This window comes from Stenella coeruleoalba, assembly GCF_951394435.1.
Source record: "Stenella coeruleoalba genome assembly, chromosome: 2".
Lineage (NCBI taxonomy): Eukaryota > Metazoa > Chordata > Mammalia > Artiodactyla > Delphinidae > Stenella > Stenella coeruleoalba.
Genome location: NC_137147.1, coordinates 134,424,982 through 134,713,339, shown reverse-complemented (window position 1 = coordinate 134,713,339; position 288,358 = coordinate 134,424,982). Strand labels below are relative to the sequence as shown.

The following is a 288,358-nucleotide window of genomic DNA, read 5'->3' as shown; positions in this document are numbered from 1 at the left end:
CCAGGTTGGGGAGTGAGGCACTTGGGGTAGGAGGAGGCCCCCGAGGTGCTGGCTGAGCCGAGCTGCCAAGAAGTAAGGACCAGACTCTCCTCTGCCGCATGTCTGGAATTCAGCATCTATCAGGGCTGAAGTGAGTTTAGACAGGGGCCCCGGGGGGTGGTTTCAACAGCCTGGGCTGGAGGTGTTAGGGAGGGAAGGAAGAGACAGGATGGCCTGGGAGAGGGGGAAGAGGGAAGAGGCTTGGCAAATGGGGCAAGATGGAGGGTGGAAGGAGGGGGAGTGAGGAGACCTGGCAAGATGGGGCTCACTCGGGAACCCTGAGGTGGCCCAGGGAGTGGGCTCACAGCCCCCCATGAGCACTGGGCTCCTCCCCCCCGCCGAGCCCTGCCCATGCTGTCCTCCCTGACATGCCCTCCGTCCTCTTCCCCACCCCTCTACATTTTCTCCTTCCGCCAGTTTCACATCACTCCTTTTATTTATTCAATCATTCACCCGTTTATTTATCTAGCTCACTGTGGAGTACCTTCTATATGATGCTATAAGGTCCAGCCCCTAAGTTCCAGGCACCTCAGGCTGTGGCTGGAATAACACAGGTACAGAAACTCCCATCTGGAAGGCAGGGATGAGGGTCCTGTGATGTGGACAAGTGGCTGGAGAGCAGAGGATGGAGGGGGAAGGGCATAGAGGAGGGGAGCAGGGGAGACGGTCATGTTTGAATTGGTCTCTGAAGAAGGCACATGTGGTTTGGAAGAGTGGAGGCAGAGGGGTGGGCGCGCCAGGCACTGGGGACCCCATGCACTGGATGGTCTGGGAGACCACAGCCCTGGTGATCCAGAGCAGTGAACACAAGGACCCTTGGTGGCTTCGTTCTGGAGGCAAAGGGAAGTGACTGGAACCAACTCAAGACAAGCCAGGACTTCGGGCATGACCATCGGGTTGTGCCCTGGGAGCCCAGCCCTATTCTCAGCTCGGCAGTGAGGGAGTGAGAAAAGAAGAAGACGCAGTCCTTCCTCTTGGAGGCTCCCAGTGGGGTCACACGAAACCATTTAGTCATCCTCCCAGAGTCAGAAACCTGAACCCCTGACCCCAGGGGGCAGGGAGTGAGCCACAGCCAGGGCCAGGCGGCTGCTGGGGAGATCTGCTCTCCAGCTCCCTGCATAGCACATCTTTTGTATGAGCCCCATGGCCCAGCCTCCCTCCACAAGCCCTGCACATCAGGATAACCTGCTATTACATGAGGCTTCTGCTGGACGCCTTCCAGGGAGACACAGTACCGCTGTGTAATGGAGGCTGAGCCCCACAGGCCACCCTGCAGGGTCCAGACCAGAGTCAAGAGTCAGGGAGAGGCTGTGACAGACTGACAGGGGCTGGGATAGGGGCTGGGACAGAGACTCTGACAGAGACTGTGACAGAGATTGTGGCAGAGAATGTGACAGGGCTGTGATAGGGGGTGGGACAGAGATTGTGACAGAGACTGTGGCAGAGAATGTCACAGGGCTGTGATAGGGGCTGTGACAGAGACTCTGACAGAGACTGACAGGGGCTGTGATAGGGGCTGGGACAGAGACTGTGACAGAGACTGTGGCAGAGAATGTCACGGGGCTGTGATAGGGGCTGTGACAGAGTCTATGACAGACTGTGGCAGAGAATGTGACGGGTCTGTTATAGGGACTGTGACAGAGAATGTGACGGGGCTGTGATAGGGGCTGTGACAGAGACTGTGACAGAGACTGTGGCAGAGAATGTGACAGGGCTGTGATAGGGACTGTGACAGAGAATGTGACGGGCTGTGATAGGGGCTGTGACAGAGACTGTGACAGAGACTGTGACAGAGAATGTGACGGGGCTGTGATAGGGGCTGTGACAGGGGCTGTGACAGAGTCTGTGACAGAGACTGTGGCAGAGAATGTGACGCAGCTGTGATAGGGGCTGTGACAGAGACTGTGACAGAGACTGTGGCAGAGAATGTGACGAGGCTGTGATGGGGCTGTGACAGAGACTGTGACAGAGAATGTGGCAGAGAATCTGATGGGGCTGTGATGGGACTATGACAGGGGCTCTGACAGAGATTGTGACAGGAACTGTGGCAGAGAATGTGATGGGGCTATGACCGGGGCTGTGACAGAGACTGTGGCAGAGAATGTGACAGGGCTGTGACAGGGCTGTTACAGGCACTGTGACAGGGACTGTGGCAGAGAATGTGATGGGGCTATAGCAGGGGCTGTGACAGAGACTGTGGCAGAGAATGTGACGGGACTGTGATAGGGGCTGTGACAGAGACTGTGACAGAGACTGTGGCAGAGAATGTGACGGGGCTGTGATAGGGGCTGTGACAGAGACTGTGGCAGAGAATGTGATGGGGCTGTGATGGGGCTATGACAGGGGCTGTGACAGAGACTGTGGCAGAGAATCTGGCAGTGAATGTGACGGGACTGTGACAGAGACTGTGGCAGAGAATGTGACGGGGCTGTGATAGGGGCTGTGACAGAGACTGTTGCAGAGACTGTGGCAGAGAATCTGATGGGGCTGTGACAGGGGCTGTTACAGACACTGTGACAGGGACTGTGGCAGGGAATGTGATGGGGCTATGACAGGGGCTGTGACAGAGACTGTGACAGGGACTGTGGCAGAGAATGTGACGGGGCTGTGATGGGGCTATGACAGAGCATGTGACAGAGACTGTGGCAGAGAATGTGACGGGGCTGTGATAGGGGCTGTGACAGAGACTGTGACAGAGAATGTGACGCGGCTGTAATAGGGGCTGTGACAGAGACTGTGGCAGAGACTCTGACAGAGACTGTGGCAGAGAATGTGACGGGGCTGTGACAGAGACTGTGACGGGTCTGTGTTAGGGGCTGTGACCGAGACTGTGACAGAGACTGTGACAGAGAATGTGACACGGCTGTGATAGGGACTGTGACAGAGACTGTGGCAGAGAATGTGACGGGGCTGTGATAGGGGCTGTGACAGAGACTGTGACAGAGACTGTGACAGAGACTGTGGCAGAGAATGTCACGGGGCTGTGATAGGGGCTGTGACAGAGTCTATGACAGACTGTGGCAGAGAATGTGATGGGTCTGTTATAGGGACTGTGACAGAGAATGTGACGGGGCTGTGATAGGGGCTGTGACAGAGACTGTGACAGAGACTGTGGCAGAGAATGTGACGGGGCTGTGATAGGGACTGTGACAGAGAATGTGATGGGCTGTGATAGGGGCTGTGACAGAGACTGTGACAGAGACTGTGACAGAGAATGTGACGGGGCTGTGATAGGGGCTGTGACAGGGGCTGTGACAGAGTCTGTGACAGAGACTGTGGCAGAGAATGTGACACAGCTGTGATAGGGGCTGTGACAGAGACTGTGACAGAGACTGTGGCAGAGAATGTGACAGGTCTGTGACAGAGACTGTGGCAGAGAATCTGACGGGGCTGTGACAGGGCTGTTACAGGCACTGTGACAGGGACTGTGGCAGAGAATGTGATAGGGCTATGACAGGGGCTGTGACAGAGACTGTGGCAGAGAATGTGACAGGGCTGTGATGGGGCTGTGACAGAGACTGTGGCAGAGAATGTGACGGGACTGTGATAGGGGCTGTGACAGAGACTGTGACAGAGACTGTGGCAGAGAATGTGATGGGGCTGTGATAGGGGCTGTGACAGAGACTGTGACAGAGAATGTGACAGAGACTGTGGCAGAGAATGTAACGCGGCTGTGATAGGGGCTGTGACAGAGACTGTGGCAGAGAATGTGATGGGGCTGTGATGGGGCTATGACAGGGGCTGTGACAGAGACTGTGGCAGAGAATCTGGCAGGGAATGTGACGGGACTGTGACAGAGACTGTGGCAGAGAATGTGACGGGGCTGTGATAGGGGCTGTGACAGAGACTGTTGCAGAGACTGTGGCAGAGAATCTGATGGGGCTGTGACAGGGGCTGTGACAGAGACTGTGACAGGGACTGTGGCAGAGAATGTGACGGAGCTGTGATGGAGCTATGACAGAGCATGTGACAGAGACTGTGGCAGAGAATGTGACGGGGCTGTGATAGGGGCTGTGACAGAGACTGTGACAGAGAATGTGACGCGGCTGTAATAGGGGCTGTGACAGAGACTGTGGCAGAGACTCTGACAGAGACTGTGGCAGAGAATGTGACGGGGCTGTGACAGAGACTGTGACGGGTCTGTGTTAGGGGCTGTGACCGAGACTGTGACAGAGACTGTGACAGAGAATGTGACACGGCTGTGATAGGGACTGTGACAGAGACTGTGGCAGAGAATGTGACGGGGCTGTGATAGGGGCTGTGACAGAGACTGTGACAGAGACTGTGGCAGAGAATGTGACGGGGCTGTGATAGGGGCTGTGACAGAGACTGTGCCAGAGACTGTGGCAGAGAATCTGATGGGGCTGTGACAGGGCTGTTACAGACACTGTGACAGGGACTGTGGCAGAGAATGTGATGGGGCTATGACAGGGGCTGTGACAGAGACTGTGGCAGAGAATATGACGGGGCTGTGATGGGGCTGTGACAGAGACTGTGGCAGAGAATGTGACGGGACTGTGATGGGGCTGTGACAGAGACTGTGGCAGAGAATGTGACGGGGCTGTGATAGGGGCTGTGACAGAGACTGTGACAGGGACTGTGGCAGAGATTGTGACGGGGCTGTGATAGGGGCTGTGACAGAGACTGTGACAGAGAATGTGACGCAGCTGTGATAGGGGCTGTGACAGAGACTGTGGCAGAGAATGTGACGGGACTGTGATGGGGCTGTGACAGAGACTGTGGCAGAGAATGTGACAGGGCTGTGATAGGGGCTGTGACAGAGACTGTGACAGGGACTGTGGCAGAGATTGTGACGGGGCTGTGATAGGGGCTGTGACAGAGACTGTGACAGAGAATGTGACGCAGCTGTGATAGGGGCTGTGACAGAGACTGTGACAGAGACTGTGACAGGGACTGTGGCAGAGACTGTGATGGGGCTGTGATAGGGGCTGTGATAGAGACTGTGGCAGAGACTGTGATGGGGCTGTGATAGGGGCTGTGACAGAGACTGTGGCAGAGAATCTGGCAGTGAATATGACAGGACTGTGACAGAGACTGTGGCAGAGAATGTGACGGGGCTGTGATAGGGGCTGTGACAGAGACTGTTGCAGAGACTGTGGCAGAGAATCTGATGGGGCTGTGACAGGGGCTGTTACAGACACTGTGACAGGGACTGTGGCAGGGAATGTGATGGGGCTATGACAGGGGCTGTGACAGAGACTGTGACAGGGACTGTGGCAGAGAATGTGACGGGGCTGTGATGGGGCTATGACAGAGCATGTGACAGAGACTGTGGCAGAGAATGTGACGGGGCTGTGATAGGGGCTGTGACAGAGACTGTGGCAGAGACTCTGACAGAGACTGTGGCAGAGAATGTGACGGGGCTGTGATAGGGGCTGTGACAGAGACTGTGACGGGTCTGTGTTAGGGGCTGTGACCAAGACTGTGACAGAGACTGTGACAGAGAATGTGACGGGACTGTGATGGGGCTATGACAGGGGCTGTGACAGAGATTGTGACAGAAACTGTGGCAGAGAATGTGATGGGGCTATGACCGGGGCTGTGACAGAGACTGTGACAGAGACTGTGGCAGAGAATGTGATGGGGCTATGACCGGGGCTGTGACAGAGCATGTGACAGAGACTGTGGCAGAGAATGTGACAGGGCTGTGATAGGGGCTATGACAGAGAGTCTGACAGAGACTGTGACAGAGACTGTGGCATAGAATATGACGGGGCTGTGACAGGGGCTGTGACAGAGAGTCTGACAGAGACTGTGACAGAGACTGTGGCATAGAATGTGATGGGGCTGTGATAGGGGCTATGACAGAGACAGTGACAGAGACTTTGGCAGAGAATGTCATGGGGCTATGACAGGGGCTGTGACAGAGACTGTGACAGGGACTGTGGCAGAGAATGTGCTGGGGTGATGGGGGCTGTGACAGGGGCTGTGACAGAGACTGTGACAGGGGCTGTGGCAGAGACTGTGACAGAGACTTGTGCAGCGAATGTGACGGGACTGTGACGGGGCTGTGAAAGAGACTGTGACGGGGGCTGTGACGGGGATTATGGCAGATGCTGTGATAGAGACTGTGACAAAGGCTGTGACACTCACTGTGACAGGTGTTGTGACAGGGACTGGGTAGGGACTGAGAAGGAAATGTGACTAAGTCTGGTACCACAACCAGAGTTGGGACAACAGTTCCTGGAGCCCAGGCCCACACTCCCACGGCCAACAGCGCAGTTGGCAGTGAGAGCAGCAACACTGCAAACACATAGGCCCAGCCAGTCCCAGCGTTTGTGGAAACGCCAACAGGCTGAAGCTGCCACAGGAAGAAAACAAGAGGTGAGTGAGGCCGGTTCCCCCCCAGCTCTGCTGTGCACTCCTGCCCGTCTGTCAGGGGCAAGTTTCTAGGCCTCAGTTTCCTCGATAGTGCCTGCCTTGGGGAGAGATCAGATCGCAGCGTGAGATAGGGGCTAACACGGCCTGACCGAGGGGCCCTGTGAGGCTCCAAGTTATTGCAAGGGGTCCCTGAACCTCCGCAGTCTCCCCAAGCACAGCCTGCCGACTAAGAAATGCGCCTTCCATGTATATGAGCAACCGTTTACCCCATGTGTGGGTGCTAGTGTGATGAGTAGAAACACACATTTGTTTTAAAGCATAATTGAATTCATAGTCGTGATAACTAACATTTAAGGAGAGCTAGCTCTGTGCCAGACACCATGCCAAGTACTTGGTATGGATTAGCTCATGTAATCCTTGCTAGAGGCCGGTCAGGTAAGTGGTATTATCCCCATTTCACAGATGATTAAATGGAGGCTAAAGGGGTTGACTAACTTGTCCAGACTCCCACGGTTAGAGGAAGAGCCGGGGTTTGCAGGCGGTTGTGTCTGACCCAGACCCTCATCCACCACTAGCAATGTTCTCAATCACACCTGTTCCCATGTCAGGTGTGTTTTGAAGTTTCAAAGTCAAGTGGGTTTTTTTTAGTGAAAAAGAGGTCCCTGTACTCCAGTTGGCTGGGACTTACTGGGAAGACTTCCTTCAGTCCATGGGCATTTGGGGAACTCATCTCCTCTCTGCACCCCACCTCCCAAGGCACTAGGCATTGGGGATGAGCAGGACATCATTTTCTGCCTAAGGAGAGCACAGAAGAGCTATAATGATTCCAAGGGCCATGGTTGTCATTGCAGCATTCAGTCAGGCTCTCCCTGACCAACGTGGGCCATAAACAGTTCTGGCCCAGGAGTCATTGTCGTCTCTTGCTCTGCTAACTCTGTAGGCTATTCTGATGGCCCCTTGTCTCACACCCTGCTTGAGTCATGTTCAGAAAGGAAATTCTCTGCCAGGCCCCTTGAGAGGACGGGCCCCTCAGCCTCTTCACAGAGACCCCCTCCTCTGCTGTCCTTGAGGGATGGCTCCTCATTCTCCCAGACCACCCCTGCCCCGTGGTCAGGAAGTGACGTGGTCACTCCCGACGGCTTCTCTCAGACCACTGGGACCTCTACCACCCATAAAACTCCTCCACCCACCTGCTCCTCTGAGGCTCCCACACCCGGCACCCTCATGGCTGTCACCCAGGGATCATTGCCACCTGGCTTCCTCCCCACCGAAGTCCTGGAGAGGACTGCGCTGGAAACTTGGCCCTGACTCTGGGTGTTCAGAGCCCTTCTTCTCAATTTCAGCTACCCACTCCATGGCCAACACCTAGCGCTACTCCACCTTCTACAATCTGAAATTCAGGCTCCCCAGTCCGACCTCAGCCTCGTCTCCTTCTACCCTCTCTGGGTCTCCCCTTTACCCCTGCTCTTTGAGGGTAGAGCAAGCTCTGTCCACCAAGCTCCTGCCTCAGCCCCTTCCTTCCCCAGCTTAGACTCCCAGATCCATCACCTCAACCTTCACCTCCAGTGTCCTCTGCTCCCTTGTTCCAGCCCCACGATCCTTTTTGTTTATCAACCTGGAAACTCCAGCCCTGGATCAATGCAACCACCAACCCTCTCGGAGGTTCATGGGCTATAGCAGCCCTGCTGAGGCAATCAGGGAAAAATCACAGAGCCACCCAGATTTGCTCTTCCTCAAGTTCATCATCTAGTGTGCCTCAGTGCTGCCTGCCCGGCAACCCTATTGTATTTTCCTGTCTGCCTTGTCTTCATCCTGTCCATCAGTTACCACTTCTCCCCAGTGTCCAACCTCTTCCTGCAGGATCCTTCCCATCCACATTTCAACCTGATCAAATCTTTTCCCTCCAAAAAAGGTCCTCCTTGAACCCCACTGTCCCTTTCTGTCCTTCCCATCACATCTAATCTTCTTAAAAGGGTGGGCTTCACATGCCTTCCTTTCTCAACTGCCACTCATTCTTTAGCGCACGGAAACCAGGCTTTGCTACCCATTGTGTCTTCAGCAAGACCAAATCCACATTGCATTCCTGTCCCTACGTGGCCCCTGAGCATCATGTGATGCTACTGACCACCTCCCCTCCCCCCATTCTCCTCCCTTGACTTCAGGAATACATACTCTTCTGATTTTCTTTCTATATCCCTGGCCAGTCCTCAGTTTCCCTTATGTGAGGAGGAAGGTTTCCTCTGCTGGCTCTTCACCTGTTGGCATTATTCCCGACTCTGTTGCGAGCCCTTTCTTTTCTCATGTGATCTCTCTCCGTGGACACTCTCACCAAGGCCCTTGGCTTCTCTTCCCATCCTTGCCTTCAGCCCAGACCGCTCCCCTGGACTCCAGACCTGTTTGATCAACGGCCTCTTGGATGTCTTACAAGCACCTCCCCCTCCACATGCTCGCCTCCAAAGACCCCCTGATCTTCCCACTCAGTGAATGATGCCAACATCCCTCTGGTGGCTAAAGCCAGAAACCTGGGCATCATTCCTGACATCTTCCACCCCCTCACCTCCCACATCCAATTAATTCAAAAGTCTTGCTCTTTCTCCTTCATAAATATCTCTCAAATATGTCTACTTCTTACCATGCCCACTGACACAACTCTAAATTATTTCTTGCCTAGGCTATGACAGCAGCCTCCTAACTGACCTACCTGCCTCGAGCCTTGTGTAGCTAGAATCCATTATCCATGATGTTACCAGAGTGGTTTTCCAAAATGTAAAACTGGCCATGTCTGCTGAAGACTCTTCAATGACTTCCACTGGACTTAGAATAGAACCCAAACTCTCTAACCTGGCAAGTAAGCTGCTTTTCAGCCTGGCTGATGTAATTCCCCAGCCTTCCCTCCCATCAGTACCCTCCTTACCCTGGCACTCTACACCCCTGTACTTTCATAGGCTTTCTGCTTATGGTGATGGGGACACTCTTGCGCTGGTGATTATGGACATGTCAGTTGTTGACAATTATGGTGATGACTTTAAAACACTGCCTACCACATTTCAAAGGCAGTCCTTGGAGGCAGACCCCATCCCACAGTGCTCCCTTACTCCTGTCTCCTGTTTGTTTATGTGTGCCCGTCTCAGAACCATCTCCCTTAGGGTTGTTTTAGGACTCTCCGGTCAGGCCCAGGCTATCGTCCTATGTTGATTCTTGGATATCAGCCTGAACCTACATCCAATGTCCATCTTTTTCTGGTCTTGAGTTGGGCCCAGCATGTTGGTGAAGGAGTAACAATGGCAACGAAGGTAGAGGAACAAGGGGATAAACGTAAAGATGCTGCTACCATCAGCACTTGGTGGGGAGACAGACAAGGTCGGCCACGGGACTGTAGAAAAGGGGCTCCAGTCAGTTGGTGCCCCAAGCCCTCTCTTTGCTGTGACTCTGTCTGGGATCAGCCGGTGGGGTGCTTTGTCCTTCTCAGAGGCTTCAATCTGTAGCACTGACCTGCCACCCACTGTCCATGTACGTCCAGGACTGACCCCCATCATGGGGCACTTACTTGGTTTGCCAGGCTGGGGATCTGATACTCCTTGTACGGACAACACCCCCCAACATTAGCATTTATTTGCATCTATAAATATGCATGGAGGCTATTTTCCTAAAATGGGGAAGGTGGTTGGGGGCTAGGAAGAAAAGAGATGAGCAGTCTGGAGGTTGATGAAAAGGCATCTGCCCCTGTGGCGGTCTGAGTGATAGTCCCCAAAGATAATCATGTCGTAATCCCTGGAACCCGTGAATGTTACCTATGTGACAAAAGACACTTGGCAGATGTGATTGTTTTTGATTGTCTGCGTAGGCCCTCAAGGCCATCATTAGTGTCCTTATAAGAGGGAGGCAGAGGGGGATCTGACACAGAACAAAAAGACAGCGTGACCCCTGAAGCATGATGCTCTGCTGCTGGCTTTGAAGATGGAGAAAGGGGCCAAGGGCCAAGAAACACAGTGCAACACTAGAAGGTGGAAACGGCAGGGATTCTCCCCTAGAGCCTCTGGAGGGAGTGCAGCCTGCCAGCATCTTGATTTCAGCCCAGTGAAACGGATTTCAGACTTCTGGCCACCAGAGCTGTGAGAGAATAAAAGTGTCATTGTTTTAAGCCAGCAGGTTTGTGGTCATTTGTTACAGCAGCAATAGGAAACTCATGCTGTCCTTTTTCCTCTTCCCTCTCTGTCCCCGCCCCCCCTTCCCCACCCCCTTTCCTCTTGAGTTGGATTAATCCCCTTGGTGTTAGCAGGGAGGCCGGATAGAGGGTGGTAGAGGAGGCATCCTCCTCACCTCTACCTGGGGCTCAGTGCCCTCTGGTTCCAGGGAATGGTGGCTTTGGGAACATTAGAAGGGAGGTGCCTACTCAGAGCAGTAGTCACACGCAGGTCACTGTTGGAATGGCTTTGCTGGCAGCCGGCACTGAACTAGGACAGGAGAGGAAGAATTCCGGAGAAGCCATATGGGCATTGTGGCTGACGGGGTGATGCCTCAGCATATGTGGGCTCCCTTTTTGGAGCTCCCAGAAATACTTGTGGCAGGGGAGGAAGAGGGCAGAGGTCCTGTAGGTGCCGGAAGAGAAACAGCAGGAACTTTGGGTGATGGATGTTAATGGAACTTTATTTATAGTCCCAGACTGGGAGGGTTTGATAACATTTGTGCTCTGTCGCTCTTCCAGCTGACTACACCCTCCCTGCCTTTATACAAGGTGGCTGATTAAGCAAATAATGACTTACAAACCCTTTTCATCCCCTTTCCCCCTTTCCATTTAGTTTTCATCTTCTCTTTTTTTTCTTAATTTATTTATTTTATTTATTTATTATTTTTGGCTGCATTGGGTCTTCGTTGCTGTGTGCAGGCTTTCTCTAGTTGCGGTGAGCGGGCTTCTCATTGTGGTGGCCTCTCCCGCTGCGGAGCACGGGCTCCAGGTGCACGGGCTTCAGTAGTTGTGGCTCGTGGGCTTCAGCAGTTGTGGCGCACAGGCTTAGCCGCCCCACGGCATGTGGGATCTTCCCGGACCAGGGCTTGAACCTGTGTCCCCTGCATTGGCAGGTGGACTCCCAACCACTGCACCACCAGGGAAGCCCAGTTTTCATCTTTTCTTTATAGAGTTGAAGGAACACTTTCTATGTTGGGGAGAATATTCCCTTTTCTATCATTTATTGCTACAGATATTTATTCCCCCTCACCTCATTTGTTATTTAACTTCTGTTATGGAGTGTTTGCCACACAGAAATTTTCAGTTTTATATGTTGAAGCATATCAGACTTTGCTTTTATGATCTCTGACCTAGATAACATACTTAAAGAGCTCTTTCCCACCTCAAGAAATATTCACTTACCTTTTCTTGTCCATAAATACATTTTCATATACATATATAAACCATCTTCCTCAGTAATTAGCAATGTCTCTTTTCTCATTTACTACGTTTCTATATACATTTCTGCATTCTATATCTGTTCCATGATTTCCTTTCCTTTTGCCATTCCAGTATCACTCCTTGCCCCACTCCCCTCAAATTACTGCAATGTACTATCTTTTTTCTTTTTCTGTTATCTTTTTTAAAAACAGATAAAGGAGTCTCTCTCCTCTACTGCTCATCCCTTTTAGAATTCTCTTAGCTATTTCTTTTACCAGATTAACTATAAAATTATTTGATCATGTTAAAAATCATGCTGGTACTTTGATTAGGATTGTGCTGAATTTACGAATTAATTTAGGGGGGATATATATCTTTATATCAGGGCAAGAGGAAGGTTTGTCTCTATTTAAATCTTATTTCGTGTCTGAGGAGAATCTTGCCACGGTTTCAGCCCTCATTTTTGTTTCTCTTTGTTCATTTCTGTCAAGTTGGGAGAGGCTCGTTTTGTAAACCTGCACTTACGCCACCATGATTCTCAGAAGTCTTTAGGTTTGCGCTGAATTGAGGGCTAAGGCAGGGATGATGAGCTAAAGCTGTGGGTGTGGCTGAACTTCGGAAGGAGAGTAAATGCTCAATGAGAGGAACAGAAGCTTGCAAAGCTCCAGCATTTATGGGGAAGGTGAATGCAGTGGATATGGATGAGAGCAAGCATAACAGAAAGGAGGAGTGAGAAACCAGTGGAGAGGTGTGTCAAGCAAGCCAGAGGAGGAGGAAAGTTCAAGAATGGCATGGTCAATAGAGGCCAGTGTTGCTGGTAGTTTATGGAGAATGGCTGTGATGGAGCCGTGGGCTGTGTTGGCTGTAGCTGGTTACCGGTAAGGTGACCATATCACTTAGTTTTCAAACGGCGACACTTGGAGAAGACTCTGGGACAACAGGGATAAAGCAGGATTATTCCTGGTAAACTGGGATACATGGTGACCCTGATTAGTGTTGACCCCTGAGAAAGTGATCCCAGTGGATGATGGCTGAGGTGCCCAGGTTGTGTGGGTTTGAAGAGTCAAGACAGTAACAGTAGATTCTCACTTCTTCTCTTTAGAAGTTTGGGTCATAACCTATATGGGAAAAGAATCTGAAAAAGAATGAATATATGTATACCTATAACTGAATCACTTTGCTGTACACCTGAGACTAACACAACACTGTAAATCAACGATACTCCAATAAAATAAAATAATAAAATAATTTGGCCAGAAAAGTAAGGAGAGCGTTGGGTCATAGCTGCAGGGAAATTAAGGTTGGAGAAGGGTTTATTTGCTTGTCGGTTTTGCAGTCTTGGGGAATTTGTCTGTTTGGGGAGGAAAAGAACTTAGTAAAGAGGGAGAGATTGAAGATGTATGATACAGACAGGATAAATAATAAAGAGAGGACATATAGGAGGGGAAGGAAGCAGTATCAACAGCCTATGCAAGACATGAGTTTAGCTTGGAAGAGAAGGAAGGATAGTTCTGTTATGAGAGGCAAATAAACGAATGCATGACAAACCGGCAAAAAGTTGAGGTGCAGAGAGGAAACTTGAGGAAACTCATTTAACTTCTCAAGAATGGTTGCTGAGAAGGAGGTGGGCAAATCCATAGAGGGAAAAAAGCCTCCAAAAGGAAAGGATTGGAAACACTTCACCCCTTCCCTTGGGGATCAACATGGTCAGACCCCCTCTGATATATCAGGATGGTTCTGAATGAGGTCCACTGGTGGCGGGAACTGACAGATTGTCCAAGCTCAGTGCCAGGCGCTAAGTTGGCAGGTTTCTGGCTGGTGTGTATATGGGGCTGGAAGCTCCTTCCATCCTAGGCACTTTGGAACATTGGGAGTCTTCCTCCATTGGAGAATTACCTTAGAAAACTCTTAGAAATCTGAACCAGTGAGAACATCACTGCGTTGGTGGACAAAGACACTGAGACTATACAGGACCAGATTCTACAGGGACATGTTGTGGGTAGCAAGAGAAGACACAGCTCATTAGAGGCTCCAGCGCTCTTGTCACCTGGCCTTGGATGAACTGCCCTTTTGAGGAAGTCCTTGATGTGCTTGAGCAATTCAGTGTGGAGGACGAACTCAAGAGAGAGACACCGTATTTCTTGTTACTTCAGATGGTCTTAAGTGGTTAATTAAAAATACTTATGATGGGGAAAGGGCTCTGCACTTCCACTGCAGGGGGCACAGGTTCAATGCCTGGTCGGGGAACTAAGATCCTGCAAGCCCCATGGTGCAGCTAAAAGAAAAAAAATACTTATGAAATATTTATCTAATTTATACCCCAACTTGATAAAGCAGGTTCATGTAATAGAATGGTATACAGCCATTCAAAATGATATTGGAAAATAAAATTAATTTGATGAAATGAAAAAGTATTGGGGATGCATTAATTGAAAAACTAGTATCAACCCAACAACCTGATTTTTGAAAAGAGTATGTAATATGTCTATATAAGGACAGATATAATATTGTAGGAATATCTACGAGTTAGCAGTGGCTGTTTCTGGGTGGTGCAATGTGGAATCAAGGGTGATTTTTCTTTTTACTTACCTTTTTTTCCTAAATTTTCTATGATGTGTTTGTATTGCTTTTTTTTTTTTTTTTTTGGTAAGTTGAATAACACTTGTTTTGTAAAAGGATTGCCAAGCAGACATAGGACCCCAACCTGAGCCTGAGGGAGGAATCTGTTGAGGGGCTCGTGGTTGCGGTTGGGTGTACTCTCTCCAGCTGCCCTCAGCAGCTTCTCTTTCCAAAGGGGAAACAACCTGGCCATATTTAACAATGCACCCAGCCCAGTGCTGCTAGGTGTCGCCCCTGGGACACGTCGGGAGGAGCTGCCCTCCATTCCCCATCTGGGACTCCACAGACAACCTGCCACCCTTGAGCCATCATCTTCAATGCGGATGACATAAATGAAAGTTTCCCCTCCTCTTCACCCTGCAGACAAACTATTCTGAGCCCATTGGTACCTAAGACCAAAGGGAGAGAGGAGGTTTTAGGAAGGCTGAACTATCCAAGGGATTCTTGGAAGGAATAGACTGCTGTTTGCTGTGGCTGTGACTCTGGTTACGTGAATGCTGTGTTTGCCACCTTGTACGAAGCTATGGTTGTACCAACAGACTGTGGACAGAAGAGCGAGGGCACTGTCAGGTAGTTTCCATGGCTATGTGGGGGAAGGACACACTGCCAGACCAGAACCCAGCCCTCAGAGGGAAGGCCCTTTTCGTTCTAGCCAGAGTCCTTGGTGAGTCCTACTTAGCCTTCAGCCTTGAGTTGGATGGTGAACACGCTCATTCTGCCTTAGGTTGTTGGTCCATTCTCCATGCATCAGTGAGTCTGACTCAGGAAAATCCTTCGGGCAGTTCCTGGGCTCAGAGGCTTTGCTCCGGGTCAGCCCCACTGGAGAGGAACCTAATGATGCTTCCTACCTACGTCTGGCTGGTATGTGTAGTTGATGGATATGAGTGGTTCTCCATTGGGCCATGTGGAAAGGTCTGGAGGTTACCTGGCCCTCTGCTCTTTCCAGACTTCTGAACTTTTAATCCCTGAATCAGATGTCACCACCTGCCCCATGGGGAAGCCTGTGAGGCAGCCAGACCTCTGCTCAGTGCCACAGGGCCATCTCTCCCAAGAAGAGCACCTTTGCTCAACAACAGAAGGAGTGAAATGGGCAGGTGATGAGGGAGGGCCCTCCCCTGACTCACCTCCATGCCCATGTGAAATTCTATGCCATCTTTGGTACCTACTAGCTCTCTCTGAGCTTCCCACAGAGACAGTGAAGGAAATACACGATCCATCCCTGACTCATGACAGGCATTCCATAAATATTTGTTGAATGAAATGAGAGTGGGAATGAATTAATCAATTACCTAATTTTGTGGGCACAGAGGCCTTACATGGACGGTTGAGGAGATGGACTCTTTTTAGAATGGAGGGTAGATAAAAATACCTATGGTTCTTGGCCATGAGTAAAAAGAAAGGCTAACATGCCAAGGTTTATGACTGTGATTCAAAACTTTCATGTATTAATCATCTTTATGTATTAATCATGATACTTTACAAAATCTTTCTTTGGCACAAGAACCATAGATTTTCAAGTCCAATCAAGTCCAACCCTCAGATAAGAAAACTGAGGTCCAGAAAGAGAAGGGAGTGTCCAAAGCCACCAGGCTGATGGAGTGAAAGCGTGATTCAGGTCTCTTGGCTCCCACCCTGCGGGGCTCTTCCCACCCTCCATGCCTGTGTGATTGGGGTCTTCTGCTCTGGGCAGGGAGGGGAAAGGCAGCTTCTCTTATAAATAAATATTGGTTGGGCATGTACCAGATGCTGCATACCTACTGTGTGTCAAGCAAGTTGCTAGACGCTGGTGATATAATGGTAATTAGATAGTGCCATGACAAGAGAAGAGATGGGCAATCATGATGAGGAAGGTGCACCTGGCTAGGGAAGCACAGATTTGGGGTGATGGGTTGGGTGGGGGGAGCTTAGGGGGGGAGCAGACACCCTGTTAGACAGAGTCTCTTTAGGGGCATACCCCCAGCATTCCTGTGCTGCTCTGTCTCCTGCTTTTCTGAGAATGCCCGGCTCCAGGGGCCCAGACATCCAGATAAGAGTCACAGCTCAGAGTCTAAGGGGACAGATAAGCAGGGCAGTCTGCTCAGATAGAGGGGGCTCAGGCAGGGGTGTCAGGCTCCAGAGGGAGGCCCTGGGAAGGAAAGGACCCACTGTCCTGTTTGAGGGGATGTGGTGGGGGAGGTGTGGACCCCACAGCAGAGGCCTGAGCTCCAGGACGCTCTCAGCAGGTCCTCCCACCCCCAGGCAGTCAAACTGGGTTCTGCTCTTCAACCTCGAACCTGTCTTGTTTTTTTGTGTGGTTTTTTTGTTGCGGTACGCGGGCCTCTCACTGCTGTGGCCTCTCCCGTTGCGGAGCACAGGCTCCGGATGCGCCGGCTCAGCGGCCATGGCTCACGGGCCCAGCCACTGTGCGGCATGTGGGATCTTCCCGGACCGGGGCATGAACCCGTGTACCCTGCATCAGCAGGCGGACTCTCAACCACTGCGCCACCAGGGAAGCCCGAATCCGTCTTGTTTTGAAGCCAAAGCTTCTCTAGGAGGTCCTAGATGTCTCCTCATCTCCCTTCTCTCCTTTTTCCCCTGCATCCTCCCATTGCTGCCTCTCCATCTCACTAACAACTCACCCCTCCTGCCTCATCAGCTCGCCCTGAGCCGTTCCTTCCACACTTCATTTGGATAGCTCCTGAAACTCAGTCTCTTCTGGGAAACGAAAGTTTGGAGGCAGAGGCAGAGATGGAGAAGGAGGAACATCCATGGTTCCTCCTTCTCCATCTCTAGGGCCCTTCCTAGCCCTAGCAGGAGGGCTAACCAAGACAGGAGCCTCTGTGTCAGTCAGGGCCCTGCAGGACAGAGAAGACGTATTCACACTAGGTCATGGAGGACAGGTTAATAAAGAGTATCTATAGGGGACTTCCCTGGTGGTCCAGTGGTAAAGAATCCTCCTTCCAGTGCAGGGGAGGTGGGTTCTATCCCTGGTGAGGAAACTAGGTTCCCACATGCCACGGGGCAGCTAAGCCCACACACCACAACTACTGAGCTCGCACGCCTCAACTAGAGAGCCCGCGTGCCCTGGAGCCTGTGTGCCACAACTAGAGAAGAGAAAAAACCCGCACTCCACAACTAGAGAGAAGTCCGTGTGCCGCAAGGAAAGATCCTACATGCCTCGACGAAGATCCCACATGCCACAACTAAGACCCGACGCAGCTAAAAAATAATAAATAAAAAATAAAATAAAATAAAAATTTAAAAAGAGGATTTATAAAGGGACACCCACAAGGGACAGTGCAGCAGCCCACTGAGAAACAGCGGGAAGTGGCTTCCACCCTGGGCCTGAAGGCACAAATGGAAGGAGCAGTTACTGGAACCTGGAGTGAGGACCTCTCCAAAGAGGGCCACCTGACAGAAGCTGTGGCCTCTCATAGAGGGACAGAGCCCACCCACAGTGGCCTGGCAGGGAGGGTGCCACGGAACAAAGACCCCAACCTGCCCTCTGGTCTTCTGTGGTGTCTTCCAATGACCAAATCCAACCAGAGGCCAGAGGGCAAGGAAATCCACTGATGCAGTCCAAAAGGTCAGCTTCTCAGGCACTCCACAGTAGGGTGGAAAAGTGCAGAGAGTGGGTCTGGAGGGGCACACTGAAGCTATCCAGTTCGTCTGAGTATGTGCGGGGCACCGTGCTAAGCTGTCATGTGGGGCATCTCATTTAATGCCCATGACAACCCTAGGAGGCATGCATTCTTATTATCCCCATTTTAGAGAGAAGGAATCTGAAGATCAAAGAAGTTAGGGAACTAACCCTGATCCTCAGCTAGTAAATGGTAGAGTACAGATTTGAACCAAGGCAGCCAGACTCCTGGATTATGGTTCTGTCTATGTCTTTGTTCAGAATCTGTTTGTCTAAACCAGTGCTGTCTGATAGAATTTTCTGCAGTGATGGGAATATTCTATATCCATACTACCCAGTACAGTAGCCACTAGCCATACATGGCTATTGAGCATGTGAGATGTGGCCTGTGTGACTGAGTGAGAACCTGAGTTTTAAATTTCATTTAACTTTAATTCATTTTAATTTAAATGACCACATGTGGCTACCCTGTTGGACCACACAGGTCTAGACCTTACTCTGTGGATCTTTGGCTGTTGGATTCTGGAGGGAAGAAATGCTGCCCATGTCACTCCGCTGCTCGCAAAACTTTGGGGAGAATGGATCGATTGTCAAAGTCATGGCACTGCAGGTTGGGGTAGACATGGACTGAGAAAACATGTGGGGGTGTTCAGCTGCCCTCCCCCATCTCAGTCTGAAGAAGCTCATCAGATACATCCCTCCACCTGCCCCTGGGCAGGAACAGTCTTGGAGGTAGGAGAACTGTGGGTCAGTAAGATACTGGGGGGCAGGGTCCTAAGGGAAATGGGACAAAGATATTTGGTCACCTTCCCTAGTTAGACTTGCTGGCTAAAATAATCATCTGTGGTAAGTCTGTTACTCTGAGATTTTATTGCTACTGCCACTTGGCCTGGGGCAGGCCCCTGAGCACTTTTCATGCTTCTTGATCAGGAATTCTTAACTGGGCTACTGGGGTTCCATTGCTCCAGGGGAGTCTCCAAAGCCCCTGAAATTGTGTGCAAAACATCACATACTTGCACATGTATCTTTGTTCCCTGCATCTGTGATACATAAAAAGGTACAGAGCCCCTCATCCAGGTCTTTGGAGGAAGAATTGCCTCCTGCTGGCCTGCCCCCTCTCTTGAGGCCCTCCCCCCCTCCTCTGGGTTTCTTCCACTCCCGTGGTTCTGCCAGCAGCCTGTCCCCAGAGCCAGCTGGGGCCATGTGCCTCTCTGCTCACCTGGACACAGCACTGCGCCTCTATCGACTGTCCTATTTAGGAGCTGCTGAACTGACTGCAGAAACCGGGTCCGCATCTGTCCCCTCCAGAGGTGGCCAGGCTTTGAGGTGGGGTGTGGGCAATAGTCCTCCGAACCTCTGGGCTTGCAGGAAGAAGCATGAGTCCTAAAGTCAAGAAAGACTTGCTCTTCACCCTGGATCTGTGCCGCCTTGACAAGTTGATGAACCTCCCTGAATCTCTGTTTCCTCATCTATAAAATGGGGGGAAGAATGCCTCCCTATAGGGGTGTTGTGAGGATTAGCTGAGGTAATGGTTATAAAGTACCAGGCACTCGATAAATGTTAGCTCTTATCTGGCACAACTGGATCCAGAAATTTTCTCTACAGTGTCCCTGGCAGGAGGTTGTCCTGCTCTGCCTGGAGAGCTGCCATGTCCTGAGGCAGCCCAGCCCCCATCTGCACAGTTCTGACTGTGAGAAAATCCTTACATCAGTCAGGAACTCTTTGAGTTGAAGTGACAGAAATTCAACTCAAATGGCTCACCAAAAAAGGGAATTATTGGCCCAAGAAATTGGGAAGGGCAGGAATGGAGGTGACCTCAAGGGCTCTAGAGATCCAAACAATGTTATCAGGACTTTCCTTCTCTCCCTCTGTAGCTCTTGGCTCTGTTTTTCCGTGTGACTGGGGAGAGGGCAAATCAACAACTCTCAGCTTATATCATCACATCTTAGTGAACCAGAAGAGAGCTTCTTTCTCCCAGTGACCACATATAAATTCCCAGGGGAGGATTAAGACAGGGCAGCCTTGGGTCACAGCCCATCCTGAGGCAATCACTGGGGGCAGGGCCATGGACAATCATGATTGGCCAGGCTTTGTCACATGACCAGAGGATGGGAGACAGTGTACTTTGAAGGTAGCCATGTTGGAACCATGCGGAGTGTGGGAGGGTAGGATCTGCAAAGGGAGGAATGCTGTTTCTAGAAGCCTGTGGAAAACCAGTGGATGTTCACTACTCTTCTTCCTTACATTGGGCCTGATTCTTTGTCCCTCTGACAGCCCTGAGTCCAGTGCCAGCCTTAGCTCTGTCCTCCTGGCCTGCACAAGACAAGGCTGTTCACTCTGCTGAGCCAGCCCCTCACAGATATGTAGGGACATTATGGCCTCCCCAATCTTCTTTTCTGCAAGCAAAGTTGTTCTAGCTCCTCCATCTCCCTGAGTACAATGGATTTCCAACCCCCCTCCTCCTCCTGGGCAGAAGGCAGCAATCTGGTAGAGGTCGGATGGGGGCCAGACTTGAGAAGTAGCTTTTGGAATGCTGATGAAAATAACAGGGGCTTTAGTATCCCTTTGTGCCGGTCACTAACTTGATGTCTCCCTTAGCCACACAAGGGGAGTTGACTGGGGAGGAAGGACAAGGAAGGGGGAGAATGTGGGTGAGCAGAGGGAGAAGGGTGAAGAGGAGGAAGGAGAGGAGAGGGAAGAGTGGGAGGAGGAAGGGAAGCAGAGGAAGTAGAAGGAAAGGAGATGAGGAGGAGAATGGGGAGGAAGCTTCGGCTCTCTGGAAGCTCTCAGGCTGGGAAACACAATCAACTGCTTTAAAAGGCACCCAGGGGCTTCCCTGGTGGTGCAGTGGTTGAGAGTCCGCCTGCCGATGCAGGGGACACGGGTTCGTGCCCCGGTCCGGGAAGATCCCACATGCCGCGGAGCGGCTGGGCCCGTGAGCCATGGCCACTGAGCCTGCGCGTCCGGAGCCTGTGCTCCGCAACGGCGGAGGCCGCAACAGTGAGAGGCCCGCGTACAGCAAAAAAAAAAAAAAAAAAAAAAAGGCACCCAGCTTATATGGCACAGACTGTAAGTGCAGAAGGAGCTCAAGTCTGGGTAGCTATCCCCCTGGCTAGTCAGGGGAGGCTTGCTGGAAGAGGGGGCCTTGAAGGACGCAAGATTGCAAAGCCGAGCCTGGCCCTGGGAGCTTGCTGCAGGAAGTGCAGAACCATCTCTGATTGCCCAACTGGGGAGAAGGGGGCAGGGGAAGGGGCTTCTGCTCTCATTCCCCCCTTCCCTGCCACTTGTTCTCCCATTCCCAAATGGGCTGCTCTGCAGAGGTCACCCCTAAGCTAATGAGAAATCTTCCTGAAGTTTAAAACCAATTAAGCAACAAACGGCTTCTGATTAGTTATTTCTCTTGATGTGAATTTTAATGAACAGTCTCCTCTCCCCTCCCTACCTCCCAAGCACCCTGGGGCTTAACCAGCTTTTGGTGTGTCTTGAAGAGACCTCAGGGGTGTCTGGAAAGGCTAGAGAGGAAGGGGATAGGGGCTAGGATGGGGTCCAAACAGCTTTTCACAGCACAGCATGCTCCACCAGTCTGCCTGCATTTCCCCTAATATTTCAGAGTTCTACTGTGTCCTCAGGCAGGGGCTGCTCTTGGAGGGGAAGGGGTGAGGGGTGGGAGCACAGAAAAACAGTGGAACAGAGAGATGGTGAAACACAGCCTCAAACCTCTGCCAGTGCACTCTAGTCAAAGAGACTGAGTATAACGCGTAAAAAGTTAGCCCATGACAAAAGCTAGAAATGCTCGGTGAAAGATGTGTGACTAGGTTGGGAATGCCAAGTTGCGGGGCCGCAGAGAGGTGGACGCAGGGCTGCAGGAGAGGGCAGAATTGTGCAGTGGGCAGGACTCTGTTCTCTGGGGATGTGCAGAGCAGCTCTGAACAAGGGAGCCTCCCATTTTTGGCTACTTATCCTTCCAGAAATGTAGAGATGTAGAGATGCTGGCTATTGCTTGGCCTTCCTCTGGGGACTCTTGTGACCTTCCCATGAGAAAACACAACAGAAAGTTTAGTGTAAAAAGGAGACTGGGGTAGGGTAGTGAGTATGCGGGCGATGGCAAGGCGCCTCTTTACTGCCCTGAACCCTCAACAGGAGAACCACTAGGACAACAGCGGTTGGACCCTATTCACACCATCCCTATTTCACAGGCAGCAAACTGAGGCCAAAATATTCAGCTCTGTCTCCAGTATGGACAGGAGGGCCAGCTGCAGAGTCTCAGGGTCCAGCTCTCTCCATCCTAAAATGGGCATCCTCTAGGACCCTCCCCTAGGACCTAAAGCCCCTGGGGGTAGCTGAGACCCAGAGGCGTACTCAGGAGCCTTGCTGAGCCTTGCTGTTCAGCCCTACACTCCTGACCACTCCTTCTAGCTGAGCAGAAAAGCTCTTTCTTAAAAGGCAATAAAGTCCACGGTGTCTGCTGGAGGAAGGAAAGGGGGAAGCACCTCTTGGGAACTGCTGATAAAAGAAATAAAGATGGATTTTTCTGCAGATTCCTCTTCCTTGTCTCTCTTCTCTTCTCCCTACTTAGAGTACCTCTTTCCCCTCTTCCTCTCCTCTCTGCCTTTCTCCCTCCCATCCTTTCTTTGCTTCCCAACCATGTTGGCTCTGAGGGACGTCTGGCTGAGGAGTTCCTGAAGGATCTGTCCAGGCCCTGGACTCCCAGGGAAAGCCCAGAGCACTTCACAGTGATTCCCTGAAATTCAGCCCTGCTGCCCAGGTCAGAGGAAAAGCACCATTTCTGGCTCAGGCATCTGAGTGATGACAAATTTAAAGAGGCCACCTCTAAGCCCAGCCCCTTTGGCTTCCATTTTGGGTACCAGGAGCCAGCCTGGCCCAGAAGATTGGCTTCTGACCAGGGCTCTGCAGCCCAGAACTGGGGCCAGCTGTTCCAGGCCTGAGATTCTCCTGCACTTGGCCCCATCTCACCATCAAGCACCTGGGCCCCTCTAGTTGGCTTCATTGCCCCAGCTTTCTGGGACATGCTGGCTGTGTCTTCCTCAAGCAGTGGTGATGGATGAGGGGATAGATTGATCAGGTCTCTTGATGGCAAGGGACAGAACCCAGTTCATACTAACTTGTGGACAAAAAGGGACTTTGATGGTATATGTGATGGTGCAAGATTGTCCCTTATGAGAAGCTGGCTGGGGTCAGCTTTGCCAATGGGATATTGGCAAACACATCCCAACCAAAAGAAGTGTTGAACAGGCAATCTAGGGGGAGCAGGGATACCACTGGGCCTCAGGAACATTTGAACTCAAGTCTCGAACGCGGCTAGGAAGCTGTCTTCCACATTACACCTCTATCCCTGTCTCTGCCTCGATCTGACTACAGGTCAGCTTCCCACACCTCCTGAGCTTCACCCCTAACAACTGTAGCTCCTGGAGAGAGATGGGCTCTTCATCTCAGTACCAGTTCAAAAAATCCCAGCAAAGATGTCTGATTGGCTCAGCTTGGGTACTCCTGTCCCTGGTGCTCTCACCTATGGCCAGTGGACCAAATAATGAAATGGCAGCTCCCATGGGAACCCTACAGTGGACAGGGGGAAGGAGCAATTTACTAGGAGAAGGTGGGGGACCCTCCCTAGAAACTGAGAGGAGGGATGGAGGGTAGGTATCTACTTCACCTGCTCTCTCACCAGGAGGACTATGGGATATATTTGCAGGTCCTATTACAGAAGCTGTGTGAATATTACCCTCACCAGCTCTGGTTTGCTAGGGCCACAGACAAGCTGAATGTATTTCCTTCCCTCCTTCGCACCTCCTAACTTGTCATCCTGACCCATGGGCTGCTCCTGACTGTCACCCCACACCTACCATCTTACCCTGGCCTCCTCTCATCTCGGTCAGCTTTACTTAGCAGCTGCAATAAAGTCCAAACACCGAAGCCTGGGATTTGAAGCTTGAATTAAGGGTCACCATTTACGACCTATCGGATCTTTTTTTTTTTTTTGGCTGCGCCACGCGGCTTGTGGAATCCTTGTTCCCCAACCAGGGATCAGATCCAGGCCCCCTGCAGTGGAAGCACAGAGTCCTAACCACTGGACTGCCAGGGAATTCCCTACCTATTGGATCTTAAACAGTTTCTATGAGGTCCCGACTCCTCACCTGTAAAATGAAGATGATAATAGTACCTGATCAACGGGGTTATGGTACAGGTTATAAGAGGTAGGAGATGTAAGCTCTGGGCACCCAGTAAGCACTCAATAAGTGGTAGCCTGAAAAAAAGCCATGCCAAGGTGTAGAGTGTTCTCAGCTCCTTTTTCAAACAGCAAGACCACTGTATCTGAGCAGGAGCTATTTGTGGCAGGTGGAAAAGTTGGTGGGGATTGTCTTCCAGTCCCAGGCTCCCAAATGCAGGCTGAGGGAGGGAACCTCAATCCCCCTCCCCAGCTAAGTCCACACATGTCCCTTCAGGCCAACTCTGGGGAGCTCTCTGTTTGCTGGGAGAATGCCAAAGACAAGGTGAAAGCCCTCAGGCCTGCCGTTGGCCTCAGCGAAAGGACTGATTCCCTAGAGTCTGTCCTGAGAGCAGAGTGGATCAGGGGAGAAGGACCCTGCGTGGGACCCTGGCCACATTTGTCCAGAGCAAGCTCCAGTTTCCAAATGTTTCAGGCCACGGGGAAAACCCTAAACGCAGGGTCGCATGGGGGCACGGTCTGCATCTGTGTTCAAATCAGCCTTGTGTATAAGCACAGAGTGCCCCTTCTGAGGAGCTGGCCGTGACCAGGTATGGGATATTGGCAAAACACATCCCAGTGCCTTGTTTGGGCCAGCATCCCTGAGCTCCCAGCTGGTAGGCATAGTAGTGATGGGTCGGGGGTGAGGTGCAACAAGGAGGATCAAAGACATGGGCACACACGTGCACCCACACACTGCCAGCCCTGTGTGCAGAGGGAAACAGATGGCCAGGACCAGAAGCTCTACCTGAAGCCTCCCAGATGCCTTAATAATAGTAACTGAGCTGCATTTACAGAGCACTTAGCGTGTGCCAGGCTCTGGGCTAACCTCTTTGCCTTCACGATTTCAGTGAATACTTTCCATGACCTCCAGATCTGGGCGTTAGTATCCCTGTTTTACAGATGAGGGAATCGAAGCTCAAGGGTTAAGTAACTTGCCCAAGGTCATACAGAATGTGACAGAGCCAGCATTCAACCCCAGATATGTCTGATTTCAAATCCCTGTTATCCTGCTGCCCACCTGGTACTTCAACAGACATAGTTTTCTGAAGGAGAGATCCAAAGGGGACGAAGGATTCTCCAGTCAAATGCACTGGTTCTTAGAGGGAAGCCTGGAGAGGACCAGCCTCAAAATCCCCCGGGGAAGTTGCTGAAAATGCAAGTTCTTGGGTCCCATCACCTCCCTCCATGCATCCCTTCCTCCAGGTATTGATTCAATGGGGTTGGGGGCCTGGGAATATGCGTATTAGGAAGCTGCCTAACTCCCATGAAAATAACTTCCTTTCCCATTGTAAAATAATAATACTGCTCATTGTAAGATCTCTGAATCCATGTGGGGCTCAGGACTCTGCATTTTTAATACATTCTCCAGAAGAGACCTATGTTCACTGAAGTTTGAAAACACTTGCTCAGGGGTTTGAACACGTGGCCTTCCTTAGGTCAGTCCCAGGGATCTACACAAAGGACCCTGGGGACTCCACAGTCTGACGTTTGGGAGAAGGGTGCTCCTTAGGCTCCGGTAGGCTCTGTGGACCCAGCATTAGAGGGAGGGAGGAGAGGGCAGTGTGCTCTACTCAGAGAGGGAAGCTCTACTGGGCTTTTCTGTCCATGGGGGGATGCAGCACCAGCTTCTGCAAGAGCCCATCCTCCCTCTGCTTCCCTGTCCAGGACCCTCTCCCTGGGAAGCCTGGGGCCACTCCTTGGATCCCTATTGCTGAGCTCCTCCCACCCCATTCTGCTAGACTCACAAAGCATCTCTTCCAAGAATGTCCTCCCCTGGGTAATTGGACCCTCAGGCCATTGGCATTTAAAGAAATGTTCTTGACCTTTTCAGCAGTTCCATAAAATCACAAAATAGAACTCTAAATATTACTGCAGACTCCTACTTGCCCAGACCCTGGCAAAGACTCATTTTCCAGGCCAACTCAAAAATGAGAGAAAACAGCAAAATTGCTAGGACAAAAGGGACTCTTCTCAAAATCTCCCTTTTGGTTATCATCCCATTATGGACTGCTATTATCTGCATCAGAACTCTGTCCTCCACTACCACCGGCACCACCAACACATCCTCCCCACTATCACCACCCCTGACCACCCTTACTCTGTTCCCATCATCCCCTTAATGACATCATTCCATAAAATACAGAGGATTTATGCTCTTGAATCTCCACAGTGTGATAGGCCTGCTTGTGTTTTAGATATTTGATCCAGGACCTCTCCCCACGTCTCTTCTTCCTCCATTGGTATGGAATCAGATGAAACAATGGATAGGGAAGGACCAACTACCGGCTCTGGAGGGAGACACAAGATAGGACAGAACCTCAGGAGGAGAGAATGAATGTGTTAAAGACATTTTGAAAAATATCAGGAAAATTTGAAAATAGATTAGATATTGGATCAGGAACATCCCTTACATTTACACAGCTTGGGTTAAGAGCAGAAATTTAAATTATTTTTCTCATGTTTCAAAAAAACGTTTTGTCATCTAAAAAGGAGTCAGCAGACTCCAGTCTGCAGGTCAAATTCAGCTCTTGGCCTGTTTTTGTATGGCTGTTGAGCTAAAAATGGTTTTTACATTTTTAAATAACAGCTCTGTTGAGATATTCACATACCATAAAGTTCACCTTCTTAGAGTGTACAATTCAGTGGTTTTCATTATATTAACAGAATTATACAACCATTACCACTATTTAATTCCAGACCATTTCATTATCCCCAGAAGAAATCTGTACCCTTTAGCAGTCACTTCCCATCGCCCATCCCCACAATCCCTGACAACCAGTAATCTACTTTCTGTCTCTATGAATTTACTTATTCTTGACATTTCATATAAATGGAATTGCACAATATGTGAGCTGTTCTACCTGAATTCTCTTACTTAGCATAATGTTTTTAAGGTTAATCCATGCTGTAGCATGTGCCATATATGTAGTGTGTATGAATAATATTCTATTGTATGGCTATAGATGTGGTGTTTTCTGATATCACTTCTGATACCAGATGTGTGGAGTTTTTCTCTGACACCAAGTACATGTCATTTTCCCACACCAACCACAAACAATTCTCAGATACTAACTGCATGTCAACAGTTCAGTTCAATTCTGACACTAACTATCTGAGTTAGCACAGACCTCAGAATTTAAGGACTCAGTCCCAGAAGCCTGCCCCCATTTCAGATGCCAGCCACAAACAGAGCGCCCAGGGTACTAACACTTCTCCCTGTCTGACTACAAATTCAGGAGCTGATACCGCTCAGTTTCAGTAATTCACCAGAACAACTCATGGAAGTCAGGAAAATGCTTTACTTATAACGACTGGCTTATTATAAAGGATACAAATGAACAGCCAATTGGAAAAGATGCATAGGGCAAGGTATAGGGGGTCCGGAGTGAGTCATGGCGCTTTCATGCCCTCTCTAGGGGGCGCCATCTTCCCAGTACGTCAATGTATTCACCAACCCAGAAGCTCTCTGAATCTCCTTGTTCAAGAGTTTTCACACCCACCCTGGAAGGTCAGGGGATGGGGCTGAAAGTTTTCACCCTCTAATCATGTGTTTGGTCTTTTGGGTGACCAGCTCCCATCCTGAAGCCATCTAGAGACCCTCACCTTGAGTCATGTCATTAGCATAAAATCAGGTGTGGTCTAAAAGGGCGCTAAAGAACAACAGAAGACATTCCTATCACTCAGGATATTCCAAGAGTTTTAGGAGCTCTGTGCCAGGAACGGGGGACAAAGACCAAATGTATTTTTTATCATACCATGGCATACCACATTTTGTTTATCCATTCATCAGTAGATGAACATTTGGATTGTTTCCACTTTCTGGCTATCATGATACTGTTGTGAATATTCATGCACAAGTTTTTGTGTGAACATATGTTTTCAATTTTCTTAGGCTTACATCAAGGAGTAGAATTGCTGGGTCATGTTTCACTTTTTGAGGAACTACCAAATTGTTTTCCAAAGAGGTTGTGCATTTTATATTCCCACCAGCGATGTGTGATGATTCCAATTTCTCCACATCCTTGTCGACACTTATTATTGTCTGTATGTATTATTTTAGCCATCCTAGTGGCTATGAAGTGGTATCTCATTGTGGTTGGCTTTTACATTTTTAAAGGGTTGTAAAAGCAAATAAACAAACAAACAAAAACGAAGAATATGGGACAGAGACTCTATGCTATAGGTAGCCTATTTAGTATCTGGATCTTTACAGAAAATGTCTGCAACCCTTGGTCTGAAATATTCTAAATTATCTACTGAACTAAAAGGAAAAAATACAAATCATATATCAGGAGTTTAAATCCAAATTATTTAGCTAAAGCTGAAATTTTATTTTAAATTTTTTATTATATCAAGTATTTTTATTAAAAATATTCAGAATTTTATACAGCAGAAATTAAACACAACATTGTAAATCAACTATACTTCAATAAAATTAAAAAATATATATTCATGGGAGTTCCCTGGTTGTCCAATGGTTAGGACTTGGTGCTCTCAGTGCCGGGGCCCAGCTTCGATCCCTGGTGGGGGAATTAAGATCCCGCAAGCCTTGTGGCACAGCAAAAAAATAATAATAATTATAACAATTTAGCATGCATTGTCTTTCTACTTGCCAGAGTTAAGAATCAGCATTATACTTCAGGGATATCATATCTAGATCTAACATACAAATTTAAGAGTAACATGAATTCTTTAATTTTGCAAAATATTCCTCGGTCACCATATACAACTATTGCAAATACTGTAATTCATGAGTGACTCCAGAACAGTGAACTAGAATATGAAGAGAAGCAAGAAAATGGTCTCTTGGCACTACTAGGAAGGATACTTCATTACACAAAATCTACTGCATTCATGCTCTCTAAGAGGAAGGATTTGACAAGTTAATTTGTCTTTTCTCTACTTAAGTGCTTCTGCTGCTAAAATCCTGCAGGCAGTGGACACATCTCCACCCTTAAAAGCAGCATAGTTCAGACGCCTACTGAGTGTTTGAATGCAGACCTTTAACCTAGAGGCCCTGGGGCAAGAAGGGTGGATAAGCCATTCTCTGGGGCCTGAATTGGTTAGTTACAAGAGTGGATGTTAGGGCTTTGGGCCACTTGTGCCAGACCTCAGTGCTGTATCCAGAGTGGTAGAGGTGCCCTTGTGATCCTTAATAAATTTATGTTCTGTGTGTTTGAAATATGTGGGAATCTCTAAAGAACAGGGACTTGTTCAGATCTGAAAGTAATACTATATTATTATATTAGAAGATTGAGGTATTATTATTAATTTGGTTATGTGTGGTAAGGGTATTATGATAATTTTAAAAAATCATCTGCTAACACAAGTATTTATGGATGAAATGATGTCTAGGATTTGCTTTATAACACTGCAGCAAAAAAAAAATCATGGAGATAGATGAAATAAGATTGGCAAAGTATTAATAGTTGTTGAAGCTGGGTGATGATATGAGGGTTCATTTCACCAGTCACTCTACTTTTTATATGTTTGAAATCTTTCCTAATACAAAGTTAAAAATAATAAAATGAAATGAAAAAGGATAGGAAGATGGGGGCGAGGCAGAGACATGCCTGCCTCCTGGGAGGGTGGCCACATGCTTCTCCCGGAGAGTGCGGGAGGAAGGCAGCAAGAACACCCATGAAGGGCCCCAGACGCAAGTAACTTTCCTAACCAGCTCCATAAAATTTGGATAATAGCACTTGAACCTGAAATGAAGGACTAATTAATCCTTTCCAGGATTCCAACTGTGCATGCAACACATGGTATGGCTACTTTGATGTGGACTGTTCCAACCCTCCCTTCCACAAAGACGGTTCTATTTAAGGTCAGGTTACACCAGGAAGACTGGGGATTAGACGATCAAGCGTGACTGGGATGACAGATGACAGAAGAGTTACTGAGAATTTATAGCTTGACTTGCATGGTAGCTCTTTTCCATATAATTTTAAAAATTAGGAGATAAGTTCAGGAACCAAAAAAAGTATATAAAATAGTTGAACAAACATCCATGTACCTACCACTCAGCTTGGCAAATATTAACATTTTGCCATCTTTGTTTCAGACCTTTTTAATAAACTGAAATAAAATATTATGGATACAGCTGAAGCCTTCATGAATGGTCTGCAATTCCCTTTCTCCTCAGAGGTAACCACTAGCTTCAATTTGGTGTTCATCATTCCTATGAACGTTTTAATATCTAAACTACAGAGGTACGTTATCTGTAAATGATAATTAGTACTGGATTGCATATTTTTATTTTATTTCATTTTATTTTTTAACATCTTTGTTGGAGCATAATTGCTTTACAATGTTGTGTTAGTTTCTGCTGTATAACAAAGTGAATCAGCTGTATGTGTATATCCCCATATCCCCTCCCTCTTGCGCCTCCTTCCCACCCTCCCTCTCCCATCTCTCTAGGCGGTCACAAAGCACTGAGCTGATCTCCCTGTGGATTGCATATTTTTTAACTTTATATAAATGGTATCACACCTAAGTATCCTTTGGCAATTTGCTTTCTTTCACTCACATTTTTGCAGGATTTATCTATGTTGATCCTGATTATATCACACTTATTCATTTATTCTTCTGTTGATGGACATTTATGTCGATTCCAACATTTCTCTAACACAAACTATGCTAAAATGAAAATTTTTTATGTTTTCTCATGCACATGTATATAGCTGGATTTCTATATAGCTGGTAATAAAATAATTGTTGATTTCTAGGGTGTACACATCTTATATTTAGTAGCTCCTCTCCAAAGCAGTTGTATAAGAGTCTGTGTTGCATCAGACTTCTTTTTTTAATACATCATTATTAGAGTATAATTTCTTTACAATGTTGTGTTAGTTTCTGCTGTATACATCAGACTTCTTAATTTTTACTCATCTGTTGAGTATGAACTGATACGCCATATTGTTTTAATTTTGCATTTCACTGACTATTTGTGAGGCCGTGCATCTTTACCCTTGTATTGGCCACTGAAGCTTCCTTTTCACCTTTGCATTGTTGGTCCTTTTCTCATTGATTTGTAGAAGTTCTTTGTATATTCTATATACTGACCCTTTGCTGGCTTTGTGTATTGCATAGCTCTTCCCGCAGTCAAAAACTTGATTTCTCAGTAGTTATCTTTTTTGTGCAAAAGTTTTTATTCTTAATGTATTGAACTTATCTGATTTTTATTGTTGTTGATGCCTTTCTTCCCTAACTTAAGACATCCTTTTCTACTCCAAGGTCACATAGATATTCTTTTATATTTTCCTCTGAAAGTTCTACGGTTTTGCCTTTCACAATTAGATCATTTAATCCATCTGGAATTTATTTTTGTGTATGGTATGAGCTACAGTTCTAATTTTTTACATAAGTATAACCAATGTTTTCAGCACCACTTACTTCTGATTCAAAATTCTACTCTATCATATAAGACAAGAAACATCCATATAGGCACAGGCATGTTGGTGGGCTCTCTATTATGTAGGGTTTTCAATTTGTCAATGTTTATTCCAATAACACACTCTCTTAGCTACCATTGCTTTAGACTAAATCTTGATATCTGGTCAGGGGAGTCTCTCCTTCAGATCTTTCTTGGCTGTTTTTTATCCTTCACTATTCCAGGTAAATGTTAGGATCAAATTGTTTTGTTTCACTAAAAACCTTATTGAGATTTTGCCTGAAAATATATTGATTGTAGATATTTATTTGGAGATAACTGCCATCTTTACAATTTTGGGTTTAGTCAAATATAAATATTATATATATATATATATAAACATATATATAAAACATATAACACACACACACACACTTAGGTCTTTTTTAAAATCTTTCAATAATGTTTTGTGATTTTCTCCATTAAATGCCCTGAATGTTTTGGTTAGGTTTATTCTTAATTATTACTTTTGTTTTTGTTTCGCTGTTTTACTTGTATTTTTAAATTATATTTTATAAGTATTAATGCTACTGTATATGACTGAAATTGATATTTGAGCATTTTCATCTTCTATTCTTAGTTCTAATAATTTTACTGTGGATTGTCTTGGATTTTTCTATGCAAATAATTTTCTAATGCAAATTTCTCGGTAAATTATGATGGTTTTGCTTCTTTATTTTTAATACATTTTGACAGCTCTGTACTAATTGCCTTATGCTTTATTAGAGGTATGTTTTTTTCTTTCCAAGATCTTTTTTTTTCTTCTGCACTGGCTAGGAGCTCACAGTACCTTATTGAAAAGAAGTCGTATTGGTGGCCATTCTTGTCTTATTCCTAACTCTCAAAGGAATGCTTCTAACACATTTGCTGTAACTTTTTGATTAGTATCCTTTATCAGGTTGAGGATGCTCCCTCCTAGTCTTATTGCACTAAGAGGTTTTTTGTTTTTAATCGTGAATGGGTATTGAATCAACTGCTTTCTCTGCATCTCTTCAGAAAGTCATATGAATTTTCTCCTTAATGTGTTGATGGTTCTGAGTTTCAGCATGGGCTTGTATGCAGGCTAGATTCATCTAGAGAGGATGCAGGAGGATGGTGACCACCACTATTAGAACAGGGTGCATTTCCTCTTTATCCAGCTGCAGTTAGAATTCATGATGATATAGATCAGGCCCCACTGGGACAGTGTCCTCAGGATTTACAGCTGCCTCTCTGACAAGCTATTTTTCCTCTCAGAAAATGGGAGAATTTCTCTGAGGAATGCTCACACAAGCAGAAGACCCACATCCAGGGGTCCTTCTGCAAGTGAAGGCCCCACTGTGTCATGGGTGGCATGTACCTTCGAGACAGTAGGTCAAACTGATTTGGAGGAAGGCTGGAATGGCACAAGAGAGATGGTCAGTAGGTAGATGGCTATAATGGGTGAGTCAATACTCCATCAAGAATAGCAGTGCAGGGCTTCCCTGGTGGCGCAGTGGTTGAGAGTCCGCCTGCCGATGCAGGGGACACGGGTTCGTGCCCCAGTCTGGGAAGATCCCACATGCCACAGAGCGGCTGGGCCCATGAGCCATGGTCGCTGAGCCTGCGTCTGGAGCCTGTGCTCCGCAACGGGAGAGGCCACAACAGTGAGAGGCCCGCGTACTGCAAAAAAAAAAAAAAGAATAGCAGTGCAGGGACTTCCCTGATGGCTCAGTGGTTAAGAATCCGCCTGCCAATACAGGGGACATGGGTTCGAGCCCTGGCCCGGGAAGATCCCACATGCCGCGGAGCAGCTAAGCCCATGCTCCACGACTACTGGGCCTGCGCTCTAGAGCCCAAGAGCCACAACTACTGAAGTCCGTGTGCTCTGCAACAAGAGAGGCCACCGCAATGAGAAGCCTGCACACCGCAACGAAGGGTAGCCCCCGCTCGCCACAACTAGAGAAAGACCGCACAGCAACGAAGACCTAACACAGCCAAAAATAAATAAAAATAACTAATAATAATAAAAAAAGAATAGCAGTGCAGGAGACGGGGGACAGGAAAAGATGCAGGAAGAACCGCGTTAACCACATGGGGCTGAGGAGCGGACTCCAGATAACCCTTCGGATCCAAGTACAGCCCAATAGTGAGGGAAAAGGAACCAAAGCACTGGGGTAGACATGGTGAGCAGTTCTTTATATGTTAAAGGGTTGAGGTGCTTCAGAGACTGATTTATTCTGGCCTGTGAAAATAAAGAAATGGGAAAATTCCCGCATCTGAGGACTCTCATTTATATCATGACTGACTCTCATTTCCATCTATCATAAGGGCAGATATTCTTGTTTCCTTTGTTCATCTAGACCAGAGCCTACTATACGAAAGGCATTCTACCTTTCCCATGTTTGTTAAATGAATGTTTGTTGACAATTGAATGAAACCCATACACAAAGCAGTCAGCACAGGGCCTGGCACACAGTGTTGCAGAAGCCATAATGGCAACTCTGGGCGCTGGTTGGAGAGATGCTAGGTGAGTAGAGGCCCTCACAGAATTTCCAGAGAAGTCTCAGACAGGCAGTGTCTCCCTGACCAAGCCCAGGATGAGACAGCATAGTAAAAGGGCAGCTCCAGCCTCTCTCCCCTCCCCTGGCTTCCCTTTGCAAACCCTCTAAAGGGCAGTGGAGCCAGACAAAAGAAAAGTGACAGGAGCATGTCAATTCACAGAGGCTGCTCTCCTCGGTATGGCTTCCCCCAGCTCATGCTTATTTGTTTCTGTTTCACTAAGAGAATGAGACACATATGAGCATGTGGTCTGCTTTACTCCTTTCCCAGGAGCTGTCAGCTGGCCTGTCAGAAGTTATTCTTGCAAAACCATCAGTGATTAGAAAATACCATGGTTGGTCCCCTTTCCTTGGTGCCTCCAACAGAACTGCAGGAAAAGCACAGATCGCAGCTTTCCCTCCCTCCCCTCCTATTACCCCTCTCCTCTCCTCTCCTCGCCATGTCCCTGCTGGGGAAGATTGGCCTCTCAACTTCCATTCTACCTTCTAGTTAGATTGATGAAAAAGATAAAAGCTACGTTTCTTAGACTCCTTTGCAGCTAAGATCCTGGATTCAAAGTAGCTGTCGCCAATAAATGCTCTCAAATTATACTTGGAAATAAGAAGTGAGGGGGAGGCCATCTTACTGCTGCCGGTGGTAAGCAAGGTTGATAGGGTTTAAAGGCTATGGCAGCAGCTAGACTCAGGCTTCCACTGTCCAGTGCCCGGCTTTGTGGTCCAGTGGTGTCTGTAGAATTGGCAGCAGTAGTGCATTCCTGATAGCTTCAGGGGTGTGTTCATTTATTCAGCAGCCTGGTGGCAGAACCCTGACTCCTACACCACAAATCTCTTCCCAAAACATACCTAATTCCTTGTGTTAAATCTCCTTCTGCACAAAATACTTAGAATGATTTATGTTTGTTGCACTGAACTGCTTGATGCATCCACCCTCTGCTAGATCCCCTAAGTACAGGCAGACCTCAGAGATTCTGTGGGTTTGGTTCCAGACCACTGCAATAAAGCAAATATCGCAATAAAGTGAGTCACACGAATTTTTGGTTCCCCAGTGCACATGAAAGTTATGTTGACACTATACTGTAGTCTACTAAGTGTGCAATAGCATTATGTTTAAAAAAACAATGTACATACCTTAATGAAACATACTTTATTGCTAAAAATGCTAACCATCCCTTGAGCCTTCAGCAAGTAGCAATCTTTTTGCAAAATAACATCAAAGATCACTGATCACATCACAAATATAATAATAATGAAAAAGTTTAAAATATTGCGAGAATTACAAAAATGTGACACAGAAGACATGAATTGAGCAAATGCTCTTAGAAAAATGGTCCCAATAGACTTACTTGACGCAGGGTTGCCACAAACCTTCAATTTGTAAAAAACACAATAAGCAAAGCCCAAAACAGGTATATCTGTATGTAACATTTTGCCCAAGAGAGAGTTCATTTCAGTTCAGTTCAGTCTGTATTTACATCCACTGTGTGCCCAGTGCCTTTTCTTGGGCCTTGTCTTCGGGAAGTTTCTAGTCTGTTAAAACAGCAACAGGCTCACACGCAGGGGTCTGTGTTAATAGTTGCAGGAGGTACTGTTGGGGCTTTCCATACACTGCCTTTGTTTCTCATCACAACCCTGTGATATAAGTGTATTAAGAATGCTTTTGGCCATGAGCATTAGAAAACCCTTCCACTTAGACAAGTAAGGAGTTTATTTTTTTCCTGTATGAATAAGTTCAGGTTAGAAAATTCAGGACTGTATGGCTGGTCAAGGTCATTATGAAGAACTAGTTTTCTTCTCTCCACATGTTTTACCACCATTAGTGTGTTTTTCTTCCTTGAGTAAAATAGAATGGATGCTGCACCTCTAGACATCCTATGTTCCAGGCAGAAAAAAGGGGATTGAGGGAGATAAAAAGTAAAGGGTATAATCAACAGCCTCCTCCTTATCAGGCATTGCCTTTTATTCTAGAAGGGAAGGCCTCCCTGGGGCCTTCTGCCTGCATCTCATCAGCTAGAGCTGTGTCATGTCATGGCCACCTCTATCTGAAAAAGAAACTAAAATGTAAGTATTTCACTTACCAGCCTCTGTGGTAGTGAGGCAGGAGATAATATGGTTGAAATGAATGCTGAACCAGCTGATCTACGGTATTTGCCAGGGCAGGTGTTATCCCAATTTTACAGATGAGGAAACTAAAGCTAAAAGAAGTCACATGATGAGCCTGAGTTAACTAAGGGAATGTGGACCACATACAATATGTCAATCTGTCCTGTAGAGAATTTGTGCATTGCACGGAGAGAGGTGAAGGAGTACCTTCCATCAGTGTCTATGCCAGCCTCCTTGGCTTCAGTGCTTCTTGTAGGCATCCCTAGACCTTGGACAGGAAATGTAGACTTGTAGAATTCTTGAGGCCGCTGAGTATCTCTTGAGAAATTGACCTTTCTGATGCTGGAGCATTACTGTGGGGATGTATATGGCCAACGTATCAAGGCCACTCGCCAGCAACTTTGTGTGGCACCAGCAAGGAGCATCAGGGCTAACAGAGAATGTTGCTCATTGTTGAGTTGGTGTAGAGGTTGGTTACAGCATGTGGGATAGCTTAAAAGAGAAATGGTGAAGAGGTAGATGGCTTGGGAAGGTAGAGGTGGAGGAAGAGTCTTTATCCCTGTTGAATTGGCTTGGGCTTGAGTGGAAAGAGAAACCTGGGGTGAATGATGGTGCCAGAGAGGAGCACTGGGGTAGTTCTGAGGTCAGCAGCTGTTGTGGATGCTTCAGCACAAGACCTCAATGAAGGTAACTATAAATTTTTGAGAGATTTAAGGAAGGCCTAAATAAATAGAGGTATATGCCATGTTCATGGACTGGAAGCCAATATTGTAAACATATAAATTCTCCCTAAATTGATCACTAGATTCAGTGCAATCCCAGTTAAAATCACAAGATGCTTTTATACAACATGACAAGATGATTCTAAAATTTATGTGGAAGTGTAGAAAGTGAAGATTATCCAAGACATTCTTATGAAAGAACAAGATAAGGGAATTTGTTCTAGCAGATATCAAGATTTATTATGAAGTTATGGCAATTAAGACAGTGTGGTCTTGTGCAAAGATAGAAAATTGAGCCAATGGAGTAGAATAGAGAACTCAGGAATAGCTTGTGCATAGATAGACACTTAACATATGAGAAAAATAATATTGCAGATTATTGGGGAAAAGATATGAGAAATGGGAGGTGATCATATAAATGGGTATCCATGTGGAAAAAAATCTGACCCTATTACCACATCATCTACAAAAATAAAGTTTTTTGGATGGATTGGAACATTCTGGGTAGATTGGAGTCCTAAAAATTAAAGGTAGAATAATAAAGTCTCTAAAAGATAATATGGGAGAATACCTTCATGACCTTAGGGTAGGAAAAATTTTCATAATACACACAAAAGGTACCACCCATAAAAGAGAAAATTATTCAACATTAAAAACTTTTGTTTATCAAAAACACTATTAAGGGCTTCCCTGGTGGCGCAGTGTTTGAGAGTCCACCTGCTGATGCAGGGGACACGGGTTCGCGACCCGGTCCAGGAAGATCCCACATGCCGCGGAGCGGCTGGGCCCGTGAGCCATGGCCACTGAGCCTGTGCGTCCGGAGCCTGTGCTCCGCAACGGGAGAGGCCACAACAGTGAGAGGCCCGCGTATCGCAAAACAAACAAACAAACAAAAAAAAACACTTTTAAGAGAGTGAGTAAACAAGACACAGAGTGGAGGGAGATATTTTCCACACTGACATTATATAAAGAACACCTACAAATCAGTAAGAAAAAGACAACATAATTTTAAAAATGGTAAAAAGTACTCGAACAGATGCATTGTAAAAAACAGGAGGTCGAAATGGTGAATATACTTAAGGAAAGGGATTCAATCTTATTAATCATCAAGGAAATGCAAATTAAAACCACAAAGAGATTCTATTACACATCCATCAGATGGGTTAAATAAAATTCTAAAGTTTGGCAGCACTAGGCATTGGCTAGGGTGTAGGGCAAGGGGAACTTTCTTACACTGTTAATGAGAGTGTAATGTGGTACAACCACTTTGGAAAACTGGCATTTTCAAATAAAGTCAAAGATTTGCTAACTCTGTGACTCAGAAGTTCCCGAATAAGAACGTACATGGGCAAGAAAGTTCATAGCAGCATTGCCAGCAAAAGCATCAAACTGGAAACCCCCATGTTCATCAACAGTAGAATGGATAAACTGTGGTATATACACACAATGGAATATTATACAGCAACAAAAATGAACCCAGCTATATTCAACAACAGATGAGTCTCACAAACACAATTTTGACCAAAAGAACCCAGAAACAAAGGAATAAACACTACATGATTCCATCCATATGATGTGTAAAAACCAGCAAAACTAAACTACCTCATCTAGGCTTGCATACTTTGGTAGGATGTGATTACTGTACATATCAGGAGAGCATACACCTCTTGGGGAGAAAGGGGGTTGTGATTAGAAAGGGACACATAGAGGTGCATCAATGGTGCTAGAAATATTCTTTCTTGACCTGTTGATTATCTGGTGTTCACTACATGACAATGATTAAAATCTACATTCATGTTTTATGTACTTCCCTGGGTATTGTATTTCAGAATTGTACTCGGAAAGGACTTTAAGAGACCTTCTGATTTAGGCCCATCCCCATTTTCAGATGAGGCAACTGAGTCTGAGAGCTTTAAATGACTCATCCAAGGCTCAATCATCAGCACCAGGAATAGAATCCAGACCTCCTACTTCCAGTGTAAAGACTCTTCTCAATCTACTTTACATTTGTCTCAGCCCACGCATCGATAGTTCGAATCAGAAAGGATTAGCAGCACAGCTGAGAGAAGACCATTTCTGGGTGACCTCGGTCATCACTAGGGCAGGTAAAAAAAGGCTTCTCCTTCTCCTAGGGTTCCAGCCCCATGCTGATGGTCCAGGGAGTATTAGGAACTGAGACTGGAGACTTGACTCTGATTTCTTTAAGATTGATCTCCTCTTATTTCCCTGCTCTGCTCCACATTACCTGAATGGCCCTTTTGGACCTAAAAGTCCTGGCTGGTGTGACCAGCTCTTGTGATTGTATGTTTTATTTCCTCTCAGTCAAGAAGAGAATGACCTAAGAGACATAGAGTATAAGCTCTGAGAGGGCAAGAACCATGTAAGTCTTGTCCGCTAGGCACTATATTCTCAGCCCCTGTGCACAGGGGCTGGCACAAAGAAAGAGCTCAAGCAATACTGACTGGTCATTTGTTAAATGAGGGTTGGGTGTTCATTAATTGAATGGCCAGCCTAGGAGGGCTGTTGAGTGAGAAGGAGCTGGGAGTGAGATGGGGATGGGTGGAGCTGAATAAAGGTCCCATTCCTTACCCAAGGCAGTCCATGATCAGTATATGGATTCTGTAAGCCACCAATGCTTGGGGAAGGGAGAGAGCAATTGTGGGCTATCTGGTCCAAGAAATCACATTGGAACTGAGTCTTGAAGGATAAACAGAAATTGATAAATGGAAAAAGAATGGAAGATATTACAGCATGGACAATGGCAGTGATGTGGGTAAACTCCAGCCAATTTGGGGGACAACGATGGGTTTGCCCTCAGAGAATCATTCAGGTTGGAGTGTATCAATTCAGTCAGTGTGTCTCTCTGCCCTTTCTGATTTGGCATTCAGGAGAGCTTTACCCCATGGCTCATCACGGCCAGGGCTTCTGCACGGTAAGGTCATGCTTCCTCTATGGGGCCCAGCCCAGAGATCTGCACTCGGTGGCTTTGCCGAATCCCCCTTTAATCATTGGGCTCTCTGTCAGCAGTGTTCTTCCCTGTGACCATCTGGGTTCCAGATGACGGTTCTCCCAGATGTCCTGGTTTGCATTTTTTCAAGTTGAAGTACACTATTCCATCCTGGCTATCCCAAAGGCCCCAATCCTTCTTCATTTGGTCCCCCTGGCCCCCCCCTCCCCGATATTTTCAGCAACCAGTGTAATTAATGTGCTGTCTAATTTGTTTTCCTGGAAGTGTGATTATGCTCAAGGTATCTCAAAGCTTTTTATAGTAATTACTGGGAAAAGTCTTGGAGACTATGAACTGTGCATGTGGAGTGAGCTGTTATCTGGCCCTTGGACACTTAGATATTAAAAATCTCTCCAACTGTGTCTGCCTTCATTTGCATTTCCAAATTTTTAGGTTAGAGGGCCTTTCAGTTGATTGAATAATGGGTTAATGGCATCTTTGCTCTAATTAAATCGAGATTGTCTCTTTGTGAAAGGGCACACTTGATAGTCTCTATCTGGATCGTTCTAACTGCATTCTTAGAGCATGCCATGGGAGCTTTAAAGAAGTGACTGTCCTGTGTGAGGGTAGAAACTCTGTGCAAGAGGGAGAGGGGCAGGTCCAGGAACGCTCAGAGGCCATCTAGTGCTGTGTATTCGGTTTTGCTATAACATAAGACTCAGGAGAGCAGGGATCTGCTCTGTTTTGTTGAGTCCCATATATCTTGTGTCTGCCACTGTTCTCAATGCTGGTCCTTGGTGCTCGAAAACTAGTTCTTGAATGAATGAGTGAATCAATGAATGAATGATTTACAGCTGTGTTGTCATACTGACAACCCAGTGGGTAATCTGGATGGTTGCTTGGATACAGTTTAAATCCCAAATTTCAAAATATGGTTTTAGGATCTAGAGCTTGAGAAGGTTCTGGGCATAGGAGAAGCTAGGTTTGAGCAGTTTCCATGTCTCTCCAAATATATGCTCCCATAATGAGCATTCTGTTGTAATTGGAGAGGCCATCTCCTCAACAAACTCTTGCCTTGCCAATAGCCATCTCTTTTCTATGCCAGTTACTCCATATGTCAAAAACTTTTATGTGAAATCCTCTCCTGATACAAATTCTGGCTAATCTAAAACATACTGCTCCCTCTAGCCGTGCATCTCTATGCTTAACTCTAATCTTTTTCTTTCCTTAAGCCGAATAATCCTTGACTGCAGAGAAAGACTCTGTGTTGTGGTGGGAAAAGTATTCTGGGGATGTCCACTACAAAGACTTAGACATAAAATATAACAACCATTATATATTTTTTAATGTGTGGTCAAGCTTACAAGCAAGAAAAGTGAGTCTTTCATTAGCCATCAGGGAAATTCAAATTAAAACCACAATGAGATACCATTTCCCACCCACTAGGGTGACTATTAAAAAAACAAACACAAAATAAAAAGTGTTGATGTGCATTATGGTAATTACACCCACATTGTCTCTGAAGTTATGTGCTGCCTCCTGACCTCTCTATTCCAGAATTCTATCATCCCGTTGATGCTAGGGCTGCCAGATCTGCAGCAGCATCTCGTACCATCAACCCTGGCCTACAGAAGGCAGACCACACTGAGCCCCCTCACTAGGATATTCCTCATTGCCTTAATGAAAGTGTCTTCCGGGCCTTCCCAGGGAACACAGTCAACTGGAGTGCTCTCTGGTATTACATAATAAGCCCATTCTAATACTTACCTCTTTGAGGGTTTTGACCTCCTCCTTAACACTCTGCTAAGGCACCTCCACCTTATTTCCTATAGACCATCATTGGTTCCAATCTTCAAGGAGCCATTCCAACAGCTTCTTAGTGCCAGCTCCAGGCACCCTTGCCATGATATTAAAGACAAAGTAATGGAAGTGTCTCCCTATCATTAAATCTTCCATACCAGCCTTATATTCAAATCTTTTTGTCCAGTAATCTTGAGGTCCATCCCCATATATGTTTTTTCACATATTTGCTATGTTCTGCGGCTCTTTTGGGGAATAATCTCTTTTATTCCATAGGAAGGACAATATTTTCCCCCTGAGCCATGCTGAGACCTGACCCTAGTTATCAATCTAGGGGTGGCAATGGAAGGCTGCTCTCCTAGAAGTTGGTGGGGGGCACCCCTGCTGGCCCAGTGGATTCCGGATTCTCAAAGGCATCTACCCAAATATCCCTATCCCATGTGTCAGGGTCCTGATCTCATCTTACCAGGGCCCTGAGTTTAGCATAGATTTGTTAGGGCTATGAATTCATTTTCCTTCACAATCAAATCTTGGCCTGATTTTTTAGCACAATCTGTTCTCTAGCTGAAGGAAATGAGGGTCACTTTAAATATTGCCATGCAGGCCCAACGGCCTTCACAACGTGTCTTGATTTGATAGTAGGCTGCTTTGCGCTTGCTTTTTTTTTTTTTTCCTTTTAGATTTCTATGGCAGTTAACCAACAACTATGCTTTGAGTTGCAAGAGATAGAAAACCCAAATCGAACTGGATTGAAGAATACAGGGGATTCATGGGCTCACATAACTGAAAAGGACAGAGGTGAGGAGAGCTTCAGGGCCGATTTGGTTCAAAGGTTCAGCGATGCTGTTCCCCTTCAGAGACTGGTTTCCTTCCCTCTTTCTGCTCTGCCTTCCAAGGCTCCAGCTTTACCCCAAGGCTGGCTCCCTTCATGGTGCCAAAGTGGCTACAGAAGTTCTAAGCTTTGCTGATACTTACCATGATGTCCCAGGGAGAGGACCTCTCTCCTGGCAGCTCTTTCAAAAGAACAGGAAAATTTTTTCTCATATGGCCCAGACAACTGACACTTGAGTCTCCTTGGTCATATTGTGTCACGTCTCCATTTGTGAATCATTATCCTGATTATCTCGGGACAAGCAAGGCCCACCCAAAGCAGATGGGCTACCATGGGGAGGGGTAGATATCTGAAAAAGATCTTGGGTATTGCTAGAGTCCTGGCTAGGCAGCTAACAGATAAATGTATTTAAGTGTATTCCAAATTTTTACTTACAATGAACTAGTATTTCTTTGGGAATTTAGAAACCATAAATGTAAAAATGCTCTTTGATATTTATAATAATAGTGTTCTAAATGCAACAAAAAGTAGCAAACTCCTTTCACTAGACTTTTTCATAGTAATGTGTAGAATGAGGCCAGCATTCTGAAGTCAGCCTTAATTTAATAATACAATTAGGGGTGATATTCAAAATATTTAATGAGGGCTTCCCTTGTGGCACAGTGGTTAAGAATCTGCCTGCCAATACAGGGGACACGGGTTTGAGCCCTGGTCCGGGAAAATCCAACATGCCGCGGAGCAACTAAGCCCGTGCGCCACAACTACTGAAGCCCGTGCACCTAGAACCCGTGCTCCACAACAAGAGAAGCCACTGCAATGAGAAGCCCACGCACTGCAACAAAAAGTAACCCCCACTCACCACAACTGGAGAAAGCCCACGAGCACCAACGAAGACCCAGTGCAGTCAAAAGTAAAATTAATAAAATTTTAAAATATTTAATGAGCAGTATGGCACAATTATTAATCAATCAGGGTGGTCACCCAATCAATCAGGTGGTCAGTGGCTCTTACACGCAGCAGTGACCTCAGCCACAATTATAGTTATTATCATTTAGCAGACACCATCACATACAGCAGTCTGGTCTACCTTCAGTCACTGGTGCTGGGCACCCCATAGCCCAGGGATCCTCGCTGACACCCAGCCCATCACTGTACATGGACAGGGGGATTCCCACCACCAGACACACAGCTTCAAGGGAGGTCAGGACTGTCACTGTCAAACACCAAGGGAACCATGGACTAAAGAGAACAAAAATAAAACTCAGCAAAAGCCTTCCTGGTCATCTGTTGCGATTAGTGAAGAGAGACAGCATCGGAGTCAAGACAAGCCAGTGTCAAAATGAGCTTGATCATTTGTAGCTGTGTAATGCTGGGCAAGCTACTCCACTTTGCCAAGCTTCAATGTTCACATCTATAAAATAAGTAATATAAGAATTGCCCTGATAATTGGTTATGAACATTTAGAGGTAATGTAAATAAAGTGTTTAGCTCAGTGCTAGACACTTTAGTTAATCACTGAGTTAATCTAACATAAGTGTCTGTTATTACCATCTTGAAGACACTGGTTGAAAAACTTCAGACAACCCAGGGGCTTACAAACATCCTTGTAGAAAGATTAGCTCTCTGATTTCTGAAGTAAGGAAACTCAGCCACAGACCTCTCCATCATTTCACCCCCATTTTGGGCTTGAACCATCCATTCGTCCATGCTGCCCCTGTCTCTATAAATATAATGGGCTGACAGCCACTAGTGCTGGAAACAGCTCTTCCTGAACTGGAATTTCTGACAGCTAACTTCCACAAGCTGTTCATGAGTTATTTCAAGGGACATTTTGCTGTCAATCACTTACCCCTGAAGTGGACTGCACAGCCTGCTCTGCACCCAGGATCATGAGAGGGGTGGGAGCAACATTTGCTTCTTGGAAATTAGAACACTAGTTAGTGACCCAAAAAAGGAAGTTGAGAAAAGGACTGCAATGCTAAACAAGGAAAGGAAACTAGTCTTACCAAGAACTCCATACATGTGAAGCATTATGTTACCTTGCAGAATCCTTGTAAGAATCCTGGGAGGCGGGTAATAGATTCCTATCTTACAGGTAGAGAAACTGAGGCTCAAAGATGATAATTTGCCCCATCCAGTAAAGTGAGGCGATGAGTTTCAAACCTAGGGCTCTTGGACTACAAAGTTCTTCCAGTATTTCTCAGAGGCGGTGCTGCGGGTATTCGGGGTGAGACAGTTTTTTATCGCACAACGTTTAGCAACTCTGGTCCCTGGATATTAAAGGTCAGTAGGATGTCCAGGTCATTGCAACAACTAAAAGTGCCTCCACACATTTTCAGAGCTCCCCTCATGGAGGGGTGGGATGCCCCAGGCTGAGAACCACGCAGATAGATCGATCTATGACGAATCTATCTGTAATAGAACAGCAATTTCAGAACAGGATCCTGACAGAGAGTAAGAGGAGGAAGGGAGCTTTGCAGATTTCCACACCTAGTGTGGAAATGCATTTGTGAATCTGAGTGTGTGTCTTCCTACCTGGAGTTAATAATGCTCCTCTACGCATAGTGTGTGCACGCAAACCAACGTGCACATGTATGAGGTGTGCCCTTGAGTATGGAGTATCAAGTCCCAGGCTCCCAGGCCCCCTACTTCCTTCCTTCACCTTCCATCAGTCTCTTCTGTCCTGTTGGGTCCCCCTCCTAAATACGTCTCGCACCCATTCCTGCTACCCTGCTCTACATCAGACCTGTTCACCTCTCATCTGGACCACTGCCATGGCCCTGCCTATGGTTGCAGACGCCAACGATTCATTCTCCACACCGATGCCAGCTTGATCTTTCTAAAAGGCAGATCAAAAGACCACCTCACTCTCTAGCTCAAAACTCCTCTGTCACCGCCATTGCCTTCACAGTTTTAGAAGCAGACCCTATATCTAAAGGAAATCTTCAAACAGAAGTGCAATATGTAAAGCAGCTAAATGCAGGACTGCTCTGTTGAATTGTATGGACTCCTTAGCAAGGCATACAAGGTCTTTCATGATCTGTCCCCTGCCTACCTCTCCAGCAACATCTCTTAAGGCTACAGAATGGGTGTGGCTTGGTGGCTAAGCCGCCAAGGACTCTAGAACCAAACTGCCTGCCTTCAAATTCTTTGCTATCTGTGCACTTACTATCTGTGCAAACTTGGGGGTTATTGTTTTACATCTCTATCGCTGGGTTTCCTTACTGGTAAAACGGGCTAATAGCACTTCATGGAGTTTTTTTAAGAATTAGGTTAGTTTATATTGTGAAGCACTTAAAACCGTCCTGGCATATAGTAAACACTCAGTAAATGTTAACTCTTATGACCTTTCTTATAACTTACCTGGAGTTGCCCTAAACGACAGGTTCCCTGAAATGGTTTGCTACCCACTCCATTACTTTGCACACTGTATATGTGTGTGAGTAGCTCTGCAGGGCTTGGCTGCAAGACCTGGAGTTATGAGACTACTTGAGAAAGGAAGGGACTTTATTGTAAGCACACGTGTGGACAGGATCTAGCATCAAGAAGCTATCCAGTACTCAAGGGGACTCCAGGCACCAGAGGCTCTAGCCAGGTCCCCTCTTCTCTCCGAGCACAGGCTTCATCATCCTTCTACTCTGACTGGACAGCCCACTCTGCATTCTCTAAATTCTTAAGGGGTTCAGTCTGATTGGCTAAATTCAGCTTCCAGTGCCTCTTAATTGGTTAAAGCACTTTGTGCCCAGTTACTTCACAAGACACTGTCTTCCTGTCAGAAGGCCACCTCTCGTCCAATCAGTGGCCTCTGTACTTCAGAGGATGCTTTGCTTTTCTTTGAATTATGTGCTGTGGATGAGGCAGTACAGCTGGAAGGGAGGTTATGATCAGTCTTCTCACATAACATCTTGCGACCTCCACTGGAATGACCTCCTTCCTACCTCTCTGCCTGGCAAACTTTCTATTTACCTATCAAGTTTGAACTCATGGACCACATGCTTCCCTGGTTTCTCTTCCCTGATTCTCCCAAACGGAATTGGGTGCTGTCTTTACACGTGTTGGACCTGGGTACAACTCTTCACTGGAGGATCTATCTTATCAATGTGTGTATTCCTGACTGCCTATCTATTTTTAAAAATACAATTCATATATAACATTGTATTAGTTTTAGGTGTACAACATGACCATCTTTTCACAAGAAGTTCTCTTGTGTCTCTAGCACCTGGCACACAATAGGTGCTTAACTGTAAACTTTATTAGTGAATGAAAGAAATCTAGATATTTATTCAAAAGAAGGTAAATTTCAGCCCATGTTTGTTCTCTTTGCTGACACTGTATCTTTTCTTCAGAACTAAGACAAGTTCAAATCAGAGAGGAAAAAATAGAAAATCGGGAGAAATAGATGTTGTTTCTGTGACATTTTCAAACCCTCCCTCACTACCTGGAGGCAAAATTGCCTCTCATATCTGCTTTCTCTGCTCCCTCAAATTGGAACGTCTTCCAAAGGCTCCTCATGTCCATCCCTTGTCGACCTAGTGCACAGCTGTTCACCTGTGAATAATCTCTCATGTGTTAGCTTCTCTAGGAACATGTCTTTGACCTCCTCCCCTTCCGGACCTAGATACATCATTCCTCTGTGCTCTGTGCTAAGTTTGTGTGGTGCCCTATAGTTGCTTTTGTTACATTTATCACATAGGATGGAGATTTATTTCCTTATGTATTTGTCTTTTTGCCTAGAAAGGAGCTCACTGAGGGCAAGGAGAGGGATTTATTCATCTCTATAGCTCACATGCGCCCAGGATAGTCCCTGGAATGAAGTAGGTGCTCAATACATGTGTGTTAAAAAAAACAAACAAGGGCTTCCCTGGTGGCGCAGTGGTTGAGAGTCCGCCTGCCGATGCAGGGGACATGGGTTCGTGCCCTGGTCCGGGAGGATCCCACATGCCACAGAGCGGCTGGGCCCGTGATCCATGGCCGCTGAGCCTGCGCGTCCGGAGCCTGTGGTCCGCGACGGGAGAGGCCACAACAGTGAGAGGCCCACGTACCGCAAAAACAAACAAACAAGCATGTGGGATGAATGAATGAATGAATATAGGGTGTGTAGCTATTCCAAAATAGCAGAACATTCCCAAACCCTTTAGCTTAGTCCTTGAAAAGTGATCTTCTTGCTGCAGACCTCCTTTTTTCATTGTGTTTGGTTCAGAGTGAAACTACTTATTTTCTCTTCTCATAGTTTTCACAATCTCCCTGAACATATTTCAGCTGACTAGAGGGTGTAAGGGGCTGGAAAAATATTCACTAATGTTCCACTGAGACCCACTGTAAACATTTTCAAAGTAGTTTTTGTATGATCGCTTTGCCTAAACAAGGTCTCAGCACTCACATTTGGACGATATGTGAAATTCCTCTACTATCCCTAGTTTCTTCATGCTTCCTCCCTCCTTTGCTACCTTTCTGCCATTTCTAGGTCTGACAAACGTGCATTGTGCAAAATGCCAAGATGTTTCTGCAAGAAGCATTATTTAAGGAAAAAAAAAGCTTCTTCTCGATGCTTATTAGCTCAAAAACACTGATTCCTCACACCATGCATGAAAATTAATTTCAGATGTATTAAAGACCTAAATGTGAAACCAAACTGTAAAACTGTGAGAAGGGAAAATAAGTAAATATCACTATGAGCTTCCAAGAAAAGAAGGATTTCTTAAATAAAACATAAAAATTACAAACAATAAAGGAAAAAATAGATTTGAGTCCATTAAAAATAAAAAACTAATTATCATAGGGAAAGTTAGAACACAAGTAAAACACTGGGAGAAAATATTCACAACATATCTAGCAGATAAAGGATGGGTATCTAGAATATATGAAGAACTGCTATAAATTAATAACAAAAAGACAAACTCAATAGAAAATTGAGTTTCAAAAGGATATGAATGAGGAATTCATATAAGAAGAAAACAAAATGGACAGTGAGCGTATGAAGAGATGCTTAATTTCACTAGTGATCAAGGAAATGGATATCAAAACAATAATGACTGTTACTTGCAAGAATTAAAATCAGACCACACCAGTATTGAAGAAGATGTGGGAAAATGTGAATTTTCAACAGCATGGACAACAATGTAAATTAGTACAACCACATGAGAAAGAAAATTGGCAATTGCTAATAAAATTGGGAAAATACATACATGTGACTGAGCAATTCTATTTTTAGGTTTACACCCTAGAGAATAAATTATACATGGTTACTTGGAAACACATAAAAAAATAAAGCTGGATTTTTTTTTGTAATCATGATAAATTTGGGAACATTTTATGTCATAGTGTAGATTCACCCCCAAAACAGAGACCAAGACAAAGTCTTGCATGTTTATTTTGGGAAGTGATTCCTGGAAATAGAGGTGGGGGAACTGGGAAGAATGAAAGAGGGAAGGAGAGAAAGCCAGTCCAAGAATAGGTATCTAACTGGTTACCATTGTAAGCAACTCTAGGGGGGCTCCATTCCACTATAGATTTCTTTGGGAACCACAGAGAAAGCACCATGAAAATGTATTCTCCAGGGATAGAAGATGAGCACATTTATCCATGGTCTTCCAGCTTCCATTGGTCCAGGATTGTCCATATGTCTCTTACTTTTCCAGGTTGTATGCTTGTCAGAATGGCTGAGTAGGAGCTACTGGAACTCCCAGATTGTTCTTATCTTTTCTTTCACATGCTCTACCTCTTTGTCTTTTTGTTCTACTTTCTGAGAGAGTTCCTCAACTTTATTTTCCAACTCCTCTACTTTCTTTTATATCTGTTCAACATATCTTTTATTTTCTGAAAGCACTCTTTTCTCTAATTGCTTCTTTTTTCATAGCAACCTGTTCTTGTTTTACAGATGCAATAGATTTTCATGTCTCTCTGAAGATTTGAATTATTATTTTTCTTTTCTTCTCTATGTTATCTCTTTTCTCTGTGGTCATTTATCCTTTCTTGTTGTCTCTTTTTTATGGTGGATATTTTTCTCAAATATCTGATAATATTGTGGGTTTTTATTTAAGAGTGAGGCACTAAAAAACTGATTGCAGCTATAAAACAGGTTGGGCTGTAGAATTGGTGAACTTTGCTTTATGTTATCAGATAGGAAGTTCACTTTTACTCTGAGTAGCCCCCAAATGACAGATAAATAGGAGTTATTTAATCTCTCCATGAAAGAACCTTCTGCTTGAGGAGATACCCTGTGGCTAGGTATTTTACATTCAAGTAGTAAGAAGGTGTTCCATTCATAGACATTCCGTTAATCCATCTGTTTTCTGCCCCACATTTTGCTCTGCCTTCTGGGGATACATGCCATCTCTGCCGGGCATGTTGGATTTCTTCTAGGCTATATCATCCTTCTAAGATTCTCCAGGCTGCAGTTTCCTTTGATCTACTCTATCAGTTACCCTTCCTCATGTAATTTTTTTCTCTTCAGAAACTTGTTGAAATGTGAACAAAGTTCATAAAGTTCTCCTCTACTTTACTTTGAGATCATAGTCTTTTTCTCCCAGGTGAGTTGATATCTACATTTATTAATATGAAAATACATTTGGTCTTTCATATTTCTGTTTTCAATACTTCTTTTTTGATATTTTGCTATACTGATATTTCATTTGATAATCTGCGATTACTTTTCTTTGTGTGTACCTGTGTGTGTGGTGTTTTCATCTGATAATTTGAACATTTTATAGTCTAATGATCTTCTAGTTGATAATCTTATAATTCTAACTTTATATAATGTAATTAATTTTATCATATAGCTAAACTTGAAAAGTATGATTTGAAAATTTATGTTTTTAATAATCTATTAAAAATCTATTACATTTTTGTGAGTGTCTATATGTTTGAATTTTCAGTACCAGCTTACACATGATTTCTCTTTACCATTTTTCTTTATTTTTCCTTTTTATTGATAGGTTTTTCTTTATCCCAACCCTCTTGTTTTAGTCTACTCCTTTGGAACAAAGATTACACTTCTATTTTTTTAGTAGTTTCTCTAATTTGTTGAATATATACACACTAAACTAACTTTTCTAACAAAATTGATGTTATCAAATATTTTAATCCTACTTTCAGACATTGCCATAATTTAACTAGTTTTTGAACATCTCGTCCTCCATCTTGTTGCACTTCTTTAGAATTTCCATTTTACATTTTTACACAAAAAGTATTTTTTACCAGTCAATTTCTCTGCATTTTAAACAACTTTCTGTGTTATCATTAAATAAATCCTTTAATAATTATTTTAATGAGGGTCTGGAAGTATAAACTTTCTTAGTTTTTATTACATTGAAAATGTATTTATTGCTTAAATTGAACACTGAATTCACGAATATTGAACCATTGCTCCTAGGGGAAATGCAGGGTTAGGTTCCTGAGAGCCTCTGGTCACCACATTTCATCAACTGATCAAAGCCAACAGCACTATAACTCATGTCTGAAGGAGGCTTATCTAACACACATATTTTCTCCATAAGGCATGTCATAGCTTGAGCTTAGGAACACCAGCCAGAACTTCAGCATTATGCTTGGGAGCCACTTTAAACAGTGAAATCACCAACAAAAAAGATAAAAATGTGAAAAACATGGCAGTAGGTAGACTACAAAAAGGACCCTAGTTTATGGTATGAGAGCTGAAACAAGAAGGCTGAGTGTTGCCTTGTTCCACCTTAGGTGGGACCACAAGTGTCTGATGACTCAGAATTTTCCCTTCAATGCATATGTCTGTGAAGGACCTCAAAGGTGTAGCATGTATTGATTGCGGCGGGGGGGGGGGGGGGGGGGAGGGGTTACAAATAAATTTTAGTGAGTAGGCAAATTTGCAAACATGGAATCTGCAAATAAAGAGGATTGACTATATATGTAACACAGTGACTTTTCACAAAATGAAGGCATCCATGTAACAAGCACCCAAGTTAAATAAAATATTTCTAGCATCCCTTTGGGCCCTCTTCCAAGGGTAACTACTGTCCTGACTTCTAACATCGTAGATTAGTTTGTCTTGATTTTTTTTTTCACATTATGTCAATGTAAGCATTTGTTATGTATTCTTGTGTCCAGCTTCTTTTTTCAATATTATATTATCTGTATTGTTATATATGACATATAATATATTCCATGAATTATATTCACCCATGTTGTTGTAGGTCATAATAGTACTGATCATTTTAAAACATTTTTGTTAGTCTATTTTATACAATTCAGTTTTTCAGAAGTGAGTTTGTATTGCTATTGTTGCTTTTGTTGTCTTTCCTAGAATTATATTTCCTCATGTGTTTTAGACTTTTGATTTTTTAAAGTCATTTTAAGTGGAAAGTTCTCTGCCTCTTCATCTTTCCTTTACTTTCTTTTCTTATTTTTTAATTAAAACAATTTTTTTGGGAGTGTAGTTGATTTCCAGTGTTGTGTTACTTTCTGCTGCACAGCAAAGTGAATCAGTTATACATATACATATATCCACTCTTTCCTTTACTTTCTAGTAGTGGAAGGGATGTGTTGCTGCCTTCCTCTAACCTCCCAGGCCCCAGTTCAGAACCAAGTCGTACAGGGGTGTTTCAGCACCCCTCTTCTGCTGCAACGTTAGGGCTATCCCGTCACAGAGGCTGCAGGAGACTTGGCTCAGTTCCTGCTTGTGAGGTTGTGTCTGTTCAGCTGCCTCCTTAGGTTCCTATTAACCTGGAAACAATTATGCCAAGCATCAGGGTGGCAGCCTTGTTAGGCCCCCTTCAAAGAAGGGGCACTGACTCCCACTCCTGGCTTCGTGCAGGGAACCTGACTCTATTCTGTGCCTTGTGTGGAGCTGTTTGGCTCCTGTTTCTCTGTTGGAATGAGTCTCCTGGACTGTCTGGGTCCAGACTTGGAGCCCAGCATGACCCTGGCTTCATCCTTACTCACTGTTGCAAATTTCTGGCCCCAGAGTTGCTTGCCTTGTCTTTGATCCCAGTTATCTCTTTTTGGTTATCTCTTCTTATATCTGACCTGTCATTGCTATGTGTTTGGAGATGGAAGAAGATGTGGAGTAGTAACTTAACTATATACTATGGTGCCTGGGAGTCTGTATTGCTTTGTTTTACAAGGATAGAAAAGCCATTTTTTAAAATTTATTTATTTATTTATTTTTGGCTGCATTGGGTCTTCTTTGCTGTGCACAGGCTTTCTCTAGTTGCGGCGAGCAGGGGCTACTCTTCGTTGCGGTGCACGGGCTTCTCATTGTGGTGGCTTCTCTTGTTGCGGAGCACAGGCTCTAGGCACACAGGCTCAGTAGTTGTGGCTCGTGGGCTCTAGAGCAGAGGCTCAGTAGTTGTGGTGCATGGGTTTGTTGCTCCACGGCATGTGGGATCTTCCTGGATCAGGGCTCGAACCCGTGTCCCCTGCATTGGCAGGCGGATGCTTATCCACTGCACCACCAGGGAAGTCCCATGCAAAGCCATTTTTATTCAGATAAATAAAGCACTGTTCAAGAGTCCCCACCCAGGTGGAAACAAACCAAATGTCCATCAAATGATGAATGGTAAACAAAATGTGGTATATCTATATAATGGAGTATTAGTCGACCATTAAAAAGAATGAAGTACCAACGATACATGCTATTTACATGGATGAATCTTGTAAACATTATGCTAAGCAAAAGAAGCCAAACATGAAAGGCTGTCTATTGTATGATTCCATTTATATGAAATATCCAGAACAGGAAAATCCATAGAGATGGAAAGTAGACTAACGGCTTCCAGAAACTGGGGGAGGAGAAAATGGGGAATGACTGCTCCTGGGTATGCTGTTTCCATTTGGAGTGATAAAAATGTTCCAGAACTAGATAGTGCTGATGGTTTCACACCATTGTAAATGTCCTAAATGCCACTGATTGTACACTAAAATGGTTAAAAGCATGAATTTTATGTTATGTGAATTTTACCACAAGACAAAAAAGAGTCTCCACCCTTCTGCACACCTTCCCTACTGCTCCTTTTTGAATGTGTCACTCCTACTTTGCACCAACAAAATACCTGGTCTGTACCTTTAGGGAGCATCTTCCACATTACACTGCAAATTAGTTGTTTTTGTGTCTGTCCCTCTACCAGACTATAAGCATTTTCAAGAGAAGAGCTGTGTCCTATTCAGATTTGCTTCTCTGTTACCTTTCTTAGTGTCTGGCACAGAGTAAGCCCAACAAATGCTAGCTGAATAAAGGAATGAACGGATTAGCTGAACTCACATGACCACGAAAAAAAAAATCACCCTTTCTCCCCGTCTCTCAATTTATTGTTAGAATGATCCCCTGGGGAAAGGATTTTCATTTGGAAACATATTGGGATGCACTCAGGGCTGCAGTCTTTGGCATGAGAAAACAGTACAAGCAGCCCTGACCGTTCCCTGGGGTCCCCCTAAAATTTTGACCTCCCAGCTTCTGCCAGTCCTAACCTACCATCTGCTGGAGGTGCAGTTGCAATGGCTGCAGGCTCAAATATTCAAAATATTCTCAACAACTAAGCTAAAAAATGCTTCTGCTGAGTCACCCTCCGGCACAAAGCGTTTTCTTTACAATGCTCTCATCTGTCCTCTGAGGCGTAAATTGTAAATATTGCAGCCTCACTCCTAAATTGTAAATATTGCAGCCTTACTCTTCAGAGGTGGGTTAAATGACTTCTCCTGGGTCAGGCAACAAATGATGGAATAAGTGGTGCATCAAATTGGAAGAGACTTCAAGGGGGTCTTCCTGTCTATGCTCTGATATTTGAGTATATATTTGTAGGCTTCAGGGTTGTACATTTCCTGAATATACAGCTCAGAGATTAAGATTTTGAGATACAAAAATTTCTTCCTCAGCTTTAGCTTCAGTTCTTTATGATATGGCTGAAGATGTTTCTTCTTGTTCCAACTTGTGTGGAGATAAAGATAGGAAAGGGTTACTAACCACCTCCCCGTGTCAGCCCTTTATACCCTCAAAATGATTTTTAAGTTATCCATTTCACTCTTCCATATTAAAATTTGCAATCTTTTTGTTAAAAATAATTGAGGACCTACCATGTGCCAGGAACTCTGGATTCCAACATAAGTACAATATAAGCCTTCCCTTGAAGGTATGAGTTCATGGCCTTTCTTTAGCGTTTGCTTAAAGTTCCTATTTCTGACTCTAATCCACCTTGGTAAAATGTGCCCCCAAATCTACCAGAAGGCAAACATTTTACTAGCTGATTAGTATTCTCTGTGTGTTTAACAAGTGGAAAAAGTCTGTATTAATCTCTCTTCATGTTGTGCCAGTGATCAGCAGCCTGTGGACAGGTTGGAATTGTCTGTGCTCAGTCACGTGGAAATCCCTTCAATTACCTGAAATGGAGCAGTTAGTTTTGCCTGCGAAAGAAACAGAGCAGAAACTTGAAAATAATTGCTTTCTAGAAGTGAGTGTAGAGTTCCATGGAAACATCCCTTTCTTACACAGCATCCCCAGGTCTGACATCATGGAGACACCTCACCTGGCTTGACTTATGCAAACAGGGCTTTTCTGGGAAACCCCACAGCCGCCAGCAATGCCCTGCAGCTTCCAATCACTGTGTGGTCCCCAGAGCTGTTGCTGAGGGACATGGCAGGCGAAGTAAGGGTGCATATTTCTCTATCATCTAGGAGACCCAAGGAGACTGAAGCGATCATTTCCTTTGCTGACTCAGCATCCTAGGGAGAGGGGTTGGATGGGGTCCCTGGCCTGCTCTGAAAGAGACGTGTGAGGATTCCAAAACCAGCCCTGCAGCCTGCCTCCAACGATGATGCTGACTACTCATGAAACCAGCATCTCTGTCATTTGTGCCACCTGCAAAATAGAGTTACACAGTAAAAGGATTTGGGATCAAAATATGTTCAGTGAAATAAATGACTGTTTTTTTATACTTTGGGGCTAGGTTTTAAAAAGCTGGTAACAGTCTCCTAAAAGGGGGATGGAGTAGTTCATAGTCACCTGTTATTCATTAGTCCTGATCACAAATGCTGTTGTTCTACTGCTGCTGGTCAGCAAGGCATTGGAGCGTCTGCTTTCGATGTGAGAGTGACTTTTCCCTCCTCTTACTGCCTTTTGTGCCATCTTCTTGCATGTGACTATATTATAGCTAAATGTATGAAGGCAGGGAACTGTCTGCCTTGTTTGTCCCTGTCTTAGTTTGGGTTCCCCCAGAAGCAGACCCTGAGACAAAAATTCAAGTGCACGTAATTTATTTGAGACGAGATCTCAGGCAACGCTGGTAGGGGAGGGAGAGAGGGAAGAGAAGTTAGCCAAAAAAGAATCATCACCAAGCAAGTTACATCATGGGTAACTAGAGCCTGATCCCACGGGTGAACTCTGGGGAATGGGGTATTACACAAATCTCAGAGTTGTCCACTTGAGAAGTGAGGAAATTGGGTTATGTATATGCCAGTTTCCATCAGCCATTGGTTGAGGGCTGTTCCTGTGTAATATTAATTTTATATCCATATAAGAAAATGAACCTTAATTTTTACTTCACTTTATACAAACAATTTAATGCAAGGAGGATCATATGTAAAAGACAGAACTATAAAGTTTCTAGAAGAAAGCATAGGAGAATATGTGTACAACCTTAGAGTATGCAGGGATTTCTTAGGTAGGACAAAAAAAGCACTGAAGAAACCCTGAAAAATTAATACATTGGACTTCATTCAGAATTAAATACTTCTGCTCTTTGGAAAACATTAAGGAAATGAAAAGGCAATAGAATGGGAAGAATATTTTCAATACATATATCTGACAAAAAACTTGTATTTAGAATATGTAAAGAACTCCTACAAATCAGTAATGGCAAAAGTTTTGAACAGATGCTTCATGAAATAAAATACACAAATAGCCAGTAAGCCATTTGAAATGGGGCTCAACATTATTCATTATCAGAGAAATGCAAATTAAAACCACAATGAGATACCACTATATATCCACTAGAGTTGCTAAAACTGAAAGGACTGGACGATGCAAATGTCAGCAAGGACAACTGGAACTCTCATATTTTGCTGGTGGGAATACAAAATGGTACAACCACTATGGAGAACTCTGGCAGTTTTTATAGGGTTAAACATATCTAGCTCTAGAAACTAGCAATTTCACTCAATAGTTATTGAAGATAAATGAAAGCACATCTCTACAAATAAGACTGGTACAGAAAAATGTTCATAACAGCTTAAAAGGCCAAACAAACAGAAAACAACTCAAATGCCCATCAACAGGTGAGGAACAAATCGTGATATAATCACACAATAGAACGCTTATTCATCACTAAAAAGGAATGAACTACTGGTACATACAACAACATGGATGAAGCTAAAAGACAAAATAACACTGAACAAAAGAAGCAGATATAAAAGAGCATATTCTGTATGGTTTTATATATATATTAAATCCAGAAACAGGAAAGCTAATCTACAGTGATTAAAATCAGACAAATGGTTGCCCTTGGGAGTTGGAGACTGACTGGAAGGAGGCAATCCTAAGGGAACTTGGGGCTTTTGGAAATGTTCTGTATCTTGTTTGGATAGTGGTTACATGAATGTATATAGGTGTCAAAACTTGCCTAATCGAACATATAAGATCTATGCTTTTTATTGTATAAAATTACACCTTAATATTACAGATTTCTCTTTAACAAAGAAAACACAATGGCCATTAAAAACATGGAGTAATTTGCTCAATGTTCTGTCTACCTCCGCGTCTCGCCCCCAGACACTAGATCATGTGCTTCAGGAGGGCAGTAGCCACATCTGTTTTGTCATCTACTATATCCCCGGCACCTAGTACAGTGTCTGGGACCTCTTGAAAGCTCAAGTCACATTTGTTAATATCATAGGTTTTTAAGAGCCTCTGTGCACTGAGCTGTGGCTTTAATCTCCCTTTGCAGACATGATCTGTTCTTGGCAGACGTTGGTGGCCCCAGAAGCTTGAGCACTGTCTAGGAAGGGAGCTTGCAGGTGGGAGCCCAGCAGGACCCTGGGTGTCCTTGGGCACTGACAGGGTCCCAACTGTGAGCACCATCTGCTCCTGTGAAGGGTTCTGACAGCATCCGCAGCCCTGGATCTGGAAGGTGAGCGCCTCTGAGACCGAACGTCAGGCTCCCATTCCCATCCTCCTGCCTATAGGGAGCCCACGGAAAGTCACTTTAACCCTGCAAATAGAAAGTACCCACAGTGTACCGCTTTGTAATTTACCAAGAAATTTCCCACATATGATCTTATTTTATCCTCCCTAGGACCCTGTAAGGTGGGTATTTGCTAACCCTGTTTCACAGAGAAGTTAAGTGATATCCCAAGGTCACACAGCTGGCAAGTGCTGGAATTGGGATTCAAACCAAGTTTCTAACCATTTACTACTATATTAAATACAGTACTACTGTGTCATTTAAGGACCTTCAGAAGCCATTTCTAAAATCTGACCCCTTCAAGCTCTACTGGACTAATGGAAAGATAACTAAAATATATCCCTTGTCTTGAATGCAATTTATTCTACATGTCCCTCAAAGATTAGTCTGCCTGGACCACCATTATGAGAGTGTCACTCCCCTATGCCAATTTTCCGTGCTCCTCACCATCTACCAAGTAAAACTCACTCTCCTTAGCTGCTGTTCAGTGCTCTTCTGCCTAACTCACCTTTGTAGCCTCATCTTCCTTAAAATCCCTTGCATTCTGGCTGGTTATGTCACTATCCTCATCTCTGCAACTTTGCTCCTCAACTTGCCCTCCATTTGGAATACCAATTTCTTCCATCTTCCCTTGGGATGCTTTTTCTCACCTTTCAAGTTAGGACTGAAATGTCACTGCCATTCCTGTTTGCGGACTTTTACCCTATCTGAATCCTTAGAGCACCTTTCACTTGGCATTAACTGTCAGGTATCATAGGTACCTCTCTTTGTCTTTTTTATTAGATCCTGAGGTCCTAGAAGGATAGATGCTGCCTTACCCATTTCCATAACCCCTGTGGTGACTAACATAGTTATATACTGTAGATATTTAATGGTGCTTTGTTGAGTGAATAAATTACCACTTCTCCAACCATTGTCTATACATTTAGTACCCTTTGAAATGCATGGTTTTAAAAATTGTTTACATTTTAACTCTATTAGTTTGGTTAACATAGCTTCCATCTTCCATACACAATGCTTCTGATTTGACACAAACTGGACAGATACCCAAATTCTTTGCAAGCGGGGTGGACACATGGAGAGATTGCAGAGTCCACAGTTCGACTCTGGCTGTGTAACCTGATACAAGTTGCTTCTACTATCAGGACATTATTTTGCCTCCCTCTATTCAACGGGGGTAAAAATCTCTGTTTTGCTTCTTTGATTTACCACAAGGTTATTGAGAGGAGAAATGAAATAACAGGTGTAGAAGTGCTTTGTTGATTATAAATCACTCAGGCCTGTCACTGAGTTGCACCTGCTTTTGATTGAGGTACACCTTTCACTGTCGGCAACATCCCACCCATTCTCTACCTTCTTTAAAAGAGAACTTGCCCGTCTGGGGGGAATATGTCTAGCGGGCTGCAGGATGATGAGGAAATAACCCTACTTCCTGAATGGTGGGTGGAACTGGGGCTGTGCTGCGGTGGGGTTTAAGTGAGCAGCGCCACTGTCATCTGAAAGTCTTCTGTGAGGAAGGAAAACACACTTGTCCAGACAGCCTCAAAGAGCCGGCCTAGCCCCAGCACGTAGAAGTTACAGGGAGTCGGCCAGTTTTCCCAAAGGTCTCAGAGCAGCCGGACAATGACCTGGGCTGCCTGAGGGAAGGGGAGGGCCCGAACGAGCAAAGGCAAGACCAACTACCATTTATAAGCGTCACAGTCCCACTTCAGGATGGAAGTCACCATCCTCACTTTGTCCAGCACGACGAGAAGACGCCTAAGGCCCACCGCTACGACTTTAACCCCAAGAGCACCGCCCCCAACCCCTACTCCCCTCCAACTCTCCCACCCCGCTCCTCCTCACCCCGCTCCCCGTTCGAGTCTCCGGGGCCTGTCCATTGGCTTCCACTCTTGGGGAGGGTGGGCCTTGGATCACCTCGCTTCCTGATTGGTTAGTTGAGCCGATTGGCAGGCACCAGCGAGCTGCGGCTGCGCTAGCCAGGAGGCCGAACATGGCGGAGGCGGGAAAAGAGCACGCGGGTTTCGGGCTCCCGGCAGGAGGTGCGGCACAGTGGCCTCTGCAGCGGTATGCCCGCTTCATGCCCTCGGGCACTGGAGAGCCACCTGGGCCTGGCCAGGAAGCTGGCACAGCCTCTTCCCCAACATGGAAGGTGAGGCCTGAGGGCGGGAAGGGCCGGGAGGCTCTCACCCACCGCGGGGAGGGAGGGGAGGCTGTGGCCTGGTACCTGAGTGCCATGCCGAGAGCCACGGCGACAGAAGGAGAGGACTGATAGGGGCGGTTAGCCGACAGCTAACGTAGGAAATACGTATAATGATTGGAACCCAGTGCATTCTCAAAATAATTATGCAAGGGAGTGGTAAACATTCATATATTCGACAGATATTTACTGAGCGTCAGTTATGTGTTAGATTTTATTCATTGTGCTCGGGGATGTATATCAGTGAACAAGGTATAAATGATCCCTACCCTTGTTTGTTTTTAGTCTAGTGGAGGACATAGTATTTATGCAGATACTGTATAATTATGTAAACTAGTTTCACCTCCCTTATGTGGAAGGGAGGGTTGAATAGTCTTTAATCAAGTTGTCTTTCTTCAGGCAGCCAAGCGTCACACAGAAGAAGGACTAAATTTGAATCCTAGCTTTGCCACTGAATTTCTGTGACCTTGGTTAAGCTGCTTATTCTCTCTGTACCTTATTTACCTTATCTTAAAATAGGGATAATAATAGTATCTACTTGGTAAAATTGTTGTGAGCACTGATTAAGTTAATATATATAAATCACCTGAAACAGTGCCTCATATAAAGTTATGTAAGGGTTTACTGATATTATCCTTTTTTTTTTTTTTTTTCCTGTCCTGGTGATATGTTTTAATGCCATGGGTTGCTGATCATTCAGTTCCTTTTGGTCTGGCTTGACTATTGGATGTGGACCCTGGGGTTTTGGATTGTGCGTGTGTGTATATGTTGGTGTGGTTTGGGCAGCAGCGGGTAGGAGAAAAGTAAAAGAAAGAGAACAATTATTCCAGGTAGAGGATGCAACGTGTGCAGAGGCCCTGCACCTGGAAAACCTCAGCATGTGTAATGTGCAGACAGAAAGAGTAAGGCTGGTACTTAGACAACAAGGAGACTGATAACATGGAATGAGGTTGTCTGGAGAGGTAGGCAGATGCCTTGTGAACAGTGTCCTAAAACCAATAGGAAGACACTGAAGGATTTTAAGTTGGAACATTTTCATCTTTGAAAGTTCACTCTGGTTGAAGTGTGGAGACAGAATTGGAGAGGAACATGAGTAGAGTCAGGAAGATCACATAGAATGCTTTTGCAGTGTGGCAGGCACGAGATGGTAATGACTTAGATGGGAGGGCAGGGGTGGGAGGATGGCAGTAGAGATGGGGAGACCGGGCATGTTAAAGCTATATTTTGGAGGCCAAAATGACAGGACTTGGAGATTGATTGGGTATCAGTGGTGAGAGTAAACAACTTTTGGGTTTCTGGCAGGATCAACTGGGTTGGGAAACATTGGAAGAGGAACAGTGAAGGAAAGATCCAAGACTTCAGTTTCAGATGTATTGGGTTTCAATGTGTTTATGCAGCATCCAAGTGGGGGTATTGAATGGGTAGTTGGGTATGCTGGTCTAGACTCAGAAGAAACATCTGGGCTGGAGATGTAAATGTGTGGTCAACACGAAGGTGACATTTATAGTTATGAGATGATACGAGATTCCAGGACCAAGCCCCAAGGTAGGTCAGGAGGGGACCGACTTCCTAAAGAAGATTGGCAAGGGACAGAGAGTTGGGAGGCACCCAGGAGAAAGCAGGTCCATCAAAGCTACAAAAAGTTACTTCAAGAGGGAGAGAACAATTAACTTTGTTGAATAATGCCGCAGAGTGAAGGATAATGACGACTAAGGGGTGTCCATTGGATTTAGCACCATGAAGTTCCTTAATGGTCTTTACCAAGAGAAGTTTCAGTGGAGTGAAGGGGGTGGAAGCTAGATAGGGGTGGGCTGAAGAGTGACTAGTAGGTGAGGAAGTGTGGCCAATGTGCGTGGATACCTCTTCTGAGAGACTTGGCTGTGAATGTGAGTAGAGATGGGGCATAATGAATTGTTCACCAAATCTAGACTGTTAGAGCTAAGACCATTAAAAAAGGCATTAAATACTTAGTTGTACTCTTGTGGAACATGGTAACCTGAGAAATTGTATAGGCTGCAGATGCAAAATGGGGTGAATAAAGAGTTAAATCGAAGAATGACTAATCTATAATAGGATCTTGTAAAACAAACTAGGAACGTTTGAGGACATAATTAATTTTTGAAACTGCCCAACAGGTTCCTTGATACCTTCTCTTAACACCCTTTAAACCCTTTCACCTCAGGCATCTTTGTTGGATGCATGGCCTCAGATGCAACTGGGTAACTATTAGATTCCTATATTGCAACCCAGAGGCCAGGGACATTGACCATCCTAAGGAACTGTTATTACTTTTTTTCCCTTTTCTTTGCAAAGCTCTTCATAATTGCTTATAAGGAGCGGCACTTCTCAACAGTTTTCTGATGTTTGGCATAAAGCCACAGCTACAGTGACAAGGGATGAGGTTTGGCTTTTGCAGTGCTTTTGAAAACTGAACATTTGTACCTTCCTTTGAATCTGTGCCGAACCATCCTACCTGCTGTGATCAGTTTCAGCCCAGGTCTGTCATTTGGGGAGGGAAAAACGAAAGAGAAAACAAGATTTGTTCTATTTTATGAGTTCTGTGACTATTGTGCAATAGTAGTGATAAAAGATGAGCCATCTAAAGAGCTTCACTAAGTCCCATGTGAATTTCGCATTTTAAAAATATGTGGTACCTGCAGTAAAAAAATATGTGTTAGGTAAAGCATAAAAATATATTATTGTGGAGAATAGAGTCATTCTGGGCTTTTTTTTCTCTAGGGGACTTTTAAGTTCAACCTTGAAATCTATTTTGAGTTTTTTCATTTTTTCCTGAAATTGTGGGGACAATCTGATTTCCTGGTACTGTTCTATATAGTTGTTTAATTACAGAGAAGAGTTTCATCACAGTGGCTACATGCTAAGGCAAAAATGTTGACTTAAGAGAAAAAATGAATAGTACAACAAGTCTAGTACTTCTAAGACTTGAAGTCCTAGTTGAGAGGTAAGGTCAAGTCTAAGACATCTTATATATAGACTATGGAATGTATATATTGATTTATTTGTCTGAGTTGAATTATTATGAAAAGTTACTATCTGTAGATAAGTTAACCACAATTTGGAAGCAAATACACTTTTTGTAATACTGTAAGAAAAAAAAAGTGAAAAAAATCAACAGTTTAGAACTGTGTTACTCAGATGTCAATGTGCATGGAAATCACTTGGGGATATTTTTGAAAAATGCAAATTCTGACTTAGTAGGTCTGGTATGGGCCGTGAAATTCTGTAGTTCTAACCAGCTTCCAGGTGATGCTGCTGCTGTTGGTCCAAGGACCAAACTTTGCGAGGCAAGAGTGTAGAAGACCTTGAATGAAATGGGCAGCCCTATAGTAAAATTAATAAAATGAATTTGTGGAGTCATGAGGTAAGGCAATCAGATTCATAATGAATATACAAACATTTTATTAATAGGGTTAATATTTAAACCGTCTGTCATTTAAGTGGAATGAGCAAATGAAATACATCTTGAACTTGATTTTAATTCCTTACATCTGTTAGCCCAGCCTTTCTGAAAGGATTATCGTAATAACAGATTGGTCCATTTTATGTATTTTATGGCTGAATGTAATTTAGTTTACTAATTTGAGAATAATTTTGAAAGGTGATGTTAATTGCAGGTTGCTTTTATTTATTTTAAAAACGTCTTTATTGGAGTATAATAGCTTTACAGTAGTGTGTTAGTTTCTGCTGTATAACAAAGTGAATCAGCTATATATACATATATCCCCATATCTCCTCCCTCTTGCGTCTCCCTCCCACCCTCCCTATCCCACCCCTCTAGGTGGACACAGAGCACCGAGCTGATCTCCCTGTACTATGCGGCTGCTTCCCACTAGCTATCTATTTTACGTTTGGTAGTGTATATATGTCCATGCCACTCTCTCACTTTGTCCCAGCTTACCCTTCCCCCTCCCCGTGTCCTCAAGTCCATTCTCAACATCTGCGTCTTTATTCCGGTCCTGCCCCTAGGTCCTTCAGAACGTTTTTTAAATTTTTTAGTTTCCATATATATGTGTTAGCATATGGTATTTGTTTTTCTCTTTCTGACTTATTTCACTCTGTATGACAGACTCTAGGTCCATCCACCTCACTACAAATAACTCAGTTTTTTTCTTTTTATGGCTGAGTAATATTCCACTGTATATATGTACCACATCTTCTTTATCCATTCATCTGTCAGTGGACACTTAGGTTGCTTCCATGTCCTGGCTATTGTAAATAGAGCTGCAATGAATATTGTGGTACATGACTCTTTTTGAATTACCGTTTTCTCAGGGTATATGCCCAGTAGTGGGATTGCTGGGTCGTATGGTAGTTCTGTTTTTAGTTTTTTAAGGAACCTCCATACTGTTCTCCATAGTGGCTGTATCAGTTTACATTCCCACCAACAGTGCAAGAGGGTTCCCTTTTCTTCACACCCTCTCCAGCATTTATTGTTTGTAGATTTTTTGATGATGGCCATTCTGAGTGGTGTGAGGTGAAATTGTAGTTTTGATTTGCATTTCTCTAATGATTAGTGATGTTGAGCATCCTTTCATGTGTTTGTTGGCAGTCTGTATATTTTCTTTGGAGAAATGTTTATTTAGGTCTTCGGCCCATTTTTGGATTGGGTTGTTTGTTTTTTTGATATTGAGCTGCATGAGATGCTTGTATATTTTGGAGATTAATCCTTTGTCAGTTGCTTAATTTGCAAATATTTTCTCCCATTCTGAGGGTTGTCTTTTCGTCTTGTTTATGGTTTCCTTTGCTGTGCAAAAGCTTTTAAGTTTCATTAGGTCCCACTTGTTTATTTTTGTTTTTATTTCCATTTCTCTAGGAGGTGGGTCAAAAAGGATCTTGCTGTGATTTATGCCATAGAGTGTTCTGCCTATGTTTTCCTCTAAGAGTTTGATAGTGTCTGGCCTTACATTTAGGTCTTTAATCCATTTTGAGTTTATTTTTGTGTATGGTGTTAGCAGGTGTTCTAATTTCATTCTTTTACATGTACCTGTCCAGTTTTCCCAGCATGACTTATTGAAGAGGCTGTCTTTTATCCATTCTTGCCTGCTTTATGAACGATAAGGTGAACGTTTTTTGTGCATGGGTTTATCTCTGGGCTTTCTATCCTGTTCCACTGATCTATATTTCTGTTTTTGTGCCAGTACCATATTGTCTTGATTACTGTAGCTTTGTATTATAGTCTGAAGTCAGGGAGCCTGATTCCTCCCGCTCTGTTTTTCTTCCTCAAGATTGCTTTGGCTATTCGGGATCTTTTGTGTTTCTAAACAAATTGTGAAATTTTTTGTTCTAGTTCTGTGAAAAATGCCATTGGTGGTTTAATAGGGATTGCATTGAATCTGTAGATTGCTTTGGGTAGTATAGTCATTTTCACAGTGTTGATTCTTCCAATCCAAGAATATGGTATATCTCTCCATCTGTTGGTATCATCTTCAATTTCTTTCATCAGTGTCTTATAGTTTTCTGCATACAGGTCTTCTGTCTCCTTAGGTAGGTTTATTCCTAGGTATTTTATTCTTTTTGTTGCAGTGGTAAATGGGAGTGTTTCCTTAATTTCTCTTTCAGATTTTTCATCATTAGGAAAAGTGATATTTAAGAATGCAAGAGATTTCTGTGCATTGATTTTGTATCCTGCTACTTTACCAAATTCATTGATTAGCTCTAGTAGCTTTCTGGTAGCATCTTTAGGATTCTCTATGTATAGTATCATGTTGTCTGCAAACAGTGACAGCTTTACTTCTTCTTTTCTGATTTGGATTCCTTTTATTTCTTTTTATTCTCTGATTGCTGTGGCTAAAACTTCCAAAACTATGTTGAATAATAGTGGCGAGAGTGGACAACCTTGTCTTCTTCCTGACCTTGGAGGAAATGGTTTCAGTTTTTCACCATTGAGAACGATATTGGCTGTGGGTTTGTCATATATGGCCTTTATTATGTTGAGGTAAGTTCCCTCTATGCCTACTTTCTGGAGAGTTTTTATCATAAAAGGGTGTTGAATTTTGTCGAAAGCTTTTTCTGCATCTATTAAGATGATCATGGCTTTTCTCCTTCAATTTGTTTATATGGTTTATCACATTGATTGATTTGCATATATTGAAGAATCCTTGCATTCCTGGGATAAACCCCCACTGGGTTTTATCCCAGGATAATTGATCATGGAGTATGATCCTTGATCATGGTGTATGATCCTTTTAATGTGCTGTTGGATCCTGTTTGCTAGTATTTTGTTGAGGATTTTTGCATCTATGTTCATCAGTGATACTGGCTTGTAGTTTTCTTTTCTTGTGACATCTTTGTCTGGTTTTGGTATCAGGGTGATGGTGGCCTCATAGAATGAGTTTGGGAGTATTCCTCCCTCCACTATATTTTGGAAGAGTTTGAGAAGGATAGGTGTTAGCGCTTCTGTAAATGTTTGATAGAATTTGCCCGTGCAGCCATCTGGTCCTGGGCTTTTGTTTGTTGGAAGATTTTTAATCACAGTCTTAATTTCAGTGCTTGTGATTGGTCTGTTTATATTTTCTGTTTCTTCCTGGTTCAGTCTCAGAAGGTTGTGCTTTTCTAAGAATTTGTCCATTTCTTCCAGGTTGTCCATTTTATTGGCATATAGTTGCTTGTAGTAATCTCTCATGATCATTTGTGTTTCTGCAGTGTCAGTTGTTACTTCTCCTTTTTCGCTTCTAATTCTACTGATTCGAGTCTTCTCCCTTTTTTTCTTGATGAGTCTGGCTAATGGTTTATCAATTTTGTTTCTCTTTTGAAAGAACCAGCTTTTAGTTTTACTGATCTTTGCTGTTGTTTTCCTTCATTTCTTTTTCACTTATTTCTGATCTGATCTTTATGATTTCTTTCCTTCTGCTAACTTTGGGGTCTTTTTGTTCTTCTTTCTCTAATTGCTTTAGGTGTAAGGTTAGGTTGTTTATTTGAGATGTTTGTTTCTTGAGGTAGGATTGTATTGCTATAAACTTCCCTCTTAGAACTGCTTTTGCTGCATTGCATAGGTTCTGTGTTGTTGTGTTTTCATTGTCATTTGTTTCCAAGTATTTTTTGATTTTCTCTTTGAGTTCTTCAGTGATCTCTTGGTTATTTAGTAGTGTATTGTTTAGCCTCCGTGTGTTTGTATTTTTTACAGACTTTTTCATGTAATTGATATCTAGTCTCATAGCATTGTGGTCAGAAAAGATACTTGATACGATTTCAGTTTTCTTAAATTTACCAAGGCTTGATTTGTGACCCAAGATATGATCTATCCTGGAGAATGTTCCATGAGCACTGAGAAGAAAGTATAATTTGCTGTTTTTGGATGGAATGTCCTATAAATATCAATTAAGTGCATCTTGTTTAATGTATCATTTAAAGCTTGTGTTTCCTTATTTATTTTCATTTTGGATGATCTGTCCATTGATGAAAGTGGGGTGTTAAAGTCCCCTACTATTATTGTGTTACTGTCAGTTCCCCCTTTTATGGCATTTGCCTTATGTATTGAGGTGCTCCTTTGTTGGGTACATAAATATTTACAATTGTAATATCTTTTTCTTGGATTGATCCCTTGATCATTATGTAGTGTCCTCCTTTGTCTCTTATAGTAGTGTTTAATTTAAAGTCTATTTTGTCTGATATGAGAATTGCTACTCCAGCTTTCTTTTGATTTCCATTTGCATGGAATATCTTTTTCCATCCTCTCCCTTTCAGTCTGTATGTGTCCCTAGGTCTGAAGTGGGTCTCTTGTAGACAGCATATATACGGGTCTTGTTTTTGTATCCAGCCAGTCTGTGTCTTTTGGTTGGAGCATTTAATCCATTTACATTTAAGGTAGTTATTGATATGTATGTTCCTATTACCATTTTCTTAATTGTTTTGGGTTTGTTATTGTAAGTCTTTTCCTTGTCTTGTGTTTCCTGCCTAGAGAAGTTCCTTTAGCATTTGTTGTAGAGCTGGTTTGGTGGTGCTGAATTCTCTTAGCTTTTGCTTGTCTGTAAAGGTTTTAATTTCTCTGTTTAATCTGAATGAGATCCTTGCTGGGTAGAGTAATATTGGCTTGCAAAGTTTCTGCTGAAAGATCAGCTGTTAACCTTATGGGAATTCCCTTGTATGTTAATTGTTGCTTTTCCCTTGTTGCTTTTAATATTTTTTCTTTGTATTTAATTTTTGACAGTTTGATTAATATGTATCTTGACGTGTTTCTCCTTGGATTTATCCTGTATGGGACTCTGTGCGCTTCCTGGACGTGATTGACTATTTCCTTACCCATTTTAGGGAAGTTTTCAACTATAATCTCTTCAAATATTTTCTGAGTCCCTTTTTTTTCTCTTCTTCTGGGACCCCCTATAATTCGAATGTTGGCATGTTTAATGTTGTCCCAGAGGTCTCTGAGATTGTCCTCGATTCTTTTCATTCTTTTTTCTTTATTCTGCTCTATGGTAGTTATTTCCCCTATTTTATCTTCCAGGTCACTTATCAGTTCTTCTGCCTCAGTTATTCTGCTACTGATTCCTTCTAGAGAATTTTTAAAATCATTTATTGTGTTGTTCATCATAGTTTGTTTGCTCTTTGGTTCTTCTAGGTCCTTGTTAAACGTTTCTAGTATTTTCTCCATTCTATTTCCAAGATTTTGGATCATCTTTACTATCATTACTCTGAATTCTTTTTCAGGTAGACTGCCTATTTACTCTTCATTTGTTTGATCTGGTGGGTTTTTACCTTGCTCCTTCATCTGCTGTGTGTTTCTGTGTCTTCTCATTTTGCTTAACTTACTATGTTTGGGGTCTCCTTTTTGCAGGCTGAAGGTTCATAGTTCCCGTTGTTTTTGTTGTCTGCTCCCAGTGTGTAAGGTTGGTTCAGTGGGTTGTGTAGGCTTCCTGGTGGAGGGGACTACTGCCTGTGTTCTGGTGGATGAGTCTGGATCTTGCCTTTCTGGTGGACAGGACCATGTCCGGTGGTGTGTTTGGGGTGTCTGTGAACTTACTATGATTTTAGGCAGCCTCTCTGCTAATGGGTAGGTTTGTGTTCCTGTCTTGCTAGTTTTTTGACATAGGTTGTCCAGCACTGTAGCTTGCTGGTCATTTAGTGGAGCTGGGTCTTAGCATTGAGATGGAGAACTCTCGGAGAGCTTTCGCCATTTGATATTACGTGGGGCTGGGAGGTCTCTGGTGGACCAATGTCCTGAACTCGGTTCTCCCACCTGAGAGGCTGAGGCCTGACACCCGGGCAGAGCACCAAGACCCTGTCAGCCACATGGCTCAGAAGAAAAGGGAGAAAAAGAAAGAGAGAGAGAGAGAGAGAGAATAAAATAAAGTTATTAAAATAGAAAAAAATCATTAAAAACAGAAAAGTGATAAAAAGAAAGAGAAAGAAGAGAGCAACCAAACCAAAAAACAAATCCACGAATGATAAAAGTGCTAAAAACTATACTAAAACAAAAACAAAAGCAAAAAACGGACAGTAAGAACCCTAGGACAAATGGCAAAAGCAAAGCTATACAGACAAAATCACACAAAGAAGCATACACATATACACTCACAAAAAGAGAAAAAAGAAAAAAATATATATATGTAAAAACAATTAAAAAAGGAAGAGAGAAACCAAATCAATAAACAAATCTACCAATGATAATAAGCTCTAGATACTAAACTAACATAAAACCAGAAACAAGTTAGATGCAGAAAGCAAACCCCAAGTCTACAGTTGCTCCCAAAGTCCACCACCTCAATGTTGGGATGATGCGTTGTCTGTTGAGGTATTTCAGAGATGCAGGGTACATCAAGTTGATTGTGGAGAATTAATGCCCTGCTCCTGAGGCTGCTGGGAGAAATTTCCCTTTCTCTTCTTGTTCACAGAGCTCCTGGGGTTTAGCTTTGGATTTAGCCCCGCCTCTGCATGTAGATCGCCTGATGGCATCTTTTGGGAAGTGTGAGGTCTTCTGCCAGTGTTCAGTAGGTGTTCTGTAGGAGTTGTTCCACATGTAGATGTATTTTTGATGTATTTGTGGGGAGGAAGGTGATCTCCCTGTCTTACTCCTCCACCATCTTGAAGGCACCCCCGCAGATTGCTTTTCAATTAAAGTTTTACCACGTTTTTCAGATTCCAAGGATTTCTCAGACATGCCCTAATTGGTTGAACCTGACAACTTCTTATTTTTTCCTTTCAAAGGGAAAAAAATCCTTTAATTTTTATAGAAGGAACTTAAAATAATTGCCCTACTTAGAAATTAAGAAATACAAAATGAAGTTTGTACTTGAACTGTTAAATGCAGATTCAACATAAGATATACTTTGGGTCCTCTTAACAGTGTCCTTTTTTACTTTATATTCCTTGTGCCTACATATTACCTAGCATTTGATAGGTGCTCAGTAAATGTCTGAGTGTGTGGTAACTTTTCTGAACTTTTCTTATGATAGTGTGCTAATTATGATGTGATAGCTACTATTTATTGTTTACTTCAGGATATTTCTTATAGCAGCCCTGTGAAGTAAATATTATTATCCCCTTTTATAGATAAGGGAACTAAAACTCAGAGAGGTTCAGTGGCTTGCCCAGGAACACAGATAAGTTAAGAGAGAATTCAGACGCGTTTTTCATGCCTCTAAAGCTTGTTCCTTTAACCACTATGCTGTTTGTCTTAGAAGTGTTAATATTTCATTCGGGGAATAGCAGTTCAGTTATGTAGATGAGGACTTTTGAGATTAACACACAGGGTGAAAATGATAAAAATGATTGTAGGTTTTTTTTTAAGGAAAATTTAAGATTCAGTAAAAGCCCAAGAAAATTATTTTTGAAAATAGTGAAGTAGTAGTTCTTCTTTGCATACCTGGTAATTTTTGATTGGATGCCTGATATGAATTTTACCCTGTTGGGTGCAGGATATTTTTGGATTCCTATAAATATTCTTGAGCTTTTTGCTGGGATAAGTTATTTGGAAACAGTTTAATCCTTTCAGGTCTTGCTTGAGCTTTGTCAGGTGAGAGCAGAGCAGCATTTGATCTAGGGATCATTTTTTCCCACTCCTGAGGCAAAATTCTTCAGCATACGTACTCTACCCAGTGTCCTTAAATTATGAGGTTTCTCACTCTGGCTGATAAGAACAGACCCTATTCCCTGCCCTGTGTAAGCGCTCAGGATTGTTCCTTTAAGTCCTTTCAGGTGGTTTTTTGCCCAGCCTCTGGTCATTTGCTCACACATGTGTGTATGCTGAAGATTTGAGGAGGGATCTCTCTTGGTACAGCTCTCTCTTCTCCGGTATTCTGGCTTGCAAACTCTAGCCACTCTGACCTACCTGGACTTGGCATCTCTCTCCCCTCTACTCAGGGACCGCTCACCAGGTTCTGTGCTCCTTCTTCTTGTACTTTGGCCTGGAAACTTTCCCCAAGAAGTAACTAGGGCAACAGTAAGGCTCACCTCTTTTGTTTCTTGTTATTTCTCAGGAATCATGTCCTTTATTACTTGATATCCAGTGTCTTGAAAACGTTGTTTCCTCTAATTTGTCCAGTTTTTAGCTGTTTCAGGCAGGAAGGCAAGTTTGGTCCCTGTTACGTTATGTTGGCCAGAAGTGGAAATCCATAGTGGGTCATTTAATCCTGTCCCATTTTGTCATTTTCCACTTCAGTTCATCAATTCAACAAAAATTATTAAATTATCTATTTGGTACTTGGCATTTAGTTAGGCACTGGAGAAGCTATGGAACTGTTCTTGTGTTTCATCACAATCTTAAAATATTGGGGCACTTGAGCACAGGATTACAAAAATATGTAGGGTCTGATCACTAGAGTGGTGTTTCTCAAAGTGTAGTAGGCAGACTACTTTCCACAGTCCCTTGGGGGTGCTTGTTGAAGCTGCAGATTCATGGTTCTTGTGCTAGACCTAATGAATCAGAATCTCTGAGGGTAACTGTCTAGGTGATTCTTATGTACTGCAGTCTGTCTTCATGCCCCAATTCTGAAGGAAAGGTGGGGGAGAGGGAACAATTGACAAAGTAATACTGATACTATTTAATAATTTATGAAGTATTTTCATAAACCTCTTCACACTAATTCTCACATTTAATAGCTCTATTTAGATCTAATTACCATTTTATATACAAGAAGCTTATGCCTGGCTACGTTAAACAGCTTGCCAAAGGTTTACATAGGAGTGGAAGAACTGATTCTAAAAGTTTTGTCTTCCTCAAGCCATTCTGCTGTACACTGCTGCTACTGACAGTGGTATCTTCTCTTATGAAGATGTACAGGTGTCAAGAGTTACTATTCTTTCATGCAGCTTGCTTTTTTAAAGAGTTAACAGGTTATGTTGCTTTATCGATTAGGATTAAGATTGGCTCTGAGTAATAGAAAATGCAAAATAACAGTGGATTAAATAAGATGCAAGTTTATTATTCACATAACAGTACAGGGCTGGTATGACACTCCACAGTGTCAGGAAATGAGGATCCTTCTATTTTGTTCCTCTGCCATGCACGGCCGTGGTCTCATAGTCCAAGATAGAATTGATATTCTAGACAGCCTGGTGGAGGAAAGGATGAAGAAGTAGACAAAAGATTCACACCTGCTGTCCCCTAAGGAAGTTTCTGGTAAGTTGCCACATGACACCTCCTCCTGTAGTCAGAACTTAGAGCTGTGGTCATCTTAACTGTGTGGACAGCTGGCATATGTAGTCTGAATTCCATGAGATCATGTGTCCAGCTAAAAATCAGGGGTTCTATTACCATATAAGAAAGAAAATGTTTATTGGAGAACAAGAGAACAAGTCTCTTCTGAATCTGGAGACTGCTAAGAAATGAAGGCTTATTCCTGGGGGCCCTGGTTGGAATTCAAAAGGCATTTCTAATAGCAACAAACAAAAAAACTTATTTAGTACATAATTACTATATGTCAGTACCTAGAATGGTGATTGGCAGATATCCCCAAATGTTTATTGAATGAATGAATCAAGGTCAGGTATTCTGGTTAAGTATCTGATTTTGCATTATGTCATTTAATCTTTCTGATGACTCCATAACGTAGTTATTACTATTTTTATTTTTAAGTATACTTCTAAGTTGCAAAACAAGGATTTGATCCTAAATCCATCTGATTCCAGATAATGTCTTTTTTAAAGTAATAGTCATTGGTGGTGTTCACCAGATATACTAAGATTGCATATCCCTGGCCTCTTTGAAGTTGTGTGTCATGTGACTGGTTTTGGCCAGTGAAATGTGAGCAGAAATGACCTATGTCATGGACAGGAGCTTTAAGAGCCAGTGTATGATTCATTGTCATCTTTCTCTTTGCTACAGTGTTGCAGGTATCTGCCGCTCTGTCAGCTTAGGTCCTATTGTGAGAAAGATGGGCAGTGTGAGGTAGAGTGGGAAGACAGGTAGAAGGAGGATGCATAGGTAGTGTGAGTGAGAAATAAAACCTTTGCTTTGGGGGGTTGTTAATTTCTACCGCATAGTCTAGCCTACACCTGACTGATATAGAAATCATTTTTATAATTGTTATGTTTAATTGAATTATATGTCACATACAGTGACATATTGTAGATTGCTTAGGCTTTTGAGGAAGAACCTTCTAACAGATGTTCTAACATTTTTTTTCCTATGACAAAATTTTTTTTCCAAAGCACCAGATTATAAATACATATTTCCAACTCTTTTCTCCTTCAGTAAACAAAAGGTTCATTTTATTGTGTAACAGACATAGTTTTCATAGAGGCTATGCCTTGTTTGCATAACATGATTTAAGGTAGAATTTCTCTAGACAAATAATAGTGAAGTTTTTGTTTTCAGTTTAGTTGTTGAAGGAGTCTAAGAACTTATAGTTTAAAATGAGGCTTGAGAAAATTAAAATTCATTCATGTTTAAGATTGTTCCCTGCCTACCGTGTGCTGGACACTATTCAGGGCTCTGTTTAGAGATGACTAAGGCATCACCATTGGAAGATCTAGCCAATTAAGCTCAAGTACCTGCTCATTTGGAATCTAGGGTGCTTTTCACCTAAAAAATGACAACATGGCATCCAAGAAATAAATTAGAGTGTTTCTTGAACTCATATTTAGAAATATAGTTTGGATATTGGAACTGTTATGGGCGTAAGTGAACCTTGTTTGTGAATAAATAGAAGAGAGTGACTATGAAGGTAGCAAGGCAGGTGGCAGGTATAAGAGTTGCAGTGACCTAGGGTAGGTGTGCCAATGGGAGGTACCACTTTCTGGTATACTTGGTGATTTTCATAGGATTTATTAGTTTGGGAGATTTTTAAACGTATTGGAGAAATGTCTTAGGACTGTGTTTTATAGAAAGAACAATAACCAGAGGGGCCTTGATTGGTAATCAGGGCATAAAGAACTTATTCCTTTGTTGCATGGGAGGTATTTTGAGTAAATATATTTTGCTTATGGCTACTAATCAAGGTGATCAAGTTAACTCCAATAGCTAGGTTTAAAAGGATTAGATAATTTCATGATTATTAATCTTATTTGGATATATGTGGTAAAAGAAGAGGAATCACATCTCATGCTCTGATGCATGAGATGATATTTTTAGATTCTAAAGAAAGAACAGATTCCCCAGGTATATATAATTACTTTTTTTTTTCGCTTTGGGTGTTATGCTCTTATAATTGTTTATTATTATTGTTACTGTTAACACTTTGCATTTCTGTGAAACATCAAAAGCAAAATACTGAATTTTACAGTTTGGTAGTGGGTATGTAGCAGGGCCACTTATATTAGCATAATATGTCCTACAAGTTTGTTGAATTAATTTATGAAGCTCTTTAGCTACCAGGAGTAAGTGAGGAGGCAGCTAATAGCCTACTTAACAATTTTGCACATTTTTCATATTTTATGATGAATAAGTCAGCAATTTGGGCCAATATATAGAGTGCTGACACTTTCTGAGGTGTCTTAAAAGCAGGAAAAAACTCAAGTACATCATTTGTCATATCTGACAACACTATTTTAGCCTTTCATGTAGGTATAAGTTACTTTAAGGTAAGTACATTTGAAATACTTTTCTATATTTTCATATATTTCTTTTAACCTTTTTCCTAATTAATTTTAGGTTAGTCCTATAGTACATGCAGTCTTGCACAAATACATGAATATAAAATAGAAGGCTCTCTGACCATTTAACCAGTGTATAAGCTGTGCCTGAAAAGCTGTGCCTGTATATGATAGGCAGGCTCTGTATCTCAGAGTGTGCTACTGTGTTGATGGCAAAATACTACAATAGCCAGAGCTCAGGTTGATGTAAATCTTTCCCCAGTTTTATTGAGGTATAATTGATATTTGACATTGTATAAGTTTAAAACGTACAACATAATGATTTGATAAATGTATATATTGCAAAATGCCACAATAAGTTTAGTTAACCATCCGTCACCTCACATAGTTACAAATTTTTTTTCCCTTGTGATAACTTTTAAAATCTACTGTCAGCAGCTTTCAAATATACAGTACAATATTGTTAGCTATAGTCATGATGTTGTACATTACATCTCCAGAACTTATTTATCATATAACTGGAAGTTTGTACCTTTTGACCACCTCCACCCATTTTGCCCAACCCCGCCTCTGTTTTCCACCCATCTGTCCTGTTGCTATGAATTTGTTTTTTCTTTAATTCCACATATGAGTGAGATCATCCAGTATTTGTTTTTCTGTGACTTATTTCACTTAGTATAATGCCCTCAGGGTTCATTCATGTTGTCACAAATGGCAAGATTTCCTTTTTTTTTTAATGGCCCAATAATATTCCATTGTGTGTCTCTGTGTGTGTGTGTGTGTGTGTGTGTGTGTGTGTGTGTGTACATACCATATTTTCTTTATCCATTCATCTGTTGATGGACACTTAGATTATTTCCCTGTCTTGGCTATTGTAAATAATGCTGCGGTGAACATGGGGGTACAGGTATCTCTTTGAAATAGTGATTTTATTTCCTTATGATGTATACCCAGAAGTGGAATTGCTGGACCATATGGTAGTTCTACTTTTAACTCTTTTTTAGGAAACTCAATACGGTTTTCCGTAGTGGCTGTACCAGTTTACATTCCACCAGCAGTGCACAAGGGTTCCCTTTTCTTTACATCCTTACCAGCACTTGTTACCTCTTGTCTTTTTGATAATAGCCATTCTGACAAACGTGAGACAATATCTCATTGTGGTTTAGATTTGTATTTCTCCGATGATTAGTGATGTTGAACACCATTTCATGTACCTGTTGGCCATTTGAACATGTTCTTTAGAAATATGTCTTTTTGGGCTTCCCTGGTGGCGCGGTGGTTGGGAGTCCACCTGCTGATGCGGGGGACGAGGGTTCGTGCCCCGGTCCGGGAGGATCCCACGTGCCGTGGAGCGGCTGGGCCCGTGAGCCATGGCCGATGAGCCTGCACGTCCGGAGCCTGTGCTCCGCAGCGGGAGAGGCCACAGCAGTGAGAGGCCCACGTACCGCAAAAAAAAAAAAAAAAAAGAAGAAGAAATATGTCTTTTTAGGTCCTTTGCCCATTTTTAAATTGGATTATTTGGTTTTTGCTGTTGATTTGTATGAGTTCCTTATATTTTTTGAATATTAACCCCATATAAGATAGGTGGTTTGCAAATATTTTTATCCATTCCACAGCTTTTCATTTTGTTGATCATTTCCTTTGATGTGCAGAAGCTTGTTGGTTTGATGTAGTCTGCTTGTTTATTTTTGCTTTTGTTGCTTGTGCTTTAGGTATTATATCCAAAAAAAAAATCATTGCTGAGACCATTGTCAGGGAGCTTTTTCCCTTTGTTTTCTTCTAGAAGTTTTATGGTATCAGGTCTTACATTTAAGTCTTTAATTCATTTTGAGTTAAATTTGTGAGTGATGTAAGATAGGGATCTAGTTTCATTCTTTTGCATGTGAATATCCAATTTTCCCAGTACCATTTATTGAAGAGACTGTCTCTTCTCCATTGAATATTCTTGGCTCCCTTGTCAAATATTAGTTGATTTGTATATACATGGGTTTATTTCTGGGTTCTCTATTCTGTTCCATTGGTTTATGTGTCTGTTCTTTTGCCAGTACCATAATACTGTTTTGATCACTTAAATCTTAAGCAACATTTAGGTTAGCAACTAGAAAGGAGGTATGAACGTGGTATATGTTCTGACACCTTAAAATAATCTTTTTCTTTGAAGACTTTGTCGTTAAAAATAACTTTTTTGAGTTTTTTATATTGTGCTAATGTGAACATTCCAGTAAAATGCTAAATTATCACCCATTAAATATATTTCCAAGAGCCAGAAATAAGTAATTTTTTTCTCAGCTTCTTGGATTATATTAGGCATTATGATGTTTGGAATTTCTCAGAAGAGTTAGGATATTTCATGTAGCATCCTTTGTAGTAAGCTGAATGCTTTTTTTACCCTTCTACTTAGTCAACAGAAAAGCCTTATGTAAAACTTTTTGATTGTGCTTGAATTTCTGTATAATAAAGGTAGACGGAACATACGGTAAACCCACATATACATATCAGCAGCTTCAACAATTACCAACTCATGGCCAGTCTGGCTTCGTTGCTACCCTATCCATGTTGCTACCCTATCCATGTTATTTATGTATTTTTTTTCGCGGTATGCGGGCCTCTCACTGTTGTGGCCTCTCCCGTCGCAGAGCACAAGCTCTGGACACGCAGGCCCAGTGGCCATGGCTCATGGGCCCAGCCGCTCCACGGCATGTGGGATCTTCCTGGACCGGGGCACGAACCCGTGTCCCCTGCATCGGCAGGCGGACTCTCAACCACTGCGCCACCAGGGAAGCCCCTGTCATGTTATTTTGAAGCAAATCAGAGCCATCATACCATTTCATCAGCTATTTCAGTTGGTATCTCTAAAAGATAAGAACTTAAAAAAACAATTGTAATATCATTTTCACCCTAAAAATATAATGGTTCCTTAATATCATCAAATAGTCAGTGCTCAAATTTCTAGTAGTCTCATAAGTTTCATAATTCTTTTAAACAGGACCATACGTGGATGATTGATTAGTATTTCTTTTATTCTTTAAGGTTTCTTCTATGTGATCCACCTCTCTTCCTTCCTTGCAGTTTATTCGCTGAAGAAACCGAGTTCTGAAGAATTTCTTACAGTATGATTTTGCTGACTGCATCTCTGTGGTGCAGTTAACGTGATCCTTTGTCCTCTGTATTTCTTGTGAATTGATAACTGAATCTAGAGCCTTGATCAAGTTCAGATTGAGTTTTTTGTTTTTGTGTTTGGGGTTTTTTGGCCAGACTGCTTAGTAGGTGGTTTAGTCTTCTTCCCATTGGAAGTGTGTAATGCCTATTTATCTCTCCGGGGAGTTGCCGCTATTGAAGCACAATGCCTAGAGCCATTAATTAATTAGGAGTTGCAAAAATGTTGATATTCTAATTTCATCATTTTTCTTAGTTTATTATCTGGAATATAAAATATTTTATATTCTTTACAAAAGTAAAGAAATATTTCCTCATATCCACTAGAGTTTACCTGGAGGTCAGTTTGTACAGGAGAGGTAAGATAAATGCTTGATTCTTTGCCTTCATTTACTAAAAAAAAATATGAGTTTGTTCTCCAGAATCTTCTGGTGTTGGAGAGTGCCTTTTTTTAAGACTTTTAAGATCTTTATTCTTTAAATTTGGAAATTTTATCAGGGTGTGTCTAGTTGTTGATTCCCCCCTCCCCCCATCAAAGCCTGGAACTCGAACCTTTCCATCTTCTGTCTCATATCTCTGCAGTTGTGGAATAGTTGTTCTGCTGTCTGTTTAATCATTGCCTTTGCTCTGTTTCTCCCCTTCCAGCTGGTCTTCTTGGGGCGGGAGGGATGACCAATTTCTACGGGTTAGGCTCTCTCCCAAGAACTGGGGCATTCCTGCCTTTGCCCTAGGGCTACTTGCTTAGGCTAGGGCCTCCATTCTCATCCAGGGGGAAAACTCAGCTCTTTTCATCTGGATCCTGAGACTTCAACCCACCCTTCTGGCCCACTTGGATGCTGATTTTAATAACTGCTCAAGGAAAGGTAATTGGTATTTGGATTGGATTTAGGAAGGGAAGACTGCAGGGATGCAATCAAATTACATTTTTTCTTGAACCTCTTGGAAGTCTTAAATTAGACATTTTCAAACTGAGCATACCATAAAGATCTTTTAGATGAAATATTGCAACAAATATATGAAAAATAGTAACTGTGGAATTCCCAGATACCTGGTATCCTTCCCATGCGATACCTAGAAACCTTCCCATGCCATCAAGTCTTTGCTCAAGCCTCACCTCAGTGACGCCCATGCTGACCACCCTATTATATTTTAACATTCATGCCCTGTCTTTACACTCCCATTCCCCTTACCCTGCTTTGTTTTTTCCCTAGCTCCTAGCACTTTCTTATATACTAGATAATTTACTTATTATGTTCAGTGATGTGCCTAGAATATATGAAACCCAAAATGGATAATTTTTAACACTTTCCTCCCCTAAATGATGAAATTATTTTCATAAAAATTTCATAAATGAAATTATTTATTATGCAGACAGTGAAATTTATTGAGATTCATTATTATAAGTATGGCAGTAAGATAAATAAGAAAAAGGAAATGCACGCTATAGTATAAGGCAGGAAAAAAAGCACAAAAGTTTAGCCAGTTTTTTGTATCTAGGTAAATGTCTGAACTTTGCTTCTTTGGTTAGAGGCTGATATTTTATGTAATTGATTTCTCTTTAATAAGTGATTTAAAAAAATAATACTGAAAATCTCCAAATATACAATCTAGGCAACTAATGATAAAATTGCTGATATGTTTTATTCTCTTTTTTGCTATTTAGTTTGGAAACATTTAACAGTTTAAAAGAATAATATTTTAATATTAAAGGTATTATTCAAATTTAGTAACATATTTTGAGTGTGAACTAAAATTTGCATTTGCCAAACAAAAATGTTCCATCCCGTTGCTTGTACTTTCGTTGTTTTAAAATTTTAAGCACAAATATAAATGCTGAAAAGAAGGTCCCATAAAATGACAGCATTGTAATAACTCACGTTCTGTTTCTTGGTATTTACAGTCCCTGTGCTATCATTGTTTATTTTGAATCTATGGTTTAAATGCAGAAGAGTGTCATACCACAGGGTTGAAGTGAAGTGCATCCTAAGAAAGGGTTTGAGACAACAACTTTGCATTAGGCAAGCTTGAAGTATGTCAAAGCCTTATGAGCTTCTCTTGAAACAGATGTATGTGGTTAAGTCTGCGTGTATGTGGGCCAGCTTTATAACTGGGAGTTTTCCAAATGAATGTCTATGTAGAAAACAACGTTTATTAAAGAATAAATAAAAATCTGATAATTTGAAACTTACATGTGTATTATTTAAACTCAGCAGTAACTGTAGCAATTGTTTAGAACTTAGATCAACAAAAGATTTTTTTCAGGGAGGGGTATTTCATCAGTGACATTGATTAGAGTTGCCAGCTCATGGTAGTAATAAAAAGCAGCTGCTTTTTAGTCAGTTTGACTATTGTTTATAAATTCTCAACAAAGCATTCCCTTATTGCCTGTACCAGGGTTGACTGCTCCCACCATTTCACCCTTAGTGTGCCACTAATTATATTTATTGTTTACTGTTTTCTGTACCCTTGCCCTGCATCCCATCCCACATTTGCTCCATGAGAGCAGCTAATGTTTTGTTCAGTGATGTGTCCCATCTAAGAAAATGCTTGGCATCTGTTAGGTGCTCAGTAAATGTTTGTTGAATGAGCAAATGAATCAATGAAGCTCATGGTCAGGGACATTCCCTTCTATGTTTTTTTTTTCTTTCCCTAACATTTAGAAGAGAGATCAGTACATAGTGAGTACTTTGTTAATGTTAAATGACTTAAATGCTCGGTATATGGTCTCTTTTCATGAATTTCCACATGAATTTTAGAATCAGCTTGTTAATTTCTACAAAAGAATTTAGAATTTTTGATTATTACTGCTATAACAAATTGCCACAAACTTAGTGGCTTACAAAAACCTAGTTTGTTTACGCTTTGCACACAGTTCTGGAGGTCAGAAGTCTAAAATAGATCTTACGAGGCTAAAATGAAGGTGTCAGCAGGGCTGCATTCCTTCTGGAGGCTTTAGGGGAGAATCCGTTTCTTGCCTGTTCCAGCTTCTAGAGGCTGCCTGAATTCCTTGCCTTGTACCACCCTTCCATCTTCAAAGCCAGCAGTCACATTTCCTTCTCTGACTCTGACTCTTCTGCCTCCTTCTTTCCCCTGTAGGGACCCTTCGGATTCCATTGGAACCATCTAGATAATCCAGCTCTCCTAATCTCAAGATCCTTAACTTAATCACATCTGCAAAGTCCCCTTTGCCATGTAAGATAAGATATTCATACGTTCCAGGGATAAGGACAGGAACCTTTGGGTGGGGATTAATATTCTGCCTACCTCAGCATCTTAACAATATTAAATCTTCTATCCATGAACAAAGTATAACTCCATATATTTACTATGTATTAAATTTCTGTCAGTTTTCAGTGTGCAGATCTTTCACTTCTTTTGTCATATTTATCTCTAAATATTTCATATTTTTCATGCTATTATAAATTTTGATGTTTCTAAAATTCCAAATTCCAGTTGTTCTTTACCAGTTTGTATAAATTTAGTTTTCATTTATTGATCTTGTATCCTGCAATCTTTCTAAAATTCATTTATTAGTTCTAGGGAAATAAATTGGATTTTCTATATAAATGATCGTGTTGTCTGTGAATTAAGACAGTTTTTCTTCTACCTTTCCAGTCTGGAAAGGAAAGGCTTTTTACTTCTTTTTCTTGCCTAATTATAGTGTTTAGAACCTCCAGTACAGTGTGGAATAGAAGTGGTGATATTCTTGTCTTGTTCCTTATCTTAGAAAGCGTTCAGTCTTTCACTATTAAATATGATGTTAACTATAGTTTTTTCATAGATGCCCTTCATCAGCTTGAAGTTCGTTCAATTCCTGGTTTGCTGATTTTTTTTTTCACTCAGGAATGGATGTTGAATTTTGTCAAATGTCTTCTGTATATTCTTTCATCTAGTGAGGTGATCCTATGATTTTTCTCTTTTAGTTTGTTGACATGGTGAATTACATTCAGTTCAAAATACTTCCTGATTTATCTCTTAATTTCTTATTTACCATGGGTTATTTAGAAGTACATGATTTAGTTTCAAAATGTTTGGAGACTTTTTCAGAGATATTTCTGTTATTGATTTCTAATTTAATTTATGCTCAGAGAACATACTTTAAAATTTACTAACACTTGTCTTATGGCCCAGAATTTGGTCTCTCTCAGTAAGTGCTCTGTGTACACTTGAGAAGAATATATATTTTGCTGATATTGAGCGGAGTGTTGTATAAATGTCAGTCAGGTCATGTTGGTTGATAGTGTTGTTCACGTCTACTATATGCTTGCTGATTTTCTATGTTTATCAATTATTGAGGGAGGGGTGTTGAAATCTGACTATAATTGTGGATTTGTCTATTTTTCCTTACAGTGCTATCAATTATTGCTTCATGTATTTTTTATGGTTTTTACAAACATTTTGTTTATTTTAATGAAGCTGGTACTGACGATGTCCATTTAAAACCTATATCCCAGGCCAAAAAGTACAAATAAAGTCAAAAAGAGCAGTGTTCTGTTGTATACACTTCTGCATGAATAACTTTTAACTGCTAAGGAAAATTAGAACTTTTCTGGGATCTTCTGACAAGGTTTGTCCTTCATCTTAAAATGCTTTCTCTTCAGTGAAGCCATCTTTGGAGCTAGTCATTTATTCTCACCACCTTTGTCATCTTGACTCCAACCTGATATTCCTCTTCTTTTGGTCCAGACCCTCAGATTTTAAAAGTAGCTTCAAGTTAAGGAAAGGTCATTTTTCCACAGTTCGGTTCTCTGAAAAACTTCCATCTCCCACTGAAAATCGTAGTCCAAGAGTGAAGCAGTCACATGCTAAAACTTTCAAGGCCAGCTGGAAAGTCATTATGATTACTTGCATTAGTCAATCTTATCACAAGCCTGAAAGTGGACAGTCCTGGAAGGCGGCCTTTCTGTGCACATATGTAATTTTTAAAAAGGAGGTGGCAATATGAAGGGGGCTGAGGTTTGATCACCAAAAATCAGCACAGTGAAACAAACAATAATGAATAATAGACACTAGAATGCAAATTACCAGATGTTTTAAAGAGATGCCAGTTTTCAATTCTGTTTTGAACATCACGTTACAAAAGAACTATTTTTAAAAATAAAGAATTAGGGAAAATAAAAAAAATAAAAAGAATATCTAAACTGTTGAATGACCCCCTGTTTGTTCCTGATAAACTTCAATCACATCTTCTCCCTCTATTCCCAGTTCTTTTGGAGTATGATTATCAGTAATTCTCTGACCTTCAAGGAGAAACCTGAGTGAATTCATGGGAACTTCGTGTCTTTGACAGTATGATTCTTTGAGTTTCTTGAGATGTGTTGTCATTTTCACTCTGAAGTAAATCTCATTGCTCTCCTGTCCTGTGACTTTGAGTTTAATATATTCTCCTTCCTTCTTATCCCCCAAATCCTCAGTTGAAGGTTTTGCCTCCTGGTCAGACATGGTGACGGTGGCTTCCCCCGGGGTCTCTGCACAGCAGCGGCCTTGGGTAGGCAGAACCTTGCCTGCTTCATGTATTTTTCAGCTCTTATTGGGGGCGTGAATGTTTAGGATAATTATGTCTCTTGATTAACACCTTGTCATTATGAAATGACCTTCTTTATGCCTTTTGGTAGTCTTGCCTAAAATTAATAGCTATTCCAGCTTTCTTTGACTAGTATTAGCATGGTATATATTTTTCTCACCCTTTTGTTTTCACCTCTTCATTTTTTATATTTATATATAGTTGTGCCTTGTCTTCTCATCCTGTTGTCAGATTGCCTTTCCTTGGGATGTTTAAGCCATTTACATTTTTAAAAAATAAAATAAATTTATTTAAATAAAATAAATAAATTTTTAAATAAAATAAATTTATTTTTAAAAATCTCTTTAGAGGGCGAAAAAAGAGCAGGACGTGTGTAAAGAATACATAAGGAAAGAGAAAAGGATTCTTAGTAATTTTTCATGTATTCTCACTGAAAAATAATGAAGAGAAAATGGGTAGCTGAGAAGCAAAATTAATCCTGATTAAGGCCATTTACATTTAATGTGATCATTGAAAGGGTTAGGTTTATGTCTGTAATCTTCCTATTTGTCTTGTGTTTGTCCCACCTGTTCTTCCCTTTATATTCTTATTCTTGCTTCCTTTGGATTCATTGAGTGTTGTCTTTAATCCCTTACATCAGTCTTCTTTTAAAGAAGATACGTAGACAGATAAACAAGTAAATATAAAGAAACAAAATTGGAAAAGGGAACAGGAACTATCTGGTTTAGGTAATGGGGCAGGGAGCTGGTGGCAGTTTTCACTAGGATGGTCAGGAAAGGTGACATTTAAACACATGACATTTAAGCAAAGACCTGAAAAAGATCAAGGAGTGAGTCATGTAGATCTAGGAGAAGACAATTCCAGATAGAGAAGCCCTGAGTTTTATAATCATGAATGTGCCTTGTAGGTTCAAAGAGCAGCAGAGGCCAGTGCGGCTGGAGCAGAGTGGCCGAAAGGGGCGATGAGAGCAGAGAGGTAATGGATTGTGGAACACCTTGCATGAGTCTCTGAATGAGATGGAAAGCTGCTCTAGGGCTTTGAACTGGAAATGGCATGACGTGACTTAGGTTTTAAAAGGATCACTCTGGTTACTGTATTGAGAATAAAATTTGTTGGAAAAGGGGAGCAAGAACAGAAGCTAGAAAGCCAGTTAGGAGGTTATTATAATAATCCCACTAGAGATGATGCCAGCTCAGACCAGACCTGGGAGAAGTGTTACATCCTGCATATTTTGAAGGATTTGCTGATGGGTATGTGTATGCAAAAAGTAGAGGATTCAAGAATGATTCCACAGTTTGGCCTAACGAAATGGAAAGATAGAATTATATTCTGAGATGGGAAAACTGTGGGAGTCAAAAGCCTACAACAGCCTGGTCCATGGTAGGTGCTTTGTGTTGTGAAAGACAATCTTGGGCATGCAGTCTTGCAATCCCCTCTCTCGGCTGTAAGAATGGGCCTTGGGCCTGGAACACTTACTTAGCAAGAAATAGAGTCCTCACAGCCTGTGCTCCTGTGTTCTGCTTAAGCATCATATGGCACCTGGCCAGCCCCACTGTTGTATCTGTCCCCTGGGGGGAGAAGGAGGAGTCATTGTGCTGTAGCCATGAGGGCTGAGTGCAGGCCAGCTGCCCTGCATGGCTGCCTAGGTTCCCCCTGCTGGCCATGGGGGAACCAACCCCCAGTACTGATACTGATCTTGCTCTGTTTCTTCTGTGTGAGTCAAGTGCTGTTCCCTCCACTGCTTGACTGTGTTGTTTTCCATGGTGACTCCAGTACCAAGATGTAGTGAGCAGAAGTGTTTGGACTTCTACACCTGGTGACAGGCCACAGATGCCACTTGCCCGACACTTTGTAAATATTCAATGAATGAATGAATGGGAAGGTTTGGACTTCAAGTTAGGGGCTGTTAATTTTGAGATGACTATTAGACCTTTAAGTAGAGATGTTGAGTGGTCAATTAGATGTAAAAGTTTGGGGACTTCCCTGGTGGTCCATTGGCTAAGACTCCACTTCCAACTGCTCGAGGAGCTAAGATCCCACATGCCGTGCGCACGGTGTAGCCAAAAAAAAAAAAAATGAGATGTAAAAGTTTGGAGGGCAGGGGAGAAAAAACAATAAAATTATTTGGAAAGAATTGGCATCTCCATAACGAGTGTTTCTACCCAACAAGAGACATATATAAGAATGTTCATAATAGCATTATTTGCAGTAGATTTAAACTGGAAAACAAGATTCATCAACAAAAGAGTGAAAAAATAAATTGTGGTATAATCATAGAATGGTATTCTACAGTAATGATAACGAATGAACTGAGGTATATGCAACAACATTGATGAAGCCAGACATAAAAGAATTCTGTATGATTCCATTCATATAAATAAAACTAAACTATGGTGTTAGAAGTCAGGATGGATATTAGAGGGAGGAGGGAGCAGATAGTGATTGGGAGATAGCACTAGGGTACCTTCTGGAAGGCTTCTGTTTTTTTATCTGAGTGGTGATTGTGTGTTTACTTTGTCATCACTCATTGAACTGTTCATTTGAGTGTTGGACACTTTTGGAGATATATGTTATATTTCTAAAAAAAAAATAGTTAAGCTGTTATGTTAGAATATTGCCTCCCAAAGAATTTGCTTAACAGACTCCAGTTTCTATAGTTATGCTTCATTCCTAGCTATTCTTGAGGTTTTAAGTGGTCATGAAACATACACGATAATCTATTTAAACTATAATGGGAAGAGTGTTGTACAAATAACTGAATTCCTAATATTGGGAAAGAGGATGAATAACAACCACTGAAAGAAATAATGCAGGGTTTAGCATACCCACCTTGACATCTAAAATGTTATTCGATTTTTAAGTTTGGAATTTAAAGTGAATTAGAGAAAACTCAGTAGGAAACCTTGAGTTTAAATATAGCAGTGAAGCTTCAAACCCCGCATATGGAACTATAAGATAGAACATTATTTCTCAATAGAATGCAGTAACCTTATAACGGTATACTTGAGTTAGGTATGTGTTAATTATTTTGAGCTTTGAGCATTAAGGTGAATCTACAATTTCATCCTATCTGTACAAGGATGTTTACCTTTACAGTGTTTATCAATGATATTAAAGACACCTATACAGTGTAGTCACTTAAGACCCAAATCCCACTCTTAAGTATCTATGAGTCATGACCTCCATGACATTTTGCTTTAATTGCCTCAACTCCCCACCACAACCGTAGACCAAATCTAACAAGATAAAATATAATGGGGGTAAGTGCAAGGTCTTATGTTTAGGTTCAGATGCAGAAAGTAAAAGTATGATTTACCAACATAGGTGATGAAATTTCAGGGAATTTTATTGATGTAAGATCACTCTTCAATGGGACTACCCCCTCAAAAGATAAATGTAATTGTAGGCTTCATTACTGCAAGTAATGGAGATAATTAGATCACACCAAGAATATTATGGTCAGTTTGGGGCACCCTATTTTTAAGAGTGACATTACAAATTAAAGCTCATCCAAAGGAAACACCAAGTTTTGAGGGGTTGTGAAAAATGGATTATGTGGCAAAGAAACTGACTCTGTAGTCTGACAAGAACCTGTAAAGCATTATCCCCATTTTACAGAAAGGAAACTGAGGCTCACAGATAATTCATGATTTATTAGAATGTAATTCAAAAGTGGTTGGCTCAGGCCCCATGTCTCTTGATTCCTCATTTACTATTTTTGTTTCCAAATATTGGTTTTAGTTATATTTTATAAAAGCCTGGCTGTTAACCCTTATATGAGGAAAACTTGAAACTATAGGGGAATGATTACAGATTAAATGAGGGAAAGGGAACATTCAGAGTGGGAAGATCAGTGTGAGAAGATAGTTTGGTTATAAGTTTATTAGTATTACAGAAATATCTTATACACATTTCTCTCTTTTTCAAGGTTTTTGACTCCAGTGAAGAATCTGGGCATCTTGTTCTCACCATAGTTACATCGGGTCATTTCTTCATTTCCCAAGGACAGACACTGTTGGTAGGTTTTATGCATACAGTTTAATATGTAGATATATTTATCTTTGTAGCTTTACATTAATTTTGTATCATCAAGGTTCTTCAGTCTCATTGAAATTCATCAGGTTCAACAAATTAAGCATTTATTGAATGTTCTATAACAGTGGAAAATAAAAAAACATAATGAATATTTCCTGCCCTAAAGGAATTTAGGGTTTTGTTGGGAGTCAGAGTGGATCAAAGGATTGAGATTAATCGGTGTTATAAAGGATTCTTCATTGGGGAGATTGGGTTGAAGACAGGTTAGATTTATAGAGAGATGGGTGTGGGTTTTCTGGATAGAATAAAGAGCATGTGCAGAGGGATAGATTTGAGAAAATAGCTAAAAGAAAACTTGAAGCATGCTATTATCAATTGATAGAGTCCTCTATAAAACTCTAATTTTATTTTATTATTAAAGTATAGTTGATTTACAAGGTTGTGTTAGTTTCTGGTGTACAGCAGAGTGATTCAGTTGCACATATATATACATATTCTTTTTCATATTCTTTTCCATTATAGGTTATTATAAGATATTGAATATAATTCCCTGTGCTGTACAGTAAATCCTTATTGTTTATTTTATATACAGTAGTTTGTATCTGCTAATCCCAAACTCCTTATTTATCCCCTCACATTTCCTCTTTGGTAACCATGAGTTCGTTTTCTGTGTCTGTGAGTCTGTTTCTGTTTTGTAAATAAGTTCATTTGTATCATATTTTAGATTCCACATATAAGTGATCATATGATATTTGTCTGATTTACTTCACTTAGTATGATAATCTCTAGGTTCATCCATGTTGCTGCAAATGGCAAAATTTCATTCTTTTTTATGGCTGAGTAGTATTCCGTTGTGTGTGTGTGTGTGTGTGTGTGTGTGTGTGTGTGTGTGTACATCTTCTTTATCCATTCATCTGTCGATGGACATTTAGGTCGCTTCCATGTCTTGGCTGTTGTGAGTAGTGCTGCTATGAACATAGGGGTGCATGCATCTTTTTCAATTAGAGTTTTGTCCAGGTGTATGCCCAGGAGTGGGATTGCTGGATCATATGGTAGTTCTATTTTTAGTTTTCTGAGGAACCTCCATACTGTTTTCCATAGTGGCTGCACCAACTTACATTCCCACCACCAGTGTAGGAGGGTTCCCTTTTGTCCACAGCCTCTCTAGCATTTTTCATTTGTAGACTTTTTAATGATGGCCATTCTGACCGGTGTGAGTACCTCACTGTAGTTTTGATTTGCATTTCTCTAATAATTAGTGATGTTGAGCATCTTTTCATGTGTCTACTGGCCATCTGTATGTCTTCTTTGAAGAAATGTCTATTAAGGTGTTCTGCCCATTTTCGACTGGGTTTGTTTTTGTTGTTGTTGAGTTATATTAGCTGTTTGTATATTTTGGAGATTAAGCCCTTGTCAGTCACGTCATTTGCAAATATTTTCTCCCATTCCATAGATTGTCTTTTTGGGTTTTTTTTTTTTATCGTTTCCTTTGCTGTGCAAAAGCTTATAAGTTTGATTAGGTCCCATTTGTTTATTTTTGTTTTTACTTCTATTGCCTTGGGAGACTGACCTAAGAAAATATTGCTACAATTTATGTCAGAGAATGTTTTGCCTATGCTCTCTTCTAGGAGTTTTATGGTATCATGTCTTATGTTTAAGTCGTTAAGCGGCCTTTGTTTTAAAGTCTGTTTTGTCTGATATGAGTATTGCTAACCTTGCTTTCTTGTCATTTCCATTTGCATGAAGTATCTTTCTCCATCTCATCACTTTCAATCTATGTGTTTCCTTCGCCCTAAAGTGGGTCTCTTGTAGGCAGCATATTGTAGGCTCTTGTTTTATTATCCAACCTGCCACTCTATGTCTTTTGATTGGAACACTTAGTCCCTTGACATTTAAGATAATTATTGATAGATATGCATTTATTAACATTTTAAACCTTGTTTTCCAAAAGCTCTAATTTTATAAAAATGCATACATTCTTTATTCTGAATATACATAAACACACACATATTGTAGGAAACTTTTAGAATGAAGAAATATATAAAGGAGAAATGAGAATCTCCTTGCTTGAAAGTTCATTTTTTTAATTGAAGTATAGTTGATTTACAGTATTGTGTTAATTTCAGGTGTATGGCAAAGTGATTGTTATATATATATAAATAAATATATATATAATAAATATATATATACACACACACACATATTTTCAGATTATTTTCCATTATAGGTTATTACAAGATATTGAGTATAATTCCCTGTGCTATACAGTAAATCCTTATTGCTTATCTGTTTTAAATATGGTAGTGTGTTTATGTTAATCTCATACTCCTAATTTATCCTCCCCTCCCCCTTCACCTTTGGTAACCATAAGTTTGTTTCCTATGTCCGTTAGTCTGTTTCTGTTTTGTGAATAAATTCATTTGTATTATTTTTAGATTCCACATATAAGTGATATCATATAATATTTGTTTTCCTCTGTCTGATTTCACTTAGTATGATATTCTCTAGGTCTATTCATGTTGCTGCAAGTGGCAAAATTCATTCTTTTTATGGCCGAGTAATATTCCATTGTACATACCACCTCTTCTTTATCCATTCATCTGTCAATGGACATTTAGATTGCTTCCGTGTCTTGGTTATTGTGAATAGTGCTGCTATGAACATTGGGGTGCATGTATCTTTTCAAATTAGAATTTTTGTCTTTTCTGGATATATGCCCAGGAGTGGGATTGCTGGATAATAATGGTAACTCTATTTTTAGTTTTTTAAGGAAGCTCCCCACTGTTTTCCGTAGTGGCTGCACCAGTTTATATTCTCACCAACAGTGTAGGAGGGTTCCCTTTTCTCCACATCCTCTATAGCATTTGTATTTGTAGATTGAAAATTTATGTTTGAATTGGTATTTAGAAACAAAATGAATAAAGAAACAAGACAATTATTAGCTTCCAATCAGAGAAATTGTACAAGAAAGGAAATGTAAGAGAAGGTTATTACATCATTTACATTGACATAATGGATTTGTACAAATATTTACTGAATATCTACGTAGGCATAATTTATTCACTTAACAAGTACTGTATGCTTGGCATTGTACTAGGTGCTAGGGATATAGCAGTGAACAGTAAAGACAAAAATCCCTGTCATCATGGAGTGTCATCATTCTAGTGGGGAGAAACAGTAATAAACAAATAGGTCAAATATATTTAAAAGACATGAATTTTTGGTGAATCCCTTACACATTCTGTTATAATATGGCAGCATCCCACAGTTGTGTATTGTGATGATTCATCTTTCCACTCTAGTGGAAGATAGCCTTATCTTTGAATGTGAGATGACCTGCAAAGTCATCTTTGCATTCCTTGTGACTTTTAAAATTTAGCACTACTTGTACAGTTGTGCTTTATCTGCCACTGTTAGGGCTTGTATCAGCTGCCAAGAGGTAAGATTTGTTGTTCAACTTCGAAGGTAGAATCCCAGATGGTGGACTGACGGATGCCTAGCACATAGTTAATTCTCCTTGTCAGTATCATGGGTCTTTGCTGAATGGTGACATTAATGCAGTTTGGCTTCCTCAGACATAGGGGCCCACCCTGTTCCTTATCTCTGCTCCATTCTTTTGCACCAATGATAGATGTTGTTACAAACTTGGTATCATACATGGAATGATTTTTTGCACTGCAGTAACAAAACCAAGTTTATTAAATTCCAAGACATCACTATTGAGAAATATTGTAGCTCTACAATTTGGTGCATGTTGCATATACATATATAACTTGAGTAATATTTTTAAAAATTTTCTTTAAATTCTTTTTATTTTTTATTATACCAAATGTTTATATAATTTCAATGTGAAAAAAGCTTACATACATTTGTTAAGGTCTCATTGTAATCTGTGAGATGGATCACAAAGAAAGAGGTGAATGTTATAAGCCATACTCCCCCAAAAATTCACTCCATGCATTTTGATTCCCACAGTGTACTTTTTGTGTAAATTTGTATCTTCAAGATGATTTCTCAGATGTAATCATAAGCCCGTCTATCAAGGGAGTTTACATCAGCAGATTGGGCAAGCACATTACAAGGAAGTTATTTCCAAATCTAAAGCCCAGGATGGGCTGGGTCAGGCCCTGCACCTGCTTTCCGTTGCCATCATCACAGACTTCCTGGGTATCTCACAATATTCAATGTGAAAATAAAAAACACCCTAAGTCTTAAAACAAAATATAGGCTCTTAGAAGTATGCTTTGGGCTTCCCTGGTGGCGCAGTGGCTGAGAGTCCGCCTGCCGATGCAGGGGACGCAGGTTCGTGCCCCGGTCCGGGAGGATCCCACGTGCCACGGAGCAGCTGGGCCCGTGAGCCATGGCCACTGGGCCTGCGCGTCCGGAGACTGTGCTCCGCAACGGGAGAGGCCGCAGTGGTGAGAGGCCCGCATACCGCAAAAACAAAAACAACAACAAAAAAAGAAGTATGCTTTTAGCTTTTTTAAAAAATAAGACATTTTGGGGGTGTGGGGGGGAATTTGAGACATAGTTAACACTTATTTTGGCAAGATAGCAATGAAAACCTGAAAAGCATAAGCTATGTGTCCAAATGCAAAAGTCATCAAAGAACCATAGTTTATCAGGGGAAAAATCCACACTGAACAAAAGATACAGTATGTCTAAATATTTTGAAATTGTAATTTGAATCAAGAGTAAATGCTGAAAAATTATGCTCAGTGTTTGCTAGAGATTAAGTGTACCTTTTCCTGCTTCCCCCAAATAAAATCGTAGAGCTTACTATTTAATCACTCCCCAGAGTTTCAGTTTTCTCTCAGTATAAAGCAAGAGCTACATACACATAATAAAATGCTTATATGTTAATGTAATAATTCCCCTGGCTCATCCAACGTGCAAGTGCACATGACTTCAGAGACTACAATTTGGGGCAAGTATAGAAGAAATGAAAAAAACACAATTCAAGTTTCAAAACCTGTTCTTAAAATTTTATTTATATGACACTCAGGTCATTTTAACTTCTCAGTAAGGTAAAGGTATTGCACTGTCATTTGATAATCAGTCCACCTTGGCATGGGAAGAATGTACATTACCACATGCCAATCTGAGGAACTAGAAATAAGACTTAAAAGTACTACTTTTCTTAATGACTGCATAAGGTATTTATAAGTAAGTTTATGTTCACATTCTGCTGAGACCTCTTTATAGTCTCAGCACCTGACAATATCTAACAGGCTCCAGTAATCCTATCAGGTTAAATAATGATGCAGCATTTTTTAAAGGAGCCAATTATTTCAGCCTACTTAAGTCATTCAGAGCCAAAAATCTGAAGAACGAGCAAAATGAAATCTTTACTTTTATAACTATATAAATGTGATCCAAATGTGTCCACCACTAAGTTTTCAAAAAGAAACATGCTGTAAATAAGCACACTGCATGTGCTCACTGATATGTGTATGGACTCCCTAGATGTCTTGTTGGGTTTAAATACAGACCACTCACAGCAATACATTTTTAGTAGAAAGTGTAGCGTGATGTTAAGCCATTTTAGCTTTTGCACATACATGTTGCACTTCTGGCTGATGATGCAGAAAGATTCTCAGCATTAAACTGTTAAGCTGGGCTGCACCCACCCCTTTAAATGGCATCAATATCAATGTCATCGTCCTTGTTGTCAGACTTTACAGCTTCAACTTTCAGTACACTGGCAGTCTTTGAATACATCACCTCAATATTCTCATCTTCATCTTCACCAGCACAAGATTCTTCCTCTGCTTCCTTCAACCATTTTATAAAAGGTTCCGCTTTGACACGAATCTCTTTGGCAAGTTCTTTTGAGACATATTTCTTAGAGGCCTTTTCTGACCAGCTAATGATGACTTCTTCCTCCAAAAGGTCTGCATAATACATCTCCTTCAAGATATGTGGCATCTTGGAGATGAGCTGAGCTTGGTGCACTGCTACCACACACTCCAAACAATGAAGAGGGTACCATTGAGCTTTTTTGTTGTTGTGACAAAATCGTAAGAAATGGTGCCTGTATTTCTTAATTTGTTCTCTAATCTTCTTATTAAAAAGAACTTCAGTCAAAATAAGAGGGCCCATGGCTTTTACATTCAGTCTTTCTGCTTCAGCTACAATTTGTCAGATGGGTCAATACTACCGTCTTCTTTCTTTTTCTTAAGAAAATCAAACAGGATATTGACACGCTCTTCAACAGTCCATTCCAAATCATCACTGAGGGTTAAAACTTTTGCGTGGTCACTGATTTCATCCATTCTTCCCCTTTGAGCTTCCTCTGTTGTATCCTCCCCCCAGTCATCATCCTCCTCTTCTTCCACAGCATGTGGAGGAGGACAGATTTCATTGGGTGGTGGTGGAGGTGGTGTCTCACTGCTGGACATGGAGCCATTTCCCTTGTCTTTGCCCTTTCTAGTTTTCTTTTCCTTTTCTTTCTTTCCTGAACCATCGTCACTATTCTCAGGTGGCATTTTGAGAATGAACATGCAGAGTTTATGATGTGTGTCAAGCATGCCTCGATAGCCCCAGGCTTTACAAGAATTACCTATTGTTTGCTTCTTTGGATTGACATGCACATCCATTTCGGAATTCTCACACTCAGGACAGAGAACAGATTTTTTAATGAATCCATCCAACATGCCTTGCAGCTTATTCGCCTCATGAGATCCACTGGCAATGTAACGGTCATTCTTAACATCAAACTGGGTCTGTGCTCCCAGTTCACAACCTAAATATTCGGTGGGATACGTTGGACGCTGATTAAGTGCTTCGGCTATGTCAACCATGTTGACTATAACTGTCTTGATTCCATTTCCTTTGCCCTCAACTTTGGCAATCAGACGAGGCATCTCGTAGCGATAGAACTGGTCTGACACGCTGCGGTTGACGTTGACAGACATTTTGGCTCATTAGTGGCTTTATCAATAAGATGAAGAGATCTTTGATTGCAGCTTTTTGGTATCCCCTGTCTGGAGAAGAAGGGATGACATAAACGACTGCAAGAGTTCTCGGTCTCTGACATGAAAAACTTTTCGCCACTGAGGCTGTAAGCTTCTTGCTTGTATGCTGTGTTTCCTCAATACGGTACCAATGGCTGTGCAACAGCTCGTTTTCATCAAATAAAGACATAAACCCAACGTTGCTCTCCCGGGGCTGGGATGAAGTGAGACACGCGCGAACCCGAGTCCGAGGAGCGCAGCGGAGGCAGCACAGCGAGCAGCGGCCGGGCCAGGCGCCACCAAGCAGCGGGGACAGGCTGTCCCCGCGACGTCTGGGGTCCACACCCTTCACTGCCCGGAGCCTGGTGACCTCTGGAATGTTCTCGCTGTCTGGAATATGGTTGTTTTCTTACTCCAGTTTCCCTAGAAAGGAAAACCTAAAAGCAAGCTTGTGTGCTGATGCTTTATTAGGAAGAAGAATAACCCCAGGGCAGTAAGAGTGAGGGCAGGAGAAAAGAAAGTAAAGAAGGAAGCTGTACTAGGTTGAATAGGGTCCCCCAAAACTCATGTCCATCCAGAACCTCCAAATGTGACATCATTTGGAAATGGGATCTTAATTAGGTAAGATGAGGTCACACTGGACCACTTAGGGTGGTCCTTACATCCAATGGCTGGTATTCTTATAAGAAGAGAGATACGGAGATACACAGACACGCATGGGAGAAGGCATGTGAAGAGGGAGGCAGAAATCAGAGTGTTGTGTCTACAAGCCATGGAAAGTCAAGTATTGCCAGCAACCACCAGAAGCTTGAAGAGACAAAGAAGGACTCTTTCCTAGAAACAGCAGGGGGAACCTGGCCTTACGGATACTTTGATTTCAGACTTCTGACCTCCAGAACTGTGAGAGCATAAAGTTCTGTTGCTTTAGGCCACCCTGTTTGTGGTCCATAATTACGGCAGCCCTTTCACACCCATAGGACTGAACTGATGAGGGATCAGGGCCAACCACAGTCCCCTGGGAGAGGAGTGCTCAAAATCACTGCTGAGCAGGGCACGTCTTGGTCCAGCACTGTATGCTCAGAGCAGTGGTCCTCGGTCCTGGGTGCACCAGAGTCACCTGGAGAGTCTGCAGAAAATGCATGAGTTCTGGTCTCACCCCCAGGGATTCAAATTCAATATGTCTGGGGCAGGTCCTGGTCCTCAGACAGGTCCCTCCATGCTTACAAGATGGCTACTACAGCTCCAAGTGGTGAGAGGTGTCCTGTACAGTTCTTGGGGTCTCAGAACACTCTGGGCTGTGTCCAGAGGCAGGAAGCAAGAAGTCCCTTCTCGGCACAGTTTTTTACGAGCAAGGGATCCATTCCCAGAAGCCCCCACAGAGCCTCTGCTTTCTGTCCAGAACTGTATCACGGGGCCCCTTCTTGTCCACCACTGGCGGTGGACTTGAACAAAGCTCTCTTTACTCTTTGGGCCAGAGAGGGACCCACACCGCCCCTTAGAGCAGATGCTCCCACTTGGCTCTGCCAGCAAGGAGGGAGCAGAAGGGATGGGTACTGGATAGGCCACTGGCGGGTTGGCCCCCTGACCTCTGTGCTGCGATGTGGGAGAGCGTGCGACTGTCTAAACTCTTTTTAAAAAGATACCTTTATTGAGGTATAATTTACACAAAATAAAATTCACTAATTTTATGTGTTAGGTTTGATGGGCTTTGATAAATGTGTATAGTTGTATAACCACCACACAGTCATGGTATGGAACATTTCAATTAACCCAAAAAGTTTCCTTGTGCCCTTTTGCAGTCCATCTTCTCTGTTCACCCTTGGCACCTAGCAAAACCACTGATCTGCTTTTTGCCACCATAGTTTTGCCTTTTCTAGAATTTCACATAAATAAAATCATACAATATGTAGCCCTTTTGTGTCTAGCTTCTTCCACTTAGCATAATACTTTTGAGATTCATCCATATTGTTCATTTCTTTTCATTACTGAATAATATTCTGTTGTGTGGATAAACCTCATTTGCTTATACATTCAATTTTTTGATAGACGTTGGGTTGTTTCCATTTTTTGGCTGTTATGAATGATGCTGGTATAAACATTTGTATACAGGCTTTTGTATGAACATATAGTTTCATTTTTCTCTGGTAAATTCCCAAGAGGGGAACTGTTGCTGGGTCATATAGTACATCTATGTTTAACTTTATAAGAAACTACAAAACTGTTTTCCAAAGTTGTATTCCTACAAGCAGTGTGTGAAGGTCCAGCTGTTCCATGTCCTCACCAACACTTGGCATTGTCAGTCTTTTTAAGTTTAACTATTCTTGTGCGTATGTAGTGGTATCTCATGGTGGTTTTAATTTGAATTTTCTTAATGGCTAATGATATTGACCATCTTTTTGTGTGTTTATTTGCCATTTGTGTATCTTACTGAAGTGTCTGTTTATATCTTATAACCCTGTTTTATTGAGTTGTCTGTCTTTTTATATTTGAATTATGAGTTCTTTTTCTTTTTTTTGCATTAAAAAAGATTTCATTTTATATTGGAGCATAGTTGATTAACAGTGTTGTGTTAGTTTCAGGTGTACAGCAAACTGATTCAGTTATACATATACATGTATCTATTCTTTTTCAAATTCTTTTCCCATTTAGTTTATTACAGAATATTGAGCAGCATTCCCTGTGCTATACAGTAGGTCCCTGTTGGTTATCTATTCTAGATATAGCAGTGTGTACATGTCAATCCCAAATCCCAATCTGTCTCTTCCCTCTCCACCCTTCCCCCCTGGTAACCATAAGTTCATTCCGTAAGTCTGTGAGTCTGTTTCTGCTTCGTAAACAGGTTCACCTGTATCATTTTTGTTAGAGTCCACATATAAGCGCTATTACATGATATTTGTCTTTCTCTTACTTCACTTTAGTGTGATAATCTCCAGGTCCATCCATGTTGCTGCAAATGGCATTATTTCATTCTTTTTAATGGCTGAGTAATATTCCATTGTATATATGTATCACATCCTCTTCATCCATTCATCTGTCAGTGGACGTTTAGGTTGCTTCCATGTCTTGGCTATTGTAAACAATGCTGCAGTGAACATTGGGGTGCATGTATCCTTTCAAACCATGTTTTTCTCCAGATATATGTCCAGGAGTGGGATTGCTGGATCATATGGTAGCTCTATTTTTAGTTTCCCAGGGAACCACCATACTGTTCTCCATAGTGGCTGTACCAGTTTACATTCCCACCAACAGTGTAGGAGGGTTCCCTTTTCTCCACACCCTCTCCAGCATTTATTGTTTGTAGATTTTTTGGTGATGGCCATTCTGACTGGTGTGAGGTGATGCCTCACTGTTGTTTTGATTTGCATTTCTAAGAGTTCTTATTCTGATTACAGCTCTTTTATCAGAAATGGGTTCTGCAAATATTCCACTCAGTCTGTGGCTTACCTTTTCATTTTTTAGCACTGTCTTTTGAAGAGCCAAAGCCTAAAATTTTAATGAATTCCGTTTTTTTCTCTTTGTATGCTATTTAAGAAATTTTCATCTACTCTATGATTGTAATGATATTTTTCTGTGTTTTCTTCTGGAAATTGTATAATTTTAGCTCTTACATTTAGCCCTGTGGTTCATTATGAATTTTTAGTAGTATTTAATAACGTTAATGTTTATTATTATTTGGTATAGAATCCCTTCTTGTCTTCTACTAAGGCAATGTGGTATTGAAAAAATTACTATGTTATGGACATAATCATGGACCTTAGAGAATCTACTTCTGGAACCATTGAATTAATTTTTCATATATAGTGAGGGTTAAGGGTCTGGGTTAATTTTTTTGCACATACATAACAATTGTTCCAGCATCATTTATTGAAAAGACTAACTTTTTGTCATTGAATTACCTTGGCACCTTTGTTAAAAGTCAGTTTGCTGGGCTTCCCTGGTGGGGCAGTGGTTGAGAGTCCGCCTGCCGATGCAGGGGACAAGGGTTTGTGCCCTGGTCCGAGAGGATCCCACATGCCGCAGAGCGGCTGCGCCCGTGAGCCATGGCCGCTGGGGCTGCGCTTCCGGAGCCTGTGCTCTGCAATGGGAGAGGCCACAGCGGTGAGAGGCCCGCGTACTTCAAAAAAAAAAAAAAAAAAATCAGTTTGCTGTGTATGTGTGTGTCTGTTTCTAGACTCACTTTTCTGTTCTGTTGACCTAAATGTCTATTCTTAATCCAGTAACTTACTGTCTTGATTACTTTAGCTTTGCTGTAATTTTTGAAATTGGTAGTGTAATTCCTCCATATTCTTTTTCTAAGTTGTTCTGTCATTTGCATTTTAGAGTCAGCTTTCCTGCAAAAAAAAGAAAAAAGAAAAAAAAACCTGCTGGGGTTTTGATTGGGATTCCTTTGAATCTATAAATCATCTTGGGGAGAATTGACATCTTATTAGAGTCTTCTGACACATGAACATGTTATAATTCTCCATTTATTTATATCTTTTATTTATTCCATGTATTTATAAACTTTCAGCAGTATTTTGTAGTTCTCACAATAGGTCTTATGCGTATTTAGCTAAACTTATCCACCAATACTTTATAGTTAAGTTATTGTAAATAGAATTTTAGAAATCCCAGTACCTAATAATTTATTGCTAAGGTATAGAAACACAATTGACTTCATTTTCATGTTGACCTCGTGTCCTGTGATCTTGCTGAACTCATTTATTAGTTCTACAGCTTTTTTTAGATGTTTTGTAGTTTTTTCTACACAGGTGATCTTTTGTCTGTGAATAGACAGTTTCACATTCCTCCTTTCATTCAGTCTGTATACTCTGTCCAGCTTCCTGATCTTTTTTCCCCAGATTGCACCAGCTAATACATCCTTTAGTGAGAGTCGACATCCTTGCCTTGTTCCTGATCTTGGGGGAAAAGCATTCAGTCTTTTTACCAATAAGTATAGTGTTAGCTGTAGGGGTTTTGTCAATACCCTTTATGAGATTGAGGAAGTTACCTTCTATTCTAGTTTGCTGAGAGTTTTCAGTCATGAATAGGAGTTGAATTTTGTTGAATGCTGTTCCTGCATCTACCGAGATGGTTTTTCCTTTTTTTAGTACTGTTCATGTAATAAACTTTAAAAATATTTAGTTTTTATGAATCAATGTTTATTATACAAATATTTGGTTTTTTAAATTATGTGTATGTGTGTGATAAAAATACATAGTTAAAAAACATTTTGCCCCCTGAATCAAAGAACAGGTCTGTCAGTTTATGCAATGTATTCACAGTATTTTCTGGGTTCCACAAGAACCAACACATAGAAGAGGAAACATATTTAGATTATAGCACATTTCAATTGCAATTTTCTGTTGGTATTACATTTACACACCCTCTCCCTTCATACTAATCTGGGTTGTGATATATTTTTAGAATTTTTCCCATAAAAGGGAGGGACAGGATAGCCATGGAAAGTTTTAGCCACTTCTGTTTTAGTATGAGAATCTAATTATTGGCATGGATTAAAGTGTGCTGTATTTGTACTATCAAATTTTGTAGAAGCTGCACAACCAAAAAAAACAAAAGTACAGCGTCATTTCTTTCGGAGAAACTGATTGCTAGGGCCCAGTAACAGCTCCGTCTGTGATGTTTTTGTTGAAATCCAAACAAGCTTTGGGCTCTCTGCTTGGACCCGGGCAGCTATTTAAACTTGATTTCCCTTAAACTTCATAATTCTCTGCCACCTCCTGTGAGGTCCATGGGAACTCAGTGCTTCAGATTAAACTGTAGCTTGGTGTGCAGTAGTACCATAGGTTTCCATTTTGCTTGTTAAATTAGCACCTGCATGGAGGTGAGGACATTAGTGTCGAAAGGCTCCATGCAAAACCACCACTAGGTCATTCTGTTATTTCTTTCAAAGGGTTGGTATAGCCAAAGGCCCTGGAGACCTTGACTCCATCTTCAGTCTACCTTGGCCCAAGTTCAGCTGGCTTCCCCTTTCCAGTCTTGGCATTTTGAACAGATTCTTTCTTACCTATGGTAGGCTTTTAAAATTTGTTTTTAATTGTGGTAAAACACACATAACATAAAACTTAACATCTTCACCATTTTTAAGTGCACATTTCAGTGGTATTCAGTACATTTACATTGTTGTGCAGCCATCACCACTGTCCGTCTCCAGAATTCATTTCATCTTGAAAAACTGAAACTCTCTACTCGTTAAACAACAACTCCTTATTCCCCCTCTCCCAGCTCAGCCCCTGGCAACAATCAGTCTACTTTCTGTATCTATGGCTGTGACTACTCTATTTACCTTGTGTAAGTAGAATCATACAGTATTTGTCTTTTTGTGTCTGGCTTATTTCACTGACCACAGTGTCTTCAAGATTCATCCGGTTACAGCCTGTGTCAGAGTTTCCTTCCTTTTTAAGGCTGAATAATATTCCATTGCATGTATATACCACATTTTATTTGTTCTTCTGTCAGTGGACGCTAGGGTTGTTTCTACCTTTTGCCTATTGTGAATAATGCTGCTATGAACATGGGTATATAAACATCCCTTTGAGACCCTGCTTTCAGTTCTTTTGAGTATATACCCAGAAGGGTTTTTGGAATATATGGTAATTCTATTTTTAATTTTTTGAGGAACTGCTATGCTTTTTTTCCACAGTGGCTGTCCCATTTTACACTCCCATCAACAGTGCACAAAGATTCCAATATCTCCACATCCTCACTAATGGTTGTTATTTTCTTGTTTTTTTTAATTGAGGTGTAATTGACATATAACATTATTAGTTTCAGGTATACAATGGTTCAATATTTGTGTACATTGCAAAATGATCACCACAATAAACTAGTTAACATCCATCACCTTACATAGTTACAAATTTTTTTTTCTTGTGATGAGAACTTTTAAGATCTGTTCTCTTAGCATCTTTCAAATATGCAATATAGTGCAGATCTTCCCTAATATGGGATTATGTCTCGATAAACCCCTCATAAATTGAAAATACTAAGTCAAAATTCATTTAATACACCTAACCTACTGAATATTATAGCTTAGCCTAGCCTACCTGAAATGTGCTCAGAACATTACATTAGCCTACAGCTGGGCAAAATCATCTAACACAAAGTGTATTTTATAAAGTGTTGAATATCTCATGTAATTTATTGAATAGTACACTGAAAATGAAAAACAGAATAGTTTTAAGTGTGTTGGTTGTTAATCCTCATGATCCACTCGGTAGCTGGGGGAGCTGCAGCTCACTGCCACTGCCAGGCATCACGAGAGAGTACTGTACAGCATATTGATAGCCCAGGGGAAAAGATCAAAATTCAAAGTATACTTTTACTGAATTTTATCGCTTTTGTACCATCATAAAGTGGAAAAATTGTTAAGTTGAACCATCATAAGTTGGCAACTGTATGTATTATTAACTATGGTCACCGTGGTGTACATTACATCCCCGTGACTTATTTATTTTATAACTGGAAATTTGTGTCTTTTGACCCCTTTCACCATTTCTCCCAGCCCCCACCCCTACCCTGTCAACTGCTAATCTGGTCTCTATATCTATAAGCTTGTTCTTTTGTTTTTGTTTTTAGATTCCACATGTAAGTAAGATCATACAGTATTTGTCTTTCTCTGTCTAACTTATTTCACGTAGCTTGATGCGCTCAAGGTCTGTCCACGTTTGCAAATGACAAGACTTTTTTTTTGTGGGCTGAATAATAGTCCATTGCATATGTATACCACATCTTCTTTATCTGTTCATCCATTGATGGACACCTAGGTTGTTTCCATACCTTGGCTATTGTAAATAATGCTGCAGTGAACATGGGGTGCAAATGTCTTTTCAAGATAGTGTTTTAATTTTTCAAATAAGTACCCTGTAGAATTGCTGGAGCATATGGTAGTTCTATTTTGAAATTTTTGAGGAACCTCCATGGTGTTTTCCATAGTGGCTGCATCAATTTACATTTCCACCAACAGTGCACAAAGGTTCCCTTTTCTTCACATAGTCGCCAACACATGTTATTTCTTATCTTTTTGATAATAGACATTCTAACATGTGTGAGTTGATGTCTCATTGTGGTTTTGATTTGCATTTCTCTAATGATTAGTGATGTTGAGCATCTTGCCATGTACTGTTAGCCATCTGTATGTCCTCTTGGGAAAAATTTCTATTCAGATCTCTGCTCATTTCTTAATTGGATTGTTTGGGGGTTTTTGCTATTGAATTGCAGGAGTTCTTTATATATTTGGATATTAACCATTATCAGATATATGATTTGCAAATATTTTCTCGCATTCAGTAGGCTGCCTTTTCATTTTGTTGATGGTTTCCTTTGCTGTGAAGAAGTTTTTTAGTTTGTTGATATAGCCCCACTTGTTTATTTTTACTTTTGTTGCTTTTGCTTTTGGTGTCAGATTCAAAAAGTCATCACCAAGATCTGTGTCAAGGAGCTTACTATCTATGTTTTCTTCTTGGAGTTTTATGGTATCAGGTCTTATATTCAAGTCTTTAATCCATTGGAAGTTAATTTTTGTTTGTGGTGTAAGATAGTGGTCCAGTTTCATTCTTTTGCATGTGTCTGTCCAGTTTTCCCAACACCATTTATTGAAGAGACTGTCCTTTCTGCATTGTATATTCTTGGCTCTTTTGTGGTAAATTAAATGACCATGTATGCCTGGCTTTATTTCTGAGCTTTCTGTTCTGTTCCATTGATCTATGTGTCTTTTTTTATGCCAATACCATACTGTTTAATTACTATAGCTTTGTAATATAGTTTGAAATCAGGGTGCATGGTATCTCTAGCTTTGACCTTCTTTCTCAAGCTTGCTTTGGCTATTCACGGTATTTTGTGGTTCCATTTAAATTTGGGGATTGTTTGTTTTGCTTCAGTGAAAAATGCCATTGGAATTTTGGTAGGGATTGCATTGAATCTGTAGATTGCTTTGGGTACTGTGGACATCTTAACACTGTTAATTCTTCTAGTCCATGAGCATGGACTATCTTTCCATTTATTTGTGACTTTTTTAAAATTCATTAATGTCTTACAGTTTTCAATGTACATGTCTTTCACCTCTTTGGTTAAATTTATTCCTGGGTGTTTTATTCTTTTTGATGCAATTGTAAATGGGATTGTTTTGTAATTTCTCTTTCTGGTAGTTTGTTATTAGTATACAGAAATGCAACAGATTCTTGTATGCTGATTTTTGTATCCTCCAACTGTATTGAATTCATTTATTAGTCCTAACAGTTTTTTGGTGGAGTCTTGAGGGTTTTCTGTATAATATCATGTCATCTGCAACCAGAGATAATTTTACTTCTTCCTTTCCAATATGGATGCCTTTTTCTTTTTGTTGCCTAGTTGATCTGGCTAGGACTTCCAGTACAGTAAGTCCCCTACATGCAAACCTTCAAGTTGTGAACTTTCAAAGATGCAAACATGCGTTCCATCAGTGTCAGGTGTGAGTGAAATTGCAGCTTGCCCTCTGTCTCCTATTGCTGATGATCCTTCAGCTCTACCATTTCCCACCTCCTCTCCCTCCTCCAGTCAGTAACTCTTCTTGCCTGTTCACTCAATGCCACTGTACTACTGTACTTTTCAAGGTACTGCACTGTAAGATTAAAAATGTTTTATTTTTTCTTTGTTTTTTATGTATTATTTGTGTAAAAAGTATTATAAACCTATTACAGTACAGTACTATATAGCTGATTGTGTATAGGCTAACTTTGTTGGACTTACAAACAAACTGGACTTATGAATGCACTCTTGGAACAGAACTCATTCGTATGTAGGGGACTGTGCTATTCAACTGTACTATGTTGAATAAAAGTGGCTATAGAGTAGGCGCCCTTGTGTTGTTCCTAATCTTAGAGGAAAAGTTTTCAGCTTTTCACCATTGAGTATGATGTTAGCTGTGGGCTTGTCATATATGCCCTTTATTATGTTGAAGTATATTCCCTCTATACCCACTTTGTTGAGAGTGTTTTTTGTTGTTGTTGTTGTTTGCGGTACGCGGGCCTCTCACTGTTGTGGCCTCTCCTGTTGCGGAGCACAGGCTCCGGACGCGCAGGCTCAGCGGCCATGGCTCACGGGCCCAGCCGCTCCACGGCACGTGGGATCTTCCCAGACCGGGGCACGAACCCGTGTCCCCTGCATCGGCAGGCGGACTCTAAACCACTGCGCCACCAGGGAAGCCCTGTTGAGAGTTTTTATCATAAATGGATATTGAATTTGTCAAATGCTTTCTCTGCATCTATTGAGATGATCTTTTGATTTTTATCCTTCATTTTGTTAATGTGATATATCACATTGATTTGCAGATGTTGAACCATCCTTGCATTCCTGGAATAAGTCTCACTTGATCATGACGTATGATCCTTTTAATGTATTATTGAATTCAGCTTGCTAATATTTTGTTGAGGATTTTTGCATCTCTGTTCATCAGGGATATTGGCCTGTGATTTTCTTTTCTTGTGGCATCCTTGTCTGGTTTTGGTATCAAGATAATGCTGGCATCATAAAATGAGTTTGGAAACATTCCCTCTTCTATTTTTGGAACCTCTTCTTCTGTTTTTTGGAAGAGTTTGAGAAGGATTGGTATTAATTCTTTGAATGTTTGCTAGAATTCACCAGTGAAGCCATCTGAGCCTGCACTTTGTTTTTTGGGAGGTTTTTAATTACTGATTTGATCTCCTCACTAGTAGCTGATTTGTTCAGATTTTCAGTTTTTTCACGACTCAGTTTTGGTAGGTTGTCTAGGAATTTAACTCTCTCTTCTAGGTTGTCCAGTTTGTTGGCATATAATTGTTCATTATATTATTCAAGTGTAGTTCTTATAGTCCTTTATATTTCTGTGGTGTCAGTTGTAAGTCTCTTCCTTCACTCATATTCTTCGAGTACTCTTGTTTTCTTGTTTGAGTGTTGAGTCTAGCTAAAGGTTTGTCGATTTTGTTTATCTTTTCAAAGAACCAGCTCTTGGTTTCATTGATTTATTTCTATTGTCTTCTTAGTCTCTGTTTTCTCGTTGTTGTTCTTTTTTATAGTAGCCATCATAATGGGTGTGAGGTCATATCTCATTGCATTTCCATAATGGTTAGTGATGTTGAACATCTTTTCATGTGCTAGTTGGCAATTGTTTATCTTCTTGGGAGAAATACCTATTCAGGTCTTCGTGTGTTTTCTGATTGGGTTTTTGGGGTTTTGTTGTTGTTGAACGAACTGTAGGATTGAGTGTGTGTGTGTGTTCTCTTAAAACTATAACACATCTCCAAACATACAACACAAACACACACACATTCCAGCTAGTGAATGCGTTTTGTTTTTGCTAGGTTTTACATGATTTTCATCTTCTTTTAGCTTGTGCTGAGTGTAGGATGAGCATTGTGAGCCTTTCTTAGCCTGGGGACATGGAGGCATGGCTTTTCTGGGCCACAGCGTTCTGTACCTTGCTGTGCCCTCATGCAGTCACCCTTAAGTATAAGATTGCTCTTGCCACCTGCTTCTTTACTGCCTGCCCAGTCCCGCTTGGTTTCTCCCCTCCAGGTGCTGGAGCTCCTGATCATAGTGAACTTATCCTTCAGTGAGCTGCCATCCATTTCCTTTCACTCAAACCCCTTTTTAAAAATGTGGAATTCATAACTCCTTTTGGAATATTTCTCTAAATTTAAAAACATATTCTGTTTACAATTATAAATCTGTAAAGATCTACCTTTTATCAGTATCTCCCTTCTTGACTCACAAGTAGTTGCAGAATCCAGAGTCTTAAGCCAAGATTCTTCAAGATTAGCCAAATGGGGGAAATTATTTCCTAAGACTTCAGCCTCTATTTCCAGGTACTCCTTTTTATCTCAGCTGGTTCTGATCCAGCACAAGTGTCTTCACCTAAATAAAATTATGTCTGAAACACAGAAGTTAAATGGCCTTGAGACAATTTTAATTCTATTTTCTTGAGAAATATGGGTCATCCTGGAAATGGGGTTTATAGTTTTGGGTTTGTTTTACTTTTCACACTCAGCCCAAATATTCTTCCAAAAGAAATAGTATGTTTACCAGTGAAAATGTTATATTCCTATTTAAATGAGCTCTGGAATCTTCCAACACTAATTTTAACCCAGTTAGTTTAAAAATATTTGTCCAAATCATAGTCTCAATTTCAGAATTTTCTGAGAGGAAAGATTTAGCACAAACTTTTAAAATCGAGTTATTCTATTCACACAGTTAAATTCTTTAGATTAGAACCAGTCTTTGGTCACTTTTGCAGGAAGGATCAAGGAAGACAAAGCTCTTCATAACTTTATTATTACCCCCTTCCCACATTTAAAACCACTGGCATCAATTAATATCACTTTTTTGTGTTTTGTTATCCTCCTACAGAGAGAGTTGGGTTAGCAAGAGTTAAAGCGTTTTACTGCTCTATTTTTATACTTTCCCACATCTAAATAAACTTCAGCTCTTACACATTCCTGGCCTGAAAAGTTGCTGTCTACCCATCTGAGAGGCATGTGAGGGGGTCCTCTATCGTATCTCCTCTATCTCCCCTGGCTTTTCAGCCCTTTGGGAATCTGTGATCATCCTCCCTACCTTAGTGAGATGTCAGTGAGTTATGCCTTAGACTATCTTGTCTTTCCCCTTTTGAATTATCCCTTGGGCTCAACTTTTCAGAGGTAAAGAGAACAGTTTGTGAACTACACTGTACGACTACTCCAAGGGAAAAACTCACATAACTGCTCTCGTCTCTCTCGTCTCCATCCATAACTCCCTCAGGCAGCGTTCCCTCACTTGTGTTCCCAACACTCCTTCCAGACTCTTTAACGAGGCCCTCACTTGTGTTCCCAACACTCCTTCCAGACTCTTTAATGAGGCTGGTGGTGTGTCTGTGCCAGTCTCACTTCTGATGCCAACTGATGTATTTCAGGTGGGTGGAAGGAGAAAGCACATTCATACACAGTGGAGTTAGATTAATTTCCTTGCTTAATTGGCAAAGGCAATAGAATCTTATTAGAAGTGAGGTGACCACTCCTGGCAGCAATAGATATAGTGAATCTCAGCAGAGCTTTCCCTGACTGTGTTGTCTGATGACGCCGTTTTTGCCAGGCTCTGGAAAAACTCACTTTTTCCTAAGCCATAGCCCATTTATACTTGGGATTTATGTTACCATTCCAGAAAAATTTATCCGTTAGCTTCTGACTAAGGGAATGTTTACAAGCATTGTATTCACATCTAAATCTTTTTCTAAAGTTGAAAACTGTCAGTCCTCAGGTGTTTCTGTAAGTTTTTCAGCGTTCTGGAAATCCACAGTGTCCTTCACATTTTTTATTGAGTTACTGGGCTTTTGTTGTTGGTATTATTGGCATTATCTCTCTAGAGTAAGAATATTACATCTTTAAACGTATGTTGAAATAGAAAATGAGTTTTATTGGAGTATAACTTACACACATTAGATGTACTCAATTGAGTTTACTTGTGAGTTTTGATAAATGTATACAAATGTATAAACTACCATCACAATCATGATATGAAACATTTCTCTTATCGCCAAAAGTTTCTTCATGCCCACTCACCCCCATCCCCAGGCAACTGCTTTGTCTTTTTACTCTGCTTTCTATCACTGCAGATTAGTTTTGCCTTTGCTAACAATTGATATAAATGGAATTATGTAGTACATACTCTTTTGTGTCTGGCTTCTTTTACACAGCAAAATGGTTCTGAGACTTGTCCGTGTTGTTGTGTGTATCATGTTCTCTTTTATTGCTGATTAGAATGTCATTTTACGGGTGGTATCACATTTGTTTATCCATTCACCTGTTGATGGGTATTTGGGTTATTTCTAGTTTGGGGCAATTATGAATAAAGCTGCAATGAACATTTATATACAAGTCTTTGTGTGGACATATGTTTTAATTTCCCTTGGGAAAAACCTGGGAATGGAATTGCTGGGTTGCATGGTAAGTGAATATTTGACTTTATAAGAAACTGCTGTACTCTTTTTCAAAGTGGTTGTATGATTTTGCTTTCCTACCAGCTCTGATAGTCCATGTTGTTTTGCATTCTTGTATTGTCAGTTTTTTATAACTTTAGATATTCTAGTGTCTGGGTAATGGTATGTCATTGTAGTTTAATTCTCATTTCCTAGATAACTAATGAAGCACATCTTTCATATGCTTATTGGCCAGGTTGAGAAACAACATTTTATTGAGGTATAGTTGACATTGTAACATTATATCAGTTTCAGGTGTACAACATAATGATTTGATATTTGTATATATTGTGAAATAATCACCACAATAAGTCTAGTTAACATCACTCACTATACATAGTTATAAAATATTTTTTCTTGTGATGAGAACTTGTAAGATCTACTCTCTTAGCGACTTTCACATATGCAATACAGTATTATTAACTACAGTCATCATGCTGTATATTACATCGCCATGACTTACTTATTTTATAACCGGAAATTTGTACCTAAGAAACAGAACATTTTGAGTACACCAGAAACCTCTCTCATATTCCCTTCCAGTCACTACTATGGACCACCACTCTCCCAAAGGCTAACCACCATTAATGACTTCTAACAGTTCAGATTAGTTTTGCCTGTTTCTGGACTTTGTGTAAAATGAATAATACAGGACTCTCCTCTGTCTGGCTTTTTTCACTTATTATTATATGTATGAGACTTGTCCTTGTTGGGTGCAGTTATAGATTGTCTATTCTCATTTTGGAATATATCACAATTTGCTTATCCATTGTATTGTTGATGGGTGTTTGGGTAATTTCCAATCTTTAGCTATTAGATACAGTACTGCTGTGGACATCCTGGTATATACATCTTTTGGTGAACACTTGTGTGTATTTTTCCAGGAGTGGAATGGGTGAGTTTGAAGCAAAATGGATGAGTTGTAGAACAACACTTCTCAAACTTTAATGTGCATATGAATTACCTGGACTCTTAGGAAAATGCTGAATGTGAATCAGTAGGTTTTGGGTGTGGTCTGAGATTTTGCATTTCTAACAAACTCCTAGGTGATGTGTTGCTGCTAATCCTTGGACATACTCTGAGGGACAGGTCAGAGAGTATGCCTACATGAAGCTTTGGTAGATACTGCCAAAGAGTTTTCCAAAGCGATTATGCCCAGTTTACACTCCCACTAATAATATATGGGAGCACTCCACATTCTTTACAAAACTTGGTATTTTCTTTTTATTTTGGCAGTTTGGGTAGGTGTGTGGGGATATCTCATTTTGGATTTAATTTATATTTTTCTTATTACTAATGAAATTGTATACTTTTTCTTATGTTTATTGGCCATCTGGATATCCTCTTTTGTGAATTGTCTGTTGAAATCCTCCCATTTTTCTATTAGGTTACCATCGATATAGTTTTTACTTCTGTTATTACATTTTTTTATTCTGTTATGTTTTTTATTCTGCTATCACATTTTTTTTTTTTTTTTTTTTGCGGTACACGGGCCTCTCACTGTTGTGGTCTCTCCCGCTGCAGAGCACAGGCTCCGGACGCGCAGGCTCAGCGGCCATGGCTCACGGACGGGCCCAGCCGCTCCGCGGCATGTGGGATCTTCCCGGACCGGGGCACGAACCCGTGTCCCCTGCATCGGCAGGCGGACTCTCAACCACTGCGCCACCAGGGAAGCCCTCAGCTATCACATTTTTATTCTTCTTATTTATTTCTTATTTCTTCCAACTCCCACTTATTTCTGTCTTACTCTTAGCCAAACCTCAGTCTGTTACCTGATACTGGATCTTTCATCTCTTGTTTCAAAAAACCTGTTTTTAAAATTTTTATTAAATTTCACACAGGTAGTTTTAATTAAAAATTTACTTCTGTTTCTAGGTTTTTTTCAAAATGATATGCCCTTTTTAATCTTGAGTGTTATATTTCCCTCTTTCATTTTTTTCGCAGAATGATTTCATAGACGTGATGGTGTCTTTTCTTCTCCTCCTCCTCCTCTCCCCCCTCCCCATCTTCTTTCTCCTTTTAAGCCCTCCTTCTCCTCTTCTTCCTTTGCTCCCTCCTTCTCCTCCTCTTTCTCCTCCTTTTTTCCATTTTATTCATCCTTATGCTTGGAGAAGTCTCATCAAGAGACCTGTGGGTAGAGTCATCTATAATAACCTCATTGTCCTTGGATACTCGTAGATTTTCCTTTCAAATATTGTGTAACAGACCTGGCTAATAGAAATCTACATTTCTGTTCATCCACCCAAAAGCCTGAGAGGAGTGGGTTAGGAGCCCATCCTAGCAGGGGAGTCATGTCTCTAATTTCTCCTATGAGGAATGGGTATTTTGCTAGCTACAGGCCAGTTGTATGCTATAGTTACTCATCCACCTTCCTGCTATATCTGCCCACTGTTTACGGGAGAAATTCTTAGATTTCCTAGATCATCATTTGGTATACTGCAGTATATGTCCGGGGCAGTTGTTTCCAGTGCTCTTGGTTGGTAGTGGTAAAACAGATTCCAGATGGAGGGTTTCTTATTTTTTTCCTATGGCCCACCTATTCCCTAGCTCTTGTCCTCCTTATTAATGGTGTTTTTGCCAGTATCTCCTCTGCTTTCTCTCTGAGTCACAGCACTTCTTTCTCAGGAAGATAAGTCACTAGTTGACTCTTGACATCTTTCTTCCATCCAGATCTATCTAACATGTCTTACAGAAATTCTTCAACAGTTTTGTCATGTGAATGGCATCCATTCCTAGCTTCTATATTGATGTAGTTCTCTCCTATTTTAGACTTGCCTTGGCATTTTAATTGTGATGGGATGAAGGTGTGAGTTACATGCCTATATTCAAGAGGTTCTCATCCCCGAAAGTATAAAACCTTTTAGATTATTTTCCTAATGTTTTTTCCACTAAAACACTTTTAGTATTCTACCAGAATGTACCTTTTCTCCCCACTGGGTAACAAACAGTTAATGTTTTGAAATTTTCTGTGAGATTTGGTTGTTCATGGTATCTCAGATGAGGTTATGTCTTAGTAGTTGGATGATCTGCTGTCAGTGGGCTAGAATATCCAAATACAAATCAAGAACATTTATGTAGATGAAAGTAATTCACTTATTATAGTGGATCAGACAAATGGGGCACTCTAATTGGGTGATCTTTGACCTAAGCCTGAGCTACTTTGTTATACTAAGTGTTTTGTGGAAAGTGAGTATATATCTCTAGCTTCACTGATACGGTAATGGCTCTGATAGGGAATTTAAGGCCTTATCTAGCCTGCTTTGCTTTTAAAACTATAATTATATTTTTGTTCTGTTGCACATCGTAGTGGCCTTTCTATGTATTCCTTATCCTTTCTTCAGGGACTAATTATTGACAATAATTTTAAAAAGAGCTTCTATTTTATATTTAGTATGAAAATCTTAAGCATATGAAGCCACTAATATTGACCATTTCATTTCTTCTGTTTCTCATCTTTTCTCTTTTCTCTAAAGTGAGTCATAATTTGGGAATAAAGCTTTTGAAAGAATATTAGCTACTCACAAAGAGAGTTATTTTGGCACTTAAAACCCAAGTGCCTTTTCCCCCCCCCTCCTTTTTTCATTTCCTAACATCCCAGAGTCAAACATATTTCCCAGGTTTTGTAGATTGTGTCTTTATTTTTAATGCTCCCATTTAGTTTACAAGATTTGTAGTTTGGAAGAAAAAGTGCCTCTTGGGGGCTAAATTCTGGTTGATTCTTTTTGTGTGATGTTGAAAGTTTGCACCAATATGTAGCTCACCAGTTACCTGTGATATGTTTTACCATCAATGTCATAACTTCAAACAAAACATTGTAAATACCACGGTCTTAAAATTTCTTTTATAGTACTACAAGAAAGTCTTCAAACGAAAGTTTTCTTCTCATGATTTTTGAATGCAACAAAATAATTCTTGGTTTAATTTATGTCCCTATTACCCTCTTGTCAAATTACATGGCATGAGTTTAGTCATAGTTCTCAGCCAGGCTTCTAGATTCCCTTCTCTTGTTAAGAGGTCATAGAATTTAGTCTTTCCGAAAACACATCTTTGGTAAAAGATTTTTTCCCACAGTGTTCAAGTCTACACTAGTTTCAGTTGAATCAGCTTTACTTAGATTCCTTTAAAATAGCAAATCTTTCATTATTATTGGAGACCAGTTGTCATTTTTTATTTTATTTTATTTTATTTTTTTTGCGGTACGCGGGCCTCCCACTGCTGCGGCCTCTCCCACTGCGGAGCACAGGCTCTGGACGCGCAGGCCCAGCGGCCATAGCCCACGGGTCCAGCTGCTCTGCGGCACGTGGGATCCTCCTGGACCGGGGCACGAACCCGCATCCCCTGCATCGGCAGGCGGCCTCTCAACCACTGCGCCACCAGGGAAGCCCCAGTTGTCATTTTTTAGATCACTAATATTAACAAAGAGGAAATGAGCAGATTTTACTTTGACTGTTACTACTTAAACTCTTCTTTTTAAACCTTTAAAGTAATTTAATACTTGTAAATGTTTAATACTTTGGTGGAGCTTATTGAGGAGACAAAATTCATATCCTTGAAACAAAGAAAATGCAGTTCCAAATGATGAGGTTTAGATTATAAGCACCAGCACCATAATCTTAAAAAAAAAAATCTTTTTATTTGGAAATAATTTCAAACTTACAAAAAAGTTGCAAAAATAGTACAAGGAATTTCCATATACCCTTCACCCAGCTTCCCCAAATGTTAACATAGGACAATGATCAAAAGCAGGAAGTTGACCTTGACACAATACTGTTAATCGACAGACCTCATTCTTATTTCACCAGTTGTCCCACTGTCCTTTTGTTAGCCCATGATCTAACCCAGGATTCCCAAATTACACTTAGTTGTCATGTCTCCTTGAGCTCCTCCAGTCTGGGACAGTTCTTCAGTCTTCGTCATTTATGGCTTCTACCGGCCAGTTATTTTGTAGAATGTCTCTGAAAGACAGAGGTTTGACCTTTCTCAGTTCATCATCCTAGGGAGTACATGATGTTGATATGTCTCATTACTGGTGATGATAACCTTGACTACTTGGTTAAGGTAGTATCTACCAGCTTTCTCCATTGTAATGTAATTGTAACATTATTGGTTTTCCCTTTGTAATTAATAAGTATCTTGTGGGGAGATATTCCGAGGTATGCAAGTTCCCTGTTTCTCATACTTTTGCCTACTCATTTTAGCATCTGTTGATGATTCTTGCCTGCAACAGTTATTGCTCTGATGTTTGTCAAATGGTAATTTTCTATTTCTATGATTCTTTCTACATTTATTAATTGGAATTCTGTTATTTAAAAAGGGTTTTCCCTTATTTATTTATTCATTTATTTGATTATATCAGTATGGACTCATGGATATTCACTTTATGCTATAGATTGCCATTCATTACTATTTATTTTGCCACTAACACCATTTTATGAGTTAGAATATCAGGATTTTAAAATTTCCTCGTGTACCATGAAATTCAACTTCAGGCAAAATATCTAACTATTCTTACCCTCAGTGCAGTCAGTTGTAAAACGGAAATAATACCTGCTCTTTTGTACATAAAATAGATTTCCAAACTATAAAATGTGATACAAGTGGTAACAGTGTCAATTATTTTTTGTCAAATGCTGATGAGTATTTATTTATTTATTTTAAATAAATTTATTTATTTATTTTTGGCTGCATTGGGTCTTCATTGCTGTGTGCGGGCTTTCTTTAGTTGCGGTGAGCGGGGGCTACTCTTCGTGGCAGTGCACGGGCTTCTCATTGCAGTGGCTTCTCTTGTTGCGGAGCACAGGTTCTAGGTGCACGGGCTTCAGTAATTGTGGCACGTGGTCTCAGTAGTTGTGGCTCGAGGGCTCTGGAGCGCTGGCTCAGTAGTTGTGGCGCACGGGCTTAGTTGCTCCACAGCATGTGGGATCTTCCTGGACCAGGGTTCGAACCCGTGTACCCTGCATTGGCAGGCGGATTCTTAACCACTGCACCACCAGGGAAGCCCCTGATGGGTGTTTAGAGATCCAAGTTTGTTTTCAGGGACAGACTTGAGAGTTAATTCTTTTAGAATGTTGACTTATTTCTATAGGGAGGCCCAAGAATGGAAATGGCCAGAAGAAAGCCAAAAATAAATCATAGAAATACAGAGCAGCAGGTATTCTCACATTCTGCTGTACATTAAATACCTTCTGAATTCCCTAGAATATTATGCAATAGTAAATATATTTCTTTGACTATTAGTTTTGAAAACTCCCTTGTTTCATATAACAAAATATATTACCAAATTAAACATGGCTTATAAAAACAACATTAATTTTTTCCTGTACCTCAAACTGTTGTTTGGTTTGGAAATGTTATCTCTGGTGTACGTTATTAATGGATGTGTGAAGCACACAGAGCCATAAGGTGTTGTGAATGTTATTACTCGGCTTTTTTTATTTTCCAATTTGCCTTGTGAGTCTTTTTAGGTACTAATGACAATACTGTGTGCAGAAGTCCTTGATGTGACTTTCTTTTATTTAGTTTCTGAGTCAGTATATATGTCCAATGCTCAGGATCATTTATTCCGCCATCCTGTTTGCTCTAGGATTGGAGGATCTATTGAGGAGGATCTAATGAGTGCTAAATTTGTGATTTAAGATTTTATTTTTGTCTTTGGGGATGAAGGTTTTATTTCTTCCTGTCACAACAATCAGGCAAAAAATAGTAGACTAAGCTGCTAAATAAGTAGGTCAGCTTGCCTGAGCATGGTGAGGTGGCAAATTCAAATGAGATTTCCTGACTTCAGCAGTTATTAGTGCTGGGAACAGAGAGTAGAAATAGCAATATTTGAACTGCAGATAGTCAAGGAAGAATAAATGTTTCCACTTTGTTCAAGATTTGTAACTGAGGAAACAGAAGATTTCACACCATGGAGTGTTTTTTCTATTTCATGTTAATAAATATTGCCAAGTGAAGGCATGAAACCAGAATGAAATGAAGAGATTACAGTAAATGATTCTATTAATGGGTGTAGGCTATTTCAGTTGGCATCGTCTGTGTTCTGGTGCAATAAAAGACTAGACTTGCCACATTGTTGTATGTATATGTTTATAAGAGCTAAAAAGAGTACTGAAGGTATCAAAGATTGCTGTTTTGTGCCAGTTATTTGGGGGATGGATGTTTTGTAAAATCCACAGAGACCTCAAAATCAACAATAAATGCTATGAACTTCGAACTGTGGTTTAGCTTAGCTTTAGGTTTTAGTTTGGAATTTCATCTTTTTTTATTGGTCTTTGGCTATTGACTTGTTTGCACAGTGGCACTCAGCTGAACTCTCCCTGTTGTCACTGCTGTTCTAATCTGGTCTACCAAGTACCTAAAACTCTGCTGTTGACAGTGAGGACGTCGGGCTCTCTCATGGAATACCTGCAAGGTGTTAGTACTTCTAAGTCAATTTACTCTGATTCCTTTTATTTAGTGGAACTGAAACCCCTTATGAGGGGGAAGTACTGTGGAAAAATATTTTTAATTGCTGCAAGGCCAAGTGGAGAATTTTTAAATAGAAAAATTAAATGTTCACCAGAATTCAGTTTGACCATTACTATGGAATGCAGCCCTTTATGCTAAATCATTCAGCTTGATGAAGAATCACAGGCTAATTTTTAATAAATTATATTTAAAAACAAAATATCTTCAACACTCATGTTCCCTTCATCTTAATTACCATCACCTCAATTTAGGCCCTCATTATTTCTCTTTTTTTAATTAAAATTTTATTTTGAAATAATTATAGATTTTAGGCCCTCTTTATCTCCTTGCCAGGGTTACTTAAGTAACCACCCACCGGATCACTTCTCTTATTTTCTTCTCTTATCTGTATTGGTATCTGAGTGATCATTCTAAAACACAAATCTGATCAGATCATTCTCTTGCTTAGGGTTGCTTCAGTGGCTACCAGTTGCCTTAGGATAAAGCCAAACTTTCTTAGGTAGAATGCAAGGACTTTAATGATCTGGCCCCTGCCTGGCTTTTCTGTCTTTAACTCCTACACTTCCTCAATGACTTGTGATTCCATGAAAACTGTAGTTCTCCTTCTCACCTTTGCTTTTAAAATTTCTCCGCCCGGCATGCTCTTGTCTCATTGCCATATCGATTAGCTCCTATTCATGCTTCAAGACACAACTTAAACTTTTTATTATAGATATTGTCAAACATACACAAAAGTAGAGAGGATAATATAATGAACCCCTGTGCATCCATCACCCAACTGCAGATTATCAACAGCAAATCTTTCAGCTTTTTTTTTTTCCAACTCAGTCTTTATTGTAGTCTTACATGACCTCCCTAGGCAAAGCGAGCCACTCCTGTCCTGTGTTCCCCTTGGCACCATGACCATCCTTCTCTTAGAATGCTTGTAAGTTGATGTAATTACTCATTTACCTGTCTCCCTCTCTAGATCTTAAGTCCCTTAGGATAGGTACCAAGCCCTCTTTACCTGGTGTTCTCTGTGCCTAAAGTAGATACTAACACGTATTAGGTGTTTAATAAATATGAAAAATAATCAGCCAACTTCATATCTTCCTCATCCCCACTTACCATCACGCCAACCTCCCCTGCCTCCCAGAAATACATACATAAAAATACTTTCCCACCAAAGAAGCCAGATACAAAAGAGTACTTAAATTCAAGAGGAGGCAAAACTAATCTATGGTGACAGAAATCAGAGTAGTATTTACCTTTGGCAGTGGGTAAGGTGGGGACATTATTGACTAAGACAGATCATGTTCGAGGGAGACTTCTAGATCCTGGATGTGTTGGATGATGGTGTATGTGTGTGTGTGTGTGTGTGTAAAATGTATCAAACTGTAAACTTGTGTGCTTTGCTATATGTAAGTTTCACATGAATTTTTTTAAAAAGCCTGCTCTCCAATTATTTCTTTTCTTTTTGTACCACCATTTTCTTGATTACTCAAATTGGAAAACTGGGAGTTGCTCTGGATTCCTCCTACCCTCTCCTCTGAGTAAGTAACATTTGAATCCTTCCCTTTCTGTTCATCCCCAGCACCTAGAATGTCCCTAGAATGCAGACCAGCCTGTGGATGGGCCCACTTTGTGTTAGGTGTCCCCTGGTCTTATGGGTTGAGGGACAGAGTCATTGGACTTAACTACCATTTAACAGTAGTTGTAGTTCGGGAAGACGATGATTTACTAACCACTCTGGATTATGTGCGAATTTAAGGCATGTCTGTGAAGCCATTTTCAGTACTTAGATAGGAGGTACTGAAAGGAGGTATGATATTTGAAGTGGAAAAAAAAAAGCCTCCAAAGCTACTTACGCTCATTGCAGCACATCTTCAAGGGTGTAATATTCAGTGTAGTTGAGCAAATGTTAATTGAAGTTTTTAAAATAGTTTTTATTACATGTAGTGTGGAAGTATATAGTAGAGTTTAAGGCAAGATACATTTTACACAAGTATTCCTTGTCATTTTTCCTCCATTGGAGGAAGGGTAGTAAGAGTAAAAATCTATAGGAAGGTCCAGGATAAATGGTGAGAGTTTATCCTGTGGGTCTTTGCCAGTCTTATTATTGAGGAACTACAGAATTGATTCACTTTTAAACAAGCTGATTTCATGTTTTATTTTTCAGAATAAATGTTTCATTAGGTAGAGAGTAGATACAAAGATGCAGTATAACCATTGGAGCAGTAAATACTTAAATATATACAGTTCAGGAATAGAGTTTATTTTCTTCTGAAATGAGTTTTGTTAAGATCATATTCTGTCAATAAGCTCAGGACTTAAGAGAGTTCTGTTGTGAAAAGTACAACACTAAGAGTGATCTTAGTAAGGAGAGAAAGCAGTTTTGGTTTATAAAGAATGCAGCACTTTGTATACTTTGTGGTCTCCATGTCATCATTAAATAACAAATATTATGGAAAAAATGAAAATAAAATATCAAGCTGAAGACTAAATTTCCATAGTAACATTTTATCACACTAATTAAGGTTAGATTCTATTTAAGGAAGTTTTAGTACTGAAAATCTGCTAGTACATAAAAAAGTTGAAAAATTTGTGTTGATTTTGTGACATTCTGGCCCATTCTGTAGATTACCATTACCTCCCCCAAAAAACCATTTGCAAACTATTATTTGAAAAAGGATGATCTCTTCAAGGCATGTATTGGTAGTGAAGTTAAATAATCTTGTTTTTGCCATTTATAAGGAATTATAAAGGAAGATTTAAGGGTTATTTAAAGATACTTTATTATGAAAATATTTCAAATAGAAAAACGTAGGGAAAAAAATAAAATACCTTGCACCCAGCTTTAACCAGTCTTTAATGTTTTTCTACGTTTGTGTCAATTCTTACTGAAATCAATTGCATTGATTAGAGAAATGCAAATTTAAACTCCAGTGAGATACCACTATATGTCTATTAGAATGGCCAAGATTAAACAAAAGCTGCAATACAAACTGCAAGGATGTAGCGTAGATGGAGTTCTCACGCTTTGCTGTTGGGAATGCAAAATCATACAGGCACTAGGCAAAGCATCTGGCAGTTTCTTGTAAAGTTAAATATATGCTTACCATATGACCTAGCAATAAAGACCCTTAGATATTTACTCAAGTGGAATAAAAACCTACTTTCACATGAAAATTGGTTCACAAATGCTTATAGCAGCTTTATTTATCACCCCAAACTGGAAAGAACCCGAAGTCTTTCAATCAGTGAATGTATAAACAAAACTGTGGTACATCCAGGCAGTGCTCTCAGCAATACAAATATATGACTGCTGGTACACACAGCAACATGGATGAATCTGAAATGCATTTTGCAAGTAAAAGAAGCCGACTCGAGAGGGCCTACTGTATCATTCCCTCTACCTGATGTTCTGCTGTGTTTGTTTGTCAAGCTCATAGAACTGTACATTACAAAAATGTAGATTGTACTGTATGTGAACTATACTTCAATAAATGTGACTTTAAAATTTCCCCCATCTTTTAAGGATATAACAAAAATATTTACAGAAAAAAGTGCTGTGATGTCTGGGATTCACTTCAGAATTATTTGGCAGTTGAACTACAGATGAAATAAGATTGGCTATGAATGAATGGCTGTTGGATTGGGGGATGAGTCCACAGTGTTCGTTTTACTGTTCTCTCTACTTTCATATGTGCTTGAAATGCCCTATAATAAAAGTTTTTTAATGTTGCTAATCTGATGGATGTGGAATGGTATCTCATGTTTTAAATTTTTATTTTTCTGATTATAATGAGCTTTCGCATTTTTGCATATTGGCAACTCAGGTTTCCTCATCTCTGAGTTGCTTTTTTTGTCCCATGCCCATTTTCCCATTAGCTTTGTTTGTCTTTTACTTATCAGTGTTAGACCTTTATGTATTCTGGATACTAGTCCTTTGCCATGGACTAGTATGTGGGTTGCAAATCTCTTCTCCCAGTGTGTGGTTGGCATATTCTAATTAGTTTATGGTGGCTTTAGCTGTATGTAAGTTTCTAGTTTTTATGTAGATGGATTTATCGATGTGTTTATTTGTGTTTTGTGCTATTATCTTGTTTCAGAAATGCTCCCACAGAAGTATTTTCATATTCATTTGTTTTTCACATTTCTGTCTCTGATCCTTCTGGAATTTATCTTTGTGTATAGTGTGATGTAGGAACCCAGTGTTTTTTTTCCATATGGATGACCAATTGTCCTAACACTACCCTTTTCTTACAGTTCATCCCTGGGCTGCCTGCTGATGCTGGTTCCCTTCCTGGGCTACGGTCCTGTCTGGCAGGAAGAATCCTACCCTTACCTTCCTGCTCACAACTAGCAGTTGTTTCCCCTTCCCTTGAGTTTCTTTAGATAACTTAGGATTTACGATCTTTAGCTTTGCTTCCCCTCCAAGTTTGGAAATTGGTCGTTTAAAATTCTTCCTCAGAAGTGTACTTTTGGAGGAGGGCAGAGAGAAGAGCAGACTACTGCTGATTTTACATGTTGGGCTGCCCTGGAATGAGCTGTTTACATCGTTTTTTTGTTATTTATTAAAGCATTAATTGCACACATATGCTGCATAAAAATCTTATGAGTTTTGTTTTAATGGATTTTGTTAGAGAATATAAACCTTTTATTGTATTCTATTTTAATTTGGATTAAGAAACCCTGGACCTTGAGTTGTCTAAATTTCTACAACAAAATTTCATCCTTTTCTGTAGCCAAACTAAATTATATTATGTTCCTTGTTCATGTCATATTCCTCTACTCCTCTGTACATTCGTATTTCCTATCCTCGCTTTCTAGAATGACTTTTTCCCCCTTCTCTGCTTCATGTTATTTTCCTCACTGGTATGTGAGTTCTCACAGTCATATTCATCTTTTAATCCCATTTACTTTGCACTGTTCTTACAATGTGGTAGAAGCCCCTGTAAATGTTTGTGAATGACCCTGCCTTCACTGTGGTATTCTTCATGTATCAGACTTTTGAATTTCTCTGTAATTTTATTTGGCATTTGGTCAGTCTAAGTTTACCAATTAAATATGTGTGTTTTGTTATTAGTCAGGTCCTCCCACGTGTACTCAACCTATTTGTCTCAAATTTGCTAAATCCACCAAGATTCTTAGGAAAATAGTTTCTGTTCCTATTGCTGTATATGTAAATTTTCTGACCATCTCTTTGGTGCAGGCTGGTTGGGATCCTTTTATTATTATTATTTTTTAACCAATGCCCTTTGCCCTAAATAGAGCCTTTTCTTATCCAGTGTTCAGCTCTGGGTCTCCTTAACCTGGTTACAGTTCATAGAAAATTCTGATTATAGCTTGCTTATTGTAGCTCTTTAGTGTTGTACTCTTAATTTGAAAAGGCTTTCTTTTTATTTTTATTCCTGCTGATGGAGCATTTGAGGAGGGCATGCCTGAGAAATGTGGTTTGTGCAGAGAACATCCTTTCCAAACTGACAAAGAATTAACGTCGCACTGCATTTTTTTTTCTTTTTATAAATAAATGTTTTCGGATTGATTTAGTCATTTTATGCAGAAAACTTACAGCAGGCCCCATAAATTAAAGTTAAGGAAAGCTTTGTTATTTCTTAGAAGCTGAAAGCTTTCCTTTTTGCATTTGGGCTTTTGTCACACACATTTTTTAATAATGGAAGAGAGAGAACTGAGAAATAGGACTCTGAATTGTGACCCTTCTCTTTTTTAAAAAGCTTTGCCATGTTGTCTTGATTCTGCTTTTAATGTCACATAGTATTGTCTAAGCTGTACTGAAATAGCAAGAGGTGGCATTATACCTAGCTCAGCTGGTTCACCGCACCGTTATAATTACTACTACTTGTGAAATCTAAAACTTAAAAATTTAAAAAGATGCCTGTGGTGCTGATATAACATGGCTGCAGTGCCACTAGGAATGAATGCAATGGAAGTGCTGTATTTAATACTTCAGGAACTAGATCAGAAATTAATGTCAACTGTGAACAGTGTGGATATAGTTGGTTTGATAAGGATTATAGTTTAATTCAGCCATACTTATTTCTTGACGAAAACTAAATTCAGTCATTTGTAGAATCATTGTTGTTACAACTGTAAATCTTTGGGGGGGATAAATGTAAATGAATGAAGGGGTTTTATAAATCCTGTCTTACTTATATGCCTGAGAAACCAATGACCACGTCAAACTTAGGTACCCCTCAGGAGATCAAAAGCAAACAGGGTCTGAGCGAAGGTACTTATATAAATTTTGTGTACTAACTTCATAAGTTAGAAACTTAGAAAGGATTTTCTAAATTACCAAGGAAAAGATCAAGAGATACTGACTATATAAAAGTGGAAAATTTTGGTATGTCCAACAAAATCCATAACCAAACTAGAAAAATTTTAAAGTGGAGTAGAAGTCCTTTCTAAATCAGATATAAAAACCCAGAAACCCAGAATTGATCATGTTTGCCACATTAAAAAATCAAAGTTTTCTGCATGGAGAAAATACCATAAAGTCTTTTTTAAAAAAGGAGAAAAAAAATGACAAACCAAAAAAATTTCAAGTCAAGACAAAGTGTTCATTTCTTGGATTATATAAAGAATGTCTACAATTCAATTAGTAAATTATAACTCAACTTAAAATGGGCAAAAGATATAAAAAGATTATCCACAGAAATGGAAACTATGTATGTGTATAATTTAGATAAAATATATCATGTATGCATATCTGCTTGTTTATATAGAGGCTTTACAAGACCTTGGTTTCAGTGGTTGCTCAGGGAGGGTAACTGGGTGGCTGAAAGACAGAAGAGGACTTACTCTTTTTTTTTTTTTTTTTTAATTTACCACTTAAAAAAATTTGTTTTAAATGAGTGTTAGCATAGACAAGCACAACCCAATAGAAATATCTGATGATGGAAATCCTTACTGTCCAATATGGTAGCAGTAGTCACATGTGCCTATGCCTGTTGAGCTTTTGGAACGTGGTTAGTTTAACTGAGGAGCTGAATTTTTAATCTCCTTAGATTTATTTATTTATTTATTTAAATTGAAGTATAGTTGCTCTACAATATTATGTAAGTTAAAGGTGTACAATATAGTGATTCACAGTTTTTTAAAAGTTATATTGCATTTATAGATATTATAAAATACTGGCTGTGTTCTCTGTGCTGTACAGTATATACTTGTAGCCTATTTTATACCTAATAGTTTGTACCTCCCACTCCCCAACCTCTGTATAGCCCCCTCCCCCCTCCCCACTGGTAACCACTAGTTTGTTCTCTATATCTGTGAGTCTGCTTGTTTTTTGTTATATTCACTAGTTTGTTGTATTTTTTAGATTCCACGTGTAAGTGATATACAGTATTTGTCTTCCTCTGTCTGACTTTATTTCACTTAGCATAATACCCTCCAAGTCCATCCTTGTTGCTGCACATGGCAAAATTTCACTCTCTTTTATGGCTGAGTAGTATTCCATTGTATGTATATGTATATATATATATACACACCACATCCTCTTTATCCATTCATCTTTTGATGGACACTTAGGTTGCTTCCATATCTTGGCAGTTGTAAATAATGCTGCTATGAACATCGGGGTGCATGTTTCTTTTTGAATTAGTGTTTTTGTTTTTTTCGGATATACACCCAGGAGTAGAATTACTGGGTCATATGGTAGTTCTATTTTTAGTGTTTTGAGGAACCTCCATACTGTTTTCTACAGTGGCTGCACCAATTTACATTCCCACCAAGTGTACAAGGTTTCCCTTTTCTTCACATCTCGCCAACATTTGTTATTTGTGTTCTTTTTGATCATAGTCATTCTGACAGGTGTGAGGTATCTCATAGTGGTTTTGATTTGTGTTTCCCTGATGATTAGTGGTGTTGAGCCTCTTTTCATGTGCCTGTTGGCCATCTGCATTTCAAAGAGGATCTACTCTTTACTTTGAAATAGTGTTTAAGTTTTAGAGTATCTATTTAATAGATACTCTAAAAATATGCATATGTGTATTTTTTATTTTCCATTACATATTAGATACTCTAAAAATATGCGTATGTGTATTTTTTATGTTAAAAGTAGAGATATGGAAAGGTTTCCCAGAGAGGTAAGATTGCTTCAAGGCTGAGTCCTGAGGAAAAGTAAATTAAGGTAGATCAGCAAAACTTTGTCTCGCGAGATCTTCTTTGCCGTGTGCGGGATCTTTTTTAGTTGCGGCATGCAGGATCTTTTAGTTGCAGCATGCAGTCTTCTCTGGTTGCAGCATGTGGGCTTCTAGTTGCAGCACACAGGATCTAGTTCCCTGACCAGGCTTCAAACCCGGGCCTCTTGCATTGGGAGCACGGAGCCTCAACCACTGGAGCACCAGGGAAGTCCCAGGGCCAGTTGTGTTTTTTAGATAAAAATGATCTTCTCACAGTAGTGTAGAGAAGAGGTGGGGTGGGCAAGAAGATACTTTAGGAGGCTAGTTAGTAAATCAAGAAAATGGTGGCTTGTACTAGGATAAAAAGAAATGGATTGATTGAAGAGATATTTAAAGCTAAAATCAGTAATTAGTGGCAGATTAGAAATGAGAGTAGGAGAGACCAGTGTGAAGGGAAACTTCCAGGTTTCTGGCTAATGCAGCTCAACTGAAGTTAGCATCCTTCATTGTGGTTAGGGGACTCCAGAGAAGAGCCAGCCTGGCAGCTGCGTGTGTGTGATGACCACGGCTCTAGTTCTGAACAGTTGGAATTTGAGGTGTCTTTGAGACACTCAAGCAGAGATGTCAGTTCCACATGTCCTCTTTACTGTTTAACAGCCTCTGGTTCTTTGAAGGTCAGAGGGAGGTCTGCACTAGAGATATGATTGGGGAATCATAGGCATTTAAATAGTAATTGAGACTGTGGATGTGGTGAGGATAGCCTCGGGAGGGGATAAAAAAAATGAACAATGGAAAGAGGAGGTTGAGGAGAATAAGATAGCAAAGGAGGTGGCAGAGAAGGAGCTGTCAGGGGTAGGAAGAAAGCTAGGAAGAGTGTGGGGTCATAGAAGCCAAGGCAATCGTGTTTCAAAAAGGAAAAAGGGGTCAGCTATGGTGAATACTGCTGAGACATTGAGTAAGAGTAAAATTTTTAAAATTAGTTAATTAGTATGTTGTTAAATGAGAATATGTAGAGTTTTGAGAATGGTATGGCAGTTGGACAGGGAAATCTGGATAGATAATTGAACTCTTAAAAAGTAAATTATGTTTGCTTTAATCCATGTATTAATTAAATTCTTTGGGTTGCAAATAACAGAAACCCAGTTCAGTTTCATTTAAACAAAATCACTTATTGCCTCGTAGAACTGTAATGTCCAAGGATGGGAGTGGCCCCTGGGACCACTGAACCCAGGGGCTCAAACAGTATCATTAGCTATGTGTCTCTGTATCTCTGTCTTTATCTCTCAGCTTCGCCTTCCTCTAAGGAAGGATCTCTCCTCGTGGTCCCTGGCAACTTCAGGCATTTTTTATCCTTAGAATCCTAAAGGAAAGAGTGTTCCTCCTTCCCAGTTTTAGCAACAATCTCAGGACTTACTTGGATTTTTAAAATTTATATCACATGCTTATCCATAAACTAATCACCTTGGTTAGAAGCAATTAGATATGCTGACAGGCAAGACCTGAGTCACCTCCTCTCCCCTGGATCTGGGCCAGGTAAGAAAGTAGTCTTGTCTGAATCACATGGGCTGTGAATAAGGGAGAGGTGATTTCCCAAAGGAAAATCAAGATGTGTTCCCAGAAGAAGGAGGAATGTGTGCTGGGCAGGTACAAAACAAGAGACATCTATTTCAACTGTAAAATAAGCCTTTGGCTCAATATATTTGAGTACCCGCTTCTGCAGTGTACTTTGTAGGCAATCTTTTGGCCTAAAGGATGACTGGATCTCTCTGTTACTGTAACTTATAGAAAGAGCCCCTGGGTCTGATTCTTATGGCTAGAGAAAGGTAATTATTCTTGCTGCATGTACTGCTACTGGTTTGGGAAGCTGAATAATAACTAATCTTCAACAAGTACTTGAAAAGATGCTCAACATCACCAGTCATTAGAGAAATGCAAATTAAAACCACAGGAGATATCACCTCACATCAGTTAGGTTGACTATTATAAAACAACAAAAACAGAAAATACTAAGTGTTTATGAGGATTTGGAGAAATTGGAATCCTTGTGCACTGTTAGTGGAGTTGTAAAATAGTGTAAATGCTATGGAAACTCTTATGAACTCTTATGTGTCTGGCTTTTTTCACTTAGTATGTTTTTGAGATTCACCCATGTTACAGTAGCTCATTATCTCTTATTTCAGAGTTGTATTCCAGCTTATGAATATTCCACAAGTTATTTATCCAGTTACATGCGCCTGGACATTTGAGTTGTTTCTAGTTTGAGACTTTTCTGATTAAAGCTATTATGAACATTAGTGTACAAGTTTTTTTTTTTTTAAGTGTACTAATTTTTGGGTAGACCTGTATTTTCATTTTCCCTGAGCAAATTCCTAAGAGTGAAATTGCTGGATAGTATGGTAGGTATATTTTTAACTTTATAAGAAACTGCCAAGACTTTCCTGGTGGTGCAGTGGTTAAGAATCCACGTGTCAACACAGGGGACATGGGTTCAAGCCCTGGTCCGGGAAGATCCCACATGCCACGAAGCAACTAAGCCCATGTGCCACAACTACTGAGCCTGTGCTCTAGAGCCCATGAGCCACAACAACTGAAGCCTGCGTGCCTAGAGCCCGTGCTCTGCAACAAGAGAAGCCACCACAACGAGAAGCCCACAAGCCGCAATGGAGTAGCCCCTGCTCGCCACAACTAGAGAAAGCCTGCACGCAGCAACAAAGAGCCAACGCAGCCAAATATAAATAAATAAATAAATAAATTTATAAAGAAAGAAACTGCCAGACTGTTTTCCAAAGTGGTTGTACCATTTTAAACTGACCAGCAATGCGTGAGTATTCCAGTTGCTTCATATCCTAGGCAACACTTGGTATTGATAGCCTTAATTTTAGCCAATCTGTTGGGTTTGTAAATGGTATCTCATTGTGATTTTAATTTACATTTCTCTGAGAATGAATGTTGAGTATCTTTTCATGTGTTTATTAGCCATTAATATATCCTCCTTTGTGAAATGTCTTTTGCCTATTGAGTTGTCTGTCAGAGGTTTTTAAAAAATACATATTCTGAACATAAGACCTTTGTCTGATGTATGTATGTACTGTGAACATTTTCTCCCAAACTGTGGCTTACTTTTTCATCTTCTTAACATCATCTTTGGAAGAGCTTAAAGATTTAAAATTTTCAGAAGTTCTCTTTATGAAATGTTTCCTTTATGGTTCATACTTTTTGTGTCCTGTATAAGAAATCTTTGCATACCCCAAGGTTGCCAAGATTCTCTGATTTTAGAAGTTTTATAGTTGTAGCTAGTGTGTATAGGTCTATGATTTATTTTCAGTTAATTTTTGTATATGGTGTGAGGTAAGGGTCAAGGGTTTTTTTTTCCCCACATGAATAATTCAGTTGTCCCAGCACCATTTGTTGAATACACTATACTTTCTTCATTGAATTATTGTAGCACTTTTATTGAAATCAATTGCCTATGTATGTGAGGGTCTGTTTCTGGAGTCTATTATGTGACATGGATCTATATGCCTATTCTTATGCCAAAACCACACTGTCTTGATTACCCTAATTTTATAATGCTCTTGAAACTGGTGGTATAAGTGTTCCAGTTCTGCCCTTTTCAAGCTTATTTTGGTTATTCTAGGTCCTTTGCATTTCCGTATGAATTTTAGAGTCAGATCTGCAAATTTCTACGAGATTTTAATTGGGATGTCCTTAGATCTGTATGTCAACTTGGAGAGAATTAAATCTTAACAGTATCATAATCCAGTCCATGAGTATGTATATCCCTCCCTTTGTTTAGGGCTCACTTCATTTGTTACCCTTTTATCAAGTATCACAGTCGTGCACAACCTGCTTTCCATTGTCCGACAACAGTTGTTTCCAGTAGTTTGTCCAGATTTCTAGTTGTTTATGACAGAAGTATAATTTTTGACCCTCTTATTCCTTCTTGGCCAGAAATGGCATCATAGCTTTTGAACTCCTCAAATCTCCCCATAAAAATAGATGAAATAGGAGTGCAAAGCCAAAGACCCATGGATAACATCTACAACAAAACTAGAAGACTAGGCATGTCTGTGACCCTCCGAATACAAGTGGGTGAGGCTTAATCACTGACAGCTGAAGACCTGTGTGATCTCATCATCTGCACAGGAAGAAACAGGGAGGCAGCTGAGATTCTGATACCTTGAGATTACTAAAGGCATGTCAGAACTCAGGAGTCAACTTGAAAAGGTTCTCACCAGCCAAAGAGAGACAATTTCAGGATCAATAACTGCAGTGGATTGAAACAGCAAATATATTTAAATTTATGAGTTTCAAATGATACTTCAGAAAAAGAAAACTCCTCATTGTCATCATTGGAGTGTACTACGGAACCACCTCATTATTTTGAAAGCTGGCAAATCAAAGAAGCAAGCATTTATCCTGCCTTTCCTATTTTTACCTAGGGTAACAAAGTATGATAGTTGATGGAGCAGTGTTTCTCTGTAGATGTACTTCAGCTCATAAATGAAGAATGAATGAAAAAACTAACACATCGTTTTGCAACCACTGATGAAATTAAATGAGTCTAGGCAGTGATGATCAATGGCTGCTAACTTCACGAAAAAAGGACAAGAGGACATTCCTGTGGAATGACACACCACCACATTGGAAGTAGGTACAAAATCTGGGGGGAAAAAATCAAACCTGAACTGATCAAGCTTCTTGATCTGATTACCAGTCTATAGGAATTACAAGAGAAAGAGGTACCTAGTAAAAAAACAGTAAGGATACAATAACAAAATTTAGCGAGGATAACTCTACAGTAGGGGTCGGCAGAGTATGGCCCATGGAACAGATCTGACCCATTGCCTGTTTTTTTTGTGGCCTGTGAGCTAAGAATAGTTTCTACATTTTTAAATGGTTGGAAAAAAACTAAAAGAATAATATTGTGCAAGATGTGAAAATTATATGAAAATTCAAATTCCAGTGTCCACAAATAAAGTTTTGTTGGAACACAGTCATGCTCATTTGCTTATGGCTGCTCTCGTGCTACAGGGGCGGAGTTGAGTAGTTGTAACAGAGACTATAGAGTCTGCAAAGGCTAAAATATTTGCTCACTGGCGCTTTACAGTAAAAAAACAAAACAAAAACCTGCCAGTCCTTCATCTAGAGGACTAATGACCCAGTTTCTTCAACAGAAAAAAAAAAGGGGGTGGTGGGGAAGAGATGAAATGAAGAACCAGTAGTTTAAAAGAGACTTACGAGACATATTACTTGTCGTAATATGTGGATCTTATTTGGCTCCCTATTCAGAAAAATGAAGCAACATAAAATAAAATCAGAAATGTGAACAGGCAAAGATATTTGATGATACTAAAGAATTGTGAAATAAGATTGGCTATATTATGAAAATTGTGACTGGAAGATGGATGCATGGTAGTTCATCATACTGTTTTACAGTTTTCTCTACCGTCATGTATGTTTGAAAATCTACGTCGAAGAGTTAAAAATAAAAAATTATTTCAAAATAAAAGTTTCTTAAAAATCAGTTCAGGGGTCATTTCCTCTGGGCCTTGTAATCTAATGCCTCTTTTCTGTGCTTCTGCAGAAACATGGAACTTGCCACATTGATTGTTACTGCTAAATGGTTTATTTGTTTGATTCCCCCAGACTATCAGTCCCTGAGTGTGGGGAACGTGTGTTATTTGACTTTGAGTCATAGAATCTGGCACATAACCTGGTATATATTAGATCTTCAATAAATATTTTTGGAACAGATTGTGACTTTTCACAACATATTGTGATTTCTAGATGTTAAACATTCTAAAACATAGTAATCTTTATTTTCTTGCTCAGTTCTTGCTCTCATGGAGTTTGCAATAAAGTGGGAACTAGAAAAGGAGGGATAGAAAGGCAGATGTGTACATAGATATTACAGTGCACAGGACCTCCCGACTGCCGAATTCAGTGCAGGCTTTTAGCCTTTATTTTTTACTCCATCCTGGGCATCACCTGACACTGTTGACCATTCTCTACTAGAAAGTCTCAGTCCTCTAAGCTTCCATACTCCTCTATCCTAGGCATGATTTCTTGGTATTGGCTTCTATTCTTTTTGTCTGATAGTAAATTTGGTATTTCCTAGAGTAGTCCACTCTCTCTTTCTTCCTATCCTGTACTATCAATTCCAAACCATTTTTCCACCCCAGTACCTCCAGGGCATGTGACAGACTCATCAGTTAACAGTGGCTTCTTAGGCAGTGATTTTTGGCCAGGTCGGGCAACAGTATCCCAGGCACTAGGGAGAGAAGCTCCTTCGGTGAGTGTGATTCATTCTCCCTTCCCCTTGGGCAGATTCCATGTCTTTTTTAACGCCTAGCGCAGTGGCCGGCCATAGTAGGAGCTTAGTGATGGTGAGTGTTTCAATAGCAGCAGCTACAGTGTGCTGTGGGAGCACAGAGCAGGCCACTTAACTGTCTGAGAAAGTTAGAAAAGGCAGCACAGAAGAGTCATCAGTTGAGCTAAACTGAATTCACCAGAAGGACAAGCCTTAAAGGAGATTCTAAGAGGTGGATTTTCAAAGATAAGGAGCTCAATTATTAAAATGTAGAAATATATGAATGACAAGTGGTTAGGTACACAGAATTCTTTACTAAATCCCCACATATTAGGATTAAAAAGTTCTTTCTGCATCTTGAATAAGATAAGTGTAAGTTGGGAATTCCCTGGTGGTCCAGTGGTTAGGACTCTGTGCTTTCACTGCTGAGGGCGTGGGTTTGATTCCTGGTCAGGGAGCTAAGATCCCTCAAGCCACATGGTGCAGCCAAAAAAAAAAAAAAAAAAAAAAGTAAGGTGTTCTGCATCATCGGACAGGTAACAAATTTGTGGACCTCACTGTTCCCAAGAAATGATATTGGCATGAAGTATTTTGTTAATTTTCATAAAGTTCCATTCACTCAAAACTTACTGAAACATGTTCAGGTGTCAAAGACTCTAATAGGTGTTGTATGTTTAATGGTAAGCAAAACAAACATAGCCCCTGCCTGTTACATGGGGTTATAGTCTAGTGAAAAAATAAACATTAAGTAAATAATCACTACAGACACACACACAAACTGTGATAAATGCTATGAAAGAAAAAAGTACAGGGCTATGGGAAAGTGTGATAGTGTGTCCCAGTTGAGATTAGGGTGAAATGAACAGTGTTTAGAGGTTAATTAGGTAAAAAGTCAGAGGGCAAAGGCAGAGGGAAGAGATGTATGAAGTTCTAAAGAAAGATGGTTTGGACAAATTGAAGAGGAGGAGCCATTAAGTGGCTCACCTCAGAGGCGTTGCTGGGGAGGAAGGCCGTACCCATTCCCGGCATAGCCACTGCAGAGTCCTGAACTGAGGGGCTGCTGGAGCTGACCTAGTAGCCTTTGCTGAATATTGTGACAGTTGCTGAGGATTCAGGGGGTAATAAGACACATTCTAGAACCTGCCTTGCCCTGCCTAGGGATTCTTATTCTTATCAGGGACAAAGAAATGTAACTAGTTACAATACAGCATGATAAGTACACTAAGATCCTGAGAGGGCATAGAATTCTGAGAGGTCAGCCAGCTTTGCCTTGTGGGGAATGGTTGAGATACAGCAGGGTTTTCAAAGATCAGTGAAAAAGGAAGGCCATTTTAGGAACAAGCTACACAACGAAATCAAGGTGTGAGGAGCCGCCAGATGCAGCAGTGACGGTGTAAGTGGAGAGGATGGTGAGATGGAAAAGGCTGGGGATTGGATCTCTAGGACCTGGGGATTGATTGGTATTGAGGGAGAAGTGAGGAAAGGAGTCCACCAGGATACCAGGTTGATCACTTGGGGTGACTGGTGAATGATGCCGTTCACGGGGGTGGCAATGTGTGGGAATGGCAATGTGTGTGGAGAAGAACTGTCCCAATCTGGGTGAGTTTACATGGAGGGATCTGTGAGCTAGCCAAATGGAGATGTCTCATAAGACACAAGGTGGACTAGAGGTAGGAGGAGGTGAGGCCAGGCCAGGGCCAAGAACTGCTCATTTCTTTTCTAATAAACTTTTTATTCTAGAATAGCTTTGGATTTACAGAAAAGTTGTAAAGATGGTACGGAGTTGCCATAGACTTATCATTTATTTAGGTCCTGCTTTCACCTCTTCCTTGAGTTTATGCCATATTGGAATGGGAATCCTTGTTTGCCTAAATATTCCCACATGCATGCATGTCGGGTTTAATGTGGTTCAAAAATCAAAACAATATAAAAAGATATATAGTAAAAAAATTTTACTTCAACCCCTGCCCCATCTGCACTGTTCATTCCCACTCCCTACAGATAACTGTTTTTATTAGTCTCTTGTGTACTAATCCTTCCAGTTTTTAAAATGTAAATACAAGCAAATAATAAGAATATACATTGTATGCTCTCTCCCTTTCTTATACAAAGGTACCACATCATGGACATTGTTCTGCAGCTTGCTTTTCTGCTGAACAGTATATCTTACAGATCAATACATATAGACCTGCACTGTCCGGGAAGGGAGCTACAGGCCGTATGTGGCTACTGAGCACTTGAAATATGGTTGATGCAACTGAAAAACAGAATTAAAAAAAGTTTTTTTAAACATCTTTATTGGAGTATAATTGTTTTACAATGGTGTGTTAGTTTCTGCTTTATAACAAAGTGAATCAGCTATAAATATACATATATCCCCATATCCCCTCCCTCTTGCGTCTCCCTCCCTACCACCCTCCCTATCCCACCCCTCTAGGTGGTCACAGAGCACCGAGCTGATCTCCCTGTGCTATGTGGCTGCTGCCCACTAGCTATCTGTTTTACATTTGGTAGTGTATATATATGCATGCCACTCTCTCACTTTGTCCCAGCTTACCCTTCCCCCTCCCCGTGTCCTCAAGTCCATTCTCAACGTCTGCATCTTTATTCCTGTCCTGCCCCTAGGTTTTTTTTTCTTTAGATTCCATATATATGTGTTAGCATACGGTATTTGTTTTTCTCTTTCTGATTTACTTCACTCTGTATGACAGACTCTAGGTCCATCCACCTCACTACAAATAACTCAATTTCATTTCTTTTTATGGCTGAGTAATATTCCATTGTACATATGTGCCACATCTTCTTTATCCATTCATCTGTCAGTGGACACTTAGGTTGCTTCCATGTCCTGGCTACTGTAAATAGAGCTGCAGTGAACATTGTGGTACATGACTCTTTTTGAATTATGGTTTTCTCAGGGTATATGCCCAGTAGTGGGATTGCTGGGTCATATGGTAGTTCTATTTTTAGTTTTTTAAGGAACCTCCATACTGTTCTCCATAGTGGCTGTATCAATTTACATTCCCACCAACAGTGCAGGAGGGTTCCCTTTTCTCCACACCCTCTCCAGCATTTATTGTTTGTAGATTTTTTGATGATGGCCATTCTGACTGGTGTGAGGTGATACCTCATTGTAGTTTTGATTTGCATTTCTCTGTTGATTAGTGATGTTGAGCATCCTTTCATGTGTTTGTTGGCAATCTGTATGTCTTCTTTGGAGAAATGTCTATTTAGGTCTTCTGCCTGTTTTTGGATTGGGTTGTTTGTTTTGATATTGACTGCATGAGCTGCTTGTAAATTTTGGAGATTAATCCTTTGTCAGTTGCTTAATTTGCAAATATTTTCTCCCATTCTGAGGGTTGTCTTTTCGTCTTGTTTATGGTTTCCTTTGCTGTGCAAAAGCTTTTAAGGTCCCATTTGTTTATTTTTGTTTTTATTTCCATTTCTCTAGGAGGTGGGTCAAAAAGGATCTTGCTGTGATTTATGTCAAAGAGTGTTCTTCCTGTTTTCCTCTAAGAGTTTGATAGTGTCTGGTCTTACATTTAGGTCTTTAATCCATTTGGAGTTTATTTTTGTGTATGGTGTTAGGGAGTGTTCTAATTTCATTCTTTTACATGTAGCTGTCTAGTTTTCCCAGCACCACTTATTGAAGAGGCTGTCTTTTCACCATTGTATATTCTTGCCTCCTTTGTCAAAAATAAGGTGACCATAGGTGCGTGGGTTTATCTCTGGACTTTCTATCCTGTTCCATTGATCTATATTTCTATTTTTGAGCCAGTACCATACTGTCTTGATTACTGTAGCTTTGTAGTATGAAGTCTGAGAGCCAAAAACAGAATTTTAAATTTTATTTAATTTACATTTAGGTTTATAAATGGAAGCACTGTAAAATATTTTCCCATTAAACTCAACTCTGTTGTTTTGGTAGGATTGCATTTCACTTTAACCATTTAAAATACAGCATCTAAATTGAAATGTGGTATAGTGTGAATGGTGCACTGAATTTCAAAGACTTAGTACAAAAAAAACTATTTTAATAATGTTTTACAATGTTTGCATGTTGAAATAATAATGTTTTTGATATATTAAGTAGTAAAATTTTACCAATTTCTTTTTGCTTCTAAAATGTGACTACTATTAAAATCACACATGTGGCTCAAACTGTCATTTCTACTGGACATCACTGATACAGAGCTGTTTTTTTTACAGTTGTATAGTATTCCATTGCATAGAGTATCATACTTTATTTAACCAGTCCCCTGTTGATGTATACTTGTTTCCAATCTTTTACCATTAAAAATACAGAAATGCTATAAAGCAGAAACTAACACACCATTGTAAAGTAATTATACCCCAATAAAGATGTTAAAAAAAAATAAAAAATAAAAAAAATAAAAAAATAAAAAAATAAAAAAAAATAAAAAAAAAAAGAAGGTGGAAAGAAAAAAAAAAAATACAGAAATGCTTAACCTTGTCCATGCATCACTTCATATGTGTGCAGGTTGATCTGTGAAGTGAATCTCCCATATTGAGGTTGCTGGGTTAAAGAGTAAAAGCATTCATAATTTTGATATCACCATATTGTCCTCCATAAGAGTTGTACCAGTTTGCACTCCTACTAGCAATGTGTGTATGTGCACTAGTTTCCCCACATACTGCCATTTTAAACCACAGAATCTACATGTTGGGGATGTAATAAGGAACATGTTTCTTTTTGCTAATTCTGAGAGTTTTAAGAAGAAATCACAGATGGTTTGCCTAATTTATTTTTTCATTAAACCTCCTATTGATGATAAAACGTTTAGAATCACCATTTTAGAATGGACTCTTTTTTTCCTTTTGTTACTGAAAAATGTGAAAGAATTAACCCAGTTTTCCTGGACTACAAATTTCTTTGGAAGTTGTAGCTTTTGTCATATTCAGATCTAGGAAGAGAGACTTTGTGAGAGTTCAAAAACTCTTTGTTTTTTAAAGAGCTGTAGACTTCTCACATCCCTCCAGCAGCCTGCGCTGACTGTGGTGGACTAACAGTACAAGGCAGATGCAGTTGCATGGTTTTGCATACTGTCCGTTTATCAGTTCCTTGGATGAGTTCTACTGAATTGTAAACACATTCTAACTTAATGGGCTGCGTAACTGAGCTTATAAGTAGCCATAATCATTAGACAGTCCACTCCATTTACTTTATTAGTAAACTACAGAAACAGTTTATCTTTACACCTTTAGGATCCAGCAGTTGTCCCTCTTTTGAGACTTGTGTGCCCTCTACTGCCCTCTTTGCCTTTTTGTTTTTTCAGATTGAAATGAAGAACTAAGCATTCAGCATCCAAAACCAAATTGCTTCAAGTTTTCCATTCATAGGAATCTGAAAATAAGATTCTCATGAAATCTCACTATATAGTTGGGGATATGGCAGATAACTTAATAAATGAGTATAATGGAAACTCTTGGCTTCCAGAGATTATAAACTCACATTTTGGCAAATTCTAGAGGCATAGAAATGTATCTTATAGCAAATATGACTATGGGCATTTACTATCTTTAATAGTTTATTGATTTTCAATATGAAAAGGTTAAGAAAAGGAATAAAAGCTGAGACTATTAATGTTGATCGTGATGTAGGAAGAACACTAAGGACACTGGGACTCACTGGAAGGGTCATCTTTGGTAATTGGTAATATTGAGTCATTTCTATTGTGCTTAAGTTACAGAATAAATTAATACACAACTTTCTAATAGGAAGCAGCTGCACCACAGCTATTCTTCGTGTCCCTTTTTGCTTCTGTTGCTAATTTTGTTTAATTATTTTGTTTCAGGAAGGGTTTTCACTCGTTGGTAGCAAGAACTGGTTGAAGATTGTAAGACGCATGGATTGTCTGTTGTTTGGAACAACGATAAAGGCAAGATGCTTTGTGGCCAACTGTTTTTTTTTGTTTGTTTTGTTTTTGCGGTACGCGGGCTTCTCACTGCTGTGGCCTCTCCCGTTGCGGAGCACAGGCTCCGGACATGCAGGCTCAGCGGCCATGGCTCACGGGCCTAGCCGCTCCGCGGCATGTGGGATCTTCCCGGACCGGGGCACGAACCTGTGTCCCCTGCATCGGCAGGCGGACTCAACCACCGCGCCACCAGGGAAGCCCATGGCCAACTGTTTATAAGCAACTGATCATACCCTTCTTATCTGCTAAGTGTGTATGGGAGTGGGTGCAGGAGCTTCTCTTTGCAGGTGAAATGGTACTGGGAAGAACACGTTTAAGAAAAGTTTGCGTTATGAGCAAAACATGAAACAAGGAGTGTTAAGAGGCAGAAGCATTGTTAGTAAGAGGATGTTGCTGAAGAGCCAGGGCTTTGATTGATCTTTCAGTACCTGTCTGACAGAGCTGTGCAACCATTTTCCATCCCCCAGCACAAAATGGGAGGAGGTGGACTTACATCATTGTTTGTCTTGCTATTTAGATGTTTAAAAGGTGTGCATTTTCAAATACTTCACTAAATATGTCTTTTCGTTTTTTCTCTTTAATACTAAATAATAAAATTCCCTTTTATTTGCTTCCTAGCTGTATTAAACGTAAAGAATGATCCTCATCAAAGCAACATGAAGATTAATCACCTGGATTCTTTTCTTTCAGAAATAACTATAAAAACCAATCTGTTAACATTCACTGACTAGATAATATTGAAATTTAGGTAAAAGATCATAATTTTTAATGGTCTCATAGACTGAGTTGAAAGAGGTGTTCAAGAGCATCTAATAGGAGGGTCTTTATCAGTCCCTCCAAAGGATCCTCAGAGAATTCAGAAGGTCCGTGAACTCCATGGATTTTCACTGACTTTTTAAAAACATTATTAATTTATTTATTTTTGGCTGCATTGGGTCTTCGCTGCTGCACGTGGGGGCCACTCTTGGTTACGGCACACGGACTTCTCATCGCAGTGGCTTCTCTTGTTGCGGAGCACGGGCTCTAGGCCCACGGCTTCAGTAGATACGGCACGCCGCCGGCTCTGTAGTTGTGGTGCATGGGCTTAGTTGCTCCGCAGCATGTGGGATCTTCCCGGACCAGGGCTCAAACCTGTGTCCCCTGCATTGGCAGGCGGATTCCCAGCCACTGCGCCACCAGGGAAGTCCCTTCACTGACCTTTAACTGAAATATATCATTTCCTTCAATTATAAATGTTGACATCAGACCACATTTGCACCAGTAGAAATCACATATCTTCATATCACGTTTCAGTTGTTTAAGATATCTTAAATGTCATTTATGCTCATCACTACCCCAGTATTATGGTGGTTGTTAGTCCTGCTGCTAGATCTTTTTATTGAGTACATTAATAAGGAAGCATGTATATTATTAGTTTACAAATTAGTGTTTTAATATTGTAATGAATTATTTCAGTATACTTGGTTTCTTTTGTACTCTTATATATTTTATGTGATTAAAAACATTGTTCTGAGAAGGGTCCTCTGGCTTCACCAGACTGCCGAAGGGGTCTGGAGCACATACTCAAAACATTCAGGAGCCCCTGTTTTCATTTTACATGTGAGGAAACTGAATTCAACATAAGCCAATAGCCAACTAGCTGTCAGAAAACTGGGCCACCCATTGGTCTTCTGACTTCCAGCCCAGGACTGTGTCATGCTGCATGAATGTAGGTGTCTTACAAAGTTACACCATGCCATATGTCTGATATTTGAGGTTTAATTTTTTCCTGATTATGTTAAATTTTTAAATTAAAGAGAAAAATAAAAAATAATTTGATCACTCAAAAATAATAATTAACATTTTGAAGTTTTTACTAGGCATATATATTGTATCCATTAGGATAGTGTTCAGATGCATGTGACAGAAAATCCACATATAATGGCCCCCCAAAATAGGGGGTTATTTTTTTGACTATATATGAAATCCAGAAGCAGGCAGTAGCTAGCAATTGGCTCAGCAACTCCACCCTGCTGAGGTCAACACCTTTGCAATTCCCTTGGCCTCTCCCTCACATTTTCAAAATGGCTACTACAGCTCTGTTATATTTCCATTCATAGGAGACCAGCTTCATCTGTTCCTTTTGTAAGGAAAGTATAAACTTTCCTGTAAGGCTCTCCACCTCCCACAACCCCTGACAGATGTCTGCTTCTGTCTCATGGACCAGAACAGTGTACTGTGGCCATCCCAATCTGCCACGATTAGCAAATGAGTGTTTGGCTTTTCCAGTCTCTGGTGTGGATTGGCTCATGGCAAATGAACAGTGTCTGCCATATAGATAATTTATAAATTTGGGATTGTGGTACACAGAGTGCTTTGTATCCTGCTTTCCTCATGTAACGTTATATCTGGAACATTATACCAAGTCATTTCTTAAGTCTTTGAAAACATGATTTTCCATGACTACCTAGTATTTTTACTATTTGGATGCACCATGAGCCAGTTAAGTAATTCCTGATTTTTCACTACTGTAAAAATGTTTTGATTTTCGTAAGGATTTATTTACAGGGTTCTTGAGATAGAAGTACTAAAAGTATGAATGTTTATTTTGTAAATGTGCCTTCCAGATAGGTTGTCCCTGTTTCTGCAGCACTAATGATATGTAAAAATGCTCATTTATCCACATCCTCTCCAACTGGATGATATAATTTAAATTTAAAAACAAGTTTCCAATTTGATAAGCAAAACTGAGCATCTTCGTTTAATTTGCATTTCTTTGGTAACTAATGGGAATGAATATTTTTTGTGTTTCTTAGCCATCTGTATTTCTTCTGTGAATCACCTGTCTACTGCTTTTGCCTAATTTTCCTCTTCAAAATCTTTACTCTATATATAGAGATTACATATATAATACATGTATAGATGTTATATAGAAAAAAATGTATTTTGTGTAGTTATATAATTTTATATGTGATATTTGTATATATATCATATACTTCATATACAGATTTTTAAATATTTAAGTTTAGGATCCTTTTGTTATTGTAAATGGTATTCTTTATCCCAAACATATTTCTAGCTGCTATTACTAGATTTTTTCTGAATTATTTTAAATTTAGCTTCCTAACTAAACTTTTATTAGCTCTGATAATTTAATTTTTAGGAAAGTAATTTTATAATCTGCAAACAATGGTAATTTACTTCTCATAGTTTGTACTTACTACTTTTCTCACCTTACTGAATTATCTAGACCTTCCAGAACCCTGTAATTAGACAATTATACAGCCATCCTTGACATCTTACTGACTTGAATGGGAACCAGTATTTAGACATGAAGAATATTTCTGGCTGTTGATTGGATATTCTTTACCATGTTAGGGAGATAGTCTTTCAGATATAGTTTATTTACTAATAGTTTTATCAGGATTACCAATTAAATTTTAACACCTATCAAGATCATGATTTGTTTCATTTTTTTTAATCCTTTGATCTATTGATATATTAATACTGAGCCAACAGATTCTTCTTTTTGCCTTACCTGGCAAAGGGTACACAACTTTAGTGCTTCTTGCCTTGGATAACTTTTAGTTAACCAAGTATTACATAACAAATATTCTTGTTTAAATTGACAAATAGAAGTATTTTGAAATAAAACTTTCATTCCTTTGACAGAAATTTAAAATTTAAATTCAGGGGGCAATAAAGATTATATTTCTTTTCTCTCTGGCCAAAATAAGTAGATTGTGTAAGATCTGCCTACTTGTAAGGTGGGCTTCCTTTTTTGCAGTAATTGTAATCAAAATGGTCTTGGCTGATTGGCTAATGTATCTGAAGAGACTTTGGTTCCAAGGAGTAACCCTAAACCACTGTCCCCACCTCCAGTAACTCACTGAAGAATTTTTTCATGGTTTTGTCTAGCTTCAGCCTTGAGTATCACCTCTTTGTTTCAAAGCAAAGGATCAAAGAAAATGTTTGTCCCTTCTCTGGTGAAGTCCATATAACCCCAATCCCAATTTCTACATAGAGGAATTCACTTCTAGTGGTGGGGAAAACTGCTCCGGTGGGCTCCTAGTGGTGATGGGAAATTTCTTATACATCTGGGTGATGAATCTGAAACCAGCAGGAAAACATGCCTGTGTTTGTGAGGATTTTCATGTCTCCTTGGCTGTCTTCCTACATGGTACTAACTGGGCCCTGCGTCTTCCTGCATGCTATACCCTGTAACATTAGCTATCTGCATGGAGATGCCATTCACACTTGTGAGTCAGCATTTAATTGGCCCAGTGCTTCCCAGATTTCTTGTATGTACATGAAGATAAATGTACAGAGACAGGCACTTACCCTTAACTTGTTTCCTCAAGGAGTTTTCTATCAGTTGTAAGAACTTGAAATTAAGTGTTTTGAAGCAGAGTGGGAACAACTTAAAATATAGTAATTTGGGGAATTCGCTGGTGGTCCAGGGGTTGGGACTCCATGCTTTCACTGCCAAGGGCCTGGGTTTAATCCCTGGTAGGGGAACTGAGATCCCACAAGTCGTGTGGCGTGGCCAATGTGTGTGTGTATTATTTTGAGCTAATCTCCATAGATGATAGACACTGGAGACTGTTTATTTGGGACAGTTCATGGCTGTTAGTATATACTTGAAAAACTCTCATTTCACAACAAGGAGCTCTTTCTGACTTTTAATTATGGTATAAAAATAAATCTCATCAAGATTTTCAACCTAGGAGTCCTTTTTGTTAACCATGTGGCAGGTTTTCTATTGTGACACTAAGGATGTGGGATGAAGATATCTCATTTTCAGATTTTTCCTGATGTACCTTGGCTTTATCTTGGGTCCACATGTATTGAAGTGGTATTTCTGGTTTCTGATGATAAGCTCAAATTCTGTCCGAGAATTTTACAGAAGCAAACATGGAGCAAAACATCAGTTAGGCTATCAGACATAAAACCTTCCCTGTCATTTCTTGGAACTACATTTCAAAGAAACCCTTAACTGTCTGAACTCATTCTTAATGTACACTCACATATATATGTATATAGATACCTCTAGACAAGTGGTCTGAGATTTCTGCTCTACTTATATACTTAATAATTGTGTTTCTACATATAGCTTTCATCTAGCTATGAGGCATAATTTTTTATGTGATTATTTCTCAAAAGGTTAGATAATTACAGAATCATCATGGAAATAGCTAATATAAAGGTATTTCATATAGATGTACCCAGGTACAGTCTAAACTAGGGTGAGCTGGAAACAACTAATTAATTGTAAACAAGAAAGCTCAGTTTCACAGAAGACTAATAGAATTACCAAAACCTGAATGTAGAGTTCTCTTATCAGTTCTTTCCCCTTCCTTAAGGAAAGTTAGCTTTCAAAGACTCTTGATAATTTGGGGATTATTCATCCAAGAGAAAAATGGCTGAGGAAGTGAATAGGCAATACACAAAAGAAAAAATACGAATGACTAATACACATAAGAAAAATATTCATATTTTTTCATTGTTGGAGGGGGCAGTGATAATGGATTACTTTTATACTCAGGAGAAAAAAATTAAACGTATTAAAAAATGAAGAGAACCCAACAGAGGCAGTAAAGGGGGAGTGGTGTCTATTCTTCTAGACATGATACCTTACCACTACTTAGCCATGCCAAGTTTTCTATATCCTAAAGATGTGGCTTTGCTTGATGGCTTTATCTAAAAATTTAAATAGGGTAAACTGTGAACAGGAAAATCAAGGATTTTCACTTATAGGAACTTTCAGGATTTTGTTAACTGTGGTTAGAAACATTTTCCAGTTAGCAGTGTGACTTGTGTATTTAATAAATGAAAAATGCTGTTACTGTTAGCATCTGAATTTCTTCACAGAAGAAATTGAACAAAGGTACACAATACATACCACCCATTTGGGGTGGCTTTTGTGTAAGCTGAGTCCTCTAAAACTAGGCAGGATGTCAGACTAGAAAAAGGAAACTAATTCTATTAAAATAATAGGTTTATTGTTGTTATTGTTACAATTTAGTTCTATTTTTAAACTTACAATTAAATAAATTTGATGTAGTTGCCACTTCTAAAAATTTGAATTGCATCTCTCCCATATTTGTGGACTTGCCAGGGGATGTAACTCATACAGCAAATTAAAGGCAACATGTGATTCATTTGTCTGTGTGATTTGTACATTAAGTCTGGCCTCTTTAAGGATAAAGGGCACTACAGATTATTAATATGAGATACATTAGCTCTCAGCATTTGCCTGTCCCCTTATCCCGTTTTGTTTTTCAAATTCACTGGCTTGTTTAATGTGTACCTACCTGGTTAGCTCTTTTATATACTCAGGTTTGGAAAACTTTGTTGAGCCAGGACTATTAGCTTCACTGATTTTCCACCTGAGGAATCAGATGGTATGAAACCTTTGTTCCAAAGTAAGACAAAACATTGATCTTTTACTGCAGTCAGTATAGTGACCTTCCTGGTCTTTATGATATGGGCTTTTCCATTTTTGCTGATGTCTGCCAGTTCCTTGAGGGAAATGAGTTTAGTATGAGGAACAGCTCCCAAAAGGGAGAAGAAAACGAATGGCTTTTCTATACCCACATCAACAATCTAGGGTAACTACTCCCTTATTCATACCTCTTCCCCTTCAAACAAAGGGAAGACCTCACAGTAAATAAAAGTAAAGTGATAGGACACGAGGGTCACTGAGGATATCTTCTGATTTGTCACACAGAACAAGAGTCGTATGTTCCGGGTGCAGTTTAGTGGAGGCTCAAAGGAGCAGGCGCTGGAACACTGCTGCAGCTGCGTGCAGAACCTGGCCCAGTACCTCACTGTCCAGGTGCCTGACGGAATCAGCCAGGAGCTCAGGCTGGGTCCTAGCCCACTGTGGACAGGTGAAAGCCAACGGAAGGGCTGTGTGCAGAGCATCCCACCACAGCATGATGTAAGTAGGCGAGGGTGTGGCTGTACGAGAAGCCTGACAAGTTAATGCTCTATGGGGGCCAAAATCGCAGTGGAATTTGCTGAGTCCACCAGGTTTGTAAGTTAAGGATATCTAATGTTGATTGACTTATTTTTATTGATGTATAATTAACTTATAGTATGTTTCAGGTGTACAGTATAGTGATGATAGTTTTATACATTACAAAAGATCACAGTAAGTCTAGTAACCATCTGTCACCATACAAAGTTATTAAAATATTATTGACTATATTCCCTGTGCTGACATTAGGTCTGTGACTCATAACTGGAAGTTTGTGCCTCTTAATCCCTTTCACTTAGTTTGCCCATCGCCCCCCACTCTGCAACCACATTTGTTCTCTGTATTGATGAGTCTGTTTGTTTCATTTGTTCGTTTGCTTTGTTTTTTAGATTCCACATATTTTAGTGTGTATATATTCCGTTGTGTGTGTGTGTGTGTATACATATACACACACACAGACCTCATCTTACCCAGTCATTTATTGATGTACACATAGGTTGCTTCTGTATCTTGGCTACTATAAATAATGCTGCACTGAACACAGGGGTGCATATATCTTTTATTAGTGTTTTTGTTTGCTTCGGATAAATATCCAGAGTGTAATTACTAGATCATATGGTAGTTCCATTTTTAATTTTTTGAGGAACTACCATACTGTTTTGCATAGTAGCTACCAATTTACATTCCCACCACCTGTGCATGAGTTCCTTTTTCTCCACATCCTCACTGACACTTATTATTTCTTGTCTTTTTGATGACAGCCATTCTGACAGTTGTGAGGTAATATCTTGTGGTTCGATTGCATTTCCCTGATGATGAGTGACGTTGAGCATCTTTCCATGCACCTCAGGCAAGGGCAACAAAAGCAAAAATAAATAAATGGGACTGCATCCAACTAAAAAAAAGCTTTGCACAGTGAAGGAAATCCTCACCAGAACAAATGGGCAACCTATTGAATGGGAGAAGGTATTTGCAAATGATACATCCAATAAAGGGTTAATATCCAAAATTACAAGAACTCATACAACTCAGTATCAAAAAAGACCCAAACAATCTGATTAAAAAATGGGCAGAGGACCTGAATAGACGTTTTTTTCCAAAGAAGACACAGTGATTTATTTTTTTTTTTAATTTGAGTCTCACTGTAGCTACCTGTAATACTAGGAATTAGATTAGCTGGGAGTCCCAGGTGTATTATGGGTGTCACTATAGAACAGTGGTTCTCAAAGCATGATCCACAGACCCTTCCCTGAGACCTTTTCCAGGGTCCACAAAGTCCACAGTATTTCTGTAATAATATTAAGATGTTAGCCCTTTTGCTATATGGATATTTGTGTTAATGGGACAAGAGCATTGTGAGCAAACCTGCTGTCACCTTAGCACAGATCAAGGCAGTGGTATCCAACTGTATGCAGTCAGGTTTTTCACTGGTCACTGAAGTAAGAACCAACTAACAAAACCATCTGTATTCTGAAGCACGATGGCTTTCTCCTGGAAAGCACCTGTATGAATGCATTGGGTGCTGAACCACCTCTTTCTTCATGGAACACCGTATTACTTGAACGGACAAACTCTGGTTATTCAGATTTGGGTGTTTGGTGACATTTTCTCGAATGAAGTGAGCCTGTCATTTTAAGAAAACAACTGATATTATTTATCGATAATGATGAAATAAGCTGTTCGAGTGAAAATTAGAATCCTGGAAAACTTGTATCTGCCACTTGAGCTTCACAGCTTCCTAACCCAGAAGACCTTCCTGATGGTACTACTAATGAACGTGATCTTTAAAATAATTAAGTGCAAAATGTTTCAACATTTGGGAGATCTGTATAGTCCAGCGAAGCAGTATTTTTCAAGTGACGAATATATGACGCTACAAAATCATGCATGGATGAAAGACCCAAAGTGCAAAATAGGGACTTCCCTGGTGGTGCAGTGGTTAAGAATACACCTGCCGATACAGGGGACGTGGGTTCGATCCCAGGAAGATGCCACGTGCCACGGAGCAGCTAAGCCCATGCACCACAACTACTGAGCCCGCGCACCGCAACTACTGACCCCACGTGCCATAACTACTGAAGCCCACACGCTCTAGGGCCTATGTGCTGCAACTACTGAGCCTGCATACTGCGACTGCTGAAGCCCACGCACCTAGAGCCTGTGCTCCACATCAAGAGAAGCCACCACAATGTGAAGCCCACGTGCTGCAATGAAAAGTAGCCCCTGCTCGCTGCAACCAGAGAAAGCCTGCACGTAGCAACAAAGACACAACGCAGCCAAAAAGAAATTTAAAAAAAGTAAAAAGATCACAAATTTTTCAAAGTGCAAAACAGACTAATGGATTCTATTTATTTACTTTTGCACCCCTTAATCTCCCTTACCTGTTTCACTCATTCTCCTTCCCCATCTCCTCAGAAAATACCTAGAGACAAATGACAATGAAAACACGACAATCCAAAACCTATGGGCTGCAGCAAAACCAGTTCTAAGAGGGAAGTTTATAGCTATACAAGCCTACCTCAAGAAATAAGAAAAATCTCAAATAAATAATCTAACCTTACACCTAAAGGAACTAGAGAAAGAACAACAAACAAAACCCAAAGTTAGCAGAAGGAAAGAAATCATAAAGATCAGAGCAGAAATCAATGAAATAAAAACAAAACAATAGCAAAGATCAATAAAACTAAAAGCTGGTTCTTTGAGAAGATAAACAAAATTGATAAACCACTAGCCAGACTCATCAAGAAAAAGAGGGAGAGGACTCAAATCAATAAAATTAGAAATGAAAAAGGAGAAGTTACAACAGACACCGCAGAAATACAAAGCATCCTAAGAGACTCCTACAAGCAACTCTATGCCAATAAAATGGACAACCTGGAAGAAATGGACAAATTCTTAGAAAGGTATAACATTCCAAGACTGAACCAGGAAGAAACAGAAAATATGAACAGACCAATCACAAGTAATGAAATTGAAACTGTGATTAAAAATCTTCCAACAAACAAAAGTCCAGGACCAGATGGCTTCACAGGTGAATTCTGTCATTTAGAAAAGAGCTAACACCCATCCTTCTCAAACTCTTCCAAAAAACTGCAGAGGAAGGAACACTGCCAAACTCATTCTATGAGGCCACCATCACCCTGATACCAAAACCAGACAAAGATACTACAAAAAAAGAAAATTACAGACCAATATCACTGATGAATAGAGATGCAAAAATCCTCAACAAAATACTAGGAAACAGAATCCAACAACACATTAAAAGGATCATACACCATGATCAAGTAGGATTTATCCCAGGGATGCAAGGGTTCTTCAATATAGGCAAATCAGTCAATGTGATAAACCATATTAACAAATTGAAGAATAAAAACCATATGATAATCTCAATAGATGCAGAAAAAGCTTTTGACAAAATTCAACACCCATTTATGATAAAAACTCTCCAGAAAGTGGGCATAGAGGGAAGGTACCTCAACATAATAAAGGCCATATACAACAAACCCACAGCAAACATCATTCTCAATGGTGAAAAATTGAAAGCATTTCCTCTAAGATCAGGAACGAGACAGGGATGTCCACTCTCACCGCTATTATTCAACATAGTTTTGGAAGTCCTAGCCACGGCAGAGAAGAAAAATAAGTAAAAGGAATACAAATTGGAAAAGAAGTAGTAAAACTGTCACTGTTTGCAGATGACATGATACTATACATAGAGAATCCTAAAAATGCCACCAGAAAACTACTAGAGCTAATCAATGAATTTGGTAAAGTTGCAGGATACAAAATTAATGCACAGAAATCTTTTGCATTCCTATATACTAATGAGGAAAAATCTGAAAGAGAAATTATGGGAACACTCCCATTTACCTTTGCAACAAAAAGAATAAAATACCTAGGAATAAACCTACCTAGAGACAAAAGACCTGTATGCAGAAAACCATAAGACACTGATGAAAGAAATTAAAGATGATACCAACAGATGCAGAGATATACCATGTTCTTGGATTGGAAGAGTCGATATTGTGAAAATGACTATGCTACCCAAAGCAATCTACAGATTCAATGCAATCCCTATCAGATTACCAATGGCATGTTTTACGGAACTAGAACAAATCATCTTAAAATTTGTATGGAGACACAAAAGACCCCGAATAGCCAAAGCAGTCTTGAAGGAAAAAAACAGAGCTGGAGGAATCAGACTCCCTGACTTCAGACTGTACTACAAAGCTACAGTAATCAAGACAATATGGTACTGGCACAAAAACAGAAACACAGATCACTGGAACAAGATAGAAAGCCCAGAGGTAAACCCACGCACCTATGGTCAACTAATCTATTACAAAGGAGGCAAAGATATACAATGGAGAAAAGCCAGTCTCTTCAGTAAGTGGTGCTGGGAAAACTGGACAGCTACATGTAAAAGAATGAAATTAGAACACTCCCTAACACCATACACAAAAATAAACTCAAAATGGATTAGAGACCTAAATGTAAGACCGGACACTATAAAACTCTTAGAGGAAAACATAGGAAGAACATTCTTTTCTTTTTTGATCCACCTTCTAGAGAAATGGAAATAAAAACAAAAACGAACAAGTGGGACCTAATGAAACTTCAAAGCTTTTGCACAGGAAAGGAAACCATAAACAAGACGAAAAGGCAACCCTCAGAATGGGAGAAAATATTTGCAAATGAATCAACGGACAAAGGATTAATCTCCAAAATATATAAACAGCTCATGAAGCTCAATAGTAAAAAAAAACCCAATCCAAAAATGGGCAGAAGACCTAAACAGACATTTCTCCAAAGAAGACATACAGATGGCTAAGAAGCACATGAAAAGCTGCTCAACTATTAGAGAAATGCAAATGAAAACTACGAGGTATCACCTCACACCAGTTAGAATTAGCATCATCAGAGAATCTACAAACAACAAATGCTGGAGAGGGTGTGGAGAAAAGGGAACTCTCTTGCACTGTTGGTGGGAATGTAAATTGATACAGCTACTATGGAGAACTGTATGGAGGTTCCTTAAAAAACTAAAAATAGAGCTACCATATGATCCTCCAATCCCACTCCTGGGCATATATCTGGAGAAAAACATAGTCCTAAAGGATACATGCACCCCAGTGTTCACTGCAGCACTGTTTACAATAGCCAAGACATGGAAGCAACCTAAATGTCCATCTACAGGGGAATGAATAAAGAAGATGTGGTACATATATACAATGAACTATTACTCAGCCATTAAAAAGAATGAAATAATGCCATTTTGCAGCAACATGGACCTAGAAATTGTCATACTGAGTGAAGTCAGAGAAAGACAAATATATGATATCGCTTCTCCAATATAAAATAAAAAGTTTGAAAAAACATTAATGACTTCAAAGTTAATGCTGTTTTTTATTATCTTAAAATCAATAGTGGATACTCAAGTGATCAATGTACCATTATTTATGTCTTCATGTATTTCATATTATTTTGTACTTATTCATGTTTGAATAAAAAAAAACGATTAAAAAAACCCACAATGAGATATCATCACACCTGTCAGAGTGGCTATTATCAAAAAGACAAGATGTGGAGTAAAGAGAACCACTGGTGCACTCTTGGTGGGAATGTAAATTGGTACAACTGCTATGAAAAACAGTACAGAGATTGCTTAGACCAAAGGATTTTAGTATAACAGAGTATAAAAAATTCCTTGCTGTGATTTCAGATTCTACCTTGAAAATAACCTTTAAGAAACTACCACTTGTTGAGTTTTGGTGTCATATCAAGGAATATCCACAATTAACTGAAAAACCCATTTTTAAAAAAAAACTTTCCATCTGTATATCTGTGTGAAGCCAGATTTTCTTCATATACTTCAACCAGAACAACGTGTGTCAGCAGATTGAGTGCATAAGTGGATAGGAGGAGAGTCCAGCTAGATATTAAAGAGATTTGCAAAAGTCATTATATTTTTGTTAGGAAATATAGTTTTCATTAAAATGTTTTTAATATAACATATAATGGTTTTATAAGATTTAAATGAATATTTAAAATTTTTGTTTTAATTTCTAACATAAATATCACATGTAACTCAAAACAAAAGCCGTTTGTAAGAGTGTAAAGGAGTCTTGCGATAAAAGTTTGGGAATCTTTATTACAGAATTTCTCCTCGAGGTACATATTCTAGCATTTCTTTGGCATAGTCCCACAAGCTGCTAGCATAAGCTACCTCTGCTCCTGGGATGAAATTCTAGTTTCAAGCTGGGTTTTCTTATTTTCTATTTTGAGTAATGATTTTCCAAACCTGGCTTTCCATCACTTCATCCTGGAAGTTCCCCTTAAACTCACTGGGCCAAGACATTTCACCTTTACACCAACTTTCTTTTCATAGTTTATCTGGGGTGAACATAGATTTACATTATTTATCATAAAGTGTTTTTCTTTAAACAAGTACTGTATGATTTCTTCTTGACTATGTTTAATTTGCCATATCAAATTTTTTTTTTTTTTTTTTTTTTTTTTGCGGTACGCGGGCCTCTCACTGCTGTGGCCTCTCCCATTGCGGAGCACAGGCTCAGCGGCCATGGCTCACGGGCCCAGCTGCTCCGCGGCATGTGGGATCTTCCCGGACCGGGCACGAATCCATGTCCCCTGCATCGGCAGGCGGACTCTCAACCACTGTGCCACCAGGGAAGCCCTGCCATATCAAATTTTGATGATGTTTTAGAATTCTTCTTCATTTGTTTCTGCATGACTTTTGTTGTGAACATGTCTTAACACTAAAGCTGGTTTTTTTTTTTTTTTTACAAACCCTGGATCTAGTTTAAAACATTTTTGCCTCATCAGCTGCTGCTGTATTCTTTAAGAATCCCCTCTCTACAAACGGGATGGAATGGCTTATTATAAGGTACTTTCTTGCTTATGACAAAACTTTCATGTCTTTTCTTGATTCCATATTCAAGTCTTCCTCTGATCTGTAGTTTGGTGTTCTGAGTAGATGAGATGGCACAGTGTTGTGCAAAGACCACAGGCTTTGGAATCAAAATGGATCTAGGTTTGAATCCTAGCCCTATTAGTAGCTACGTGATCTTATGCAAGTCACTCATCTGTAAAATGGTGAGACTGAAATTGTCTATAAGCAGCTAGGACAACATCTGGCAAATACCTAAATAACATGATCCATTATTACTATTACTGCCAGTGCTGTTACCGTTTCAGATCTGCCTTCCCTTGCAAATGAACGAATGAGTATCCTAGTCAGTTATTACTGAGGGTAAGAACTCATGAGTCAATAGGGCCATGATAAGACAGAGTGTCTGATGCTGCAGAGCAGGAGACAAGATAAAGCTACTGGGTTAATTCACCAGCATGCAGGCATTGTGAAGCACTACCTAGAATATTCTAGTCTTCCTAATGCCAAAAACTCCTAAGGCTTGCCCTTAGCTGCTGCTGTGCAAATTTGCTATCATGCTCCCTTTTTCGGAATCCAATTCAAGAGGTGCAAGCTCTGGCCTATATATTTTCTTTTGTCTAAAACAGTTATTCTCTTCTTTGCAAATAGAGATAATTCCATGTCTTTCTATTTCAAGTTCTTGAGTCACTTCCTGGCTCTTATTTTTTTACTTTTCCTCAGCCTTGTAATTTTACTAATTGTGGCCTAACCAGGTATTTCTCAACCTGAGGGCTTCTAAGGCAACCCAGCGTACTCAGAGAGGGGGGCAGTTCCTAGGTGAACTCTTTCCTCTGTTAGCACAGGAAGTCCAGCAGAAAGCGGCCAGGGGCTCATTCCTGTGTGCACAGAACCTTCCATCTCTCTGCACTTGGGCAGAGGACTGTCCAATCCTTAGGGCCACCCCAGTAGCCTCAGCTGCTTCCATCGCACTTGGCTATAGGTCAGTGTGGATGGCATATGAATTTTGGTTGATGTCTTTCCCAGTTGTTTGAAGAACACAGTGTGAACTGAACTGATGTGTCTCCTAGGAAAACATCAAATATCAGAGCTGGAAGAAACACTAGAGTCTGACTTTTCCAGATAAGGAAACTAAATAGAGAAATGGGGCTTGCCTAAGGATTCTAGACTCATTAAAGTCCCTTACCTTTTTGCTCATTTTTATTTTAGTATTCTTGACTAGTTTTCTTTTCTCTTTGTTCTTTCCTTCCTCTCTGTCCTGCCACCCCATTTTTGACGCTTCCAGATATGCATTTCTGCTAATACACACTAACTAGCAACAGTCAGCTTCCATGTAGAACATTTACTTCTGGCAGTCAGAACATGCTGCTGATAGAGACACCTTCCAGGGAGGGTCTTGGATTCTCCCTGAGTGATACCACTAGCTCGCAACTGTCTGGAGATTAGCACTACAAGCACCACATATATCCAAAACATAACGAGGCCTGCAGACATGTGGCTAGGAAGGAGGAGTGATGGGGCTCTTGGAAAAGTTTGTGCTTTTAGGTAGAAGCAGCCCTCCGAGCCTCTTATGTCTCCAGGCCTCCTTCTATACCTTATTCACTCTGTTTGCCTAGAAAACATCCCGTGTGTTCTGCTAGAGAACAAACCCTCCTATAGCAGGTTCCTTTGAAGCAGCTTGGACTCTAAAGCATTCCTACCCTTCATGCTTAGCACACACACCCCTCCTGTACTCCCCTCCACTCTAAGCCTTAAGTCTTATATTTACCTCCATTCCAGCACTTCCTGACTTGCTAAGTTCTTACTGGGCTGTAGGTTCTTGAGGGCTGGACCTCTACCTTGTTCTTTGTGGCTCCCTTCCCTTTATCACCCCAGTGTCTAGTACACAGTAGGCACAAAACATTGTTGAATGAAGATATCTAGGAATTTTACTAACAGAAGAACTCATTCCCTCAGAATGTCTAAAATGAGATTTTTTTTTAACTTTTATTAAAAATGTAAGATTATCTTGCAACTATAGGGTTTCTTCCCTTTTTCGCAGTGAACGTGTATTACTTGAGTAATAATTTTTAGAAGGTGACAAATCATGATTATCAGAAGCTGGGCAATGTCCACTGCCCTCCAGTACCAGCACATGGTCCTGGGCTGGGCCTCTGAAGACAGAAGTACACCACGGTGTCAGACAAGAAAAAGCACTGCCAGCCTATGAGACATAAGGAACAGACATAAGGAACATAAGGGCAGGCGCCTCAGATTTAAACTCTGTCTGTACCTCTACTGTGGTAAATCAAGTAATAGCCAAGCTTAAACCAGGACAGACTACACCAACAATGATCTTACCACTTTTACTGATGTTTTCTTTCTTTGAACATGAAAGCAGTCACACCAGAACCTGGAGCAGCAATGGTGGGTACCAGCTGGCACAGGCACTCCAAGAGGAAGGACCTCAGTGGCCTGGTTAGCTCAGGTAGGGCCTATTTCCATGTTCAGTTTTCATGTCAGGAAAAACAGTGATCCTGAAGAATTTGTATCCCTCTGTTCAATCCATTGTTCTAGAACAGTAACTTAAAGTGTTGCTGTAGAAGATGGTAAAGACAGAGACAGGCCATCTCCACCTACCCTTGTTGTAAGATTAAACACGATGACACATACTGAAGAACTATTCTCCTGAGGAAATAAAAGATGAAGAGTGGCCTATAGTGTTAGCCTTTAAATGTGTGAGATAAAGAATTTATTCACCACCTATCCCAGAAAGAGGAATACAGGTAAGAATTTCAATTTAATTTTGGAAACGAAATTTGGAAACTCTTCTAAGATAAATATCAATATGAATTCGGAGTCATATCAAGATAGTTTCTGTAGGGGCAGATATTCAGTGTGAGGATCTCAGCTAAGGATGTGTGGAGACCCGGGAGGATTCAACTCTTGTTACCACAGAACTGCTTTCAGACATGCCCTCTCCCCTTGCAGTCTGCTGTTACCACAGACTCCTGCAGAACTATTCATTCAGGCTCAGGGTTCCTGAGGCCTGGTCTGCTGGAGCTCCTGGAGGTGGTCTCCTCCTCACTGCATTCCCTGCTGTGCTTGACAGCAGGCTCTCAGCCTATGCTTTCCACAGAGTTCTGCATGGAATTCAATATTCAAGGATGAATTTCCTCTTTATCTATTAAACTGTGCTAACAGTGGTATAAGAAACAGGTGTTTTCTCCATCTGGCTCACCACTCACTCAAAATAAATGGACAATCACAGGGCAGACGTTATAGTGCCCAGTTTGTAGCCTCATATCTGCACTGGGGTTACAGTGGCTGAGCCACAGAAAAAAATTCATGAGCAAGGCAGTGTGTGACATCCTTATTCAGGAAGTATCAGTTGCTATAAAAGGTGTACCTCAGCCCAGTTTATTTACATCATATAGAAGAACCATGTATAAAGAAGAAAAAGCACCAGGCTGGGAGCTCAGATATGTTACTTGTTTGCTCTAACCTTCTAGACAAGTTGTTCTTTGAATATAAGTTTGGTAAAACTCTTTGAAAGCAACTCAGCAATATAGATAAAATTTAACTTTATATCTTATTACCTATAATACCATTTCATCTACACAAATATACATACAAGGATGTTTTTCAGTGTTTTTTTATAGTAAAACTGGAAACGTAATTATTCACTAATAGGATACTGAGTGGTTAAAGAGTGCTATAACCATAGGCAGGATAAAAATGTAGTCATTAAAAGTGATGTCTATATCTGTTGACAAGGAAAGATATTCATAGAACATTGTTTTTTAAAAGGCTACAAAATAGCATGCATGATTTTTGTAGTAAAAACACAACGTAAGTTTGGAAGGAGATACACTAACATGTTAACAGTGGCTCTCACTGGAGAACAGGGCTCCATTTTACTTTCATTTTCTTCTTTCTACCTTTTAGATACAGTCTGGTTTGAATTTAGAAAAATCTATTTCTATTATAGATAGTTCTTAGAGAAATGTCAGTTGTATACATATATACCAAACCATGCCATGGAAAGGGTAGAAAACCACCTACCTAAGTAGAATTAACATGAGGAGAGAATAAGAAGGCTGAGTCAAAGGCCCAGACGTAATTGAACCACGTACAGAGCTGGAGCCATCTTCGTCACGTGGGACTGTGGATCCAATGTCACCTTATCTTCCAAATAGCCAAGCTCAGTCAGACTTTTATTTGAACTCTCCTAATATTTAAATATTGGCAGCTTAGTCAAATGGTGTTAAAATACAAGTTACCAAAGAAGGCATACAAATGTCAAATAGCATGTGAAAAACACACATTATATGACGTTCTGGAAAAGGCAAAACTATAAGGTATGGAAAACAGATCATGGTTGCCAAGGGTTGAGGGTCTGACAAGAGCAGGTAGCATGAGGGACTTCCTGGGGGTGGTGGAAATGTTCTGTCTTGATTGTGGTGATGGATACATGCCTCTACTTGTCAAGCTTCATGGATAGGACCAGAAAAAGCAAGATAATTGTGTCCTTGGGATGGTCAGTTTGTGACCTCTCTGTATTACATTCAGAACCCAGTTTCCATATGATGAACTGCTCACACCCATTTTTCCACCTATAAGGTGGGAAGGATGAACTAAGTTAGTGGCGTCCATTCATCAACAGGCTTTATCAGTCCACAAACTTATCAGCACCATACTCTTCACTGAAGCAGAATCTTAACTTTGCAAATCGTTTCATTAATATACTTGAAATACCTAAGGATACAAGTTTATCTCACTTTGTATATTTAGAAACATTATGTAAAGGAACTCTGCAAAGCTAATTAACACTAATTTTTGGTGTCTATTTCCCAAATCTTTCCTTAAGGCAAAGTTTGTGTTCTATTATTCAGGCTGTTGCTTTCTCCTGTAATCTCTAATAAACTACTCTTCTGGAATCCCCACAGTCTCTCCTGGCATCAGAGGAGCTGCCCGTGGTCTATGAACAATCTGCATGGAACACGGAAGAGTTAGGCCCCTTTCTACGCTTGTGCCTCATGGATCAGAATTTCCCAGCATTTGTGGAAGAGGTGGAAAAGGAACTAAAAAAGCTGACAGAGCTGAGCAACTAACATTCTATATACATACAGAACTGAGGAACTTCAGTGCAATGGAAAAAATGCTTCCTCCTAAGACTAGAGAAACTAGAATAAAGAGTATTATTCCAACACCTTTTATCAGTTTTATTTTTAAAAACAGGTGAATCCACTTTTTTATACATCATTGCACTTCAACAATTACACAAAACACAAGTACATGCATCTACCATTACGCACCGTGTGAGAACCCTGCCGGGTGTGAAAATCTACACTCAATCAATGAAAAAATACAGTGTCAACCTCAAAGTATAACTAGTTGCATAGAATACCATGCTGTAACATTTCAAGGTCATTGAAAACAAAAGGTAAATTATAAAAGTTTGCCTTAATTGAATGTACAATCAGGTTCAACACATCAGTGCAAAAGGATCTAAGAATTTACATGATTTAACAAAAGAAAAAAATAATCACTTAAAAAGCAATCATACATATATACTGCAGTTCATTACATCCATTCAGTGGACTGTTCCAGCTTCTTATCAAAGTCATAGGTTAAGCCCTTAAAATTATAGATTTCAGTTTATATTACTCATCTTTATGTACCAGAACTGAACAGTTTCCTCATCTGACAACATACAGTAAGGAATGAGTATCAGCAGCTTAAAAATGAAACAAGCATTTATTTTATTTTGGATTTCTCCCACCCCAAAAATATAAATATATATATATATTTATATACTGTATATATCTGTAGGTTTTGCTGTACTTTACAAAAATGTGTCACTAGATGGCAGCAGTGCATTTTAGAGCTTTGCCAATTTAACAGCTGCATTAAGTAAAAAACGGTGCATGCATGATCTGATCCTCAGAGGACCTTTTTACTTCTATTTAAATATTCTACCAAAGGGGAAAAAAAAAAAGCAACATTCACAGCACATCAAGCCCAAAATAGTTTACACCTTCTACACTGAAGCATTGTTTAAAATGTACCTGGCTAGGTCACCCTTACAGGAGAGGCTAAATAAGGCATGCTTTAGACAGTCATCATGGTGCTGCTCACTTGAAAGGGAAAGAACCAAAGAGGTACAAGCAGAAAATTTAGCAGGTCATGTTGCCACCAGTTTCAGGAACCTAAGGATCTGTGAAGGAAGAGTATTTAGAAATTAAAAGAGAATATGCACTATTACTTAAGACTACACCAAGTGCCTATAAAACAAAGCTTTGGTTCAAACAGCATGCTCAGGGATGCGGTGAGGAATTCAGATCTCCACGTGCCTAACCAGAAGGTACTCCAGCCCAGCTGTCCCTGGCCACCATTCTTGCCTTGCCCTCAGAAGCAAAGTGGGACCAACTGGCCTCAATAATCCACCTAAGGTGACAATTTCACTTTTACCTCTTTTTAAAGATGTAAGTAAAGTGGTAAAGTGATGTTTTGAAACATCATACATACTCTGAAAAGCATTTATGTAAATAAGTGAAAGAGCTCAGCTGAAAATCTTCCTTTCCAGCTGCTACACTGGACAGACAACTTGTTCCACCAGTATTGGCTGCTCTTGAAATCAACTAAAGGATCTTGCAACATAACACCAACTACTGAAGAATTTTTAATAAGGTCAACAGAGGCACATTCATTTGAATATAATTTTTTAAAATTTCTAAAGAAGGCCATACTTACGTTACAAGTAGTACTTAATTTGTGTTTCTCTGGCGCAAGTTTTTATCTTTGTGATTGTTGGTAGAGTTGGTTTTCCTTTGGAGGAAAAATTGCATTTACAAGAGTTAAACTCAAGGTCAGTAGCAACTTTTGAAAGTATAACACACGGAAATACAGGGAGTCTTCCACTTACTGCCATCCCTGGTATAGTAAGTTTTATTGCACAATATTAATACACAATTAATATTCCTGTGTAAAGTGCCTACATACCTTAAATTAATAGATCCTTTTGACTCCCAAGGCAGACAATATACCGGTAACTTTCCCTTTGACTTGTAAACTATAATTACTATAAAGGTGAAATAGTAGTTTTTTCTCTACTCAACACCACTGTCTCTTCTCAAATGATAAAAGATACTCAATTATATACAGGCAGTGCTGTGCCCTCTGGCACTTAATAATTTGGGCACTGTTTGCCTGCCTCTGACTTAGTCCCCAACTCTAGGAGATTCTGCTAATCTTGGATTGATTGAAAATTTGCAATTTTGTCTCTTGGATACACGCAATTTAATGGAGCCAGGCAGTTTATCCATGCTACAGTCGAGCTTGAAATTAACAAAACCTGAAGTCTCAGATATACTGGTGATTTACCCCACATTATCAATTTAAACATATGGGGTGTGCAAAATTTTAAACATTTTTTTTGCATGGTATTCCACTTTGTATTGCTACTAAAAAAACTGTACTGCCTGTCCTGGGAATCAAATGGCAATCAGTCAACTCTCAGTCGACTCCATGTCTGGCTAAGAAGTCTACACTGCAACACTGTTTCCACTCACTGTCTTCCCGTACAATCTTAGCTAGCCCTTTGATTAAACGGCAAATACATAATAACCCAACCAGAAACTACTGAATCAATGTCGAATAAACTACTTACATTGGCCCAGCTGGTTCATCGTCTACACAGGTGTTCAGGTTTTAATAATCCATTGAGAGACAGAAGAAGAAGGGAGAAGATTGTGAGACTCTGCACAGGGATTAACAGAACAGCAAACGGCAAGTGGCAAACATGGCTATTCATAGCATTTATTCAAGGCCATTCCATCTGGAGGTGCAAAACACTCATGGAGTTATTATTTCTAGATTCAGGTTTTTAATGGCAGGTATGTTGTTTCAATGATTTTAGTTAACACTTTGAATGCTTGTCATGAAAAACTGCAACTGTAGCGGACAGATAGGCTGCAATATCATTATACTCATCTTGTCCCCAAGTTCCAGTGGTTCACTCTTAAGTAGATGAGAAGACAAACCAACATTTCAGTTGTAAAATCCTGCTGTTTGTTTTCTTGTGGTGAATGCATGTATAGTTTTGGCTCAATCCTGCAATGCAGATGGATGTGTAATCTATATGTTTACACACATCCTTACTTCCCCAAAGGACACTGTTCTTGCTGTTTTGTTATCTTTAGGAGAGTCTTTAGTCTGGAGAATGAGATAGAGGAAGCCACAATGGTTCAACCTAATACTGGGTCAGACAGGCTAGGCTATGCCAGCAACAAGTGTAGGTAGACCAGAGGATGTTCTGTGACAGACCAGGGAAAGCTGAATGGTGCTGACATCCCTCTAGAATAGACTTCAGATAGAAAAACTGGCTCACTCTTGTGCCCTGGCCAAAACCAGAACCCAAACCCAGATGAGCCATGAGTTATCTTTTTTCTTTTTAATCGAAAAGCTTACATTATCTGAGTTTAGGTGCCTTCTTAAATTGGTATTTTCTGATTCTGATTTGTAAGTTTTTCCTTCCTGTTTCAACTAAGGGCAACTTGGTCCCCTTTAACCAGGGATATATGTGTGTGTGTATGTGTGTGTGTGTGTGTGTGTCTGTACACACACACACCGATTTTTTTTAAGGCCCACAAAGGTGGGGAAAAGCAAGTTAAGTGCTCTTAGTTTCTTTTTATTTTACAAACGTCAGGTAGACTAAATGATTTAGAACTGAAGGCTTCTAGAAAAACTCTCAGCAGGATTCCACAAGGGGGCTTGGTGCACATGAAGCAGTTATGGAGATTACAGTCTCAGTGTAGGCATCTGCAGGAGCACACGTCAGGAGTAATGTCTGTCAGAGGGAGACATTGCTCCACCTGTTCCTTTGAGGCAACGGAGAGGCAAAGCCACCGCCAGCACACACAGTGACTGGAGCAAAAAAAGATTTCAAAAAAAAGAAAAAAAAAACAAAACAAAACAGAAACAAAACTAACCACAAACCAGTGACTTAGCCAGAACAATAGGCTAGCAACACACCAGTGTCCACAGGATTCTACTACTAACAATAGTACACTATCGAACAGTACAGAGAACAAACTTAAGACTCAGACACCCAAGACATCTGTGTACTGTGTATACAGTGGAGATATACAAAGACATACCAGGTACTGAGACCCACGAGCCCAGCCTAGATCCTCCCTCACCACAACACCCTAACGCTCTCAGCATCCTGGCCAAACCAGCTCAGCTACATGCTAGGAACTAAGCACTTCTGGGACTTACAGGAAAGGACACAGGAGCAAACTTAGAATATTTTTAGTGCTCTGGCTGTGCACCCGAAAACACAAAATTCTAAAGCAAGGTAGCTGATTCAAGAATATCACCAATCTACTCCCAATTTTAAGAGAAAAAAAGGGGAGAGGGAATCGCGATAGCCAAGCTAATCTTTTCAAAGCGTGACACTTCAGCACTAACCCAAGCACTTCACACCATGAGCTTTTCTTTCTTCAGTAATTGGGATATATGTACGCCCTGGTGTCTGACTAATAACGTCATTTTCCAGCCCAACAAGGCGATAACGTGCAAAGGGCTGCATGAGGGGTTTTAGCAACAGTGGCTCTGGTGTAGCTGCCATGCCTGCAAGTGGGAGCAGTTGCTGTTCACATTTGTGCCTACGTCTCATGAGCCCCTTCATCTCTCTCCCCAAATCCACTTCCACATTTATAAGGAACAAAGAAAAGAGCCTCAAGTCTCCCACTTTCCTGGACTGAATCACTATCTGCAGCACCACTCTCCCTTTACAGGTCAAACAAAAACAACAACTTGACCTCTAACAAGGAAATCAGGAGAGAGGGAAAGAACAGAACTACAGATAAAAGGTAAGAAAATGAAAGTAAATGAGGATTAAACAGCAAACTGAAATCCAAATTAGTTGTGAAAGTGAATGAAGTAAACTTGAAGAAAAGTGTTAACATTATGAACTGTGCATCGTATAGACTGAAGCGGAGATTAAACAAACTCCAAAAGCATGCATATCGCTCACTTACCACCATGTTTTAAGGGTTTGATGCAATTGAGGGGGGAAAAAAAAGAAGTCATAGTAACCGACAAATATCAACATACCCCCAAACCCTCAGGGCAAAAGACAGCCACTTAAACAATGACTGTTCTCTCCAGCTGGGTATTACTCACAGCCACTGACTAGATGAGAGGAAGAGGGCTGGGGGAGAGTGGAAACAAGATGCTTCTGGAATCCATCTTATGAGTGAAGTTCCTGGTGGACCTGTTGCACACACTGATTCATTCAGCTGAATGTTGTCTTCCCAACCGAATGCACTTAGAGCCCTCATTCCCCTACATCGCCTCAGAATCTGGAAGGGTGCTCTGCAATGCCTAGTAAATAACAGATTACCTGATACAATACCACCTCCAAAAAGATGGCTTTAATGTCAAAGTAAGTTGACTGTCTGGTCAAAGCTCCTTTTTCACTGCCTTCATCTCACTGAGGATGAGGATTTATGGTTTCCAAACCCACTTAAATTTTGCCTGATCTCAGCAGAGCAGCATTAAACCCAAAAGAGAGTAACAATTATTTTCAATTTCCTTCCTTATTCAGTCCTATTGTATTTTCTTCCTAAGGTAGCTTGTTACTGACCCAGATGACCCCTGGTTAAGAGACAACACATGTGTTTCACATATCATTTTTAAAAGTCACATTCCTTTTCCAACATTCCTGTCCTCTTGTAAAGCTTCATATGCTACCAATGTTTTGACCATTTAACTGATTTTGGAACATTAGACTAGCTCTTAATTCTAAAGTGTTAAAAAGAGTTTGGATACATCACAGCCACTAAAAATGGTTCCCACAAAACCTCAAGTGTCTTTTATACCAGTAACTTAAAGGAAGAGTGCCTATACTTGCTTATAAAATTATCTCCCTAACGTGATAATGGAAAACTCTTTTTGATGCCAGCACTTCTCTTAAATCAGCTCCTACTGTTTTCAATCGAGGTCAGTAAAATGTGCAGCAGAACTGAAGGCCCCAGCAACTAAGCAGGTTCACTCCCGAGAGGCACACTAATCACTCTCTGGGTTCAGTCAGCAGGGAACCAACACACAAGGTGAGCTCCAAACATATGTCCAGCTGTAAGGTAGATGGAAGGCTAGAGGGATGCTAGTTGTATCTCGTCTTTTTAGAGAATTATCATTTAACATTTCCAGAGAATGTAGTCAGAAGGTGAGTAAACTGAAAAAACAAAGCCCTTACTTGGCTCCACAATTCACCTGTTACTAAAAACATTGAAGGTTAAAGGTGATATGCAGATAATCTACCTACAAGACAACCCACTGGGGCACCAGTCCTCAAAGACACTGTAACAGTGACTGAAAGGGATTTAGATGTAAGTTTCACTTACAAAATATCCTGAGTATACTCCAGTAGACAAAAAGTCATGGGCCTTTTTTACCCCCTGGAAGCAGCTAAACCTTAACCCTAAGTATTTTCTATGTGAGAAATCTAAAGCAATATTTGCTCTTCTAGTGAAACATACTCAGGCTAAACTATATAAGTTTAAATTTGTGTTTTTATACTTTTGTATTGTTCCCTTAGTGCTTTTCTAGTACAGCACCGAGTTACCAAAAACTCACAGACTGCCCAAATATGAATACTATGAGTTTTATATGAACTTTTTTCATATAAAAAAAGGTCCAGTGAGTCAGAAATAAATCACTGCTATATCTTGATAATAGTGTATTCATTTGGCAGAGAAGAAGCATGTCAGGCTTATTTTTTTAAAAAATCAATTTTCACAATGGTATAAGTCAACACAGAATTACGAACGGTTGTCTGACAGGTAAAAATTCATCACCCCTAAAACCCCAAATCTGTATAAGGTACCTGCTCATTCATTCCAAAAAGGAGCGTATGCATATATCTATATGTAAATTTGAAGAAGGGCATATGGGAGGAAAGCATATGAAGTGAGTTTGCTCTTGTGAATTGCACAGGAGTTGAGGGGAAACTGGCTAAAGAAGAAAAAGACACGGCATAAAGAAAACTCACGGAGGAACAATCAAATTTTCAAAAAAATTACTTCCAGGAGAGAAGAAAAAAGGGGAGGGCAGGACTAGGGAGGAGTCTGAGAAAAAGAGGCAGAAAGACAAAGAAGAAAACTATGGGATGGAAATGCTCAAGCAAGGGCATGTGATAGAGAATGGAGCCTGGACAGTGCTGGCTGTCAGGAGGGGAACAGAGAGAAGGCAAACATTGCAATAATTCCAGCATCCCAGATTTTTTGCCCCAATTCAATAATAACAACAAAGTAAAAGCTGCTTGCATTACAGTATTCTTCTAAGACACTAGAGCAAGAAGGTTTTACTTTGCACTTACCCTGCAGTCATCTCTTTTACATAGGATTCATTCACTGCCTATAATAATTTATCTTAAAAGAGTATTTTCCCTCCAGGAAGCTGTTCAGATTTGCTGGCCACAGGTGTCTTGTATAACTCGTCCCCATTTGTGTTCAACAGCCATGGAGCTCTTAAAAAAAAAAAAAGCTGCTTTCCCTGGGCAGGTGCCTGCACTTGTCAGATAGAACCAATACTAACCATTCCTCAAATCTAACCTGACGGTCTCTTCCACATATGCTGGGATAGCAACCTGGTAAGTGAAACTGCTTCCTGCAAAGACAACAGGAACCTCCAACAGGGACAGGCTAAGCCAATGTGTCACTCTGCCAAGAGAGGGGCAGCCAGCCTTGTCTTAAAGTAAAGAGTCAGGTTTTGAAGCCCATTTTTACCTTTTCCTACTGACTTTTTGCATCTCAATTTTTCCAAAGGGAAAGCTGAGAAAGGCGATATTTAGCAAAGCAAAAGCATTCAGCCCTTTTCAGGAGTGAGGCATGACTGCTCCTAATAAGCCAACGCTGAAAACACACTGACAGGCAACTCTCCCCCTCTACTGTCAGATCTAGACATAGGTACTCAGCCTTGGAAGTCCTAATTTGCAACAAGAAAGAGAAATTTAGAGAGAAAAGCATTATGCATATATGAAAATCCTAAGAAAGCACTTTTGCTTCATAGAATAGCAGTTCTGTGGACCCAGGAGAAAGAAAGTAAAAATCCCAGGACACTCTTATGTTGCAGGGCACAAGCCCATGTATTTACAAAGGCCCATCTGCTTCCAGCTGACGTCCATCCCATTCCTCCATCTAGTTCACTGGTGAATGTACATTTGGATGGAAGTCCACCAAGTCTCCCCACATACATCGCTAGTGTCACCAAATAACCTTTTCACCAGCCTCACTACAATACTCACTCTACCTAGTGCAGGCAGAGAGACTTAGGAGCTGCTGAGAAGGAAAAGAAGGGGAGGTGGCTGCTGCTCTCAAACATGTCCTTCCAGAGACTCTGGAGCCACTGGCATGCCTCCAGGGCTGCACTCTTCCTGAGGGAGCACCAGACCTCCCTTAGCATTCTCTGCTGACACACATGGCTGGCACTGGGTCCTGGCCAGCCACAGGGACACAGACAGCTCTCTGGGGCAGGGTACAGCACCACAGTGCACAAGCACAGGCCCAGAACAGTCAGACTAGAGTTGGCATCCTCCCCATCACCCAAGGCACTGAGTTTACGTGCATACCCTTCCAGTCCAATCAGTGACAGGCAAGTGGTGGTGATAGTTGGCTGGCCAATTAATCTGTTTTCGCTGATGCTATTACAGGGTAAGAGGATGGGGCTGGGGAGCTAGTGAGGAATCTGAAGTACTACTGGTGCAAGTCTCCATCAGTAGTCCCCCCCACATTATAATCACAGGGTTAGAAATAGAACATCCATAACAAAAAACATAACTTCCAGGACCTTTTCTGACTCTAAGCATGTCTAACCATCTAAGATTCTTATTCTTTCCAATGCCTAACAATTGGCTTTGGTTCTGCTGCTATTATCCACTCCCTTCTGGGACGCTGGGCCAGCTTGAGGGTGCCACGTCAGGCAGGGACTCCAAGTGTTACTACTTAGCTATCTGTCTTAAACTGGGGATGGTAATGCATCAGATGCTCTCCACCATTCTTGTCTGTGAGACAGACAAAAAAAGCCAAATGGCAGGGGCCTGCTTCACCACAAACCTTGAAAACCTTCTGAAGGGACCAACCAAGGGAACCAAAAAGTGGCTTGTTCCAATGGCTTTTCCCAATAACAGTCTGACTGGACTAGGGCAGTTACCTACAGGGGCTATACCAGGCAACCATGTGACAACCAATTAGATACCTTAAATCTGCCTGAAAGGCCAGGTGGCCTGCGATCTTGGGGTGGCTTCTAGGCTTGACTTGGATTCTCCTCAAGCTCAATCTGCCTGATGATCTGTATTGAAGGAGGACAGAGCTGAACAAAGAGACTGACAACTGCCCATTCCCCACAAGGGGCCTGAAGGGCAGATGGGACTGGGGTTGGAGAACACCCACATGGAGAACAGAGCTAATAATTATAGCTCAAGGTGGCTAATCTTAGGGGTAGGGGGTGAGGAACCAGTATAAGACTTTTTCCTTCTCTCCTTTTGGGACTGAATCCCAACATTCTTATAGTCCTCTTTGGGTGCTTGGAAACCACCCCACGGCTTGGAAACCAGCCCCAACAGCACAGCTATTTTGTAGGGATGTTCTTACCGTCAGGAACTTCATCTGGCCTCTTCCTCTTTTCATACACAACAATGATCACCACAAGGATGATGATTTCCGCCAGAATTCCCAGGAAGGGCCAGAGTGGGGCAAGGTGGCTCCGTACCCTGAGGATGGTGACAACGGAGGCAGAGCCAATGGAGTTGGTAGCATTACATTCATACTCGCCAGGATCTTCTGTGATCTGCAGGTTTGTGATGCTCAGCTCAGTGTAATTCTCCCTATTGATGATGATGAAGCGGCCAGAGGTATTGACAATCTCCTGCTCAGAAGCAGATAAAGTGATAACACACAAAGATCAGAGTAGGTGAATTAGTGCCCAATACAGGGCAACACTAACATCCTTAGCAAGACACTGGACGGGATCAGGGAGCAGTGTCTAGTACCATCTTTGTCCAAGGGACTTTGAGTACTTGATCACTGACTGCCCTTCAATCTCAACAACCAGTCAACAATCTTCTAGCAGAGCCAGGGTAAAAGTCTTCCCTGCTGTTGGTCCTCTGGACTTCTCCAACTTGTATGAAGTGAAGGGAGGTCCTACCCTGTAGACCCAGAAAAGACCAACTCAATTTAGAAGATGCTGCTCCAAACACCAGGTAAGAAACCATAACCAGGCAGAGGATGGAGAAGGGGTGTGAGCTCCATGGTCAGGCATGTATCTCGTAACATCACGCCTATCTGATGCCTTCAGAGTCAGCATATCTACTTCACGCTTGGTGAATTCTGCAAAGTCTCCCTAAACTTCCTCTAGAAACAATGTTAAGAACTTGCTCCTGGTCAGAGTGGGGGAAATTCGTAACTTCCACTTCCTTTCAGAATTACAGGGTTAAAGGAAAGTTTATTCAATCAGTCAACAGATATTTACATTAGCATGTTACATGTTTTATATCCTACCTAAGGGGAAGGTGAGATAGAAATGGAAAAGCATGACACAAAAATGAACATGGAGATTGACCTCAAGAGGGAACCAGACCCCCAAAGGGATGGTTAAAGGGACGTGTAAGAAGCCCCAACAGAGGGTACGTATAGAGCCACATTGCACCGAGGGAGTGGACACTGCTGCAAAGAGTCAGGGAAAGTTGGAGAAAAGCTAACATTTGAACTAGGCTGTGGGGGAGGAGAGCTGCTCAAGCAAGACAGGAGTGCTCCAGGCAGGTGTGGGAAGGCAGAGGTGAGAGTATGACCAGGGGTTTGGGTGGAGCTGGGACAGGTTTGCAGCACTGATCTCATGGGCTACTAGCAGAGGAAAAATCTGACTCATGTGTCAGTTCTTATGCAGCAACTAAAGGATAATCAGAAATAGTAGAGAGGAAAGGCAAAGATAATCCCCAGAATGATGTCTAGCTATAGCATAAATCATGTCTGTGTTTGAGTGTGGGTATGACTGGAATGGGAAACTCACAGCCTTCAAAATTAGTTATTCTGTGAAGCTTCAACCCTAGGACTTGAAAAGCTGCCAACTTCTCTAACTCCTGCTCTACTCACTCACTAATTCCATGTTTTTCACTTATGACCTGAGGTGATTAGTGAGTGTGACCTTTGGTCCACAAGCCTTCAAAGGGTATTTCAAAAATACCGTCATATGCAAGAAACTTCCGTGGTCTTGCCACTAATTTACCTTGGTTAATATGTATAACCTTCCCAAAGAAGCTGGATTAAATGATCTCTAGGGTCCCTTCTGATTCTGAAGACTGGCAGTCAAAGAGGATGCCTGAAAAGTAGACTGCTAGGCATACAAAGCCTGGGGAAGAATGTATGACAGTCCCTCTGATAGAATAGGAGACCGGTTAAGCATTAATCAGAAAGTGAGAGTCGAAAGGTTTGACTCTCCCATACCATCAAGAATCATCCCACAGATTGGAAAAGATGTTTTCTTTGACCTTTTCTGGAGCAGATACTGTCAGATTTCCAATGTCTAAGGCTGCCCATGGGCCTCCTTAGATTGTCTCAATTCCTAATCACTATTTCATGTGTTTCAGGAATATACTATTAATTGCTCTCACTGCCTTGCCTTCCCAAAAAAACAAGAAAAGTACATTAAGACCACTTTATGAGCAATATTTTCTTTGGGATAAATGTACTAGAATAACAGTAAAATTTTAAGATTGGGGTTAGCTCTTCTTGGTGTCTTATCTTGAAGGTAAACAGCCAAATCCTTTACCAGACAGACAGCTTTAACAAATCACGTACAGGGGTTCCATGCTGGTCAGAAACTGCCAATGACCTCCAGATTCATGATGTAACCACCAAGACTCTAGAAAGGGTGACCCAAGCCACGGCAGCCAGTATGGCAGGTTGCAGAAACTAGTCCAGATGTCTAGAACTCCCCAGGAGAAACTCCAGCAACCACAGAGACCCACGTATAGAGAACCAGGGCTGCCTCGTACTCACCATGGGCATACCGTTCTCCTTCTTGCGCCAGATCCACTCTGGGTGGGGGTAGCCAACTGACTTGCAGTACATCATGGCATCCTGCCCTTCATTCTTGTTCTCACTCCGTTTATGGCCAGTGATGTCAGGAGCAGCTGTGAGAAAGAGTGTTGAATACAGTTACCACGGGAGCATAAGCTGAACAGGATACAAAAGGCCCCAACTATTGGCTCAGAGCCCTGCTTCTCCTTTGACCCACTCTCATATTCAGCTTTGATAACATGCATTTCAGGTCAGAACACAGCAATGGAACCACTCCCTTGCCCTAACCTCCCACCCACCAAAGCAGACACCAGGATTACTATATGCGAAGTTCTACTAATAATACAGGTGGTTCTCCAACCTACTGGAAGAGAGCACAGGTGCAACTGCATAAATTAAGCCATCCTTTAAAGAAAATGCAAACAGAAGCTATTACCTTCTCTGCCAGTCATGGTTTTTTCTTAATACACCTACGTTAGCAATAATTATGTATTGTATCAAATGCCATATATTCCCTTAAGGAAATGAGAGATCCCTGAGATCAAACACCTAAAATCAAGTCCTACTGCAAGGTATATAAAAACAATGAATGCTTGGAGAAGCTAGGTGATGAGTATCAATGGCCAAGCCTCTCCCAGAAAAGAGGGAATGAAGCAAACTGGTCTTCACAAGCGAAGAAAGAAATGAACAGGAAATTCAACCAGCGTCCCAAGAGATTTTATTAACGGCTTAAGAATCTGATTTATACACCTGATTTGCAGTCATCTCAATGAACCCAATCTTAGGGGAATTTCTAGACATGCCAGAAGCTGCTGATTTTCTCTGCTTTTAGGGATAACTTAGAAAGAAATAAACAGCACCTGTGGTTTAAATATTGGATAAGTTTCAAGGATCCAATTAGCCTGAGATAGGGGCTAATTCTTTGAATTTGGCCTTCTTTGATCTTAACTGTATTTTCCACCTTACTGCATCAGTTATACTAATCCAAAAGCAATAAAACTCCAAAAGCAATAAAACTCAAAGTAGGCCAGACGTCACTTTGCTGGCGAAGATGGGAAGGAGAATCAATAGGCCTGGTCCAAATTCCAGTTTTGCTGGTTATTTAATTATTCTGTGCTTGAACTCTATACCCCATTATCAAATGGAGTTATTTCTAGCCGCTGCCTATATCCAGTGTCTTGCATAGATAGATATCAAAATATTCATTTTGAGACTGTAAAAGCCTGTACAATTGTATTATATCATGGGCTGACCCCATGTTTCCCTTCTGACTGGCTTGGCTTTTCTTGGCTTAAAAATAATCCAACATCCTGCTACTCCCAGACTGTGCTTCCCAGACCACCTCCTGAGGCACCTGGATAGGAAAAGAATGAGCAAGGCCCCAAGCCATTTCCACAACCTGCCAAACTAAGGCCTGCAGTACTACTCAGCATGAGGTGTTTTCTAGATAGGACATTATAAAGGAAATATCTGTTTTTCCAGGCACAGTTCCTCACTACAGAAGGGAATGAGTCAGGCTGGCTCAAATTCCCATCACACCAAATTTCTCCCACAGCCAGTCAGTCACTGTTCAACCTGGTCACCTTCCTCAGAGCTTCCTTCAATCAGTAAATATTAAGGCCCATCTTAAGCACTCCAAGGAAGGAACACACTCCACAGCCATACTTAAACACCATCATGGGGGAGTAGGGAGATACAACAAGCAGAAGAGCTACATTTTGCCTCTAGTTGTGTTTCATTCATTGGACAAACATCTGTTGAGCACTCATTACATGCCAAATACATCAGAGTGGTAGGGGAAGGCCATTCTGATGAGGTGAATTTTAGCACAGTCATGAAGAAAGTAAGGGCATAGGCTACATATATCTGCGGGAAGAACACTCCAGGTAGAGGGAAAGGCAAAAGCTCTGAGGCAGAAGCGTGCTTGTTATGTACAAGGACAGCATGGAGGAATCTGGCTGAAACACAGGGGGACGATGGTAGGAGACCAAATCAGAGAATGGAGCCCAGATTGGATAGGACTTCGTAGGACAATGAAATTACTTTGGCATTTACTCTAAGTCAGCTGGGAAGCCACTGGTGAATACTAAGTGCAGGTATGAAATTATCTGTATGCTTTAACAGGCTCCCTCTGGCTACTATGTGGACAAAAATTGTAGAGACGATAGTGGAAGCAATCCAGGCAAGGGGGAGAGGGTGGTATGGATGAAGGCAGTAGCAGAAGAAGTGAGGAGATTCTGGATATATTTTATAGGTTAAGTTAATATATTTGTTAATGGACTGAATGTGGAAAGTAAGAGAAAAAGAAGTCAAAGATGATCCCAAGGTTTCTGGCCTGAGTAACTGCAAGAATGGAGTTGACAGTTTCTGAGATGAGGAAGACTGAGAAGAATTAGCATTTTTTTTCGTTTGCTTGTTTTTATTTTGTTTTGTTTAGGGATGGAGCAATCATGGTAGTAAAAAACCAGGAGTTCAAAGTTTAGGACATGTTAAGACTTATTTAACATCCAAGTGAAGTTGTTAAGTAGGCAGCTGAATATCAAGTCTGGTGCTCAGGGAAATGGTAGAGACGTAACTTTCAGAAATCAGCTTACAAGTGATGTATTTTTCCACTTTCATTCTCCTTTGCCCCACAGAGAATACTCACTCTATTTACTCTGGCCCAGTTATTTGACTAATTCCAATATACTGTGAATTCACTAACATCAGCTTTTGCCTTGGAGACTCATCCCTAAGATTACACATAAGAACCACCTAGAAGGCTAAAAGCTGAGTTGGTTTATGGCTCCACAGTCTCTAAAAAGCTACTATTCTTGAAGGCCAAGACCTGGGGAGACAGGTGGGGATGGCCTTCACTCCTGCCTTGGTGCTCAGGAGAACACCAAGTCCTCCTTTCATTCATCTACTTCCAGATTCTATAGAGGCTTCTATTTACAGATAGGAAGGCGCCTTAAAGGCTACTGTGTGCAGAGACTATACAGGAACTTAGTGTGCATCCCCACTCCGCAATTTATTGGCTATGTTTACATAGTGAAGCCTGTTAAGAGTTTTCAATGGTTATTACTCTACTGCTGCTTTCTCCTCAACTCAGCAAAGAATACTGAGTGAAGCTTGGGAATGATGTCCTCAAAAGAATAATGCCCTGATTATTCACCCTTGAACTGGTGGAAGTATCACTAGTGTACCAGGAAGACAGAAGATTAACCCAAGTCACATCACTCTAACCTGATAAGGAATGATTATAACAACCATCACTTTAGCCTCTGGGTCAATGAAGTTTTTTACTTCTCTCTGTCCTTTATGGTTGCTGCTCAATCAGAAAGCCTGTTCCTGCCCCACCAGCTGAGCAACACAGCAGACCCACAGCAAGAAAGGTAACTAGGCTCTCAGAGCACATGTCAGCAGTGGTCAGAGAGGGGGGCCCCTTAGGGCTCAGAGTCCACCTCTTAAATAGTACACAAATTCTTTGATATTCTTCCCTTTAAGAGGTAGAGCCTAATTTCCCTCCTCTTGAGTGTGGGCTGGACTTAGTGACTTGATTCTAAAGAATAAAATATAGCATACATTTTATATATTTATAAAATATGTATTTTATATATTTTTCATATATAGAACATGAATCAATATATAGACAAAATATATCTATATGTAAAAATAAAGGTGTGCAAATAGTTCACAAAATACAAAATGGCTTCCCTTGCCCTCCTTCCCTCTCGCTCTCTCTCTCGCTCTCACTCTCTCTCTCGGAACACACGCTCTGGGAGAGGGGAGCTGCCATGCTAGGAAGACACTCAAACAGCCTATGAAGAAGCCCACGTAGTGAGGAATTAAGGCCTTCCGCCACAGCCCGAGGCAGCCATCTAGCCCCAGCCAACTGGAGAGACCCTGAGCCAGAACCACCCCACTGATCTGCTCCCCAATTCCTGACCCACAGACACTATGAGGTAATAAGTATTTGCTGTTTTAAGGCAATTTATTGTGCAGCAACAGGTAACAAATATAACCACCCAATGAGGCAGACATTACCCAATTTTTATAAATAAGAAAACTCAAGTTTGGTAAAGTTTGGTAAAGTTATTTAACATCTAAAATTATGCCACTAGTAAATTCTGGTATAGCCAGCATCCAAATTCAGGGCTATCTGACTCCAGAGGCCATGTTTTTTGAACTTTACCATATAGAAGGGGAAATAACCAAACTAAAACAGAGTCCATAAACAATAAAAATATACAATATGCATTACTGGTAACTGCACAGCAAACTGCCCAAATGTTATCTTTGCTTGTAGATGTACTAGAACGCTCTAGACCTAAGGTGGGACTGATCTATCTGTCAGAGTTCAGCTACTTCATATACTATAATGTAAAGAGTTTTAGACTTAAGTTAGAGAAATTTGGCTCTACTGAGACTCTATTACTCACTGAGTAACCTAAGGTGGGTCATTTAAAATCCTTTGGGTTTCAATATTTACTTTTGTAAAATGGGAATAAAATACCCACACTTCATAGAGGTCTTACGAGGATTAATTTACATCTCTGTATCAATCTAGCAAAAGATTGGAGCCCAGGGTCAAAAATAAACATTTAAATTGCATTATTAGTTAGGGAAAGGAAAGGTTAGGCTAAGACAAGCATTATGAGTTCTAAGAAATCAAAAAGATGCTGATTATTATGTGTTTTCTCCCTATTTGCTAATATAAACAGGACTTTTGTTTGTGGCTCTAATAAGGTTTACTCAGGTCAGATACTGACAAATTATACTGATTAAAGGCCTATTTATACTGATTATGGTGCCTCACCTTATGTGGGCTTGCCACTTAATAAGGACCTACTTAACTAGGTCCTGTTGGTCTGCAGGTAGGTCTGAGGAGTCGGACAGAGCAAATACTGCTTAATTCCCTTTACCTTCTCAGGGAGGCACAGACTGGGTCGCAAAGAAGTAACAGAGATCCTTAGAAGAGATCACACACCCATTTGGGAATTAACTCATGATCTGGCCTTGTTAGCTACATACTCTAATCCCATGAGTTAATGGATGGACCCTTCCAGTATCCTAATAAATGGCAACACCGGGGTTCCAAAACAGTCTTAAGTTACCCACCAACACCTGACCCAATGTCATTATCTAGGCCTTTGGCTGAGGACAAAGGCATGTTCCTCAGTACCCTCTGCTGCCTAACTTGCAGGCATTTAGAGAGAAGCATCCAGCTTCTCTGCCAGGCTGGTGGCTGTAGAAAGTGCCAGCTTAGGCAACGGAGGCATGTTCAGCTGAAGATGATGTTAAATAAAGTTAACACAACAGAGCTGAGACAGGATCAAGGTATGGGGCCTCTTACCTGGACTGCTTATTTAGTGCTCACTTTTCAAAGCAAATTCATAATCTTGCAACTCATTTTCAAAGAAACTCCATCCTTAAAGATATTGCACAACGTCTCACCATACAACACACTGATAATGTAGAGATGGTCTCTTTGCTTCCTTCATGCAACCTATCAAATCCCAGAGACACCTCATATTTTCTATAGGCAAAAATAGAGGCTTGGCTGAAGGCAGAGGGAGAGTTAAGATTTACTGCTAGCCAAGGGCCAAGCCCAAGAAACAATATGAGACTGGCTGAGATGGAAGCAAGAAAGACGTTGGGGGACTTCCCTGGTGGTGCAGTGGTTAAGACTCTGTGCTCCCAATGCAGGGGGCCTGGGTTCCATCCCTGGTCGGGGAACTAGATTCCATATGCATGCTGGCTGTAACAAAGAGTTCTCTTGCCACAACTAAGGAGCCCACGTGCCACAACCAAATAAATAAATAAATATTTTTTAGAAAAAGGAAGATGTTGGCTTTTTGGCTCAATAATTATACAGAATAGATTAATCAGTGGTTGTAAAGACTAGAGCAGTCTGGGACTTGTGCTGCCTGCTGCGGAAGAGGCTTTTCCCTCTCCTGCAGGTGAAACCACTGAGTAGGAGGCACTGAAGTCTCCACTAAGAATGATTCTAACCTTGGCTGTACACTATAATCATCTGGAGTGCTTTTAATAAGCCTGATGCCTAGGCCACATTTCATATACCTTAAATCAAGTTTGAGAACCACTGCTCTAACACTTTTCCTAGCATCAGTGTTTGAGATCAGGGGACTACAGGGAGTGTCTCATAAGACAGGGAGATGAACACGTGGAGGTGTGGGGGGCACTGAGGTGACAGTCTCAAAGTTAAGAACCTGACAGTCACTATTACTAGGAAAAGAAGCTTAGAAATCGTTTCCTTCACTAACCCAACTTCTCATCTGTGTTCACATAAGGGAACCACAGACCTTTAGAGCCTTACAAAACCTTCAAGATCATCTATCTCATCTTACTTCATCATACACTTGGGGAATCTGAGGCCCAACGAAGGAAAGTGACTGGTCAGGGCCACAGCAAGTTTATAATGGCAGGGCCAGGATTAGAACCCATTTCTTCTGTCAGTCCAAGACCTTTACACTGTTATATGCTGAACACAGCGGTGTGGCTTAGTGCTTAGGAACATGGGCTCTGGTACTAGGGTGCTTGGGTGAGAGCTCTGGCCCCACTGGTTGACTATGTCACACTGAGCAAATCATTCAATTCCCTTGGAGCCTCAATTTTCTCACCTGGAAAGTGGAGATAATAATGGCATTTACCTCAGAGTTGTGAAGACTACAGGAGAGGAAAGGGACAAGTAATGTGCCTGGCACATAGTAATAAGCACACAGTAACGTTAGCTGTTCTTATTCTTATTAAGGTAGGTCAGAGTAGCACCCTGAAGAGAGGAAAAGAAGGAACAGGTATGGTTATTTGGGCTATGGTTCATGTTCAAAATGTTCAAGCAGCTTCAAGATATTACTGTTATGCTTTCAGAGACTTTTCAAGTCAGGGCAATTCTGAGACAGAACCAGCTTTGACATCAGCTCGAATTTAAACTATGTCACAACCTCTAAGCATCTCCACCTGTCAAACTAGCTGCCCGTCAAACGAATAAATGAGCACAAAAACACTCTGCATGCTGAAAGTGCTGTACAAACGTGAGAGGTGTATTATTACTCCTAATAATGATATCTGTCACCATCACTATACAGTCCGCCTCAGCCAGTCTGAACTTTGATATATCAGTTGTAAGGCCATGCAACAGAGTAGGAAACAGGGATGCAGGGCAAGGTCACTTCTAGAAATCCTAACATTTAGTCATAATATTCAAATAGCAAGAAAGCTAATAAGTAGGGAGAAGAAAAACAAGATCAATCTTGGCTCTCATAGCCACCAAAAGACTGAAATTCAATTGAAATGCCCAATGAGCAGGGAGACATAATGATGGCCCTAATAAAACACCAGACCCAAACCTTCCTGGGGCTGGGATGTACCTTTCACAAGCGGCAATGTCATGTCTGTCGCAGAGGACTTGCTGACCACCAAAATCCTTTTCTAAAAACAGCAATAAAACTCAAACTCCTTGTTTACTGGAGTCACCAAAATGATTGAAGGGTGAGGATAGGGTCTGGGAGTCATGAGAGGTATTTTCTTTTCAAATTTGTCCATTACATAGAAAACTTTAACTTGTTTTTGTGAGCACATTTTTTAATTTTAGAAAAGGAAGACGAAGAGGGAGGGACTAAGGGCTAGAAAAGTTGAATAATTACAGGGATAGAAAATTCAACACCTATTCTTTCACAAATGCTGTATGGTAAGGTGTGGAGTCTCCAGAAGACACAACCTCTGAGGAGTCAAAAAGGAAAGAGAAGCCTCCCCAGAGTTATCTAAGCAGATCCCTGGAGAGGCTGGTTATAGGACCGAGGTCCCACAAGGTCTAGTCATTGCTGTTTCCTCTCCCCCTGGCCAGCCCTGCTCCATCTTCCTCCCCCAGCATCTGCTCAGGTCACCTGCCAAATACCTAAGAAATGTAATCCTCAACAGTAATAGTATCTTCCTGTTTATACTGTGCCTCATTCTTGTCCTTTAAAAAAAGAGAAAGAAAAAACAAACCAACCTTACTTCAGGTGCAAGGCCTTCCCTACCACATGTATATACGACCACCCTCAAAATTCCTTTCTTGACGGGGATCTACAGGCTAAGGTGGAAAAGCACTGCCACCTCAGGTCTGTTCCCAGATATGTGTCCCTCCCTCTGATTCCTTCAGCCTTCTTTTCTTTTGTACATAACAAGTAACTCAAGATTTAGTCATTTGACATATAATGCCCAGTCTCTGGCTAGTCTAAGTCCTTCACTCCCCACAGTGCTGAGCCCAAACAACACCCCAGGGAAGTTTTCAACTGCAGGGAAAGCCAGATGGGGAAGAAGAGGGCTGAGTGTAGAATAAGTGCTAAAGAAATATGTATGTATGGTCTGAATTATATTGCCTTGAAATGTCGATTTAGTTAAAACCACAAATGGAGACTCTCAGAGACTCCTTCTGGCAGAGATCACTTATGTTCCTGAATCCCCTGAATTTCTCTGTTCTTGAGTACAACCACCTCTTGCCTCTCTATTACTCAGCAGAGTTTTTAAATCATCATAGCTATAAAAAGATAACTGTCTCTTACCCCACCCTAGAGGAACTGAGGAAACAAGAGTTTACATGAAATGCTGTGGGAACAACACATATACCGCTGTAAATTCAAGGCAGTTTTCTACCCCAACCATAATCGGGAGCTAGCTTAGAATGTGATCCTGGGCCTACGGCAAACCCTCCTAAACTTACACTAGAAAAGCCAAGTGTTCAGTCTTTACCAGACCAAACTATCTCTAACCTAAAAGACATTAAGTTTTCAGCTGTTCTCTATCCAGGTGTCAGGGGAGAGAAGGAAGAAAGACTAGAATTCCATATGAATTTTCTTGACAGACTAACCTATCTGCCCAAGCTAGTCACAGAATATGTTTTAGGATTATATAAAACAGAATTCTCTTAAGGTCTACTTCTTTAAAATGAGGATATTAATACCACCTGTCCAATCCACCGCACAGGGTTATTGTACAGTACAAATGCAACAGAGCACAGTACATGCCTTCACTATGGTGAGATACTGTGCCTGTTGTATCTTCCTCGGAAGACACTCCTGACTGCAGCCTCCAGACCACTTCTTATTTGCTAAAGAGAATGTGAGGAAAGATGCCTTTGGGGCCATCGGAACTTCACCTTCTTGAGCAGACAAACCAATGGAAAAATAACTCTCTTTCTACTCCTGAAAGTGCTGCTTAGAAATCATTAACGCTTGATCAATATGATTAGAGTTAGTCAAGACTTCGAATTATATGTAATTATCCTTTAGGCTTGGAGACCTCGATTAACTAGACACTAGACACTCTCCCTCCCTCACCCATCCCATTCCCTCTGCACTTGAACTTTGTGCCAAAAGCTTAGCCTGGAATGTTGCAGGGCCTCAGATCTCATATGAAGGAGTGAAACGTCTCCCCACGTAGCTCAGCTCATCCAGGGCCCTTGGCTGGCTTAAGAGAAAACGCTTTATCACACTTTCATCCTCATGTTGAATAAATATGGCACTCTTCAAAAACAGTGATAAACCCAGATCTCTACAAGAAAAGCCACGGAGTTAATCAAATCCTAGGTTCTCTGGCCTGTGTGGACTGTAACCATGCCACTGTGACTCCACCCCTTCAGGTATTTAGAATCGAATCTGGCCACTAGAGGAGGCACTGGCCGTCCTTATGTCAACAAGGACACAAGTTAGGGCAAGTGTCACCAAGACACTACTTTCCTTTAGTAACAACATATAATAGAAACTTTGACTGTGTCTAAGATTTTCTTGAGTCTGAATTTTTAGTCTTCCAAATATTTTAAGGAAAATCTGAATACCTGCTATATATGCCATTCCCATTTCCTAAATTTATCCTTCTACCTTCTAGGGATCACCCTATAGATTTAGAGAACAAGTCTGTCCTTCCTAAGCAAAATGAAAAGGACTAAAAAAGATCCTCACCTCTTCAGTCTGACCTCAAACAGTAGCCCTGCCTCCCCATGGCCATTTTATAAAATGGAAAAACATAGGGATGGGAGTCAAGACCTGGGTTCTATGCTAGCTCTGCCACAAACTCACTGTGTGACAGAGAGCTAGTGGTTTCACTTTTCTGGGTCTCAACTGCTTCTTTGAAATAACACAGGAAAGCTGGGTTAAATGTTAGTCAGCTCTGACTCTTACAGTTCTATTGGCCTTTCTTGCAACCTTCAGCTACAATCTCATCTTTAAGATGCCGGGCACCCAGAGTTTTTATTACAATTCTAATGAATTACCTTACAAAGAGTTTATATTCACCCTGCACACTGTACTTTGCCAAATCCTGGCCCATTGGAGATACCTACATAATACTACTTCAAAGGCTCTATTCTAAGAGCTTTACCTAAGGATGAACCATTATGAAGCTACCAAAATTGAAACATTTTTTGAACTACAAAAACAGAAATTTCATATGGTTCAACCTACTATATTAACTTATTTAATTCCTCTAACCTACCCATGTGCCACGTGTTAGGTTTTACAAATGAGGCAACAGAAGCACAGAGAAGTTAATACTCGCCACGGTCACACAGTGAATGATGGGATTTGGATTTAAACCCGGGCAGTTGAGCTCCTGACCCTTCAGTCCTATCCATAATATTATATTGCCTCCCATTATGAAAACAAGAAAAGCTCAAAGACTGGAAGCCCAGACCAAGTCAGTGTCTCAGAAGCAGAGTGAGAGGCTCACACCGCAGCCTCTGTTGGTTTGTACCTTTTACTTCAATGGTGGCATTTGCTTTAGGAGCACTGAGAAAGTGATATACACAGTGGTATTCGCCTGAATCCTCAGCTCTCGGTTTATTGATCCTGCAGAGATGAGAAGAAAAATCAAGTAAGGAAGCTGGGAACAGTCAAAATACACAACAAAAGGAGAATCAAAGGGGCAACCAGGGACCCTGCTCTCCAAGTCGTGCCCTGACATGCAACTCACCTCCTCCTAACTGAAAGCAAAAACCTCCCTCTGTGTATTAATAATTTACTTCTTACTGGGTGTCAGGAATACAGGTCCCTAACATTAAGATGCTCCAGTCTATTGGGAGAAATAAACTACAAAGCAAGTAATCAAAAGAGAGGGCTGTACAAACTACTATAATCTACACTTAGATACAGAAGATGGAGCCATCACCAAAAAGTTCTTGCTCACCTGGTGGTTCCAGTCAAATAAATAAGAGCAGAAAAAAAGCAAATCTTTTTCTGCGCTTTCCTGAAGACTTTTAGTAGTAGTGTTCTTCCTACCCTGCATTTTAGTAGCATGCCTTTCAATAAGTCTACTAACAGGACATAGGAATATTGGGGGAAAAAATCTGCCATCAGAGCATCAGCCACAGAGATGCAGCTCAGTTCTCAAGACTTTTAGGTGCAGCTAGAACTCAAGGGCCCTGCATGATCTGGCCCCTCCCTAGTGTCATCTCAGCCACTTTCTAGCCCTACAGGTCTCTTTTCAGTTTTTCAATGTGCTGAACTTGTTCCTACCTCAAAACCCTGACACAAGATGCTCCTTTATATAGAATGCTCGTCCCATCACTCTTAGCCTCTTAAGTCCTTTTCCATTGGTCTTGGCTTACATGTCACTTCCACCCCCCAATCTAAGTGACATCCCTCTCCCTGACATTCTCTCTCATACTACACTGTAATTCTTCACGACCCTTATCACAATATGTAATTATTTATTTATGTGATTGTTTGATGAATGTCTGTTTTTCCCTACAGACCAAGTTCTATGTAGATAGGCACTGTTTATTTGGTACACAATTCTATACCCAGCACATACCCTGGTGCCTGGAATACAGTAGAAAAATGAATAAACACATGAATGAACACAAACTTAGACCAAGTTAAGCAGAGTGAAAGGACTGCAAGAAGTATGTATGAAGAGAACAGTACTTCCTCTGAATCCTATAGGGTGATCCTACACAAGCTTTCTTGGCCCTGAAGGTCAGCTTCATATCAGCTCAGTTCATGCTGGCCTAGACACATCCCCCCAAACGTGCAGAAAGGCTGGTGTGTAATTACAGAAAACAGAGAAACATCAGCTTCCAGATGAGAAAATAAACATTATTTCACTCCTACTCTTTTTTTTTTTTTTTTTTTTTTTTTTTTTGCGGTACGCGGGCCTCTCACTGTTGGGGCCTCTCCCGTTGCAGAGCACAGGCTCCGGACGCGCAGGCTCAGTGACCAGGGCTCACGGGCCCAGCCGCTCCGCTCCACATGGGATCTTCCCGGACCGGCGCACAAACCCGTGTCCCCTGCATCGGCAGGCGGATTCTCAACCACTGCGCCACCAGGAAAGCCCCCGCTCCTACTCTTTTGCTCAATGGTTAAAATATAATACTTGCAATGGTCAAATCTCCACTGCACTAATGTATGAGAAAAACGCCTGACCTCAAACACTGGCCAAATGCACTTACTCATCTTACTGTTCATCCCAAAAAAGACTTGAAGAGAGTATGGATGAGGAGAGACATAGCCCACCCACAGGACTGTCTCAGCATACCCACGGCAGCATAAGATTCTAAGAGGAGCTGTCAACAGTCTTCTCAATTTGAACCAAATGCCTATTCTTATATCAATATGCTCCCAATAGGGAAACAGACACCAGTTAGCTGCTCTTAGCAATGTTCCAGAGTTAGGAGGAGCAGCAGCAGCAGCAGCAATATCTTTAGGGCTTAGACTTGACTACAGTAAGTTCCTTGAGAGATGACTCCCAAACTTGGGGCCATGCCTATGGGCTCAAAATCTCCCCACAACATTTCCTTTGACTAGCTATTGGGAAGTAACTAAAGCAAATCAAATATGTCCCCTACAGGCTAAGCAGAAGCAGGGTGTGACACTGGCTCCATGGCCAACTTATTAGGTGGCCCAAGGGACTTATCAGTTGTTACTCTACAAAATGTGAGTTGTTACTCTACAGATTCCCTGAAAAACTCTGACAATGCAGAACACCCCCCGGAGAGCTTCAAATAGGCTGAGGAAAAATACACTACCATGTCTAAAATAGATAGCTAGTGGGAACCTGTGGTATAGCACAGGGAGCTCAGCTCAGTGCTCTGTGATGACCTAGATGGGTAGGAACTGGGGGGTGGGAGGAGGAGGTCCAAGATGGGAGGGGATATATGTATACATATAACTGACTCACTTCATTGTACAGCAGAAACTAACACAACAATGTAAAGCAATTATACTCCAATTTAAAAAAAAAAAGTCGTTCTATAAAGTTAGGTTCAAACTTTACATAAAGTTACAGTTCAAAGCTTTGGGGGGTAACATAGTAAAGACCCAAGAGAAACAAGATTGGACGTGTGGTAACTTGAAAGAGGTATTTTAAAAAAACAAACTTGTAAAACTAATAGACAGACCAAGAATAGATGCCTTTTATTCCACTCAGCATCTCTATTTGATTAACCTTTTCCAAACTATGAGGATATAGCTGAGGCTATATTTCCAATTTTATATCAAAAGAAACTACAGTGGAGAGAGATTAACTACCTTGCCACGAAATGGTATAATACAGCAGAAGAACAAACAAACAAACAATAAAAAACGGAAAAAAAACAATGACCTAGATTCTAGAAAGTCAGAAGACCTGGAACCTAGCCTTGGTTCTGCAACTTATCAGGTACAGTATGTGGCCTTGAAAGCAGTCAAGCATTATTACTCTTTGAGTCTCAGTTTTCTTATCCAAAAAAAAGGAGGATCCACAAATTAATGTGGGTCAATTAAATAAGGGGTATGAAATGATTTCAATTCTGCAAAATACTGCAGGATGTCCTTGCTACTACTAGGTACACAGGTTTTCCTGGTCTCACTTCAGTGCACTCTTTCTTTGCACTGCATCATCCTGCCAAATAGGATTAGCTGACCCTTTTCAACTAGGAACAAACTATTCTGAAAGGTGAGGTACCAGGTGTTCTAGATATTCCAAAAAAGTACCAAATCTTCAGGTGCTGGGTAACTTCTGCCAGCAAATATCCCCCTTTCATTAAAGGGTATTTCCAGGCCACCATCCTTTTCCAGATCAGTAATGAGCTCTGTATCCACTGGTCCTGATCAGGTTATGGTCATAATAAACACTCCTAAAAGGTAATTCACTAGGAAATCTACTCAGTGGAAATATCACTTAGGGTGATATTGCTCTAAGAGTCCTAGATCAGATTTCAATCTGATTCCTCAAACCACTGGATTTAGTCAAGAGACCTGCATTCTAATTGTGGCTTTTTTATTGACTAGCATTGTTACCCTAAGCAAATCACTCCCGATGCCCTCAGTTGCTCTATCATCATAGTGAAGGGATCTTCTACGGCTCTCAAACCTGGCCACTCATTAGAAATCCTTTCTAGATTCCTGGGCCTCACCCCAGATATACTGGATTAGAGTCTCCAGGGGAGGACCATGTCTCTCCCACATAGCATAATTACAGATTATGAATGTCAAGTAAACTCAACCATGTTCCCTCCCATCTTCCCAGGAGTTGCTAGCCCCTCTCACCTGTATTCCATGTTGCTGGCATTCTTACGAGTGGCAGTCAGTTCTACCCCATTCTTTGTCCAGTAGCTGTATGTAAGGGTGTGAGAGTTGGAGGTGAGGTTACACTGCAGGGTGACAGGGGGCGCAGGGCTTTCTCGAATAATGACTTCTTCACTGGTGACAATCCTTGGCTCTGTAATAAGAGTGCACAATGATAGGGAGCCACAGTTCCATGCTCTGCAGCCCTGGCCTGAGAGTTGGATGGGGTAGGTTGGGGAGACTAGAAGAGGGAGGGCAGACAGGACCACATGAGGAATTTCACTTTGCCACTTTGGAGGAAGTCAAGAAAGGAAAAACAATGATTATAAGCAAATGACCACTAGCGCAGACAACAGCCTGAAGACCAGTTGGCCTAGACGTGAAAAGAATGGGAGTATTATGGATGCTTGCACTGGCAACAGTACGCTTTTGAATACCACCATTTTATGAGATAAGAACCACCAACCAATTCGGCTTCAATTAGAAAATCAGGCTCCACTTTGCAGCTCTGAAGACAAAGACAATAGGCAATATCATTTAGATAACTAATAAACTTCCTGCCTTGAAACAGTAATAGTTATAATTAGGCATATATGGCTTTTCCCACATTTAAATCTGATAAATCTATGGCAAAACAGCCTGGCCATTAATTATGCAGAAAAAGACAATGTAGATCCTAAAAGCAAATTTCCTATTGAAAGTCTATTGCATTTTCCAAATTTTGCCGAGAGAAAACTGTTAAGGAACCATAAGTTCTTCTCTCCAGCCCATATTTTACTCCAAAGACAAAATTTTTTCAGAATTGCACTTTAAAACACTTTCCATTCTAAGATAATCATAACTAGAATGTGGTACATGTTGGTATGATGGGCTCCTAGAATTTTAGAGCTGAAAGGCCCTTAAGAGTTCAATGAATCCCACTCTTTAAGAGCTAGAAAGGTACAATGACTTGTGAAAGGCCATAATTATCATTAGTGACAAAGCTGGGCCTAGAAAACACATCTGACCGAATTCTTTATCCCTCCTCCTCCAACCCAAAAACATCCCCATACACCTTCCACCCTAGGGCAAGTTATATACTTCATCTTCTGGTTCTACCTGGGCTTAGATAACCTGGGATCACTCGTTTGGTATCTACAAAAATAACCTATTTGAGTCAAATATTATAACACATTGAGCAGAAATTTTTTAAGGCACACTATATCAATACCGTTACTGGAAGGTTCATAAAGCACTTTGAATTCCATCACTGTATTAAAGTTTTGAAGTTTGTTTATTGTCTTTTGTCGTTATTTATCTTTAATCATTTCCCATGGTTAGTTCTTTTTCTACTCTTGGTCAAACATTTTCAGGTAAAGTCTAAACTAGCCATCTTTTCCAATCCACAATCAGAGGTATTTGCTCTTTTACTTTTCTTCCAATTCTTTCTCAGAAATCCTTGACTAACTTCCCATTTCCCTGAACCTGGCTACTTCCTGTCTACAAGTCTGTAGCAGCTCCCTGACAACATTTTATAAAGTATAGTGCTGACTCTTAACTCTTGAAGACAAAACTCTCTCCCTTCACTGGAACTAAGCTTTGTTCATTGTGCAGGAAGCAGGAGAGGACGGAGACGTCATGGGACACTTGAAAAATGTAATGCCCAAGCACCTCCTAATCAGTGTAACATTGTAGAGTTCATATCGTCAAAGAAACTTGTGATAAATAAAGCAAATCCTCAAGTTTGCTCAAGTAAATTCGTTCTAATTATTTTCCAACTCTGGCAAAAGGATAGTGGTTATCTTTCATTCAGCACTGGTCCTTATCCGTAACATCAAAAAGGGTCTCTATGTACAGATAATGGAGGCATAGCAGCTACTAAGACAGAAGCAGATGCATGTAAACATTAGCGCAGTGGTGTCCCATGGTTTCCAAAACACACTGGACAGAAGCCAAATCCCTGGGCCTTAAGTTGAGCAGAACAGCTGCAAACCCTGCAATGGAAGGCGCACACACACCATCGGCAGAAAGCACCACAATTTCAGGAAAATCAAAACCAAGCAAAAACAAAAGCGATAAAAAGAGAGAACCAGTACTCCACAGAAATTAAAAAAATATAAAGGCAACATTAAAACCCAAACACACTTTTAGGTTTTTACTGAATTTTTATTATTCAATTTTATTTTCTGTCCCATTTGGGACTCGCCTTCTGGTTCTTCCTCTCAGACTGCACTGAGAAAGGGTAAACTCTGAGGCCAAGAGCTTCCAGATGCTTAAATTACAAGGAGGCCAAAGCAAATGCTACTCTTACCTGTGGTGATGCAAATGACCACCGCAGCTCAGTGAGATTAAGAAGGTGATGAAAGCAACCTGGTAGACTTTCTGCCAAGAATTCTCAGAAGGCAAAGGAAAGCACTTTTTCCCTTAAGATCCAGGAGAGAGTCAGCTGGGAGCAAGTCAATAATTTTAATAGGTTTAAATATGATTCTGCACCATAGGAGGGCTGTGGGGTGGGGTAACCTTCCTCCTGTAATTGCCGTATACGGAAACCAGTGCTAGACCAAGCTCCTTGGCCTCGGTGCCACATCTGCATTCTGCACCAGGATGAAGGTGGGGGGGTTTTATTTCTGATCGAACACTGGTGGTCGAGCATTGCCCATGATAGTCCAAGAGAGATGAACATTTAGGAGAAGCTGAAAAATTCTTACCTGCCACTTACTCCTATTTAGAAGCACTGGTTAGGAGACCCTTACTTACCCTAGCCATCATTCATATGTAGAACATGCTATGGACAGAGAGAGAACCTAAAAACTGGGCACGCTTCTCTTCCTGCCTTACATTACTGCCAGGAGGTCATTTTTTTTTTGCGGTACGCGGGCCTCTCACTGTTGTGGCCTCTCCCGTTGCGGAGCACAGGCTCCGGACGCACAGGCTCAGCGGCCACGGCTCACGGGCCTAGCCGCTCCACAGCATGTGGGATCTTCCCGGACCGGGGCACGAACCCGTGTCCCCTGCAACGGCAGGCGGACTCTCAACCACTGCGCCACCAGGGAAGCCCAGGAGGTCATTCTTAGATAGAAAATTTCAACTTCCCCTTGGAGACAAATGTCCTTGAGGGCGCTGAAATCATAAAAAAATCCAATTAGAGTGGCGTTCAGGGTGTTGAAAAAAAAAAGAAGCCTGGCTCTCTAAAACAGTTAACTAGCGTCAACTGATTGACGGGGAGGTCTGGGGAGAGTCTGAACTAGCCAGGGTTTGTTTCAACCACATGCAGACACCCCAAAGTTAGGAAGCTTATTTCTAAGTAAACTGGGAGACTGCTGTATACTCTCGAGATTGAGAGGTAGGTACCCCAAAGCCGCATCTTCTTCTAGACCCAAGGCATGACCTTTTAACTATGAGTCTACCTGAGTCAGGCTCCTGCAAGTACAAGTACCAAATGCCCAGCCCAGTCCATGCCTACAAACTTCTGCAGAGCTTTGTGGCCGTTTGGGTAATTCTGCTTTTACAAGGAAAGGAGCAAGGGGGCAGGAGAAGGAGGCGTGCAAGGGAAAAAATCGTTAAATAAAAGAAAAATCACTGGGTTAATGTTCCCCATTTTCACATAGACAAGGTTTTCTTTTTCCCTTTCCAGAAGCAGGTTCTCTAATTCAACAGTGCCAACTGCAGCAGCCTCTAACTCTACTCTAAGTCCTCTTCATAGGCATCTTCTGAGTTGCTATAAAGAACAGACAAGTAACTTGCTATTTTCCATAGAAATATATAGATTCAAGGCCCATGTCAGATTACCTCCTGTGTTATTACCAATATCCTCATAAATGTAATTTACTATTTTTATTTACTCTCTAAATCAATCAGTTCTTTAAGCCTGAACTGGCTCTAGGGACTCCTACTGAGTCCTTGACAAGAAGGTGAAAAACCCAGAAGATCTTTCCATTAAATGGAGAATGCTTCCTCAACTATAATAAGGACAGATATGGGCTAGAACTCTTTCTGGCCAGAAGCACTGGCTCTGTGGTGGCTTCTCCCTCCCTCTCCTTCCCACCATACAAGCAGCAAGACACTATCCAGAAAGAGGTGGCCACAAAAGCTCCTGTGTCTGATGTTTTACTTGTACCTGCTACTACAGATGAAGGGAAGGATTCTGAGCCAACTGCTCAGCTCACTGTTACCACACAGAGGAACAGGGTTGGAATTTAGTTTCCTTTTTTAAGACACAAGAAAGGCCAGTGTGAATGGCTTCCAAACTATTTCTGGGGTTGCCAGCCTCTGGAATGATAGTGTGGCAGTGACTGCTGTGCCAACAGTCAGTCATCAGAGTCAAACTATCTGTCAACAGATCCAACTCTGACTTTGAAACAGCATGATGGGGTTTTAAAAAATACTTTGCAGCTTAGAGTCACCTGGCTCCTAACAGCAAGACATAAGGAGGAAATCTCAGGCTGCTGCTTTTAAGAGAATAGGAGACTAGCTGGGCAGGACCAGTGAGGAGTAATACTGCTGCAGTGGAGGGCTGTTATCAGAGAAGCACATGCCACTGTTTTAGAAAAGAAAAAGAGCTAGAACTATGGAAATATCCAAGCTTACATGCCACCCAACAACCAAAACACATCACCACACCACACTCATGGCAACATTCCCATCACAGAACAGGATGACACTAAGTCACAGTGAGGGAAGAGGCTGGGCAGACACAAACTTAAAACCATAGAGGTGAAGGCAGCTACTCAGAGAGCTTCAAACAGATGAACAGAAGAAATAAAAAGTAGTTAGACTGGGGAGAGAAATAAAAATAGAAAGGCACCAAAGAATAAATCAGCAAAAGGATAGCAGAAAACCTACTACAAAATTAAAGTAGAGGGAAAGAAACAATTCAACACTATCCTGGTTTGACTGCCTGGTTTTGTGAGTTTTAAGTGTTTTTTTTTTTTTTTCTTGTTGTTAGCCTCCCCAGTTCTCCCTCCCCACCTCTTCCCAATGCAGATGATTTTGGACAATCACAGATTTCCCCAAGTTCTTTGTTCCTGAGGAGAAAGACACAGAGAAGGGTTGGGGGATAAGGGAGGTAAAGAGGACAGCAAAGAAGAAAAATAAAATTTGCCACAAATATTTTCATACACTACAACCAGAAGGATCGTGGGTTTGAAAAAACGAAGACAAGGGGTGGGGTGAGTGATCATACTGGGGAAGAGGGAAAGGAAGCAGAAGGGAAGGGTCATCGGGCCACCTCTAGTGACTACAGTACTACTACTGTAGGGTGCTGGACTCACTCTGAAGGACGCTTATGGTGGCCTGGGCTCGAATCCATGTTATGGAAGGGTTTTGCCTCAAGTCATTCCTCTTGGGGTCGTTGCTGGCCCTGCACTCGTAAGTCCCAGAGTCCTCCAAGGTGAGCCGGGTTATTCTCAGCACACTCACGCCGTTTGACCCGTAGGCGGTGTTTACGGTGACACGGCGCTTCCGAGCACCGTCCCACAGCTGTCTGAAAGACTCTGCCCGGTTGACTTCTGCGTACCACCACTGGATCTCTGGCGTGGGGCTCCCGACCACGTCACAGTACAGCTCAAAGGCGTCCCCAGTGAGCTTAGTTTCTGACATGGGCGACTTGACAAACCCAGCTAGAGGGAGGGGGAGCAGGAATGCAGTGACAGGCCAATCAGAAAAAAAAAAAGAATCAACAGGTGTTAATAGTAATTTAAAGGAAAGAAAAGAAAAGAAAAGAAAAAAGCAAATGAGCTGCAAAGAACAAAAAGGATTCATTTTTAAACTATAAAGAGACAGTAAACAGCATTTCATACAAGCTTTTAGAAGAAGAACCACCCTGGGAAGCTTATGAAGCAAAGGCAGGCTAATTACAAGCTGGGGCAGCCCAGGTGCTGGCCAGGCAGAAGCAAGCCCACTGGAAAGCGTTTTAGCAATGGGCCCAGCCAGTTGGAATGAGAAAGCCTCAGGTCTCGGGGAAATCTCTTTCCTTAGAGCACAAACCATTACCTTTCCAAACTCAGGCAAGTGATGAAAGATAACCGCAAGTGGCAACAGGTTATATGCAAGTCAGGATCTCTCTTTTGGATGGGTGAACACTTCATTAGAGATGCAATGTCTTTTATGGGTCACAACAAGAAGTGTTAACTGACCTACTGACACCTTCTTTTGGGAGTCAGAGTCCAAATTTCAACTGAAAGGCTAGCAAATTTCTCTCATGCAGGATCCTATCCTGAATTCAGGTTAGACTTTCCCCACATCCTCTTCTTCCCTGGGCCCATGGCAAACAACCCAATTGTCTGTGAAGCAGCCTCTACCTGAATGCAGACCCTCAGGCACAGGAGAGCAAGACAATCTGTACTTCAGAGTAAGAAATACTATGGGGGTCAGCTCAGGAGTAAAACCAACAGTAACAGTAACTCAACTCATTGCCAGTGTCTGGAGGGACTATGCCCTCCATAATCCCATAAATTTATACAACTAGAAAAATCTTCTGAAAAGTCAGTCTTAAAAATAACCATGGGATAAAAACAAAAATAAAAACAAAACAAAACAAAAAAATAACCATGGCATTTGACAGGCTCTCTTCACATAATTTAGTTGCCTGGCTTCTAGAGGCCAGATCAAAAAGAATGAGAACTGTACAATGATGAATTAAACTAAACTCTATGGTGAAGGCTAGGCTTCAACAACATTGCCAGGCACTGCCCAGGAACTAAAAGTTGATGCCTACTTCCAACGGCCCATAATTTGCTTGAGGTTACACTTCCATAAGACAAGGTGGCAATGGCAAAAAGAGAGTGAAAAAAAAATCCAGACTTACTGGAAGAACTTGGAGTGGGGTCCATATCACAGTGCAAGCATACTCTCTCTCACCCATTTACTCCACCACCAAGGGTTCATTCCGCATTTTTACCAATTCAGGCTAAGGTAATTCAGTATCTAAAGTACAGGTGAGAAGCTAAAAGAGGGTACTCTGAGTCACTCTTGGGACCAAGCCAGATCCTCTGCAATGAGCAGAGTGGGGCCAGTATCTACCAACATCAGGTTGAGAATATTTCACAGGAGAGGTATGAATTCAATGGAAGTTTTCCTACAGACCAAAAGCCAAGGATATAATGGGGCTGGCTGAAAATGCAGGTTGCTAAGTGGAAATTTTTCTGTTTATATCCATAGAAGTATTTGCCTTTGGAGATAAACTCTACACCAGGGACCTCAGAACCCTAAGGGAGGTACTACACTTACTCAAGTAGAGGTCAAGAACTCCAAATTCATACTAGTCTTTCAATTCATAAAAGATTCAGAGTCTGGGAAGGACAGGAAGCAGTAATTAACAGCCTTAGATTAACTGTTCTGCCTTCAAATGCTACTCTAAACTAGCATTTTGAGATGCAATGTCAGTTCCTTGAAAGGAACTAGCTATGAGAGGCCCCAAGAAGCCAAAAAGATATCATTCTCAGATGCAGGGGAAGTTTTAGAATTCCAGCAGGGAGACACCAAGCCCCTGCAAGAAAAGCTGAGCTCACTTCCAGATAAAGGGGTACCCAAGAAGCTATGTTTTAGTCTTACAAACTGCCACCTGCCCACCTGTCAAAGTCAATGCCAACTAATATAGAGAGAGAAGGAAGCTGGTTTTGTTCATTTTACTACTGGTTCAATCACTAAAGAAAACTGGTTATCAGTAAATCCCTAGAGAGCAGTAAAAAGTATTACTCTGTTTTAATCATATTCTTGATCACTAAGTGGAAATCACAAATGCTTATTCTCACATTCTCTGTGAACTGGGGGAGTTTATGTCCTCTCGAATGCTGTGATTATGTGCTTGATTATGCTCTAGAAATATGCTGCTAGTGGATCTGTTCTGTATTTTTTCTCCCTTCTTCTGAATTGCACTTCAAAACAAGCTTAGATTTAAGCCTGTTCATCCAATATACTAACCACGCTAACATAAAAGGAATGCCTGCAAGTATGTCCAGAAACACCAAGAACCCATCCAATTCCAATATAATCACAAATCCCAACGCACCACAATTCAAAGGTAGCCGAGAAACAGTCTGAACACAATTCCCCACTGCAGAGAACCAAGAAAGTCACTCAAACTGACACTGCAACCCCTGGACAAGACACTCCTAAGGAAGAAGGAATGCTCATCTGATTTAGTTCAGTTTTCTACTTGCATACAGGACAAGAGGACCAAGTTGAAAATGTCCTTTGAATTAGTAAATTATATGATATATATTTACGCAAACTCACCTAAAAACAAAAGTAAAAATCCCTTAAACACTAACAGACATCTATCTGTGCTCTCTTTGACAGCTATTACTAGTATTACTTATCATTAGACATGTATATCAACAGGTAACATTTTCTAAGTATGTGTTATGTGTTAGACGATGTACTAATAAGCACTTTTACATGATCTCATTTAATCCTCACAACATGACATAGGTGCCATTATAATCCCCTTCAAGATGTGGAAACTAAGGCCCAAAAAAGTTGAGTACTTTTCCCACAGTTATAAGCTAATAGTGAAAGAGTCTGGACTGGAATCCAGGTGTGTCCAAAGCCAAAGCATGGTCTCCTAACACTTTCCACAACTGCAGTCAATGCGCCTCACTGGGCCAGGAAAGTTTTTTGTAGTTAAAGTTACAGATATTTTTGTCACCACTTAAATGTAATTAATTAATTAATAATTTCTGGCTATGAAAAGCCAGGACCCCTCCATCTGAATGTGCAGCACACTACAATCACTAACTCCTTAAAATTATAATTCTATGAAAGAATGGAGATAGAACTGCACAGAATCAAAGAGGTCCTAAAGCAATTCTGTTTGTGTGTGCGTGTGTGTGTGTGTGTGTGTGTGTGTGTGTGTGTGTTGGGGAAGGGGGAGAGAAGAGTGAGAAAACAAAAGATGGTTCAGAAGCAAGACTTCCCCATAGTGCTGATGATTGCACCACTCTTCTCTTGAAAAGCCTGGCTTCATAGGAAAGAGTTTAAAAAAGACATTACAGACAATTCTCTGGTGGTGTGGTCAGTGGCCAAATTAATAAAGGGCAGCACCTGAAATTTTTATAAAACTTAACAGTTTAACATACATTCAATCTGTTGTTAAAAAGAACTAAGATCCTTCTTGTGGTAAATTTAGTAAGCCTATCTAGAAACAGCCTATCAATAACACTTTCTTAAAATTAAATATACTTCCAGACAATGGAATATTATTCAGTGCTAAAAAGAAATGGGCTATTAAGCCAGGGAAAGACATGGAGGAACCTTAAATGCACAAAGCAAATCTAAAAAAGGCTACATACTATATGATTCCAACTATATGACATTCTGGGAAAGGCAAAACTATGGAAATGGCAAAAAGATCACTGGTTGCCAGGGGCTAAGGGGGAGGTGGGATGAATAGGTGGACCTCAAAGAATGTTTAGGGCAGTGAAACTATTCTCTAGTAATAATGGTGGATATATGGCATTATACATTTGTCAAAACCTGTAGAAGGTACAACACCAAGAATGAGCTCTAACGTAAACTACGGACTTTGGGTGATAATGATGTGTCAACGTAGGTTCATCAATTGTATCTAATGTACCACTCTGGTAGGGATGGTGTTAGTGGAGGAGGCTGTAAGTGTGCGTGTGGGCAGGGGATATGTGGGAACTCTACTTTCTGCTCAATTTTGCTGTAAACCTAAAAGCACTCTAAAAAATAAAGTCTATTTAAAAAATTAAATATACTAACTGAAAATACTTATAACTATGTACACAGATTTATTTGCCCTTGGGATTGAGTGTATCTGACTGCAGATAATTTTTTTTTTTTTTGCAGTATGTGGGCCTCTCACTGTTGTGGCCTCTCCCGTTGCGGAGCACAGGCTCTGGACGCGCAGGCTCAGAGGCCATGGCTCACAGGCCCAGCCGCTCCGTGGCATGTGGGATCTTCCCAGACCAGGGCACGAACCCGTGTCCCCTGCATCAGCAGGCGGACTCTCAACCACTGTGCCACCAGCGAAGCCCTAAAATTTTTAATGATACATAAGTGCACAACTACCTTTGAGCAATGAGAATTCAGTTTTGCCCAGACAAGCTAAGTAACATCCACCTATGTTGTGTTTCTGATGCAAGCACAGAAAACACAGGGCTCTTTTCTAGCCTATAAATCGTCTTAAACCTTGAGATCACCCTGATCTCCACTAGGCTATCTTTATTAATGCCCTCCTAACTCCACTGAACAGAAATCTCCCAGCTTAAGGAAAAGAATCTTACCCAGTACAGGAGGAAGTTTCATATGTGTTCATCACATTAAGTACTCGAGGGCAGATATTACATTTATGGGTAAAGTAACCACATAATTTATCATCAAAACGAGAACACTTTTAAGAAGGAAAGGGATGTTATGAATAATTTTGTTGCAATAGGCACAAACAGAATTATGATCACCCTACTTCGGGAAACCTGGAGGTTGTGTTGTGTAAGATCAAGCAATTAGAGTGGAGTTATCCCAGAGTAAAACTCTAGGTCAATTAACTTCCAGTTCTAAACACAGTATATTTGTGATTTACAAACTTTTCCCAAAAACTTTAAGCAATAATTTTCTAAGAACCCCTTTGATTGTTAAATAGCTATGCCTCAAATTTAAATGTATCTAGTCCTACAAAAGCACCTCCAAATTCCTTAGTTTTTTTTTTTTCCTCTATCAAAACTGATAAATCCTCAACTCCATTCTCCAACCATTATTTGGTAGCTATGCCACCCTTGGTTCAGATAATTTTCCCATTAACCAGAATCTCTTGCCTTACTGTAAAGTATGCAGTATATAATCAAACCCTACTGCCTTGATTTCAAAAGACAGTATACGAAGATCAATGAACCCTAGTATTTGAAAAAGGTAGCTCTATACTTACTAGTCTGAAAGTATTATCATATCTAGCAAAATTATAAACCCTGCTACAGAATAGGCCAAGATTGACTCTCTAGAATGTGTTATCAGGTACTCTCTGATAGTGTTTCAAAAATGAATGCCAAACTGCATGGTAATAAAATGCTAGACATATCAATTTAAATTGTGACTTTAAAAAAAGCATAAGAATGTGTAGAGGGTCTTCCCTGGTGGAGCAGTGTTTAAAAATCCTCCTGCCAATGCAGGGGACACAGGTTCGAGCCCTGGTCCAGGAAGATGCAACGTGACACAGAGCAACTAAGCCTGTGTGCCACAACTACTGAGCCCGCAAGCCTAGAGCCCATGCTCCACAAGAGAAGCCCGCGCACCACAACGAAGACCCAACGCAGCAATAAATAAATAAATAAATTTTTTTAATGAAATATTGTATAGAAATCGTTCCACTTAATAACATGGGTTATATGTAACACTCTATATAATATTTATATTAAAATATGAAACCTCAGTTCCCTTGTGTGTATAATTAAAAGATTGGAACAGATGATTTCTAAGGTCCTTTCTGCTCTAATATTCTGTAAATCTACATATTATAAATGCTCAATTAATTGAAATACAGCATTCTATAAATCCATGAAGATGCATGAGGCAATAACGTGTTTGTGAGAAAGAGTATATTTTAACAAATTATAAATCATCTAGAAACCAGGATATGTCTCTAATTTTGTATCCCCACAATTCCTTGCTATACATATTATACTCAATAATATTTGTTAAAAGAATGCTGAGAAACACAATTCTCATTAACCAAGGATTAAGCTTAAAACCCTTTCATTAAATTTCATCCTATTAACAACTTAAAATGTACTAGTAATTATGAGTACTTTAATGAACAGTATAATAAAACCATCTTTCTTTGACTAGGGGAGTTTTTCATATCAGAGCCATCTTTCTGAATATCAAGAGAATCATAAATTCTAGGAGACCAGGCTATGGCATATTTGAATTTACCAGAGATTTCGTAGAAGTTACTTTTTATTAAAAAAAAAAAAATCAAATCCCTAATGTCAGTTTGTTTTCTTGCTATGCATCCATTAATAATAATAGGCAAAGAAATAAAAATTGAGTGTAAAACAGATTTCTAATTTGAAATTTTAGTTTACAGTTAGAATGCAACTTTCCCATTCTTTTTCAAATTAGGTAATGATGCTACCCATCATCAATTCTAAAAAAGAGGGAAGTTCAGATTCCCTGTAAACCTCCTAGAATCAAAAACATACAGCCTAGAAATCTCTTTCTTTGAAAAGATAACCTTTAAGAAAAACATCTGTGGGAAGGGGCAGGGAGTAGGACATTTTCTAACTGTTATTATTTTTTTTTTAAAGAACATTCCAAAAAGATTACTGAACGCATAACTGAACGTCTCTGAAACCAAATTATTATAACAGCAGCTAAGCTTTATTGATCATTCATATATGTCAGGCATAGTGCAAAGTATATTATATAATTTAATTCACTACCCCTTAAGGTTGTACTGTCACTCTACAGATGTGCAGAGGCAGGATGCACACCCTGGCAGTTATAATTCCAGAGCTCAAATACTACCTCACTAATAACAATGTTTTGTTTACTATGGACAATTAGAACTATCTTACATACATTATTTAATTCAAAAACATTTTATCTCAGAATGACTGTCACACAGCATGTTCTATTATACTTCTTTCTCATCACCGTTACCAGTTCAGGCTTTTATCACTACACCACCATCCCCAATTATCTAACTTACCTCTATGGAACTTCTGTGTGGGCCTGTGAGTTTAAAAAGTATTTGACATTACTAACTGTGACTTACTGTTTTAAGCTGGCATTCCTTACTAGTAAACTGGAACTTAATAGTAGATCTCCAGTTCTTACTGGCAGATCTTCAAGGTGGTTGCTACCCCTAAGATTTTCTTCCCACCAAGCGATGAAACGTAATAGTACTTTCAATCCTCTTCCAAGCAGGGTCTCAACAGCACACCTCTGTTTTCTCCTATCGAGTGCATATTCCTGGATTTCAAAACTCAGGACACATGACAGGTAGCTCTTTCTCACAAAGAAGCTGACAAACGTTGCAATAAAAATTAGTTTACCAAGTCCATTTTGCATAGGATATTATCTTTGTGCTATTTGATAGATTCTGCCTTAAAGGGATCATCTTTCTTTTGGTCTTATTTTCAACCGTGGACACATGTATTAGTATAAATATTTTAATCATCTACCTTGCAAAGTATACACAAGACCTTTTTCAAGCAGATATCAAGACTGCCCAAGTGGACTGTGAACCAAAAACATCCTTGTGCAAAAACTTCAGAAGTAGGTCTACAAAGGGGTCATTCATTTCATTAATTTTAAAACCCTGCTCCTTAGGCCCTAAGGATTCTTTGGAACAATTAGAGGATTCCCTCTCCCCCAAACAGCTCTACATCTATCTAATTAACAAATTAAAATTTGACTTATTTTTTAAATAAAAAGAAAAAACTTTCTACTGCTATAGGTTGAAAGTTCCTAAATCTAATTCTTGCCCCAATCTAACACTTAGATATACCACGGTCCAAAGAGGCTGTAATGTAGTTTCGAACCCTCACCAGAATTCAAAATTCCTGATTCCTGTTCACTAATGTTCCATCTACTAAAATCTGTTCCTTCCTCAATTCCTCAGGAAATCCCAATATTCAGTCAACAATCTAAATCTATTCTCTTCTTTCATAATTACTTCTCATTTGTACTCTTATCTTGTTTCGGGTCTTCATTATCTCATAATTCCACAATTAGGTAGTACCTCCACCTCCACGATGAGGTGGAGGATCAGGTTATATTACTTACCTACTGCCCCAAACACCAGCAAAAATTATTGCTGCTTCTCTTGAAAAGGGATAGCAAAATTGTATACAGAATGCTTCTATTAAAAATTAGTGGAGTGGTCCCAGGAATTATTTACACGGCTAAATAGTAAATGTACAAACATTTAAGATGTCCACCAAAAAAATACGACTGAGGATAAAAATACAGCAATATATTGTTCTTTTTCCATTTAATGAAGCTTTTCCCTGTTTGGAATGAGAAAGGTCCTCTCAGTGTGCCAATTTCTATATCAAGAATTCAGTCATCAACATAATTCCCTTCAGTGACAGTAACAACAGATGTATCCTAGAGGCTCCATACACTTACATAAATGAAAATATCTGTCACTCCAATTACTATACTCAAAAAATGAAGGCTATAAATATCACAATGAATTATAACATAATTAATACTACTAGAGCATTACAGCCTGTTAATGACATATCTACAAAGAACAAGCTTTGAAAAGATACACAACTACTGACAGTGCCTATTCCTGAGGAGTGGGAATCGAGGGGTAAAAGGGGGAACTCTGTAATATTTTACTTAAAACACCTAAGTATAATCTGAAATTATCATGTTAAGCAAGTCCTTTCCTAATTTTTTAAAATCCAATAACTTTCCTTCTTTTTCAAAATTTTAAATTAAATAATTCCATGTCAAAATGTTGTTTAATCACTATCCAAGGTAGGAAGAGTCATGCCCTCTGCCTGCTAATATTGCCTCCTGTAGTTAGCTATACTTATTCTTTTAAAGTTCAACCTGATGAAAACTTCATTAAACTCTAGGCAGAGATAGCTGACAAGCTTATATATCTGGTTACCTCAGGCTCACCTGGTACTACCGGGCCTGTCAAGTTTTTCCAATGGTGTATTTTGAGAGTTTAAGACTCGATACAATTCTTGAGCTTTTTCAGTGACAAACGGATAGTGTTGCAGAATGGTAAGGTGACACTCTTCAGACACTACTAAAAACACATTCCACTCAAATTCTTTCCCATTCTGACTTTAAATAGCTGGTAAAATATACATACCTGTTACTGAAATACAAATGCCAACAAGCTCGTACTTCTGGCTATTTCTGAGCAGTTTTCACTATAGCTTAATGCTGTTCCTAGAGTTAACAACTACTACTCTGTATACTCTAATGGGTTTTTTTTTTCTTTAATGCTTATCAAAGTTTGCCCTTTCATCCTACAGCTGTAAAATCTGATTTCCCCTAACACTATCCCCACCCTATAAGTGAATTTTAATGTCTACCTGCCACGGAGTAGCAAATTATATGCTCCATGGGCATACATTTCAGAATGTTTCATGTGCACTCCACAGTAAGAGGCAGCCTTGCAGGCTTACCTCTAAAGCACTAAAATTTACCAGCCCACACCAAGTACCTCACAGTTCACAATCAATATTCATTACTAGCTGCCTGCCTGGAATTCTTTCTGCCTTGATGTCCTCAGTTCCTTCAGGAATTAACTTCCTTTGTAACTAGGCCTTGAAGGCTAGCTAAGCTGTTTCTGAGAAATATGGACATTATGACCCTTTGGGGATTAAAGGATTTAAAAAGCATGTTAGAAAAATCTCCAAATAAAGAAAACCATTAAACAGCTACTAGGAAAAGCAAAAATACCCAGAAGTCACAATATGCAAACACATGAGCTCAAAAATATCAATCAATTAAGCTAAATTTTGTCTATTAGAAGTATAATAGAATTTGCTACCTCTCTGCCCCTCAAAAGGATTCAACTAAAACAGGACAAAGAATTTAAGAGTGCCAAATGTTTATCTAGAAACAACTGAAGATACCAGAAAGGACAGGACCAAGTAGACATGGGTAAGAAGACACTAAAGTTGAGATAGGAGAAACTGGGGGTGGGGGTTAGACCTTACAAAAATAATATATACATTATCACTAAAACATAGGGCTCAAAATCATATTGTAGAGGAAAACAAAGATGAACAACAGAATCTGAGGATAGGAACAAAGAAATAAAGCACAGGTATTGCTTTAACCATTTAGATCAATTGTGTTAATTACTAAAGAAAAATGAAAGTTAAAAAAACAGTTTCTGCTGCTAAAGTATGAAAACAAGATGTACAACAAGATGTATATGCCTCTAAAACATTTTACACGAACGAAGAAAATGTAAACCTTTCAAAACATTCACTGGGCAATTGAAAGAAAATCATACACCAGAGTTTCCTAGTAAAAATCATGTTGCTAAATTTCTAACTCAAGTAACAACTATAAAAATATGTCACTTCTATAGCATAATCTAATTTTGAAGGTGCAATAAAGTACTGCAGTACTAGCAAAATTACCTGCTCCAACGTTACTTCAAAAATAAATAAATATGCTAAATAAAGATCATTGCTCTGCTAAGATTGAAAGCTAACCTCAAAGACTAAGGAGGCTATTCTACTGAAATAGTTTGGAATCCGTAAGTTTAGTGTTACAAGCGTCAGGCTCCAAATAGCTTAAAATGATCAGGCTCCAAATACCTTAAGTGGTAGGTAGGTTGTGTGTTAACCTAAAAATTTCATTTTAATTACTTCCTTGTTTCTGTTAAAATTAAGAAGCAACTAATATCCCCCATATTAGAGAGTTCAAATTTCATAACCATTTCACTATAAAGCATAGCTAGCTTTCAAACAGATTAAAAAGTAAACCAAGATAACTGAAAGGATATTAGTGAAGAGAGAAAATCTTATCAAACATGCATCTTGTGTCAGCTATCATGCTAGTTCATTTATGCATGCAATCTCATTCTAACCTGTGAAGGTGTGTATTATTCCAAATAAACAGATGAGGAAACAGAGTAAGAGGCTTGGCAAAAATCAAGACTCCAATCCAATCTCTTAGGCTTCAAAATCCATATCATAGTTCTTTGGTGAAGAGGACACAAAATGCGGGCCCACTGACAGTTTTATTTGACCAGCACAGTATTTTTAAAAGCCCAGCTTTCAGTGTTTTCAGTCAAAGCATGCATTATATTCTCCACTTTAGCAAAAGGTACTTGCCTAGCTCCTATGGTAAACGAGTTTGCAATCCCTGCTTTAATGCATGTCAACAAAAAGAATAAAAACAAGTGAACAGCTGCTCTCCTTGCCTGTCCGTTCCTAGAAGAGGTATGGCTTTGACCAGGGGTTGTGCCGGGAACTAGGTGCTATAATCCTTTATCAGAGGATACTTACAAGTGCAGACACAAAATGGAGATATTCTCAACAGGTGCTGCTCTGACTTTTATGGAGCATTCTGAAAATTTGTGGGTATATTTTTGGTTAACACAATGATTGGGATAGCATTACCAGCCTTTAGTGGGCTGGGACCAGGGATCTTCAATATCCCACAAAGTAGGAAAAGTCTTGCACAACAAAGAATTGTTCCTCTTCCTACACAACTTTCAAATGACATTCAAGTTGAAAACCTGGTCTGAGCCTAGAACATAGCTCTGTTTTAAATACACCACAAAGTACTCTTGCATGGTTTTAATCATCATTCAACTTTCCAGGAATGCAGTTACTGTGTAAAGTGAGGAGAGATTGTACTTTTGCTTCATTTGGAACTTTACCAAGAGTTGTTCACCTTTTCAGAAAATCACATTATCAACAGCAATGTCACCTGTGATATCTGAGTCACTAGTACAGCACAAGTCTGCACTTGTAACTGTCATATTCCTGGTTTTTCTACATATGGACAAAAACAGCAGACTACTTCATTGTCTTCCTGTGTAGTCATGCCTGAGCATTTAGACTGAACTACTGAATAAACATTTTACCAAGTTATTTTCTCCTTTATATTACATTCAAGGGATTATATATATATATATTTCTTAATAGTGTGCATGTAGGTTAAAACACCTATGAATTTCACTTCAGGACAGCAAAGGCGAGTTACAAAAATGTGTTAATAAAGAGAGGATACAAGAAAGATACCTGACATTGCTTTCTGTCACATACCTGGGGGAGGGAAAGGAGGAGGACGAAGGGTAACATGGTGTCCCTGTAACTAGGTTTAACTTGAGAACAGTACTGGGAGGTACGTAACAAAGATTACAAAAAAAGTCAATACTGACCTTCCCTAGTAGAGGGAGATAATTCAGTGAAAAGGCTAGTCTGGTAACAACCATCTAAAATGCACGTTATGATATGATATAGTCATAAAACCAACCCTGAAATAATCTGGCCCTTCTCACTAGAACTTTATTTTCCTCTTCACTTTCCTATGAACTACCAGAGTTGTAGTTAACCCATTAAAAGTAAACACTTTTTAAGTACCAGGCCCTATAATTCAAAGCTATACATACATGCCACTCTACAGTAAAGCAGTTTATAAAGCACTTTCCATACATTATCATCTAATCTCATAAAAACCCAACAGATTAAGTATTATACTAATTTAAAAAATAGAAACCACAGGAAGTGAAATAGAAACAGAATTCAAGGCTACTGCCAAATCCAGCGCTCTTTCCATGCAACTACATTGCCCCACAAAACGACCTTTTGAACATAGTTTTTATTTACATTTTACATTTACAAGGGTGACAGACTGTATCAATTTACTTACCCAGTACTATTGTCTTCAACTCAGTTTAGGCATCAAAGTTAAACTATACTAATTTTCTAGTTTCATAAAAACCATGAGTTATTTTTAATACTTCTTAAAACTGCCTTAAATATATTTCAAATAAGTATGTTTAAGTATAGTTATGATTATGCTTTATGTTACTTAATATCATTCACCCTGGGGCCTATCACACTGTTCAATTCTTATTATTCTTATAGCCACCTCACCCCAGTCCACACCAAAAGAAAAGAAGGTAGATCTCTTATACTGAATGACTGACACAGTGACATACCTCTGATCAAAGACCTTACAATAAATCTCATGAAACCATGATTTTTTCTTAGTACTGAAATTTAACAATAAAGAAATTACATCCCTCATTCACTTTCCCTGACTCTCTAAATCGGGTGTTTATAATTAAGCAAGTTAAAATTATTCTGAGCCCACTAGGAAGAAAAGGGTGTGGTCAGTCACATCTTCATTCATTCCTTTTCTTCTTTCAAGACAAAAATGCAAATATGTTCCAAGCCCCTAAGCAAAAACTGAAAAAGGACAATCCTTGAACCAATCGCCCCAGAAACATCTCTATCATATACCCTCAGACAATAGTGCCCTAAACTTTAAAATATTTTAGGTAAGGAGAGAAAAGGGGAATTGCTAAAAAACAAAACAAAACAAAAAGCCTGAGGCCCTCTCCTCACACCCTTCTTGAAAATAGCTTTAATTTTTAGAGAATAAATGAAAAACTTACTCTGTCAAATGTAAGGTAGCAGAATTGAAGGGAAAAAACCATATAGAAATGTGATGTAACCAGAATAAAATAATACTACCCTAAACTACACTTACTCATACAAAATTTTCAATGTAACATGATTTTGCTCATATTAAATCTACTTTTTAAAGGTTTCTTTTAATACACAAAAACTAACCAAATTACAAGACTCTTGGTTAAGTTCTAAACGGAAGGTCAAAACAGCAAAAAAGACATTCTTCTAGGATCACCAGATGTACGAAATAAAAATTCTTCGTTGTTTATCTGGAATTCAAATATATATGGGTGTCCTGCATTTTACCTAGCAACCCTACAGTCTTCGAGCTAATTAAAGTGAGCTCCCGTCTCTACCAAAGCACTGCAGCACCAGCTCCACTCATAAAACAGGCTGGGGCTTTTGTCACAGCAGTATTTTGACTGAGAAGCCTTAAGAGTTAGTCTGGAAGTGCTCATTTCCTGATGATAAGCCTTTCTTAATAGCTAAAATTTACCACACAAAAGAAAAGTCTAATTTCTTAAAGCCAAAGGTTAAACTTTTACTAGGTTCCATCCAGTCTAGTGAATGAACTCTTACAAAGCTTATGCTTCTGTGTGTGAAACAGAGATTGGAAAAATTTCAGTGTAGATTTTTGATAACTAAACAAAAAAGCTGTTTATGAAGGTTACAATAAACAGAATCCTGTTTAGAGTATTATAGGCAGGTCTTAAAAGCTACTTTAATGGATTCCAAAGTTAATCTACCATTTTTCTTGAATTCATAATCACAGAAATTTAGAGTTAGAAACAAACTAATTTCTGACCCTTAAAAACTTCTGGAAAGGGAATGCCCTGGCAGTCCAGTGGTTAGGACTCTGCGCTTTCACTGCTGAAGGCCTGGGTTCAATCCCTGGTCAGGGAACTAAGATCCCGCAAGCTGAGTGGCATAGCCAAAAAAAAAAAAAAAAAAAACTTCTGGAAAGCCCATCACATTTCCTATTCATTCCCATAAAGGTTTTTTCCTCCTCTTGAACTCCTAAATGAGTAATAGATACAATAGAAAGAGATATTCTCTTGTTTTATGAAGTCCCTGTCAACCAGCTCTTTGCCCTACTTATAATGGCTCTAACTATGAGTGACTGCAAATAACTCTATTCTTCTGCTAGTTTCATTTAAATCACCTTTTTAATACTATACCTATGGTTTTCTTCCCAGTGGTCTAGGCCACTGCTCTTTGATACAGCCCATCCATCTTTGGAGACTGCCTAATTCCCTTACTTCATTTACACTGCTACCTTGAAGGTATTAATAGATCATCACATCCCCCTAGTGCTCCCTTTTCCTAATTTTAGCTCCTTCAGGCTTTTCTCCTAAGTCTCATGCTACCATCAATGTAGAACTATCTGCATCTTTTCCTAAATGTGGTTGGAAAGTGTTCGTCATTACTTGGAGTTCAATCCTAGTAAGAAAATAGAAACCATAATTTTGATATGTGATCACTATCTTCTTTGTCTAAGGGTAATTCAATGACAGTTCACTGCAAGTTATTTGAAACCTCTTTATACTTTCTCTTTTCCAGCTTCCTGGTTTGCATTAAGGCCATTTATTTCATCTTCCTTGATGAATTATTTGAGATTAAGCATAAATGATATTAATTTCCATGCTGGAGCTGCTTAGCTATTTTTTCCAGGTGCTCCACAATGGTTTCCAACCTGTTAAACTTGTATAATCACAAAAAATCCTAAATTAAATTTAACGTATTCATTCAATCTATAGATTGAAAATTATTTCACAGATAGTTGCCAACACAGTACAGGACATCTTGCCTTTGTTTCCTTCAAGAAGCAATGTCTAAAAATAAGAAAATAAAGTTGCTACTCTAGGATCTTAAACAGGAAAGGCAAATGACTCTTCAGTGATGGTTCTGCTTTCCATCTCTTCCCTTGGCCAGTGTTCAAGTCATTCTGTACTCACCAGAAATGTGTAAGCATTCAGCTCAGAATAAACTGTAGTGCTCCCAGTCCTGTACTCAAGCAATAACTCAAAGGTAGGGCCAGGGAATAATGACTATAAGTGCTAATTTAAAAAGAAAGGACAACTAAACATACTGGGAAACTTGTGCTTTGCTTGTGATATTCAAATTATTGTAGCTTTCCCTTTTTCTGAAATTCAAATGGAGAGGGGGAACCAATATTATATAAGTAATGGGTAACATATTAATTAAACAATGCTATATTTTCTTTACTAAGGATGACTAATAACAGTACATGCTGATATTACTGATAAATGCCTCATGAAAGTCCTTATGTTTACAAAAATCATCATATTGCTTCAGACTACATAGTATATAAAAATAAAACAAAACTACTCCATACTTGAAAATGCTGTTTTTCAAACATGAGTTTCATAGCCTGTTAATGAATTATGCAATCAATTTAGAAGGTCACAATGGTTTCCTTCAAATACGTTACAGAGTAAGGAAAGGTATTATTTCACAAAACGTTACATATTTCTGCATATACTTAGTCACAAATAAAGTCTATTTCTTTATCTGGGTCAAGACAAAAGTTTGAAAGCCTTTTGCTAACGGGCTTTTATATTTTTAAAGTCATTACAACATAATTACATATGAACCAAATTATTTCTATTTTACTAATGTAAGTTAATCCCTAACTAACTACATTTCAGCACCTAGAAAATTTTAGTTTGCAATGTTAATTTTTCAGGTTATTTTTAAATTAATAAGCAGCAAGGATGTGGCTAATAACTGTTGACACATGATGGTTATATGGGAGTTTATTACATTATTCATTCTACTTTCGTATGTTTGAAATTCTAACAAAATGTAAAAAGGAAAAAATAGGAAATGGACCTACCCAATAAGGTAGTATAACGAATAAATTTATAAGCTGAGACTTTGACACTCTGTTTCTAAGGAATATCAATCTACAAACTTGCTCAGATTTAATTCAGGTAACGCTTGGGTTGCCCTGTTCAACTAATAATGGACAGGTTTAAAGGTCTTTAACAAATGCATAGGGACAGGAGAAATTAATTCATAAACAGAAAGCAAAACTTCTCAAAGGATAACATAAAAATACAATTAGTTAAGTGCGCTTCACTGCCTCTTCAACAGTCAACTACTTTTCAACCAACAAAGAGAACACAAAATATCTACCTACCTGGCAGTGATTTTCATTTCTTAATTGTTTAATTCACACTGGCAATTTTCCTAGCAAGCTTAATATGCTATCTCTATAACAGACACCATTCTGCCTTCTTTGAAACATGAACTACAAGTGTTGTCTGAAGTAAGTTTACAGGCAGTTGGATTTCAAAACAGTGCATGGCCTCAATTTTCCTTAATTCCAAAAAGTTAATTTCAAAAAATTTATTAAAACAAAGTATTCTCTCTCTAGGCCTTTTAACCATTAGAAGCAGTACCTACCTAAACTGTAAGGTCCATAGCACTGTGTAATTTTAGAACTGGAAGGGAATTTACACATCACGTAGTCTAGTGGTTTACAAATACTATCATCAGGAAGAAAAATCGATGACATAATTTATATATGCGAGCACACTCTCACTTTTTTTTTTAAATGTATCTTACTGCATATGGAACATTTTGCCTTGTTAGTATTCTGTCACAAAGGACATATTGTATTTTATATTTAATCACTTTTAGAATGTGAGTATACATTTGGATAGGATTAAAACTATGGGTGCAATTTGGAACTTTATGTTTTCTAATAATAGAGCCTTACATAATATACAGAATCCTGACACCTTCAGAGTGATCTCAAATCATCTCATTATATTTCACTGTCTAGTCAATTTGAAGCAATAGTTGGGTGTAACAATGATATAAATCAAGACAAAGCAAAGGGAAGCAAAGCATATCCAAATTGACATACTTCTGGAAAAAACCATAAAGCGTACCCTAAGTTTCCAGTAAATAAGATTATTTAGAAAGAAAGTTAGTCTTTTTTTTTTTAGAAGGCTAGTCTTAAAACATTCCATAATTGTTTCCAGAAATGCAAAAGAATACCATTCAGTACTTTTTAGTACAAGGAACTTAACACAATATTTTTCCATCAAAGCCGGCCACAGCTTTAACGAAGAGATAAGACTAGGTTTTTTAAATTTGAAACACAACGAAAACAAGAAACAAAACCAAAAAAACAGTAGATGTGTGAGGAACATCAAATAAATCTACCACTGACTTACTGTATGCAAATAAATGTAGATAACTAGGGGACTACTTTAAGTATTTAGTAAACCCCCATTTCCACACAGACCAATTAAAAGTTCTCAACAATAACGAAAAAGTAACCTCAAGTTAATTAAGTTTGATTAATAAATGTCTATTTTTGCATATACACAAAAGTAAGCAACAACAACAAAAAAATTAGGCCTACTTTCAATTTTAGACGACATAGTAAACTGGAATTGTACAAATCCTGACTCTTGAATAAACCTGAAAACCATACAATTTACTTATGTATTCAAGTTTTTAATGTAAACATCAATACCTTTGGAATAATGTTTTTACATAGAATCAGTACAGTATTTTACTTTAAATTCAGTGAGAAGTTTACTTCTATATATATAAGCCTATAAAATGCAACAGTTTATATTCAACCAGTTTTACTGGAGAAGTTTCCTGCTTTCACAAAGCTAATCCTTACCAACTAAAATTAGGAATTCCGGGGGAAAAAAAATCCACAAGAACCTCACAATTTAAAAATGCATTATCTAAGGTGCTTAAAATTAAGCTCCATATCACCAATGGCATTTATAAAAATTCATGTAAAATGATAGTGTTTTGTTTAAAGAGGAACACTGAAAGCAAGGCCGACTGTTCACAGGCGGCGATTTTGCATCATTACATATTTTAATTTTGATGTTCGGATATACTTTAGAGGACCCAGGTCTATTTATTCTTTCTAACAGATTCTATTTTTCCAGATGCTTGTCAAAGGAAGATTCATTCCTCATTCTCGCTTCCTGTTTTTCTCCTTGTACAATTACTATAGCCTTTCTTCTGTCTTTTCTCTTAGAACTTCATTCTCTACTTCTGATCCTGTCCAGACTGTGCTCACTGTAAACAAACTGAATAGACTGCCTCAGAAATTTTTTCACACAATTCACTTCTTCCAAAATTTCTTTGCATAATTTTATTCAAGTTTTTATTGAACATCTCCTGTGTGATATCCAAAACAGTCTCATTCATTATTTTCCTACATGCTTCATTTGTATAGATATTAACACCTTATCTCCTTCCCAAATTGTCTTGAAAAAACACCTTTACATAGACCCAGCAAAATTTCAGATTTTAAATATGAAACATCTTACTCTGAAAAAGTAGCTCAAACTAAATAAATGAAAAACAATGTCCAAATTGACAGAGCACTTTTCTAATCGTATCCGGCATCTCTGCCAGCCCAGTTATTTACTTTTATTAAAAAAATTAAAATAAAGACAATACAATTACATTTTGTCTTTTATTAATGTCTAAAGGTATACTCCACAGGAAGAGAAAATGTTTCACATTAAAACTGTATTAATGAGAAAAATCAAGGGATTCCTTCAAGACAAAACAGTCTAATTTTTCATGAGGATCTGTATAACTCACACAAAGTCAGATCTGTAATGAACTTCAATCTTAATTTACGGTGAATGTTTGGACTGTAGGGTACATTTACATATAAATACTTTTATTGCCTTTTATTGTTTTAAACCTTGGTATACTAACACGTTAAGCTCTGTTATGTCTGACAACACAAAAACCTACCTGCATCTTTTTCTAATTTGTCCAGGAATCTTGAAAAACAAAGACTACAGCCCAGGAACACATCCTGATGTTGTAACATGGCCTTACCACCCTGGTCCCCTGACCAATTTCTCATGCCTGGGTGCTTCATTACATCAGTAGTGACACTGTTGTCAGTTGCCTGAGAGTCTGGAGGCTTATGATCTCCTTAGGAAATGCTAATAAATTCCAAGGCAAATAGTTTCTTCTGGTCATTTAAAATCTTATTTTGACTAATTATGTTAAGATTTGCTGCTTGATATTTGGCATGTCATTTGTGCCACAGCTGCTATAGATAACACGTCTTCCATTGCTCATTTTAGTTCACCCAAAGGAAAGATGCACTATCAATAGCAAACGTCTAAAAACATACTCAGGGAGAGAAACTGCCAAACCACTGAAGCAAACAGCACTTGACAGAAAAGAAAAAGATTCATGAATCATCTAATGCAAATACTGGCACTGTTACAAAGCACAATGTTCACAACTATCTAGTATCACCCAAGCAAAATGGTTTCTTAAAATTTAGATCATTAATAAACTCATTTTAGATCATTCGACTCATCTTCTCCCCCTAAACAGTGTTAATTGTCTATTTTTATATTTTCAGTATGAATATATTACATTTTTACACTTCACATTCATTCATCAGTTAACATCTCCAACACTTCACTGTGTGCCAGGCACTACATTCTATTTCTCTTATTCACAACAATGAGATGCTATGAAAAGGTGCTACCTAGCCATGAAAAGATATTTAGTTCACTGAAAGAGAAAGAAAACCATGAAACCTCCCAGACAATTAAATGGAAGTATGAACTTCCTCATCAGAATCTACAATTGCAGAGGCAGCACAGCTGGTCACTTCTATAAAAAAGTTACATAAGCAAAAAGCACAAATCTGGGGCCTTCAAATGGCCTACTTAACTTTTTTCAAGATGACAGTGAGCAGCATTAACAATTAAATGCTTGATATATACATGAAGAAAAATAATTAATAATGGTATTTTTAAAGGATAATAATAGTAATAGATAACATTTACTCACTATAGTAAGCAAACATTTAGTACATATAGTATTGTTATGCTACATATAGTAATGTAGCATATGTTACATATAGTAACATATGTTACATATAGTAACAAGTGTTACATATAGTAAAAACTTACTCCCTACTGAGACTCACTATATACCAGGCAGAAACCTAAGTGCTTTATGGTCATTGTCTCATTTAATTCTCACATCATCCCTAGGGGATGGGCATTATTATAAACCCCATTTTACAGATGATAAAACTGAGACTTGGAAGTATTAAGCATCTTACTCAAAGTCACTCAGCTACCAAGAGATGGGACTCAAACCCAGGTCTATCAGGATCCAGAGTCTGTGCTCTTGATCATCATATAATACTGTCTGGTTTATACTTATTCAATTCTAATTTCACTCTAAAGCTTTCAAAGTCTTACCAGGAAGGTTATATTTTAGGACAGTTTTCTTCCTTTAAAATGACACGTTAAAGAGGATTTTACTTGAAACTATGGTCCTACAAGTCTAACTGTTTGTATGGGAAACAAATTCTATCTGAATGAAAAACCCTGAATCTCTATGGTAATGGGTCACAGCTAAAAGAGACCTTGAGAGTCATCTAGTCCAAATTCTTCATTTTAGGACTAACGAAAAACATCTATACTCAGTCTAAACTACCACATAATCCAGAAATACTTCGGTTTGGGGATGCTTTTTAAAAAGTCATCATTTTAAATAGATAATCCAACTTTTCAAGATCATCCAGAGCATAGTATCCATTTCTGAAAAACACTATAAGAAAATACAAACTCCATGACATGAGGTCAGACGATTGTAGAGCTATTACCAATTGAAAGCTTTCATCTTACAGACATGCTATAAAAAGCTATAAAATGGCATCCTTACCTACATGGACTCAAACTCAAAAAAATAGCCATTTCTTCCTTGAATTAAATTTACATTCATTTGGGTCAACTACAAGCTCAGCTTCACTTCACCAGTCATGTCATGTGACTGAATTCAAGCTCATTTCAAGGAAAAGGCTGCACTATGCTGTATTTAGAACACATATCACTGAGAATAGCCAGATGAGTCTTTGTAGGCCCATCCAAAAACCTTGCTTTAGTTGCTAAGAAACTACAATTTCACTGTATTATAAATTTTTGAAGAAGCTATGCCAGCACAGAGATTGAACATGTTGAGATCAAAAATCTCTCACCTATTGTGCCAAATGAAACCTTGCTTTTTACACAAATTGAATAGCTGAAATTAGTATTAGGCTTAAGTCATATTGTTAACACAGACTAAAAACTGATAAGACAAATCAAACTAACTCTACCTTGCCTTCCTTAGTGGCCTCATGCTTTGGAGGAAAATAGGGAAAATACCCAATATGCTTCGTATATTCAATGCTAGAGACAGAAAAATGTTTCCTTCCTGACCCCTGCAGTGATAATTCAAGGCCATGAAGCATACATAAGATTTTATTTATACAATTTGGTATGACACTTACATTTAACTGATGCTTTTTCGATCTTTACTGATGTATTTTCACTGTAATCTTCAGCATTTTAAGCCTAGATTCTCCTTAGAATGCTTAACTCCATTCGTTTTTGTTTTTTTTAATGAAAGCCATTTTAATTTCAGCTATTCCAACAAGAGTAATTTTAAATTGTTCTAGCATAACAAACAACAAAGAAACACCGAAGAATTAACAAAAGAATTTATAGTTCACTCTTCAGTACAGTCATGTATGAGTTCACCCTCATAAATTTTTTCCTATAAAAATATTTTTTAAACCTCTTAAAGGTTGTTTCCACAAGAGCAGAAACGGGTTCACAATACTTCTAATCTCATCTCCGAAAGATCAATTCAGCAGCTGAATTGTAACACATACCTTTAACAATCGGAATCTTTTTTGTCTAGATCCCCCCTCACCATACTTCCCCACCATTTCTCCATCTTCTCTAAACAGCTTCAGTTCAAAACCCAATTCTCTCCTTTCCATTGTATCCTGCACATATCCCAGGGACTACTTTTATGTTCCTCAGAAATAATGTCTCTTCTGTCTTGAAACTTTTCGATCTTAAAAACCCACTTCCTCCATCTCTCTCTCTCTCCAGTGACTGCTCTCAATCCCACCACTGCAGTTTCAGCTGTGTGTCCCTGCCTTCCCAGAGGCCCCAACCAATATCAAACAGCACTTGCCAAAACTCTGCTCCTCCCTTCCCTAATATATCCTCCACACTGCAAACGAACATTACACCCCCGGCTTCCTGCATTTTACTCCCTTCCCTTATTTTCTGTCTTACCCCACCCCCATCTCTATAGCCAGAAACCCTTATTTCTGTAATAAATAATTCCCCCTACCTCAGTTTCAACCCTTTCTCCCCATCCTCTTCTCCTTTTTCCTCTCCTTATTTAGAAACTCCTTTTTGCTCTCCCAACCACTACCCTAGAATGCCCAACACTCCACCCTCCTTAGTAAACCCAGTTCTCTTCCCTCATCTCGTTTAGAGCCACTGCTGCTCCTCTTTCCAGATCCCCTACTGCAGTCAACCCACTATCTTGGCTTTCCACCCACCTTCTCTCCACCTCCACAGCCAAGGCTCTCTGATTCTTTACCCCCTCCTTAAGGCTCTAGTACTCTGCTCAGTATTCTTCAGTACTCCCTTCCCCCCACATCTCTCTTATTTTTAAGGATATCACCAGTCTTACGGGGCCCCAGTAGAACCCTGGACGACCCCAGTGACCCCAGTGTTCTCTTGGGGAGCCTGACACCACTCTCCGTCACCTTAAACACAAATGCCTGTCTTGTGCCGCCTTTAAACGCTGCGCCCCCTCCTCGCCGCCCCCGCTACGCCAGCTCCTCACGTCGGCTTCCTTGGGGTCCCCTCCCCGACTCGGAGCGACAAGCCCCAAGACGTGGAGCCTCTAAGTCAACAACACCTCAGGCTCTTATCGGACGCCCCCACCTCTCGGATAGGCACCTCCGGTTCTCACACCAGCGCCTCTTCGAACTCCCGACCGGCATCTGCTCGTCTCGGGCCCGCAGCCCTCCAGACTCCGATTGCCGGCCCCCCTCCCCTGGCTCCACCACCTCCTCGGGCCCCGAACGGCCCTCTCCGGCCGCCAGCTTCCCTCAGCCCCCGCCCGGCCCGCCCCCGGCGCCCCGCTTACCGTTCTGAGCGGCGCCTGGCCCTGGGAGGAGGGAGCCAGAGACCAGCAACAGCGAGAGGGCCAGGGCGCTGGGGAGCGACGAGCCCGACATTCTCCCTGCAGAAGACCGAACAGCGAACGGGCCGAGGCCGGAGCCGGGGCCGGGGAAGGGAGGGGAGGGAGGGAGGGGGCGGGCGAGCGCTCGAGGGAGAGAGCGAGGGAGGCAGCCGTGGCTCGGCTCCGTCCTTCCCCGTCCTCCTACCGCCGCAGCGCCCAAGCCTCGCGAGACCTTCGCTCCCGGCCGTGGGCGGCTGAGGAGCAACGACGTCAAGGCTCGCGAGAAGAGGCGGGCTCAATCGATCCTCCTGCCCCTCGGACTCCGCGTTCCCGCCCCTGCAGAGGCTGATTGGCCTAGCGCGAGATAGGTCACGTGCCAGGGACGCCTCTGGCCACGTGACGGGGAGAGGCGGAGCTCCTGTTCTCGGCCCTGGGGAAGGGAGAAGTCTGCGTTCTGCTTATTCCTCTGTGAATGCGGGGAGCGCACATAAATAAGAGGAAGCTTTGGGAATATATTTCTCCGCCCATCCTGCCTTTCAGTTGTTGGAGCTCTTGGCTGCAAAATTTAATGCAACACGGGCTCTTTTAAGCCTTCCTCTCATTGTTCCCTATCAAAGTCCTGCTGTTTCTTCCTTCTGGACTTTGACCTTAGACCCTCTACTGGCATGTGGCTTCAGCCTCCCATTTTAACCCCGTGTATTAACCTTCTAGGCTAAATGATGCACTCCCCGTGCCTGGTATTACCTTGTGCTTTACTGCCTCTACATCTGCTCCCTCAGCGTGGAACGTCCTCCTTTTCCTCGCCCTTCTATTCCCCCTCCCCCATTTTGGCCTTATTTTAGCTACTTAGAATCTCAGGCCTGAAGTTCAACTAGACTAATTGTTAGTTAGACAATCTAGGCACTAAATTCTACAAGGAAGTAATCTTATATGAAGAATCTTCAGAAGCATTTTTGTGCAGCGAACATTCATTGAGTACCTACTGTGTACCAGGTTTTCACATCCGATGTGAAACCTGCATGAAAAAGTGGTCCCCACTCTCACAAAGTGCACAGCCTAGTTTATCAGAGGAGGGAGGAAGAGGACAAATGACTGCATAGCAAAACGACCCATAGGAAAGGAGCCAGCTGAGTGCTCCGGCAATGTGGTCACAACTGTTTGCATGGAAGTTTGGGAAATGCCCTTTTTCAGGGTATTTTTGGTACTACCCTGAGCGCCATCAATCCTTGGTTGGCAAAGGATTTCTGTGGCTTAGCTCATCGCTGACTCAGAACAGACATCTTGGGGAGTGTCTGCGGAGTGAAACTGAGAGGAATCAAGTAAGTAGTCCTGGTGACCTGACTCAATTCGAAGAGAAAACTTGAAGAACCTAGAAGAAGGAGCATTCACCATGACCCTCACACTCTCAAGCTAAAGTGGACTCAAGCTTTCAACATGAACCAGATAGCTGATGATTCCAGACTGAGCTTTCTAGCAAACTACAGCTATGGCATGTTGTTGATTGAAATGAAACTACATCCTTCAAGACTTCAGGTGTGTGAGTGACAAAAAGGTTGGCATGTATCTTTGGACAAAGGCCATTCTGCAGACAGCTCTGGATGGAGGGCTACAGGGCTGCCTGTGGTGGGACCAAGATTTTCAGCTGATGGAAGCTTCAGTCGGATGCAGCCATCCTGCCTCATCATCAAAATCCCCATTTGGTTAGGGGTCCTTACAACAAGGAGTCCTTACAAAGTGATTGTGCTCATTTAGTGGATAGGGAAGCTGAGGCTGAGAGAAGCATAAATTACCCAGGGTCTGAATGGTTTTGGTAATCATTAATACCAAAAACTTTGGTTTGCCTCCTTCTAGGCTCATGGCAGGAGTGCCTTTCCTTGTCCTCTTGAAGTTGGGAGTGGCATGTGACTTGCTTCCACCAGGCCAGTGAAAAGTGACATGCATCATTTTCAAGCAGAAGCATTTCATGTCAGTTGCAGAAACCATAGCATACTCTTTTCCCTGCATGGTGATCAGTGATTATGATCACTGGCATGTGTCAAAATGAAGCCTGGGTCCCTAAGTTAGCACGATAAGCCCAGGCCCACCATGTACAATTGGTAGTGTCTGTTGACTTAAGCTACTGAGATTCAGAGGTGTTTTCTCCTGCATAACTTGTACTATTCTGGTTAGGGGTAAGATGAAATTCAACTCCATCCCACTACTACCACCACCATCTACTAGCTGTGGCTTGGACAAGTGACCTGTCTCTCTGGATCCTATTTATCTGTCAAATGATGCTAATGATAGTACATACTCAACTCATAAGATTATCAGAGCAATAAATGAGTAAATTTATGTACAATGTTTAGATCAGTTTCTGTTTCATGTAGACGCTCGAATGTTGATGATAATGATAATAAATACTGTTGCTGCTGCTGCAACTTTAACTCCAGCACTGTGCTCTTCCCACTACGTCATGCTTCTTACAAAAAGTGATTCAGGAAGAAAATTTTAAGTACAATGTTACCATCAACTCTCAAAACCTGCAGTTATGAGGAATCTTTTTACCTAGAAGAAAACGTCCTCAAATCCCATGTGCTAGTAGCTGTACTTTTAGACCCCCTTTTAGGGGAAAACCAAAACCTCATATAACTCAGTAACTTCTTTAAAGGAACCTAAGAATTTAAATTTTTTTAAGGTTTACATGCACTTAAAAATCTCTCTACAGTTAAGTGCAGCTGTGCGGGAGGATGGCTGAGCTCCTTGTAATATCTCATAAGATCCCTTAGAGGTCCTCAGTGGTCAGGCGGAGACACATTTTCCTGGCCTCCAGGGACTGCTTGGAGGTCTGGCTTTCCAGTATTGATAGTGCCTCCTGGTGGCAAGACCTGTAATAAAGCATTCCCAATTGAAAGGCTTTCCTGTGTGGGTTGGTTGGTTGGTTGGTTGGTTTGTTGGTGTGGTTCATTGTCTTTGGAAGGATGCCAGTGAAGATGATAGTAGTGTTAATAGAGTTGACTTTGAACTACCTTATGGTTTCCCTACTCCCTCCTCTGCAAACATCTGCTCCTTTGAAGTTCTTTCCATTCAGATATACCACCCTGCTCATCTTGATTGCTGTCATCTGACCCACCAACATAATTTTTTTCCCTGCTCCTTCCAACTCTTAGCACCATCCTTGAACTCTATGGGTGACTTCAGCATCCATGTTGATGATCTAGTCAATACCCTAGTCTCTCATCTCCAAAAACCTACGCAACTGAGCCACCCTTTCCAAGGTTACACTCTCAACACCTTAATCACCCATAAAAGCCTCCATCTTAGGAATATGAAAATACAATACCTCACTGTCCATTTACCCTCCTATCCTTTCAGTTCCATGTGCTAGGACCCCATTTGCTGTGATTCTTCAACCTCATTGAGACCTCTAATCCATTAATCCCACAAATTCTCATTGTCCATTCCTCATTTCCTTTCTGGTCCAGTTTAGAGCCCAAGATTCATCATTATAATCGTTTCCTTACCCACCTCTATCTCTGATATACTTTCCTGGAGAAACCACAACCTAGTTAAGCACTACACTCTGAGATGAAGTTTCACGCCCTGCACCTGAGCAGCTGAATGTTGCCCGAGAAAAAAATCACACAGACAGGCTGAATGACATCATTTTAAATTCATGGTCTCAAACCTCAAATCTCAAACCTCAAAACTCAACACCACCCAGCAACCCTACTCTTTCATATGAGGTAAACATGAATTTGCAATTGCGATGGTCACATGCAAGAAATGCTCATTTCTTTCACTTCTTTAAATCAGATTTAATCCATTCTGAGCACCTTTTGGCCAAGATGACAAGAAATTCAACTTTGGTCATTATGAGCCTCCCTCCCTACTTCCCAGAGTAATATGAAATTCCAAGGGTTTTATGCAGTCCAGGACATTACTGGTTGTTTGGTCTGGACTTTTTTTTTTTTTTTAAGTTCACTCTGGTTGCTGCTGGTGTGTGCATGGCCCAGACCCACATGATCCCTTGAAGGTGAATGGTTTGGTGCTTCCCACCACCTCCCTCACCAGCCTCACCCTACACCCCACTCGGTTTCTGCTCTTTGTGATTGCTGTGCTCCTTCTCACCTTGGAGCTTTGCACATTCTGTTCTCTTCGCCTAGAATGCTCAACCCCATCCTCTTTACCTGGTCTACTTCTCATCCTTCAGATGTCAGCTTCAAATCGTCCCTCCTTAATATGAAAATTAAAACCATAACGAGATACCACTTCACGAACACATGCAATTTAATAATTTAAAAAAAAACCTGACAATACCAAATATTGGTGGGGATGGAAAGCAACTGCAACCCCCATACACTGCTGCTATGCATATAAAAATGGCAGAACTACTTTGGAGAACGATTTGACAGCTTCTCATAAAGTATATGTATCTAATCTGTGACCAGGAATTCTACTCTTGTATCCCCACTGCCCAAGAGAAATGAAAACATATTTCCACAAAATAATTTATACAGGAGTGTTCATAGAGCTTTATTCATAATACCCAGAACAGGAAACAATCCAAATATTCATCAACAGGTGAATGGATAAACAAACTATGGTATATTCATACAATGGAGTACCACTCAGCAATAAAAAAAAAATGAACTACTGATACATGCAATAAAAAATGAACCACTGTTACATGCAATAATATGGATGAATTCAGAAGCATAATGCTTCTGAGAAGTGAGAAAGAAGAGAAAGAAGTGAGTGAGAAAGAAGTGAGAAAGAAGTGAGACGCCCCCAAAAATGTATGTACTATATGATTCTACTTATATAAATTTTTACAATAGGCAAAACTAATATATGTTGATAGAAATCAGATCAGTTTCAGTGTTTTCCTGGAAGACTGACTAGAAAGGGTCATGTTGGAATTTTCTAGTTATGGAAACTTTCTATGTCTTGATCTGGGTGATGGTTAACATTGGGTGTACATTTGTCATTGAAATTATACCTCAATTAAAAATGTGCAAAACAAAACCGTCCCATTGTCAAGGAAGACTTTTCTGGGGTCCATAACTCAATTAAGCCTTGCTATTGTATACACTTATTGCTCCATTTTCCTTTTTTTGATATAACTTGTCACAGTTGGGATTTTACTTTTATTTATGTGGTTATCTGACTCACATCTGGCTCCTTTTCTAGACCTCCAGGAGGAGGAATCCATGACCGACTTGTTCACCACTGAATATCCAGTGCCTAACACAGTATTTGGCATGCAGGGGGTATTTAGTGAATAGCTCCTGAGGGAATAAATGAGTCACACAGCTGGACCCAGAATCTGAGACTCCTGACTCTCAGTCCAGTGCTCATTCCACTCTACCATCCCAAGGAGACTCTAGCAATTGCCAATGATAGATGACCAGGCCTCAGTGCTTCCTTTCTCTGTACCATTAAAAATTGTTATCAAGCCTTGTATGATGGGTTAATTTAACATATCTCCATATCCAGTCTCCCCATCTAGAATAACCTCATTATAACAACCTCTCCTCATTATAACAACCTCTTATATTTCACAGCTTTTCACAACTTACAAAGCGTTTTCACATTAGATATCCCATTATTTCACTTGATCAACAAAACTCCATTTCATAAACAAGATAATGGAGGCTCAGAAAGGAGAATGACTTATTCAAGATCCTCAATTGGCAGGTAATAAAACCAAATAGAATTTGAACCCAAGTCCTTTGGACTGCAAAGGGAAAATGCTGAGGGTGGCTGTCATCATCTTGAGGAAGACAGTCTCCTAAGATGACCCTCTTCAAACAGCATGAATCATATCTGAAGATGAAGCAATCGCCTTGGGCAGGGTCTGCTGAGGTTGGTATAAGAATGGCTCATCTCCTGGCCAGGTGTTTGGAGTGCTCATCATTTCTTCAGAAAGCGCTTTGGGTACCATCTCTACTATGACAGCCAGTGCAGGGATAGGACAGGGCAACTTAACAGACAAGTCAGGCTTGTGTTAGAGTCAGGCTTGTGGGCTTTTAGGGGCTAATATCAATATATAACTGCCTTTTAATCCCTGCTCAAGTATAGACACAACTGAGACAGACATAGGAGTCTGTATCCCCCTTTATTTTATATATATAAAATATATGTGTACATATTTATATATAATTATGCATATAATATATATGTATATAAAATCTCTGGGGCTGTATAATAGTATATATATATATATATATATATATATATATATATATATATCTCCAGGACCCATCTTCAGAGATTTCGACTTAATTGATCTGTGGAGAGGCCCAGCATGTGTTGCAGTGTAATGCACTCTAACGTGCTGTAATGCCCTGCTTCTCAAACTTTGATGCACATTAGGTCACCTGGGAACTTAAAAAAAATCCCAATCCCTAGACTGCACCAATTAATTCAGAATCTCTGGAGGGGAGACCCAAGCATCAGTTTAGTTTTAAGACTCCTCAGGTGATTACAATATGCAGCTAAAATTAAGAACAGATGCTCAAATGCAATCGAAAAAATTTTGAGTATGCAGCAGAATGATAAAGAAGATTGTTAAAACACAGATATCTGGGCCCTACTGTGTTGGGGGGGCTGTAGCTGGCTTATTAAATTAAGAAATGCAGATTATGACCTGTGACTGAGGAGGCACAAGCCACCCACACAGGGGCAGCAGGCAGCTCCCTCAGCATCTGAGCTCCCACTACCCCAGGTAGTTTTGATTGAAGGCACAGTTTCAACATATTGACGCAAAGGAAGTAAAGTTACAAGGTTTAATACTCACAAATTCCAGAAACAGGGGGTGGGGGGTACGATGAGCTGGAGGAAGGGCAGTCCTCCATCTCAGGTCACAAGGGAGCAGGAGATAGAGAGCACGGCAGCAAGCACCTATTACATATAAGGTGATTGGGGTAGAGGTCGCTAACTTTTCTTGGGCTCAAATCTAAGTGGTTATTTTTTTTCTTATTAGTTATTTATTTTATACATATTAGCGTATATATGTCAGTCCCAATCTCCCAATTCATCCCACCACCACCACCTCCCCCCTGCCACTTTCCCCCCTTGGTGTCCATATGTTTGTTCTCTACATCTGTGTCTCTGTTTCTGCCTTGCAAACCTGTTCATCCGTACCATTTTTCTAGATTCCACATACATGCTTTAATATACGATATTTGTTTTTCTCTTTGACTTACTTCACTCTGTATGACAGTCTCTAGGTCTATCCACATCTCTACAAATGACCCAATTTCATTCCTTTTTATGGCTGAGTAATAGTCCATTGTATATATGTACCACATTATTTTAAAAGGTGCCCTGGGAAAAGCAAAGTGGGAACTTGTGGCGGGCATCCTAAACTCAAGTCCTTATCTAAATGTCCAGACTCTGGGTGTGAGCACAGTTGTTATACTGTAAAATGCTTAGATGACAATTCAAAATAGCTGTTTTCCCATCACACCCACCCTCAGAGTCAGTAACGGGGGTGGGTCGCTGACAATTTGCATTTCTAACAAACTCGCAGGTGATGACAATTGATGCTCTTGGTTTGGAGACCACACTTTGAGACCAGTCCCTCCACAAAGCAAGGCAAAGAAATATTTCCTTCATCAGTTGACACAGCGATGAGGAAGGCCTGATGTGATAACTTTCATCTCTGAGGGTCCATGGGAAAATAATTATGCCCAAATCAGCCCAATTAGCCTACATGGTGTTTAAAAGAGGGTTAATAGGGCTTCCCTGGTGGTGCAGTGGTTAAGAATCTGCCTACCAATGCAGGGGACACAGGTTCATGCCCTGGTCCGGGAAGATCCCACATGCCATGGAGCAAATAAGCCCATGCGCCACAACTACTGAGCCTGTGAGCCACAATTACTGAGCCCACATGCTACAACTACTGAAGCCCGTGTGCCTAGGGCCCGTGCTCCACAACAAGAGACGGCACTGCAATGAGAAGCTCACGCACCGTAACGAAGAGTAGCCCCTGCTCGCCGCAACTAGAGAAATCCCACGCGCAGCAGCAAAGACCCAATGCAGCCAAAAATAATAAAATAAATAAATTTATTATTTTAGTTGCTTCTAGGTCGGTGATCTTCCCACCATTGGGAATGAGCTGGGAAACTCATTTCTGGTGTTTCCATGTTAATGATTAATTATAGTTGTAACAGCGGTGTCTTCTTGGTATTGTCCCTTTCTCCTGAGAAATGTTCTGATCCACATGGCTCTAATCAGACCACTTTATTCTTGCGAGACCCTTTTCCCCTGTTTTGTTCAAGGGATGTCACCAGACTGCAGCCAGTCCACTCAGAAGCCCTGGGAAGTTTTTTGGATTAAAATTTAGGAAGGTCAGTCTCTCTCTCTTCAGTGATCTAAACTATGAGATATGAGACTTGAGGTGTCAGTGGCCAGAAGTCCTTCCATGTGCAAGAAACCAGTCTGCAGAGAGAGGATGAAGCTGACAAACAAGAAACAACGATGTTACCTTTCCAATGGGAGCTCTTCAAGGAGGGGCATTATTTACTGTTTTATTCCCCAATGTCTGGCACAGTATAAATGGCACAAAGAAGTGTGTCAGTAAATGTTGTAGATGGTTTTATTAAGGTATAATTAACCGACAACAAACTGCACATATTTAAACTGTACAATTCGATAACTTTTGCCATATTTATACACTGGTGAAATCACCACCATTCGTCACCCCCAGAAGTTTCCATGTGCCCCTTTACAGTCCGTCCTCCCACCTCTCCCCACCTGCCCCCCAGCAACCACTGACCTCCTCTCTGTCACTGTAAGTTTGCTTCTTCTAGAGTTTTATATAAATGGAACCATATAATATGTATTATTTTTTGACTGCTACATAATTATTTCGAGATTCACCCATGTCGTTGTTGTGTGTCAATACTTCATTTTTTACTGTGAGTAGTATTTCATTGTATAGATAAATCACAATTGGTTTATCCATTCACCTGTTGATGAACTTTTGGGTTGTTACCAGGTAATGCCTATTACAAATAAAGCTGCATGAACATTCATGCAAGACTTTGTATGGACATATGCTTTCATTTCTCTCGGGTAAATGCCTAGGTGTGGAATGATTGGGTCATATGGTAGGCATGTGATGAACTTTGAAGGAACTGCCAAACTGCTTTCCAAAGCTACCACTACATGGTATTTTTGTCAGGTACAAAATTCCAAATTGAAAGATTTTTTTCCAATTAATGAAAGATGTCATTGCATATGTTCTAGTTTGCATAGTTTCTGATGAGAAATCTGTAATTCTTGCTATTTTCCCTCTAAACATAATGTGTCTTTTTGTTTCTGGATGCTATTAAAATTTTCTCTTTATCACTGTTTTTTCCAGCAATTCAATTATAATCTGTGTTGCTGTTTGTGGCTTTGTTTTTTATACTTGGAGATCATTGAGCTTCTTGGATCTGCAGGTTTATATTTTCATCAAATTTGGAAAATAAGCCATTATTTCTTCTAATAAGTTTCTGTCCCTCCCCTCTGTGCAGCTCAAATTATACCTATTTTAGATCACTTATAGTGTCTCATAGGATTACTAGGCTCTGTTTATTTTTTCCCCCAGTCTTTTCTTTTCTCTATATGCTTCATTTTGGATAGCTTTTGTTGCTTCTCTTCACATTTGCTGATCTCTTTTTTTTTTTCTGCAGTGTTTAATCTGCTCTTAATCCAATCCTGGACAGATTTCATTTCAGATCACTGTGTTTTTCATCTCCAGAAGTTTCATTTGGATCTTTTTATATTTTTCATTTGTCTCTTTATTTTTATATTTTCTTTTCCATGTTGAACATATTTATAAGATTTAGAATAGCTATTTTAAGGTCCTTGCCTGCTAATTCCATCATCTCTGTCTTTTCTGGGTTTGTTTCCACTGATCAATTTTTCTCCTGGCTTTGTGTCATGTTTTCCTGCTAATTTGCATGCCCGGTCATTTTCATTGCATGCTTTACATGGTGACTTGTTGTATGTTGCATTTTGGTGTATTTCTTTTAAGAGTGTGGGCTTTGTTTTGGCATGAGGTTAAATTATTGCGGATCAGTTTGATTATTTTGAGGCTTGCTTTTCTGTGTTGTCATAGCATAAGAGCAGCTGTTTTCTCAGGTTTATTTAAACCTTTTATTAAGGTGTTCTCCTTCTGAGTATGAACTCTTTTATACTCATATTACAGTCTTTTCACTCTGGCTGGTGGGAACAAGAACTAGTCCCAGCTGTGTGTGAGCTCCAGGAACTATTCAGCCTACTGTTTTCCAGTGGTTCTTTCCCCAACCTCCTGGAGTTTCATCCCAGTCATGTGCAGATTAGATTCAGCCAAAGACTAGATCCTTCTGCTGATCTCTAGAGCTTTCTGTTTGTACAGCTTCCTCCTTTCAGTATAGTGCCCCACAAGTTCTAGCCATGACAGCCTCTCCAAATTCCAATCTCTGTCTCCTCAATTTAGCAATACAAATTCTGGTTGGGTTCTTCCTGCACCCAGAAAACTTCCTCAAGGCAGTAAGCTGGGGCAATTTTAGGACTCACAATATTTGTTTCCCTTCTCTCAGTCCTGTGCTGTGTGTCCAACTCACATTTCCTTCTTTACAGGATCAGTGATATGACCCTGAGATGCTTGAAAGAGTCCAGGTCAAATAGATTCTCTTTTGCTTCCTATTTGGACCATGGCTTTCTTATACAGATTCTTTCCTAGAATTTCTAATTACCTTCCTCTCTTGTTGAGAAAACAAATATGGCCATAGCACTAAGCTCTTCCAGCTTCTTATCTACCATTTTTGCTTGGAATCTACTCTACTTTTCTTGTGGAATACATTCTATCCTCTTGATCTGTTATTCTAATATGAAGTGGTTGGCTTCTAGATCTGTCACTGTGTGGTCTTAGTAAGACTCCTCTACCCTGGTGAACACTATAGGAAGTATTGTAGTGAACACTGGTAGATTACTCAAATCACATCCCACCCAGATAATCAATCTAGGTCAACAATGATAATCCCATTCACTTTGCTAGTGATTGGCTCAGAAATGTGACTCAATTCTGGGTAATGAGACACAAGATAATTAGCAAAGTGTTTCTGGTAAAGGTTTTCTTGTTCGTAAGAGGGAAGAAACACAGAAAACACAGCCCTTTTTCTTCTTTTGGACATTGTCATATGTAGATATTACACCTAAAATTGTAGGAGCCATATTGCTATCAGCTTGAGGCTGAAGCCAATGCTAAGAGATGACAGAAGACAGATATGGAAAGAACCTGGGCTCCAGACGGTGTCACAGAGTTAATGAATCAGCTAATTCTGGAACCCCTACATCTGGACTTTCCGTTTCCTTATTGCTTAAGCCAGTTTCTGTTTCTTAGAGACAAAATAATATTTTATATGGAAAACACTGTTGGATGGCTGTCCAATATTTTTTCTCCTTTTAAATAAATGTCAATATTTGTTTTGTTCTCCTATTACTACCTTTTCAGAGTAGGATATTCTTACTTTATAGATGCAGTTTGCCTGATTATCTTCAGGAACACTAATTCACTTAAGATTTTTCAAGTCCTGTTTCCTGAATTAACTTTGTTTCCTCTAGGGTTGAATGTCCTATTTGTTCATCTTGGTTCTCCCATGCAGTTGGTTTTCCTAATGTCTGATGATTCTTAATTGCCTATTTATATTTTGTAATGCAAGACTATGTGGATATATAGCTTATATTCATTCTGTTAATACTTAAAGCTCCATTTCCAAGACTGCCTTCTCTTCTTTATTGCAGGATTGATGAAAGGCTCTAGGTCAGGAACAGTCAGAAAAGCTCATACAGTGGCTAAAAAAAGGAAGACTTTAAAGGTGAGTCCTTTATTTTACTCATGAGTGGGCTGCATTTTAAATTTTCTTTCTTCTTTTCCTGCATTTATGTTGTGAATTTAAAGAATTGTCTTTGACCTAACCGGATTCTCTGATCCCAAGACTGACTGAGAGTCCCCCTCAGGCAGATTTTCCAATTTGATTAGAGTGGTAATCATGGCTTTATCCTGAGGCCAAACATTGCAGCCAGCTGCTCTATATATAGAGGAGATGATGACTGGCTCAGTCCTCCAGGGCAGACCTTTAATTAGTTATCCATGGTCCACTCGTGCTCCCTGCCCTTGTTAACTCCTTGAAGCTCTTCGAGAAAAAGCGACTCTAATATATGTTTCAAATCCCTGCTATATTCGTTTAGGATGCAATTTGCTCTGCTGTGCTTTCTCCATCAATTGCATGTCATCTTCATTAATTGACCTTTGCTTTTGTGGACCTCTGGTGCATTGGATTGAATTAATCCTCAGTTCACAGTGATCAATTATCATCAGTCTACAATGCTCCATTGTCATCATCATCATCATTATTGGCACTACTTTACTATTATTTATTTTGGTCTTCATGCACCATTTCAACTCTTATTCTTCTTTATAGAAAGAATGTATTTTTACTTCATGTATGTTTGTATTTTTAACTTATATAAATGGTACTAAAAGATTTATTTTTTTCAGTCAACATTGTGTTTTAAATATATATCCACAATATTCTATAAATATACAATTAATACTTTAGAATGGAATCTGGTAGTCCATTATAATCCTCCACTACATTTATTTATTTATTTACTCTCTGGTGTTGGATACCTAGCTTACCTCCAACTCTATACTCCCACAAACACTTCATAGGGATTCTTATTTCCCCATATATTTCAACACTTGCTGTTTTTCTACTTTCTAATTTTTGCCCATCTGAGGGACATGAAGTAATATTTCATTGTTTTAATTTCTATTTCCTGAGCATCTCTTCCTAGCTACATGTTAACCACTTGGATTTCCCCACCTGCAAATTGCCTGTTGGGATATACTAGATTATGCTACTTTAACAACAAAAAAATTTTGTTGCCTTAAAAAAAGAAATGTTTATCTTTTGTTCTTGCTACATGTCCATAGTGGCTTGTCAGAGGGGCTCTAGTTTTTAGCCACTCGGGGACCCAGGATGATGAAGCAGCCATAATCTTGGACACTGCCAGTCATTATCCCAGAGGAAAAAAGAACATGATGAATCATGCATTGGCTCTGGAGCTTCCACCCAGAAACGACACAAATCATTTCCACTCACATTTCATTGCCATAGCTAGTTACATGGCCACATTTAACTTCAAGAATATGGGAAAGTACAAGCCTACTGTCCAGAAGGAGGAGAACTGAAAATATTTGGTGAACAACCAACATCTGTCCTTCTAGTCAATAAATATTCAGTTGATTTTGTCCCTTCATAAAAAAAATACACCCCGAGATTTCCCTGGTGGTCCAGTGGTAAAGAATCCGCCTTCCAACGCAGGGGATGCGGGTTCCATCCAGGGTAGGGGAACTAAGATCCCACATGCTGCAGGGCAACTAAACCCATGCGCCACAACTGTTGAGCTTGTGCGCCACAACTACAGAGCCCACGCACCCTGAAGCCTGCGTGTCACAACTAGAGAGATAAAGCCCTCAGGCCACAGCTAGAAAGAAACCCAAGCAGACTGCATGCCTTAACAAAAATATCCCACATGCCTCAACAAAGGTCCTGTGTGCCGCAACTAAGTCCCAATGCAGCCAAAAAAAAGGAAAATAAATAAATATTATTTTTATTTATTTTTTAAATTTATTATTTATTTTATTATTTATTTTATTTATTTATTAAGACAACTTCCTACCTAAGGGAGTTGTCTAAACATTGTAGGGGAAGGAAATTTTTTCCTTTTACTCTTCTAGGTTCTCTGCTGGGGCCCCTATAACAAAAGACAGATTAACAAGAGAAAAAAAACAGAAAGTTATTCACATGAATATTTCATATATACATGGAAGAAACTCAGGGAAGAGTAACTCAAGGAGGGTGCTTAGAACTCTGGTTTATATAGCATCTTCAACAAAGGACAATAAATTCATAGAAAAATGACAGGACAAAGGAAATATTATTTTAGGCTTCCATTTTCTTAGGCTTCCATGGACAAACTGTGGGAAGGTAAATATATAGGTAGATAATGGTAGATAGAGGCTAGTTAGTAAATTTGTTATGTAGATTTGTCTGGTGTTTCCAGGCTGATAGGGTCTAAAGTTACCTCTGGTGATTAACTTTTGTCCTTTCTAGTAGAGAAGGGAAGGGGGACACCTTTGAAAATGTATGTCCTGTTTTAAGGCAAATAGGAAGAGAGCAGGCAGCTTTTCTTTTATTTGCTTCTTCTCAATTGACTTCAGCTCAATATAGTCCTTATGCCAAAGTGTCATATTTTGGGGTAACATATTTTGGTTTTCTGTATATTCCATGCAGTCATCCCCACCTTCTATCCCGAGGATGCATATATTCCTTGCTTTGACCCTGATTTCCTTCCCTGGGAGCAGCTACCTTGTGCTTTATCCTTTGCAACCCCTGGCTCTACTTTCTGGAAGACTGTTTACTCTTCATCATCCTCTTTGGCCTTATCTAATGTAGGCATTACCATATTTCCTGCCCATTGATGGTTGGGGACCCCAGAGTCCTTTAAAGGCTCAAAGGGTCACAGACTTTTAAAGTTTATACTTAAAATTGCTTTGGTAACATAATGCTCTTCAAAAACTTACTAGTCTTATTTATTTGATTCCAGTCAGTTCTGTATGACAGAGCTCATCCATAGTTATTTTCTAAATGAACTTCTTAGATTTGCTACATTTCTTTCTCATCCTATTCCCCCACCCCTTCCCTTTCACTTAGTTGCAGGTAGGTATTCAGTTTTTGTGGAAGACCTGCACATTTAGACTCTATCCCAAGATCTCCTTTGTCAAATTAAAAGGAATTACTGAATACCTCACCTTCAGCTGGACCCTCACTTTGAGACAGCGTAATCCATTCAAAAGTTTTTATCACTGGATGAAATAGCCACAAACTTGACTTGATCCTTGAAAAAGGCTGAGATTTTAATCGGCCTTTGATCTTTCAAGCCCTTCTCATTTTTCCTTTCACTTGTTAGGGTCGAGAAGCAGTTATCACTTCCAACTGTGCAAGACCCCAGTTTTCTGGTCCCTCTCAATTTCCTTCCATTCCCGCTTGGAAATGTGCCAGTTATTTTCTGAACTTATTTCAAATGCAGTCAACAGAAACTAACGCTCGCTACTATCTTCTTCTCCCCTAGGGTTATTGCAGGTGGCAATTTTATCCAATATTTTGCCACAACATAACATGAATTGCTGTCCTTCCAACAACTGCTCACAGTTTTCTCACCACCTGATGACCAGCTCCTAATCACTGCCACAAATTTTAGATGATATTGTTCGGTAGGACCCCACTTCTCTATCAGTCAGGATAGACTAAATTATGCTAGGGTGACAGATGACCATGAAATCTTAACAGCTCAAACCTACAAAGGAGTATTTCTGGGTCACTGTGAGTCAGCAGGAGTCTCCACTTATCAGAGCCACTCAGAAACCCAGGCTAATGGAGTCACCACCATCGCTAACATTGCTTGTCACTACACCAAAGGGAAAAAAACGTGGTAAGCTGCACAGTGGCTCTGCTTCTGCAGAACCATTTAAGAACTTTAAGCTTCGGCTTAGAAGTGTCACTTCCACTGAAATTTCACCCACTAAGCAAGTTACATGGCACTTCTAACTTCATGGAGACAGGAAGGTGTAATCCTACCACATATCCAGGAGGAGAATCAGAGATATTGGGGGAATGGAACTAATGACTACCAGTCTCACATACTTTGTCCATTTTTATTGTGGCTCATTTTTATTGTGGCTCCTGTCATTTTCTTGTTACTTGTTAGAGTTCCTTGTAGGGTCTAGAAGGTATTGCTCCCTCATCAGTTTTCAGTGTTGAAATTATCTTCTCTATGCCACTGATCTGTTAACTTTGTCTATGATGTCCTTCACTGAGCAGAAATTCTTTATGTTGATGTAGATCAAGTCATCAATTTTTTCCAGATGAAATTTTCTGCGTTGGGGGTCTTGTTTAAGAAATCCTTTCCCATCCCAAGGTCACAAGATGTGATCATATACTTTCTTCTGTTAACTCCATATTATACTTTTCACATTTAGATTTTATATATATCTAGAGTTCACATTTATTTATTTATTTATTTATGGCTGCATTGGGTCTTCCTTGTGGTGTGTGGGCTTTCTCTAGTTGCGGAGATCGGGGGCTACTCTTTGTTGCAGTGCGTGGGCTTCTCATTGTGGGGGCTTCTCTTGTTGCTAAGCACAGGCTCTAGGCGCATGGGCTTCAGTAGCTGTGGCACGCGATCTCAGTAGTTGTGGCTCATGGGCTCTAGAGCGCAGGCTCAGTAGTTGTGGTGCACGGGCTTAGTTGCTCTGCGGCAGGTGGGATCTTCCCGGATCAGGGCTTGAACCCATGTCCCCTTCATTGGCAGGCGGATTCTCAACCACTGCGCCACCGGGGAAGTCCAAGCGTTCACTTTTTAAAAGGTGTAGAGATCTTTTATTGTAATCCTTACAATGAGCCAATATTCTCAATATCATCAACCATAAAATTCATTATTTTTCCACTGATTTCTGATTCCATGTTTATCATATTTCAAGTTCATTAACATCTGTTTCTGTTCCATTGACCTATTTATTTGTTTCAACTCCAGTTCTACACTACTTTTAGCACTATGGTTTTGTAGAATGTGTTAATATATATTAGGGAGAATCTTTGCTTTTCTTCGAAGTTTTTTTAGTGATCAGTGATCTTCTATTCTTCCCTGTACATTTCAGAATCAATTTGTAAGGTTTCTAGATTAATTTTGATAGAAATTCTACTAAGAGTATCAATTAATTTGAAGGATAATTTACATCTTTGTGATGTTAAAATTTCCCATTTTTAACATGGTATATCTTTCCATATATCCTGGTCTTCATTTATGTCTTTTATTAGATATTTAAAGCTTTTCTAGTATATTCTTTGATAGGTTAATTTCTATATATTATATAGTTTCTATTGCTACTGTGAATGGTATCTGAGTTTATATTACATTTTCTGGTTGTTAATAAATGATGTAGAGGAAGGCTCTTGATTTTTAAATTTTGTTAATATTGCAACTGGGCTTACTAATCTAAAAAATTATCTGATATTCTCTTGAGTTTTCTCTTCATATGATCACATTTATCATTTGAAAATAATTACATTTTCTTCTCTTCTTCTCCAAACCTTAAATCTCTTTCCTCACTTTTTAATTTGTATTATTATAATGCTAAGGTTGAATAGTGGTGGGGATATTATTTATCCTTGGCTGCGGCGAGCCGCCTCCGACCAGCAGAATGACGAGTCGCCACACGCAAGATTCTTCTCGTATCACACTTTATTGGAGCACAGCTTGGTTAAAGAAAAGATGGAAGGAAGACCCCGCAATCCTATAGCAGTCTGCTTATATAGGGATTAAGAACATGTGTCGCTCTGTGACTGGCTTTCGCCGGTGGTGCGACTTGTGAGCCAGCATCGGATAGGTCGCTACTTTAAAACCTCATTAGTATACTTAGCGCCAAGCGCAGTGGCCACAGGAAGGATGACTCAGCTTACTTCAGCTTCCTGCTGCGTGGCAGTTAGCTGACCGCGCCCTACATCTCCCCCTTTTTTATTTACTAGAATCACCAAGCAGAATGTAGCCCGTACAAGTGTTCACCTCATGATGTGCTCACTGTTCGAGGGCAGCCTTCCGTTGGCATGTCTGAGACACCTTCCTGCGTGCAATGCCAACAAGGGCTGCAGGGTGCAAAGGCTGACTCAGAATAAGTTTTGATTCCCTATAGAGGTGCAATGGCAACAGGGCCTCTCCGTGCAAGGGCAATCCATTTGAATTGTTTAGGACGGAGATCCAGGCTGCGGGAGAATCACCTTCACTAACAGCCAAAAGTGCTTGAGTGAGTAGGACCTTATCTCGATGTGCCCTGACGCGCATGCGACAGACCAACCAGAGACATATTATAATCCCAAATATACAGCAGAGCCCAAAGATCCCCACCCCTACCCACTCTTTAAAGAAGGAAAAGGCAGAAGAGAGCCAAGAGGTAAAATCTCCAAAGGTAACGGGTTCCAGCTTGGTAGCATTCAGTTGCATAATCTGAATCTTTTGCTTAAATATCATCCGTTCAGCTTTTTGAGACCAGTTTCCCTTTAGGAATTCTCCAATCTCTGCACTCCTATTCAGGGCATCTGTAAAGTGGCCAAAGCAGAAATATCCATGACTACTCCTGCCTCATTAACTAATAACCAAGAATAAAATGGCCATCCTTCAAAATACCACTTTGTACTATCATTTCCTTTTGTCTCATTAGTATCATTTCCTTTTTCCTTTCTTCCCATATAGGACTTTAAATCAGGGGAAAATTGAAAGCCTGAACTAAGTTCATACTTAGCATAAGTTCCCCCCTGACAAGGGGTAAAGACTGGGGGTGTTGATGTGACTGGCTCACAATAGGGGGCGACAACAGTCCTGTTGGCACTTGTTTTATCAGAAGCATTATTTCTTAAAGGAACTATCCCTGTATGTTCCAAAACTAAAGTGGTAATATTCATCTCATTTTCACTGGAATTCCCTATACCTGAACCTGAAGTGTGGCCTTGAGTTATCTTGCTCAAAGCTTCATTCAACATATTCAATGGAACCAAATTATTTCTAAGTGCATTGTTCCAAGTGGTCAAGGTTATCCTGGCCAAAAGGATACAATCCTTTGTGGAATTCCAACTAATACAAAGACTTCGATTCAAAATAAAATCACTGGCATTATACGGTGCCCAGTCATAATTCAATGGCTGGGTACAGGCCGTATTCATTTCACAACTAGTGGAATAAAATATTGGAAGAACTCTGCTCTGAGAGTGAACCGGCATGGGAACTGGCCAGGTCCGGCTAATTCCCCAGAACGTCATATTCTCTGCCCTAAGCAAGGGAAGAATCATCAGGAACATCCAGCTCAGCATCTTCTCTAAAGTTTTCTTCAACAATTCTCATCAGTCTTGATGGCACCCAGATCGGATCTTGATCCTGTGGGGAGACACAAAGAGATCCCCTGGATCGAGTAATAACACGATCCGGGCCCTTCCATTGATTGGACAACACATCTTTCCACATCACTTTGCCATAATTTTTATGGTTTGTTGCCACATGGCGTTCAGCAGAGGTTTCTTTATCATCATTTAAATGTAAAAAATTTATGGTAAATAAGGCAAGTGAAAGTCTCTGTCTAGGGGTACAGTTCTCTGCGATTCCCCCTTTTTGTTTTATTAAGAGTTCTTTAAGCGTGCGATTTGTGCGTTCTATAATTCCTTGTCCTTGTGGATTATAGGGCAAGCCTGTAATATGAATCACCTGCATTTTTTGACAAAAAAGAGCAAAGCTTTTGGAAGTATAGGCTGGGCCATTATCAGTCTTAATCTTAGCGGGTTTGCCCCACGCTGCCCAAGCTTCAAGGCAGTGGGTAATAACATTTTGAACCTTTTCTCCAAAAAGAGGCGTGGCATGTACCACTCCAGAACAGGTATCCACTGAAACAGGTACATATTGGAGCGTTCCAAAGGAGGAAACATGGGTAACATCCATTTGCCATAATTCATTTGGAAGAATGCCTCTGGGGTTAACCCCAGTCTTTTGGGTAGGCAAAAATTGGGCGCAAGCAGAACAACTCTTCACAATATTCCTAGCCAAAGCTCTGGTAATGTTAAATTTTTTTCTTAAGACTGTAGATGACACATGATATAGCTTATGAAACTCTTGAGCCTGTGTCGTAGAGTCTAGCGCTGTTAGAGCGCGTGTGGCCAGATCAACTTGTTCATTAGCTTTAGCCATGGGGCCGGGTAACAAAGAATGAGCCCGAATATGGGTAATATAAAAGGGATGTTGACGATGTAATATTTGACATCTTATTCCTGTCAACAAGGAAGCTACAGTGCTAGATGTTTTAACAAAAGAAATAACTTCTAAGTGCTTAACAGCATTCACCACATATAAGGAATCAGAAATTAAATTAAAAGGCTCTTGAAAGCGTCTAAAAACTTCTAAAACTACTTGACATTCAACCACTTGAGGAGCATCAGGTCGACATTCAATGATCACTGGTTGTTTTCCTTGGACCATATAAGCTCCTTTTCCCGTTTTAGACCCGTCTGTATAAATGGTCAAAGCATTAAACAGTGGCTGATCTACAGTAATTCTTGGGAATACAACAGGTTGTTGAGTCACAAACTTCAAAAGTTCACTCTTTGGCAAATGATTATCAATAATACCAGAAAATATACATATAAGTATGGACCACTCGGAAGTAGTTGCTGCTAGCACTTCTACTTGATCTTTCGTATATGGGACTACAAGCCTTTCGGGCGTTCTTGCAAAAGAGGAAACACATTGCTTAATACCCAATAAGGCGACCTCGGCAACCATAGATGGGTAATGTGACAAAGTTCTCATTCCCATAGATTTGGTGTGAATCCACAATAAAGGTCCACTTTGCCAAAGAACACCAGTTGGAAACCCCAAGGTAGGAAGAATACACATCCAAACAGGTTGAGAATCATCACAGCGTTCTAATTGTGCATTTGTAATAGCTTGTTCTACCTTTTGAAGTGCCTGATGGGCTTCTGGGGTCAATTGGCGTGGGGAATTAAGATCAGGATTTCCCTCTAATACACTAAACAAAGGTTTTAGATCCAAGCGGGTTAAACTTAAATATGGCCGAATCCAATTCACATCTCCAAGTAACCTTTGAAAATCATTTAATGTTTTTAAGCAATTAGTCCTAATCTCAATTTTTTGAGGTACTATCTTATTCCTATGTACAGTAGCTCCTAAAAAATTTACAACATCTCCCTTCTGTATTTTTTCGGGAGCAAGAAATAATCCCCTATTCCCTAAATATTTGATCAAAACGCCTAAGGCCTGTTCAAGCAACTCCATACAAGGGGCTGACAATAAAACATCATCCATATAGTGAATAATCCTAACTTTAGGAAATTCATTTCTTACTGGTTGCAAGGCCATGTCAACATAAAGTTGGCACATAGTAGGACTATTGGCCATACCTTGAGGGAGCACAACCCAATGATATCTCTTATCGGGCTGTTCATGATTAACAGAGGGCAGAGTAAAGGCAAATCTTTCTTTATCTCGACTATTCAAAGGAATAGAAAAGAAACAATCTTTAATATCTACTGCTATAACAGGCCAGTTTCGCGGAAGAGCTGTCAATACTGGCAAACTGCGCTGTATAGGCCCCATAATTTGCATTTGCTGATTTATAGCTCGCAGATCATGAAGCAAACGCCATTTCCCTAATTTTTTCTTAATAACAAAAATCGGAGTATTCCAGGGTGACTGGGAGGGTTCTAAATGCCCTAATTGTAGCTGCTCATCCACTAGTTTGGATGCCGCCTCCAGCTTTTCCTTTGACAAAGGCCACTGAGGTACCCACACAGGTGTTGTGGTCCTCCATGTAATAGGAATCATAAACTCAGTGACCCTTGAGAAAAACCCAAGCCTCGGCGGTTTAAATTTCCGCGGGCTTCTATAGGGGCGGTCATGCCTTGTAACTTACGTCCTATCCCTCTATTAGGTATAAATCCCGATTTAAGCATAATATTTTGTGCGACTTCAGAATAATCATTAGTAAGTCTAAGTTTCATTTGACTTTGTACATCCCTTCCCCATAAATTAAATGGCAATCCCTCAACCACAAAGGGTTGAAATCTTCCCTTCTGATCTTTAGAGATCCAAGTTAATTCCTTGGAGCTAACTTTGGGTGTCTGTGCATATCCTAGACCTTGCAAGGTTTGAGAAGACTCTTGTAGGGGCCAAGAGCCTGGCCAATCTCTAGTAGTTATAATGCTCCGATCTGCTCCGGTATCTACCAAACCTGAAAATGTTTTCCCTTCTACGGTTAGACTCATCATAGGACGATCATCAAGGGATAATGACAAAAAGGCTAAATCAATTCCAGTGGATCCAAAACCCTTGGATCCTCGTTCTGCAGAACATGCGGGATAATTTTCATGAAAAGAAGGCAAAATTAACAATTGAGCTATCCGATCACCAGGGGCTATAGTAATGATCCCTCTGGGGGATTGACACATTACCTTAATAACTCCGATATAATCAGGATCAATCACTCCGGGGAGGACAATAAGTCCTTTCAAAATAGAGGAGGATCGTCCTAACACCAACCCAACCGTCCCTCTAGGTAGTGGTCCTTTCATGTCTGTATCTATGGGCTGTATGCCCATGGTTATTGTTAATACCATTCTGGAGGTGGCACGGAGGTCCAACCCTGCGGAGCCTGACGTGGCTCGCCTTGGGGTCGGAGTGGCTGAAGGTTCACACTCTCGTGGGCCCCAAAAATCTTCGGGCCCTGGGACCGGGGGCCCGTTATCCCGTTTTTTGAATTGGCTGTATGGATATTTCTTGGATTAGCTACCTGTGCCGCGGGCTGAATGGGCTGCCCATTTATATCTTTAACAGATCTACATTCATTAGCCCAATGTTTTCCTTTTTTGCATCTAGGACAAGTTCCTGGAACTCTTTGAGCTTGTAGCATTTTAGGTCTCGCACCTGCATTTTTGCACTGTTTCTTAATGTGCCCAGGCTTTCCACATTGGAAACAAACCCCTGACTTGGCAGGGTTCTGTACACTGTGGGCGGCAGCCAGCACAGCCGCAGCAAGCCCTGTATTAGACAAAGGCCCTCCGATCTCTCTACATGCTTTCATCCAGGTTTCAATGCCCTTCCCTTTATAAGGTGTTATCGCTCTGCGACACTCTTTTGTGCATTGTTCATAAACTAATTGTTTTACTAATGGCATAGCCTCATCTACATTACCAAAAATCCGTCCGGCAGCCTCCATCATTCTAGCTACAAAATCGGAAAATGGTTCTGTGCCGCCCTGTATAATCTTGGTTAAATTCCCTGAAACTTCTCCTTTGTTGGGGAGGGCTCGCCAGGCCCGCATGTTAATTTCGTTTATTTGGCTGTAAACTTGCACAGGGAACATGGTCTGATTATTTATCCATTGTCCCTGTCCCAACAGCATGTCAACATTCCAGGCCGGCTGCCCATTGGCAGCATTCTCCCGCGCCTGACTATGTGCTAGGTCAGACACGATTGATTTCCAATCTAGGTATTGCCCCATCGTTAAGCAAGCGCGGGCAATATCCTGCCAGTCTGTAGGTGTTAACGCATTTCGCGTGAGGCGCTGCAACAACATGATAGTGTAATTGGCGGACACGCCATCTCTTTTAGCCGCTTCTGCAAGATCCCTAATGAGCTTATGATCTATCATCTCAATATCGTTGGCGTGTAGCATTAGCTGCCGCAACTGAGGTGGAGGCCTGAGCAGGGGCGGAAGCTCTAGCCTCCGCAGGATTAAAATATGGTGGGCTAGCGAGCGGCGGCATGTACCAATGCTCATACCGCTCTTGTTCATATGTCGCGGCCGCTCCTTCTAAATCTTTTTCTTCTCTAGGATTTAATTCATCTTGAAACAAATATAATTCCTTAAACTCATCTAGGATTGGATATAATCCTGGCACCGTTTCTTGCTTTTCCTTTTGTTTTCTTTTTTCTCTTTTCATAATTTCAGGCCTATCTACCGTAGTCCCTGTTTGTTCATTCTCTGATGCGCTATCTTGACACATGCTAAGAGCCTTGCGTCCTCGTTGAATAATTTCTTCACATTTTCCTTCCTTTACGCAAGAAAGTATCATGCTCCACAAGGGGAGAGCGCCTCGAGAAAGTTCTCCCCTTGTGTTACACTCCTCTAGGTCTTTTCCGAGTTTTTCCCATGACGGAACAGTCAAGCTGCCTGATACCCCAAACCACGGCGCGGCACTTTCGATATCTTGTAGCAGCCTACTTATGGTTTTATGAGAGAGCTTTAGCCCTCGGTCCCTTAAAAGGGCTTGAATAGGCTCATGAAAATCAGTTGTAGGCTCCGTGGACGAACTATTCCCCATTTTGCGCCCTTATCTACGAGCGACTTATTAAATTGGAAAAATGCTTGACTTATCTATCGGCCAGGGAAGACACACTCGATCGGGCTGGTGGCACCGTAGCCACAAGCAAACGAAAAATATGAGAAACACTAAAAGGACAAAAGCGAAAGTAAAAACTTCAGGCTCCAAACCCCCGAAAAACATACCTGACTGGACTACTCACCGACGGTTCACTCCGTGTGTCGAGTTCTGAATCGGTCCTCCATGCAGGGCGCGAAGTTCCCGGGTTTCGGCACCAAATGCGGCGAGCCGCCTCCGACCAGCAGAATGACGAGTCGCCACACGCAAGATTCTTCTCGTATCACACTTTATTGGAGCACAGCTTGGTTAAAGAAAAGATGGAAGGAAGACCCCGCAATCCTATAGCAGTCTGCTTATATAGGGATTAAGAACATGTGTCGCTCTGTGATTGGCTTTCGCTGGTGGTGCGACTTGTGAGCCAGCATCGGATAGGTCGCTACTTTAAAACCTCATTAGTATACTTAGCGCAAGCGCAGTGGCCACAGGAAGGATGACTCAGCTTACTTCAGCTTCCTGCTGCGTGGCAGTTAGCTGACCGCGCCCTACACTTGGCTTGTTCATAATTTTAATACCTTCATCAAGCACGATGGTTTTCGAGGTGTAAGTTATATTCAGCAAAAATCATAGATCTTCAATGAAGTATTTAATCAGTTTTGGTGGACACAGACATTTGCTTCACCTCAGAATCCCCCCTTGTGCTCCTTTACAACCTCTCCCCTCTCCAGAAGCAACCACTATTCTACTTTTTATAATTATGTTAATTTTGCCTATTCTAGAATTTCATGTGAATGGAATTATAGCAGAATGTATTTTTATATGCCTGGTTTCTTTCAATCAGGATAGTATTTTAGAGATTCATCTATGTTGTCACTTGTATCAGTAGTGTGTTCCTTTTTACTGCTTAGTAGTATTTCATTGTATGACTATACCACATTTTGTTTATCCTCCTTTTGATGGGCATCTGGGTTATTTCCAGTTTGGGACTATTATGAATAAAACTGCTATGAACCTTCTTACACAAGGCTTTTTGTGGACATATGTTTTTATTTCTCTAGGAGTGGACTTGTTGAGTCATAGTGTAGTTGCATATATAACTTTTTAAGAAACCACCAGTTTTCCAATGTGATTGTTTCGTTTTATACTTCCACCAGCAACATGTGAGAGATCCAGTTGCTCCACATCTTATACAACATTTAGTATTGTAAATTGTTGTAAATCTATTCCATTTTACCTGCTATGTCAGGTATGTATTGTCCTTATTGTAATGGTGCCTAATTGTTTTAATTAGCATTTCCATGATGACTAACCTTTTGAGCCCTTTTTTTATCTATGTATTGACCATTTGTATATCTTCTTTTGTGAAATGTTTGAGTTTTTTGCCAATTTAAAATTTATTGTTGTTGTTTTTATTTTTATCATTGTGTTGCAAGAGTTTTTTATATACTGTGGATACAAGCCCTTCATCAGATAGATGTGTTGTGAATATTACTCTCAATCTGGCTTGCCTATTTTTTTTTTTAATTAATTAATTTATTTATTACCTTTGGCTGTGTTGGGTCTTAGTGGCTGCGCATGGGCTTTCTCCAGTTGCAGCGAGCGGGGGCCACTCCCCGTTGCGGTGCACGGGATTCTCACTGTGGTGGCCTTTCCCGTTGTGGTGCATGGGCCTACTTGCTCCGCGTCATGTGGGATCTTCCTGGACCAGGGCTCGAACCCGTGTCCCCTGCATTGGCAGGCGGATTCTTAACCACTGCGCCACCAGGGAAGCCCTGGCTTGCCTATTTTTGTTGTTGTTGTTGTTGTTTTTGCGGTACGCGGGCCCACTGTTGTGGCCTCTCCCGTTGCGGAGCACAGGCTCCAGATGCGCAGGCTCAGTGGCCATGGCTCACAGGCCCAGCCGCTCCGCGGCATGTGGGATCTTCCCGGACCGGGACCGGGGCACGAACCCGTGTCCCCTGCATCGGCAGGCGGACTCTCAGCCACTGCGCCACCAGGGACGCCCTGCCTATTTTCTTGATGGTGCTTTCTGATGAATAGAAATTTTTAATTTTGATGAAATCCAACTAATTAGTCTTTTTTTTATGGTTTATACTTTCTGAATCCTCCTTGAGAAATCTTTGCCTACTCAGAGGTCACAAAAATATTCTCCTAGTACTTCTAATAGCTTTATTATTTTAGCTCTTATGTTTCAGCCTGTGATCCTTCTCAAATTGGTTTTTGTGTATAGTGTGAGGTAGGGGTTGAGGTCCTTTATTTCTCATATGGATATTCAATTTTTCCAGCACCATTAATTGAGGATATTTTCCTTTCTCCATTGAATTTCTTTGACATTTTAATCAAAAAATCATTTGACTGTATATATGTGGGTCTATATCTGGACTCCCTATTTGATTTGTTGGTTTATTTGACTATCCTTCCTCCAATAGTACATTATCATGGCTGCAGTTTTGGTTTGGATTTTTTTGATCTGAAAAATGTCATTATTTTGCTTTCATATCTTGAAGAGATAGAATTATGATAGAATTATTTTTGCTTGAGATAGAATTATGTTTGCAGTCTTTTTTTTCTTTCAGCACCTTAAAATGTCATTCAATTTCCACAGCTTCCAAAATTTTGATGCAAAATTATCAAATCTTATTGTTGCTCCTTTGAAAGTACATATGTGTCCTTATTCTCAGGCTGCTTTTTGCTTCTTAGCTTTGGTGTTCAGCTATTTGATTATTAAGTGTTTAAGCGTTATTTTCTTTGTATCTATCCAATTTGTATCTATGCTTTCACCAAGCATCTTGAATCTGTACATTGATATCTTTGATCAGTTTTGGAAAGTTCTTAATCTTTCTCTCTTCCAACTTTGCTTCTATCTCATTCTCTCTCTGCTCTCTGCTTGGACTCCAATTGCACATAAACCTTTGATCGTGTCTCACATGTCTTTTGTGCTCTCTTCTTTCCATTCTTTTTTCTCTGTGGGCTTCAGCTTGGATAATTTATTCTTTTATTTAAAAAAAAATTATTTAGGGCTTCCCTGGTGGCGCAGTGGTTGAGAGTCCGCCTGCTGATGCAGGGGACACATGTTTGTGCCCTGGTCCGGGAAGATCCCACATGCCGCGGAGCGGCTGGGCCCATGAGCCATGGCCGCTGAGCCTGTGCATCCGGACCCGGCCTGTGCTCCACAACGGGAGAGGCCACAACAGTGAGAGGCCCACGTACTACAAAAGGAAAAAAAAAAAAATTATTTATTTTGTTGGGCCAGGTCTTAGTTGCAGCATATGGGATCTTCACTGTGGCATGCAGGATCTTTAGTTGTGGCATGTGGGCTCTAGTTCCCTGACCAGGGATCAAACCTGGGCCCCCTGCATTGGGAGCACGGAGTCTTAACCATGGGACCACCAGGGAAGTCCCAGTTTGGATAATTTATATTGATCTTTGGGTTTACCAATTCTGTCTGTTGCTTTTAAGCCCATCCAGTGAATTTGTAATTTCAGATATTGTACTTTGCAGTTCCAGAAAATCCATTTGATATTTTTATAGATTACAATTATCTGCTCAAGTATTCTTCTTAACAATTTTGTCATATTTTCCATTTTCCTCTTTAACATACTTGTAATAGGTATTTAAAATGCCTTGTCTGGGGCTTCCCTGGTGGCGCAGTGGTTGAGAGTCTGCCTGCTGATGCAGGGGACACGGGTTCGTGCCCTGGTCCGGGAAGATCCCACATCCCACATGCCGCAGAGCGGCTGAGCCCATGAGCCATGGACGCTGAACCTCCGCGTCCAGAGCCTGTGCTCTGCAACGGGAGGGGCCACAACAGTGAGAGGCCCACGTACCTGCAAAAAACAAAACAAAACAAAACAAACAAACAAACAAAATGCCTTGTCTGAGGCTATAGAAATAAAAGCAAAAATAAACAAATGGGGCCTAATCAAACTTACAAGCTTTTGCACAGCAAAGGAAACCATAAAAAAAACAAAAACAAAAAGACAACCTATGGAATGGGAGATGATTAGAAATGCAATGTGATTAGAAAATGATCTAGATTGAGGTTGGGTTGTAGTTCTTTTTGACTCAGTCTCCCTCTGGTTTGGTTGAGAGCTAGTCAAGTGTCTACTTCCTTAACCATAAGGCACCATGGGAAATTCATTTATGCCTTTCAGATGTTTGAACTTAGCTCTTTAGCCTCCCAACCAATACAGCTTCAAAATTTGGCAAATATCATGAGAGGGAGGGGACCAGCTATGTGTTTAACACAAACCTTCCTCCCTCTAGCAGGACTTTGTCTCCTAAGTACTGTGAGTCTGTGGGAAATTTCACTTTGTCATTCTGCCCTGTTACACACACCTCCCCCCAGCCTCCTGTGCCACTCAAGCACATAGCAAATGTACTGTGAAAGAAGACTGCCTATGCTTGAGGGTTCTTTTCAATCAAAGGCCCCGTATCTTTAACTATGGAAAATAATTGGACATTGTGGTTTTTTTTTTAACATCTTTATTGGGGTATAATTGCTTTACAATGGTGTGTTAGTTTCTGCTTTATAACAAAGTGAATCAGTCATACATAAACATATGTTCCCATATTGGACATTGTGTTTTAAAATACTTTATCTTCTGTTTCTTTTTCTTTTTCTGAGACTCCAGTTAAATTCATGTCATCCACTCCACTTTTGTCATCCATACCTCTTAACTTTTCTTTATCTTTTCCATCTCTATATCCTTCCTGATATTTTTTATGTTGGTTTTTGTCCTCTGCCTAATCTTCCAACTCTCTCATCTGTTCTTGGACTGAATACATTCTGCTATTTACCCCCATCTACCGAGTTACTTGTTTCAATGATTGTATTTGTCATTCCCAACATTTCTAGTTTTTTTTTATAATTGCTTTTGTTGCTTTATATTTGCAATGTCCTCCCTTATGTCTTGAAGGGAGACATGTATTGTCCTTAATGTAAATTCTTCTTCTGCCCAGTCTGTTCACTTCACTTCTGCTATAGTCATTCTTTTGTTGGTTATTTTTGGCTCTGAGCTCATGTTCCCTTGGAAGTGTCAGCTCTCTTGGCCAATAATGTGTACTTTGGGAGGAGGAGTGAGATTAAAGACCGGGTTCCAGCTTTGGCTCTTCCTGGTGAAGTTATGAGGGGAGTGCCTCAGGGTGTAGAGCCTCTGAGCATCTGTTCCCTGTTTGTCAATGACCACAGAGAAGCCAGAGAACCCTGCCTTCCAGGGAACATCTCTGAGCTTTGTCCTAGTCGCTCCTCTTTTCTAAGAGCTGCCTCGCTCTGTGTAGTCATTTATCCCAATCAAGGTGTGGAAGGAGAGACTGCTCAGTGGCTGGCTGGCTGCCTGCCTTTGTCTGTTGAATCTACTTCTCATCCTAGCTGGCTCCAAAACTGCCTTGAGGTTACCTTGCCATTTCCAGCTGGTGCTATGTTGATGTTTTCTGCCCACAGACGTGAAAGGGCAGGCTACCATATATCTGGAGAATTGTGGAGGAGAGAAAATCCACAACTAGAAAGCCTTCCCCCAGATTCTCATCCATCCATGATATCTGACTTTCTCCACCTCTGATCTGCAGTATTCTCCCAGACTGGGATCTGTCTGGCTTCTGTTTCTCCAGAGTTAGATTCTGGGATACATCACCCGTCTCTCACGAATACAGTGTCTTCGGGGTTGAGTTTGGGGGAGGGAATCTTCAGTCTACTTAATTCAGCATCAAGATGGGACTCTGAAACCTCCATCTGCTTTTCATTATCTAGAAATTTCCCAGGATTTCTGGCCTGCCAATGGCTCTTCATCTTATTTCCTATTTCTGTTATGTATTGGTTATTTAAAAAATTGATTATATATCTGTTCTGTCATTTCAAATGCAAGACCGTGTTCTGAAAGCCTTCCTCCTCTTCTTTTGAAGGATCTCCTACTTGGTAAGAAGCTGGGGTCTCATCTTCCTTCTCCCTAGCTTTTCCATCTGTAACACGGGAGCAAACGGACTAGATGGTGTTTGAGGGCCTTCCTCCTCTCATGTGCTGTGACTCCAAGGATCAGGTCCAGCTGTTGTTTGGCTCATTTTCTTCTTTACATTCCACATTAGTTCAAAAATGTGGGTGGAGGTGCCACATTCTCCCTGACCTCATTCTGGTCATGAGTAGTCAGAGAACAAAATAGAGAGCCGAGAAATGAATACAGTTTCCTGTGAGAAGAAAAGCATAAACCATCTACAAAAACAATTCCAAAAATGAGCAGCTGAGCTAGGTGAACAGAGGACTATCCTGAGAAATGTAAACCTGGTGGCAGGGGCTGGGGTATATGGAGTGGGGGATAACTTAAGGATTTCTTATCATTCCCAAAGCAAAAGCAGACTTCCAAATTACTTTTATCTTGTTCTCTGGTCTTTCAAAGGCCCTGTCGCACCCAGGAGCTGCTAATGACTAATGTGAGATCATAACCTCCTAGGAGATAGGGGTGTCTCTGTGTGGCCTATGATGCCAGAAAACAGGGTGGTAACCTGAATGGCCTCCAAGTATCTCACCTATCAAATACTCTGTGGTGTCTCTTTGTAGGGGCAGAGACCATGAATACTTCTGGGAAGAGCTAAAATCCACTTTCACTCTGAGAAGCCTTGGGGGAGTTGCAAAGAGCACCAGGATGCTCACTGTCTCTTAAATCTAACCTTGGACTTGTATTTGATTATTCAGCCCGTGGTCCCTGCCCATAAAGACCTGAGTCTGACAGCTCTAGATGTGAAAGGGAAAGGGTGGTGGTATGGCCTTTGAGGTCCAAGAATGAGGCATAGGCACTGTGCCATCCAAGGCACTCCTTGCCATCCATGATTTTAGGCATCATAAGGCCATAGACTATTGATCAAGGACCTCAGCTCAAGCCTCACATACATATGGGAAACTCAGGCTAAGAGAGGTCAGAGACTTGCTTGATGTCACATAGTGAGTCGACAGCTGACTTAGAACCCAAGGCCTCTTATTCCCATGCAGGAGTCTAGTACCTGTACCCAGGTTCCTCAGGTAAGTTCCTGAAACTTCTCAGACCTCACTGAGTTTGAGGGATACCCTGGGTCAGGCATAGAGCAAGGGCTAATTAAACATGTATTACTACTAATGGTACGGTGGATGCTGTGGTGTGCTGCTGGGATCCCCCTTCGTGACTGAAGAACTTGTTCCCCCAGCTTCTAGCAGTACTGCAGGAAGATGGCTCTCAGCTGTAAGTCTTCTTTGGAAACTACTTCTGCCAAAGAAAGTAACCTGGATCAGGCCATTCCCCCTTCCCAGGAGACCCACATCCAATGGTGGAACAGTGCTTGGGTACAAAAGGCCAGCCCTGACTCCAACACAGGACAATGCTAAAGAGGTCATCCCAGCTTCAGAGTGCCCCATGGGGTTGGCTCAGGCCGCTCCTGCAACTGTATTGTGGCCCGAAGTCTCTCTCTGCCCATTTCTTTTCTTCCTAAGGCGTTAAGCCCAAGAGCATCCCTAATAAACGTCCTGCATCCTAATCTCCATCTTCGAGTCTGCTTCCCAGTAACCTGTCCTGCCACACTTGGGTTGAATTACAGTCATGAGGGAGCTAGACCTTAGGAAGGAGCTGGGGTCAGGTGGCTTCAGTCATGGAGCGGAAGCCCTGAAAAGAGATGGCTCAGGAGGTAGGGCACAGACTCTGAACCTGGAGACCTAGATTCCTGCCTCCACGGAGCAGCTATCTGCCCTACTGTGATCTTGCCTGCAACCCCCCAAACAGATGGGGGGAAGAGGACATGCGATTATTGCTGTTCCAAACTGTGATCTTTCATGACTATTTAAAAACCATGCTGTGTGTCCCAGAGGATCAATCTCTCTCATTCTCATTGCCGCTAACCCAAATCTTTACCCTTTTCTCAGGCTCCGTCCACTTACTTCCCTTGCTCTTAGCAGATGATCCTGCCTTCTACTTCACAGGAAAAAGAAATGAAGCCTGTGGTGGGGCCTCCATTGATTTCCCATCTCTCATCCTTATTACCCCATCGTCAGCTCCTTCCCTCCAGCCCAAGGAAGGAGTGGGTCTCCTAGGCTCCGAATCCTGTGCCTTTCCGCCTTCTCAGAGATGGCTATGTGCCAAGTATCATACCTCTTCTCCCTCATGGGACTTCTTCTCTCTTGGCACCTTCCCACAGGCACATAAACATGCTCAGGTCTCTCATGTCTTGAAAAAACTGCAATCTTTTCTCATCCATGTGTTCTTCAACTACTGGTCCTTCCATTCACCCATCCATTCACTCAACAAACTTTAATTGAACACCTACTATGTGTCAGGCACTATTCTGGGTGCAGGAATACAGCAGCGAACAAAAGAAAATCCTGATTCTCATGGAAATTATATTCTATGGGGGGAGATAGAAAATAAATGTGTAAATGAGTATAGAAAATAAATGTGTAACTGAGTAATATTATAATATTGTCAGAAGGTATATAAATGCTAAGTGGAAAAAATCAAGCAGAGTAAAGGAATTAAAGAATGACTGGGGATGGGGGATTGGTGGATATCACTTTATATAGGGTGGTCAAGGAAGGCCTCCCTGGTAAGGTAACATTTGAACAGAGACCTGGAGGAAATAAGGGAATGAGTTAGATGGACATCTGGGGGAAGACTGTCCCGGTCAGGGGGAATGGTAAATGCAAAGGTTCTGAGGCAAACGTACCTTGTGTGTTCAAGGAACAGCAAGGAAAGGTTGATGGAGTAAAGGAAGCAACAGGGAACATGGTAGGAGATGAGATCAGAAGGATAGCAGGGAGCCAGGTCATGTAGGGCTTTGTAGGTCAACATGAAGACTCAACTTTTACCCTGGAGAATTCTAAGCAGAGGAATGACTTAATTTGCCTGTGCTTAAAGGATTACTCTAGCCTCTGTACTGAAAATAAACTACAGAGAGAAAGATAGAAGCAAAAAGACCAATTAGGAGGCTATTGCAATACAGGCAAGTGATGGAGATGGGTGGTAGCAGTGGAGATGGAGAGAGTTCATCTGGTCTGGTCCAGTAGGATTGGTGATATGGGGTGTGCAAGAAAGAGAAAAATTAAGGATGACTGCAAGATTTTTAGCCCGAGCTACTGGAAGAATTGCCGTCACCTGAGGTGCAGACCGCTGCAGGAGAAATGGTTTGTTTTTGTTTTGTTTTCTTTTGTTTCATTGGCGGTGGGGAGCGGGGGGAATGGAAATCATGATTCTTATTGGAGACAAATGGAGATGTCAAGTAGGCAGTTGGAAGTATAGAATTCAAAACACAATCCAAGCTGGAGATTTTCTTTGGAGAGTTATTGGCACATAGATAGTATTTAAAGTGATGGGATGACCAAGGGAGTGGCTGTAGACCCAGAAGACAAGAGTTCTGAGTACCAAGTCCTGGGGTTCCCCAATATTCAGGGGTTGTGGAGAAGAGAAGGACCCAGCATAGGAGACTAGAAGGAGGAACAAGTCAGGTGAGAAGAAAAGCAAGAGAGGGGAGTGTTCTAGAAGCTGGAAGTGTTACGAGAAAGAGAGGGAAGGAATCAGGGGAGAGAGTGAACAGATTGGTGATCAGGAGACAGGCAGAATGACTGGAGTGACGATGCCCTTGAGTAGGAGAGAGAGCACAAGAGGAGGGCCAGCCTCAACACCCACCTTTCACCCAGAGCACTGGCGGGGGGGCAGGGTGTGTGGCAGGCAGAGTATGTGGGCCCAGGTGCTCTGTCTCCCCTCCCAGCTCTGCTCTTCTCAAGGGTTTTCCCCCTTCTGCCTCCATCACCTGACCCCTTTCCTCCTCTCAGACTCATGAGGCACACAACTGGGGTAATCAGATCAAGGTCTTCCTAACCTGTGCATTGTCTTAGAGAAGTGCTAGACCTGGGCAGGACCCTAATGCTGTTCACTTGTCAAAATTTGTCCGTTCCCTCAAGGTCAGCTAGAAGCCCACCTCCCCTGGGAACCCTCCCCTGACCTCCACAGCCCCAGTCCACTCTGCTTTCTCCTCTTCTCTCCTCCCACTTCCTCCTCCAGCTCCAAGCATTGAGGAGCATCCTTGTGGCCCTAGGGTAAAGTGGGGATGGAAGCCCTATTCAGCTGCCTTTCCACCTATCACCAGGAGGGGGCTCAGGGCAGCAAGTGCTTATATGTCAACCATGGAAGGAAGGAACTTGGGGGAAAACAAGCATGGAATTTGGAGGCAAATTTACTCCCTTCCTGGCTTTGCAGACCACCTGTCCATGGTGGTAGTTTGCTTCATTAGTCCTGCCCGCTACAGGGCCGAGGGGGAAATCCTGGTGCTCTCAGTGAGAAATGGCCGGCTGCAGGAGAGTGTGGGGTGGATTCTTTTGGAGGAAAAGGAGGCAGAGACCCTGAACAGCTGACCCACTTCCCCCCCACCACATGGCCAGTCCTTGACAGGGCTGGGAGTGAGCCCGGGTGTCCTGGCTTCCAGCCTACTGTACTGTCTATACCGCAGTCCTGCCAGCCAAGGTTAAGGCGTTCCTTCCAGAGGTCAAGTTTTCCTTCAGTTACAACATGTGGGAAGCATGGGTGAGGAACCTGGAGGAGAATGAGCCTGGGTTCCTGCCCCAAAGGAGCTCTCAAAATACCTATGGAGATAAGGCATGAGACAAGCAGAGAACACGGTTGACAGCTCATGTCAGATCAGATCAGGGTTGAAGTAGGCACCTGCACCCTGAGGGGGACTTGGGGAAGGAAGTAACCGATTTGTCCAGTTTGAGAGAACCACTTCTGATAGACTCCCTTTCCCTGAGGGGAGGGGATGCAGCTGTGTGAATATCTACGGAGGGTGGAGGGTGTGGAGTGATGGAGAGGAACCACATTTTGACAGCAATGCTGACCCCATCAGAATGGTGAAGGGCTGGTGGGGAAATTTCTAGGGTGAGGGGAGAAACTTGGCGGCTGGGGTCATTCCTCAGAGGTGGCCACACATCTCTCTGAGTGGACAGTCATTGCTACTGCTAAGGTTCCCTCTCAGAAACCCGAGGCCCATCACCATTTGTCTGTGGAGGTGCTGGGTTTCCTCGGAAAGTCTGGCTGTAGAGATTTCTTTAGAAGTTGTGTTTGTGATGATCTCATCATGGGAAATGAGGAAAGGAGGAGAGGTGCCGAATATGTTATTGTGCTGAAAGTCCTGTTTTAAGAAAACAAATGCAAGATTGTATTCATTAGCAAATGCCAGCCACAAACGTGGGAAAAGCAGTTAAGCCAATGAGGCATAATAGCCCACATCTGATGCGGGAACCTTGGGTGAAGTGGGCCAGTAGGAAGAAAGCCTGGTTTCCAGCTAGTGGGAAGAAGCAGGGAGGGAGGTGCCCTGTAAGAGGACTGAGCCTTTGATCACTGCTGGAGATGCTGCAGCTCACACAACTTGTCTCGGGTCATCTTCCCCAGCAGCAGGGATCCAAGTGGAGACCTGGCAGTGGCCAAGACATGGTCCGAGAGAGCTCACTTCCATCACACACTGTATTTCTTCCAAAGAGAGGGACAGTGGCCTGAGAGAAGACAGGGAGGGAAAGGGGGCCAGGACTGGCAATCGGTCGTCCTGCCCCAGAAATTAGAGATTGACATAAAGAACTGGCAGGTTAAGAATGACCCATAAGGGAGGACTGAATAAATTGTTCTCAGCACTGGGGCAGTGAAGCCTTCCCTTGTGTCCCTACCAGGATTCAGGCTATGGTAAGATGTCCTGAAGACACCCAGGCACACTTTCTCAAGCCCAACTAAAACCAAATGACCATACTGAGAACATGTGACTGAAAACAGCAATATTAGTACTTAAGCTTTAGCACCTGGATTGAGATTGGGATTTCTGGATTTCAAGAGGTTTATCCACTGTCTTCCTTACAAGGATCTCCACTGCCGACTTCAGATGCTGGACCCCTTGCTCTCCGTGCCTTATTCTTCTAGCTGGAACTCTTTGTCATCCTGTTATGTGCTCTCTTCTCTGAGTCTGTCATAGGCCAAACCCAAGAGCAGGACTAGGGTGAGGGTGCCGTAAAGGAGACATCTATGATGCAAACTTGAAGGAGGTGCTCGCTCTCAGGGCCCTGCAAGTGCTAATAACTCAACTACTTTCATGTGATTAGAAGTCATTAGAAAAAACCCAACTCCCATTGTGATGACAGATTTCCCTTGGCATTATGGTACAGTTTTTATGTTCTTGTTTTGTTCTTTAATTCTGGCCTAACCCTCCTATTGGGAGGACGACCCTGACCCTCCAGCAGCAGGATACAGGCTCTGAGATGGATTCCTAGGACTGGGAGCATTGTAAACCTGGGTTATGGAGAAGGGGGAAGCAAGGGGGAGGGGGCGGAATGGCTCCAATTGGGACAGATAATGAAGAAGGGATGGTGGGTCGGATAGAGGTAGCTAGTTATACAAGCCTGATTAGGGGTTAGGGGGTGTTTTGTTATTTTGGAGAGAGAGAGAGAGAGAGAGTGTGTGTGTGTGTGTGTGTGTGTGTGTGTGTGTGTGTTGGGGGGGGTGAAGTGTTCCCAGATGATCCTCCCAGGAGGATTATTATTTTAATAATCATTTAATAATAAATGTTATTATTTTATTTTGCCAGTCAGAAGCTTCCAGCTGGAAGTATTTGGATCTAGACACCTGAAGTCTACTCCAACACTCAAGTGCCAGAAATAAGAAACTTTCTAGCAGGAACCTGCAATAGTCACTCTACACCATATTCAACTCTACACTGGATCCCTTCATTCAGGGAAATGGAGTTGACATAGACAGTCTGGGTGGGCTGGCTGGATCCAGATCGGCAGCCCTGGGAGCCCTAAATGAGTGAGCAGGGCAGGTTGGGGGACGTGGCCTTTGCCAAGACATTAAGGACTTGAGGCCTGAAGATGCAGACAACTCAGGAGGTGATCTGCAGCAACCAGCCTGAGTAGAGGTAGGCCAATGCCAAGATATTGGTGTCACAGGGATCCTCGGAAAAAACGCTCAGATTGGGCCTTAAACCCCCAGTGCTACCAAGAATTGATTTTTCTTTCTTACAGACATGAAATATTTTGAGTATTGGCCTTAGGTGAGGCATGTCAATGTCTCTAAGCTGCTTTCTGAAAGATGGACTGCTTAGCTGCTCTATAGAGTCAAAAACAACTGTATAGCCCCCACTTTAAAGCTAGGTTAAGGAATCCAGTTGCTGGATTTAAGAGTATTCAAACAGATGAGGGAGACACTTGTCCTTTTGTATGTCAAAGGAGGCCAAAGGAAATTGTCTTTGAATTTCACCATGAACTCAGAATTTCTGTCCTGGGGAGAGTAATAAGAGGGTCAGAACACCCCTTCCCTTTGCCAGAATGGTGTTCTGATGTTCCTTATAGGTAGCCTGGGGAGGACAAGACTATGAAGGGTCACCATTCCTCCCTCATCAATCCTGAGTGAGCAATGGCAATTCGAGGGCCAGGCCAAGGGCTGGAAGCAATCCGGGGCCAGGGTGGCAGCTCCGCAATGCCTTCAGGAACCAGGCTCCATCTGACTTTCTCCCCTGCCACCCTTACTTAGCTTTTGTCCTAATGGTTGCAAGATGGCTGCTTTACTGTCTGGTTTTGTGTCTGCACTTCAGGCACAAAGAGAAAAGGGAGTGAAAGGCAAAAGGCAAGGCTCATGCCAGCTAAGCCTGCTCTTTTCTATATTTTAATTGCGGAAAAATAAACACAACATAAAATTTATCTTCGCCACTTTTAAGTGTATAGTTCAGTAGTAAGCGCATTCACATTGTTGTGCAATCAGTCTCCAGTCTCTTTTCAGCGAAACTGAAACTCTGTACCCATTAAACAATAACTCCCCATTCTCCCTCTCCCAGTCCCTGGCAACCACCATTCTACTTTCTGTCTCCATGAATTTGACTACATTAGTACCTCATATAAGTGGAATCATACAATATTTGTCTTTCTGTGGTTGGCTTTTTTCACTTAGCATAATGTCCTCAAGGTTCATCCATGTTCATCATGTGTCAGAATTTCCTTCCTTTTTAAGGCTGAATAATATTCCATTTTATTGATGGACACTTGCATTGCTTCCACCTTTTGGCTATTGTGAATAATGCTGCTATGAATATGGATGTATAAATATCTCTGAGACACTAATATCAATTCTTTTGGATACACCCGGAAGTAGAATTGTTGGATCCTATGGTAGTTCTATCTTTAGTTTTTTGAGGAACCACCATGATGTTTTCGATAGTGTCAACAATCTCCTTTAACAAAGGGCTTTCCCTGAAGCCCCACCCAGTGAATTTCACTTCCATCTCATTGGCCACATTAGATCATGTGACTGCCTCTAGCTACAAAGGGAGTCTGAGGAAGACTATTTTCAACTAGGCATAGAACAAACATTCCCTGACCTGAGGAGATTCCTGTGTGCTGGGATGGTCTAGCTGTTTGTGTCCAGGGCCAAATGTCTGAGTCGCAGCTGAGCCTGTCCTACAGACACTCTGCCTATCCCCTTCCCACAGTGTTTGCCCTTTCTGGGGGGTATCAGCACCCTATTAAGCCACTGCTTCCAGGAATGACAGCCAGTACTCATTTCCTTCCCTCCTGACTTGATCTCTCTAGCAATTATGATAAAAGTCTTCCCCCAGCCTCTGCCATAAACTATGTACTATACAGTTTATGCTATAAACTACCCTGTGCTGTTCCTTCACTGTCCATCACGGCTGAATTGTGCCTTCCCTGCCAGACTGTAAGTCCTCTGGGACAGGACCTGTGTCACCACCTTGGGGCACAAAGCACAGGACTGACTCCTGGTGGAGGAAAGGAAAGCAAATTCCTCTAGATTAGTTCTAAGTCCTGCTGTGGGGCTCCTGGATCTCTCAGCTCAGGGGCACCTCTCCCTGGGATGCTTCTCCTCCAGGTCTTGAGGCCTATTCGGGGCTACTCATACTGAGAACTGTGAGGCCAGGCCCAGGCTGGACAGGACCGGACAGAGCAGAGAGAAGCAGTGTGGATTGGAGGGGAGGCTGATGACCTTCAAGAACTCTGGACCAGATGGCCTGGCCTTGATCCCTCCACTCTCTGCCCCATCCCTAGGAGCAGTCACACAGACACAGCCATTATCAAACTTACATTCAGAAACACATGTGCACTTAGATGCAGAGAATTACTCACAGGTGTTCACAAATACAGACACCCATGCCTCACTGCCACACACAAACACACTATAATTAAGTTTGAATTCAGCACTTACATGCAAGAGGGCAAATCTTGGTTCCTCCACTTGATGGTTGGATATCCTTAAGTAAGTTACCTATCTCCTTGTGTCTTAATTTCCTTATTTGTGAAAATGAGGATAATAATAGCATTACCTCATTGCATTGCTGGAAAGATGAAATGAGATAAAACGGTAAAGAGCTTAAAACAGTGGCTGACACACAGAGGTGAGCATGTATCCATGCATATTTCCTAAGCCCTCTCTCATATTGCTGCTGACACTTGGTGGTGGGTCTGGCCATAAGACAAATTGGAGTCCCTTTATCTCTCTGAGCCTCAGCTTTCTCACCTGTAAAATGGGGATAATATTACCTACATGGTCCAGCTGTTGTGAGGATTTAAAGAGGCCCCACATGGAAAGCTCTTAGTCTCTACCCTGGCCCACAGAGGACTGCTACACTTTAGCTGTTGCTGTCTGTAACTAATGGAGAACAGGTCAGAGAATAGGTGCAGGGGCCGGATGTGCCAAGGCAGAGGCCTGACCCCCATCTCTCCCCAGGCTGGAGGTTCAAGCCTGACCCCCCTATCTCCTCCCAGGCTGGAACTGGTTCCTATAAAGACAGAGCCCCAGGTCATGGGGAGGGGGTTGGGGCGGTGTCAGAGCTGCTCCCCCTTTGGGGGCCTGGGGTAGCCACTAGCCTGGCATGGGGCTGGGGGCAGGGCTGGCCGGGTGGCCGGGGGCGGAAGGAAAAGGGGAAAACCAGCTAGGTGGAAATTACCCTGCGGTTGGCTCAGGCGCCCACGACACACTGTATTTATAGAGAGCTCCCAGCAGCTCTCAATGCTTCACAGTCGAATTAACCCTTTCCAGGCCACGGTACCAGCCTGGTGGCGGAGAACACAGGACTGGGGGTCAGACAGCCAGATCCGAGCTCCGGCTCTGCTGCCAGCGGCCTGGAGGGGGAGCTGGGGTGGTCAGTGACCATTCACCTGTCCCCCTAGCAGAAAATAAACTTCGGATCTTGGGAGGGTGGGACAGGGTGGGAGACGGGCAGAGATCAGACCAGCGCCCCTTTACTAGGGCCCCCGCGTGGGTCTGGACCCGGGTCAGGGGCGGGTCTCGGCCGGGTGCCCTGCCCAGCGGGCGGGCTCAGGCCTCTGCCCCAAACCTTCGCCGCGGGGCCAATCCCGCCTCTGGGGCGCACCCGGGCCGCCTTTCCGGGCCTGCAGCTTCCTCCAGCCCGCCCCGCCCCTCGGACTCCCGGGGCCGCCCCCGGACCCCTTTCGCGCCCGGCCTCGCGGCGGCGGCGGCGGCGGCGGCGGCGGCGGCGACTCGGCAGCGCTCCGCCGCGTCCCCGAGTCCCGGGAGTCAGGCGCGGCGCGGTGAGTGCTTGCGTGGCGGGCTCGGCGCGCGTCCGGGCGGCCTTTGTTTGCAGCCAAGCCCTGCCCCGGGCTGCCGGGCAGCGTGCCTGCTGCAGGGCTGCTAGAGCGGGCGGTGAGCCCCCTCTCTCTCAGGGCGCCCCCACCCCAGCCCTCTCCCTGGGCCCGGGCTGGCCTCCGCGCGGGGAGCACGGTGGACCCCGGCTCTGGGTCCCGGAGGCGGCAGGGGGCTACCAGAGTCCAGCCCCGTCCTCAAGATTGCCTCCCCTCCCTGGCCGGCGGGGCCCGGGGCAGTGTGGGACCTGCCCTCTCCCGGGAAGCCGCTGGAGGAGGCTGGGCGGGTAGCTGTGATCGCGGAGGCCCTGGGTGTGCAGGGGGAATAGAGGCAGATCTGTCATTGTGTTGATGATTCTGGAAAGCTTCACGAAGCCGCTAGCTGGAGCTAGGAGGGAAGTAGAGTCTCGCGGAGTCCCTGCAGAGGAAAACACCCTGACCTGACCACTAGTTCTGAGGAGGGAGAGGTGCCAGGGAGAGGAGGGCGAGAGGCTGGATCGGGGAGGGGGGTCCATTCTGCCTGGCCCAGAAGGATGAGGGAGTGGGTGACTGGAGGGCTTCCACGGGCAGCAGTGGGCACGAGGGGACAGATTCTGAGAAGGACAGGCAGGGACAGCTGGCCTGGGTGAAGGGATGCATAGTTGTTGGAGGGTGGGAGGCAGAGCACGAGGGAGCAGGGGTGGGGCCATTTGGGCTTGGGAAGTCTCAGGGAGATGGTGGGTGGGGTAGGATGGAGAGGGGGTGGAGGAAAGGTAGGGACCCAGGGTGGGAACACACTAGAGGGGAGGGGATTGGATTGAATCCCAGTGTCCCAGGTCCTCTATTGCTGCTTAGCTAGCGAATTGGCAGGTTTGGGGGCCTAAGGCAGTGAAATGCCAGAAAAGGGTATTTCTTTCTCAGCCAAACCTGCCCTAATGAGAAATGCGTGATGGATGACTCAGATATGGGATCTATCATCGAGGAAAACGTTAAGCAAATAGGAAGGCAAAAACCATTGGGGAGTTGGGAGGGTTTGTTTGACTTAATTGAGAAAAACTATTTACCTTCAAATTGGATGTGGATAATTGTAAATGAGTCTGATTTCATCATTAAATGAAGGCCCTAGGTCCTTTTCTTACATGCTTGTCTCTAGCAGTTAGCTTCTATGTTAGAAAGTAATGAAGCTGTTCTGTTTTTAAGAGAGTTCTTTATTTAGTTCAGCCTCCTCTCTGACTCCCTCTTGCCTCCCAGAAGTCCCTAGGAAATCTGATGCTGTGCAGCCTTCCTTGTAGTTTGGGGCCCTGCACACAGGTGGGTGCTTTTGGAGGCTGAGAGAAATTGAAGTCTAAACTTGAATTTTAACTCTAAACACGTCCAATGGGTTGGGCTGATCTGAGTGGCAGGGCTCTGAGGCTGTGGGTATGAGTGGTGGCTCATATTTCCAGCTCTTTAGGAAATGGGAATATTTTGGGCGAGTATAGATTAAGCATTAACACTGACGTTAACCATTAAGCATGGAAATCTTTCTCCGCTGTATTACACATATCACAGTTTTGGCACTAAGGACTTTTCTATAGCAAAGGGACTCTTGAGGGAGTGAGCTTTGCACTAAGTGGCTTCAGTGATGCTTGTATTGGTCCCATGACTGACTTTGGAATTCTTTTCTCTCTTCAATGACATCACTGGTGGTTTCTCCTGCCTGCTTTCAGTGAGCTTTCCAATTCATTCCAGACTCCTGTGTTCCAAGAAATCAGGCAATCCAGCTTGTTAGAGATGGGAAGCCTACATTAAAGCAAGCCCAAGGATGAGAAGGGGTTCTGGGATTTGAGGACCGCTTTTCCTTCCTGTCCTCAGCCCTCTGCACCTCTGTCTGGGCACCCAATGGAAGCAGATTGGCTGAATGTCTGAGATACCCAGATGACTGATAGCTGGGTCAGGTGCTTGAATGTTTGCGGAAAGGACAGTTATAGAAGTGTTGTCCCTTCTGTAGAGCCTGTGTCCTTATTCTGCTGAGGTGGACTTCTGAAAGTTCCGGTGGGAATTCCTCTATCCTTAAACTGTAACCTTCTATGGAGTCGTCAATCTTCATTCTTTAGAGTAGGATTTGGGTTTGATGCTGAGCTGAGCAATACTGTTTGGGGTCAGAGACCGAGTGTGATCATAGAGCCGTAAGCTGGGATTCCACAGCACCCAAAGAGACTCCTAGAAAATGTTGTAGAACAAGTGTCTGGCTTATTGCAGGCTGCTTCTTGGTTGGACATACAGGGCTTGTGCTATGTGAAGAAAAATGACCGAAATCCAAGCAGCCTCTGAGATTAACAGAGCCTCAACCCGTGGCCGTGAGTCACGGGGTCAGGTGAGGAGGAAGAAGGGCAGGCAGGATGATGTCACTGCCCATGAGCTTATCCTCTGAGTGGGTGGCCACTTCCATTGCTGTCCTTTTCCCACACCCCCAGGGCAGGAATGACAGGGAGGTCCACTGGCAAAAGAGGGAAGGCATAGTCAGGGCCTGGGGGAGGAGGGCAAAGAGAGTGGGAACCGGTCCATGTGATCTTTGAGAAATTTCTTTTGGTCTCGTTGGCTCAGAATGGATCAGACATCTGGGAGAGGGCCACGTGTGCTTTATGTAACCCTTGCCTGCCAACCACAGTTCTGCCACCCCTGCAGTAAGAGATTCCAGATAGGCACATTGAGTTTTCAGGTTTGGGGGGTGGGGCTGTGATGGATGCAGTCCTATGAGGTAGGGTATCGTTAGCTCCATTGTATAGATGGGTAAACTGAGGCCCAGAAAGAAGTCCTGTGCCCAAAGACATGCATTTGGCAAATTTTGGGGCTGGGATGCTGTCTCCCTCCAGAACTGGCTCTTTCTGCCACTCTGGAGGCAGACACAGTCTTTACCCCTCATTCTGGAGCCTGATAAGATGTGCTAAGGGTCCCCACAGCAAGGCAGAGGATTCATCTGGGGAGCTGGGGAGAGGGCAGGCCTGACCTGGGTATCCCAGACTAGTTGTCCTTGCAGCCCAGTTGGAACCATTGCTGAGAGTTCTTACTCTTCGAGAGGCCTGGTCCTCAGCACACTCATGCCTTTCAGGAGTCCCTCTTACACCCTCCAGTTCTGACCAGTGCTCCCAGCCAGCTGCCCCCATTCTTCCTCGTTCTCTTTGTGGTCCAGAGAATGAATGCCTCCTCCATACCCCTAATGCCTTTGGGCCTTTGGCTTTCCTGAGGCTCAGCGAGGGTATGTTGGAGGGAACCCGCTGGGAGTGGGGTTTGAGAAACATCTTTTGTTGGGAGCCTTGGAGCAGGGAGAGATACTGCCTCTGGGAGGCAGGGCTCCCAGGTCACCCTAAATCAGTGTAGGCTCCTAGGAACTGGGCCTCCCATGGGGGAGACACTGGAATGTGTACTTATGGGGATGGCCCTGTACTGGGGGATGTGGTGGCAGCAGGGGCAGTAGGGGCTTGAGCCCACTGGGAGGAGGAAGGGAGAGAGGACCACCAGGGATGAGCCAGACACAGAGATGGAGCTGAATTGTGATTTGCTGCTTTGGGGCTTGGGTGCTGGTGGGGTCCTAGGAGCAAAGGGGGTCAGAGAAAGAGTACTGTTCCCAGGGACCTAGATGTATAGATGTATAGCCTGACAGAGGAGGCTCAGTGCAGAGGATCCCAGGAGGACTTTTCTCCATGCCCATGGCAATAATAACAAAAGTAGTAATAATCGTTACCACTGTTTGAGTGCTAGGGGCTTTAAGTCCTCTCTGTATGTTATTTTATTCTTACAGCAGTTCTGTGGGGTAGGGATTGTTACCAGCTTTTTAGGGATGTGGAATCAAATCTCAAAGAGGTTAAATCATTTGAACTTGATCATGTGTCTAGCAAGGCTTCCGAGTTAGAATCCGAACCTAGGCCTGCCTGCTGTACCTGAGCTCAAACTGTACCCTGGGGCAGGCAAGGCAGTCTGATGATGCCGTTTAACAAGTGAGGAATTGAGGCCCAGGGCCACTTGTGAGCAGGCCCTTAGTCACCTCTCATGGTGATTGATGACTGAGCGTGACAGCCTACACTCGTTTCTCTAGGCTCAGATTCCCATCTCTATGATGGGCATGGAAGTGGGCACTGGACAGGTGAACTCCAAGGAGCCTTCAAGGCCTGAGGACTAGTGGCGCCTGCTACACTCATGAGGAGGAATCCCTGGAGATCCAGAGGGTCTGGTGCTCAGGTAGAGAGGGGTCTGCAGCATTGTTTTGCCAGGGTGAACCTCTTTCAGGGTAGAAACCTAAAGGATGTGAAGGCAGGGAGGTGTTTAGGTAGAACACATCTGGAGTAAGTGGACCCTTCCTTGAGTGAAGTCTGGAAAGGCTTCTGGAAGGGATGGGGTTTCCAGACATATCTAGGTAGGCACTTAACAGGACTCAGCAGAAGTTGAGTGAATGCAGGTACATGTGTCACAGGCCTGCCAGGGCTTGACCTGGGATCCACGCTCTGATTTGGTCTTATGCTCTCTCATGCCTTCCCCTCCTTTCTCCACTCCCGTCCTTTGAATCCTTTTTTTCTGGCCAGACCTCTTCTGAGCTAAGTGTAGCTTTCACTTTTTTTTCAGCGTTCTGTGTTTCTGATGGTGTGTGTGTGTGTGTGTGTGTGTGTGTGTGTGTGTGTGTGTGTGTGTGTGTGTACCTCCCGTGTGCACCCATGTGCGTGTATAGCCTCTGCACACACTTCCAGTTCTGAGATGGTGTCACACTGTCTTGTCAAGTGGCTGTTGAACCCTGGAAGATGCAAACTCCTTTTGTGCTGGCCCCTCAGCCAGAAGAGGGTGTGAGAGGCAGGCCAGCTGCTGTAGCAAAAGTCACTATGTTCTCAGATCTACTGAGATGTTTATGTTCTCTCTGGTTTTGCCTCCTCCGGTTCTGATGCCCTGACTTCAGTGTGGAGAGGGTGCCTCGGTGGGGATGGTCTGGCTTGGGGAGGCCAGGGGCTCTGCTCTGTCCTGTTCTCCCTCTTCTTGTGCTTCCTATAAGCCATAAGGGAAGCAAGCTGTGGATGCCAGCCCCACTCTCCTGGGCTGGCGCTGATGACACACTGCTGTCTTGACTTACACAGAAATCACTTGGAGAGGAAGAATTGATTTCTTCTCTTGGGTGAGATCGTGGGGGTGGGGAGCAGTGCCCAGTGGACAGCCTTGAACCCCAAAGGCCCAAACTGACTCATTATCAGGAAAAAGGAAGGCCAACAGGATTCCCAGGGAACTCTGGAGATCCCCTCGACTCTTTCCCCAGACTCCATTTATAGAGCACCTATACTAACTAGGACTAACTAGGACAGTTTAGATAATTTTGCTCAGTTGAGTCCTATAATCATCCTGTGAGGGTGGAGTTTAAATTTCTATTGCACAAATGAGCAAACGGAGACTCAGAGAGGAGGTTTTCCCAAAGTTGCGTGGCTAGGAAGTGACAGAGTCTGGATTTGAACCTATATCTCCGACTCCAGAGTCATCTTCTAAAACACCAGGGCTCACTCCTTCCATGAAACTTCTCGTGACTACACCAGCCCAGCATGTGATCGTGGTCATAGCACAGGAAGGAGGCCAGGACCTTCCTTTGATGGTTAAGGAGATGAAGACCCTGAGAGGCAATGGGCTTGCTCTAGGGAGCCTAGCAAGTCAGTGATAGAGCCTGGTCTAAAACCCACATAAATCTTTATGTTGCTGTTTTCCTTTTTCGTTTGTTAATACAAAAGAATTACATGCTCGTTGTCAAAGTTACAGAAGTACATCAACGAGAAGGTGGAAGTAGACCTTTACCTTCATTCCCATGCCCCAGAGTTGGGTTCACTATCATACTTCCAGACCCATTTTCTATATACAAACATTCATCCATCCATCTCTCTATCTATCTAAACACACAAGCATTCATTCATTCATTCATTCATTCATTCATTCATTGAACAGTGCTTTGAACACTCATTATGTGCCAAGCCTTTGGTAGAACTAAGGATCCAATAGTAAATAAGGCAGACGTGGTTCCTGCCCAGGGAGGTCCCAGTATGACACGAGGTACACAGACTGCAACGCAGAACAGGGGCATCCTTAGAGTGGCAGACCTCCAACCCAGCTTTTCTGCCAAGGTGACCCTCAGGATGTCATCCAGGAAGAAGGAACTGTGTTTGCAAAAACCCTGTGAGGTAGGGAAGAGGGTCTCATTGTAAGAGACCCTGATGAGAGGTCAGTGGGAGGAGGTGAGGCTGGGGAGGTGGGCATGGCCGGACCAGGCAGGGCCCTGCATGCCGTGGAGGAGCTGATTAGACATTGAAAGTGATGACATGATGCACTTCTGTTTTTACAGCAGTTTTTCTGGTTGCTGTGTAGAGTCTAGATGGGAGTATAGTACTGGGTTGGGGGACAAGAGAGAAAGCGGGGGACCGGTGAGGAGGCTTTTGTCGTCATGCAGGCAAGAGATGATGGCGACTTGGCAGACCAGAGAGAGAAGCAGAGGTGGAGGGGAATAGAGAGAGTAAAGATATATCGGGTTGCCAAACTTTTTCTGTAAAGGGCTGGAAAGTAAAGAGTTTAGGCTTTGTGACTATTGCGACTACTCAGTTCTACTGTTGTAGTGGAAAAGCAGCCACAGACAATATGTGAATGAATGAAGTGTGGCTGTGTGCCAATGAAACTTTATTTACGGATACTGAAATTTGAATTTCATGTGATTTCCATGTGTCATGAAATAGTCTTCTTCTTTTGATTTTCTAACCATTTAAAAAGGTAAACCTTGTCTTAACTGGTGAACTGAACAAAAGCACGTGGTGAGCTGGATTTGGTGCTGGGGCTGTAGTTTGCAGACCCTTGAGATATATTTTGAGGTCAGGGGTGGCTGTTCTTGGCGATGGATTGTAAGGGTGTGAGAAATCAGGTTTCTGGCTTGATCAGAGGGGGTGGAAGATGGTGCCTTTATGAAGTGGGAAGGGCTGGGGAGGAACAGGTTTGGGGGAGAAATCAAGAGTTTGAAGAGGGACATGTTAAGAGGGAGATGCCTGTGAGTCATTGGAACACAGATATTTAGGAGACAGTTGGGTTTAAGTTTGGAGCTCAGATGAGAGGTGTGGACTTGGAGAAGTAAATCTGGGAGTTGCCAGCATATAAATGATATTTAAAGCCATGGGAGTGGATGAAATCATCTAGGAAAAAATAGTAGAGAGAATTAAGGAGAGGGCCTAGGAGCAAGTTCCAGGGGGTTCAGTGCCAGAGAAGGAAGGGCCTGCACTGAAATATAGGAGATGGAGCGAGAGGTAGGTGACTAGATCTTGGACCATGGGACCATTTATTAATATAGAAATCAGGTCATATAACTCACAATACTCTTCATTCACATGACCTATGTCATGGGCTTATTTCCATGTAAGTAACACCTTCTTTTGAAAGGCGGTATTCTATTCCATTATATACATGCACCATGATTAATGTACCAGTTCCCTGTTGTTTTCCATGTTTGCTGCTGCCTGGCTGTCTTTGAGAATGGAGCTAGTGTTTCTGTAAACCAGTCCCTGCCAACTATGGCCCCTGGGCCCAATCTTTTGCTGCTTGTTTTTGTATAGCCCAGAGGCTAAGAATGGCTTTTACATTTCTAATGGTTGAAAAAAAATCATGTGATTCATGAAAATTATATGCAATTCAGTTCCGAGTGTCCATAAATAAAGTTCTATTGGAACACAGCTCTGCTCATGCATTTATGCACTGTCTCTGGCTGCTTTCCTGCTGTAAGGGCAGAGTCGAGCACTTGTGACAGATATGGGAGGGCCTGCAAAGCCTAAAACATTTGCTATCTGGACCTTCACAGAAGAAATTATGCTGACCCCTGCCTGACTCGATTCTGCATCCAGAACCAGCAGTAGGTCCACACACAGGCTGAGCAGGGTATTTTGAGCATCTCCAGGAGGACACGATCTAGAGAAACAATTCTTTGATGCCCGAAATTCTGCCATCAGCTCTTACTTTGAGTAAACCATTGCCCTTTTAAAACATCATCCTTTAAAATTCAAACCTCCTCTGCAGGGTTAACATTACATATGCATCAATTAATCAAAGGCTGGGCCTACCTATGGCAACAATATTACTCCTCTACTTAAAACCCTTTCTTTCTTATCACCTACGAGCTAAATCCAAACATGACCTCCTGTTCCAGCCCTGGCTTGCCCTTTAGCTTCTCCTCCTCCTGTGACCACCATCTTACATCTCCTGTCTGCCCACATGGAAGGGCCTGCATTCCTCCAGCGTCCCATGCTGCTTCCTTCCTCACTGCCTTTGCCTGGGTTTCTCCCAGTGCCTGGAATGGCCTTTCCCAGCCTGACCACCTGGGGAGCTTCAGGTCAATTTTAAGGGTTCACCTTTAGGGTTATCGTGTCTCTGAGGTACCTCCAAGTGGTCCTCACTGTATCTTAAGTAGTACACTGTACTGAACTACAGTGATTTCTGTGCACTCCCCTATTGTAATGCAGGCTCCTTGAGGACAGAGACAGTTTAGTCCTCTCTCTGTCCCCATTGCCTGCCTAACAGGCACTCAGTGAAGAGTTAAGTGGATAGTTAAATACCCGAATGAACGTATATTCAAGGACTCCTTCGGTTGTAGATAATAGGAACCTGGCTCAAACTGGCTTAAGGGAAAAAAAAAGATTGCTCATGTATCTGGGCAGTCTGGTGAAGCTTTGCTTCAGGCATAGGGGCTGAAATGTTGTTTTCGGGGCTCAGTATCCCTCCTGCCTTCACCTCTGCCTCTGTATTTGTTTGGATCAATTCTTTAGGTTATTGCTAGCTGATAGATTCATTGCCAACAGCCCCAGACCACATCCTTCTTAGCAACCTCAGCAAGAAAAGAGTGTTTTCTGAGAGCGCCAGCAGCAAAGCCCTGGGAGGTCTCTGATTGGGTGTGGCTTGGCTCACAGGCTCATTCCCAAGCAAATCACTGAGTGGGGGCAGGGCGGGCATTCTCCAGTAAGCAGGGTCTGGTCACACGCCGAGGCCTGAGGCTGGGGATCAGCCCCACCAGCACCAAATGGACTGGGTTCCCTGCAGGGAAGCGGAGCCCTGTTATCACAAGGAGCCAGCCTAGAACGAGAGGGGGGCACTCTAGCAGAAAGGATGAGGAACAAAATAAGAGCATCAAGACTGACTAGTGAAGGTAGAGAAGGTCTGCGCAGCATCTGTTTTGCTTCTGTATCAAGGAAAGAAGGGACAGAAGCTGTTAAGAAGGAACCCAAGTTCAGGCCAGAAGCGGAGGTGATAATCTGCTTTAAATGGATTTGTCTTCTGGCCTCTAGGATTGCTGAGTGAATTTGGAGATAAGATCTCTGAGAAGCTATCAGGGATATTTCAGGACAACTGGGGTAGACAGTGGGGGCGGGGGAGGGGGAAGGTGTGGGTCGCAGCATTCCAGTTTCCCACTGTGTACAGAATCAATCCAGGGTCCCTAACCGACCCCTGAGCACCTCCCTTGCCTCATCTCCTGACTGCCTCTCCTCGGAGTCCCCGTCTTCCCAGAATATGCTGTGGGTGCTTGCTGCTCCGTGACTTTGCCTGTGCCAGACAGCTGAAATGTCTCCTCCTCTAGGAGGTCCAACTAAACCTCCCCACTCCTCCATGAAGTGCTTGACCCTCCGTTCCCGTAATACCTGCTATAAACCTGCATCATGTTTGTTGTGTGGATGGATAAATGAATGCTGGAAGACCTAAGATGGGCAAATAACCAGTTTTATGGGGGAATAAGGCAGATTATGGGAAAAACAGATTGGTGACCTTAATCCCTGACAAAACCCTGGAACTAATTGTCAATTGAGCACTTGAGGAAGAGTCCAGTTTCTTCAAATGAGCCTTTTCTCTGGTTCTTCTCCACTTGAGTGGTCCCCTGCCAGAAGCAGTGACACTTTGGGGATGAGAAAGATGGGCAGCTGGGTGAGTGGCAGCACAAGTAGGAAAACTTGTGACCCCAAAGCCCTGAATAGTGGATGGACGTTGATCCTGGGGCAGACCCTAGGGCTGTACGGCTCTCCTGTTCCTGTCCTCTCCCTGAGGACCTTGATGACACACGAAACAAAGTGGGGAGAGGAGGGCAACCTTTTTAGGTAAATTCATTTGTTCTCTTCTTCATCCACCAAAAAATTATTGAGCACCTTCTATGCACCAGGTACTGTCAAAACAGTACTTCAAAAATGGCATCGTTACATAACATCGTGGCGTGGTTACATAACACTGTGACTGCACTTAAAGCCACCAAACTGTACACTTCAAAACGGTTAAAATGGGAATTCCCTGGGGGTCAAGTTGTTAGGACTACACGCTTTCACTGCCGAGGGCCCAGGTTCGATCCCTGGTTGGGGAACTGAGATCCCACAAGCCATGGGGTGAGGCAAAAAAGAAGAAAAAAAGGTTCAAATGGTAAACTTCATGTTGTGTGTATTTTGCCATAATTAAAAAATATGTATCATGGCAGTTGGAGTGAGGGACTCAGCTTAACTGAATGAAATGTAATAGTAACAAATGAAACATCCTATATAGCTCCACCCCTTCCCTGAATTTTTCAGAAGAGGATGGCAGAGATGTGGCTCTGCAGCGATGTGAGCAAATGACTTCTGGGTGTTGGCCACAGATTTGACAGTCTATTATTTTGGGTTGTTTTGGTGAAAAATGTGGCATGGCTGCCCAATATGACCTCTGCCAGGGAGAGGAAGATCCAATACTTGCAGGGCTGTTATAAGGGAGGGGGCAGACTTGTTCTGCATGGTCCAAGGGGTCGAATGAGGAATGCTATGGGCTGACAGACTTTGGCTCAGTAAAAGGTAGAGCTTTCCACCAATGAGAGCTGCTCAAAAGCCAGTGGATTTCTTTGGGAGGTAGTGGGTGCCCATCCCTAGAGGGAGCAAACAGAGGTTGTGGGAGTGGCCAGAGAAAGGTTCCCCGTTCTGCGACCTGACCATTAACTTCTGCATCTTCTTCAGAATTTGTTTGGTGGCGGAGGGGCGGGAGGCTCTTCTCATTCCATGAGCTCCCTCAGTGATCCCAACTTTGGCTTCCATGAATAGCTCCCCCATCCTGTTCTGAGTTCCAGCTCTGTGTGTCCCGGAATCCATCAAACATTTTGTCACGGATGATCCATTCCAAGCCCAGTCAGAATTGTTCTTCCCCCTCATTTCCAGGTCTCCCCATCTTCTGTGTGTGACACACGCACCCATCGGTTGAAGCCTTCAGTACATCTTTGGCTCTTCCAGCCCCTCGCGTGCAAACAATCCCTAAGACCAGTCATGTCTACCCTTGAAATATCTCCTAAGCTGTGCCCAGGTATCATTAAGTGACTCTGATGAGATAGCATTCAGTTCATGTTTTGAAACACCTATTCTAGATGTGGTTTCCTTTTGCTGCTCTGAGCAGTAGCAATTTTCACGGGGTAGGAAGAGGGGGAAGAGAAGGCGGGAGAGGAAGGGAGGGATGAGTCCCTAAATTAGTCACTTCAGATGCTGTAAGAAAGACCCAAAATAACGGTGACGCTAGAACAGATGCTTATCCTCACCCAAGTGACAGTCCGGGTATGTCCAGTGCTGATACTGCAGCCGCTCAGGGGCCTTCTGTCCTGCAGTTCTGCAGTCCCCAGGGTGTTGCCTTTGGCAGTATGGTCCTAGATAGCTCACCACATCTGTGTTCCAGCCAGTGGGAAGGGGGAGGAGAAGAGAGAGGGTATGCTCCTTCTCTTTAAAGGCATGCCCCAGAAGTTGTACACATCAGTTCCTCCCACATCCTATTAACCAGAAAATGATCACATGGCCATACCCTGCTGCAAGGCAGGCTGGGATCTGTAGTCTTTAGCCAAGAGGCCCTGTGCCTAACAAAATATTCTACAGAAGAGGAGGAGAACAGATGTAAGGGGAACACTAGTGGTTTCTACCACAGTCATTTTGTACATTTCAGTGTGACCTGCATGGCAGTTAATTGGCTGGACCTTAAGGATAGAGTACATGAAGGCTTAACGTACTAATGAAGTTCCATTAGCATCCAGTAAAGCGTTTTTTCTTTTACAGATGGGAACATGGAGCTCAGAGAGGGGAAGTCACCTATTAAGACTGCACAGCAAAGTGTCAGAAGTGGGACTGGAACCCAAACTTTGGGCTTGCTTTTTACTGTTTCAAAGAGATCTGGCTGAGAGGCAGATAAGCAGTGCCAGGAGGACAGGTCTCTTGGGGCTGGGGAGAGACCACCTTTCCCAGCCTGTCTACCTGCGGAGCTGCTCATCATTTGTCAGCACTCGCCTTTAGGGTTATCATATCTCAGAGGTGCCTCCAGATAGCCCTCACTGTATCTGAGACAGCACTCTGTACAGAACTGAGGTGATTTCTGTTCACTTCCCTATTGATGCAAGACAGACGCAGCTTAGTCCTCTGTTCCCAGTGCCTGCCTCCCAGGCACTTGGTGAATAGTTAAGTGAATAACTAAATACACAAATGAATGTATATTCAAGGACTGCTTCAATTGCAGGTAATAGAAACTTAGCTCAAACTGGCCTGAGGGGGGGAAAAATGATTGGCTCAAGTATCTGGGCAGTGTAGGTGTACAGCTTGCTTCAGGCATAGCTGGATCCAGGGGCTTAACTGTTGTTTTCAGAAGCTGTGCTTCTATCCTATGCCGGCTAGCAAAGATTGACACTGGTTATGTGGCTTGACCCTTCTTGCCCTCTCCGTGGGAAATGTTATCCAAGCAGCCCCTGCAGGAATTGGGAAGAGGCAGGGGGTTAAGAGAATATGGGGTGCTATTGGTGGTCATGGTAGGGGCAAGGAGTTCCTCTTGGATATCCCCAGGTCCAGGGCATCTTGGTAAAGAGCCCAGCCTCAGCCCTTGATCTTTGGTTTTGGCTTTATGGGGGTACATCTTGGGTCATCTCTTGGGAACTTCCCTGTGGCTCCACCTCTGCTGAGGTTGGATGCACTTACTGTACCCTCAGGCCAAGGGTGGCCTGGCCCCCTCACTCCTGCTCCTCTGGGAAAGCCAAGGCACTCTGGGGTCTTTCCTGGCAGGGTTCCGTGGAGTTCCCGCATTCGGCGGGGTGGGGTGGGGTGGGGAGGAAGAACCATCTGCTGACTCACTGGGAGGGGCAGTACATTGCTGACTCCAGGGCATGTCCTGCCTGGGGATGACAATTCCCCTTTGTAGAAAAGGTGGGCAGCGTGGTATGAATGCAGCGTGAGGTCTGTGTGTCTCCATGGGGCTCTGCGTACTAGGCAGCCCATCTGTCCCACTGGTCACAGGCCATGCTCTCATTCCCTGGCAACATCTTGTCTCTGAGATGTGTTTCTCCCTCCTGCCTTCAGCTCTGGGAGCCCAGCTATCGGGGTGGGAGTCTCTTGGTGTCCTCGGTTCTGGTGTGTCAAGGGCTTCTCCCCAGGGAAAGCACGAGAGTGGGAACTTCCCTGAGTCCAGAGTCTAGGAAGGGAGTTGAAGGGAGCAAATCCAATGCCCTGCGAACCTCTCATCCTCCCTCTGGAGGGAAGGACAGCTCGGCCCTTGGGGAACCTGATAGGTCTGGTCGGAAGAGAGGTGCTCCCTGACCTCCCCACATTCGTGGAGGTGGCAGGCAGTCCCAAGCGACCCTGGCAAGTACAACCCAGTGGCAGGAATTAGCTTGATGGATGAAGGAGAAGTCATAAGAAAGGTCTTGAGTACCAGGCAGAGGCGTGTGGGTTTACTCCCGCGGTAAATAGGGAACCATGAGAGGTGCCTGTGGGGGAAGGATGTGAGCAGATTCCTACCTCAGGTCCTAAGAGGAGACATGTAAAATGTGGGGTTGTCAGGGATGGACTGGAGGGTCCCAGGAGGATCACAGGAGTGCTGGCCGCACAGGTGAGGGTGGGAGACGGTGGGCATGGGCAGCAGTGGGAAGGGTGAGGGAGGCCCAGGAAGGACAGGCCTTGGTTCTGTCTGGGGGTGAAAGAAAGGAAGGGAGACTCGGAATCTGGGAGTTTCTTAACCTTAGTCCCTGTGATTCCTTCAGTGGGCAGGCAAGCATGGCAGGCCGCTGCCTGCCAGCACTTCCTCTGGGCCGTGGTGGCCCTTGTAGGCAGGATGTGGTGCCCGCCAAGGGTGACTTTATGAATGGAGCGTGAAGGCTGCTGACTCAGCAGGTGGCAAGGCTTTGAGGCCGCCAGGTTTGGACCGGAAGTGTCTGGGAAGGAAGTGGCTGCTCAGGGCTTCCCCGCCGCGGACAGCTGGGGGTGGAGGATGTACTGGGCAGGATGCACCCGGCTTGGCTAAGGGACTCCCTCAGCTCAGCTGCTGGGTGTGTGTGGGGGGGGGTGGGGAGTGGGGTGCTAGGCTGGGACTGGGAGGGTTGAGGCTGGGTGCCTGTGACTGGAATTGATGCTAATGGCTGTTGATGACATTTGCTCCCTGAAAGGGCAGAGAGGTGTGTCAGGAGGTGGGGAACTCGAACCCTTCTCATCTGTGCTCTCTGGCAAATTACATCACACTAACGAAGCCCCCTCCCTTATCTGGGCTTTAATTGTTTTCTTCTTGCAGAATGGGACCAAGTCAGGCAGCCCGGCTCCCTGGGTGGTTTTGGAGAATGTGAAACCTTTTATATTTTTGTGAAATCGTGTTGGATAGTATGAATCGACCCTGGTGACGTGGTTTGGTCAGGAGGTGGCACGAACAATCAGGCAGCAGCTGTGGGACACAGGGAGCAGGCGGACAGCTTGGTGGGGCTGGGGGCGGGCAGAAGGGCAGCCAGGGGCTGGACCCGGGGAGGTCTGGGCCTCCCTGGCTCAGGTCTGACGTGTAGTCACAGAAATATCTCACTCGGTCCTGACTCCGCTTGGGGGGTCAGCCCCAGTCCAGGCCTCGTCCATTTCTGATCGGTCTTGGGCGCTTACTACACACAGGTTAAACTAGCCAGTGTCCTTTCCCTTCAGCCCCGTACTCATATACCAGGCTGCCTTCTAGAAGTCTCACCTGGAAGTTCCTGCACAAACACTGCTCACTGTACGTGCCCTACACCCAACTCTTCCACATTCTCTGTCTCCGTGAGTGTCCCACCTGGTCACTGGTCTCAAAACCATGGACACCCTGACTGCTCCCTCTCTCTCTCCCCTGTCCTACCATGCTGTCGCTTTCTCCCAGACCTGCTTTGTCTCTTCTGTCCAGCTTTTCTCATTTATCCTGCACAGCTGTCATAGTAATCTTTAGGAACCGCAGCTCTGACCATATCCTTTCCTCTATTCCAGAACCTTCAGTGGCTCCCAGCTGCCTTTAGGATAAACTTTCAACCTCTTAGCCAATCTCTAAGTCTTATTCTCCCCTACCAGCTGTTGTCTTGAGCCAAACCAGTCCGTGTACATCCTTGGCCTGAGCAGACAGACTTGCCTTTACTAGCTGCCTTACCTCTCCCTCCTTTTGTTTGCATACCAACATCTTAGAAGGGGTGGGTCCCAGCTGCCCACTGCCCTGCTCCCCTGATCCAGCCTCCCCAGTGACTCACTTCCCTCCTGCCAGCATCTCTCAAAATATCCCTCAGCAGGGAGCCTTGTGCGGGTATAGGAGGGAGGACCTCCCAGCGGGCAGTTGCAGCCTTCCACCAAGCTGGTCCAGGGGAGATGAGGTGAGAGAGGGCCTGGGGAGGACGTTTTGAGACAAAGGCCTCACTTCCTCTTCCTCGCAGGCAGGGGCAGCCTTCCACCACGGAGAGCCCAGCTGTCAGCTGCCTCACGGGAAGATGCTGTGTGGACCGGGCAGCACGGGTATGCGTGTGGCCACTGCCCTGGGAGTGCTGTGGTTCTGCCTCGCAGGTGAGGGGAGCAGAGTGGGGCCTGGAGGTGGGGGAGGAGGGGACCATTCCCACCAAGCCTCTCTGTCTAGCAGGGCTGGGGAGGTTTTGACTAACCTCCTCCCAATCTCCTCTCTGCCCTGTCCACCTCATTCCTACCTCTGGGATCCAACAGGCAACTTACTTTACATTTTTTAGACTCTGTTTTCTCTTCTGTAAAATGGTAATGTGAGCACTAAATGTGATAACGCTGTTTCTCGAACAAACTGTATGTGTGCTTCCTCCCCAGGGCCTTTGCACATACTGTTCCCTCTGCCTGAAACTTTGTGCCCCCGAATGTCTGCATGACTTGATCCCTTATTTCATTCAAGCCTTTGCTCAAATGCCACCTTCCCCAGGCTTTCCTGGCTACCTTGTATAAAATAGTTCATCTTCCCTCCCTTTCCCTGACCTTACTTCATGCTTCTTCCCAACATTTATCTGCACCTGACATATTATATGTTTGCTTGCTGATTGCCTGCTCTGCTCAAAGAGCAGGATGTGTCTCCAGGGCCAAGATGGATGCCAGCCACATAGCAGGTGTGTAAATCTTCCCACACAGTTCTTGGCACAGAGTTAGCATTCAATAATGGCAGCTACTTTAATAACAACATCATCATAATTCAAATCCTAATCAGTTTCTGCTCTAAGGGAGAGTTTGCCTTCTCCCGCCAAGGGGTAGACAAAGTTGAGTGTCTGGTGCCATCTGGTGGTCGGAAAGAGGAAGCACCGCTTTACCCAGAGCTATTGATCCTTTGATTTCTTCAGACAAAGGGCTTTGTCTGGGTGATTCCTCCGGTTTCATCCCTCAAATGCCCGATACAAGGGGCACCCTGTTGGTCTCCAACTGGAGAGCTGGCCTGTGGCACCTGGCATTGTGGCAAGAGATCCAATGCCCACTTAAGACCTTTAGAGATCACTACACACTGCAAAGATGATGATACCCACTACCTGTATGTTATTCATGATGAAAATACTAACTATAAAATGCTATTTTTCTAAGTGTGAGAAACCTTTAATGAGTGCAGTATTCAGTTAGCTTTGTTTCGAGACTGTTTGATCTTCACACTTTTTTTTTGTTTTTTTGCGGTACGCGGGCCTCTCACTGTTGCGGCCTCTCCCATTGCGGAGCACAGGCTCCGGATGCGCAGGCTCAGTGGCCATGGCTCACAGGCCTAGCCACTCCGCGGCGTGTGGGATCTTCCCGGACCGGGGCACGAACCCGTGTCCCCTGCATCAGCAGGCGGACTCTCAACCACTGCGCCACCAGGGAAGCCCTATCTTCACACTTTTTGAGTGTGCCTGCTTTGCTGGTGCCCAAAGCACACAATCTAACCATTACCCAAGAATGGCAGTGCCAGGCTAGGGGACACATCTCACCACAAGAAAAGCTATCAGGAACCCCTACTTAATTTTCCAGGGCTCTAAAAGAAGAGCTGGACTGGAGGCAGAGGTGACTGGGTGGGAGGCTGCAGGGCAGGAGTAGGAGCAGGGGAACCTGACCCACTGGGCTTTTCTCTGGTTATGTCATACTCTTTTTTCATTCCCTTTCAATCTCAGCTTAATATCTCTTTATGGAGAAAGTGGCTCACCACCATATTTAAATGCATGGGTATTCTTTCTTTCTTGCATAAAAACTAATCATGTGTATTTAGGAAAAGAAAAATGAAAAAGCATTTGTGATTCTTTCTCATCCAGAGAAAACCACTAATAACATTTTGGTGCATACTTTTTTAAGACTCCCTTTTTACAATTTATAAAGATAATATATATTTGGGAAATGCAACCAGCACAGACAGGTGTAAAATACCTGCCAGAGTTTTGAAAAGCTACCTCCTTGCTTTCTATCCATTGGCTTGCTTTCTTCCTTCATACCCCTAATCATATACTAATAAGAATTTGTGTGCTAGTTTGTCCCTCTCTCCCACTAAGACGTAAGCTCTGTAGGGGTGTGACCTTGGTGTTGTTCTCCGTGGCATTCCTAACTCTTAGCCCTGGCATAGTGGGTGCTTACTATATTCCTGCTGATTGAATTAGAACCAAAGGTAATAAACTCTTAGGCCTTAAAAAAAAAAAAAGGGGGTGGACAGGGCCTGAAGTTAACCCGGAAGGGGAGGGGGACTAGGGAGGCCCGGAGTGTCCCGGCCCTTCCTCACCGTCCTACCCCACCAACCGCATCCCCAGGCGCCGCAGTGGAAGTCCGGATCCCTGAAGACCCCGTGGTGGCCCTCGTGGGCACTGACGCCACCCTGCGTTGCTCCTTCTTGCCCGAGCCCGGCTTCAGCCTGACACAGCTCAACCTCATCTGGCAGCTGACAGACACCAAACAGCTGGTGCACAGCTTCGCCGAGGGCCGCGACCAGGGCAGCGCCTATGCCAATCGCACTGCGCTCTTCCCAGACCTGCTGGCTCAGGGCAACGCGTCCCTGAGGCTGCAGCGCGTGCGCGTGGCTGATGAGGGCAGCTTCACCTGCTTCGTGAGCATCCGGGACTTTGGCAGCGGCAGCGCTGCGGTCAGCCTGCAGGTGGCAGGTGAGAGCCGCGAAGGGGGTGTGTGTGCCCTCCCTTTGGCACACCCCTCATACTTCCCGCAACCCCTTTACCCACTGACCCAGGGCTGACCCATGTCCTCACAGCCCCAGGCACCTTTCCCCTCCACTGTGTCTCGCTGCCCTTGCCTTACGTTGACCTCTGCCCTCTGCCCTGTGCTCCCCTCCAGCCCCCTACTCAAAGCCCAGCCTGACCCTGGATCCCAACAAGGACCTGAGGCCCGGGGACACGGTGACCATCACGTGCTCCAGCTACCGGGGCTACCCCAAGGCCGAAGTGTTCTGGCAGGATGGGCAGGGTGCGCCCTTGACCGGCAACGTAACCACGTCGCAGATGGCTAACGAGCAGGGCTTGTTCGACGTGCGCAGTGTCCTGAGGGTGGTGTTGGGCACTAATGGCACCTACAGCTGCCTGGTGCGCAACCCCGTGCTGCAGCAGGACGCTCATGGCTCTGTCACCATTACACCGCATAGAAACCCCACAGGTTTTTGTTTTGTTTTCTTAAATGTCCCCCTGGGGGTGGTGGTGGTCCTGTGTGCAGGGGTCACGGTATCTGAATCTAGCTCCATACCTTCAGTCTCTCGGAACAGTGAGATGCCTAATAATAATAACGGAAAAGATAAACAGGGTGCATAGGCGGCAATCTAACCGTGGTGGGAGTGGGTGAGGGTAATGATAACAGGTCCTCTCAGCTCTCTGGGTTCCCTGACTCCAGGGCTCTGGAAACCTCTGGAGAGAATGGAGAAGCATTCAGATCTCAGAAGAGAGTGGAAGGATAGGAGAGGGAAATGGATCCTGGTGGAAAGGGGAGTTTTGCTAGGGCTGGAGGCTGCTCTAGGCCGGGTCCCCCCCACCACCACCCCGGGGACGGACCTTTTCAGGCCAAGGCCAAACTGCTGTGATTCTTGTCAGAAGATTAGGGAGACTCCACGTCTGGAAGTGCTGAGACTTAATCTGTTTTTAGGTCTGGGGAGAAAATGGGAAGATGGAACGGGACCTGGGGGTTGATGGAGGAGCAGGATGCTGGGGGGTGGTAGCCCAGAGTGTCGGCGCCCCTCCTCACTGCCTGCCGCTCCAACCTCGCCCTCAGGCGCTGTGGAAGTCCAGGTTCCCGAAGACCCCGTGGTAGCCCTCGTGGGCACTGACGCCACCCTGCGCTGCTCCTTCTTGCCCGAGCCCGGCTTCAGCCTGGCACAGCTCAACCTCATCTGGCAGCTGACAGACACCAAACAGCTGGTGCACAGCTTCGCTGAGGGCCGCGACCAGGGCAGCGCCTATGCCAATCGCACTGCGCTCTTCCCAGACCTGCTGGCTCAGGGCAACGCGTCCCTGAGGCTGCAGCGCGTGCGCGTGGCTGATGAGGGCAGCTTCACCTGCTTCGTGAGCATCCGGGACTTCGGCAGCGCCGCGGTCAGCCTGCAGGTGGCAGGTGAGAGCCTCGAAGGGGAGGGCGTCCCCTCCCTTTGGCACACTCCTCATACTTCCCGCAGCCCCTTTACCCACTGACCCAGGACTGACCCGTGTCCTCACAGCCCCAGGCACCTTTCCCCTCCACTGTGTCCCGCTGCCCTTGCCTTACGTTGACCTCTGCCCTCTACCCTCTGCTCTCTTCCAGCCCCCTACTCAAAGCCCAGCATGACCCTGGAGCCCAACAAGGACCTGCGGCCCGGGGACACGGTGACCATCACGTGCTCCAGCTACCGGGGCTACCCCGAGGCCGAAGTGTTCTGGCAGGATGGGCAGGGTGCGCCCTTGACCGGCAACGTAACCACGTCGCAGATGGCTAACGAGCAGGGCTTGTTCGACGTGCGCAGTGTCCTGAGGGTGGTGTTGGGCGCTAATGGCACCTACAGCTGCCTGGTGCGCAACCCCGTGCTGCAGCAGGACGCTCATGGCTCTGTCACCATCACAGGTAGGGGCAGACGAACAGCTGGGGAAGGATAGAGGGGGCCGTTGCCTTTTATCTGGACCCTGAGCTGGAATTTAGGTAGGCTTGGGTGGTCAGAAGACTTAAAACATTTTCATACATTTCAGGTGTTTCAGACTCTACTCCAAGAAGTCCTTAAGGGACTTGCTTTATCGAGCTGATAGGAATCATTTGTAGTGTTTGCCCTTCTAAGAGTATCTTAGGTGGTCCTTGTGCTTCTTGTGCAGGGAACTGAGCACCTGCCTCGATCTGGAGGTGTGGGCGGGAGTTCTGCAGCAGCCACGAGGCATGGCTCTGGAGTGCTTTCCTACGGGAACCTCTCCAAGTGCTGGGAAGGTGTTGCTACATCACCATCTGATGCTGGGCACCATCTGACTGCGAGGCCCTGAGAGACAGCTGGGCCTCTCCAGGTGGCCATACCCCTCACCCCATCAATGTCAGCTCTCCTGATGGAGTTGAGCGGGACCCAGGCAGCCTTTGGAACAGCCGGCTCTCTCTGCTGCCCCCATGTGGTCAAACACTAGATCAACGCTGCCCCTGTGGCAGTTGCTGCCATCTCTGGTTTTGGGGTCCTAGCCCAGACACACTTCCCTTCCTTTAGTGCCCACCTGAGTGGCACTCAGGTGAAGCGGGCTCAGGCCCACACTCAGGCCAGGAGAGGCAGTCTTAATCCTTGTTTGGACCTCATTCTGGCTCCTCTGTCCCTCCTCATGGGCCAACTAAGCTTTCCCAGGGGTCTCCCTGCATTCTCTGGGGTCAGGACAGCACGTTCTGTCCATCTGGTTCTCCTATTTTCTCTTCCATGACTTCCACCCGACCCACAGCCCATGCAAGTCCTAATCCCCCTGGTGGCCAGTTTCTGCATAAGCCTCTGGACTCACAGACTTATTCCTATCTTCCTGTTGCCCCCACTTACATGGACATTACGTGGCCTTCGCTTCTGCAAGCTCAGAGGCAGTGCCCATCACACTTGCCTTCTAGAAATTCAGGCTCATTCCTCCTTCTCTTTTAGGGTTTTCCTTCTGGCAAGGCTGTGTTCCCTCTGCCCACCCCCTCCCCAAGATTGATCCCACCCTCTTTCTGGAGACCCTCAGGTCTGTGCTTTCCGTGGAGGAGTCACTGCCCTGGGCTGTTGGATGTCCCGAGGGGTCTCTTTGACCTTTTAGAGAACAGTATATGGTCTGATGTATCCACAGGAGAGAATCAGAAATATTAGATAGAGCAGGATTGACAGAGAAGGTGAAGCTTTCAGAGAAGGGGGGGGGTGGTCAGAATGGGCTGGAGTTTCAGGAGAAGTCTCTAGGGACAGGTGGGAGTTGAGAGGACCTTGAAGGATTGGTGAACTCTGTGATAATTTGCACACTGAGCTGAACTGGATATTCGCCACACCGTGTAGAAAGGGCTTGTGAATATAAATGTGGTTGTACTCATGTACCTGAAGATGCAGGTCTGAGCCCTACTCTGTCCTTGAACGGTGGGATGAGGGCAAGGCTGACCTGTGCTCCAGGCACCAACAACAGCCTAGAGGTGGACATAGCAAGAGCCCCTCCTCCTGGGTACTTCTGTGGCTCTGCTCCATGCTTTGTTGCGGGAGCCCCACCCTGGGATCCCCAGGGGTTTCTTCCGTGTGCTTCATGGACTGGCCTCTCATGTCAGCTGCCATCCTCCTTTCCTGCTCACTGGGGACATTTACCCCACCTAAGAGGAAAATCTTTATTGAAAATTTCAGTAGCTGACATTTAAAGTGCTTTCATTTCACAGATGAGGAAACTGGAACCCAGAGAGAAGAGAGAACTTTCCCAAGGCCACAGGCTAGCACAGTGGCTCTGACTCTTTCGGTGATTAGACACCTCTCTGAAAATTGGATGCATGATAAATGCAGTCACTTGCATTTAAGTTTTGAGGGTTTGTGGCCCCTCTAAACTCAAACATGGGGGTCTGTGGACCTTGGCTCCGGCAGCCTGCCGTGAGCAGATGAACCGGAACCAGAATCCAACTTTTAGCCTCTCAGCCTAATTTTCTCTCCTCCCCACCACCCAGCCTCCTGTTTTTGTGAGAGCAAAACTGGCCTACTTTGGAGCCCTTGGCCTGTATTTTGCTTCAGGCAGCTTTGAGCCTTGTTAAACACTCTGGGATTGAGACTTTCAGTCTTCCAGCCTGGTCTCTCCCGCTCGTGGGGGTGCTGTATGTGGAGGGGGCTTTATGGAGCAAACACTGGACGTGGAACCTGGAGATGCAGGTCTGAGCCCCGCTCTGTCCTTGACTGGTGGGCTGAGGGCAAGTCTGACCTGTGCTCCAGGCACCAACACCAGCCTGAGGGTGGCCATAGCAAGAGCCCCTCCTCCTGCGTATTTCCGTGACTCTGCTTTCCTGCAGGGGCCTCACCCTGGGATTCCCAGAGGTCCCTTCCATGAGCTTCAGGGACTGACCCTCCAGGCCCCTCGTATCAGCTCCTGTCCTCCTCCCCTGCTCCTGCTCACCAGGGTGATGGGTCCCTTTGCTGCCAATGTCCAGAGCGGCAGCGTTGCCAGCCACGCCCATTGAAAGTGACATTGGCTGCAAATCCCTGCATCTGTGCCACGGTCTCCACTGCCCAAGGGTTCATGGCGCTGCTGTCTGCTCTGACAGCACCTTCTGCAGGAGCTGCCTTCCCCCTGGCTTTTGTTAGATTTGTTGTCTCCAGGGCCTCTGCTCAGGACCCCGCGTGGGTCCTGGGACTGGGCTGGAGGATGGTGTGCTCAGAACAGCTGCTGGCCCTGACCCAGGCGAGGGTGGCTCAACTCCTTCCCTCTGCCCTCAGCGTTTCACAGAAACATTCCCCTGGCAAGTCTCTTCCTCTTGGGTAAACCCAGAGCCTTCACTCTGGCACCCTCAGTGTCCGCCCTCATCTTTACACGGGAATCTGCAAACATCTTCTGTCAAGGGCTGGATAATGTATATTTTAGGTTTTGTGGGCCACATACCGTCTTTGTTGCTACTGCTGCTGCTGCCTCTCCTTTTGTTGGTAACCCTTTACAAATGTAAAACTATTCATTAACTCAAGGGTTGTACAAAAACAGGCCACAGGCCAGATTTGGCCCACGGGCTTTGCCAACTCCTGATCTATAAGATGGGGGGGTATCACCAGGTGGGACTGGGGTAATCAGGGAGGGCCTCCCGAGGAGGAATCGTAAGCTAGATGGGGAGTTAGGGAGCAGTTTTTAGGTAGAGGAAACTGACAGCAATGGTGAGGGGGCTGGAAGGAGCCTCTGCAGAGAATGATTAGGATACCAGTTTGGCTGGAGCAGTGGAATTACAAAGAAGAAGACTGAAGCACTATTCTCATGTCAGTAGGGAGCCATGGAAGGTTCTTGAGCATCATCAACCACAGACTCTTCAGCCCTCCCAGGTTGAGGCATGTCCACGGCAGCCACGGCCGTCAGGGTTTAGAGGGTGTATGGTTGGGCAGGGAAGGGGCCCGGGAACTTAAGTAAGCTCTCTTCATGGTGTCGGGGCCCAGTGAGGGTAGGAGCCCCTGTTCACACCTTGGAGGCAGAGGGGCTGTCCTCAGGGCCACTGGGGGCCAGGCATGACAGTCTCTCTCCATTCTCCCCATCTCCCCTCCCAGGGCAGCCCATGACATTCCCCCCTGAGGCCCTGTGGGTGACCGTGGGGCTCTCTGTCTGTCTCGTCGCACTGTTGGTAGCCCTGGCCTTCGTGTGCTGGAGAAAGATCAAACAGAGCTGTGAGGAAGAGAATGCAGGTGAGTGAGCGAGGGGGGTGTGCGTGTGTGTGTCTCTGGGTATGTTAGTGTGTCTGTGACATCAACATGAGTGTCACTTTCCAGTGACAGAATGAGTGTGGGTGTGCAAATGCAGCTAGACTGTGTGTGTGTGTGATCTTGAGGCCGAACATGTGTTGTAAACAGGTGTGAGCCTGCCCGTGAGTGTGCAGACATGGCAGGATGAGTGTGGATATGAGTGTGACTGGGAGTGAGTGGTGGATGTGTGACAAGGGGATGGATGTGTCTGTGCAAACAAGCGTGACTGTGAGAGCCTATGTCACATGGGAGTGTCTGTGAGTGAAAGCACATGGAACTCGAGTAGCACAAGCGTGAATGCTTCGTGGGTTTGCGTGTCACCGTGAGAGGGTGTGTCTGCCTCCAGGTGGGGCAGAGTCTGAAGCAGCTGCTGTTTGCTTGGGCTGGGGGGTCAGTAGGAGTTGACTTTGGTGATTGGTAGGTGGTGAGTCGACATTGATAGGTAGGTGGTTTGACCTTGATAGGTAAGTTGACTCTAGTGAGTGTTGGGTGAGTGAGTGGACATTGGTGAGTGGGTGAGTTGACCCTGGTGGGTGGTATGTGGCTGAACATGAAGGTAGATGGTGAGGGGTGGGAGATGACTGGGTGTCAGGAAGGAGAGCATATGTGAACGGAGAGGAGACTGGTCAGTTGGAACAGGTGGGTGGCTGCCTGTGTGGCAGGTGGCTGGGCAGGCTGCGGAAGGATGAGGAACCATAGACGGGTGGGTATGCACGTTGGAGGTGGTGGTTGACTGGGTTGGTGGGCGAGTGGACGGTGGGTGATGGGGCTGGTGGATGGTGGAGGGGCAAGTAGGTGGTCCTTGGCCAGGTGAGCGGCGGGCTCCAGGCTGGGGTCCCTTTCGTCCTGCCACAGCACTCTGCTCTGTGCCGGTCTCTGACCCTGTGTCCAGCATTTGGACCACAGACCAGGCCTGCTCAGCCCCATTTACCTGCTCTCGCGCTCCCGGGAGCAAAGTTCAATGATGAAAGTGGGGCTGAGGAAGTTTTGGTTCACTCTTCCAGGCGCTGAGGACCAGGATGGGGATGGAGAAGGATCTAAGACGGGTAAGTCTGAGCTAAGAGCTGGCACTGAACAGGGGAGAGGACTCCAGCGTCTGGAGGGACCACGTTCACTTGAAGGTTTGAATGAAGTGTGTCCCGGGGACTGAGGCCTCCCAACCTAGGTGCGTCTGTCTTTGCTCAGTGTTAGACCTCAGGCAGGTCTCCCGGGTGCTGCTTCGTGTCTCCTGCCTCTGCCTTTACCCGCCTACCAGGCTACTCAACCCTGAGGGACCTGCACTGTGGAGTCTGGTGGCTTCCTAGGGGTGGAGTGAGGGCTCAGGAGACAGGGCAGCCTGGGTTTTAGTTCCAGCTCCAGCTCATATAAGCTGAGTGGCCTTGAGCAAGTCACTTTGCCTCTCTGGGTCTCAGTCTCCTCCTAACTGCTCCCTTCATAGGTTCTGTGGGTTAAATTCAATGAGATCATGTATCTAAAGGGCCTAGTGTCATACCTGGCGCCTGTAAGGGCACCATACTTTGCAGGCCTGTTATTAGGACTATTATCCGCCTGACACAGTCCCACTCTGCTTAGAGGCTGTGTGACTTTGGTCAAAGTGCTTTGTTCCTCTGGGCTTCAGTTTCTCATCTGTAAAATGTCATCCTGCCCTGATGGCCCCAGAGGGCCATTTTGAAGCTATCTCGAGTGACTTTGCAAAGGGCATGGCACGAGCCTGGAGCCCAGCGGGGGCTGGAGGCCTCACTGCCTTCTCTTCCCTGGGCTTCTTAGCTGGGGGAGGCAGGTTCCCACTGAGCCATTTGGGATGGTGCCAGTTGACACAGCTTCCCCCCAACACCCGCAGAAGGAAGGGCAGGAAATGGACCCCTGGGGACTGCTGTAAATTATGTCAATTAATTCTCTGCCTTTGGTGTCCCCGGGTGTGGCCAGTGTGGAGACAGCCCTGGGATCAGGCCTCATTTTTCATGCTCGGAGGCAGGTATAATTGGCAGAAGGGAGGGAGTGGGGAGAAGAGGGAGGCTTAGAGAGCACTGGGTCCTAGTTCTGCACGATCCCAGGCCCACCAGGGGACACTTGCAGCCTCCTTCAGTGCCTCACTTCACCCTATTTGTAGAGCCAGCTCAGCGTACTCTCACATCTCCAGCTCGTAGGAGGGCCGGGGAGTTGTTCCCATTATAGAGATGCAGAAAACTGAGGCCCGGGGGAGGAGTGACAAGCCAGAGTGGAGCTGGGACTTGGGATAGCAGCCGAGGGCCCCTTTTCTGGTGCTGTGATGTTGCCCTCACCCTCTCAACTCTCCCTCCTGCCTTCTCCCAGTTCTTCTAGCCTTTATTTCTTCATTGGCTCCTATGCCTCTGCCCAACACCCTACCCCACCACTTTTCACGGTGCCCCCCTCACTGTGTACTCCTTCCTTTTTTTGCAGCCCTGCGGCCTCTGAAACACTCTGAAAGCAAAGAAGGTAAAGACACGTGGTGTTTGAGATTGTGTATCTGTGTGTTTGTGCGCCTGTGTGTAGGAGGCTGGGGAGGGCTGTTGTTGGTGGGGGTGATTATCACCCTTCACTGCTGCCCTGAGGCTCCCTCCCCAGAAGAGCAGCCTCGATTCCCCCCTGTTGAAATGGCAGAGAAACCAAGGTCCCCGCTGCTCTCACAGGACGCAAATATGATAGAGGCTTAACCAGGACAGGAGTCGAGGTTGTCTTAAGGCCACTGGTGCCCTGGAACCAACTTCCACTTACCTGGTTTCTGTCTTCTTCCACTCAAAGCTTCCAGCCCCAGGTCCGGAGTAGCTGCTGCAGCTCCCACAGCCCCTCCAGAAGTAAGGGGGAAAGAGGAGAGGGAGGGGTCATTTTCTTCTAGGGCTTGACTAGAAACAGCTCCCGTCACTCCCGTTTATATCCATTTGTCAGAACCTAGTCACATGACTCCTAATTCAACTGAGGCTAGGAAATGTGGTTTTCAGCTAGACAGCCACGTTCCTGGTCCATAGTCAGTGGTTAGTAAGTGTTAGCAATCATTATTATTTAGATTACCGTAACATCAGCAGTTACATTAGCAAGTGGTTGGTGGGAGGTTAGTTTAGTTTGAGATTCTTCCTTATTAAAAGTAACCAAGAGCCACATCTACGTATGTGTGTTTGTGTATAAATATATGTGTATCTGTGTGTGTGTCTGTGTGCATGTGTATTTTGAACAAACTATTCCTTTATGCAGACTTGTCATTAAATGAGTGGCTTCCAGTTAGAAAATCAAAGGTCTTGGGACCTTAATTTTTGGCCAGAGGTTATGGAGCCTTAAATAATTTTCAGGTTGCCTTGTCATCCCTGTTAGGAAATAAACTTTCACCAAGTCCCTGGAGGCTCATCCCTGCACTGAGCTTTTCTTTGGGAAGAAAGGAAGGAAGGACATAGGCCCTGTGCTCAGGAAACTCCCAGAGGTGGGGGGCAGTGGGGCCCTCAGAAACCTGTGCAGAATTCATGATAAAAGCTGGGTGAGGGAGGGAGACGCAAGAGGGAAGACATATGGGAACATATGTTTATGTATGACTGATTCACTTTGTTATAAAGCAGAAACTAACACACCATTGTAAAGCAATTATACCCCAATAAAGATGTTAAAAAAAAAAAAAAAAAAGCTGGGTGAGGGGTCTTCAGAAAGGCAGCCTCATGCAGAAGACAGAGTCCCCTAGGGGAGACCTCGCTTTAAGTCTCTGCCCATAACCTTCCAGGGGGGTTCCTGTCACACCTCCCTTACGAGATGCCAAGGTGCCAAATACAGAAGTGCTCTGTAAAGCAAGCCCTTCAGAATGCTGTAGAACGTTCCATGGCGGGAGTGGAGGCCTGTGTTGGGGTCTGGAGGGATGGAGATAAATTATCCACCCCGTTGTCCTGAACCAAATGAGGCATAGAAGGATCGAGCAGATGGAGATCAAAACGTCAGCCTGGCTGTGTGGAGCAGGGGGCCGCCTGACCCTGCTCCCCAGTGTGGCAGCCTGGCCCCCTGGTCTCTGGCCAGGCTGGACAGGCACAGAGGCAGTCCCCAGAAGGGAGAGCTACTCTTCCAGGGACAGATGGAGCCCAAAGGATGGGAGAGGGAGGGGCAGGGTCACACAGGCCCCGGTCCGTCTTCTAAACTCTCCGTGCAGGTCAGGGAGTGGAGTGAGGCCAGGGGTGTGAATCTATGGGGTGAAGGAGATGGATCAAAGGACAGGGAGGGTGTGGGGGCAGAGTTGGGAAGGGAAGAGTGTGCCAGACAGAGGGCAGGGTTGTGTGCAGGGTGGGTGAACCCCTGGGGATTGAGAAAGAGGCTGGCAAGGATTGGGCAGTCTCCCCCAGGCACCCTTGTGGTCTGTCTGATGCCCAGCTGCTCTGTGTGTGTGTGTGTGTGTGTGTGTGTGTGTGTGTGTGTGTGTCTGAGCCTCGAGGGCAGAGCTCGATGCAGGGGGCTGCTAGTCAGACTGCTGGGCCGTGTCACACATACTCTTCCCCTTGAGTATGTGACCACATGCCTGGGGTTCTGGCACGCTCCCGACAGTAGGACTCCTGCATTTCATGCATTTCATGCATTTAATGCTCTCCCCGCTTTTTCTCCTTCCCATCATGAAATGCAGATGATGGACCAGAAATAGCCTGACCACGAGCACCAGGGAGCTGCTGCCCTGCCCTGGGGCTCCCACCTCTGGCTGCACTGGGGCCTCAGTGTGAGCCCTGGGCTGGGGGCGTCTCTGCCCTTAAAGGATGGCTTCTACTCTAGCGGGTCTACTCATTCTGCAAAGGACATGATACATAGACCACCCCGCAGCCTTATTTCTCCGATGGACATGATTCCTAAGTCATCCTGCTGCCTTATTTCTCCAGTGACACGATACATAAATCGTCCTGCCGCCTTGTTTCTCCAATGGATATGCTACATGGACCAGCTGGCTGCCTTTTTTCTTCAAAGATGTGATACACAGTCACCAATGATCACTTCTCAGCCTTTTCTCCCACCTGCCCGTAATTCTGTCTCCTCTGACAGGGCCACTGCAGCCTTAGCATTTCCTCGAGTCTAGAGGCTTCTCCTTCTGCTCTGTCCCTAAAATTGGCCTTTCCCCTGTCCTACTAAGTGAAGACAGGGCCCCTCCCCCAGGCATGCAGACATGCAGGTGCACGTGCTGGAACACGTGAGGACCTCCGCTGGCCCCGTCTCTTCCGTGGCGCCCTGGGCTGTGCCCTGTGAGCCCCACCTTCTGCCCGCCCTCCCCACGGGAAGCACGTGCTGGTCACACTGGGTCTCTGGGCGGCTGTGTGGGCCCCCTTGGGGTCAGCTTCTGTCCCTCTGCTTTTCCTGACTTCCCTTTCGTTTATCCACTCAAGTAATGTTCACTGAGCATCTGTGGGGTGTCAGCGCTATGTTAGGTGCTGGGGACCCCGCGTGAGAAGACAAGCCCCTCCCTAAGGAGCTTGCCCTTCAGCTGGTAAACCCGTGAGGAAAGAGTGGTTGTGAGGGGCTCCTGCCTGGCTCGCTACTGTACTCCTCTTCTGTACCGCATTTCCCTGGATACCTCACTCCCATCCCATCCCTAATCCTTACCCAGAACAGAGGGTGGGGGCAGAAACCTGGAGAGAGGGACAAAGCCTCTCACCACGACTGGAGAATCTGATGGTTTGCAAAGTGTCTTTCCAGGCATGAGCAGGGGGGCAGGCGGCCAAGGCCTGACAGACCCCGGGAAGCTGAGAGCCGCAGCACAGGGGAAGCCTGGGGCCTCTCCTCGCTGGCTGGAGCTTGGGGGCAGGGACAGCCCCCTCTCCCACCATGGTGCTATTCTGGGGCTGGGCAGCCACTTCCTGGCTTGTCTCTGGCCGGTCCCCAGCCTCCAGTGGAGTAAACTTCTGATGATCTGATGTCCTTCTGTTGACATCCCTCCCTTCACCAGGAATGAAAGATGTGGGGATTTCTAATTTAAATACGGGACTCTGAGGGACTTTGTTAACTGGTGGTGTATTTTGGGAAAAATAAACGCCTTTGTAGAAAGCTTTTTCTCTGCAAAATGTGTGGCAGTAGGGCGGGCAGCGGGACTTGGCAGGAAGGGTTCCCTTCTGGACGTTTGAAGCCAGAGTAGGGATACCTGGATCTCCTTTCTGTCACTGTCCTTAAGTCACGGGGTCTCCATGACCCCCTCTCTAGCCTCAGTTTCCCCCTTGGTAAAGTGATGTTGGCTGTCCAGAAAGCCAGGCCCTTTGGTCACTTTTGGGGGCTCCACCCCGAATAGCTTTATCTCAGAAGACTAATAGCTTTGTCTCAGAAGCCTCAGACCTCAGGCTTGTTTAAGGGCTAATGCCCCCATTTCATGGATGGGGAAGCTGAGACCCAATAAGAAGCTGACACAGGAAAGGAGCTCTGTGTGCTGTTCTTGGCTGACCCAGTGGAATGGGCACCAGGCCCGAGTCAGAGGTCCAGGTCTAGGACCTAGTTCTACCCTGTGATCCTGAGCATTTAGCTTCTCTGGGCCTTAGTTTTCTTATATGAAAAATGGGCCTGAGGTTTTCCCCACCTTCTGGCTCCAAAGACTGGGAAGAGGGGTTGAATGTGGCAGGCAAACAGTTTCCAGAGAACCGTGTTCAGGGACCTGGGAGCCTGCAGAGTGCACAGTGCTTATTTGACCCGGTGCCAGGGTCTCAGAACTGGCCAGCCAGTCAGTCCCCGAGTTCTGCAGGCCCTGGGGCAGCTGGAGGGGACCGGGCTGGGGGTCAGGACACTTGACATTTTTTCCCCAGCTCTGCTACTATCTTGTGACCAAGTCCTTCATCCCTCTAAACCTTCATTTCCTGATCTATTAAGAAGGGGTGACGAGTCCTCTTCTGAAAAGTATGTGGCATTCTTTACAAACTGGGGTGCTTCTTCTAAAGTCGATGACCCTGGGGATGAGACCTTGCTAGAAGTCCCACCCCTGGTCCTCTGGGTGGGTTTTAGAATCAAAAGCCTTGTGCTGAGGCTCTGCCTTTGCCCCTTATCTCCCCCTGTGCCCTTGAGCGTGTTCTCACCTCACCAGGCATCAACCCCACTTGTAAGGTGGGGACGATAGTAGTTCTTTTTTCATAGGATAGTTGCGAGGGTTGGACAAAGCAGGAAGAAGACACTACAAACTGTAAAGTGCTGGGCACACGTGACGGCTTATCTTTCCCTCCCCGCAGTCGGGCTGCACAGTCGGGCTGCACACTCTTGCTCCCTCCGTGATTTTGTAGATGGAGCACAGTGACCCAGAGCAAGCTGTCTGAACCTCAGTTTGCCCATCAGTAAAACAGGCACGGTAACCGGTGCTTTTTCTCTCTGACAGGGCGGCTCGGACATGATGCTGTATCAAATACTCAAGGGAGGGATCCGGCAGGTGTGGGACTTCCCTGGGGGCTGGAGAGTGAGGAAGGTGGCCACTAAGTCCCCTGGTGACTGGTGCCCCCGAGAGCAGTACTTTTAGCTGCCTTCCTGGGCAAAACTCCAACTCCTGCGTTTTAATGGAGAAATAATTCTCAGTGTGACAAGCTGTAGCCTGCAGGTGTCACATCCATATTAAAGAGGGGACAGAGCAAGGGTTCATTTTCCTGGCTTGAGGTGTGACCAGAATTCACCTCCAGGACCATATGTAACCAAGGCTGTGAAGACCAATTAGTGGCCCTGACTACTCAGGAGGAGGGGACTGGGTGTGTGTGGGGGGGGGTGCCCTACCTTTCTCTACCTGCTTGCTTCCTCTTCAGAGCACTCTGCTTCCACTCACAGGCAGGGACGGCACCTTCCATGGGGCCTGTTCAGGGAGAGGCACCTGACCTTGCTCATCCCGGGAGGTGGTTGCCAAGTGGGATGCTGCTGGTACCTGTGGGCCAATGAGCAGAGACCCTGGCAGATTCTGAGCTGGGCAATGGCCAAAGATCTTGATGCAAAGCCCAAGTCTTAAACTGAGACATGAAGCCAAAGTTTGCTCCGAGGAGTCCAAAACCCAGGCCTCCAAGTGCAGGGCACTCACAGAGGGGCAGGAGCGGAGCTGCCGTGAAGTGAGCAGCCGGAACGTAGAGAGTGTGGGGGGCAGAAGCTTCAAACACCACAAACGCAAACAATACAGAAATGTATAGAGGGGTTGTGTTTACCTCCAGTCCCCCCACTCAGAGGGAAGCACTGCTAAGGGTTCGAGAACCTTCCAGACTTTCCCCCAGGCGCACACATTTTTAAAAATGAAATCGTACATACAGTTCTGCAACTTTTTTTCTGTTTTCTTTACCATTTTCTCAAGTCAGTTCTCTTTCTTCCCTTTTTTTTTTGCGGTACGCGGGCCTCTCACTGCTGTGGCCTCTCCCGTTGCGGAGCACAGGCTCCGGACGCGCAGGCCCAGCGGCCATGGCTCACGGGCCCAGCCGCTCCGCGGCATGTGGGATCTTTCCGGACCGGGGCACGAACCCGTGTCCCCTGCATCGGCAGGCGGACTCTCAACCACTGCGCCACCAGGGAAGCCCCTGGGTTGCCTTTGTAGCCAGTCCCTGTGGCAGCAAGAACTTGTAAATGAAGAACACTTAGGGCCACTAGCAAAATGGATTCTAGACAGGGCAAAAATGGTGCTGGGAGCTGCCGCCCCAGCCAGGCTCTCAGGGACTCCGCCACGGAGCCCGACTCAGCAGCAGACAGGGCCTGTGGGCCTCCCTTTCTCCCCCACCCGCCCTGCACCACCTTCCCCTTCATCACCTACCTTGTGGTGGCCCCGCCTCAGTTCCCCAGGAGCTAGCGGTCTTCGTGGTTCTGGGACCCCAGGCTTGGAAGTGAGTGCGTCTGCCTCTTGCTGGGTGGGGTGGGAGCAGCCGTCTGAGTGTGCGCTGGGCCTTGGGCTGAGCCCTGCATCCTGTACCCACCACACCTGACCACAGGAATGGGGCCACGTTCATCAGCATCTCACTAGATGCAGGTGCCTCAGGGCAAGTTAAATTCCCTGCACTTGTGTCTGAGGGTGTTCATGACCTGGCCATTTGGCTTCACCAGCTCCAGGTAATTATGGTGACTCTATTTCACCACTAATGAGGTGGTGCTCATTAGAGCACAGGAAGCACTGGGTCTCATGGGGCATGCACATCCCAGCCCTCAGAGACAGAGGGTCTGCGACCTTTGTCCCCAGCCTTTCCCCAGCACCTGAGAAGCAAAAGAACCCCCTCCCCTCCACTTCCCTCAGCTCATATGATTTCTTCACCCCTAGTGCCCTCCTCTGGACATGTTTCATTGTTGTCCCTTTCCGATGGAGGCCCTGCCATGGATCAAAATGTTTCAGCTTACAGTAGATCAGCCTCTCACCTCCTTGATCCTTGAGCTCCTAGAGATACAGCTCCAGATCACATTCGTCCAATGATTCTCAACCCTGGCTGCACCTTAGAATCACCTAAGAAAGTTTTATTAAGAGTAATGCCTGGGCCCCACCCCTAGAAGTTCTGATGCAACTGTTTGAGATCATTGCTAAATAGTTGATGTGCGTACCCCAGGGGCTCCTCCCTAGCTTACAAGTGAATGAGAAATAGGATTCAGAGAGACAGCCCTGAGCCGAGGCTTTGGAGACCAGGCACATGAGACAAGCCAGCTGTTCTCAGTGAAGACTGAATCAGACCCAAGGGTATTTGTTTTCTCACTAAAGGAATCACAGACAATACAGGTGCAAGAAAGGTTAAAGGAAGCGATCTTGTTTAGTGTGGAGAAGAGAGGGGCCCTATTCCCTGTGTTGTGGGGCCCAGAGGAGAGCAGGAACCCTGAGTTCCTACCCTTGGTCAGACCAGGCACCCAGGCGCCAGGGAAGTGAGAAAAGATGGGGTGTCAGGGATGATGACTCAGCCCCCTTCACCTGAGGACAGGACAAAGGGGGCTCCCTCCTCTTCCTCCCACTGCCTCCCCTTCTCCCTCCCTTGTCGCCCCCAGGCCTCCAGATGTGCACAGTCACATGGCAGGTTCTGGCTCCCTCCCTCCCTCCAGCACCACGAAGGGAAGGACCATCTGTCCTGCTCGCTGCAGCCCAGCAGTCTGTGCGCGTGTGCCAGGCTCAAGGAAGCGCCCTTCACGCTCTTCCTGTTTTCTTTCCTCCCTGCCTCAAACTTGCTTCTGCCCCAGGATATTCTGTGGCCTCCGTGGTTCTGCAGACCTGCTCTATCCAGAGTGACAAGAGTATAGCATCTTTCCTCCTCCACTGCCTTCCACTACCCTCCTGCAAGGTCTCTGGCCTCTAGTCCTTCCTCAGTCTTAAAACTTACCTATCTGGAGTCTACCTGTCTAGTCGCGTGATTCACAGACTGTCAGGCTCCCAGGGTCCTAGTCTGCACCCTACCCCATTCCCTTCCTGCCTCTTGTGTTTCAATATCCTCTCCTAAGCGGTTCCTGCAGAATGTGACCCCATTCTCAGGGCGCTGGGAGTAAGGACCACCATGTGTCTCTGCCAGCCACTGAGCTGACATTTTGCCTTATTTGCTAAGATAATTTAGTGTAATTTGTTGCTAATGAATGAACGCATTACTTCTTGTTCCTATAGCTTTCATAATTACTTTGAAGTCCACGTGCTCACTGGTGACAGCTTCAGCAAACATTCTGAGAACCTGAAGCTGGCCAGGTTGCAGAGCCAGCTCAGCCTCCTTGGGTGACCACGCTGAGGGCTTTGGTGACCGGGGAGTCACGGCCAGGGTGCTGATTTCCTTGGTATCTCCATCCAGGCTGCCCTGAGTGTCCGCCCGTCCACTGCAGCTGGAACGATCTGGGTCAGCCCTACAAGACAATGTGCTGGCGGCCAGGGACTCCAGACCTGGGGCATTTGTGGAGTGGGCTTGGCAATACTGGGAGAGGAGCCCATTTTGCTCTGTCTGGAGGACGGGTGATGAGGGAGAAGGGGACAGAGGTGATTGACGGAGCGGAAGAAGTTGTATGCATCATATTCAGTCCTGTTTATAAAAGCCTTTGCTCAAGCTCTTCCTCCACTGGGTCTGCCCTCTCTCTTCTCTGCCTATGGAAATCCTATGTACTCCCTCCCGTGTATCCCCCTGGATCCCTGACTGCATCTCGGTGTTTCACAGCCATAAGAAAGCACTGGCTCCTTCACTGCTCTCTGGGAGTTCATATCCTCCCTAGAGCAGTTCTGGATTTCCCTCACCCAGCCCAGAGCACAGAGCAGCCCCTGTCCCCTGGTACATTGCTGGCAGGGAGGTACCCAAACCACATTAATCCAGTCTCTGAATGGAATTCAGACTGAGGCTGAAGTTTATTTCTGCACCATCCCCGAAAAAAGGATTTCCCAGCAAATGACTAATGTAAATGAGGCTGCCAACGGGTGCTTAACCTATTTAAAGGAATAATCTATTTAAAAAATCTCTTAGACAGCACCTATTTACCCAGAAACAATGGATATGGTAATTGCGAGTCATTCTCTTTTTTTATTTACCAGAGAAGCTTCCCTAAGCTTCATGTTCACCCACTCCCACGCTCTGTGTGGGGAATGCTACTGGTTAACCCCTGGGGTGCTGGGTACTCTGTGTCCTTGCAGGTCACAACTGCAAACTGAGGTCAAGAGCAGTAGCCCCCTACCCTGGTTGACTGAGATGAAGAGAGATCGCCCAACGGACAGAGGCTTCATGGCTGTCACCTCACCTGCACTTACGTGATGTGAATGAATAGGTCTGAACAGATGGCCTCAGGCTCAGCCCAGACCAACAGAGAGGGGATAGGCAGTCAGACAGGGTGTGGCGGGGGTGGAGGGGTGTGGGAGGACAGAGATGTGCACGGGGAGGATTGCTCATTGCTCAGCTGAAGATGGCAGTAGAAGGAGCTCCAGGCTCGAGGGGGAGGCAGCCACGGCCCCCTGGGTACCAGCACTGCAGATCAACGTAATCCCTTGGCCTGCAGATCAATTCTGCTTTCTCAGGGTTTAATTGGCTTGTTGGCTTTGGCTTGCGGAAGAGAAAGAGGCTCTTACCGAAGGAGAGGAGCTGTGTCAGAGGCAGCCATGGCACCTCCATCCCTGCCCCACCCCCACAGAGGGATAATGGGCAGGAGACACCATCTTACCCCTTGCCCAGGTCCCTGAGCTGGGTTCTCCCTGCCCACTGGAGTGGGACGAGGCTAGGCTGAGATGCCTGGGCTGAGGGGCTCCTGGGGATGGTTGTCTGGCTCTGTGCACCTGCTCTGGCTCTGTTGCTCCTGGTCTGATGTGGCTCTGGATGGGTATGTGCATGGGGAGAAGGGAGTAGATGCAGGAGTCGGGGGGAGGAGAGTGAAGGACAGCATCCACAAACCTGGGTACCTCAGCCTGCCCAGGAAGGGACCTCCCACCTCTTTCCCCTGTACCACTGAGTCAGAGAAGGGGAGCAGTTGCCCAGCAACTCAGAGCAGCATTCAGAGGAGGGCTCTTGCCCCAGCTCAGCGCTGGGTCCATAGGACTCTGTTATATTGCCTTCTGGGGTTCAATCTGAGGACAGGAACATGGCATCAGAGCACCCACCTTCACAAGGCAGGGAGGGCATTCCCAACAACGTGGGCTTCTCCTCTTTGCAGGCCCCGCAGGGCCAGCCCCTCTGAGGGAGTAGATGTTTCATTGGTGGTGGTGGCAGTGGCGGCTGAGACCTCACAAGCCATCTCTCCTCCCAGCCTCAGCAGCCTCTTCTCTGATCTTGTGGTTTTCCTAATAAACACATTTAAAATATTTATGAAGGCAACTTCAATGAAGCAACACAACATTACTCTA

The 288,358-nt window shown here is 42.5% G+C and overlaps 5 protein-coding genes across 8 annotated transcripts; 2 read left to right on the top strand and 3 right to left on the bottom strand.

The window, feature by feature from the left end:
• Nucleotides 1–59,629: 59,629 nt before the first annotated feature.
• Nucleotides 59,630–155,442, top strand: REC114 (REC114 meiotic recombination protein). 3 transcript variants are annotated; one of them, XM_079912265.1, is made up of 6 exons: nt 59,630–59,875; nt 87,520–87,609; nt 136,268–136,351; nt 143,097–143,309; nt 152,636–152,722; nt 155,184–155,442. In XM_079912265.1, exons 1-6 carry the CDS (start codon nt 59,717–59,719, stop codon nt 155,346–155,348), a joined length of 798 nt encoding a protein of 265 aa, XP_079768391.1. In that variant the 5' UTR covers nt 59,630–59,716; the 3' UTR covers nt 155,349–155,442. The 3 variants fall into 3 exon arrangements, with proteins under 3 accessions (XP_079768391.1, XP_079768392.1, XP_079768390.1); XM_079912264.1 differs by having other exon boundaries at nt 59,635–59,875; nt 152,633–152,722; XM_079912266.1 differs by lacking the exon at nt 152,636–152,722.
• On the bottom strand, nt 82,145–83,555 carry LOC307182231 (small ubiquitin-related modifier 1-like). Its single transcript, XM_079913460.1, has one exon. The coding sequence runs from the start codon at nt 83,507–83,509 to the stop codon at nt 83,204–83,206; it is 306 nt and encodes a 101-aa protein (XP_079769586.1). The 5' UTR covers nt 83,510–83,555; the 3' UTR covers nt 82,145–83,203.
• On the bottom strand, nt 92,972–94,943 carry LOC307181627 (eukaryotic translation initiation factor 5-like). Its single transcript, XM_079912261.1, is given in 2 exon segments — nt 92,972–93,763; nt 93,766–94,943. Coding segments are annotated over 2 exon segments (1,281 nt in total). The 5' UTR covers nt 94,544–94,943; the 3' UTR covers nt 92,972–93,260.
• A 19-nt stretch (nt 155,443–155,461) lies between the features above and the next one.
• On the bottom strand, nt 155,462–211,196 carry NPTN (neuroplastin). Of its 2 annotated transcripts, XM_079912263.1 has the most exons (9): nt 210,916–211,196; nt 187,090–187,437; nt 181,823–181,994; nt 178,050–178,144; nt 167,298–167,431; nt 164,895–165,168; nt 157,907–157,928; nt 156,991–157,065; nt 156,315–156,454 (listed from the first exon to the last, which is right to left on the bottom strand). In XM_079912263.1, the coding sequence occupies exons 1-8, from the start codon at nt 211,004–211,006 to the stop codon at nt 157,005–157,007; spliced, it is 1,197 nt and encodes a 398-aa protein (XP_079768389.1). In that variant the 5' UTR covers nt 211,007–211,196; the 3' UTR covers nt 156,315–156,454; nt 156,991–157,004. The 2 variants fall into 2 exon arrangements, with proteins under 2 accessions (XP_079768388.1, XP_079768389.1); XM_079912262.1 differs by lacking the exon at nt 187,090–187,437 and having other exon boundaries at nt 155,462–156,454; nt 210,916–211,183.
• A 40,196-nt stretch (nt 211,197–251,392) lies between these two features.
• Nucleotides 251,393–281,636, top strand: CD276 (CD276 molecule). Its single transcript, XM_079913178.1, has 10 exons — nt 251,393–251,511; nt 267,224–267,350; nt 269,552–269,899; nt 270,087–270,401; nt 271,008–271,346; nt 271,533–271,829; nt 275,452–275,586; nt 276,648–276,689; nt 278,065–278,100; nt 280,250–281,636. The coding sequence occupies exons 2-10, from the start codon at nt 267,278–267,280 to the stop codon at nt 280,270–280,272; spliced, it is 1,608 nt and encodes a 535-aa protein (XP_079769304.1). The 5' UTR covers nt 251,393–251,511; nt 267,224–267,277; the 3' UTR covers nt 280,273–281,636.
• Nucleotides 281,637–288,358: the final 6,722 nt, after the last annotated feature.

Coding starts and splice junctions, on each gene's coding strand:
- REC114 (XM_079912264.1), top strand. CDS start 59,717: ATGGCGGAGGCGGGAAAAGAGCACGCGGGTTTCGGGCTCCCGGCAGGA. Junction 87,610..136,267: donor CCCAAGGACAGACACTGTTG/GTAGGTTTTATG, acceptor ATTTTGTTTCAG/GAAGGGTTTTCACTCGTTGG. Junction 136,352..143,096: donor TGTTTGGAACAACGATAAAG/GCAAGATGCTTT, acceptor TTTGTCACACAG/AACAAGAGTCGTATGTTCCG.
- LOC307182231 (XM_079913460.1), bottom strand. CDS start 83,509: ATGTCTGACCAGGAGGCAAAACCTTCAACTGAGGATTTGGGGGATAAG.
- NPTN (XM_079912263.1), bottom strand. CDS start 211,006: ATGTCGGGCTCGTCGCTCCCCAGCGCCCTGGCCCTCTCGCTGTTGCTG. Junction 181,995..187,089: donor CACCATAAGCGTCCTTCAGA/GTGAGTCCAGCA, acceptor CTCTTATTACAG/AGCCAAGGATTGTCACCAGT. Junction 157,929..164,894: donor GCCAGATGAAGTTCCTGACG/GTAAGAACATCC, acceptor ACACCTGTGTAG/ACGATGAACCAGCTGGGCCA.
- CD276 (XM_079913178.1), top strand. CDS start 267,278: ATGCTGTGTGGACCGGGCAGCACGGGTATGCGTGTGGCCACTGCCCTG. Junction 269,900..270,086: donor GGTCAGCCTGCAGGTGGCAG/GTGAGAGCCGCG, acceptor GCTCCCCTCCAG/CCCCCTACTCAAAGCCCAGC. Junction 270,402..271,007: donor ACCGCATAGAAACCCCACAG/GTTTTTGTTTTG, acceptor CCTCGCCCTCAG/GCGCTGTGGAAGTCCAGGTT.